At 42.0% G+C, this 270902-nt stretch overlaps 6 protein-coding genes and 1 long non-coding RNA gene across 14 annotated transcripts in view; 4 read left to right on the top strand and 3 right to left on the bottom strand.

The window, feature by feature from the left end:
• The window catches only part of RALB (RAS like proto-oncogene B), a 39411-nt gene extending 9362 nt beyond the window's left edge, over positions 1-30049 (bottom strand). The window contains exon 1 of one of the 5 annotated variants that reach the window (XM_081206642.1): positions 29900-30049. The gene's annotated coding sequence lies outside the window, so the exon portion shown is untranslated. Of the gene's footprint in view, positions 1-2000; positions 2103-4876; positions 5072-7516; positions 7634-29899 lie in introns of those variants that run through there. The other 4 variants (XM_081206644.1, XM_081206641.1, XM_081206645.1 and 1 more) reach the window with 4 other exon arrangements.
• Positions 30050-45440: 15391 nt separating this feature from the next.
• Positions 45441-71320, top strand: LOC308593812 (leucine-zipper-like transcriptional regulator 1). Of its 2 annotated transcripts, none has more exons than XM_081206546.1 (8): positions 45441-45777; positions 52024-52250; positions 53724-53803; positions 55724-55802; positions 57038-57084; positions 57847-57967; positions 64634-64814; positions 66037-71320. In XM_081206546.1, exons 2-8 carry the CDS (start codon positions 52088-52090, stop codon positions 66731-66733), a joined length of 1368 nt encoding a protein of 455 aa, XP_081062672.1. In that variant the 5' UTR covers positions 45441-45777; positions 52024-52087; the 3' UTR covers positions 66734-71320. The 2 variants fall into 2 exon arrangements, with proteins under 2 accessions (XP_081062672.1, XP_081062671.1); XM_081206545.1 differs by having other exon boundaries at positions 45442-45768.
• Positions 71321-72388: 1068 nt separating this feature from the next.
• On the bottom strand, positions 72389-132255 carry EPB41L5 (erythrocyte membrane protein band 4.1 like 5). Its single transcript, XM_081206534.1, has 26 exons — positions 132143-132255; positions 127189-127373; positions 122453-122557; positions 117826-117868; positions 116810-116888; positions 115948-115992; positions 115142-115194; positions 112375-112495; positions 111763-111850; positions 110773-110861; positions 110093-110162; positions 108462-108631; positions 107175-107281; positions 106281-106308; positions 104720-104762; positions 104339-104454; positions 93497-93669; positions 93045-93133; positions 88756-88884; positions 80686-80747; positions 78622-78735; positions 76932-77025; positions 75691-75768; positions 74210-74251; positions 73305-73438; positions 72389-72681 (listed from the first exon to the last, which is right to left on the bottom strand). Exons 2-26 carry the CDS (start codon positions 127366-127368, stop codon positions 72624-72626), a joined length of 2310 nt encoding a protein of 769 aa, XP_081062660.1. The 5' UTR covers positions 127369-127373; positions 132143-132255; the 3' UTR covers positions 72389-72623.
• LOC308593894 (uncharacterized protein) lies at positions 127399-148862 on the top strand. The gene is made up of 4 exons (XM_081206685.1): positions 127399-131441; positions 132095-132255; positions 132791-132934; positions 148757-148862. Exons 1-4 carry the CDS (start codon positions 131427-131429, stop codon positions 148803-148805), a joined length of 369 nt encoding a protein of 122 aa, XP_081062811.1. The 5' UTR covers positions 127399-131426; the 3' UTR covers positions 148806-148862.
• LOC308593914 lies at positions 136776-143327 on the top strand. Its single transcript, XR_014011080.1, has 2 exons — positions 136776-138186; positions 138240-143327. It is a non-coding gene; the product is annotated as an uncharacterized lncRNA (long non-coding RNA).
• PTPN4 (protein tyrosine phosphatase non-receptor type 4) lies at positions 144440-233087 on the bottom strand. 3 transcript variants are annotated; one of them, XM_081206486.1, is made up of 27 exons: positions 232344-233087; positions 205740-205894; positions 201825-201932; positions 196025-196067; positions 195834-195912; positions 191035-191079; positions 190347-190399; positions 183820-183940; positions 183201-183288; positions 181592-181680; positions 178364-178427; positions 176434-176606; positions 175056-175124; positions 169254-169388; positions 166784-166942; positions 164348-164513; positions 163340-163423; positions 163202-163258; positions 162398-162554; positions 158028-158194; positions 153929-154019; positions 153778-153839; positions 152957-153103; positions 152143-152271; positions 148871-149019; positions 146683-146835; positions 144440-144918 (listed from the first exon to the last, which is right to left on the bottom strand). In XM_081206486.1, the coding sequence occupies exons 2-26, from the start codon at positions 205875-205877 to the stop codon at positions 146724-146726; spliced, it is 2685 nt and encodes an 894-aa protein (XP_081062612.1). In that variant the 5' UTR covers positions 205878-205894; positions 232344-233087; the 3' UTR covers positions 144440-144918; positions 146683-146723. The 3 variants fall into 3 exon arrangements, with proteins under 3 accessions (XP_081062612.1, XP_081062611.1, XP_081062613.1); XM_081206485.1 differs by having other exon boundaries at positions 146683-146818; positions 232344-233085; XM_081206487.1 differs by lacking the exon at positions 169254-169388 and having other exon boundaries at positions 146683-146818; positions 232344-233086.
• A 24944-nt stretch (positions 233088-258031) lies between these two features.
• LOC308593845 (fibrinogen-like protein 1-like protein) lies at positions 258032-262739 on the top strand. Its single transcript, XM_081206598.1, has 3 exons — positions 258032-258136; positions 260582-260744; positions 261552-262739. The coding sequence occupies exons 2-3, from the start codon at positions 260591-260593 to the stop codon at positions 262211-262213; spliced, it is 816 nt and encodes a 271-aa protein (XP_081062724.1). The 5' UTR covers positions 258032-258136; positions 260582-260590; the 3' UTR covers positions 262214-262739.
• The last annotated feature ends 8163 nt before the right edge of the window (positions 262740-270902 follow it).

The raw sequence follows: 270902 nt of genomic DNA, 5'->3' as shown, positions 1-270902 counted from the left end.
GCATTCTACCCTTTTTGTCGACATAAACAGTCAAGCTTGCTCAGTGACCAAATATAAAAGTTTAGGGAAATACATGCTCTGGGCTCATTAGTGATGCAATCAAAACTGGCATATCAAAGAGGAAAAACTAGTTTATATCAAGTCACCATCAACTCCACAGAGCTCTGATCTTGAAGCAGTGAGTCAAGCATAAGGAAATGCAGTCCGGGCCAAAATAGGCATGCAACATTGCATGGCAGGCATTCATTCCCCCCTGTTTTCATTAACCTGAGTAACTGTTTTGGAAATTTCTCAATATTGCTCGGCCACTGACTGGGACAGCCTATTTCTGAGTCTCCAATACTTTGAGTACATATCCCATGAAGCCTCAAAAAGGTACAACTACTAATTAAAAAAATATATATAAATGAACTAAATAAACAAGCAAAATGTTTATTATACCTTGGTAGGTTATATGGAATCACCAGGAAGCTGTTAAGTACTTTTTGCTGTTGTTTAGACATTTGTTTTAGCAGTATGATAGCAAGTCTAAAATACTTTATTATTACGTAAATAGTTTAAATATTTATTTAAAACAGTAAACTGTGTTAATCTGTTTTAATCCAGGAATTTGCCATTTTTTCCTCAAAGCATCAGGGAAGAGAGAAACAGCAGCAAAAGAATTGGGAAATCCAAAGGCCTGCCTCTCTCATGTTTGTCAATATAGGCATGGCTGGAGGGAAAATAAGTTATGCCTGCTCCAGGACGGCATTCTCCTGCCCCTGCCCCCTACAATATTCTGGCATCATGTTAGGGGAACAGGAGGGTTTGGATATTCCCACCAGCAGAGGAGCAAGAACAGCAGAGGTTGCCATGCTTCAGACAGGGAAACCTGCAAGAGCAACTCTCCCTCTCCTGTCCTGGGATGCCACTCCAGAGACTATAGCAGGGGTTGCAAACATGGCACCCTCAGGTACACCTGCAGAGGCCTTTCCTGGAACAAACAGAATCCCATCTACTCACTGAAATAAGACCAGAAAGAAGAATTGCCTTGTAGCCAAAATAGTAGGATGCAGTGTGTAACTGGTTGGGGTGTTTGTGTGATGCACACCAACATTTTCTCTGGGTTGCAAACAGGCACAAGCCCCACAAAAGCTTGGTGATCTCTGGACCATAGAATTCTGTTCTTTTGTTAAATTTATCTGTACTGTTACACCCAGTTTAGCTTCCGAAGCAGTCATTTATGCAAAAGCCTCAGTAGCTATTTTCACATATATACATAATTGTACATTCTCTTCCACCAGTACCTTCAAATCTTGCCTTGGGCAGAAGCCTACATATTTTATCAAAATAAGAGATTAAAAGTTGTCATATTTGTGTGTGCTTAAGAAATAATTTATTCAGACTGACAAGGCTGACTGTTTACATCAAGTTGATATATACAACTGAGACAACTAAGCTTTTTTAAAAACAAAAAACAAATCAAAACCCCTGTTCCTAGTTGCAGCCACGCTAGCAAATATTCGTTAGGCTTCAAAAATAACACTAGAAACATAACACACACAGTGGTACCTCAGGTTAAGTACTTAATTCGTTCTGGAGGTCCGTTCTTAACCTGAAACTGTTCTTAACCTGAAGCACCATTTTGGCTAATGGGGCCTCCTGCTGCCGCCACATGATTTCTGTTCTCATCCTGAAGCAAAGTTCTTAACCCGAGGTACTATTTCTGGGTTAGCGGAGTCTGTAACCTGAAGCATCTGTAACCCGAGGTACCACTGTATTTAAAACATTTACTTACAGTCACCAAATGTGATTCTAGGCTTCTAATCCAAGCTTGTGCACTGCTTGTTTACTCCACTAACCTACTAACCTGAATCTCAATCATGTCATGAACCTGCAATATGCATCACACTGAAGGGAAGTGTAGTTCAGATCAAAACACTCATCTGCATCGGATTGCACATTTATCATAAGATACAAAGCAAGAACCTATCCAGCAGACAAAACAACCCACTGCAGACCTTATAACCGTAGGCCAGTTTGGTTCAATGTTCAGTTCAGATTCTTTCTCACTGGCTTAGATTGAGAGTTTACATCAGGAAGATCCATAGGAAAGGCCACAGCTGTGATGGATGAAGGAGGAAAGGATGTGTTCAGTTTTAAAATTAGTAGTATTTACTGTAATACTCAACCAACCAGTATGGGAATTTACTTTCCATGTAATTGGAAAACATGCCCAGTAACTGCCAATCCATCCTGCACAGTTCTGCCAATTTTAAGGTACATTACATTATCATCATACTTTGTAGGCAAAGCTACAGTCAAGGCTACAGTATGAAGGGAATGTAAGTAACACACATATCACACAGCACCACCTGATAGAACAGTAGACACAAGCTTGCCATTCGAAAAACGTTTACATTAGCAATTAATGGAATAATTCCTCTACAAGCTGAAACTGTAAATCATTTAAACTTTCGAATTTACTACCAGGAGAAAGGCTGGCACCAGTAGGAAAGAGATTGTTGGCAAGAGATTTGGATTTGTTCTTCTTTTCTTCTACCATGATGTATTCATCTGTTAAATTGAGCAGCAACCTTACAGAAAATAACTACAATATCCTTTGCAGCTTTTTACAGTAATTTAAAGAAGTGAATTTTCTTAAGCCTGCCAGCTTCAGATTTTTTTAAGAAAAGGAAACTCCACAAATTAGCAAGTATTTGATTAAAAATAATAAGCAGTAGTTAATAACCACTGTCTTTCTGTGCAGCTGCAGAAAGAGTAAGTATTAAGTTTCCAATTAACAATGACTCAATGCTTGGCTCCTATCACATGCTCGGTTAAAATCTGCATACACATCATGCCTTTCTGGAGAAGGGCCTTAAATCAGTACAGCAACCCTCAGATTTACAGACAATCTGTGTCAGCTCCTAATCCAGTGGGAAAGGAAAGTCTTCTCAAGCAGCAGTTTTCACTGGCATCACAAGCACCCTAACTCAAGCCTGTCTATCCCTTCCTTTACATAGAATCTCTTGTGCTGCTGTCTTCTCCACATAGCTCAAAATCAACATTGTGCATCTAAACAGCCCCAGCTAGGATGCCACAGCAAAAATGTGCCCAGTGAAAGGACTTGCACTGAAGACAGACAACTACCTTTCCATCACACATGCTTATGGATCTGGCAATGTGACCATAAAAGCAGACCAGTCTTCTCCACCCAACATTTCAACTTATATTCCATACAAGATTTGACAGCAAGTATTGTTGGGCCTCTGGAAAAGAATAACCAGGGCAAAAAGAGCTGCATCTATAAGCAGCAGCTTCTCAATGTCTTTCACCACATATTCTTATCATTTTTGTCCGAACAAGAGTTTCATGGGACTAAAAATATATATGTACCCAGTATTTCTTAAGAACCATTACCACAAGGTTCCGGAGCAGGTTACAGCAATATGAAAATACAGTATTAAAATCGGTTAGAACAAATTAAATGGAAAATAAGGTGGGTCCATATAACAGGTGTCAAAAGCCAGGATAGAGCAATAGCAATTCAAGTATTGCCATATCCATGTTACAGCACCCCAATCCATATCTGAAGAACCGGACAATCCCAAACAATTGAGTCAGCTGTACTTACAATTTTGCCACATCATATTCATGTTTCAATCGATGTATACAATTATAACCTGGCCAGAGAGGAGGAATTTCAAGTACTCCTGCCCAATTCTATAAATACCCTGCACTCACAAACTCATTAGAATAACCTTGGCAGATCCAAAGTCTGCTCCTGCCTACTGACCTCCCCCAGTAACTGAAAGGGGAAATCCTCCTTTCTCACAATTCGTAATCCAGACATACTGGTTAATGACCCCTCTTCCCCTACACTCTTTACTTTGTCTCAAAGCGTTCCCAGCTCTACCCCAACGACAACTATACAAAGATCCCTTCTAGCCAACCTTACAGGGTCCACACGCAGGAAGTGGGTAATATTTACAGTTTGTATAGCATTCTATGCAACGTGTGTGTCACAAAATGCAGATGGCGGAGACCTGAAAGTGAGCCTGGGATTTCCCAGTTCATGGCACCCCTAACCATGTCTGCACAGAAGTTAGTCTCAGTGAATCCAATGGGATCAACTGAGGACTGCAGCCTTAGCCTGTCAGACACTAAACCAGTGAACTTGTGGCCCTCCGCTGCCCTTGACCATTAACCAGGTTCTCTGGGCTTGATGGAAATTGCGTCCAAAAGCAACTGAAAAGTCAAAGGCCTCCCGTCTCTGCATTACACCAACTCTCCACAACGAAGCCATGGAGCTTCCACCTGTTGTCTGCCCCCAGCACATGCTATTTCGAAGGTATCCTGCCTCTGAACACACCCCAAGGCATCGTCTGGCTTGAGGTCGAGAAGCAGAACAATCCCGCCCCTCTGCTTCAGCCCAGGCGGACACCATTTCGGTGGCGCCACCAAGGAAAACACTCGGAACTCCACAGAAAAGGGAAGTGCTTAAAAACAGAGCAGCAGCAGCACCTCCATCTCTCCGCCAGAAGCAATCCCCAAACCCCACGGAGAGCTATGCAAAGAGATTGCAAAAGTCTCTCCAGCTGGGGGTAGCTCCCTCCCCCCCCCAACCCCGCGCCACACGCGCAACTTTCCCAGGTCAACAGCTGAGTTTCTCTTCCCCCTGCCACACACATCACACCCTGGAAACAAGGGCACTGAATGAAAAAGAAGCTCAATATCCCCCCCCCCTTTCCTTTCGCAGTTTACAGCAGCGGGAGCAGCCCAGCCACCCGCCCTTACTACAACCACCTCTCGCCTCATCCTCCCTGCCTGGGAAGAAAGAGGGGATCCCTTTGGAATATATGCATATAATAATTAAATGACCCCGCCCCCTCACCTCGCTGCTGCTTTTCTTTTTCTCCACCTCCGGAGCAAACGAGTCTCCCCTCACCTCCCCGGGCTGGCCACCTCCAGCGCCGCCGCCGCCGCCGCCTTGGTTTTCTTAGTGGGGCGGGTGTCGCTGCCGTGCTGCGCGCGTTCCACACCCGCACGCCCTCGCGCGCTCCCTCTCCCAGTAAGACCGCCCCAATCAATGAAAGCGCGGCCCCGCGCTAGCCACACACGCCCACACACCAGCCAGCGAGCGCGAGCGCCTGACCTTCCCGAGCGCGCGCGCGATTCCACCCCACCATAGGTGCCGACTCCATGGGGCTTGAGGGGGCCCGAGCCCCCTCAAAAATTTGTTTGGGGGGGCTCAGCCCCCCCAATAATCTCGGGCGGCGGTGGGCGCGTCCGCGGCTTTTATAGGGCGCCCGGCGCGCACCAGCTCGATAACGGGCACCGGCGCGGCGGGGGGCGCCGGGCCGGGGGAGGGGGGCGGCCGGCCTGTCTCCTTGGCAACCCCATTGAGCAGCGCCGGCTCCCCCGGGAGGGCCATCCCCCCGCGCCGCCGATCGCCAACACCGCCGACGCTGTGGCTGCCCGAGCCCGAGCCAAGCCAGAGCCAGAGCCCGAGCCCGAGCCCGCCAGTCAGTCAGGAAGGAAGGAGAAATGGGGAGGGAGACGAGGGAGGAAAATTGCGCGCAGGGTGAAGAAAGGAGAAGGGCGAACGAGACGAGCTTCCAACCCAAAAAAGGGCTGGAAGACTGGGAGGATGAAGGATCGGGAAAGAAAGCGACGCCTTCCCCGCCCGCGACGTGGCCCACTTGTCATTGGCAGCGCAGCGGGCGCCCAGAGGGGCTGGGCACCGGGGCAGGGCCGCTCCGCAGCCGCGGAGGACAGCTGCGCGGCTAGCAAGGTGTGCCGCGTAGAGCGCGGCCCTTGTGTGGCCCGGTGGCCAGGCAAGCTCGGGCGGGGACCCCCATGCGAATCTAAGACGGGAGAAGAGGGCAGAGCAAAGGGGGTCCCTTCCCCAACCTCCGGCTTTGAGACTTCCCTGCGCCCCAGAAAAGCGAAAGGATTTTCTCTCTTTTTTATATATATAAATATTTTATTAAGTTTTCAAATACAAAGTTAGAAACATACACTGAAGAAAAAAGTAAAAGAACAAGAAAAAGAAAAAAGAAAAAGAAGAAAAGAAAACCAACCATTCAACACATTTTTTATATAACTAACTGGACTTCCTCGCATCTCCCTTACCCTGCATTCTTTATAATAAAGATATCAGCAAATTATTACCTTGTTTCGTACCTTATTTTGTACTTTTCAAATACTATACCTCTAAATTTAACATACTTTTCATCAGTTACTTATATCTTAAATTAAACATAGTATTACCTTAGATTTTGACCTTTTCTTACTTAAAATATAATTTCCTGTTTCCCAAATCTAATTGCTGAAGCTATAGTTTCCGAATCGTGTAAATTTTTAACATTCATACAACTTATATTGTTTTTGTAAATAGTCCTTAAATTTTTTCCAGTCCTCTTCCGTTGTTTCTTCTCCCAAATCTCGGATTCTGCCAGTCATTTCAGCCAGTTCCATGTAGTCCATCAGTTGCGTCTGCCACTCTTCCAGTGTGGGCAAATCTTGTGTCTTCCAGTATTTTGCGATAAGTATTCTTGCTGCTGTAGTTGCATACATAAAGAAAGTTCTATCCTTCTTTAACACTTTCTGGCCAACAATGCCCAAGAGGAAGGCCTCTGGTTTCTTGGGAAAGGTATACTTAAATACCTTTTTTAACTCATTATAGATCATTTCCCAGAAGGTCTTCACTTTTGGACAAGTCCACCAGAGGTGAAAGAATGTCCCTTCAGCCTCCTTACATTTCCAACATTTATTATCAGACAGGTGATATATTTTTGCAAGCTTGACTGGGGTCATGTACCACCTATAAATCATTTTCATAATATTTTCCTTCAAGGCATTACATGCCGTGAATTTCATTCCGGTGGTCCATAACCTTTCCCAGTCCTCAAACATGATGTTATACCCAATATCCTGAGCCCATTTTATCATGGCTGATTTGACTGTCTCATCCTGAGTGATTTTCTCTTCAACCTGCCCTCCATCCTCTTGCAGAAAACTCTTTGCCTGCCCTGCCCGTATCTCGTTTTTGCTTTTTAATTCCACACACGCACCCTTCGGACTTCGTGGCAATCGGGCGCGCGGGTGCGTTTCCTAAGAGAGTGAGGACCCCCGCCTCCTCCCCACCTGCTCCCTCGCCAGCCAGCCAGCCGCGCGCCCTAGCCGGAGAGCCCCGGCCGTCCCCGTCGCGCAATCGGCTGGATCTCCCTTCAGCAGGCCGTGCTCACAACTCGGCCCAGGGACCCCCAGCAGCGGATCTCCGGCTCAGCTGAAGAATCCGGCAACAAGCCCCCTCCTCCCCAATCGCTCCGCCGAAATACGCTCCAAAACCCCCCAGATAGGCCGCCGGCCGCCAAGTCTAGTGGCGCCCTGAGCGAGGGTCTCTCCCCAACACCGCCACCTCGAACTGCGTTCTCCCGGCTACCCGAGCGAACCAGCGGCAGGACCCCGGTATGGGCCCCCCCAATATTTTTTATAAGTCGGCGCCCCTGCACCCCACCCCCGCCATTACCCCCACGGAGCACGCAAATCGACTTCAAGCGAACGCCGCATCTCCAGCATGTGGGTGTTCCTTTAAAAAAAAGGAGGAGGAATCCCGCCCCGCCCCTACCCTCGCGTTCACGCTCACGTCCTTCCCACGCGCATCCTCGTATCACCTCCAGGATCCGTCCGTACAAGGGACGGGGCGGGACGTTGGTGGCGGTCACGTGCCACGCACTGTCCAATCGGAGGCGGAAGAGGACGTTTTCACACACTCACATGATTCGTTTAAAACGAGGAGAACGGAGTGGGAGAGGAAGAAGTCAGGGGTGATGTCCCCCCCCCCGGTCATTAAGTTGGAGCATCCCCCCAACTCACCCTTCTGCCTTATTTATTGTAAGCCACGCGTAGAGCTGCGTGCACAATGCTGTGAAATAAAGGAATAAATGGGCATGGCAACTTCTATTAATAAGTGCCGATAGAGTTTGAATTAATGCAATGGGAGGTTTCTCAATATTTGCAACGGTTTTCACTCTTATCTCAAGCCTTTAAGGCGATATGTCGTAATACGCGTTTCCTGGGTGCCTTGAAAAGGGATGTAAGGCTGAAGTCTGGTCCATTGTTTCTCAGAATTTGATCCCCAGCTGTTGATGGACTACAACTCGTGTGATCCCTGACTATTGGTCCTGCTAGCTAGGGATGATGGGAGTTGTAGTCCAACAGCAGCAACAGTCCCTGTGTTTTTGTCAGCAGAAGTTAGCAGGTAAAGCTTTTTGTTGCATATAGATAAAAATTGTTACCATTTAATCGCCTCAGATCTTTATTAAAGGTGCAACCAGGTATTCAAAAATGGTAATCCAATTTAATAAGGAAAATAGGTTAAACCAAACAGAAACTGCAATGTGTAATATGTAAAAAGAGAAATAACTCATCTTCATAGCAAGGAAATTCCTTTTTCCAAGTGAAAATGTTACTGGGTAGCTGGTTATGTTAAGTACCAGTAGCAAGAAGGTACTGGTATTTTAGAAAAAAAGATTCCCCACCAAAAAATACATGCACATTTTTAGATCACCCTTTCTTAGTTTTCAAGTAGATATGCAAGTTTCTGTGAACACTTCTGCATGTACTGTATAGTTAGGAAATCTGAACGCTTGTTACATTATAACTATATAATATATTGCTATGGGCTGGAGTTGTCCCCTCCAAACTTGTGATTCTACAGGGTGTTTGAAAAGTAACTATGCACCTACTATGTATTACATTGTCCATAGGTGTATAGTTACTTTTTGAACACCCTGTATAATTGTAAGATTGGGGTCTGCAGAAGAGGTCTGCTAAAATGTCTCTTTTCTTCAGTAAATAGCCTTGGCCTGTGGCACAGAAACTGAATTGCTGGACACACTTCTGGAAGATGACAGGCAGTGTAGTAAAACGTCAGCATATCTTTCTTCCTCCCTGGCTGGAAGTGCTGTCATCAAATTGTCAGAGTATAATAAACTCATAGTTTTCAAGAGGCACACAGAGTCAGAGAAAGAAGCTTGAGTACTAGATGGTAGGAGCTAACAAAATTTTGTGGGTTGGCTGCATCCCCCTCAAAATCCAATGGGAAGCAGTGAACTTTGGGGCATCTTTTGGCATTCAAGCGGATTTCCACCTAAAGGCGTAAATATAACCCTAGATCACAAAGAGACACCAAACCTTTAGTGGCTTCATTCCATGGAAACAACCCAGGTTATGAACTGAAACTGCTTGGAGATCAGGGTACATAAGAGAAAACTGGGCTTGAGTCCACAAGACATTTGTTAGTCTTTAAGTTTCCAGGAGAGGCTTTGATTTTTGGGGGTGCAAGAGACTCACACAATTACCCCTCTGGAAATATGTTCCTTGCCATTCCAGATCATTCCCAGTAGCATAATGCATAGGTAGTGAGTGCCAACCAAACTGGAACTGAAACAAGAGAGAGGTGGTATCATGTTTCAGGGAATCCCAAGGTTAGTAGAACTACTATTTTTAACACACATACACTACATCACATCTTAATGAAGAATGAGCATGCTAAGTAGCCTGGAGGGCTAGAGAGTCAGTTAGGGGTGCTTGGTGGAATCGAGTGTCCCCAAAGTTTAGGTAGACTCTGAGATGGAGCACTCATGTTAGGACGTGAGGATACTATGGGGCTATCTGTTTAGCCCATTTTAGTGTTGGCTAAGCTCTAAAATCTTCCTGGAGCTTTTAATTGTGTATTAACAAATGTACTTTTTCTGACTGACGGTCGAATAAAAGGTTGATGATGATGACGTGAGGATACACAGCAATGTTTGCTCTCTACAGTTAATGTGTTAAATAAAATGAAAAGAAAAAGGCAGGTGGAGGAAGTAGGTACCTGGAAAACTCTTAGAACATATGAAAATAATATCCAACTTTTTACATTTCCAAACAGGCTTAAACCAAAATCTTCCCAGAGAGGTCCCGTTGCTCTTAATATGACAACTTCCGAACATATGAAATAACTCTTTACTGACTTGACCATTATGATTTTATCACCCTGAATAGCAGCATGAAGGAAGAATATAGCTGTGCTGTTTTTGTTATCATTACAGTTTTATTATATACATGTATGTTGTATATTTACCTCTTGTATACGTACAGGCATAACCATATTTTAAAAGTAAATAAATAAATAATGGGCATGTACGGAAATCTTCAGTTATTGCAACAAAGACATATTGAAGGTGATTCCACACCATCTGATATGCAGCTTTGGTTTCCTTCACATATTAAAATGCCAGAGCTACACTTTTTTCTGCTTTAGGGCAGAAAAAGGGAGAGCGTGCTTTAAAAGAAAACAGGTTCTGTGTTAGACAAATATTGTAGATCAGCTCTGCTATCTTCTTAATCGGTTTATAGCAGATAGTGTTTTTGTTTTTTTTAATTGTCAGCAGCAGTCGAAATTATATTTTCATTAGAAGCCAAACTACCACCAGCTAATTATGTCAGTGGTAAATCACTAGCACACACTGTCTATAATGGTCTCACTCAGGCATTCAATTAACTCTACTGCTTAATGAGCCATTTACGTGTCTCAAGGCTTATAACACTTATCTTGTGAGTAGGGTAGGCTGATACTGAAATTTACCACGTAACCTTGCTGAATGCCTTGTTTTGCACTGGCTTTCAGTTCCAAATCAATAAATGTAGGCCTTTAAGGCTCTAGTTCTGTTGTTAACACTTACTTGGAAGTTAACCTCTTTAAGCAAATAGACTTGGGGTTTGAGTCAAAGAAGTACTCACTGAACTCAGTGGGACTTCTGAGTAAACATGGAAAGTATTGTGTTGTGAAAAGTCAAGGTAAGGTGTGTGCGCAGCACAGCTTTTAAGGCAATCTTGTAGGATCTACCTGCCAGCATTAGCAAAAATAACTTCCCATCTATCTAATGTGATGCATTAATATAAAGCTTTTGAATTATGGTGCTGGAGGAGACTCTTGAGAGTCCCATGGACTGCAAGAAGATCAAACCTATCCATTCTTAAGGAAATAAGCCCTGAGTGCTCACTGGAAGGACAGATCCTGAAGCTGAGGCTTCAATACTTTGGCCACCTCATGAGAAGACAAGACTCCCTGGAAAAGACCCTGATGTTGGGAAAGATGGAGGGCACAAGGAGAAGGGGACGACAGAGGACGAGATGGTTGGATAGTGTTCTCGAAGCTACCAGCCTGAGTTTGACCAAACTGCGGGAGGCAGTGGAAGACGTGCTCTGGTCCATGGGGTCATGAAGAATCGGACACGACTAAACAACAACAATATAAAGCCAGAAGGAAGAAAAGTGGAGAAAGCAGGAAAAGTGTTTCCTGGGCACTGTCATATTACGAGGAGGCACCTCAAGAGTGATTTGTTAACAAGGTGCTTGGGATATTTCCTGCAGACACAGGACCAGGTCAGATGTAATGGTGTGCTCTAGACAATTCCCTGCCAGGCTGTCACTTCTTTCACTTAGGGCTGGCAGCAAATCCTCTCATCAGGCTTGTCCACTATTTATTTATTTCCTATCTTGCTTCCTCCCCCCCCCAAAAAAGGTCCAATTTGTGTGCTTCCCACAGGCATCTGGTCAGCGACTGTGAGAACAGGATGCTGGACTAAATGGGTCCATTGGTCCTTTCAGAATAGGTCATCCACTTAATTGCTGGACTCTAAGCATAGCATATGGAGATAGAGGAACAGAATGTAACCTACTGACCACAACTGAGGTGCGGAGTCTTTTCAGTTCCTGTGTAAACAGGTGCAAGCACAACTGAGAAGTAATTATTCTGTGTGTAACATTAAAGCCTCTCTTTGGGTCAGTAAGACATTTTTCATTTGGATTTGCTTTCCATCCTCTGTTCTCACGCTTTGTTCTAATGTGCTAACATCTTCTGACAAGTACATCGGCATTCATTTTCTGATCAAAAAGTGAATGAAAAGTTCAGTTATGCCCAACAGTGAAATAGCATACTGAAAAATTGATAGGTCAGGAATCCAGACTGACTTGTTTCTACAATTTTGACACTGGCCAATGTCAACTGAGAATTCTGAGTGAGTGCTTGGGGGACTGGCAGAATACAGCTTTTTTTGGGGGGGTCTCTTTTTTTGCCCTTTTGAAATTGGGAGGAATATTGCTCGTGATGATTTATGGGGAAGGGAAGAGAAAGCTGGATCAAGGTTGCCATTTTATTTTATTTTTAGTGTCCTGCCTTAACGGGAATTTGAAATGCAGAAAATTAAGCAGAATGAAACTGTGCTCCTGGAACGAAGCTAAGTGTGAGTGAACTTCACTTCCTAAATTCTCTGTCTGGTTCCTGGTGGGGAACTATCTGCCCTTTTCTGGACGTTTTCTGTGTTTCCAACTGAGACCACTTCCAGCCTGTCACTCTTTTGGGGTAGGATTCAATCACAAACTGGCAAATTCAGCTTGTGAAATCATTTGTTTAACATTTGCTTGACTCAATGTCATCTAAGCTCCCAGCAAACAAATCAGAACGAATGCTCAATAGATAACCAACATCATCTAAACTTCCCACCAATAAATTAGGATGACTGTTCAATAAACAGGTCTGGAAGTGACCTGAGATCAGATGCAGATATACTTCAAATGTATCAGTGGTTAACATGCCTAGGAAAATTTCCAGCAAGCTCAGTTGAAACAGGAAGTGGTGGTTTGGGGCTATGAGAAAGTGCCTATTCAAACTTCAGGTGAACATGCTCTCCTCTGCCCCCATTTTGTGCATCAAATGCAGAGATAGAAAGCATCCACTTTTGTTTTTGTAACTAACAGGTGATTCAAGATGGGAGTTTACTTTGGAATTAGTGCTGTTCATGCACATCTTTTCTACAGTATCCACACAATGTCACCATAGTTCAAACTGGGATTTGTGTTGGAAAACATTGGGGTTGGCCCTGCTCAAACCAGTATTTTCTTGGTTCCCCCACATAATTATATGTTTCATTCAGATTGTAGACATTTTAGTATTTAGTTACTTTTTGTGTTCAATGCCTTCCAGACATTAACTAAAAGCCTGCAGCCTAAGGAGAGAGTAAAACAGGCTGTCATTCTTCCTCTTTCCCCTCCCCCACCTGTGCCGGGGTTTTTTCATGGCCTTTCATAAATGAAGTATCTCTTGATTGCTTTTTTTGTGGGGTGAGGCACACAGGCAGGTGCTGATTGCAGTAATCACGACTTGTACGTGTCGGATTCAGCAATTGTGCTTTACCTTTCCCAAAGCCTCTGAACATGCTGTTGCATCTTTTATTAGCAAGTGAGAGGATGCTTTTCTGGCATCAGTCATAATCCACTGAGTCTCTCTGCACAGGTTTATAGCTGCTACTTTCCCACAAATTCCCCCAGAGATTTCCCATTCATCACAGGGCTGGGCAGTGGTGGGGGTTGTTGTTTGACTTTCAGTTAATAGGAAAGTGGATTTTATAAAAACCAGCTCTGCTGTTATTGCTCTTAGTTTATTAGGCTGTATTTCAGTCATCCAATTAGTCTACAGCAGCCAATAGGGGCCCAAATTACCCATTCTCAAATTAAATTCATGAAATTTAATCAGATCCACATATCCAGCCCACGTTCTAATCATAGGGAAAGGTATCACACCCACTTATAGATTATGGGTTGGAGTCTTTGCTGTTTTCATATGCATGCTAGAGAGATGCTTTCATTCCAACCTTACCTGCCAATGGATACTTAATTAATTGGATTGTGGATGTTAAAGGTAGTTGGGCCTATAGGATCTTAATGCGCAATGGAAAATGATAAGGGCATGTCTACATTGGATTTGTGTGGAGATCAGACATGTTCATGTAGCTCATACAGCCTTTACAAACTGCATGTAGCTCATACAGCCTTTACAAACTGCATGGTGCTGTATGCACAACCCAGTTCATGCCACAACATATCTAAGCCTTTCTCTCTCACACACATTCACTTTACTATTAAAGGAAACATTGTGCACTGTGTGATATGTCTTACATATCATTACATTTTATTTTTTCAGTGCAAAAGTAATTATTACTTGTAAATTCAGTCCACCAAATACAATCTGTATTCACTGTCATTTCCCCCATTTGATAAGAAATTGATTACATCACACACACCCGTTTTCATTGTGTGTGTAGTTTTGGGGTGGGATAACATACTGACTACATAATTTACATGATTTCTTACATAATTTTGTTGCAGTGGAAAGTGAGACAAGTAACTTAGTTTTTAGCAGAAAGTGAACTGTAGCAGACAGAGCACAAATAATGCTTTGTGCGATGAATACAGGGCGGAACGGGGAGGGGGGGATCCCTTTTTGTGTCCTTGCATGCAAGTCACAATTTCCTAACCTACTGAAAGATGGTGCTACAGGGGTAATTTCTGGCAGGAGAACCAATACGTGAGCTGCTTTCCTTTTCCTGAGTCTCAGATCTCCAAGGTGACCCAGATTTTTATCATCTGATACCCTGCTGCTTCCATTGTCCAGGCTTCCTACAGACAAGTCAGCGCTGCCCCAGCTGTTGATCATGCAAGTCAGCGGCATGCAACCTGTGCCCTCGACCCAGTTTCATAAGTTCTCTGCAAGTGATCTGTTCAAGCCTCTGGCAAGAGCAATTTGTCTCTCCCTTGTCAGCCTACTGGGAAAAGATAGGGAAAGGGAAAGGAATAATATAGAGGGAGTGGGGACAGACAGACAGACAGACAGACAGACAGACAGAAAGTGGTGGCAGAGAGAGAAACAAAAAGCAGCAAACCTATCCAGTTTGGGCCTTAGTCCTGCCCGTCATTTATCTATAGAAGTACCATTTCTGCACCACCATATCATAAAATATCAAAGCAGTGCACATTATAAAACATCATTAAAAAAATTAAAATGCAGGTAACCGTTAAAATGACTGGCTAATCAAAAATTAAACAGCTGTGAAGGCCTGTCAGCACCAAAAAATTTTGAAGAGATGCTTGAAAGTCAAAAGCAGGGATGCCTACCACCAGCATGTGACCCCCACCCCCACCCCACAGATAGCCCTGGAGGGTATGAGACCTTCAATTGGAAAAGGATTGCCCACTTCTGATTTAGGTGTTGATGCACATATCCGCATGATGTGGTAATTAAACAAAAGGAAGTGCAGCCTGTCAAGGAAACAGGAAACAGAAAGAGAGGAACCACTTTTTTCTTTGTTTACAACTTTCCTGAGGCCAAATTTCTTTTATTGACCCTGACATGCTTCTTCCAAAACTATTGTTATCAAACTGATACGGAAGTTGGCAGGAAGTCCAGCTATCTCTTATGCAGATATATTCAAGTCTGCTACACACCCATGTAAAGCATCTGCAGCAAAAATGGAAATGGAGGCTCATGGTCTGATCTGATAAATTTTAGAAAAAATATAACTGGGTAAAAAATATAATCTGTCCCTCCACCCCAGCTGCCCTTTCCCATCCCCCAAAATGGGCAGCAGGGCTTCTTTTGGAATGAAGCTCGAAAAGTGTATTACTGGACTTGATTTGAGGCTGCATTTACGGGATTCACTCCTGGAAACTATTCTGAATGCCAGGACTCTGGTTAGCAAGATGGGAAGTTCTAATAAAGAAGGGAGCTTCTGGAGGCCTGATTCCCTTGCTACAGAACATTCACAGTCTGGCGTAGTTCAGACATTGTTACAAATAATAGTTTATCGTGATGGGAAGGAACTGCAGTGAGCTTTGGGCGTGTATATTTCCTCTCTCCTCCTCTGGAACAACCTCAAGGAGGAATCACTTCTGCTTTTCATGAATTGCAGTTAAGTGTTTAATCTTAACTATGGTTTATTGAAAGAAACCAGATTCACAATCCATGGCTTGAGGATGCCTTGTTTCAAACAAACCACAATTAAGTTAAACTGATTAGTTGGGTTCAGATAAAATAATACACCACAATTAATAAAAAATTAAAGCAAAGGCCCATGTGGCTGTCCTGGAACAGGAAGCTTGTAAACACAAGGCCTGCTGCAGCTTGTGCGTATCACAACAAACCATTAGTTGCTCAGACATCCAAATAATCTCTCCACACATCCCCCCCCCAGCCACTCTCTCATTTCATGCATATTCTCTTTATTTAGAAATTAACCCATGACATACATTTCATAACCTCCACCCCCTATTGAAAATTGTGCTAGAAACTTGCTAGGATTGCTGTTTTAAGCTGCTCGTTTCTAGACACACCACCTTTTTCACGTTACAGAAGCTCTGCGTACATAGAAATGCAGACCTGTACCTGCTGGATTTCTGCCTGTTACTCAGCAGCTACAGGTCTGCATTTTACGTACACCAGATGGGAAGAGTGCATTAATGATTCCCAGTTGAACTTTTATCAGTTGGGTGGAATTCTCACATATACTATAGTGTATGTCCCAAACGGCATCTATTCAAAATGAGAAAAAAATGCATTATGATGATATCAGAACAGGGGGTCAGTTTATTAATGTGTGAGCAGAGAACGCTACATTGCAATGCTGCTCTTAGCATTCTGCTACCGTGACATGTGAGAAACCATAACTGCAAAACCGAGAATTCTGTGTTCATGCAGATAAGAAAATCAAAATCCCAAGAAAAACAAAGTTGTTTCAGAACGGACAATCTGGGTAACCATTCTGGAATTATTATGTGCAAAGAAGGCCTTGATACAGTTTGGGATTTATTTTTCTTTTTCTTTTAGACATACCTTAAAGGAAATTACAATCGTTTCCCTTCCATCAAGAGTTAACTCAGCTCTGTTGATGGATTAAGCAAGTTTCCTCAGCAATTGCCACTGAGCAACAGGAAATGTACTCTCCCTGGGTTTATTAACCATTCCCTGCTTAGCTCTACTGGAATGGTGTCTGCAGAATGAATGATTACGTTCTTTGTTCCTAAAAGAGTATTTGTACTTAGATAGATAGGTAGATACAGTTTTAGGCCTGCTCTTCCCTGGAAGACTCCACCGTGGCTGGCTGTGTAAATATTTTAAAGAGCATATATTATATAACAGAAAAGCTGGAATTTTCCTCCTCTATTTGTGGGCAAAACTGGGTGTCTACTGAGTAAAGAAATCCGTCTCAGATCAACATAAGGGCAGTGTTAAATCCATGAATCAGCATGCAGTACCCTAAGAAGGGCTGGCTTCCTTAGGGAACGACAGAGATACATCGGGTATCAAAGAATCAGCTTGTTATTTTACCATTTTTAAGGCATAAACGCTCCAAACTGTACAGATGACTTTAGACCTAGCAATGCAAATTAATTCTGTGTATGAAACATTACAGTGTCAAGGAAGCATGGAAAAATGGGAACATTCCAGCTGATGAAAGGGTGTCTTCCCTCCTGATTTTGTAGAGTGGAGAAAATAAACTCATGTGAGTGCTCTGCTCTGGAGAAATCCCATCTGCATGAACAGAAGGGTGCTCAAATTGTGTTAAAGAGTAACTAATCTGCATTAAGTGACATTTGCACCTACACCCTTGGATTTAAAGAGCAATCACACTCAAATACAGAGTTCTCTCCCTACCCCAGCCCAGGATCTTTTCTCTTATTTTTATTGACTTCCCACCCCTTTTTCCACCGAGTTGTTGTCTCTCCCATTCTGCTGCACCCCATCTTCTATCTATTAAATCATAATCACAGTATTATTCAAAGGCAGAGGTCTCATGGGTAGGAGGGATTGAAGGAAGTGTAGCATTTTCACCTACCAAAATCCACACACAACTATTTAAAGGACAGGAGACTGCTTTCCTTTGCAAGATCTGGGGGCTCAGCCAGTGGCGTTGCGTGGGTTGTCAGCACCGGGGGCAAGGCAAGTAATTTGCGCCCCCTAACCCGTGGATTTGCGCCCCCTAACCCTAACCCCTGAGGCATCAGGCATAAGCCTGCATTTTATTAATGTTTGATCAGGACTTGTATATTAAAGAGGGCTTAGATTTTCAAAAGTAGATTTTCAAAAGTTTCATGCCAGGCAAGAAGGCTAGCTGCTTAAGAAAACACTGGCAATGTTTTTCCTCCTAGACAAGGGGCCCCTTTTGATTGATAGCAGAAGACAATTCTCAAAGTCGTAAAAGCTGAAATTACAGACTGAGTAAGGACACTGACCCTACATGTTACAGAAGATAACAAAGGCAGAGATAAATATAATTAGGAATGAGTAAATAGTAAAATAATGCCAATGTGCCTCCCAGAAAAATGAGCCAGATCTTCTTTCTAAGGTTAAAGACCAAATGGAGAAGCATCTAGCTGGCAGAAAGAGAGGCTTTTTGGGAAGTCTTTTTAAAGCTGAACTGAGAGAGTTTGAGGGCAATAAATGTTGGGAAGAGCTAATGGAAACAAAGCAACTGGCTGGAGAAGGGGGGGGGAAGATGTAAACTAAAGAGGTTTCTTCTGAAACTGTTTTATACTGAGTTCCCTTTTCTACTTTACAAAGACCTTATTCCTTTTAAGAGGCTACCTGTGTTGTGTATTAAATATATTGTCTTAAATATAATTATGCAAAGGATTTAGAAATGCTAGATTCTTATTTCATATAGTTGTAAAGAGTTGTATTTATCCTGGAATTAAGTCAGACACCAGCTCAGCCCTCTTGCTAGACAAAGAGACGCCATCCAAGCTGTCCTGATATATGGCTGTCAGGCATTTGTTTAGAAACCTTCAAATGAAGGAGATCTTTCAATGTTGATGTGAAACTCAAGATCCTTGACATATGTTTAAGATAAAAATTTAAGATTAACCATTTGTTTTAGAAGGCAATAGGGCAAGGAGGGCAAGAGGTGAGCTGGTAATTAAGATTCCTTGTTGAGACACATGTAAGATATATTACTGCTTATTTGTCATTTATAGATGTAACAATATATAGCTCTTTGTGTTCCTTATAAGGACAGGAGGATATGGGTGTATCTTTTAGGATTGGATATAGCAATCAGCCAATAGGAAATCCAACCAGGCTGATTGGACAGAGGCAGCCACAGGAGGAGCAAAGGGGGCTGGATTAAGGGGATATAAGTGCTGGCCATAATGGCAGGAGGCCAGGCCAGAGCTTGGTAACCATATACCACTGTGCCTCTCATTTATTTGTCTGACAAATAAATAATTATTTTAATTTCTCTATTGCTGCGTTGAATATTTCATTCCAGCTAAGCGTTAACCACAAGCAGGGTGCTACATTTTATGGTGCTCCTGTGACTCGGATAAGTGGTCTGCTGGAACGCAGCCCCTTCGCCCTATTGGGCAGGGTACAAGAGAGAGGATCTCTAAACTGCTTACCCAAGCGCGCACTGGTAAATTTTTCCAGGGGGAACGCAGAAGTCTCGTCTGTCTGATACCCTGCTCACTGGCGGCGACGGACCGGGGGGAAACGGAACCAACCAAGGGTAAGTGCACAAAGGGATTTTTGGCCCTCCAATTAACTGGGAGGAAGAGAAGTCTTGATCAAACTTCTGCGTCTCAGTAAGTGGGAACTGAGTACGCTAGGTGGTTGGGTACATCAGATGGTGGTCTGGTGGGGGAAAAGGGAAGAATGGGAGGTAGTGTGTGGTGAAGTATCTAGCGCATTGTATGTGTGAGAAAGTACAGAGCAATCTGTAGCTGACCTGAGTGTGGAGTGGGCAGTACTTCGGTTCCTGGTAAGGCGACTTCACCAGGCAAGGAAACCCACGAAGCGTGTGTGTGAGTGACTGAGTGGATACTTCACAGGGCCATACAATGGGAGTTGGGGGTTCAAAAGGGGAAAATACACCTCTTGAATGTATGTTAAATAATTTTAAGAAAGCCTTCTCAGGGGCGTATGGAGTCAAAATGACGCCAGAGCGCCTGAGAACGTTATGTGAATTAGAGTGGCCGAAGCAAAATACTGAATGGCCATCTCAAGGAACCTTTGATATAAATTTAGTAAGCAAACTTTGGTCTAACATCGCCAAAGAAACTGGAGGGTGCCCAGAACAATTTTCATATATAGATTCCTGGCTGAGCACATTAAATAAAAATCCTCCATGGATAAGGGAATGCAAAGTCCAACGATGCAAATTATTGGCTGTAAAAGCCGAAGCTAGGAAAGGAATCTTGCCAAATAAACTCAAACCCATTTTTGAGGGACCAGAGGAAGAGCTGCTTCCACCTCCACCCTATGCTCCACATCGAAGGGAGCCTAATCCAAACACTCCACCAGTTGTAACCCCAAGGCAAGAAAGTGGAATGAATAATGGGGCTGGAGTCACAGAACTTGATTCCTTGATAGATTATGATAAATATCTTCAGGAGGCATTGGAGGCCTATAATAAAGCCCAAGCAGAAGCGGTTATTCCATCTGTGAGTCCCAGTAGAACTCCATCTACAGTCTCTTTTAGTGGAACAACTGATTGCCTACCCCAAACTCCTGTACATCCAAGTCCTAGAGAATTATTACAGAAGTTACAGGGAGACCTTAATCGGTCAGCAAGCAATACAGCCAGGCGTATAAAGCTGCTAAAAGAACGCCTTGGGACAAATACCATCCCCTATGATTTGAGGCCCCTAGAGCAAAGCGAAGAGAAAGATCACGTAGTAGCCCCTCTCAGAAGAGTATTTGATGCACTTGAGGAGCCTGTGCTGGTTAACGGGCAACTCGGACCACGGCCACCTCGAACTTCGACCCTGCAATATATTCCATTCACAACTACGGATCTGATGAATTGGAAAACACACACCCCATCTTTCGCAGAAAAACCTCAGGCTATGATGGACTTGGTGACTTCAATAATAAATACTCATAGTCCTACTTGGACAGATTGCCGCCAGCTCCTGAATACTCTGTTCACCACTGAGGAAAGGAGAGACATAATTGAAAAGGCACAGATATATTTGCGTGAGCAGGCCAGAGTGGGAAATATTTTTAATATTGACCGTCATCTCCAAGACAACTTTCCCTTGGAAGATCCTAATTGGGATCCAAACAATGTAATTCACCTGGCCAGACTTACCACCTACCGCCAGACGCTTGTGCAAGGTATCTGCAGGGCATGCCAGAAGCCCACTAATATGTCTAAAGTCTCAGGAGGGTAGATGTGTTACCCATAACACTGTTTCGTGTTCGGTGTGCACCCACAAAAAGACTTAAGTTGTCACCTTTTGAGCTCCTGTATGGGAGACCGCCCTCCTTTGTTCAGGATATTTCAGCTGATCTTAAACAAATAGGAGACCATGTGACACAGGGACAAGTGCAATCTCTCTCCCGTGTTTTTGTTTCTCTTAACAGGTGGGCCCTCGAGCGCACGCCGTGCAGCATTGCCGAGCCGATTCATCAGTTCCAGGCTGGCGATAGCGTATGGGTGAAAGAGTGGAAACGTGATCCACTTGCACCTAAGTGGCGTGGACCTTACACCGTCTTGCTCTCTACTCCAACAGCGGTGAAGGTAGCGGAGGTGACCCCCTGGATTCATCACTCCTGTTTGAAGAAGTCCGAAGGCAGTTGGACGTGCAAAGGTGACCCCTCTAATCCTCTTAAACTGACTCTCTCCAAAAACCCCTGTATCTAGCCCTACCGGGAACGGGCTAGGTCACGGGCAACATTAGACGACCGGCCTGCTGCAGCCACAACCTGGAAGCTGGCTGACCTGCGCACGCCTGAAGCTTGAGGAGCATCTGAACCAGCGATTGTGAAAGGACAGATTCTCTTATACAATTAATTGAATGCCCCCCCCTTGTGGAACAATTATCAGAGATATTACTCATTGGGGATCCTCGGGATATATGTTTTGGTCTTGGTGGTTCCCCATTTCTGTCACTGGGGGAATTATATTGGGACTACTATTTATTTGCTATCACAATAAGGTAATCTTTTGTGGAAGGAATGCATATGCTAGACATCAACATGATTCTATTATTAATCCTGATCCCTTGGGAAGGGGAAGGGTCCTTGAATCTGGCCAAATTGACTAAATATGGATTCCGCCATGACCACAATATGTGGGTAGGTTTAGCTGAAATGGTAGCCAATGTTGCAAATAGGACCAATTGCCTTGTTTGCTCTCTTGGGCCAGATGATTCAGAGGGAGGTATGCCCTTATTACCGATACCATTAGATGCCATTGGTATGGTAAGCGAAATACCACACCAAACAGAAATACAGAATTTCCCCGGATGGAACTCAACTAAACCATTACGAGTTATACCTGTACAAGGGGAATTCTGTGTACATAAATCATCAAATGCAGCTGATTCTACCATGATAGGCTCTTCTCATTGTCACTATACTTGGGATAATATTAAGAATACCTGGGCACACGATACTACCTATCGAACTCGGAATGCCTTGCCCTGTGCACCTCCTTTTATTCATGCGTGGAAAGTGGTATGGAACATAACTGTGACAGAAAAAGGCAATCTGACATACTGCACTGTGAACTCTCTACCTCTTTTGATATTTCGCCTTCTGTACTCCACGTACCAAAAACCTCAGACCCGATGGTTGTGGTGGATATGTGGAGAATGGGCATACAAGAAACTCCCCTCCAAATGGAGTGGGACTTGTTTCCTGGGATGGGTATTACCACCAATGTGGATTATGCCCACTAATTTGGCCAAGCGTACACGAAGAAACGCTGATATTTCTCATATAGCAGGAGGAAGTACCCAAAGTTGGAGCGGTACTGATGATTGGCCACCAGAGCGCATTATAGCCTATTATGATCCTGCCTCCTGGAATCCTGGTGAGCTCATACAAGGGGCACGGGATCCTATTTATAATCTAAACAGAATAATTCGATTGCAAGCAGTAGTGGAACTTGTAACCAATGCAACGGCCAAGAGTTTGAGACTTATTGCACAACAGTTGGATGAAAGTAGAGCCGCCATTTTGCAGCTGAAAATGGGAATGGATTATGTACTTGCCAGGCAGGGAGGCCTATGTGGAGTCTTGAACTTGACAGGGAATGCCTGTTGCTTTAACATTTCAGATAATGGTGAGGCAATCCGTGTGTTGGCCACAAAGATGGAGAATATAGCACATGTCCCAGTACAAACATGGGAAGGATGGGATATGGGATGGCTCACCAATTGGTTACCTAATGTCACAGGACTCAAAGGGATACTATTGTCTTGCTTGTTTTTCTTGACAGTAGTGGTAATGGTTTTATGTATGATGCCATGTATCATTTCATGTTTTAGAAGTACAATTAGCAAGATGGTTTCAAATGAAACTCTACCTCATATCATGGCCCTATACAGAGCTTTACCTCAGGAATATGATGAAGGTCAAGCTATCAAGGACACTTGGGACGAAGGTCCTTGAGCTTGAAAGGGGGGAATGAGGCATCAGGCATAAGCCTGCATTTTATTAATGTTTGATCAGGACTTGTATATTAAAGAGGGCTTAGATTTTCAAAAGTAGATTTTCAAAAGTTTCATGCCAGGCAAGAAGGCTAGCTGCTTAAGAAAACACTGGCAATGTTTTTCCTCCTAGACAAGGGGCCCCTTTTGATTGATAGCAGAAGACAATTCTCAAAGTCGTAAAAGCTGAAATTACAGACTGAGTAAGGACACTGACCCTACATGTTACAGAAGATAACAAAGGCAGAGATAAATATAATTAGGAATGAGTAAATAGTAAAATAATGCCAATGTGCCTCCCAGAAAAATGAGCCAGATCTTCTTTCTAAGGTTAAAGACCAAATGGAGAAGCATCTAGCTGGCAGAAAGAGAGGCTTTTTGGGAAGTCTTTTTAAAGCTGAACTGAGAGAGTTTGAGGGCAATAAATGTTGGGAAGAGCTAATGGAAACAAAGCAACTGGCTGGAGAAGGGGGGGGAAGATGTAAACTAAAGAGGTTTCTTCTGAAACTGTTTTATACTGAGTTCCCTTTTCTACTTTACAAAGACCTTATTCCTTTTAAGAGGCTACCTGTGTTGTGTATTAAATATATTGTCTTAAATATAATTATGCAAAGGATTTAGAAATGCTAGATTCTTATTTCATATAGTTGTAAAGAGTTGTATTTATCCTGGAATTAAGTCAGACACCAGCTCAGCCCTCTTGCTAGACAAAGAGACGCCATCCAAGCTGTCCTGATATATGGCTGTCAGGCATTTGTTTAGAAACCTTCAAATGAAGGAGATCTTTCAATGTTGATGTGAAACTCAAGATCCTTGACATATGTTTAAGATAAAAATTTAAGATTAACCATTTGTTTTAGAAGGCAATAGGGCAAGGAGGGCAAGAGGTGAGCTGGTAATTAAGATTCCTTGTTGAGACACATGTAAGATATATTACTGCTTATTTGTCATTTATAGATGTAACAATATATAGCTCTTTGTGTTCCTTATAAGGACAGGAGGATATGGGTGTATCTTTTAGGATTGGATATAGCAATCAGCCAATAGGAAATCCAACCAGGCTGATTGGACAGAGGCAGCCACAGGAGGAGCAAAGGGGGCTGGATTAAGGGGATATAAGTGCTGGCCATAATGGCAGGAGGCCAGGCCAGAGCTTGGTAACCATATACCACTGTGCCTCTCATTTATTTGTCTGACAAATAAATAATTATTTTAATTTCTCTATTGCTGCGTTGAATATTTCATTCCAGCTAAGCGTTAACCACAAGCAGGGTGCTACACCCCCAGATGTTGCGCCCGGTGTGGCCGGCCCCCCTGCACCCCCCACGCTACGCCACTGGGCTCAGCAACAAGGTAGGGTTCTCCTTAAGGAGTGCTTCCTATCCTACTTATAAGTCATGCAACATATTTAATATTTCATAAGTCGTGAGTGGAGAAAGTTATTTAAAAACAGAAAAGAGTGCTTGTTTCTGCAACATAAGTGTTTTTTGTTTTTTTTAAAAAGGAAGATACTGGATGAGTAAAACAGATTGATGAGTTCTTTCCAGGAAAGGCAAGTTCTTTCCAAGGGTGACAGGAAGAAAGCAAAATTGCTTACTGTATGGTGTGCTATCAGAAAAGCAAATTCTCTCCACCCTTCCCTTGTATTTGACTTTTTATGCACTGTGCCAGAAATGCCTTTATTTGCAGTAGGCTACCTAGTCCAAGCACAACAATCTATTTGCTACCCTAAAAATAGTTCCTTGTTCTCACTGGGGAGGTAAAACTGCAACATTATAAATGCAGGTGCAGCATGATGTGATCAAAGGGTTCACTATACCCCTCCAAAAACCCTTCCACAAAGAAAAACAACACACCAAACAAAAAGATCCAATCTATCATTCTCCCCAGTGTACTAGTTTGCCATTTTCTTTGTATTGCTTTTCCTATGGGGCAGCATTCAGTCACACTAGCCCAGGGGTCAGCAACCTTTTTCAGCCATGGGCCAGTCCACCGTCCCTCAGACCATGTGGTGGGCCGGACTATATTTGGGGGGGGGGAATGAACAAATTCCAATGTCCCACAAATAACCCAGAGATGCATTTTAAATAAAAGGACACATTCTACTTTTAATGTATTTTTAATCTTTGTTGGAAGCCGCCCAGAGTGGCTGGGGAAACCCAGCCAGATGGGCGGGGTACAAATAAATTATTATTATTACTACTACTACTCATGTAAAAACACGCCGATTCCCAGACCGCCCACGGGCCAAATTGAGAAGGCGAATGGGCCGCATCCAGCCCCCAGTCCTTAGGTTGCCTACCCCTGCACTAGCCTATCCCCACAGGGGTGCAGTTGGGTAATTTCACACTATGGACATACAGTGGTGGTGGTTTCTTTCTGCATTACTTTCTGCATTTTCCATTCCACCTTGGTCAAACCCCGCCTGGAATACTGAGTCCAGTTCTGGGCACCCCAATTTGAGAAGGATATTGACAAAGGATGTGCAAAGGCACGCCTGGAAGAAGCGGACCATTTGGATCCCTTCCAGTCGGGATTCAGGCCTCATCATGGGACTGAAACTGCCTTGGTCGCACTGGTTGATGATCTCCGGCGGGCTAGGGACAAAGGTGAGAGCTGTTTCCTAGTTCTGCTGGATCTCTCAGCGGCGTTTGATACCATCGACCATAGCATCCTTCTGGACCGTCTTGAGGGGCTGGGAGCTGGGGGCACTGTTATACAGTGGTTCCGCTCCTTCCTCCTGGGCCGTGTTCAGAAAGTGGTGGGGGGGGATGAGTGTTCAGACCCTTGGGCCCTCACTTGTGGGGTGCCTCAGGGTTCTGTCCTCTCCCCCATGCTTTTTAACATCTATATGAAGCCGCTGGGAGAGATCATCAGGAGGTTTGGGCTGGGTGTTCATCAGTATGCGGATGACACCCAGCTCTACCTCTCTTTTAAATCAGAACCAGTGAAGGCGGTGAAGGTCCTGTGTGAGTGTCTGGAGGCGGTTGGAGGATGGATGGCGGCTAACAGATTGAGGTTGAATCCTGACAAGACAGAAGTACTGTTTTTGGGGGACAGGAGGCGGGCAGGTGTGGAGGATTCCCTGGTCCTGAATGGGGTAACTGTGCCCCTGAAGGACCAGGTGCGCAGCCTGGGAGTCATTTTGGACTCACAGCTGTCCATGGAGGCACAGGTCAAATCTGTGTCCAGGGCAGCTGTTTACCAGCTCCATCTGGTACGTAGGCTGAGACCCTATCTGCCTGCGGACTGTCTCGCCAGAGTGGTGCATGCTCTGGTTATCTCCCGCTTGGACTACTGCAATGCGCTCTACGTGGGGCTACCTTTGAAGGTGACGCGGAAACTACAACTAATCCAGAATGCGGCAGCTAGACTGGTGACTGGGAGCGGCCGCCGAGACCATATAACACCGGTCTTGAAAGACCTGCATTGGCTCCCAGTACGTTTCCGAGCACAATTCAAAGTGTTGGTGCTGACCTTTAAAGCCCTAAACGGCCTCGGTCCAGTATACCTGAAGGAGCGTCTCCACCCCCATCAGTCTGCCCGGACGCTGAGGTCCAGCGCCGAGGGCCTTCTGGTGGTTCCCTCACTGCGAGAAGCAAAGCTACAGGGAACCAGGCAGAGGGCCTTCTCGGTAGTAGCGCCCGCCCTGTGGAACGCCCTTCCAGCAGATATCAAAGCGATAAACAACTACCTGACATTCAGGAGACATCTTAAGGCAGCCCTGTTCAGGGAAGTTTTTAACGTGTGACATTTTACTGTATTTTTGGTTTTTATGGAAGCCGCCCAGAGTGGCTGGGGAGGCCCAGCCAGATGGGCAGGGTATAAATAATAAATTATTATTATTATTATTATTATTATTATTATTATTATTATTATTATTATTATTATTATTATAAAGGATGACAAAGGGTCTGGAAACCAGGACTTGCAAAGAACGGTTGAGGGAATTGGGTATGTTGAGCCTGGATAAGGGATGACAGAAAGTTGATATGATAGCCATCTTCAGCTATCTGAATGGCTGTCACATGGAAGATGGAGGAAGCCTATTTTCTGCTGTTCCATATGGTAAGACCCAAACCAATGGATTCAAGTAACAAGAATGGAGATTCTGACTAAACATTGGGAAGAATGTCCTGGTGGTTAAGAGCTATTTTATAGTGGAATGAACCACCTTGGGAGGTGATGGACTCTCCTTCCTTGGAGGTTTTTAAACAGAGGTTGGATGGCCATCTTTTGGGTATTTTTTAGCTGTGATGATTCCTGCATTGCAGGAGGTTGGCCTAGATGACCCTTGAGGTACCTTCTAAATCTACACTTCTATGGCCAGCCAGTCCTGCAGCATTTGGGGACCATTCTGCTCATCCTAGCTGGGTGGGGTCATGGCCTTCTGCCCCAAAGTCCTGCCATGACAGCACTCACCCCCCCCACTTAAGTCTGTTGAATTCTGTCCTTAGAATGTGCCATACATACAACCTGGCAGCTACCTAGTTATTCTTAGATTAGAGTATAATATTATACCCACCCTCAGTCCACACAGCTCCCCAAACCAGAACTTTTTTTGTCCTTGTGCTAAGCCATGTCAACAATTCACAACTGATGCATTTGCTCAGCCTCTGCACTTTAAAGATGAGTTAAGACTGACAGAAAACCATTTTGAATAATGTGTTTTGTTTCGCTCTGGTAAGCTTAGTTGACTTATCAGTTCCACAAAAGATGTTCTGCAAGAAGAGGTGCCCATCAGAGCACTTTAATACAGAGTCATGTTCTCATTGGAATCCTCATCACTTAGCATGAAACGGTTTGTTCCTGAATCAGCAGGAAGAGCAGTGTGTTGACACAACTGCTGATAGGAAACTCCACTAATGATTCTGAGAACCAGACAGCACACTAAATCATCTGGCACTGTTCCTTTGGCTGGAGCTGTACAATGAAACTAGGAGATATTTAGCACCATCATTGGAATGTACACCCCATTCATTTCAGGAGGTGAAGTCCAATGTAGCATGAGAGGATTTCTGCTCATAGAATGGGGCTTTTCCTTCCCTTACACCTCTGTGTGTCCCTTCAAAATTTGCTCCAGAGGTTTGGGGGACCCTCCAGGTTTGGGTGGGCATGGGGAGGAGGGGGGGAGAAACCAGAAATTCTGTTGGGTAAGCAGATTCCTGTTGAGCAAGCAAGCAGTCTAAATTCAGCTCTCTGTACTTTGCAGCAATTTGCAATTTTAAAAAATTCTCATGAAAATTCAGCAGCATATTTCTGTAATTTTCTCCTAATAAACACATTTTATTTACATTTTATTGACCAATGTACACATTTTTGCAAGCAGTTTCCCCTATCATAATGCATTTTTTGTATGTTATTTTCACTAATGCCTTCATTTTTATACACAATTTCTCCTAACAAATGCAATTTTGCAAACACTGGCTAGAGAACTACATTGCAAAATTCAGATAAGTGCAATTTTTAGGAGGACAGCTGTGTTTTGGTTCACATTTTGTTTCAAAAAGTGCAGATTTGATACATTCAGCTTTAAATATGAACTGAATGAAATTTATCCTCCATCCTTACTCCTAAGTAGAACAATCCTGTCCATGGTTACTTGGAAGTAAATTCCACAATGTTCAATGGAATTTACTCCCATATAAGTGTGCACAGAACTGAAGCATTGAGCCAATACACACATAGAGATAGATCCAGAGTAATCATGCAATCCTGTACATATCTTTTCACACATAAGTCACATTGAGTTCCATGGGGCTTACCCTCAGATAAATGGGAATAGGATTGCAGCAATAGTTAGATGCACTAAGACCACAATGCTTACATGGGAGTAAGTCCTATATAACATAGTGGGATTTCCTTCTGATTTAATATGCCTAGGATTGCATTGTAAGTTCCTTTTGGAATTAATGGAATCTAAGCCATGATTAACATTTCAGGCTGATTTCTTTGAGATGCAATCAGTTAGATTTGATCAAACCCACTGTGTTTACTGCACTAATGAAAGAAAGTCTAGTACACAGATGGGAATGTTGGGTCCTGGGCATTAGTGGTTTCATTGATCCTACAAAATGAAAAATGTGCCATTTTACTGAACCAACTAATTTTTAAAATACTTGCAACCAAATGTGTAACAGGCTTTTTAGAATGCTGTCATTGTTAGTCTCAAAATCTAGGTGCTGAAGCTGAATTACATTGTGGATATTTGTGAGGATTTTTTTGAATTTGTGTCAAAGCCATATTGCACAATCTTAAAACTTGAGAAGGTTGTGTTCACCCCCCCATATGTGCTAAAGCTTTTCTGAGTGAAAATTTCTGACTTCTAGTCTACTTTGCTAGATATTTTCAACGAGGATCCCCCCTGCAAACAACAACAACCCAGAGAGACAGAGACAGAGAGAGCACTGAACACATCTTAAGGGATCCAAGATTTAGAACTATACATGTGGTTTTTTTAATTAAAGCTGATGTTTTCAGCATACCGAACAACCTTCTTGAGTTTGCAATAGAGACAATATTCCATGTTTGCAACACACATTTGATTTTCTAAACTCCCTCCCTATGACTCAAAGCATACTACGTTGGCTGTACTCACCGTGCTTGGGATTCTTCCTTCCTTTGAACTGTGGTGAATTCAGATTCCTTGAATCAAATTCTTCAGGACTGAATGAAACAGGCAAAAGTCACACATAAATTGTCTTATGTTCAGAACAGAGCAGTCCACTTGTTTAGTGTGTCTAGCTTTCTGTAAGAGTTTCAAAGACAGGCAGGGAATGGGGAGGGCTCAGGATATGACATCATGCACCCTGGGTGTGTGTGGGGGGGGTTGTTGTTTGTTTTTAAAGGAAACTAGCAGAGATAACGAAAGGTTAGTGTTTGAGAATCAGGGAGTGGATCTTATCATAAACATTCTCCACATTGTTCCATCTGCCATAAAAATAGGAGAGAGGTCATTCAACATTTGTTGGAGGCAATAATTTGGAAGTAATTTTAAAGATCAGGGAAGTCCGTAAGTGCACGTGACTGCCCCAAAGAGTCGTGCTTTTGTTGCTGAAACCTTTGGACCGTGTGTTGACTTCCTCTTTCCCAGAAAGCCGGATAATTATGATTATAGGAGAAAGACTCCAATAAAAAGCTGCTGAGTATGTGAACATGCTTAAGAATACAAAACTGAGAGATGCAATTTGTTCCACTGAACTGAAAGCAAAAGCTCCCCCTGCCCGCCCCATCCTCAACTGTTCAGAGTCAAATGATCTGGTGTGCCTTTTGGGGAGCCATTTACCAAGGCTTTTCTAGCCATTCAAAGTGGGGCTTTAATAGAAAGTGGCTTCAGCGTTAGCTGTGCATGGAGATTAACAACCTCAACACCCATGGGTGGGTGGGTGAGGAGACAGCATAAACAGCATCACGCTTGGTTACTGCTGTTGATGCAGCTTGATCAATGGGCATCCCAAATCCCAGCTATGTTTCTAGAGCAGCTTTCTCCAACTTAGTACCATCCAGATGTTGGACTACCATTCCCATAAAACCTGAGCACTGGCCATGCCTGAGTGCTGCTTGCTCTTCCTCTGATGGCCTCAGCAGGGGCAGCTGGTAGCCAGAGGGAGGGGAGCTCTGTATAGGCATGCTGAAGGGATGCCTGAGGCTGCCTTTGGTCCCTCTCCCTCTCTCTCTCTGCCTTTCCCATCCTTGGGTCCCCAGATGTTCTTGAACTACAGTTTCCATAATCCCTGACCATTGGCCACGATGGGAGTTGTAGTCCAACAACATCTAGGAACCCAAGGTTGAGAAAAGCTGCTCTGGAGCAGGCACGTCCAACAGGTAGATCATGATCTTCCGGTAGATCACTGGACGTCTGTGGTAGATCACTGGCTCCCCCCAAAGAAGCCCAAGGAATTTGGCTCCCCTAGACATTTTAGCCCTGCAGACCATAAAAAGAAGCTCAACAACTTTGAACTTAACCCTTAAAGAACGGGCCTTCCTATTCCCTAAGAAAAGCTCAACATCTTTGACCTGAACCCCAAAAAACAGGGGTAGATCACTGCCAGTTTTTAACTCTGTGAGTAGACCGCCGTCTCTTGGGAGGTGGCCACCCCTGCTCTAGAGGAACAAATTCACTCTAATAAAAAAACCCCGAAAACACACCTTTTTGCATTTTGGGAAGTGTCGGTGTCATGGACTGAAAAATGTGAGGTAAATATTACTGGGAAGACATGTGAACATCTCACAAGCGAATCAGAATGGATGCAGGCGAATGTCCATTGTCATATAACCGCATTGTAAACATCTCAAAACACATGCCCAATAAAGACAGACCATATTCTAGCCACCATGTAAGCTTTGTGCAAGAAAATCAGGATGAATGCTTCATAAACAGTTATCTGGTGGAGCTCTGAGTTCTGCTTCCTCTCCCTCCGGTTACCTCAGCAGTGACTGTTGTTTTCTTGCCATGGCCAAAGTACACTGCATCTCCTACAGCTGGGGACGTTGACTTAAATTGCATGAGTATGACTCACCTCACCACCCATTGGGCATGCTGAATCAGCCATTTATTGTGCAGAAAAGTTCCAAAGCACTGAATATAGACCAGAATAACCATGGAAAATGACAAATCCCACACACAGACAGCAAACATTAGTTAGCTCTGCAGCTCATGTCTGCTGGAGAGGCCACATCACTGAGAAGGGAAGCTATTTTGCACATTGCAGGTCTGCTCCTGTAGGAAGAGGACTCTTATCACGATAATGAATAGGTAATCATCATTTTAGTGGCCCCCAAACAGTGAAAAGTAAAATTTCATGTGTGGGACGAGACTGCTCAAGTTGTGGAGAGTAGGATTTTTAACCATATGGGGTTAAAAATGGAGAACCATATGTAGGAGTAGGATTTTTATAGCAGATATAAACTCTTTTTACTGGTTTTTAGAAGCCTGGGATTGATTGATTGATTGATTGATTGATTGATTGATTGATTGATTTTATATACCGCCCTATACCCACAGGTCTCAGGGCAGTTTACAGAATACTCATCACCTACCTGCATAGTATATTTAAGCAGGAACTGCACGTACACTAAGGAAAAGGTATTTATTCTTTAACTTTAAAAGAGAGTGTCTTGCGTGGTTTTTATAGGAGGGAAAAAGAGAACTAATTAAAGAGTCAAACAACTCAGGGCTGTCTTCTGCATACTGTGCAAATGGGAACTAAAGTCTAATTCCCACAATTTGACCTGTAATATTTTAAACATTAGGGCAGGAATCACCAGTGTGGTGCCCTCCCAGATGTTGATGGACTCTGACTCCCATCAGCTCCAGCCAGCATGGCCAATGGTCAGGGGTGCTGGGAGTTGGAGTTCAGTGAGATCTAAAAGGCCACAGATTTCCGATCTCTGTTCTCCAGCTGATTCAAGTCCCCATCTCCGGGATTCATTTAAACAGCTTGCTATGCTGAAATTCACCTCATGCAATTCTGCTACCCCAAATCCATCACTTCTTCCCAGCAACCACTCACTCCAGTTTCTGATGCTGATTCAGCAGACTCTAGCATTGTGGCCTCAAGCTTCCTGAAAGCCATTTAAAACACACTGTGAACTGTGGAGAATTAAGCACAATGAGAGGGGGATGATTTTAATTTTTTTTAGGTTTAGTTTATGCTTATCGGAGTTTGTTTGCATTCTGGCAAATTATTTTTACCTCCTACTGCACAGTAATACCCAGAATTTTATAACGTGACAGAAATCCCTGTTGCCTGGGAGCATTAACTGTGATCAAAATAACTTGCATCTGAGTAGCATGATAAGTTCCCCAAAGAACTTTGAAGCTGAATACTGCTAATATATGTACCTGACTACCTACATAAAAGGGTGGGCACTTTTGAACGCTCTTACTGCAGCACAGATCCGTTACCTTGGACACTGGATAACCCCGGTTCCAATTTTGCCCACTGTCATGTACATCTGAAGTAGCAGGTGTAGCATAATGCTTAATGTTTTATGTGGTATAGATAGATAAATAGATGATAGATAGATTTTTTACAATTGTGACATACAAGCAGATATAACACAGTGATGGGGAATGTCAAGGCAAGGAAAGCATCTCAGCATGTCTTGAATTGGCATTCAGAACCATCAAATAGCATTGACCTCCCACTCCATACAGATCAGCTTACCAGCATCTGCTGGGTAAGGGTGCTGTGATTAAAGATTCCTCCCACTGTGGTGATTTGTTTCTTCTGTCTTTCTTCTTCTGTCATTGGATTTTGGAACAGAAATAGCATAAAACTTTTAGTTAGGGGGGGGGAGCAAGAGTCAGGAAGTTCCTTTGCAGCACGCCCCATCCCATCAAGCTCTCTTCTGTTCCGCCAATCTATCTGCCTGCAGCAAACTTCCTCTCTGAGTCAAGGTCTGACCTCTTTAGGACTCCCTAGCACAGGGCTCAGTGGAGCAAAGAGCTGTTTCTGTGTTTTCTTCTCCAAAATAATTGCCCAGCACAGGCTCGTTTCCTTCATGGCACATAGACATGAGTGGATTAGGAAGGAAATAAACTGGACAAAAGCTCAATAATCAAAATATTATTGAGTTGATCTTGAAAGAAAATTACAATAAATCTTTCTGAGTTCAATGTTATTGCACTGGAGTGTGCACACGAGAAACATCCAGAAAAGAAGCTTTCTGTGAGCTTTCTGTGTCGCACGTTCCCACTGACTCCAGATCCTAGTAGAATATTCATAAGTGTCAGAGCTGCTTGAAGATCCTAGCTCACAGAGGATCACGCTAGCCAGCGATCATTAAGTAAAAGTCTTTATTGAATTACAGTTTCCATTCTCACGCTGCTGCGCGCAAACTCTACGTCTAGTAGCTAGATCGGCGAAGCTCCGTCTGAGTCTCCGCCCCGTGTGCACCAACTTAATATCCTAGCCTTGCTCCACCTTTTCCGCCTGACTGTCCTCCTCTGGGTCCCTCTACCCCCCGGGGCTTCTTCCTTCCGGGATTCTTCTGACGCTGACCCGGACCCTCCTGCCTCCTTGCGCCGGGCTTTAGGACCTGGTTCCCTTTCGGGGCTGCTTACTGCGCCGCCTTCCTCTGCATTTGAACTTGGCGCGCGCGCCCAACCTTCCACTTTCCTCTTAACCGTTTCTTCGCTCCCCGATGGAGGTGTGGCCACTCCTGACTCATGCCCTCCCTCCTGTGGTGAGCTGCCAGCGCTTCCCCCCTGGCTCCCTTCCTCTTCCCTGCTTCCTGGCGGTGACGCTGGTCCCGATTTCCAGCTGCTCCCCCCTGAGTCCCCTCTGGCTCTATCTTCCTGGGGTGCCTCCCTTGCCCTGGCCACTGGTGCTCCTTTCTGTGAATCCTCTGATTCACTAGAAAGACTAGGAGATCTCGGGTCGTCGTCATCACTCATCTTTTCTTCTGCCTCCTCCCCTTCGCTCTCTGTTTCCTCCCTTGCCCGTGCCTCTGCTCCTAAACCCCTGACAATAAGTAACTGAGTAAAAGCTTTGAGATAACTTGCAAGGGGGAGGCCAAGATTTTGACTGCCTAGGGGCCTCCACAGGGTTTAACCCAGCACTGTGGGGTATGCTTGTTCACTTGAGTGCACCCTGATGTACACGTGCAGGGCCCCTTTCCTGGTTACCAAACATTTAACCTGTGCATGAGTGTGGTGGGGGTGGTTGTGTTGGCAGGGTGGCTGGCTGATCCAAAGCAGGCCTGCGGCCACATCACTCATGCCTTTTCAGAGTACAGAGGCACATCTGATCCTATCTCACTACTGCTCAAAATGTATATATCATTGTTGTTTGTTGTTTAGTCATCTTATCAACTTTCCGTGGCTCCATGAACCAGAGCATGCCTTGGAAACTCTCACTTTCTTCTCAAAGCTTCTCCTTTTTTATGTCCATGGAGTTTTCTTGGCAAAATACTGGAGTGGTTTGCCAGTTCCTTCTCCAGTTATATATCATTAGCCACTGTGTATTTCAGATATACAAATATTTAGACCAGGGGTGTGAAATCAGAGGCCTGTGGGCCACATGTTGCCCTCGGGCCATCTCTTTGGCACTCAGGACTCTCTCTAGGTGGCACACCCTCCTGAACCTTACACCCTCCTGGAGTGTTTTTGCCAGGAATAGAATGATATTCTTCTTTTCTGAGTAACACAGGAATGTTCTGAACTTCAGTTAATACGTCTGTACACACTTCTGAGGTGTTATAAGCCTAAACAGAAATTAGGGATCTAATCCCAGAGTTTAATGGCTTGCCATCCATCTAGAATTACCTGGACATATATGGATTACTGTGGCCACAAGCAGTGTCCAGGCAGAAATCGGCTAGATGTCTGGGAAAATCCAGAAGTATGGCAGCCCATGTAGGCAGTGTTGTTTTTGCCAATTTTAGATCCTCCATCCCAGCCCCCCTATGGCTAATGACAGGATACTACTACCAGGTAGTGTGACAACTGAATATGCTGTGTGTTGTTGGACGAGCTGAAAGCAGGGAGCTTGCAGGCCCTCTGCTGGAAGTTGAAAAGACAGGTTTCAGATGTTTCATAAACTAGAGAACGCATCATCAAATCTGTAGTGCAAGTGCTATGATTTTTGTTCTTGATAGCATCAGCTGCTCGTTGTCACTTTCAAATTGTCCCTGGTTTGTTCTGATTATCATATGCACAGTGATTCTCAAGCTTTAAAAAATCAAGCCCTCTTGTAAACTTACTCCTGGGCCCCACAAACTGGCACCAAACATTTGTTCTCTGTGTGAGCCTATGAATTGGAGGTCCTTGCACATAATAGGGTGCATGAATCCTACCAAAGCCTGCAAGAATCCCGAGATTAAGGCACTGGTTTTAGAAGATGAAAGAACTGAACATCTGTATCTTCTAGCACAGAAAAACGTAATTTCAATAAAACAGCTGCTTTCCATGAACTCTCCCCCACTCCCCTAATCAGCTGGGATAATAGGACAGTGAGGAAAGAGCTCATTCCCTACCCTCAAATTCAGTGTTAATCAATGAGGTCATCTGAGTTACTATGAGGCTTCAAATACGAAGCCATTAAGAAAAGGTCTCCTTACATGATCAGTGAGCTTCTAGTAATGGTGCTATTGAAGGTGCTCCCTGTAGAAACCTTTGTCCACAGGACCAGGAGTGGGAGCTAATTCAGGGGTGAGGAGCCTGGAACCCTCCAGGTGTTGTTGGAATCCAACTTCCATCAACTCCATCCTGTATGGCCAATGGTCAGGGATGATGGGAATTGTAGTTCAGAACATTGGGGTGCCTTGGGTTCTCCACCCTGATCTAAATGATCTAAATGTGAGTGAGGCTGATTGTGTGCACCTTTTCTGCTAAGTGGTCCTCACTAGTCTAGAATAACGTTTGAAGGCAGCACAGAGATTCATAAACACTGGGTCAATATTGCCCGCAGTGTGGGCATAAAATGTTTGTTGTAGGTATACTGCCAGGAGCAATTGTCTGGAACAAAATTTATAGCAGGTTAAGGTGAGAATGTGATTCCTAACATCAAGAAGTAAGATAGATAAGTGCATTTCAATTGTAAAATTCTAGTGTTGTATATTTTGCTTCAGTATAATATTTGAGAGACCCTGTTCTAGTGAGAAAAAGGTTAAGGAGCCATTCACAGCCATCGGAACTAATAGATATGAATGATATATATCTGTGCCATAATAAAAACAAAAAAATAGGTGGCAGTAATTATTTATTCCTTTTTTAAAACAGCCTCCTATGTTGTTGTTGCTGACTGTAATTGCTTTAATTTCAGCCCCACATGGTGTCAGTAGTGTTTCCCTTTGTAGTTATCTGCATCTATAGAAGCATGTAAACACAAGAGTGATTAATGGATTAGTTTGTCTTGATTGCTCACAGATTAAATAATTTCATGCAGCGATCTCATTTTAGTCTTCCACGTTCATTTTACTTCAGAGCTGAAATTCAATTACTCAGAGCTCTAAGGCCACAGCTACAGGATAATCCTTGCAGAGCTGAGAGATGCCTCTCACAGCATTCCAGTAGAAGCAACAACAACACCTTTTTTAAAGGGTGAGTGGATGGGTCTAAGTAAATCCACTCAGAAATCCAAGTAAATCTGAAACCACTCAGCCTTGTTTGAGAGAATCAGATTTATAACATGCAAACAACTGAAGTTAGTTTACTTGCTAAATTTCAGAGCAATCCAAATAATGGAATTCAGCCATCATTATAAACTTCCCTTTGTTTTAAAATGGGAAAATTAAGTGGAATGCATTTTCAAGAGTAGGATAATGAAAAAAACAGAATAAAGAGAAAGAATGGGAAAGGGGGAAGGGGTGTGGGGCAGAGAGAACATGCATAGGCCTCTGTGCTTAAACATATTTCTGCTAAATTAAATTGTACCCCAGAGTCGGTCACGACTAGACCTAATGGTCAGGGGTCCCTTTACCTTTATCAGAAACCTCACATTTGTTGCAACTTCTTTTCCACTGAGTTACAACCTGTCCTCTTAAGAATTGATCAATATGAGAAAAGCAAAAGGACTGCCAATGCTGAAATACTATCCTCTTCAATATGATAGAACTGAAAGTTCATATTTAGAAAGCGTCTAAATTGCCCTTCAGGGAACCTGTGTCCCTCCAGTACTTGGACTCCAGCTACCATCAGCCATAGCCAGCATGGCCAATGGCCAGGGATGATGAGTGTTACATACCCTCCAACATTTCTCCAATGAAAATAGGAGCATGCTAAGGAAAAGCGGGACATTCTGAGATCAAATCAGAAACTGGGACAGCTTCTCTAAATCAGGGACATTCCTGGAAAACAGGGGCACTTGTAGGGTTTGGTGTTAGAGTCCAACAACATCTGCAGAGCCACAGGTTCCCAAACCTAGTGTAGCACCCTGCTTGTGGTTAACGCTTAGCTGGAATGAAATATTCAACGCAGCAACAGAGAAATTAAAATAATAATTTATTTGTCAGACAAATAAATGAGAGGCACAGTGGTATATGGTTACCAAGCTCTGGCCTGGCCTCCTGCCATTATGGCCAGCACTTATATTCCCTTAATCCAGCCCCCTTTGCTCCTCCTGTGGCTGCCTCTGTCCAATCAGCCTGGTTGGATTTCCTATTGGCTGATTGCTATAACCAATCCTAAAAGATACACCCATATCCTCCTGTCCTTATATGGAACACAAAGAGCTATATATTGTTACATCTATAAATGACAAATAAGTAGTAATATATCTTACATGTGTCTCAACAAGGAATCTTAATTACCAGCTCACCTCTTGCCCTCCTTGCCCTATTGCCTTCTAAAACAAATGGTTAATCTTAAATTTTTATCTTAAACATATGTCAAGGATCTTGAGTTTCACATCAACATTGAAAGATCTCCTTCATTTGAAGGTTTCTAAACAAATGCCTGACAGCTATATATCAGGACTGCTTGGATGGCGTCTTCCTGTCTGGCAGGGGGGCTAGACTGGTGGCTGACTTAATTTCAGGATAAATACAACTCTTACAATTATATGAAATAAGAATTTAGCATTTCTTAAATCCTTTGCATAATTACATTTAAGCAAATATATTTAATACATAACATAGGTAGCCTTTTAAAAGGAATAAGGCCTTTGTAAAGTAGAAAAGGAACTCAGTAAAAGGAACACAGTAAAAAACCGCTTTAAAAGAAGCCTCTTCAGTTTACACACACACCCCTTCAGCCAGCTGCTTTTCCCAACATTTATTGCCCTCTAAGTCTCTCAGTTTAAGAAAGAAACAGCTTTTAAAAAGGACTTCCCAAAAATGCTCTCTTTCTGCCAGCTAAATGCTTCTCCATTTGGTCTTTAACCTTAGAAAGAAGATCTGGCTCATTTTACTGGGAGGCACATTGGTATTATTTTACTATTTACAAACTATTAATTATATTTATCTCTTTCTTTTTTATCTTCTGTAACATGTAGGGTCAGTGTCCTCACTCAGTCTGTAATTCCAGCTTTTACGACTTTGAGAATTGTTTTCTGCTATAAATCAAGGGGCCCCTTGTCTAGGAGGAAAACATTGCCTGTGTTCTTTAAACAGCTGGCCTTCTGCCTGGCATGAAACATTTGAAAATCTAAGCCCATTTAATTTAGGAACCTGATCAAGATATAAGCCAATATAAGCCTTGATTAAAAATGCAGTCTATATTCAGATGCCACACTAGGACATCTATTGTTCATATGGACCAGGTTTTCCTGAATGTTTTCAGAACACACATGAAAAAATGAGTACGGGACTTCAGGACATGATTCAGAAACCAAGCAACACTGCAATTGTAAATATTGCCATAGCATATTAGGAGGCAAATTCAATTCTGCTTGAAGCAGCTCTTAACGTTATATGATCCAATCAGTGGAGATACCAATCGAGCCTATACAACTGACATGCTTCAAGTACAAATCTCTTGAGTTTTTCAAGAGTTGCCGGACTGGCATGCAACAACATTAAACCACACACTGTGGTTTAATGATCATGAGCACTTTACTCTTCCTAGAAGCCTGACTGTGCAACTGGGAAGCAAGCCAGAATTTGGCTTGTCCTAACATGTGAACCAGGGCTTGTGGTTTTCGTCTCTCCAAACAAAAAACAAGGGGAACCCAAGGTTTGTTCTTACCATATTACTCATGGTTTGTTTGTAGGAAACAGATCATAAGCCTAGATTCACATGTCATGACTAGCTTATTTCTGGCTTGTTTCCTCCCTCATGTGGTAGCAGAGTCAGGCCTGGGGGAGAAACAAAGCCTTTTGAGTGTTAAAACATTGTTTATTTTAAATAAGGATTTAATGTTGCATGTGATAGGCCAGTTTCAGATCCATGTGGGGAAAGGGGCTGCGTCTAAGGAAATATTAAATGATTTCCAGGCCAACCAAAGAAGCCATTAGGTTTGGGGTCTTAGGGAAATTCAGATTACCATATTTTTTGCTCCATAAGATGCACCTGACCATAAGACGCACCTATTTTTTAGAGGGGGGATGCAAGAAAAAAAATCTTTGAAGGGAGAGCTGAGCAGAGCCTGTATGCATCCTGGGCTCTGCTCAGCGCTCCTTTTCATGAGCCGCGCGGTGCTTGCAGGCTTTTCCCCAAGGAGGGAGAAGGGCAGCCCATCACAGACGGACACGCACCGCGCAGCTCTTTAAAGGGAGCGCGGCTCTTGGAGCCTTTTCTGGGAGGTGGGGAAAGGGACTAAGGGGCTAAGCCAGAAGCCAGAACAGCAAGAGGGAGTGCTGCGCAGTGATCCCTCTTGCTGTTCTGGCTTCTGGGATAGCTGTGCAGCCTGCATTCGCTCCATAAGATGCACACACATTTCCCCTTACTTTTTAGGAGGGAAAAAGTGCATCTAATAGAGTAATGCCAACTTTTCCAAAGGAGTTAATTGTGACATTTCTATCTTTGCCCATTCAGTCACCTCCATCAGACAGAAGAAAAGCATTAAAAAGCACTATGGTACTTGATAGTTATGAAGGCAAGAGCTTCCAGGTTCCACTGGGAATTGTATATTTTAAAATGAATGTGTAGTGTTCTTTCAGGTCCCCATAAGGATTTATGAAACAGAACATCAATTTTATTAAAATAAAATTGAGGGACATGGGCAGGGAGATCTCTAAGAATATACCGGTAAATGACCCATTCATTTTCAAGATACCAATTTCACTCTATAAACTCAGGGCAAGTGCAGATAGATATTTTCCAAAACTGTTCTCATATGGAAATGTACTATATGATTAACAACCTTGGGACCTTTCCTTTGTAAGTGTTTTATATAGTCATTTGAAATGTTAAACACTTTTTCACCCAAACGCAAAATAAAACTGAAATTGCTAATCAGAGAAGCAACAGATGTATCCCAATTTATTTTACAGCCAGTGAGATTCTCAGCATCTCATATTGCATTTAATCAGGGCTGGCAGAAATATTTAAAGATATGAAAGCAACAAAAATGCATCATTAGCATAAAACAGGAACTTGAACATATGGGTTGACATCCAGCCACTTGCCGTTGCTCAACTGTCATGGAGGGGCTTTATTGCTGTCACCCCTTTAAGCAATAGGGGACCACCTCTTCAAACACTCAAGATTGGGGGCCATTCCAGGATGGTCCTTTGTAAGGAATGAGGGAGTGCTATTGGAAGGAACTTTTTCAAGTTTCTTCTCAGTGTGAATGTGAGTGTTTTCCATTCATGTGCGCCAGGGTTTGAATCTCCCCAATCTTAACTCCTTTAGTATCTGCTGTCTGCCAGATTGCACATACTAGAAGATCTGGAATCAGAAGAAATGATTGGCAGCCCTGGCTAATGTCCCTAGCCAACTTAATAAGATCCAAAATAGATTCCATGGTGACAGTTTTGGAACTGGATGGAAATACCGTAACTAAATCCATTATGTTAAGTCCAGAGATAGCATGAATGCTGAGAGAGAGTGTGATACAGAAAATTCCCAAGCAGTCAAATGCTTTCTCTGCAGGGAAAGCGTCAGCACCTGATCACTACAGCAAAGACCTCAATAAACTGCCTTAAATTGTCAAGTTCCTGCCTTGAAGGACAAAATCCACTGGGCTGGGTATAGCTGACTTAGAATTGCTAGGGTTTGAAAAGTTCTCTTTTAGTTGAAATATACCTTCTAGGTCCAGTACGGTATTTGCTTCAGGATCAATTAATGTGAACTTTTATCCATGTGTTTATTTACAATAATTTATAAATGGCTTGATGGTTTAAAAAACCACACAACTCTACATGCTATAAAACGTAAAAATAATAAGCAATATAATTAAAACAAGAATACAACATTAACCTGGTAAAATCACAGTATAACAGCATGTAAAAACCAATAAAAACAGGATTTCAATTAATTCAAACAAATAAAAACAGTGTTCAGTATTATGGATCGGGGAAGGCCTGGAGGGAAAGAAGTCTTTACAAGAAAAACCTCTGGTACAATGTAGGCTCAATGATGAGTCACAAAGGTCTGAATCTGGATGTCATTTCTGCCTACCCAACTCAAGAGAATGACTTGGGGGAGGTTCTGTTCTCTGTTCCTCGCCTTCTTCCCTGCCCCACATATGTAGGGTACAGTTCCCACTCCTGTTCTGGTGTTTCCCCCCTCTTCCACTTCTAGGGCAGGTGCCCCCCCCCCAATATAATCCAGTTGGGAACTCTAGCAAGGGCATAAGAAATCACTTTGGACATGGAAATGAATAGAGTGCTGGAAGGGTGAGAAGTGGGTTTAAGAAAAAGGAAAAGCTTTCCCAGCTAAAATCTGGATTGAAGACAGAACTTGACGAATAAATTGTGTGTAAAATAAAAGTTTGGAAAGGTCTGTTTTTGATGTGAAGAAGATCCTATAGGGAGTCAAACAAGCAAGACTCATGTGTGGGACTCTTCTGCTCATATTGGTATTCAGAGACTTACTGCCTCTAACAGTGGAGTCAATATAATGACCACTGTGAAAACCTTAAATGGCTAAGGAAAAGATGCCTCCCTACAGCAATTAGGTAGAGAGACTGCAGTAAGGAGCCTAACACTTTCCTTACAGGAGTCATTTCTTAGCAAGCTGGCTACTGATTGCTCCACAGTCTCCAGAACCTTGTACTTTGCTGTCTTCCCGCTTTCGATGCCCTTTGTTCTTTAGATCTCAGCCTGGAAGCTGTTAACCATCAGCGCTTACTGTCAGGCTGCAGCACACCCTGATTATAAATCTGTAAGTTGTCCCTCTTTTTCCTTTTCTTGCTTGTTTTCTGATCCTCATCCTTTCCCAGCTAATTATAGGACTAATCTTCCACACATTGGAAACTGCTATTGGAAACTGACAATAGCTACCCCACCTTCAAAAACTGAATATTTTTTAAAAGAGGGGTGCTGATTGGGAGATCTGCATCATCTCACTTTCACCTGTAGGAAACATATTTTGTAAGGATATGTCTTTTAAAATTATGCATTTGCATACAACCTGGGAAGTAAAATCAGTCTCATATCACTTAGTTTTCTTATTTTGGCATGCATTTGACTATTCCCTTGCTGCTTGTGCTATGTTTTGTTTGTCTTTGCTTTTATGATTGATCTTTTAAGGCAGTGATTTTCAACCAGTGTGCTGTGGCACCCTGGGGTGCCTTGAATGATGGTCAGGGTGCCATGGGCAACACTGGCCTCTGTCCCTCTTTCCTTCCTTCCCTCCCTCCTCTGATGCCCTCTTGCGTCTCTGCCTCCCAAAGGCTTGCACAGCTGTTTATTGCAGCAACCCTGGCTATGAGCTCCAGAAGCGAATGGTGCCTCTGGGAGGCACCTCTCTCTGGGACTGGGCAGCTCAGAGACCAGGGGTGGCAGTAGCAGCTGCCCAGAGGACTCTCAAGGAGAGGGGAGAGGAGAGGAGGCTGTGGGAAGACTCCACGAGGGTGTTCCAAAAAGGGTGAGAGGCTGCCAGCTCTGCAGGCAAGGGGTGACATACAGTAAATGGGCTCCTGAGCCCCACAGGGGTGCCGCAGAAAGAATGTAGTTTGTTAAGGGAGCTGTGGACTCAAAAGGGTTGAAAACCTCTGTTTTAAGGGATTATACAGTGGTACCTCGGGTTAAGAACTTAATTCGTTCCAGAGGTCCGTTCTTAACCTGAAACTGTTCTTAATCTGAGGTACCGCTTTAGCTAATGGGGCCTCCCACTGCCGCTGCGCTGCCGCTGTGTGATTTCTGTTCTTATCCTGAAGCAAAGTTCTTAACCCAAGGTACTATTTCTGGGTTAGCGGAGTCTGTAACCTGAAGCGTCTGTAACTCGAGGTACCACTGTAATTGTATTGTTACATGCCACTCCAATCTCTGCTGAGCAGTAGCAAAACACTCACCCAGGGTCGTGTTTCCGTTGTGAATTCGGGGCATGGCAGAGGCTGTAGTGTTTTAAGATAGATGGTTTATTTTACACCTATATAAACCTCAATCTACACACAGAGAAAGAAAACCCACAGCATTACATCTCCAGAGAGTCTCTCTTTGCTTCTCCCACAGCTTCAGCCAGCTTGAGTCCAGATCAGCTAACCATGCTCCTCAGTCTCTGGGTTACAGCCTCTCCAGTCAGCACCCAAGATAGTTCTGACCTTTGTTCTCCTCCTCCTTCCCAGCACACCTCTTGCCAAAATCCCAAACCTCCTGTAAAGACACTTTTCTCTTTCAGCCCTCTGTCACTTTGGTAACCTGCCAATTCTCCTGCTCTGCCAACTCCTTTGAGCTGGGGTGGGGAGGACAGCTCTTTTGCATGGCCAATGGCCCTTAATGGCCCAGGACTCTTCTTTAAGGCTATGCGTTTAACTAGCCTGTCCAGGATGGTTTGCATGAGCCTCCTTATCTGGCACAGTTATACAGCTTGCATTTTCCCTTCCTATCCTAAATATTAGCTAGATTCCGACATTCATTAATTTCTTAGGTTTAGGTCCGTCCATCCCCACCTTATGACAGTATATGAATTGCTAGTTTGCTCCTAGCAATTTGCTCCTAGTTTGCTCCTTTCTCTGGCAGGAAGGCAAGATACAATACAATAAAAATGTCTTTTTTGAAAACAAACAAGGTAAAGGTAAAGGTAAAGGGACCCCTGACCATTAGGTCCAGTCGTGACCGACTCTGGGGTTGCAGCACTCATCTCGCTTTATTGGCTGAGGGAGCCGGTGTACAGCTTCCAGGTCATGTGGCCAGCATGACTAAGCCGCTTCTTGGAGAACCAGAGCAGCACACGGAAACGCCGTTTACCTTCCCGCTGGAGCGGTACCTATTTATCTACTTGCACTTTGATGTGCTTTCGAACTGCTAGGTTGGCAGGAGCAGGGACCGAGCAATGGGAGCTCACCCCGTCGTGGGGATTCGAACCGCTGACCTTCTGATTGACAAGTCCTAGGCTCTGTGGTTTAACCCACAGCGCCACCCGCGTCCCACACAGCCCCAATTAAGTCTCCAACTATGTCACCTACACTATGTACTCAGAAGTTCAACAGGACACACACTTGCCCCAATTGCACTTTCTTCCCAGAAAAGGAAACTTATTGCCCGCCCCCGTGTGTTTTAAAGGAGCCAACCCTCCTTTAAAGTTTAGACACCCTGAGCAGTCTGGGCTGATGGCGCAAGGTGGGTCTAGAAACGTGACCCTAAAGCAGGCTCTCTCGTCAGTCAGTCCTATTAATGGCACATGATATTCCCCACGAAGTGTGCTTTCCTTCCCTCCCTTTAAATTTCATGCTCCGAATTATCTCTCTGTGTGTAAAAGAGAGAGAGAGCGAATTGAACATCGCAACATAAATCCGCGCTAAGTCAACTTGAGCATGAGTATCTCTCCGCCCCGGTTCCTTCCCGCACAAGCTGCTGAGGGGCCCGAAGGAGGCGGCTGAGGCGACGCCTTTCCTCCTGACCTCGGGCCAACAGTTGCTCGCGGGAGCGCGCCCCCTGACGGGCACGCGCCTTCCTGAACGCCCAAGGCGAGCGCGGGCAAGTACCGTAAGCTATAACGGGAAAAGCGTGCGAAGGATGAGGGGGTGTCTTGTGGGGGGGGGGCTGCGGACCTTGCCAGCAAAAGGGGCAGGAGCGGAGCATGTTGGTCTCTTAGGGGCAGAGGAAAGGGCGTGGGGCGGGCGGGGTGGGGAGCAGAGCTTGGTCGGGCTTCCTCGCCGACGCTTACTTATACATGACTACAGCTAGTGATACTTTGGTTTGATACTGCAGCTCCTCGAAGTTAAAAAAAAAATGCATTGTGTGGTGGTGAACTGTTCCTTTTTAAGCAGCTGGGGAGGGAGCTCCCCTCCCCACCTTCACGCCGACCCCGGTGTGTGTGTCTAATAATATTGGTTTGTGGAGAGGAATGCTTGTCTCCTATGCCCTCCTTTGAGTCTGTGGGGCTTTCTGCCTCTCCCTCAGCTCGTTTTTGAGGAGGTAGTTAAAGGGAGAAAAGAAAGAATTGGAGGCGGGGAGAGAGCTGCGTGCAACTTTTATTTCTCTTATAAAAAGCTCTGTTCTTCCTGTTCCCTCCAGCTTGTTGTGTTTATTATATGGGGTGAGAGGAAGGGGGGGGGGGGGAGAGAGATGGGATGGAAACTGTGGCGTCCTCCAATCCCCCCCCCCCCGCGCGCTTCATTTCCAGCCCTCTCTCCGTTTGCATATCTTTGTAAGGATGGGTTTCAAGTTCACCCATCTGGGACTTGTCTTTTATGGCTGCAAGGAATAGGCAGTGCTCAGTTTCTAACTGAGGAGGCACAACTCTTGGCTGTCAATGTCTGCTCCTGCTCCCCAATCCTACTTGCGTGGCAGCTGCTTACAGTTGTTTATTGGTGAGGGAATGTACTCCCTTCTCTGTTGTTGCCATCTTTTGCTCCACAGCTGAGCCCTGGCATGGGGAGAGGGAGAGGGAGAGGAAAAAGCTTCAGGGTTGTACTACGGGGCTGTAGGGCATTCACTGGGTTTTAGTTTAGGTTACTGGGACATTAGGAGGGAACAGGCCAGGCCCTTTTAACAAACTGCCTACAGCCACCCCTCTTCCCCTTAATGGAAAGGAGGGGAGAGCGGAGGAGCAACACTGTTGGTTTTGAAACAGGCATTTTGTGTCCTTCTTGCCTCTCTGTTGGGAAACAGGCAGTGACATCCTATTAATCGGAAGGAAATCTGAAACCATCGCAGCCGGTAGTACAAAAATAAAGTGCCATAAGAGTAGACTTGCAAACTGTGACTGACACTTTTTGTTAACTAATGCAGAACAGTTGTCTGCTTTTAAATCTGCCAGGATCGTAGCCCATGCTTTGTAATAGATTCTGTAGAACTGTAAAGTGGTATAGCATACTTTCCAGTTATCTAAATAAGCCTGTAAAGCTGAGAAACAGTACTTGCCCAGGACCATTTGGTGATTATTAATAGCTAAATGGACATGCAACTCCTTCCAAACTTAAAAGCCTGCCTGCTATCTCACACTGGCGGTTGGTGCTCACTTGTGTAATAGTCAGTGGGCCAGGAAGAGTATACTTTCTTAAAATAACTAGGATTCTTTCACAACTTTCCTTTGCTCATGGGCTTCCAAGGTAACTGGGATTTCAGGAAAGTCTGATCAAACTCAGGTGACACTTGGGTATGCAGTGCAACATTAAAGGGCATATAATTTCTTAGCTGAACTGTATTTTTGAAATGCCACATACCTTTGACACACAAAAACAATGCAGGACGGAACAGTGAAGCAGGTAAGAGGTTAAATCTGATTGTATAGGCTTTCCAGCTACCTCACTGGTTGGTCTAATGCTTAGAGTGGATATCTTTTTCAGTATTCCCTCATGTATAGCCACCTGGGGGCTGCTTGTAGGGCATGTAGGGCACCCCCAGAGGCAAATGGGGGTATAGCACCAGATGTGACTCTTCCCTTTTCAGAGTAGGCTACATTCCAGCTATGTAGAAGTCGAAAGTTTCTACACACCCACCCACACAAATCTCTTCATCCATGCAAGCAGGAGACATTGTTATGGTTGAAGGATGCATTTCAGCCAGGCAACAGCACTTGAGGTGAGCTTAGAGCAGGACTGGTGAAGGGCATGGTCTGGGAGATTCCTGACAGTCAAATAGAGAGGTCTGGAGGGCCACATTGAGTCCCCACACCTGCTCCCCTTAGGGTTAGACATGGTTCTTTTTCTTTGAACTCTTGTTCATACTTCCTGGTCCAATCTTGGGGAGGGGGCCCTCTTCTGTAGCCACTCTGTTTCTGGGTGCCAACATTGTCACAGAGCAGGAAGGAGTGGAATTGTTAGGGCTACCTTGCTCTGCTCTGCTTGGAAAGTTAGCAGCTGCTTCGGCAGTCTTGTAGTACAGGTACATCAGGGGATGACAGTTTAAGCTCTGTTTCTCTTGACTCTGCTCTCACTTATTGATGCTTGGTCCAGACTTCCAGAGCTTGTCAAGCTTTCCTCTGTACTTAGAGGAATCCTAATTCCTAACCAGTGTTAGAAACTGAGATGTGAAAGCTAGGAGCTAAATAGCACCTTAAACCTAGATTATGGGTGCAACAACAGAATGTCTAGGTGAACTTTTTTATAACAAAAATACAAAGCTGAAAATGAATGAACTGCAGCTAAAATATGTTCATTTTTCACATGGTCTATTCCTTCCCCTGCTCACCCCCCTAATATTCTTAAGAGGGTCTCTTCTCCAGCCTTTAGAGCAGGGGTAGGCGACCTAAGGCCCATGGGCTGGATTCAATTCCCTTCTCAATCTGACACGCGGACAGTCCGAGAATCAGCATGTTTCATGAGTAGAATGTGTCCGTCTATTTAAAATGCATCTCTGGGTTATTTGTGGGGCCTGCCTGGTATTTTTACATGAGTAGAATGTGTGCTTTTATTTAAAATGCCTTTCTGGGTTATTTGTGGGGCATAGGAATTTGTTCATTCCCCCCCCCCAAAAAAAATAGTCTGGCCCACCACATGGTCTGAGGGACGGTAGACCAGCCCACAGCTGAAAAAGGTTGCTGGCCGCTGCTTTAGAGAGTAGCTGGAAGTGGGGAGACAGAAAAAGGTCCTCCTTTCCTTCCACTCTGCAGTTTTAATCTGAAATCTTAGGTGCAGTACTGTGCCCAGAGCTGAGAACCTGCTCACACTAATGAAATTCCCTTTCACAAAATGTGCCTAGAACAATGGGAGTTTTGAACACTACTGCTAACAATTTATATGTGTGTTTTCTCACATTCAGGCTTTCTCCTTTCTCTTTCTCTTTCTCTTCCCCTTGCTCTGTTCTTTTCTCCAATATCTGATTTATATGGTTAGGTCCTTGGTGGCAGGCACCTATCAATGTTTGTTTGTGATGTAAGGTGCCATGTACATTGATGGTGCTATATAAGCAATAGTAATGTAACCACTGTGGTGACTTTTGTCCTTAATGTTCAAGTATCTTATTGCAATCTCTCTATAAAGATCTCTGTTCTCTGATTACAAATGACTTCAGATTGAATCACTGCCTACCAATGAAAGGAGGGCCAACAAGCAGGGCCTCAGATGCTGTTGTTAAGGCATAGGCAGGTTCATACAGTTCATACAAGGATTCTTTCAAACTACCTGCTCACAAAAACCATTTAAGGCTTTATAGAGTAAAACCAGCAGTTTGGAGTGGGTCTAGAAATGCAGTGTTAACCAGTGGAATTGCTATGTAATAGTCTTAAATAAATAATATAGGGCTTGACTTTTGATTGGCAATCTTCTTGGTGTTAGGTGTAGCAACCTTAAAAGCAAACAGAGAGGAAACTGATATACTTATACTATACTCAGTTATTCACTGTCGCTTTGCGTAGTTCTACCTTAGCAATGATAAAGAGTTCTCCTTAAGAGAAGAAACAAGTTGGAAATTTGTTTGTGCAACTACAATCTTTCTACTTCCTATGTTGTCTTATCACTGGAACTATTGGGCATTACATGTATTGCAGCTCTGGAATGAGCTGACCCATGTTGAATGTTTTCTAAAAATTCCCTGAGCAAAACACTTTAGGTTGTGTCCCAGTCTGTGGATCCCCCCCCTCCCCCCAATCAGAGTGGTGCTCCTTTATTTCTTGACATCCTTTTACCACCTGTGAGTTTATCTGCACAAAGCAGCTTTGGCCTTGGTTATATGTGCTTGGTACATCCAGACTTGATTACTGTAATATACTCTACATGGGGCTGCCTGTAAGAACATAGATTGCTGCCTTGAACCATGCCGGGATATGGTCTACTTCGCCCAGTATTTTCTATTCTGATTTGCAGTGCTGTCTGGGATCTTGGCAAAGTGTTTTCACATAGCATGCATCATCATCATTTTTCTGGAGATGTCAGGGACTGAATCCTGAAACCTTCTATATGCAAAGTGTGTGCTGTACCACTGTGCTGTGGTCTATTCCTATAGAAGCCAAAAGTTTATTTGTTAGCAGGTATCTAATTAGCAAGGAAGGATGTGTTCTTTTCTTGAACATAGCAAGTGGATTATCTAACAAGGGGGCAGCCCCACCCTACATAACTGATCACAAGACATGCACACCATTTGAATGGCAATGCCTATCAACCTGGGCCCCCTTTCAAATATTGTATTGGTGGGGTGTGGGGGATGAAGGGATCTCAGCCCCAGCAAACTTCACAAAGTGGTTGAAAACCTTTCTAGGAGCCAACTCTCTCAGAAAGGAAAGTATAAAGGTAAAGGGACCCCTGACCATTAGGTCCAGTCGTGACCGACTCTGGGGTTGCGGCGCTCATCTCGCTTTATTGGCCGAGGGAGCCGGCGTACAGCTTCCGGGTCATGTGGCCAGCAAGACTAAGCTGCTTCTGGCGAACCAGAGCAGCGCACGGAAACACCGTTACCTTCCCTATTTATCTACTTGCACTTTGATGTGCTTTCGAACTGCTAGGTTGGCAGGAGCAGGGACCGAGCAACGGGAGCTCACCCCGTCGCCGGGATTCGAACCGCTAACCTTCTGATTGGCAAGCCCTAGGCTCTGTGGTTTAACCCACAGCGCCACCTGCGTCCCCAAAGGAAAGTATACTTACTGATTATTTGTGTATGCTAACATAAGAAATCCACTGTGGATGGATGCCACATTAAAAATGGTGACATGTTAAATGGCATGTCTAGAGAGTTTGACTACTAACTAGAAGTTTCAATTCCAATTTGAGCAGCAAACCTAACCACATGTTAACACATTTGACTAGGTATATAGCCAAACTTGCAGTGCCCAGGGGATGGTAAGAGATCCAGCATACAGTGACTAATTATTATAGCAAAGAACCTGAAATCATCCAAAGGTTTATGTGATTAGAACATTCTTGGCCACTGTTGCTTTGCCAAAATGGAAGCCAAAAACTGGTTTTACAGGATGATTTTGTGCAGTGTATTATCCTTTGAGCAAACAGTGTAAGGTTTTGTTTGTTTTTCAAATCAGAAAAGTAGTACCAGTAATTCTTGATGAATTCAAACTATTTATTTCTTGACTATATATTTCTTCATTTATCTGCTCTGTCTCTACTAAGTCAAAGTGCTTTCTCTCCTAATCTAGGATACAGTCCTGACCCAGCTTACCTGGAAGTAAGCCCCATTTGATTCAGTTGGACTTACTTCTGAGTTAGATATGGTTAGGACTGTCCTGTCCTTGCACCTTGTCTGTTCAATATTTCTTAATTCTGTTCCCTCTTTGAGTCCCCTTTCACACATTTCTTGATTACTACATTGAACTTTCACTGTCAAAATCTCCTCTATTTCTTTTTCTTTCTGAAAAATATAATTTTATTTTTTTGTTATGACAATAAACTATAATAAAATTTAACAAACTTTGGAGTGCTGCTGTTCTTGTCACATTACCCATTTTCCTCTTTGAGTTTGTACTTTTGTTGCAAATAATAGAATCATCATCAAAACATTAATGAATCTGTGGAGGCACGTCTCTCTGTAGTAACTTCTCTACTTCAGCAGGCTCAAATAAGAAGAATTGTTTCCATTGCTGTAGAACTGTCTTTAATGTTTGGCTCCTGGATAGAGTTGTTTTATTTTATTTAATCAATGAGAGAAGTTTCAGTAAAGCCAGTGTAAGTCTACAGATCTGAGACTCACAGTACATCATGGTGCATGAGTTAACTTATATCATAAAACCCTTAGATAACCAGTTTGAACCTAGCAACATTTTGGTCATTTCTGGAAGTTCTAGCATTCTAGTATGTTCCATGAACCATCTTTGTTTTCTTGACTTTCTCTTCCTGTATTCAGGTTAGGACTGTGACACTCTGGAGAAATCTTCTTGACATGGGTATGCCTTCCAGCTAACCCAGGGATGAAAAGAAAAACAGCAGAGTATTCATGGAAGCCAGTACCACAGAGCAAATCTTCTCCATGTGACCGATTCAAGCATGCCTGCTGCATCTGCAGGGGGTTCCTTTATGTTTATGGTGGACGGCAAAATACTACCTTGAATGATTTCTGGCGATACAAGATAGGTAAGTTTTCCTGTTCACTAAATCATCATCATCATCATCATCATCATCATCATCATCATCATCATCTTTTTATTTGTATCCTACCCAACTGACTGGGTTGCTCCAACAAATTATAAAAACACAGTAAAACATCAAACGTTAAAAACTTTGCTATAAAGAGCTGCCTTCAGATGTCATATATTGTAGTTACATGTATCATTATGCCACTGACTAAACCAAATCTACATGCTGTATTCACACAAACCTGTTTTTCTTGACAACCTGATGAAATTTCCACCAGATTCTTTCTAAAGCAGATTCCTGCCCCTCCCCAATCCAAGTAAGCAAAGTAAGATTAATGAATAAACTTTATCACCCTAATAACAATAAGAATAATGATTGTTATGTGGATTCTTCATTCAAGCCCACCTTTACGGAAAGCTAATGCAAACCTTTTCCACATATGAAAATAAAAATAATGTAGAAGTATTATGATGACTACCTGTGGCACTTGCAGGCAAATGTTTTTGTTTTTCTGGTAAACCATACCCTTGATTTCCTGTGTTGATAAGGAAAAGTGAACATACCTGTTCAGAAACCATTGCTGTTTCTCTTGTGTGATCCAGTGCAACGGCTTTTATGTCATTACCATTTCAGAAACTAGGAGAATGCTGAGTTTATATCTGAAAGTTTGTGAATTTGGAGGTGGGGTTTAATTCTCAGTGGCAACTATCCAAAATGGATTCTAAAGAACATTGTTGTGTTCTGTGTATCTGTGGATATTAATCATAGGACAGTCACAGGGTACTAGGCCATGGGATAAATACAGGGTTTAATTACACATTATAAAAAATCGGGCTGCTGCCAAAATGTCATATGTCCAGTCCACGCTCCCTCTATAACATATAGTAAAATACATGCATTTCCTTGCTGCTGTTCTACATCAGCTGACACTGGAGGGGCAGGAAGTCTCACTGCATTCTCATGCTAAGCAAGTTAAACTATGGTTATGGAGGGAAAGGATGAAACTCTTGGTAAGTGGTGACTGTTTTTGGTGGAAGCTCATATTTCTGATGTGCATTTTCTGCCTCAGCTATGTGTTTTGTCTGTGGCCAGCAACTGTTTGAGAGAGGCTCAATAAAATGCAAACCGAGACTGCATTTGTCCAATAACATGCATCCTTTTTAACAGACAAGTCTTGTTGGAGACTAGTGCAAGCAGATGGAGCCAGTATTTTCCAGCGCTGCAGACTGGCCATTGTGAAACTTGTCCATAGAGCTGAAGCTCTTGCCTTGTTTTCTAATACACAGGGACCCACAGGTATCCACTTCAATGCATCACAGAGGATGACAGTCCATGTTTTACTTGCTTAATCTGTGTGGAATTTTAACAGAGCTTGATATAAGTAACTACTCCATGTTGGGAGAAAGACAGGTTAGGTGATTTCATGGGTCCCTTTCACACCTTGACAATCTTAATCAAAACACTTTCTAGAGAATAATGAATGGGAGAGACTGGAAAACTCAGAAGATGGCCCTGAAGAACTGGAAGAGCACACAATGGTGGATTATCAGGCAAGTTTGAATTGATTTAGTCCTGTATAATACAATTAGTTCTTCCTTGCTACTGTGGACTCAGCTATAAAGCTGCAAATATAATGTTTTAATTGTATTTTAAGTGCATTATACAAATGTGACACTAGATGGTGAGCTTATGGCAAATTCAATATATTTTTCAAAACACTTCTTAAAAAAGCATTTCCACAGCGTTTTTTATATGCGTCTAGATTCTACCTGTCATTTCCCCATTATAGTCTGTGTGGCTGGTGCTGTTCTGTAGTTTAGTTTCCTGGTAGGCTCAGACTTCTGCTTCAGGGTAAGAATCTCTATTCTCTTCTTCCTGCAGCAGCAAAAATATCCAGCCCCCCCCCCCCGAGAAACTGCTGGGTATGTGTAACACTTGTATTCCTATAGGTCAGGTGACTGTTGTTAGCAGAAAGAACTCTAGAAGGGGAGGGAATAGCCCTTCTTTCCTAGAGAGGTTCAGCTACCGTGTTCTTTGTGGGCCTCCTTTCACTGATCACATTTTTGAGACATAAACCTATAAATACAAAGTGTGATTGAACAAACACACACTTGCAAACATATGTATGGTTGTTGTTTTTCTTTAACTAAATTAGTGAGTGGGTAGCATTATTATTGGAGTAAGATGATAGTTTGCTGTTCTCCTTTTAGGTGAAATAAGGTGAACAAGCATTTGGTTTGCTGTTTTCCTTTTAGGTGAAATAAGGAACAGAGTACCATGGTTTTTTTGCAGGTGGTTTTTTTGGCATATTGTTCTCTGTTAGTGACAAGGTTGTTTCGTTGAGAGGGAATGACAATGAAACAGTCAGTCAGCTGTAGAAGGACATTCCTTTCAGTAACGTTATTCAATTTATTTTTACCTACTAGGGCTGATTTAAATATTAGAAACCTTACAGCTGGCCTATGCGAAAGCTGTCGAAAAGCACATCTATGTGGTGCTCTGGCTGGCAAGCAGACACTCTAAAAACATCTTATCTTGTGTGTCAGCTTAGTACGTGCAGCATCTGCCATGTTCCTCAGTTATCTTTGTAACTGCTGACACTACCCATTTTAAATGTTACACCTGATGCGTTTCTGCAGCCTCTGTGGAGGTAACATAACATTTCAAATCAGCCCCAAGCATATGTCCCACAAATCAATTTGCACAGCCCCCTTAAAAGATGTGCCTCAAAGTTATTATTTGTTCAGTAGACATTCTAGATACCCCCACAATAGTGTATTTAAAATATTTTTGTCATTCCTACAGGCCAAGCATGAGGAAACTCACATTTGGGCAACTCTATTGGGCACTTAAGCTCTCTTAGGCCTCTCCCCTCACTGGCACTGCTATGTGCCCTGTCTTTCTTTTCCCTGTGATAATGCCTCTTGCTTGCCTGGCATTTTGCATTACAGGAATGTAGCCCTCCTGTCAAATCCATTGCCCCACTGGCTTTACCCTCTCATCACCACTGGCACATGGTCCCCAAAAGTTGCTCACAAGGGAATGTGGCCTCGGGCTGAAAAGGGTTCTCCACTCCGGCTGTAGGCTTTAACACCTTCCAGAAAGGTTCATTGTCAACAAATATTGTAATAAATGTTTGTGACCACAGTACTATCCACCTGAAGTGGCTATAGGGATCTGCCTTAGTAAGCAAGTCTTTTGGATTTAATTCTGTGTGTTCAATATTTAAGTGTGCTTGCAATCACAAAAGTTGGCACAGCCCATTCTGCGCCTCTCTCCATGAAACATGCCGGGGGGGGGGGCGTATGTATGTGTAGAGCATGGTGCATGGGACCATTACTCCTTCCATATGTCTGTTGCTAGAGTGCAGCTTAGATTGTGATTTGAAATTTACAATGAATTCACTTGATTGCATTTGACTTTGGAAGATACAAGTATGTTTTACAAGAAAATCATTATTTTACTTTCAGGGTATCCTCTATATCTTTGGTGGAATGGTGGATTCTGCTTTCACACTGAGAAAGAATCCTCTTTGGATGTATGACACTGGTATGGAACTAGACAAGCAACATCTTTAAACAGGATTGCATATAGATTTGATAAATACGTAGGTAGGGCAGCCTGTTTGGGTGGAGTAGACAGGTGAGAATCTTTTGGCATGCCTTGTTTGCCATTATATCTGCCTGAGCTTGCTTGAAGCATCAGATTTCCAGTCAAGTTCCAGTAAGATCAATAGTCAATCCATTTGAACTATAGAATGTTTTAACATTTCAGGTAAACGTATCTATAGAAAAAGAAACACCACGCTATTTAACAAGAAGCTTCCCCCGTGTCTCATTCACTATAGGATTATTCACAGCAAAACTACCCAGCAAAAGTACAGGAGTAGGAGGAGGTTGAGAAATCCACTTAACTACCTTTGTGTTGGAATCAATGTTTCACTAAACACAAATTTAGTAATTCAGCTATATATTTGTGACAGAACACTGAGTATTAGGGCCAGGACAGTCCTAGCATTCTTCCATTTGTTGATCATGTCTTTTCTGTATAGTTGGCAGGGATTCAGTTCCTGGGAACTATGAATTGCAGCCAGAAGCCTCAAGCCAATTTAGTGGCATGCTAATACCTTCCAAACATTACAGAAGAGTTATAGTTGGCTTGTGGCTGAGAACCAGGGGTCTGCTCTTTTGCTGTAGTGTATGCAAAACATTTCTTAGGTCCAGGCCTCATGAGAAAGCAAGATGAGATCTTCTGCATATTCCCAAGGATGGTGGGTGGGGACACAACGCCTTACCAGCCAATACTATAACATCATAACAACAGTACATCCATCATCTTTTTGGATTGGGGACAATAAATATGGTTGTATTTTTTGACCACAGGAAGCTGAGTCTGATCAGTGGTATGTCCCATCCAATATTGTCTATCCTGGTTCAAAGTGGCTCCCCTAGGTCTCTTTTTGCCATGATATCAGATTTTTTTTTTTAAAAAAAACAAACCCTGAATATACCTAGGATTGAACCTGTAGCATTAAATATGCAAAACACTGAGCCATGGGTACTTCTTATTTTTTGCCAGTGTCACTTCTGACAAACACTGTTGAGATGCTACTTTTGGGCAATATTTATGACAGGTGAAAGCTACCTTAGTTGCTGTTAAGGAGAACTGAACAACTTTCTTGGTTCCCATCTCCAAAGTTCAATGGGCCTTGCATGACATTACAAATAGAGCAGGAGTACCCTCTTGTGGTTAGTATTGTAACTGATATTTTATTGAAACTGCAGATTCAGCTAAATGGATGGAGCGCCAACTCACAGCAGGGGAGAGTGAAGTAAGAAATTTGGAAAACAGAAATGTGTGAATCATACATGAAACATGTTGCTTTGTTGATCCAACAGCTTGCTTAGGAATATGTTCTGAAAACTGTTCCAGAGTTCATCCAGGGAAATGCAGCAGCAGAGTAATTTTATGCTGTTGGTATCACTTTTTCACTGTAAGGGGAGGGATACTCATTTCTTCTATATTCTTAAATAATCTATATAGCATGTATATTTTTGGATCTTAACCCAAGGTTCTTAACCCAAGGTACCACTGTACTAGGGCAGGGGGGGGGGGACAGCTGAAAATGGCTTCCTTCCCCATTCTACTGACTTTACTGCCAGCTGAGCAACACAGTTGGACACAACCCATGAGTATTTCTTTGTTTATAATATGTAGCACATTTATAACTGCTCTCTATACCAAATTACTTATGGTTTATTAGTTATAGATTGTGAGCTGCCCAGATAATGTTAAAGGTTAGCTATATAATTTTTCATTAATAAATACCAGGGTTTCTTCATGTATATAGGTACTAAAAAATATTTTGGTGAAAACCAGGCATAGCGGAGGCTGTAACCTGAAGCGTCTGTAACCTGAAGCATCTGTAACCTGAGGTACCACTGTACTGATGTTCATAAAGGTGTCAGTTACTGGTGTTTTACAAGGCCAGTGTGAATGCATTTTTAAGTGGAAGTAGTAAGGCGGGGGTCTGCTTGGATAGATGTGATGGCAACTGTTAATGGTAGTTGTTTCATTACTATCCTCTCTGCAGGGAACGGCTCCAGTTAATCGGAAGGGCCACAGTGCAGTCGTCTACAAAGGCATCATGTACATGTATGGCGGATACGTTGACCTTAAGGGTGCTTCTCAAGAATTCTGGACTTTATGTCTAAGTAAGTAAGTTGAGCTTTCTCTGTAGGCATGTTACTGCAACCCAGCAGTGAGGAACCTCTGGCTTGTGTCCTTATTAGGCTTATTGGGCATCCTCCTTGGGCTGTGGTGTGATTTGGCCCAAATTGCAGCCATCACTTGGTGTCATACGGCATCAGCCATGGGACAGGTAAATCTGCACGGCCATCTTGAAAATGAAAAATTGGTAGTACACTCTATGTACACTTCCAATTGTTCCTTTCCAGCTGCTGGTAGAATTTTGCACTTTTTCTGTCACCCTACCCACCTGTCAAAGTGGTATTTTTTTGTGTGTGTGTGTGTTTTAAATTTAGCAACCACCCAATTAGTTAGAAAGGAAACAGAATTTCCTTTGATTCTGTCAGGGAACTGCCATCGGAGCATCAGGTGGTGGAGGGGCTCAGGGAGGAAGAAAGAGACTCAACAGCTGAAGCAGGAACCAGCAGGGGGAGGAGTGGATCTCTGAGGGAATGCGAGCAGGAGGGAGGGCTCAGAGACGCTTCCAGCGAGAACAGTGGGGAGGTATCTGAGTCTCCCATAGGGAGACCCACACCTCGCCGGAAACTGTCACGCCGTGAGTCCAGGAGACGCGTTTCCGTTAAGGAGCTTCTTTGCTGGAAGCGCTTCCGCAGACAGCCACTGTCAGACTCTACGAGTGACTGAGAGCAGACATGTTTGAGGAGCTCTGTCACACACAGAGGTTTGTGGAGCCGCACAAACTCTGAGGGAGCACGATTTTACGCACAAGCAGCTAATCATCCCATTACAGCAGTCTGACAGTCTCTGTACGCTGCCTGTGCAGGAGAAAGCATCATGAGCGACCCAGCCGGAACCGGAGGAGCAGGGGTTGGAGCTGGTCCAAGCTTGGAAGAAAGATACCGAGCGTTGGAAGTCCAACTTGCGCTGCAGACGGCGAGGCTTGAGGAGAGAAGGGCTCAGGATGCAGACCAGAAGGGGAGAGCCACTCAATTCCCCAGAAAGGTACCAGGATTGGTGCAGAAGTTTGGGGGGGACCCCAAGGATTACCATGCCTTTAGGACAGAGATGCAATATGCCATTAATGTGCAGTTTGATGAGTTCCCTGATGAGGAATCGCGAGTTGCTTTCGTAATTGGGCATCTTGAGAAAGGGGCGCGGGACTGGGTACGACCCCTAATGGCAACGCACAATGACGTCCTAAAGGACACGATGAAGTTCTTTCGTGCAATGGATATCATGTTTTCCAGCGATATTGAGGAAAGGGTGGTGCGCAGACAGCTAATGGCTTGCAAGCAGGGAAGCCGATCTGTCCGTGAGTACTGGACTGAGTTTACCATGCTGGTTCACAGATTGGGTTGGGATTTATCGGCGGCACCCATTCAGATGCTATTTGAAGAAGGTCTTTCTTCGGCTGTGAAAGACGAGCTGTCCCGGAGCCCCAGGGCGGTGTCTATGGATCAGCTGACCAAATCTGCGCTGACCATAGGAGCGCGTCAGGAGGCAAGAGCCTTGGAAAGGCGGGAAGGGAGAGGGGAACGTTGGAAGGAGTTCCGCATTCCAGACATTCCTGAGCCAGCTTTCCCGCCGGCAGAGCCGATGGAAATCGGAACAGCGCGCGCGCGCGCATTTTCAAAACCCAGTGAGGGGGCTAAGAAGGAGGGAAAGGGCGCCCGGAAATGCTATCTCTGCCAACAGCCAGGCCACTTTGCCAGAGTCTGCCCCCAGAGGAAGGAATGGCAAGGGATGGTGGGAGCTGTTGAGGGAGGAGAGCAGGGAGAAACAGAGCAGGTAAAAGCCAACGCCTGGTTGCCACAGTCGGGGCACTGCAGCCAGGCCAAAGAGCAGTGAAAGTGCCCGTGCCAGACGCTCCTCAACCTGCTCTAGTGATTGAAGTGTCGCTAGAGCTGCAAAATGGACACCCCCTAAAAATAAAGGCGCTGTTGGACTCAGGCAGCTCCTGCAATTTTATGAGCAAGGAGTTTGCTGCTGAACACCAGATACAGACGATCCCTTTAAGCAACCCCCTGCAGGTGACCACGATCGATGGCAGGGAGTTGTTGGGAGGAGGAGTCAGCTTGCAGACAGTCCCAATGATAATGAGGGTGGCAAGGCACACAGAACTGATAGCGTTTAATGTGGCCACCTTGGGAGGCGCTCCCATTATTTTGGGAATGAGCTGGCTAGCGCTACATGATCCGCTGGTGGGCTGGCATCAAAGAGTGGTTTCCTTTGGTTCAGCACATTGCTTAGAACACTGCAAAGGGGAAAAGGGTTCAGCAGGGGCCCAAGCCACCCTAGCAGGGACGGAAGTAATGGAGAAGGTGAAGGTACCACCACAGTATGCAGATCTCAGCGACGTGTTCAGCGAGAAGGAAGCTGACCAACTACCCCCGCATAGGCCCTTTGATTGCCAGATCAATTTACTCCCTGGAGCACAGCTTCCTGTAGGCAAGTTGTATGCCAGGTCAGACAGAGAAATGCAGGAGTTGCGAGAGTTCATTGACAAGAACCTGAAGAGAGGCTTCATCAGAGAATCCAAAGCAGCGGGGGGTAGCCCAGTGTTTTTTGTGGATAAAAAGCACACGGACAAGCCGAGACTTGTATGTGATTTCAGGCGGTTAAATGCAGTGACAGAACCAGTGGCTTTCCCTATGCCCAGGATTGATGATATTTTGACCAGGGTGCGGAAGGGAAAGATTTTTACAAAGCTGGATCTAAGGGGGGCGTACAACTTGATACGTATAAGGAAAGGGGATGAATGGAAAACCACCATGTTTACCCCTTTGGGGGCATTTGAATATCTCGTTATGCCTTTTGGATTACAAGCAGGCTCAGCGTGCTTTCAATCTTTTATGAACCACGTACTGGGTCCTTTGCTCTACAAGAATTGCGTGGCCTTCCTAGATGATGTATTGGTGTATTCGGAGAATGAGGAGCAACATGTGAGAGACGTCAGAGAAGTGTTGAGCAGGCTGCAAGCCAACAGGCTGTGGGTGAAACTGGAGAAGTGTCAGTTTCATACCAAGGAGGTGGAATTCCTGGGGTACCGCCTGTCAGACAAGGGATTGGCCATGGATCCCGGCAAGGTGCAGGCAGTGCTGGAATGGAAAACACCCAAAACCAAGAAGGATGTGCAGAGGTTCCTAGGGTTTGGAAACTTTTATCGTAAGTTCATCCGAAACTTCGCCCACCTGACGGCGCCCATTACGGACTGTCTCAGCAGTAAAAAGAAGTTTGTATGGACGGCGGAGGCGGAGCGAGCGTTTGAGGAACTGAAAAGGGCCTTCGCCTCAGAAGAACAACTTCTGCATGTGGATTTACAAAGGAAGCTGAGGGTCGAAACAGACGCATCTGACAGAGCCATAGGGGCGGTGCTTCTTCTGCAGCCGGGGAAGGAGGAGTCAGAGTGGCGACCGTGTGCCTTCTTTTCGCGAAAGCTGAACAAATCCGAGAGGAACTACACGGTGTACGACCGGGAACTTCTTGCTATTCATGAGGCTTTCCGGAAATGGAGGCACCTGCTAATTGGTGCACAACATAAGGTGCAAGTGTGCACGGACCATAAGAATCTAGAGTATTGGAGAACTGCGCGAGTGCTCAACCAACGGCAGTTGAGATGGGCCCAGGAGTTCTCCAAGTTTAACTTTGAGATTTGTTACGTGCCAGGCCCAGAGAACGTTAGGGCGGACGCTCTCTCACGCAAACCTGAATATTTGGAGGGGGAGGGAGCACCCGAAGAGACCCATGTCATTCCAGAGGACCGCTGGGTGTGTGGGGCGGCATTGGTGGGGCAAAGGGAATTGGTAGAGGGAACGGTGCATGATGAATACGCCCAGGACAAACTCAGGGGTCTCAGGAGGGAGGGAGACAAACCCGGGGGTTTTGAGGAGAGAAACGGGGCATTGTACTACAAGGGAGCGTTATATATACCCGAAGGGGAATTGAGGGAGAAGGTACTCAAGCAACTGCACGATAGCCCCACAGCAGGGCATTTTGGGCAACACAAAACCATGTGGCTGGTTACCAGGGAATTTTGGTGGCCCAAGGTCAGGGAAGATGTGCGGGAGTATGTGAGAGGGTGTGACCAATGCCAACGAGCCAAGGGGGAGAGGCGGGCACCGGCAGGTTTATTAGAACCACTACCCACACCTGAAAGACCATGGGAAGCAGTGGCAATAGATTTCATGACTGATCTGCCAAGGTCTAGAGGGAAAACAGCCATCATGGTTGTGGTAGACCTGTTAACTAAAATGGCCCACTTTATAGCCTGCTCACATGCGGTCACAGCAGAAGAAACAGCTAAATTGTTTGTAGAAAATGTGTTTAGGTTGCATGGCGCCCCCTTGAGGGTGGTTTCAGACCGAGGGAAACAATTTACTTCCAGGTTCTGGAGGAAGCTCATGAGCTTACTGCATGTAGAGGTTAATTTCTCAACGGCCCGTCATCCAGAAACCAACGGGCAGGCGGAAAGAGCTAATGGTGTTCTCCAGCAATATTTGAGGTGTTATGTGAATGACAGAGAGAATGATTGGGTGGAGAAGCTGGCGTTGGCAGAATTTGCCTACAACAATGCAGAGAACGTGTCCACGGGAATGAGCCCCTTTTTGGCTAATCACGGGTGCCATCCCAGAGCCTTCCCAGGGGGGGAAGGGGAGAACTGGAGCGTTCCAGCTGCAGAACAGTTCGTTGAAGAAATGGAAGCGATCCATCGCCAGCTCCAACTCAACTTAAACAGGGCTAAGGAGGAATATAAGAGGCAGGCAGACAGAAACAGAAGGGAAGGTGAAAGCATTAGGGTGGGGGACCAGGTGTGGCTGTCAACCCAAGGGTTGCCATTCAAAGGGGGTTGTAAGAAGTTAAGACCCAAAAGGCTGGGCCCATTTGAAGTCATGCAGCAGGTCAACCCAGTGGCTTTCAGACTCCGGTTACCGAACCACATGAAGCTGCACCCAGTTTTCCACAGGTCGTTGCTGTCACCGTATAAAGGGGACAGAGAAGGGAGGGTCACTAGGGGGCCAGCAATGGAGGAGAAGGAACACAGCTACCATGTAGCGGAGATCCTCGATTCCAGGTGGAAGGGAGATCAAGTAGAGTATTTGGTAATGTGGGAAGGGGAACCGGAGTCGGAAAACACCTGGGTTAGGGCAGAGGATGTCAATGACGAAGTTTTAATAGAAACTTTTCATCAGAGGTTCCCACGTAAACCTCAGCCTGTAGCGAGGTTCCGGAGGGAATACTTTGCCACCACCGACGAAGAAGAGGAGTTGGAGGGGTTCACAGATTCCGAAGAGGAGGAGGATTCAGCGAGCCAGGACGGCGATCGATGGAGGGAATTGTTTGAGACGTCTGAAGATGAAGAAGATTCTTTTCGGGGTTTTAACCCTTCACCTCCCAGAGGAGAGGAAATGGGAGGGGGTGAGGGGGGCCCTGGAGGGGAGGTGGATGTCAGGGAACTGCCATCGGAGCATCAGGTGGTGGAGGGGCTCAGGGAGGAAGAAAGAGACTCAACAGCTGAAGCAGGAACCAGCAGGGGGAGGAGTGGATCTCTGAGGGAATGCGAGCAGGAGGGAGGGCTCAGAGACGCTTCCAGCGAGAACAGTGGGGAGGTATCTGAGTCTCCCATAGGGAGACCCACACCTCGCCGGAAACTGTCACGCCGTGAGTCCAGGAGACGCGTTTCCGTTAAGGAGCTTCTTTGCTGGAAGCGCTTCCGCAGACAGCCACTGTCAGACTCTACGAGTGACTGAGAGCAGACATGTTTGAGGAGCTCTGTCACACACAGAGGTTTGTGGAGCCGCACAAACTCTGAGGGAGCACGATTTTACGCACAAGCAGCTAATCATCCCATTACAGATTCTTTGCAGCCACAGCTTGAATTTAAGAGTGTACTTTGGGTTCTTCCTTTGAAAATCAGTCCCCTGATGTCATGTGACTGGCAGGTGGACAGTTCTGTCAAAGTGGCCAGCAGTGGGTAGGGCAATTTTGGATCCTGCTCCCCATCCCTACTGAAGTGGCTGGTGGTTATGATACAAAACCCTTTTGAAACATCTAAAATGAGAATGAAAATGCAATTCTGTAGCTGGCTTCGGCTCCATGTTTATCTGGGTATTGAATTAAACTAGGGATGGGGGAACTTTAAGCTTATGGACCAAATATGACCTTTCAAGCCTCTTTACCTGGTCCTCTAGACTCTTCCCAGGCCACACCTCTAAGAGCCCTGCTCCATGCATGCCCTCCTCAAATGCTTATGCCTGTCTGGAATGTGTAACAGCAACAGGATGTCATTTGCATGCCTTGAAGGAGGATGGTGGATATGTAGAAACATCTAACTTTGTATTCCTGTGGTAAAGGCACTTGTGAAGGAGTACTCTGCAGGATTAAACCCTCCTGCTCCCCACTGAGAAAGAGGACAAGACACAACTTCTTCCCCTGCTCCCCTCCCAACCGTATGTTTAGTTAGGTTTTTGCAAACCCTTATTAACATCAGCTCACCACCTGAAATAATTTGGATCTGGGGAACTGTGCACAGCCTTTAGTCACATCTGTTGATTTTTGTCTCTGGTCCTACCCCACTGGCATGCAAGCCCCAGAAGGGAATGTAGATGTTGGGCTGGAAAAGGTTCCCTGCCCCTATGTTGAAACAGAAATGGACTGTAATCTTCTTCCTCCAGATAAAAAACAGTGGACACCAGCTGTATCTTACGGTGGTAGCCCAGGCCCTCGACATGGCCACTCAGCTGTGGTTCATGGCAACAACATGTACTTGTTTGGAGGGCTGATGGGTCTGAGTGAACAAAAAGACTTCTGGAAGTGGGATTTCATGGCTGCCAACTGGTCTAGTATCAGAATGAGGTAAAATCTTTTGAGAGCTATTAACCAGCATTTTCAGCAAGCTGTAGTTTGAGAATGGAGTAGATAAAACTACCCAAAATTAGAAAGGTTAAAAATATGTGTCTCGGGGAGCTAGGCAGCTATGATGGCTGCCTCTGAGGGATGTGGATTAAGCTGTATTTGTACTTTGTGGAACAGCAAGTTGGTTCCCTTTCTAACGTGGGGTAGGGAATGTGTGGTGCTCTGGATGTTGTGGGTCTCCCAACCCCCATCAGCCCCATCTAGTGTGTCCAGTTCATTGGGGATGGTGGGAGTTGTAGTCTAGCAACATCCAGAGGGTCAAAAGTTCCCCACCTCTGCTTATAAGCTGTTGAACTCATGCTTTAATAATGCACATGTTCGCATCATTCTAGTCACATTCTCTGTGATCCAAATAACGCTGTTGAAAAGCAGAAGGCATTTCTAATGCATTTCTTGGGCAAGGTCTCTTGTTCTGTAAGAGGCTGCCGTGGGAAGTCAAGCCCTGATATACAAAATTACAATGCTGTGATAAGGGAGGATTACATTTATATACAGTGGTACCTCGCAAGACAAAAAACTCGCTAGACGAAAGGCTTTTTTGTTTTTTGAGCTGCTTCGCAAGACGATTTTCCCTATGGGCTTGCTTCGCAAGACGGAAACGTCTTGCAAGTTTGTTTCCTTTTTCTTAACACCGTTAATACAGTTGCGACTTGACTTCGAGGAGCAACTCATAGAACGTGGTGTGGTAGCCTTTTTTGAGGTTTTTAAAGACTTTGGTGATTTTTGAAGCTTTTCCAAAACTTTCCCGACACCGTGCTTCACAAGACGAAAAAAATCGCAAGACGACAAAACTCGCGGAACGAATTAATTTCGTCTTGCGTGGCACCACTGTACTGAGCCACACATTTCTGTCAGAATCAGGCCGAGACTTTTTGAGGAGGTAACTTTTTAAAAAATAGGGCAGTTTCACAAATGTTTGTACTTTTTAAAAGAAAGTATATTCAACTTGGGCTGACCAAGAATTATTGCATAATCATCCGTAACAGCCAATTTAGGGAGCATTATACATTCAGATACCTTCATTCAGTGCAGTTCCCTCTATCTTATGTAATTAATGGTGCTGTATAGTGCTGACCAAACAGAAACTAAAATCCTACCTCATTTTCATCAGCATAAACATTACTGATCTGTGTTCCTTGTTCTCTGTTGTGCTTGTGTTTAGTCACGGGCCTCCTAAAGTGGTGGGACACTCAGCTTTAATATTTGAAGATTCCATGCTGCTCTTTGGCGGAGGAATTTCTAATACTAGGCCAAGCAGTATTCTGTGGAAATACCATTTTCCATCTCAGATGTGGAAACAACTGGCTAGGACAACAGAACCTTCATCCAAAGTTTTTCACTGCATGTTGGGGATTGGATATGGCTTCCAAGGGATTGCTGGTTCTTCAAGGAAGTCACTCAGCTATTTGCATCAAAAAGAAATGGGTTGTTCAAAGCTACTGGCCATCTCTAAGCAGCATGCCTGTTTCTGTGAGTATATTCACCAGGAGCCTTCATACCAAACATTCAGCAACGACGGTAGCACTGAAATTGAAATGAAAACCTTTTACCTGTCTCAGGAGGAGCCAGGATTTTGCTCACGCCAAACCACTTCGAGTTCAGAACTGAGTGCAAATGAGAAAGCATGCATATTGTCCGAGAGAGAGAGAACATCCTACCTAAACCTACCAAGAGAACAGGACTTTACAGAGGAAAATGCAAGTTTCATTGATCTGACACCTGCCTCTGTGGACATTTGTGAGTCTTCTGCCTCCATGGACATTAGTGAGTCTTCTGCTGTGCTGCTGCTTATTGGAGGTAAACCTTTGTCAAGTTCCTCTTCAATTTCATTTTGGCAAATGGAGCTAGACAAAATTTAAATGGCGCATATACACATACTAAGGAGTGAGAACAAAAATACACCCTGTTCTATTTTACCCATTTTGTCATGAAACCAAAATGTCATATGAATATAAAGTATCTAAGTATTTGAGAATGACAGCGTTACCCCTTCATGGAGCCACTCACTCAGGGAAATAAACCATGCTGCTATTTTCAATGAATTGGTTTGGGCCTGCATGCTTGGATTAAGCAGCTTCATTGTGAATGCAGAAAAAGCGTCCAGTAAACCTGCTGCTTGTCCCTACAGTTAATTATTTTATTTATATAGAGCAGAGCTGCTCAAATTGTGGCCCATGGTGGTCTGCAACATGGCTCTGGATTTATAGTTGAAGATGAAACATCAATAGTCGTGTTGATTTTTAATTGTTTTTTATTCCTCATATTGTATTCTTACTGAATTACAATTTGAAATCTATGGCATATGAATTGGAATACAATATACAGAAAACAAAAGGAACAATAAAAATACAATTAAAAATCATACTGCAGCCAGCCTAGCAAATTACAGTTGCTACAACAGCACAAAAATCCTTAATCAGTCTACCAAGACTCTCAGCAACCTTCAAGTGGTCCATGAGAAAATGTTTTGGAAGCATTGCTTTAGTGTTTAAAGCCCTTCTTAGGTTACCTTCTTAATCCTTACAGCAACCCTGTAAGGTAGGATCAGAGTTGTTATCCCAAAGTTGCAGATAGGAGTGCTGGTAAAAGATTCTGTCTTACCTAGGTGTACACAAGGGTATGTTGAAACCAGTGGACAACTTAGTTCTTAGCTGCTTTGCCATACCACTTGAATCTACATCACCCCATCATCTCTATATAAAGTGGCCCTGCTAATTATTTTTAGACCCCTAGAAAAAGAACCAAAATTAAGTTAATTCCCCTGTAGTTAAGATATGTTAAGGCAAGCAGGCTTCTCCCTAAGCCAGGGAAGGCAGAGTGCACAGATGTGCATACACTCACTCCATCCTTCCCCAGTAGCTAGGCTTTGGATGGGGGGAGGGTGCCCCCCCTTTTTGCCAGTCTATTGGAAGATGTGATCTACCTGGAGTTTAAGTGGGGAAGTGGGGAAACGAGATAATCTCCCCCTAGCTTTTTTCAAAACTAATTGCAGAAGGGGTATGTGCATGCCACAGCTGGGGCTGCATGCGACTCTTAATCTCAGGGTCATGGGTTTGAGCCCCACAATGGGGAATATATTCCTGCATTGCAAGGGGTTGGACTGCATGACCCTTGTGGTCCCTTCCAACTCTACAATTCTATGATTCTATAGTAACTTAATATTATGCTGAAAACCAATTCTGGTGCTTGTTTGGGACTATCACAGTACTTTGCTGGTCCCCAAGGAAGGATATTTTTTGTTTGGCCATTCCCACTGGTGAATCTTGAAATCTGCTGTGCTCAATCAGAGATGGAAAATGGTCCCTTGAAGTTAACCTTTCCTGACCTTTGCCAGAAAACAAGGTTACAAAGTACACAGCTATTGTAAAAGCTTGCTGTATGCCTTATCAGTTTCAGAAGTGCTGCTCTTCAAATTGTCTTTAAAAGTTTAGCTGCCACTAAACAGCACATGGTGAGCTTTATAAGTGATCTTATTTTTATATTTTTAGACTTTGACATTTATTTTTTGTGATAAAACTACATAAAATTATATTACTATGTTTTTGTGATTAAACTATATAAGCATCATTTTTTGTATGTATGCTGTTTGTATCTGAGAAGCAATGCATGATTGATGAAGGATTTAAAGTTGGACAATAATTACAAAAGCATATATTATTAAATTGTTGGCAATATGGCTGGTCATTAGTCACCATTTGATTTAGACTTAATGTGGCACTTTGCCTGTAGCAATTGTGTAAAAACACTTTTAAGAATCAGTGTACCCACTTAGAATGAAGTGGAGGTCAAATTTGTTGATCTAAGAAGCAATTTGGATTCTGGAATAAAATTTAAGGCCTAATTCTAGGTCAGCTAATCAATTAATTCACTTTCTAGACAAAATTGTGGGTAGAAATCTTAAGACTGAACTTCTCTCCTTGGGTGCAACTATTACTTGGTATCATTCATATGAGAGGTCAGCAGAAAATAGTGTGTTGTCAGTTCTGTATGAGAAACACAGAACTTCACCCAAGATAAGGGGGCTGCTAGGGACAGGCAAAAATGCAGGAATGAAGCAGATTGTTTGCACATTGCAAAATTATTGTAAAAGAAAAACAGATAGAGGCAGTCATTTTGCACAGTTGTGTTATATTTAGAAATAAACTACAACAGTTTGTGACTGATTCCAAGTGGACTACAAATCACAGTTCCCATATACAGATGTTCAGTTCAGTGCAGTTACTGTAGCACAGTTTATATATGTTACCATGAAACACAGTGTTCCTTATATATAATACTTAAAAAAACAAATAAGTTATACTCAGAGCTAGTGTCAAGCTCTACATCATTTAAAAAGAATTACAAATACAGCAGTTAGTGGGTGTGATTTTTTAAAAACAAACAAAATACTCTAACTCAAAATAATAAATCTTACATACTTTAAAGTAAGATTGTCCAGTTGAGGGAAGTAAGAGGATAAACAAATCAGTCACCAAACCTTTCTGCTGGGGGTGCTGCAGTAGAATGCTCCCTATTCTCTGATGCATGCGGAATGCCATACCTCCCCCAGGGCCATCAATTTCACAGTAAGAAAAAAGTTGAACATTTTGCTCCAGGAGGATGACTGTTGATATTCAGTGTTTGCACCAGAGAACAAAACAGCCGTAATCACTAGTGAAACACAATGTCTAGCTCACCAGATAGATAGATAGATAGATAGATAGGAGTGAGCCTCCTTACAAACTCTACTGTGCATGTACTGTAACATACAAGATGTGTGGTCTACAGACTCTACACAGAGGCATGATTCTCCATTGGCTTTACACATGTATAGGACTCCATCTAAAGCTGTTGCTTCACACATTACTAGTTTGGGGAGCTGGAGGCCAAGGCTGGTACTTATTCCTTTAGCATGTAGATAGAATTGCCATTTGGTAAATGTATGAACTCTAAGCATGGTCAGCCCATGAACTAATTTATGATCAGTTGCTGTAAACAAAAGTGCAATTCTGCATGCATTGGGCCAGGGCTGGGGAATTTGTGGCTCTTCAGATGTCTCCAACTCCATTTGTAGTCCAGCAACATCTAAAGGGCACCAGGTTCCACACCCCTGCAATAGGCAGAACAAAAGCTACTTTCCAAGCATTTCTCAATATGGTGGTTGCTCTCAACCAGCACAATCCTTCTAACATCAGGTAACAGTAATCTGCAAATATGCCATCAACCTTAATTAACCCCTAAAGCCAGTGTCTTATAGCCAAATGTTCAGGCGAGCAACTTTACTGCTCACCTCCACTAACACATATTGCATTTATGAAAGACTGAGTTCCCTCTGTGATAACTGCACCTTTCATATGACAGTGTTTGCATGACACAATAAGCATTATTTCTTTTGTACAACGCAACCATTGAATACTGATGACATCTCATCATGAACTGCATGGCAATAACAAGGGCTATATACCATACCCAGTTTCTGTGAACAGGAATAGGCATTTGTTTCTAGGAAAAAGACTGTCTACTTTGCAAGTCATGTAGGTTCACCATTAAATAAAATATAAATATAGATCATGAGATCTGTGTCTTGCACAGTATTCCTCCACCAGTCAAATGAATAATCAATTTTGGCTATATAGTTTTAAAAATACATTTGATAGCTATAGTGGTCAGCAATGTTGTAGTCTAAGACTTCCTAGTAATTCAGAATTTTACAGTAGTGGAAATGAGAACAATTTCTTACATCTGAGCATCTCTCCATTTTTCCTTTGTTTTTGGCTTGGCTTGCATAGGACTCTAAATCACACAGAGTAACACAAATTTTGTTGTTGTTCAGTAGTCATTCTCTAACAACCCTAACATGCAACATTTTAGAAACTAGCTATACCTGCAATCTAGGAAACTCAAGGAAGTTTCACTAACATTCTAGATAGCAAACCGTTTATTAACCTTTCTTCTACTTCCACTCTCTTGTAATCGGGGGTATATTAAAAATAATTACTGTAGCATCTAAAATACACTCTTCTGTTAAAATTACTGATAAAACCCATGAGGTGATTTGGATTTTACCTCCAGATTGTTTGAAATGGTTTAGGCAGTTTCTTCTCCAGTTTGCTGATAATCTACACTCAGAGCATACTTTAAAAATGAAATTCGATCCTCACAATGCTACAAATAAAAAGCATTGCAACTGCTCTTATTTCAGAAGCAGCATTTAACAAGTAAAGAGTGGGGAAAGGGAAGGGTGATCAAGCTGTTCATAGTGTATTGGTTCATTAGCCTGTGTCAACCCACCCCCAAAACAAGGAAGGTTTCTTGCAGCATAAAACGTCTTCTTGAAACAGATACAACACTAAATAAATCAAGTTTAAGTGAACTTGCTCCAATTCTTTTAACCTACCCTTCCAACTGGGCAGCGAGTTGAGAGCCATTTTGGGAAGATAAAGATGATCACATTTCTACATTTTTTGTCTTTTTTGAAAACCAAAAGAATAAAGTTATTTTTTGAACATTAACAATAGAATCGTGTCCTAACCAGTAACTGTCCTACCAAGTTTTATTGTTCGCTCTCAATGCCCATGGAGAAATTGGTCCACAAACAAAAAAATGCTAAGCATGAGTTAAACTTGGGATTCACGTAGTTCCACCAATGAACAGCAATTTCCCTGAGTTTGTAGTAGAAAAAGATTTCCCCACTGGTCCAAAACTATTAGCACTTCAATATACTGAGGGAGACTCTTTCACTAAATGTCCAGTCACTGGTCTAATTTGAAGAAGATAGGTGAACTACTGGAATGTGTCTGAACACATTCTAGACACATTCTAGACTAGACTAGAAAATCAAGATGTAAAACCTGCCAATTGCAACCTCATTTGAAGAAAAAAAATTGTAGTGGGACATAGGAAAAAGGCAGTAATTCTAATTAGTCTGTACTTATAGTACAGAAATCAGCTATTGACAAGTTCATAGAACATACCTTAAAACAATCTTCAGTTTCGTTGGAAGGAACTTTCCAAACAGAAGCCAGTGAAAAGCCGCAAGGGAACATGCCTTTCCATTATGAAGCTCTTCTGCAGCAGAAGTTTACACACTAGCAGTATTTTAGACACGTTATAGAGAATGGGACAAAATGTGGAACAGTTACACTCACACACTATGGTAGCCTGAAAGTGTTTGGTAGAAAATTGCTTTGCCTCTTTGACTAGAGAGAGCGGAACCTGCCAGTTGGGTAACCTATAGAGGTGCTGCATATTCAGTTTCTTTCATACATGGTGAGCAAAAGTGCAAAGTCTAGAAAGTGGATTAAGGCCAAGAACATTTGACAGATATCAGTACAAAAGAGGATTCAAAGGAGATGTTAAGAAAGAAGAGCTTGCTCTATAAAAACACCATTAGCACTACTTGCTTTTTATAGCAACAACCAGCAGGTGGCCTTAGAAGTTCCTATCCTCCCCATTACTAACTCGTTCATCAAAGTGATGACTTTATTTACACCCCTAAAGCAGCAAGAAGCTTTATAAACAGACAAAAGCACTGCTGTGGATGGAAACCTTGCAGATTTCATTACGCGTCAGAATGTGTGTTCCAGTGTACTTTACAAAAGGTGCTCAGGCTTCCCAGCAGCTCTTCATATTAGATTTCCAGTCGCATGAATCCACAGTAAAACTGCCAGGCATTTTGTTTTAACCATGGTCTGAGCATGGGTCAATTCCAGGTTAAATCCATTTCAGGAGTACGTTGCAGATGCTAGGAAGATGAGACTCTGTCAAAGCTCAGAGTTCAGTGGTAAGTAAACATTTCGGCCTTGTTGTAACATCTTCTGCAGCAGGGCTGAAATTAAAGCAACACACAATCTGTGTGGGAGATTTAAGGGGAGGGTCCTACTCAGAAGAGGGGTCCTGCAACTGAATGAACTCAGCCAATCAATTCAATAACCTGATGGGAGAGCAAACAATTCCAAACGAGGTAAGGTAATTCATATCTATCAGAGCCAATGCAGTGTTATTTTACATGGGAAACACCAAGGGTAAATATTGTAATGATCAAATTAAGAGCTGCCCACTATTAGTAGAATCATCTTTGCCACATACAGCCAACAATGATAAAACTTTACTAGTATCTGCAGTGAAGTGCATATGCTGATAAGCGGAATGCCTACAATGCTAACTTCCGACAAAATGCCCTAGTGGTACATGCATTTCTTTGAAATGCAGCAGCAGTTACATAGACTGACAAATTTGAGCCCCAAAGACTGACAGAAAGCCACTGGTAAAAGTCGCTTGGTAAAAGAATAGTGAATTGCAAAATATTATTGTGCTTCCCAGTGCTTAATAGGAGAACTGGACTAGTAAAAAAACACCCTCCCCAACATGGAATAAAATAAGATTCAAATTAGAATTCAAGTAGCATAGCATTCCCTTAACCCAATGTAGGAGCAAGGAGAAAAGACTTACCTGGGCATGATTTCGGGCGAGTAAAGTGGAGGTGGGGAGCCAGCAGAGATGGTCAGTGCCTCAGTGCTGCCTTTCACTGCCTTAAGAGATAAGGCAACATCATTCCCTAAAGGCCCATTGGAAACCAGTCCACTCTACAGAACGAAAACCAAAGGAAGGTCAGGAAGGTCACACAAAGCAACCTGGTCCATGTATTCCCTCAAGTACACGGTCCCAAAAATGTGTTTGTCAAGATACTGCAGTTACAGGGAGATGCTTACAGAGGTGGACCGATGGGCTGGAAGAAGGCTAAGTGCCCCAACCTTGTTTTTGTTTTCCCAGCTGGGCTTATTTCCAAACTCTGGATGACAAAAGTCATGGAGGCAATTTGCAAGGGTGGAGGGCAGAGGAAGGAAATACTGAACTTGCCAGGAAGGGTTATTTCTGGTCACTGAAGAAGACAGCATTGTGAAGATGAGTAAGAGGAGCTGCCCATATCATCAGATGTTGTCTTCTCATGATGATGAAATGTCACTGTCTCTTGCCTGCCACTGCCCTAGCATCTACTTTAGAAGGAAAACCCTGAATATAGAGACAGCACAGCTGCTTTGGAGTAGAGCTAGGCTCCCAAGGCACCATAACTGTCACAAACACTAAAAGGAAACACTGATGAAACGAGAATGGCAAAAGCAGTTTATCTTCAGTGCTATGAAATATAAGTGATGGGTTTTGAGAAATTTATTGCACAGAACCACAGTAAAGCCTTTTCTTTTTTAAAAAAGGACTTCCATGATTCAGGTTAAAATATACTGTTCAGTTACTGTTACTATTGGTTAGGCGTGAGTTATTTTTAAAACAATCACCTGAATGCATGCTTAAAAATAAAAGCATATATATCACTTTGAAGAATTAGTGAATATACTTACTGGCACCAACCACCTGGGCAAAACTGTTGGTGGTGAAGACACCTAAAACCCAGAAGCAAAAATGATCTTAGAAACACAGAAAGACATAGGAAGTGTTTGTCTATTGCTCTCCTAAGGCTCTCCACTGCTCTCCCCTCTCTTTTATCACCTCATTACGTCAAAGAGATCACATAGCTGAACAGCAGCACAGGCAGTATCACTGGTACCCCTCCTCAAAACGCCTAGGGCTAGAAGAAAGGCTATCCCAAGAGGTAGCCATGTTCTCTATACCAGTGTTTCCCAAACTTTTTTGGGCAACGGCACACCTGTTTACTGAAAAAAAATCTCGCGGCACACCACCATTAAAGCCCCGCCCCGTGACGTCAGCGCGCAGCGTCACGCCGGGAGGGACGCACGAAAGTGAAAGTTTTTTCCCTCCCCCCTCAGTCCCTCGCTCGGAATTCAGCTCCTTTGGGGCATCGCTCTGGCTGCTCCCTCTCCCGCCGCGCAGGAGCGATGCCTCTCTGGCTCTCCCTCCGCGCAGGCTGAGGGAGGGAGGGAGGTGCGCGTGTGACCCGTCTCTGCTGGGAGACCAAACCCAGCGAGGCAGAGTCGCGCGGAGGCGCCCAGGCAGCGCTGCCGGCTGCGAGGAGGAGCGCCAGGCAGCAGCAGGAGGCGCGGCCTCTCCTCGCCGCCGCCGCCCCGCCTCTCGCCGCCCGACTCGCCCGCCTCCCTCCAGGCATCTCGCGGCACACCAGCCGATGTCTCACGGCACACTCGTGTGCCGCGGAACACCGGTTGGGAAACACTGCTCTATACATCACTGAGGTTGAAGAGACTACCCATGGCCTTAAATCCCTGGCGGAAAAGGAAATGAATGAATGAATGAATGGTGGCACCCTATTCTCCAAAGGAGCCCAGGGAAGCCAAGAGAGCAGACAGATGGCTTGTTTCTTCACTCGCGGAGAATCAGGAGAGTGGGTTCTACTCTAATTAATAATCACAGAATAGTTGTATCAGATTTCTTAAAATGAAGCAAGCTCATATCAGAAAATTATTCCAAAACCACCCAGCTGCAGTGGGACTCATTCCTTCCATTGGTTTGCATGTAATGTAATTCTCAACGGCTCTCTTAACATTCACCACGTGTAGACATTTTGTTCTGTCAGATACTTGTTTGGCTCAAAGGAAGGTTTTAAAGATACCAGTAAGAAAGGAGGGTCATGGGCTGGCAGAAAAAAATTACTGCCTAGGCAGGACTTGCAGACAGTCCAGAATTTTGCTTGCATGCACATGTAGTACAGGATTCTAATGTAACTCAACTAGCCCAAAGGCTCACTTAGAAAAGAATTATTACATGAGAAACCAGCTTAGACAAGTATCAACTGGAACTACAGATGCCTTGTGTGCAAATGATGGAAGCATAAATCAATCATGTTTTCCTTCTAAAATTATCAACAGCACAATGAAATCATTGAGTTCCATTTAATTTCCACTCTTACCCGAGGCATGGCTTCTGTAAAGTCAATTAGATTCTCTGCCTGTGATGTTAACAAAATCTCTAAGTCCTCTGGAGAGTTCTGCAAAACACAAGTTAATTAAATTACAATCTGTCACCGGGTGGAACTGCTGGTTTCCCCCTCTACTATCTCATCCACTTTTGAAAAAGCTGCAAGTTGTGAGGATGAAGCTTGTGAATCTTTTCCTCTTATATGTTGGTTTGGTATACAAGAATACACTTTTCATTAAGCCATTGAAACAATAAAATACAGTAGCAAAGAATCCCACTGTTGCTACCCTAAACTGCATGCAATGGGAAGCTCAAACCACATGTAAAGAAGGTTTCCTATACACAAGCTCTTCAGTTTGAGAGAATAGTGACTTTTATGGAAGGCTTTCAAAATCCTAGCTTGTCCATAATTTTAAACATCACGCAGTGCACAGCTAAACTATGGAATCTGCTCCCACAAGAGGAAGAGATGGCCACCAACTTGGATGGCTTAAAACGATTTGGCAAATCAATGGAGGATAAAGGTACCAATGGTTAATAGCCACAATAGCTATTGTTTCCACCTCCACTGTCAGAATACAATATGCCTCTCTTTGCTGGGGATTGCAAGTGTGGAGAGTGCTGTTGTGCTCCGTTCCTGCTTGTGGGCTGCTGATACACATATGGGTGGCCACTGTAAAAACAGAATGCTGGACTAGATGGGACTTTGGTCTGATCCAGCAGGCTCTTCTTATGTTCTTATGAGTTTCTTGCATGAGCCTTGGGCTTGAACCCTCTTCCCTTGGCACAGCCAAGAGGAGGAGATGATTAGCGCTGTGGTTTACTGAAACAAATAAGTCAAAATTGCTACAATCTGAAGTTGACTTGTTTCAATAAACCACAGATAACACGAACCATGGTTTGTCCCGGAGTTCATACATAATAAACTGCAGTTAGCTAGAAACAGAAGTAGACGCACCCAATCTTCTTGGGCTTTCCCTGAATAAGAGAGAGACGAGATGGGGAGTGCATACAGTTCATACACACAGTAATGTTTAGCTATGGCTTAATGGTATGCCTGAACAAAGCCAAAGTGTCTGCGTGAATCAAGAAACGCTGCAGTTAGAAAAGGAATGTTGCTGCATGTTTCAATGCACAACTAAGTGTTTTGTATGCAGCCCCTACTCTTCTGTGCTGCAATTGTAACTGACTCATGCTGGAAAACCCACTAGTCCCCACAAAGATACAACATACCTTTACAATAGCAGCCTCCTCTGTAGGAGCCAGATTAGGAGGACTCAAAGAATCCTCAGGGCTAGAGGCAGCATTATCCTCATTTAATTCATTCCTGCAAGATGAAAACACGTCCACCATCATGCACAGCATGTGCAAAATAACCAGTATTGCTCTTCACAAATAATCTGAAGACATGACAAATGATCACTGTGCCTCATGGCAAAGAAAAGATTATTGCCTGGGAGCAAAGGGTGCCTTTGAAGTCTTTTGTCATGTGAACGACAGCATCTTAGCACCTGCTGCCTCAGGCAAGCCCCCTAAAATGCATTGTGCTGCGGACAGATGGCTGCAAAAAGACATTATTCCAGAGTATTCAGCACACACTCCTTTACAGGAATCCAAGTAATGGCCAGATAAGAGGATGCCAAAAGCTCTGTCCACTCTCAGGCACATGCAAAAAGGACAATCTATATGGCAACAATGCTTTCAGAGAGCTATTTAACATATGAAGTCATGAAAAGACGGATAATCGCCGTGGTTTCATACAACTGTCTTAATTGATATTGTATTTTTACATTTTCTCGCATGCAATCATTTCATTCCTTCTTATGCACAAATGATTCTTTGATCCTATTTCTCCCAGCAGTGAAACCTCAGATGTGACAGTTCTTTGGGTTTACAGGGTGTAAAAATTTGTATCAATCAGTAAAAAGGCAGGAGGAAGGGGAGGAGAGAGAGGAACACTTTGCCTTTTGCAAACTCAGCAAGGACCATGTTATTAAATAAAGGACTAATGGTTTAGAAACAAAACAAATGAGCAAATTAGGGGCACAGCAGAGTTGGTTATAATTCCAACCATAAGCCATGAGAAGAGTATTCAGTGAATGTATGAGAGAACTCAATTAGTAAAGATACGAAGACTCTTCATTAGCATATTGGTTTCCATGGAAGTAAGCAATGATGCAGCTAGAATGAAGCAATTCTAATATGCCCTGAAGCACACCACCACAATCTTTTATCTTTAGATATTGCCCTTTACTAAGTAGTGCAGGGCTACAGCTGAAACAACAACTGGTCCTCTTCAGAAAGCTAAGGGAGCTTAAGATTTTACTTTATTTTATTCTTAAGGCTTTTTATCCACTTTTCTACATAAAGGTGGCTAATAAACAAAAATCCAGGAGTAGCTACAATCAAATTTCAGAGCAGTAGATGTGGTGGAATCCATGAAAAAGAACAATTACCCAGAAAAAACAGAAATAAAACTATTTTCATTGCTTTTCTTAAAGCATACAGTGATGGAAGGTTGCTCCATATTCTGGGTGGCAAAACTGAAAAGGCTGTGAAGAAATGCAAAACCGAATTTATAATGCCTTTAAAAATTATTTCTCGTATTGATTTTGTGTTATAAATAGGATGGCAACACTGTCACGGGGCTGGATGGACAGCAACAGTGCCCAAGAGGAAGCACTCCACTAAGACGTTGAGTTCTGTTCCTCTGCTATTGATTGTTTAGACTGTGAATAAGCCATACTAATTGTTCCTGGGTTTCTGGCAGACAAGCAAAATGACTAACCTGGCTAGAAATTGCTAGGATTAACTGAGTGAGCCACTCAAATGCTGAGCTGTTTTATTCTTTTCTAGACTTAATCTCTAAGCAATCTTCCTGCTGTTTCCCTGCCTTAAGAATATTCCCTCCCAAAGGACTTACGGAATGAAGGCATTGGAGATAGGAATCACTTTCAGTCTCTCTCTCGACTCCTGGAACACGGGGCTGTGGGCTCTCAGAGGGCTGTTCTGAACTTTTCCAGACAGAAGAATGCTCCTGAACAAACCAGACCCAAAAGTTTGACTATGAGCATGTCATAGGAATTCTAAGATCTCATATATATATAAATCATACCACCTTTGCCACTATTCTCCAGTGAACAAACCTTTGCATTAGCAATAAAAAGCCAAGGTGTAGGCCAGTGCTTCTCAAACTTGGGTCTCCAGCTGTTGCTGGGACTACAACTCCCAACATCCCTAGCTAGGCAGGACCAGTGGTCGGGGATGATGGGAGTTGTAGTCTAAAAGCAGCTGGAGACCCAAGTTTGGGAAACACTGCTTTAGGCTATTTTCAACCATGCGCCCAAGGCTTTAGTGCAATGTAGATTTCAATAAGGACGCGGGTGGTGCTGTGGGTTAAACCACAGAGCCTAGGACTTGCTGATCAGAAGGTCGGCGGTTCGAATCCGCGTGATGGGATGAGCTCCCGTTGTTCGGTCCCTGCTCCTGCCAACCTAGCAGTTCGAAAGCACGAAGTGCAAGTAGATAAATAGGTACCGCTCTGGCGGGAAGGTAAATGGCGTTTCTGTGCACTGCTCTGGTTCGCCAGAAGCGGCTTAGTCATGCTGGCCACATGACCCGGAAGCTGTACGCTGGCTCCCTCGGCCAATAAAGCGAGATGAGCACTGCAACCCCAGAGTCGGCCACGACTGGACCTAATGGTCAGGGGTCCCTTTACCTTTACTAGATTTCAATAAAGCATAATTCTGCTAGACGTAGGAAGAAGTAAGTCTGGGCAAATGAAATAAAGTTGACTGTATATAGATAGATATACCAGGAACCAATTTATTCTGCATAATTTTTTATGCTTCTGCTCGACAACAGAGGGAAAGAGTACACATTCGAGAGAGCTATATGTATGGCAGAGTTGAGCAGCATTCAATTATGACCATGGAAAATCAAGCTCACATCTCCTCTTAGTGACGAAGCTTCCTGTGTGGCCCTGGGCCAGTCACACGTGCTTGGCCTAGCTTGCCTCAGAGGATTGTTCTGACAATAAACGTAGCACCGCCCTGAACATCTTAGAGAAACTACAGCTCAGTGGTGGCAGCACATACAGGTGATTTCTGGTTGAATTCCTGTCATCTCCAGCTAGAAGAATCCAATAGCAGGGGAGGTATCTCAGCCTGAGACCCCGGGCAGCTGCTGTTAAATCACAATGGGTAATACTAGGCTACACAGGAAAACACTGTGTTTTGGTGTAAGGCAGCTTTCTATGCTAGGTGGAATAAAAATGCCACACTCATATAATTGCCCACATGCATTCAAACAGATCCCCACAGCCTGAGTGGATAGAAACAGAGTATTTTAAAACTAAAGCGAACATTCTCAGGATACTGAATTCTACACTGGAGCTGTGCAAGATTAGAGAATTGCAGAATTCCACCTCTCTTTCCATCTTATGCACCCAATCTAGTACCAATTTAGCAGACAAAAATCTTTGCAAATCCTTAGCCTGCGGGAAGCCAAGAGGTGCTGGTGCCAGGACTTCCCATGGCATTTATATCACACACCAGTGCACTGAAACTAATTCCTTTTCTGCCTCTCTCAGAAGGGCAGCCAAGAAGTGACACTAAGCCATGGGAATTCCTCTACCCTCCATATACTTGCATTTGATCTGTAGGCCAGGTGGTGATATCCTCCCTCTCTCAGGTTCCCAATCTAGTAATGAGGAAAAGTAATCTCTCTCTCTCTCTCTTTAAAGGGCTAAGCACTTTCATTGGGTTCATGAATTCAAGGGACAAGCAGTCAAGCCTACTTGTAAATTAAGCATTCATGATAACAACAGAAATAGTAGTCTTTCTAAACTACCAGCTAACTCCAATTTTATGGGAACCTTTCCCATGTGGCTTCTTGATTCACAGAGTAACTGAAGCAAACTGCCCACACTGCCATGAGTGCAGTTATACCTGAATCCCTCAGCACAATTCACCCTCAGTGCCTATACCTGCCAGCAGCATCTTGAAGGTTGGTGTTCTTGTTGCCAGACATGCTGTCCTCCCTCATGACCTGAAAGAAAAGAGACATAACAGAACACTTTAGAAACTGAGAATTTTGCAGAGATTTATGATTTTATAAAAAGCAAGGCCATTCCTCTGCAACAGGTCAAGGACAGGCTACATGCTTACTGTGAAAAGGAAACAGAATAGAGTTCTAATGATCAGAACTGAAACAGTCCCATTTTACATGGGCAACTGTCAGGGGTTTAGGAGCAGAGGCAAGGCCAAGGGAGGAAACAGAGAGCGAAGGGGAGGAGGCAGAAGAAAAGATGAGTGATGACGACGACCCGAGATCTCCTAGTCTTTCCAGTGAATCAGAGGATTCACAGAAAGGAGCACCAGTGGCCAGGGCAAGGGGGGAGTCTAGGGGGGCACCCCAGGAAGATAGAGCCAGAGGGGACTCAGGGGAGAGCAGTTGGAAATCGGGACCAGCGTCACCGCCAGGGAGCAGGGAAGAAGGAGGGAGCCAGGGGGCAAGCGCTGGCAGCTCACCACAGGAGGGAGGGCATGAGTCAGGAGTGGCCACACCTCCATCGGGGAGCGAAGAAACGGTTAAGAGGAAAGTGGAAGGCTGGGCGCGCGCGCCAAGTTCAAATGCAGAGGAAGGCGGCGCAGTAAGCAGCCCGGAAAGGGAACCAGGTCCTAAAGCCCGGCGCAAGGAGGCAGGAGGGTCCGGGTCAGCGTCAGAAGAATCCAGGAAGGAAGAAACCCCGGGGGGTAGAGGGACCCAGAGGAGGACAGTCAGGCGGAAAAGGTGGAGCAGGGCTAGGATATTAAGTTGGTGCACAAGGGGCGGAGACTCAGACGGAGCTTCGCCGATCTAGCCATTAGACGTAGAGTTGCAAGTAGCAGCTTGAGAATGGAAACTGTAACTCAATAAAGACTTTTACTTAATGACCGCTGGCTAGCGTGATCCTCTGTGAGCTAGGATCTTGAAGCAGCTCTGACAGTAAGCTCCGTCTCCCAAAAATTGTGGGCATCTACAGCCTCGAGGAGAGGAGAGAAGCAGGTGCCTACTAGCTAGCTCACAAACGGCAGACAACATGACGGCTGAGCAGCAGATAGAGGAACTCAGAAAAGCAGTGTCACAACTGACTGCCGAGGCTCTCGCATCCAGGAAGAGAGAGGAGGAGGCAGCTGCCGCCTGCAGGGATCTCCAGGTCAGGTTAGACGTGCTGACAAAGCAGACACCCCGGCAGGAGGGAATTGGGTTGGCGAGACGAACAGGCGGGCTGGTCTCTCACTTCGATGGGAACCTGCAACAGTATCCCAACTTTAGAGCAGACGTACTGTGCGCACTGCAACTGCTGCATAAAGACTTTAGAGATGAGCAAGAGAGAGTGGGATTCATCATGTCTCATTTGCATGGGGATGCTAAAGCATGGCTACGCAATTTATGGAGAGATAAGGATCCGGCGCTCCAGAATGCAGATGCCTTTATTAAAGCGATGGATGGGTGTTTTTTATCAAGCATTGACGTGGATCTTGCCCGGAAGGAGGTGCATGGGCTAAGACAAGGGAGGGCCAGCGTCAGGCAGTACCATGCCCGCTTTTTCGCCTTGGTCAGTGCCCTGGAGTGGGACAGAGATTCGGCCCCTGTAAGAGACCTCTTTTGGGAGGGGTTGCACAGCTCGATTAAAGATGAGATCGCGAGGGGGGAGAGACCCCGAACCACCCAGGAGGTCGTTCAGAGGGCACTGGCAGTGGGGGTGAGGCTGGAAGAACGCCCGTGGAGCAGGGACGAAGGGCGTGGAGGGCGCGAACCAGCCAGGGGCCCCTCCTTCCTTCCCAGAGAAGCAGCGCGGGCGCAATCCACGCCTCCGCCAGGAGGAGGAGCCGAACCTATGGAGGTTGGAGGTGCAAGGGCTCAGTCAGCAACCAGAGCCCTAGCACCGGCAGCAGTGAAAGCGAAGCCTCCTAGAGGGAACAGGAAGTGTTACGTCTGTGGGGAGCCAGGGCATATGGCGAAAGAGTGTCCCCAGAGGCTCCACAAGCTCACTGCAGCCTCGGCAATGGTGACTGCAGCAACGCAGCAAGGAGGAACACAGCAGGGAAACGAAGCAGTCTGGCTGGAGGAAGAGGCCCTGGGGCCCAGCCAGACGTGTTAGTGCCGCAGTCCCCAGAGATTTTACAGCCCGTGAACCCCCTCCCGCCCAAACCAGTGGTGAGGCTCACCGCATCTCTCCAGCTGCCCAATGGAATCACCATGGACGTGCCCATCACAGTGGACTCGGGCAGCAACGCGGACTTTATAGGGCAGGACTTTGTCGACAAGCACGCTATACAGTTGCTGCCGGCCACACTGCCCCTGCAGGTTGTCACGGTGGATGGCAGGGAGTTGCTAGGGGGGCAAGTGGTGAAGCAGACGCCGCTAATGGCGATGCGACTTGGGAATCACAAAGAAATCATCAGCTTCAATGTCACTCAACTATCGGATAAGCCCATTGTATTGGGAATGAGTTGGCTGGACAAGCACAGCCCAACGCTGGCTTGGTACCAGAGGCAGCTGGTCTTCGGCTCTTCCTTTTGTGCTGAACACTGCATCGTGCACCGGCAGGAAGGAGAGGAAGAGGAGTCACAGCTGCTGCTAGGCACGCTGCAAGCGATTCCCCACAAGTACGCAGAATTTTTGGAAGTTTTCTGCGAGAAGGAGGCGGACAGGCTACCCCCTCACAGACCATATGACTGCAAAATTGACCTGCTGCCGGGGGCGGCGCTGCCTAAAGGGAAACTGTATTCCATGTCGGAGGACGAGCTGCAGGAACTCAAAGAGTTCATCGATCATAATTTGGAGCGCGGTTTCATCCGAGAGTCCAAGGCAGCGGGGGGCAGTCCTGTATTCTTTGTTAAAAAGCGAGACACGCCCCAAAAAAGACTGGTCGTGGACTATCGCATTTTAAACAGTGTGACCAAGCCGTCGGACTTCCCCATGCCCCGAATCGACGACCTCCTGGCGAAGGTGCGGAAGGGAAAAGTGTTCACCAAATTAGACCTGCGAGGGGCGTACAACCTCATTCGCATGCGGGAGGGAGATGAGTGGAAGACGGCCATGTTCACGCCACTGGGTACCTACGAATACAGAGTTATGCCTTTTGGACTGCAAAATGGCTCCCACGTTTTTCAAGCTTTCATGCATCACGTGTTGGCGGGACTTCTCTACAAGACGTGCGTCTGTTTCTTAGATGACATCCTGATCTTTTCGGAATCGCAGCAGGAGCATGACAGGCACGTCAAGGAAGTGCTGACCAGACTAAAGCAACATAGGCTCTACGCCAAGCTGGAGAAGTGCCAATTCGACGTGACGGAGGTGGATTTTCTGGGCTACAAGTTGTCTGACAAGGGGCTCGCCATGGACAGCGCCAAGGTTCGAGCGGTATTGGACTGGAAGAGCCCACGCAACCGGAAAGAGGTCCAAAGGTTTGTCGGCTTTGCGAACTTCTATCGCAAGTTTATCAAGGGCTTCGCTATGCAGACAGCGGCCATCACAGACACGCTTAGCTCCAAGAAAAAGAAGTTCGTTTGGACAGAGGAGGCGGAGCAGTCCTTTCAGGCACTCAAGCGTCTCTTCGCGTCGGAAGAGCAGCTGCTTCACGTCAACCCCAGCAGGCCGATGAGGGTGGAGACAGACGCCTCGGACAGAGCCGTGGGGGCGGTCCTGCTGCAAAAGGACCAGCAGGGGGTGTGGCGACCGGGAGCGTTTTACTCCAGGAAGCTCAGCAAGTCCGAGCAGAACTACACCATCTGGGACAGGGAGTTGCTGGCCATTCATGCAGCGTTCAAAGCGTGGAGGCACTTCCTGATCGGCGCCAAGCACACGGTGCAGGTTTGCACGGACCACAAGAATCTGGAGCACTGGCGCACGGCACAATTCCTAAACCAGAGGCAGATACGCTGGGCTGAGTTTTTTGCGAACTTCGACTTCCGCATAGAGTATGTCCCGGGGGACACTAACATCATGGCGGACGCCCTCTCCCGTAAGCCACAGTATCTGGAGGACGCAACGCCAGCGGCAGCCATGCACATCTTCGCACCAACAGTATGGGCGTGCGCCGCGGCCACCGTGGACCTGGAGGCGGTGCGACGAGCATTGCAGGATGACTCCTTCGCGCAAGCAAAGATGGCAGAGGTGCAAAGGGGCAAGGCTGTGGCCGACGGTTTCCAGCTACGAGATGGATTGCTCATCCGTAAAGGGGCCATCTACGTGCCGGGAGACGACCTTCGCGCCAAGGTGCTGCAGCAGCTGCACGACGCGCCCACGGCCGGGCACTTTGGCAAGGAGAAGACGGTGGAATTAGTAGCCAGGGATTTCTGGTGGCCTGGAATGAGAGGGGAGGTCGCAGACTACGTGGCGAGGTGTGACACCTGCCAGAGGGCCAAACCAGTGCACAGACCGCCGGCCGGACTGTTGGAACCGCTGCAAACTCCGGTCGAACCTTGGGAAAGGGTGGCTCTGGACTTTGTCACGGATCTGCCCAGCTCGAGGGGCAAGACGGCAGTGCTGGTGGTGGTGGACCTGTTTTCCAAGATGGCCCACTTCATTCCGTGTGCTAAGGTGGCCACGGCGGAGCAAACCGCCAAACTGTTCATAGACCACGTGTTCAAGGTTCACGGTCTGCCACGGTCTATTCTGTCCGACCGCGGGCGGCAGTTCATCTCGAATTTCTGGCAGAAGCTGATGGGCTTCCTAAACGTCAAGATCAACCTGGCGTCGGCGAGGCACCCGCAGACCAACGGGCAAGCGGAGCGGGTCAATGCCATCATGCAGCAGTACCTGAGATGCTATGCGAATCAACAGCCTGCGACGTGGGTGGATTACCTGCCGCTTGCCGAGTTCGCCTACAACAACACGAAGCACGTGTCCACGGGGGTCACGCCGTTCTTCGCCAACAACGGGAGGCACCCCAGAACCTTCCCGGGACTGGAAAGAATGGGGGAGGGGGAGCCGCAGACGGCAGATGCGTTCGCGTCGGAGCTGCAGGAAGTCCACGATCAGCTGAGGCGCCACCTGGAGCTGGCCAAACACGCATACAAGGTACAAGCGGACAGACACAGAAGGGTTGGCGAAGAGCTCCACGTGGGAGACTGGGTCTGGTTAGCAGCCCACGCAGTGCCGGCCAGGTCGTTGGCCAAGAAGAAACTAGGGCATAAACAACTGGGGCCCTACCAAGTCGAAGAGCAGGTCAACCCGGTAGCTTTCAGACTGGCACTTCCGGAGGGTTCCAGAATGCATCCGGTGTTCCACAGATCGGTGCTCACTCCCTACAAGGCACCGCACAGGTTCCAGGAACCAGGAACGGCGCCGAGTCCGGTCAGAGACAGAACAGGGCACGCGGGAGTGGCACAGAAGGAGCGCATCAACGAAGTCACAGAGATTTTGGACTCCAGATGGGGGGAAGAGGGGGTAGAATACTTTCTCGCCAAGGAGGGCACCCCGGCCAGTGCGAACAGCTGGGTGCCGGGCTACGCCTTGGACGAACCTCTACTCAAAGACGAGTTTCATGCCCTCTTCCCACATAGACCTATGCCAGCAGACCTTTTCGACGACTGGCTTTTCACGCCAACGCTTTCTGCCAGCACGTTCCGGGGGTTTGACTCGGACGAGGACCCGATACGAGACGCCCGTTCCCCGGAGGGGTCACCCTCGGGATCTGCCTCAGAACCCTCGTATTGGTGGGACGATAGACCAGAGGAGCAGTGGCGCAGGAAGTGGCAGGAAGGTCCAGGACGAGCAACGCCGCCAGGAGGAAGTGAGGGAGAAACGGACATGGACGTTTTCGGGGACGACCCTGGTTTCGAGCACGGCGGCACAGAGATGGAAGCGGAGGTGACCGTCGTCGACGAGAGCAGGGAGGAAGACCCGAGAGACTTCAGATGGAGGCCCGCCACGGGAAGCGAACGATATCCGACGTTCGTCCCTTTGCAACAGCAGCACCCAGCTCCAGCACCGGAAGGAGGGGAGGGGGGAATGGGGGGCTTCGAGGGGGGGATGGATGTCAGGGGTTTAGGAGCAGAGGCAAGGCCAAGGGAGGAAACAGAGAGCGAAGGGGAGGAGGCAGAAGAAAAGATGAGTGATGACGACGACCCGAGATCTCCTAGTCTTTCCAGTGAATCAGAGGATTCACAGAAAGGAGCACCAGTGGCCAGGGCAAGGGGGGAGTCTAGGGGGGCACCCCAGGAAGATAGAGCCAGAGGGGACTCAGGGGAGAGCAGTTGGAAATCGGGACCAGCGTCACCGCCAGGGAGCAGGGAAGAAGGAGGGAGCCAGGGGGCAAGCGCTGGCAGCTCACCACAGGAGGGAGGGCATGAGTCAGGAGTGGCCACACCTCCATCGGGGAGCGAAGAAATGGTTAAGAGGAAAGTGGAAGGCTGGGCGCGCGCGCCAAGTTCAAATGCAGAGGAAGGCGGCGCAGTAAGCAGCCCGGAAAGGGAACCAGGTCCTAAAGCCCGGCGCAAGGAGGCAGGAGGGTCCGGGTCAGCGTCAGAAGAATCCAGGAAGGAAGAAACCCCGGGGGGTAGAGGGACCCAGAGGAGGACAGTCAGGCGGAAAAGGTGGAGCAGGGCTAGGATATTAAGTTGGTGCACAAGGGGCGGAGACTCAGACGGAGCTTCGCCGATCTAGCCATTAGACGTAGAGTTGCAAGTAGCAGCTTGAGAATGGAAACTGTAACTCAATAAAGACTTTTACTTAATGACCGCTGGCTAGCGTGATCCTCTGTGAGCTAGGATCTTGAAGCAGCTCTGACAGCAACGTATACCAATACATATTTATTTTAAAATTTAAACACCACCTTTGCATCTTATTAGGCTTTCTAAAGTGGTTTACAATACAAAATAAGTATAATACTAAGCTCCACAATAAAAGGAAGAAAGACAAAAAACAAAACAAAAACAAAACACCAACCACACAGCAAGGTCAAAATAGTTGCATCAAAAACAGGCAGATACAAATCACTCACTCCCCATAGCTATCTCCAAATGCCGATTAACAAAAGTTATTACACTTTCAAAACCAGCAGGGAGCCAGGCTGCAGAGAACGGATACTGAGATAGAAAACCATACTGTATCTTGTAGCCTGCTTAGCATTCAGAGATATCTCACTTTGATGCTTCTGTATAGCATGAGCACTTCAAGTATGACCCCAAGTACTTATTCGTATTCAATCACTTGTGATCTGAAAGTCAAGTTGGGCTCTGAATCCTACAGTGTGCCTGTTAAATATAATTTCCTGAGTAATATTAAACTTTGGAATATTAAAGCTTTGGAAATGAGAATTAGAGAATGCAGCAACTTTTTATGTGGCAGCATCTGTGACTTATAAGGTCCAATTATGACAAGGGGACAGAGAGCTTGAACCATCAGATTTTCAGGAAACTATTTTAACATTTAACATTGTAACTACAGCAAATGCGCATCATCGACTCCAGTCAAAATGTTTATTTAATAAAGAAAGAAAGGTATTCCACAGCTCTTTTTGTTATCAGTAATTACATCTTTCTGCCCCAAAGCAAAGTACGGTCAGGTGAAGCCTATAGATCAGATAGACATTTTATTCTGCGAGGGTATTTTTTATCAAGAGGGAAAATAAGAAGAATGAGCAAGAACAAATCTTCCAACTTGCAGATTTTGCAAGACTTTTAGAATGGAGGGGAGCAGCAAAGAAGAAAAATTCTACACTACCATGTGGAAAGGTGTGAGGGGCCAAAGGACGGTTCTCTCATGCTAAATAAAAAAAAAAAAGCCACCACTTGCTGAGAAAAAGGTTTGCATGCCATCTGCAATGGAAAGCTCTGCTCATCAATATTCTATGAGAGCCACAGACAGAAAGTGGGAGGGCGCAAGACGACAGAGATTAGTTTCACCCTCAGGATTTTCTTAGCCTTCCAAAAACTGGAGCCACAAAAAATATCTGCATACCAGGCACAAGGAATATTAGCAAGATCTAAGTAACTCAAAGAAAATACTGCAGAAATGTGCATTTACTGATCACAATGGCAAATGCTTGGATTACAACACTTACCTTGTTCACTGCCTCGGCCTGGGCCTTCAGAATGTTGCTCTTGATGTCTGGAGGCAGCCGTACAGAGGCACTCACTGGGCTCTCAATGGCATTGTTGAGACATTTCTCTGTCAGCTTCACCACCTCCTGCTACAAAGTGACAGAGGTGCATTAATTAGCAGCATCTCTCTAGGGAGAATCTAGGTAGATTAATAGCCACCGGGAGCAGCATAGAGGACACACAAACGGGGGTCACAAAACCAGAACCTGTAAATAATTAAGCTTCAAACAGACAAGCAGGACTGAATACAGTATACTGGAGAAAATCCTGTGCAATCAGAGATGTGTGGTTTCAAAAGCAGTATATACAATTTGGAGCATTTTGCAAAAGCTCTGACTAGGAACAAGGTCTGCTTGCTAATGTTTTGGAACACACACTGTATTAAGAAACCAGAGCCAAACCGGAGGGGCACATGCTCATTAACACATGCTTATTAGTGTAGGTATACAACTGGGATAAAAAGGGAAACACAGAGAGTGAGTATGGTATAGTGGTTAGAGTGTTGAACCTGGGAGACCAGGGTTAAATCCTTTCTCAGCCATGAAACTCACTGGGTGATCTTGGGCCAGTCACAGTCTCTCAGGCTAACCTACCTAAGGGTTGTTGTGCGGATAAAATAGGGAGAAAGAACTGTATATGCTGCCTTGAGCTCCTTGGGAGCAAAGGTGGGATAAAGTATTGATAAATAAACAAAATAAAAGGTACTGGGGCCAGGGTCAGGGGGGAAATTTTTGATTCCCATAAACTTTGTAAATGCTTGTAGCAAAAAGTAATTTTCCAATTTTACCTCCACATTAAAAATCCATTTCCTGTTAAGATACTATTTTATCCAAATGAGCTCCCTCCTCTTCTCCTTCCTCTTCCTTGTTGATGTCCAAATGGGGAGAGGCAATATTATTTTTGCCTCTCTGGTTTCTTTCTGCCTTCCAAGCAGAATTATAGTGATTTGTAGAGACAATGGTTGCTGAGCAAAGTCCAGATTATTTAATCTGTCTGCTGTTGTATTTAATCTTCCAAGAGTTGAATTTCGATAGAACAATTACCCCCTCCCCTGTAGAATGCCCTTAAAAGTGAACTCATCCACAAAGGGTTCCAGAGAGAAAGCAGGACTCAGAAGAGCTGACTTGGTCCCAGCAGCAGCAGAGTCGTTCTGATGTGCTTCTCCAGCTGTGGGTGTGTTTATGGAGTTTAGTCATGTTTTCAAGCCACTTTTTTCCACCTACTGCTCAGTATCTATCTTACAAAATACCAATTTTTAAAAAATCACTAATGAAGTTTTATTTGCATTGTTCCCTGCATTCCAGAAACTCAAGAAACTGGAATGCCTGTGCATTTAGAAATTAATTGCTCCCTTCAGTGCCAGCACGATTGTCTAGATCTTGGCACTGCCAACCTTGCAAGCTTCCAGTCCAGCAAGTTGCCAAAAACAACAGCAACTCTCTTGTAAGAATAGGGCCATTCATACTACAGTTTCAAACATGAAACAGGGAGATTATTTTCCAACAAAATATTTCACTGCCGTCCTAACGCAAGAAAATAAATGCTGGCAAACTGAATTTTAAACTATTTGCATCATCAGTTTATGAAAGGAATCTGAAGGTATTTCAGAATGCCATTTGGGGGGAAGTTATGGGACCCACTGCAGTGAAATAAAACCTCTACAGCTAAATAGAGAGCCAATGGTTTGTGGTTCTCATCTTGTTGCTGAGCTTGTTGGAAGGTCTGTCCTCCCACAAGACTTCAGCATTATCCCTACATTATGCTATCATAAGTAATAGTAAAATATTAAACCATTTTGAGAAGTCCAGAAAATTAGCAAGTTTTAGCCCTCGGGTACAATTGCTTATTTGCTATATGAATATTTTGTACATAAGGAGGGTTAAGGTTAGTGTGGGAAGGAAATAAGTTGAGCAGTGAGGGACAGACGCTACAAATGGCTGTGGAGCCACCCCCAGCCTATGGAAAAAGGTACAAAATGAAATAAAACATACAAGCATTTCTGCAAAAAACTTTTCTAAAAAGTTTAAAAGCTACAATTAAGTTAGGCCACATCTGCATTATTGTATATGAGCATTAAATTCACAATTTTGTAAGCATTTGAAACGGCAGCGAGTAACACAGGGTTCCCTGTGTTACTTTGTGCTTCTGGGTGCAAAGGAAATGATGATTTATAAAGCTTAAATGAGTTGCACCTTCACTGAGGAAAAGAAAACATAACTTGGCACTCTTAAAAGAATCCATTTAATGGTAACAAAACAGGTTAACTACATGGTGATCTGTTCTGGATTTAAGGGTTCCCTGCATAGGATAGTCTGATATTGAAAAATCCACACATCAGTTATGCAAAGGCAGCTATAACCCTCCACACTTTTAAATCACAGTGTAAGACTCCCTTACACAGAACCTAGTTTATGCAAGTACCAACATGCACAAAATCATTAGTTCTATTCATATGGCATTTGTTTGTTAATATAAACTGAATACATAAGTTGAACAAATAACCTATACTCATGGGGGTCCGCATATTTTTAGTTTAATTATCGTTTGAGACGCCTTCATTTCCTTAATCACTTGAGGTCTTGTTTTCTTCATTTTTTAAAGCTGAAGCACAATAAAAAACAGACTTAGACACTGATCAGGATTGAGTGTGTTTACTTCTGTTTATGAGGAAGAGCCATCAGAAAAGAACCCCAAGGCTAATCTTCTTACAGACTGTGTAATCTTTATAATACACTAGCCATGAACTGTGCACAAGGCAGATGAAAGCCATTGAGGAAAACGTGAGCATTCAGAAGTAACTACTTTTTCCTTGTGAGGTGCTTCAACATAGGCCAGAAAACAGAAACAACCACGAGGACCTGCATGTTCCTCAATACTCTCAGTAAGCTACAATGCTCTGCTACTCCTGCCAACTAAAGAGCGAGCAAAAAAGACCCATTATTGGCTTTTCATCCTGCTTTTCAACCAAAAATTGGCTCCCACGGTGGTCTCACAGCAATTAAATGATTAGAAGGCCATGCAGGATTCTGTCTGCTGTTGTTGAGTTTTAGCTAGATCTAGGAATGATGGAGGAGTAACTAGTCACAGGCTTTCCTTCATTATCACTGCTAGCTAGAAGAAAGAAGATTCTGTGCTGGAGTTGATTCCAAGAACAGTGGAGGAGGAATATGATGTTAGTTTCCCTCTCCCCCATTGATATAATCTGTTTGTTGGTTGCAGAAGGTATGCATGCAGCTGGATGACAAGGGTCACACTAACATGCTTGTTTGTAGACTTAAAGCACCAAAATCCCCACCAAACCAGGCAAAAGAAAAAAGTGTGTTGTGCATTGCTGAAACCCCCAAAGTTTCTGATGGTGATTTGCATGAGCACAGGGAACGAAAAAATATCCCCTGTGTTCCCATGAATTGCTGGCATCTAGTGGACCTTGTCAGCGCATACAGTACAGTGGTGCCTCGCAAGACGAAAAGAATCCATTCTGTGATTCTCTTCGTCTAGCGGTTTTTTCGTCTTGCGAAGCAAGCCCATTGATGGATTAGCGGATTAGCGCTATTAGCGGCTTATCTGCTGATCGGATCAGCTGATAAGTGGCTTAGCAAAAGGGGGGGGGGAGGAAAAAAAAACCAGGAGGAACTCGCAAGACATTGTCGTCTTGCGAAGCAAGCCCATAGGAAATTCGTTTTGCGAAGCACCTCCAAAACGGAAAACTCTTTCGTCTAGCGAGTTTTCTGTCTTGTGAGGCATCCGTCTTGCGGGGCACCACTGTATTTCCTTGATGCTGCTAAGACGGATTGTAGCATGTGAATTATTTTAGAGAACATGACCTGGGCCTCAGAGTGGGAGCAGATGTTCAGCTCCACATCACTCATGGAAATGCACTTGGTTCTTCTGTTTGGTCAGGGAGCCAGTAACCTGGAGTTTCTCTCATGCACTAGCATGGAGACTCCTTGGGGCTGAAATTGTCCTGCAAGAAGCTGTCTGTCTTAGGAGGAAATCTGTTCTCAATTAAAGGAGCTGTATTCCCAACAAGATATGGTGCCAACTGCTACCTCTCAGACTGTAAACCAGTCTAGGTTATTCAGGAAGATCCCAGAGAATTTCTATCATATTCACACATGCATCTAGTCAGCTTTTACAAGGGTTTTCCAAAAACAGAATATAGGCAGGGCTAAAGAGCAGGAAAGTAACAAATTTCACTGAAACCTAAACTTTACACTCAGTAACTTTGGGAGGAATGAACACTCAGTACCTGTTTATTGATGTTTATGTTGGACTGGGAAACCAGCAAAGGGTTGAGTTCTGCTTCCAGCCGCTTGAATTTCAATGATGCATCCTCACCTGCTCAAATAGAGATAGGATATAAGTCAACCTAAGACTGGAATGGTGCTCTGAAAATCTTTTGTCATTTATGTCAATTATTAAAACCAGGATTACACTTTCCTGTAATTTATCTGTTTTTTTTAACATCGTCTGTGCAACCATACTTATTATTGCATATGCACCAGCTGGAAGCATCTGGAAATCCTGTTTTGTTAAGAACTGCGGTCTGTTGGGAGGTTAGGAAGGATCACAATTCTTGTTGAACGTTAAAGCGTTCCAGATACTTTCCAGATACACATCAGATACTTTGCAGTATCACAGACAAGTAAGCAGGTATTTTAAATGTCCCAGTAACTCCCATTCTACCAGGCATTTCCTTACCAAGAGGATCCGCCTTGTCGGAGGGTTGCTCCTTTGTGCCAAGAGGAGTGAAGCCAAGCCCTGTTTGTTCCAAAGCTTCAGCTGACCCTCCGGCAGGAGGAAAATCAGTAGTATTGTCAATACAAGTTTCCAACAATTCCTTGTTATCCAGTAAATCAACGATCAGGGGCACACTACATGGGATATGATAAGGAAACAAGGTTTTAGGCACAAACAATTCAAAGCAAGTTTCTGCAGCAAGGGTGGGGAACTTTAGGCCTAGGAGCCTCTTGATGCAGCCCTCAGGACAACCCACACCGTTTTTGATCTAGGCCCTCCCTAAGTCCTTTTGCTTTGCTGGAATGAAGTCCTTGAACTGAGACGATGCCTCTTACTTGCCTGGATAGAGAGATGAGTGCTCAGAAACCTCTGAATTATGCATGACTAGAAAAGAGAAGGGTCATATCCATTCACCTATGGCTCTGCCCCATCCACCATGCAGCCCCCCCCCCAAAGTTGCCAACAAGGAAATGTGGTGTTCAAGCTGAAAAAGGTTCCCTCCTTCTGCTGTGTGCTATGCAAGCACAACTGCAGGGCTCCTTAAGCTCCTACCCAGCACTAAAAAATAAAAAACCCACAAAGTGTATGGATTGGTCAAGCATTTGCATATGCTTTTAAAGATTTATGTAAGCTACCTTGAGGGCTTTTTGCTCAAGGCAGAGCATAATCCTTTAAATAAATATCATAACACCGTGCTATCTATGATTGAGACCCTCTCAGATATTATACAATTATTTTCTAGAATGTGAACCATCTTGTGGTACCCACCTTTTCCTGTTAGGCAAACCACGAACACCTAAGCAAGTGATTATTTGCATTTTTAAACAAAGCACACAAATTTGGCAACCACTGGTGTGTGCTTTTCCTGATCTGCAATGAAGCTGGCATGCTAATAATGCAGATGCTTTTTCACAGTTGCTTTTAAAAGATCTGGATACAGATGGCAATCTTATGTAATGTATGTTATCCCAAGACGTCCATACGCTTGCACCCTGGAGAGGTCACTTTGGTGCTGCTAACACAGCAAAAACAATGTGGGAGGCAGTAGTTACGAGTTACTGCAGCCACAGCCACAGCTGTGATTCTCTGGCGGTTTGGCTTTGCCCCCAGATGTGCGCTCCATTGTCTTTCAAGATAGACTGATGTCAACAACAACAATTCTAAGAAGCAATAGAATGGAAGTGTTCTGTTCACTCTGTTCATCCTACTTACAATCTTTAGTACACAGCACTTCTCTTTTACTCTTCATGTCACAATAATTATTACGGTAACATCTTTCACTTCCATTTTCCTGCAGCACCCTTCCCAAATACACACGATTAAGCACCACCCTTGCTATAATACCCTCCCCAACCTAGACTGGGAAAACTGCAACCTTTGATTACATTTCATGATGATCATCTCATGAAGTTACCATGTATCAAAGAAAAACCTTCTTCACTGACTCTATTTGGCTGTTCAGTTTCTTCATATGACAAACACCTAAGGAGAGCAAGGAAAAGCTCAAATCTCTACCCCCTGGTGTGGGGAACCTTTGGCTCTTCAGATGTTCCTGAACTACCAGCTGCCACCACCTGTGGTCATTGGTCATGCTTGCAGTTCAGCAATGTCTGGAGGGCCAAAGGTTCCCTACCATCTGTCTCTATGCCCTCTGGTGCATGAGGGCAAACGTTTAAAGCAGGGAGATCCTGTACTCATGGAGTTTCCCCCCATGACTTAGAACTTTCATTATCCAGGGTTTTAAATCTTATGGGAGGCCCAAAAGTACAGAAGGTTCCTATTTCAGAAGCTCATTCTCCAACCTGCAGAAGGTGGGAAAAGAAAATGGACGTGGTTATGCACTGGAAGGGGTGGGCATCTCTGCCATCTTAACTTTTATTTTTAATGGTTGCTTGACCCAGTTTGCCTGAGCATGTTGCAGTGCAGCAGCAAATGTCAGATCCACTCACCTGGTGTAGATCATTATGCATAAATCATCTGTATGTCCCACCCACCCAATTTCTCCACTTTTTTTATAGCACAGAGACTATACATGGCCTACAATCTGTGGGCAAAGGACTTGCAAAAATCAGTAATTGCTGGTATACAAACTAAAGCTGATAAAAAGCACTCCCACCACTTGGGACATCCAGAAGCAAATGCAACTTGTGATCCTGATCTCTAAGAGACTGGAACATTATCCAGAGCAGCTTACTCTGTATGATTCCAAACCCTCTAAGTAACAGGACTGCTATCATGTCTGGTTTAAGTTTGGTTGCCCCCATCCACTTTAGTTCTGACACTAATCACTATTTTCAGAAACACCACTGTTCTGGAATCAAAACATGTAAACAAAAGATGCAGCTAAGTGTCATCAGAATACTGATGACATCCCAACCCAAATCTCTAGTGCAATTCTCACCAAAGCTTTGTGCAATTCTGGGGTGGATAACTTGCAGATCTCAGCCACATTTTATGTAGGTGGGGAGTAGGGAGGGAGGAGACCCAGAGGGTGGAATGGGAAAGAAGTTATCTTCTGTGATGAAGAGAACTGCTGCTCTCCCATAGAAAACAATCTAAGAAGTTAGGCAGCTTTATTGATTTCACTGGTTCTCAACTTCATTTCATTTGTTGATTTTCACAAAATGGAGATTAATACATTACCTTGTAGTGCTGTGGTTCCCGAACTATAGTGCACTCTCCCCGCAAGAGAATGCACAGTATAGTTAACAGGGAGGAGAACATCCTGCAGCCGGCAAAGATACAAAAAGTACTATGCTAACCATAATGGTGTGTGTGAGAGAGGGAACTTCTGACCACATTATCTGCTTTTCATCATGTCCACCATGGCTGGCTGATATTAGGAAATAAAACGAGGTGTGATTTTTCTACTACATTTCTAATACCATGATTGAATTAGTGCCCGGATCCACACATACAAAGAGGTATGCGCCAAAGAGATGGCTGCCAGTGGGTTTTTAAGACTTGGGAGGTACAGTATGTTTAGAATGCACCCTACTTAACAAATGTTGAGAAAGTATTCTGTGCTGTGTGCGCAGGCTTCCATTCAGGATGGGGAAATGATGTGTTGTAGCCTCTAAGGTTCCTATGTTTCACAATGTCTCCCTCTTCCAATCATAATGATGAGCAGTTTGCAAGTGTGTACACAGCCACATCGCTTAAACTGGCCTGGGCAGAAGGCAGGCAAAAGCATCAAGTGATCGCAGCGGGCCGCCCATACTGAGATCCAGAAGATTTTGGGTCAGCTCAGCCCCCTTCCTGGAATGCTCCATTTAGGGATTGTCTGTGGGCTTCCATAAGTAGAGATCCCCCTAACAAAATGGAAGAGGGAGCTCCGCACAGGCAGTGTAACACTGAGGGCAGAGGGTAGCAGGATTTGGGAGAGGGACACCTTTGTCTAATCCAACCCTGCCCTGTGCTCAGGGCAGCATGAGCCTCTTTTTAAGTCTTTTGATACCTCTAGGGGCTGGCAAAAAGTGAGGCTAGTAACTGACTTGGCTTAGATGCCCTGGACTCCTTTTAACGTTTATTTATCTTTAAGTGACTTACAACACCCGTCATATATAGCAAATAACCACAAAGGAAGTGCAGCTTGATAAAGCTGGTTATTTTTCAACTTTTTGTTATTAAGCTTTGTTATTGTTTAACTCCAAGCTTCTCTAATCCATAGCAATCATTGCTATGCATCACCTGACATTTCAATGGAGTGACTACAAATAAACCCTCTACAACCCTTCTAGGTGGTTTAACATTGCATCTATGCAGTGTAAAGTAGAGCTGTGCCAACATCTGTGCCCTCCTAATTTTTCTTTCCTTGCAAAAGAGGCTTCTGTTTTCTTTAGAATTTTGTTGGGGCAGGATTGAACTTAGCTTATTGTTGCAAGTTGGCTTTAGTTTTCTGTGTTTTTCTTTACAGTAAACATTTTTCCAGTGCTCTGCAGCCTCCTAGATGCCTGTGCCTTCAAATTAGAAAAAGCTCTAAGGGATGAATTATCTAATGTCATGGACTTCAAACTGACATGTGGGAAGCTGGGAAGGCTGCAGAACAAATTTTCTCCCAAAGAAGATAAGGGAGGAATGAAGGAGATGTAAATGGCTCATGATTCTCAGCCCCTGAGATTGCAGGGAGGCACCTCTTAGTTTTTGCTGTTACTGCATTGTTGAACTAGCATTTTTGAAGCAGAAGAAAACTGGTCACATGCAGCTACATCATACAACCTGAACTGGTCACAACAATAAGGATACTGGCAAGCCGACATGCTTTTCCAGAAGACACAATTGAACAGGTTTTTGCATTCAAGCAAAACATCTCAGAAAGGCACTCTCAGACAACCTACTTAGAGGTCCTTCAGGTTTCCTTAAAAGCTTTTATTTTTAATATCAAAAGTATAATTCTATTTAATATCCAATTAGGCACATTATTAAAAGTGCAGAAGAACTAAAAAGGAGCAGCCTTCACCTGTCAGTTGCCATCTCCTCTATTTTTTAAAAATATAAAACAGTTAAAAGATCATGTCAAGCATAATTAAACCACTCATGGTAGCTTACTTGAAACGCTTTGAGAACAAAATATAGTTTCTATGGTTAGAATATGCAGCTTTGTTACAACCAAGGAAGCTATTTAAACCTTTCTTCCACTAAGAAAAAACTTAAGGTATTTTCTCTTAAGTGGAAAGAGAAATACCTAGAAAGCTATTCCTTCATATTCAGGTGTTTCATAGGTTAATTATTTTTAAAAGATGTCTTCTCCTGTCCTTCAAAGTTCCAGGGTGTCACGGGGAACAATCAAGGCTTCCTAAAGGTCAAAAGTCCTACAGGTCAGTCACAGAGGTTTGGACACCAGAACCCAAAGCCTGTCTGTATATTCCTGCATTCTTCACATTGCGGTCACGGACAAAGTCACGGTAGTGGTGTCTATCCACTGAGTGGGCCGAGGGTGGGGACCACGCGTTCCATGCACTTCCACCACGTTGACAGCAGTCACCAGCATCATGGGGCCTGGATTGGTTTGGGGAATGGGATGAGGCACAGTTAGTATCTAGACACAAATGAGGAGAGAGAATGGAAGGAGCAAGAGGTAGCTGAGGAAGTGGCAGACTAGCAAGAACAAACTTGTTTAGCAGCAAGCACAACGCGTGGTTTAATGAAATGAAACTGTGGACTGTCAAGTCAAACCCTCCACCGCTGCTACGACGTCATGCTGGTTTCAGGGTGACCAATGCAACAGTTAATTTGAATACTCCCCCACTTTTTCATATGGCATCTACTCCATACAGAAAATGAAATTAGAAATGAATGCAGATACCTATCCAGCCCACTGGCTTATCATGGCTTACTATAATATGAATGGCTATAGATTTGCCTAAATGTGCAGGCTTAACACTATATTCCTTCTTTAAGCAAAATACCTGATAGGCACAGCAGCGTTAAAGGATTTAAATGACACTGTTAAACATTTAGGACAAACATACTATTCTTAACAGAACTACTTTGACGTATCAGAAAATAGTTTTTGAGTCTGAAGCAAAGAAGAATGATGAAGAAGCTCACCATAAACACTGTGGCCCAGTTCGCATGACTAGTTTCTGAACAAGTCAACTTCAAACCATGGATTACGAAGTTTGCGTGTGTAACTAATTGCTGTATTGTTTGTTTTAAACCAGGACCTCTGGTTCATATGCAATGGTAAACAGCAAAGATAACACAGCAGAAGTCCTCATCCTTGTTGCACAAGTGAGGGGAGGGGGAAAATGCAGAAGCCTGACGCTCTGAGCTCAGGAAGGCTTATCCAAATAATGCTTAAACCATGGTTTAACATGGCATGCGAACATGGCCAGGGAAAAACAAGAGTATTTCATGCACATGTTATTCAGAATTAACTGATCTGGATCCTGCTTGCTTGGCATGGTTTCTGCCATTTTTTCTGTGCCCAAATTTCATTTTAGGAAATTGCAAAATCAATCTTCTTAGATATGCACAATTTTCAACATTAACGCAGACACAGTGTGTTAATGAATGAAGCTGTCCTGGACTTGCCCAGTTCTGATTAATGCATGGTCTTGGAAAACCATCTTGTTATGACAGAAAATCTTTAGCGCTTCAGAAAGAGGAAGGGCTAGTTTTTTCTCCTCCGCTCTACTGCTAATTAATGCCTATGAGCATAGCTGGAGTTGCTCCATATTGAAGATATCTTGGACACTTGGTTCCTTAATATTACACATCAAGGAAGTTTGCTTTTTAGCTGGATTCAGAATCACATTCTTTTATGTTCTGAATTCCAAATTTCCTAATAATAAGTATTTTAAAATTAACTGCATTAATGCATCTATAGATCTGAACTTATACACCTACCTATTGGCATAACCACTGATTTTAAAATGGAATGAAGCACTTCCCAAAAGCTTAGTGTGTTCAAAGAAAACTTAGGAAGGCCCATTTTGGATGACAGCAAAAGATAACTATAATGCCTGTGGGGGTTTTGACCAGGAAACTGCCTAAGAATGCAGGAGATTAGTAAAAACCTTTGCTTGGCTTCCTGTCTCCCACACTTACTCCTACTAAATTTGATCAGAACACTTGATTGAATTGAGTGTTGCTGCCAAAGCCAGCTAAGGAAGGCAACTCAACTGAACGAGACTTTTAGAATTCGTAAATCCTTCAATCTAATAATTAGTAACAGTCATAACTATTATTTTCAACAGTACCATGCCACTTTTGGTGCTACTGTATACACGAGGGGAGTTTTCTCAGGGTTTTTTTCTTAGCTAGTTTGAGTATCTGATAGTCTTTGGCTGGTTTCTGGAGTGTGTGGGTGTACGCATGTATATGTGTGCGCTGAATATTTAACCATATTCAAAGCTTGTGCCCTAAAGCCTGTAGTTCTACTGACAGTACAACAACTATCCAATGAAGACTGGGGGAAAGCCTATCAGTATGGTTGTGAGACTGCTACTGATCAACTTTTCCATTTTGGAAAATACAGTATGACAGTTCTGTCTGTTGTAATGTTCCACTAAAATCGCATCACTATGCAATCAAGCAGCATCGCAGGAAGAATATGCACATCAGAGTAAAGGAGATTTGAAAAGCATGCAAGATACCAAGCCTATTGCAAAGAAGCCTTCTTTAGAAGCAATTTCAAATCAAATCAACTCCTGTTTCTTATGTTGAGGATCTGGTTCATTGCCGTATGAATTCAAACACCACCTTTATTTTATGAACAGCTCATCATAATGGCTGCCAGCAATAAATTTCAGGGTTCCAGAGTTTGTGGAAGTCTTTGTATGTACAGCTACACAAGGCCCTACAGGTGTTCACACTGCTAGCCTAGACTAATGTCTATCAGCCTAATGGAGGGTAGGAGTGGAACTTGGAACATCTGGGCAGGTCTGCTCAAGATGGCCCTATTCTTTGTTCTCATGGGAGCTGGTAATCCCTGAAGATGGATCACCAGCACCTGACATCCTAGCCCCACATCTGCTCTGTTCCACTATCAAGGCAGCAACAAACATGTTTAAAATTGAATGTGAATTTGAGAAGACACAGGCTGCTCATTCGCCCCTTAAACACAGAGCAAGATTTCAATAGTGCCTTATGATCAGGAATTAACTTTGACAATCCTGTAAAACCTAAGTGCAAACCTAACTTTGGAGTTTACACTGAATATCCTTGTCTTCACAATCAATAGATTAGGAAGCTCCTCAATAAAAAAATGTGAACTCATAGTAAACTCTCTGAATGGTGTTGCATTGTTTATCCTTTTGAGTGGCACTGTCAGCACTGCAGCTCAAATTATGTCTAAAAATGACATAATGAAACACAGCCACGTTTCCATACATGTAAAGAACCATTCCTTTAAAAATGTTCAGATCCTTTACCAAATTAAGAAGTTCAATGCACCATAGTTCTAACAATTTTGAGCTTAAATAAAAATTCTCTAAAGAAGGCTGATGAAGTGAAAGGAGCAAGACCAAAGCCAAGCTGTGGGACCAGACCAATTAAAAGGGATAAGAGGTTGATGCAGGAAAGCCCCATAGGCAGCATCGAGACATTCAAGTCGCTCTCCTCCAAGCAGAGACACACATTCCATCAATGCATCCAGCTTAATCTCATTCCAAACTTCAGACTGAACGCAACACACTTGACTGACCATACAGCTCCAAACAATTCTTTACTGCTTCCCCTTCCCCTGACCCCTGAGAATAGCAGCACAACCTGTTAAAATGCATACATACATGCCGAGTTCATGTATAACATTAAATCATAGTTAGAAACAAACACCTGTTTAATGTGAACAAGCAGCATACTGGGACAGGATTTTCATGAGTGTCCATTTTACTCCTCTCCCACTGCTGCTGTGCTGTTCCACCATTAAACAAAACCAGATGTTGGCTTAGTGCTGTGCAAGAACCATCACTGGTGGCTTACTATGAGGAGTAAGCCAAAAATGAGCATTTAATGTTTGCATTAAACTAATGTTTTAACATCATCTGTGAACTGGGCCGTACCATGCAGAATAACAAAAATGTAGGCTGCTTGATGAATATTTAATTCTGAAATGGAAGAATGCAGATTTCCCCATAAAATCCCAAGGTGATGTAGGATCTACTCAATATACTGCCCGTATCACATACTGGGCTACTGCTGAAGCGAACTTACACCTGAAGTTCTGAACACATGGTCCATGTTTTCCTCCAAGCGCCCAGAGCCAGTATAGGCACACAGGGCGAGGATAAACAGACAGGTTGTGTGACAAGTTATATCGAACATGCACGTCTGCTACAGTTGAAAAGTTCTCCTTGTGCCACTAAGGTCTGGAATAGACCACTGCAACACATGGATGGAAAAGCTATAATATCCAGGGGTGGGTGGAACAGGAACTATGGTGAAAAACAACCCTTTCTTATCTATTAAGGTTTCTGTAGCTCGTAACAGCTACCGTACTTCCAAAATGGTCCTTTTTTACATAGCAGTGGTATAAGAGTGTGTAGCCCATATGTATATCTAGGGCAACCAACTGTACCTGCTATAATTAATTCCTTCTTTTACACAGCTATTAAAAGTGCAGGCACTCTGCTGTCTTTTGTATCTGACCGCCCTATTGACTCATATATGCCTATTTTACAGCAGGCTCTTGTGGTGGGAAGCCAAATTGGCAATTTCTCTCAGTGGAAGAGATGTTGTATATACTATATGTGATTATACACACTTTGAAATTTTAATTAATATTAATGAAGAGAACTACATGTAGCAATAGCCTTAATTGAAGTTACCACACACTTACTTTTCTTCGCAATTGTACTTGGTATAAAAAAGGGAAAACCTCTCGAGCAATATGATGCTGGACTGCAACTCCCACCATCCCTGATCACTGACTGTAACAGTTTGGGGAAATGGGATTTGGAGTTTAACATCATCTGGAGGTCCACAGCTCCCCACCCATTTTAGAAGGAGAACGGGAGCAAATTGAAGTTTTCCAAATTCTGCAATTCACAGCACAATCACTGCTGTGCACATTTCTAAATACACCATTTATATTCCTAGAAGCAGCAACTCCTTGATAAATCGCTAGAAGGCTGTTAAAGCATAGTCAGAGCTGTTTGGAGCTGGAGTCTAAAGACCACACACAAGAATGTTACCAAAAAGCATGTGCACAGCAGTTATACTGAGCTTATGCAAGACAGGCCATCATACCAATAAGGCAAAACAGAATTTAAAAAATAAAGTATCACCACCTTACAATCACCACCAGTGGGAAGGAAGAAACTGACAGAGCAACCAAGAGCTCAAGAGAAAAACCTCCAATTTCAGACACTGGATAAATCAAGGGCAAGAGAAAAGAGAAAGCACCTTTTGATTATGTTTTTGATCATAGCTCAGAACAGCTTCAAGATATAAAGCCAAAGTCAAGAGCATTTTTAAGTCAACAGATACAATTAGCTAAGTTTGCATAAAAGACAAATACATCTGAACAATTAGGACCACAAATTAGCGATACTTGCTGTATCACTGTTATAACCACTTCGAAGTATGTTTCTTTACAATTAAATAGCATACAAATTAAATGAGATCAAATAAATAAGTTGTACAAAAGCAAAACAAATCAGATTATGATCACATGTCAAAGGTTCACTGCATGGATGGAACAGCCTAAGATAAATTTTAAGTCTACTGCATTGTAATCCTGCAGTTTTTCAAAGTGTCTGAGAGAATTAAAAGTTTTTCTCCAAAATTAAATTGTCCCCTTTGAAGCAAAAAGTATTTTTGAGCCAGAATGGGGCTGAAAGCTAAGTAATATGGTCTTATCTTGATGGATAGCCAGAGCCTGGACCATCAGGAAAAGGAATTTAAATGAAATATAAGCTCTTATTTGCAACCTTTTCCATTTTCTTAAGTGAACCCCTCCTGGTCACTGCAAAAAACAAACCTGCAGCTGTGAAGCTTGGTGGTTTTATAATTTTTTTTGAAGAAAAGCCTGCAGTAATGAAAAGTATGGCTTTTCTCATCTGGCCAGAACTTAGAGCACAATCCTGGTTGAAGGACAAGTCATTCAACTCACTTCACTGCGGGAGCACATAATGAGGGTGCACAATAGCAAGGTGCTACCCAGCAACACTGGGACTGCAAATTATGAATTGACAAAGTATCCAAATTAGGCTGAAAAGAACAATCTATGACCCCCACAACAATATATTCTTCTTAGAAGACACAAATATGAACAATATCAGTTGCAGGAAAGGTATGTGAAATGACCAATAACTCATCATTTCCAAATCAGAGCAAAGTGAGACCAGAGTGACGCACCATTTCTTGTCTTGCTGGCTGGTCCCGGGACTCCGTGGGAGATTTTCTATTTCAACTAAGACTGGCCCAGAAGGAACTGCTGTAACTGAGGGTAGGGCGGGCATTGCACTCCAGTTCTTGAAAGACAAAATACAAAGCAAAAATGTAGTTTTGCCTTCATTGGGTTTTTTTAAGCCTTGAAAATGAGAACACAAGGTTTTCTACTTTGGTTTGTAAATTTTCATATTAGCTTAACATTTATGGCCAAGAGACCCAAATGATCCAACTTTCCATTTACTACAGGTTCTAAATTCTGAGGTCAAGGCAACTGCATTTGAGATTAGTTTACTTTTGACGCAAAGACTTAGAAAAATGTTAAGTAAACAGCTTAGACAAACTTACTTGCTGTGATCCATTATTTTGGCTGAAAACATTATTTGGAAGGCTGAAATGGGGAAAAAACCAATAGTTTAAAGTTAATTTATCAAAGATCAAACTGTTAGGATTTTAAGGCTTATCTGGGTCTGCCAGCTCCAAGTAGGATCAGCAACAGGGACATTAATAAATAAATAAAAATGAGGCCAAACCAGCATTTTCTGTATTTACATTTGTATGCATCACTTGACTCCAATGCAGCCCTTACTTTGACTGTTTTACACTAAGATCTCACACATATGCTGGACTTTTTCCTAAGCCATCATAATCCATATGAAGTTCTGGTAGGCAGAACTTATCAAGGCAAGTCTTATCAATCTGGATGAACAGGGGTAGGAGTGCAATAAATCAAAGCCAAATTTTCAACGATGGTAAGAGTGAAATACTGAGCCCTGGTGCCTGGAACCAAAACACATTAATTTATCTTATCTGTGTATGTTTCCAGTTCCATCAAGGCATGGTTGTTGTGGTTTCCACATGAAGCTAACTTGCACAGATCAGTTAAGTCAAACACCACACCATAAAAAGCAGGTATGAAAGAGCACTTCTTTCAACAACAGCAAAAAATTCACTGCTGATCTAATAACTTTCAGTGAAACGACATGCATCGTTTGGTGTAGTGGTTAAGAGCGGTAGTCTCGTTATCTGGGGAACCGGGTTCGCGTCTCCGCTCCTCCACATGCAGCTGCTGGGTGACCTTGGGCCAGTCACACTTCTTTGAAGTCTCTCAGCCCCACTCACCTCACAGAGTGTTTGTTGTGGGGGAGGAAGGGAAAGGAGAATGTTAGCCGCTTTGAGACTCCTTAAAAGGGAGTGAAAGGCGGGATATCAAATCCAAACTCTTCTTCTTCTTTTAAAATCAATTTTAATCAGCAATGTTAATTAGCATGCATAGTCAAACATAGAATTGATTAGCTCTAGGATGAACATACCATGATATCCTAATACCACCATTAAAAATAAGTAGAGGGAAGATGGCAGACTCCCATGAGGCTACCTACCTCTTTCACTAACTAAGAAAAGGAGTAAAAAAATAAGTATAGTAGGATCGCATCTTGTGGGGGGGGGGTACACTCTGGCATGTGAAGCCAAAACTGTGTATAGTCAGAACAAGCCCAGTGTGACCATGCCTACATTTCCAAAGCCAGCACACCAAATAGGCTTTGCGTACTGGGCACTGGGAGGTTGTGGACTCCTGGGAAATCTTGCAGGGTTATCCCAAGGTCTTGTGAGATCTCCAGAGTCTGTGCAAGACCTTCCCAGAGCCTGGTAAGCAAGGCAGAGCTTACAAAGCTCTTTCCATGGTAGGAAAATGTGGCATGGAAAGAGCTTTTAAGCTCTCTGCCTTGCATGAGTTTTACTGTTTAATTTGAATGGTGTCTAATTCATGAAAAAATACGTAAGCAACAGGAAAGGGGCTTCTAACATATTATCAGAGAATATTCCTGATAATCCTATAGAGATAACCAAGACATATTCATGGAATAAATCTTTACTGTGGAAGCCTAATGCCGACAGGTCCTCTTACCTAGTTTCTTCAGATTTATGAGTGTTTCCTGTAATAAAACAAAAAAATTGTCCAATATATCAATTACACAATATCAGAAAGCTTGCATTATTTTTTCCCAAAGATACTTGTGCACAGTGTTAGGGACACACTTTAAAACAGACTAAAACTTAGAATGTGCGGGGAAATAGGTATATACTATTTGCAGGGTTACCTAGCATGCAGCTTTACCACCTTTCACAGACACTTCCACTAAATACTAGGGCCTTGCATCCAGTCCAGACAAATCCAAGATTCCAAATGGATTCTGGCAGATCCATGATTTGTCCAGACTGGGTTGAAGCAGCCCCAAGCACCCTAGGTTCACCTGGAGTGGTCTGGGGTTGCCAAAAGGGGAGAGGGTGTTCAGGCAGCAACAGGTGCGGGAGAGAAGATGATGAAGGTAAGAGTCCCCTTGTCATCAAACACATGGTTCATTAGGGTTTCAAATGCTGAATAAACATTAGAACTATGAAAGGCCCCAAGTCCAGCTCATAGCCCAGATTGAGCATGATCAGGATCACCAATTGGGCCCTGAGCCGAACTGCGGGTGCCTGGCACAGCCCTAGTAAATACAATGGATAAGTCGGAAGACAGGGAAGGAAAGTCCAGGCAATTGCCCCATTAACAATATTGTATGCTGTTTGTAGAACGGGCAAGGATCCAAAGACACTGGCTCTAGGAACTCAAGGGGGTGGATTTGATATTCTGAAACATCAGGCTCTACACTCATGCCACAATAGTTATTAAGCACCTTTTAGTTTCAAAAACAGTTTAAGCTACAGCATGGGGATCAGGTATTCTGTTAGTTAGTGTAAGTCAAAGTAGTAATTTGGATCAAGTCGAGTGGCACCGCCTACCAATGAGTCAAGCTACCTCTCATTTGTAGCGTTCTCCTTGAGTATCGCTTGCTGGGCCTTCTTTCAAAAGATGCCGATCGTCTGGCTTTGTTGGTCTTTGTTGTCTGGTACTCTGTTTTCCCACTAGATTGAAGTGGAAAGAACAAGAGAAAACATTTATATTTGAAAAGTTGATGTAAGCGACAGCACCCAATTATCCTTGCTCTTCTAAACGCTTAGTTCTCATGTGCTTTTGTTTTATTTAAAGCCAGTCATATACATACTATTAGTTTCTATAATCATATTAAACAGACATGATCCTTACCAGATGATATAGTATAAAATCCAAGAACAAAACAGAGACAAGGAAAAATGGAATGAAACAAGAAACGTGAATAGGATGAAAACCATAGTCCATGTGCACTCAGCTGATAATTACTGCAACTGTATATATTTTGTGCCAAAAAAATCAGTTTCACCACAAAAATCTACATCTGTAGAAGCTAAACTTTACCCCCACTTTCATTAAATCATCTCTACACTTTGTGTGCGAGTCAGCCAAAAGACGCGGTGGAGAAAACACAAGGATTCACTAGTACCTACTAGAGCAGTTTTGTAGAATGGGAGTGCTCTTTGACATAGCCCTTTTCAATACAGTTTCAACTGGTGAGCCAGCTATAACTACTGGAGAAGAGAAATGGCCACAGTTCCACATCCAATGGTTACAACCATCTTATATCACTGTGTAATGTGTTCCACACTGTGCTTCCTTTGAAAAGCATTTGGGAACTTAATTGGTTCAAAATGAGGAGCTTTAACTGCTGACAGGAGCCCAATCATCAGATCTGAAGACACCAATATTACATTGACTCCCCTGACTACCAATCTGTTCATGGGCTCAGTTTAATGTTTTTTAATGCTTTATCCCCTAAATGGGGGAGGGAAAGTAGGGAAGGATGTATACTCGAGCTGAGTAACTACAGATCCATTTCCTCCAATAAATAAGCATATGCAAAAACAGTTCAGGCTTCTTTCTCTAATCACGAGATCTAGAAATTCAGTCTTTTCTGGATTTGGCCAAGGTAAAAGTTAGGCTTTGGTATTTCGCAGAACACAGCAGCAGAAAGGCTTAACACGCGGCAGATTTTCCATGCCTACAGACTATTTTGACTGAGCTAAGTGCCTCTTTCAATCCTTTCCCTTTATGCCAATAGGAATCTAGAGTAGTGACTACTACAAACAAAACCACGGACCAGCTTTCTTTCCTGTGCCTTATCTGAGAAAAAGTCAGGGAAGAAGGTATTGAACAAAAGAGACTGCTGACCTGTATCTGAACCTTGACCCCAGCCGAATGAAGCTTGACCGACTGGAACCTTTTTGGACGGGTCCACGGAGGCGGAAGAAGGCATGATGCTCGACTGCACATTTCCACAAATGTTTGCAGGCCTTTGGGTGATCCAGCCTAAAGACAAAAGTGTGCTCCTGCTCCTTGCCCTTAGGGGGGGAAAAGGACCACCACAGGAGCATTTAGAAAACTACTATGAATGCTACCTTCAGATTATCTCAGCTAGAGTCACGAATTGCAGGCATTCATAGAACCCATAACTCAAAGGTAAGTTCAACCAAGAATGTTATAAAATACTGAAGAGAACAATGTGCTCTCAGTATTTTATAGCATTACTGATATAACAAGTTCTTCCTGTTTCCTTGACACAGAATAAGCCAGAGAGATAAAATATAAATAGCAGAGGATCAGTTTATCTTTTTTGTTATTAAGACAGAAAAAAGCATTACAATTATAAAACATGTTATACAGCGCTAGTCACTTAAAGGGAAAACTGCACAATTTCTTTAAAAATGCCAAGCCACAACTGAAGACATGTGACCTTGCTGAGCGATATGTTGCCTTCTTGACATAGGAGCTGCTATACTTTGTGCTGACTGCGGATTGGGAGTGGGGAGGAGAATAATGGTTTTCAACAACTTGAGTAGCCTGACAAGAAGAAGACAAACAGAATGCAAAAGATTGCATTTCTATTTTCCAAGTGGTTTGTTCAAGATAGTTGACATTTATTTATTAAAACCATTTTTTACTTCTTTTTAAAGAAGGCTTGGAGTACCAGTGTTTACAATCTGCCTTCCCTTAGGCTGATTTTCTAGTTTCTTTACCAAATCAATCAACACACACTAATTAGGCACTTAAAATCCAACATATTTTTACTTGGAAGTAATACAAAGTCAGCCAAATTTCTCCATACTTAATATAAACAAAGAACGGTAGTGCTGCTTCTGTAGCAATATGCCTTATCAAATGCAAAGAGGAAGAAACCTCACATTACTATTGGTAGAAACTTAAAGATCACTCTTGAAATCCAGTGTATTATTAGTGATTAGAATACTGAACCCTAGCCTGGGAGAAGTAGCTAGGATAAAATCCTCATTCAGCCATGATGCTCTCACTGAGTGATTGATCTTAGGCTTGTAAATTTCAGACTATATCTCATTGGACTATTATGAGGATAAAGTTGGAGGGGGTGGCAGATGAACAAACGAGTGCTGGCTTGAGTAACTTGGTGGAAGAATGGAATACAAGAATACTAATACTGTATGTGGAGGAGATCAAGTAACACTGTGTTACTTCAAGAAGATGAACAATGCCTGTTGGTGTTAAAATGATATTATGTTTCAACAATTAGGTAAATGTTTCAACTACCTGTAATAGTTATTCATTATTCATTCTTGGGTAGAAAAATAAATTTTAAGGACAGTCTCTTCAGAATATGACAGGTCACTATTCACTTTCAAACAATAATTTTCACTAAGTGCCTATTACAATCAATAGGAAAAATGTTTACGTTATCACCCACAACCATCCTTAATTTATTTTGGCTACGATACTTATGCTTAAACTAACTCACAACAATAGAAGCAAGATGAACAAAGACTTCCTTCTACCTGTTCATCATCTTCAACCACCACTAGTGTTAATTTATTCTTTCTGAAGTCCAACCTAGTGATCTTTGGCCTGCAATGGGAAAAAGTTAAAATGTAAAAGATGTGTGTACTTTACTGCAATTGCACCACAATTCATACAGAACCTAGTAAAAACATATTTTACAAAAACCTATGTAACGGAAAGAACACCAGCTATTATCTTGTGCTATAAATTAATATTTAAAAATTACAAGTTTAACCATGGGGTGCATTAACACAAATGTCAATGTTAAATGAGTTTTTTAAAGGGAAATTCTAATTGAATTTTCTGATTTTGAATGTTTATGCTTGATTCATGTAGACCAGTTTCTTAGTTCCTTCCAGTGAATGAGAAGTATACACTCATCCTACTGAATAAATGTCCCATACCCAGACATATCTGCACTCTCAGGAAAAACCACTCTTTTTTACATATAAACACGCAGCCTAACAGACATTAATTTCTCAAAAGCCCAAACTAAATAGCTGTACAGCCATTTTCAAGAATCATTCCACCCATTCACAATACACCTAGAGCTCTGTTATGGCAAATCACAGAGAATGCCAACATAGAACCGTGCTTGCTTACAAGACTTACAAATTCTAGCCTAGGGCTAGGCTGCAGACGCTAAAATAATTTATTTTTTAATTATTCTGCTTACCAGAAGAACAATCCAATCTTAGTTTCTCCTTCAAACACAAGAACTCCTGTGGGTGTTAGTCCGAGGCTATAATCATTTCCATCTCTTGCCTAAGAGGGATACAAATTAGATTAGAATATTCCTACAGATGTGACTTTATGCTGGTACAAGTTACTTTAATTATACTTTCATTCACTGTTAAGATACTGCAGCAAAATTAAAGGCCTTAGTCACAGATGTTATTAACAAGCCCCTTACCAAGCATTTATTCTATTATTATTTTTTGTTTTATTAAATATTTTATCTTTGGATATTATTTTCACTGCTTATAAGGACATTGTCTGCTGCTCTGAGGATTTGATCAAGCCAAGCTGACAGATATGAATTCTAGAAACATACATAGTTACATAGAACATTTCACTTATATTAATCTACACTGAAAGCTACATTTATGCTTTATCATTTGTGGTTTCTTGAGAATTACTTAACATTAGGCTGCAAACCTGGTCCTAAGTCAAACAATATTAAATCTCAGTTTATTTTCAGCACTCGTCTCTCAAGACTTCCACGATTTATATTTATTCCGAATATGTTTAACATTATGATTAAGAATTCCAGAGCAATTCATTTCTTAGCTACAAAATACACTGGGATAATAAATTCACTGTGTCTGGTCTAGAGATCCATTGTTGGACTTTGACATGAGAGACCAGGGTTAAAGTCCCCACCCAGCCATGCAGCCCACCTTTGGTAAGCTCACAAATGTGGTTGCTGTTATAGCAGCTGGGTATATAAGCAGTAGCTTCAGATCATAGCCATTTCTGGCAGATGCACAGCAAGATATGTATTAACTAAATTGTCCTCCGTAACTTGTATAGGTAAGCAGACTAGGCTATTATAAGAAGCAGATCCCACTCATTGCTACAAAGACTGCAAGTTTAGGTATTTTTATGTTTATAGAAGTACTAAAAATAACGTTCCCAAAAGCACGGCCTACAGCCATAAACTTACCTTGACTATATGCATGTCTACTCCATACATTTCCAGCCATTTTGCTTTGTTCAAATAATTTGTTTCTGCCTGAGCTGGTGTTTGCCCCCTGAAATGATTTATATTACACAAAAATCACATGAAGTTAAAAATAACATGCCTTGATAAAAAAGTGAGGTTACAGAAAGAATACAAAAAAGGGGAACTTGATATATGTAGAGCAAGCCAAATAGTGCTCATCTCGACTCAGTTTTAATAATGGCCAACTTGAGTTTTGTTTTGAAATCAAGGGGCTAAGAAAATACTGAACTGCTAAATTAAGCTGTGGAAGCTTACAGAGCTGTATTGATAACATCAAGAAGTGCTAAGGCTGTAGACTGCATAAAATGCATACCCTATTGTCCAGATGATACTATCTGGTCTTAGATGTGTCTTGTAGCTTGCTGTGATTGCTTCAGAAAATGAAGGCAGCTTTTGGACTATGTTCTAGTTTGTCTCAACAGAAATACACCACCAACACTCAGGAAGGTATTCATAGGAATTTAAAGTCCCCTTTCACTCAGCAAAAGAAAGCAATGCATACAATGGTATGCGTTGGATGGATGTGGCAATTTACCATTTGAGATTTTTTACCTGTATTCCTTCCACTTCTCAAAAATGGCGAGTTCCATGTCTTCAGTTTGCTCGGGCACAAACCTGAACTCTGAAACTATATCAGGGATGTGTTCAGCAGGGTCGTAGTCACCAAGTTCAGCTGGAAAGAGAAGAATACTTCAAGAAAATTCTAGCAAAAGCAAATTTGGAAATGGCAAAATCCGAAGTGCCTACAATGACTCATTTCATTGACAACACTGAACATTTATTCAAAGATAATTAAAACTTCATTTAAATATTTACAGTTTAATAGGAAATCAGTATTTTGATCTTAGTACAGGTATGTTAAAACTGAATCTTAAATCAGCTTTGGAAGAACTACAGACACAAACAAAAACTTATATGGAAGAGTATTTTCATTTACTGCTGAAACTGTATGTTGGCGGGGGAACTAGCATTGTTATTTAACTTCTTTCATTCCTCTTTTTTTAAGATACTCAGACTTGCAGATGCTTAGTGAGATCACTTTCTTTTTTTACCATCACAAACATGAAATTTTTAATGCAGTCTTTTAAAATGTAAAAAGAAGCAGCTGGAAATATAAGAAGCAGCACTGAATAATATAACATGTTTGTTAAATTTTGTGCTATGTAAATATTTTAATAGATTTCTTCGGTCTTGAACACAACTGAGCTTATTGAATAAATATTTTAAGCTGCATTTTCATGAGTCTTTCAATTTGAAGTTAAGGAAGTTTCTAAATCCATAATTTACTTGATGCTTGCTTGCTTCCAAAGCTAGGTTAACCTCCAGCTAATTTAAATAGGATCTACTCAGCATTCTACTGAGTACTGGGCACTGTCATCAAAGCCTGGAATCGAACATTTACTGTCATGCAAATTTATAAACAGAATCTATGCCAAAATGGGATCAAGGCATGAATTCTTTAAGGCTTTGCTGCAGCCCTCTTCACAGAGTTGGATCTCTGCATCCCACCACTACAGAAACATGAATACCAACACTTCATTGTTGCATGTTGCAAAATTACTATCTTCTGGGGAATTGATTCAAAAGTGTCTTCTCTTATTACACGGATATATGAGTTGCCTACCCATACCATCAAACCCAGTATCTTCCAACACTATCTTACCAGTGTTACTTGAGTTCTTATCAGTCAACTGAACACTACTATCTATAGATTGTTAGTAGGGGAAAAAAATCAAGAGTTGGGTTTTACCATCCCAACAAACAGCAAATTTATGAATTCCTCTGAAAGATTGTCAGAATACATCGTAAAGTCTGTCCCCCTCTCCTATCTAAGCAATACAGAAAATCACATTTTTTGTGTGTTCCTCGTTGCCTCATACATTAAAAAAAGGATCAACATTAATTTATAAATATTTTCACATATATAACCTTTTGTACCAAGGCTGTGGGGTCATGTGGTCAGCATGACTAAAACACTTCTGGCACAACAGAACACCCTGACGAGTGCCAGAGTGCATGGAAATGCCGTTTACCTTCCTACCGCAACAGTACCTATTTATCTACTTGCACTGGTATGCTTTAGAACTGATGGGTTGGTAGAAGCTAGGACACAGCAACAGGAGCTCACCACCGTTGTCTGGATTTGAACTGCTGACCTTCTGATCAGCAAGCCCAAGAGGCTCAGTGGTTTAGACCACAGTGGCACCTGCTCCTTTTGTGTGGGGAAGTACCTTTTTGCGACATACTGTTTTACCTGGCAGGCATATATAATACTTTCTAAGATTCTAAGTCCCACAGGAAATATAGATAACTTTAAAAACTACATTTGATACAAGACTAACAGCCACTGATCACTGATTAGGAACTTATGAGTATCTACTTCCAACACAGTTATCTACAATCAGAACTATGAGAATCACAGAAAATTCCTTTTGCTCTGCAGTAACGATCTTGCAATAATGATTCTAGACACACTTACTTAGAGGTTTCATTGAATGAATGTAGTTGGACTTATTTCTATATAAAAGGGTTTTAAAGTCCTTAAATAGGCAAAGGCTGTGCGACTACAACCCATTGTAATGCAATTACTCTTAAAAATGAAATCAGGATTTTGTTGACATAAAGGTGTGTGCGCGCACACACATACACACACACACCCACACACCCACAGAGAGAGAGAGAGAGAGAGAGAGAGAGAGAGAGAGAGAGAGAGAGAGAATCATGCAAGGTAATCAAGAAAACACTTAATTTCTGTTGCAAACTATCCCTAATAAACACTTCCAAGCTGACATCTCTTTCAGTAAGTACAAATGTAGAGGTCAAAGTACAGAATTCTGAGCTTGCTTTGCCAAAATAACCAACAAATCTCAATATGAGGTTCACAGTGTTTTTCTGAATGGAACCAAAGCTTTGAGGCATCTATGGAAATATAATTATTTCACTTAAGCAAGTTAATTCTTCTCACGCCTGCCCTCCTTTTTCCTACACAAGGACTATAAGGTAGTCCACACCCCAGGATTCCACTCGTGCTAGATTGTACAGTAGCAAGAAAAAGCTAAGATCTTAGTGATAAGCCTCACATGACTGAGCCCTATCAGCTGTTATAATCCTCTGGCTACAAAATATATCCCTAAAGCGAAAAAGCAACAATGCCCAGAAATAGCACAAGTACAGTAATTTATCTGAATCCCTGGCAATTAATGTGACCAGCAGTTTACATAAGGTTTGCTATCTGTAAGGGAAACCTTGTCTTATTCGAATCAGTCCTGCACCTCAAGCAATACACCCACACAAAGGCAGTTCCCTTAAGGCAGCTCACCTTGTAACATGTAAGCTGACAACTGCACAGCTGTTTCAAATGGACACTCCAACCTGCAATGAAAAAAAAAAAAGAACGTCAAGCAAATTTCAACGGCAGTATGAGGAAATGATTATGGGTCAACGATTTGGAAGGGGAAGATGTAGTGAACCGTTTCAGCGAACTTGACGTATTACTCAGAAATATACTTAAAGCCCATGTTCCTATAACACTTGGATTTTCAGAAATGTACGCTTTACATTAAAGGAGCAAATAAGCTTGCCTAAGTCAGCCTAGATCCTACAAATATATGGATTGGGGAATCATTAATATATTCTTCAATTACGCCACACCAAATCTGTCCCCAAAAGTCTGCATTTGAATTAAAGGAACCATTAATAATTGACATCACATAGATTACGCACCACATACAGCAGCACATCCCCATTCTCAACCTACTACCTCCCTCCTCTTTTGTACATCCTTGCAGAAACCTGACCATAGTCTTTAGGCCAGTGGTTCTCAAACTTATTTATCCAGGCCACACCCTTTGAGAACCACTGCTTTAGGTGGTAAAAAATTATGAAGATTTCTAAGATGCAATTGTGGAATTTTAAATACTAAATCTGAGGAAAGAATCTAAACAAATGGCTAATTATAACTACCAGAGTCCATTAATGTTCACTGCTACAAAGCATGGTAAGTGGCTACTAATACTTTCAGCACCTTGGAGATGCACATGTTCTATATTTGTATCCTAAATTTCCTGCACATATTTGATAAGAGACAAGCCCCCTTCATTTAGCGTAATTATCAACAGTACTTACTTGCCACTCAAAATGTCCTGTTTTAGCTGAAGAACAAATAAATATCTATTTCAGGAAGAAAGAGCAAGAAACATCCATGAGTTTGTGAACAATTCCAGCACTGGAGAAGAGCAGCAAATATCAGCAGCTAGACTTAATTATGAGATAACGCACTGTGGTCTCTCACTTCAAGTATGGAAACATGGAGCAGTATATTTCATCGCAAGGGAATGAAATTCTAATTAAAGAATATCCAATTTGTAGTTTCTGTTTTCTCTGATTTCCTAGTGTGCAATACTGAAAGGGGGTGGATGGATTTCCCAAACATGTCTAAAAATATTTCTATCAAAGTTCAGTGTTTGCTCAAAACTACACTTCATTAATGATTTCGTAAAGATTATCAGGACCCAATTTACAGCAAAGGCCGGAGCAGAAGGACTGGGTATAAGGATTACTCACAGCAGAAAGGAAAACGCCCAGCACCAAAGAACTGCCAGTTCCCTGAAGTGCTGGGAACTCCTATTCACTGTACTGTGGGAATGGAACACCTTGAAACTGTGGCAATGTATGTGAGATTCTGCCCAAATGCCTTCCCTGCAATTTTATCATTCAGGGACATTACAGTAGTGAGATACAACCAGGTGGATTGGAATTTTGATTCATCTATGAACGGAAAAAAAGAGAGTGCTATGTTCCCGACCCTTGCACGCATTGGAGGGACCCATGTAAAATGTTCCACCCTTCCCCTCCCCACCCTTCTAGTGATTTTTAGGGTCACTTCCAGGTTTGGTGCTGTGCATGTGTGTGTGATAGACGCACATAAATTGGTCATTGCCTGTACTGGATTTGAGATCTCCAGTTTGTATCACTGCATACAACGTACCTGGTAAGCTCTTCACGTAGGTTGTTTGGCTCGGAAGAGTAAAACTTTACACGAAGATGTAGACAGTATGGTGGACCAACTACAAAAGTAAATATATTAGGTTTCTGACAGCAAGAATATTATTTTGTAAATATATTCACTAATCAGAATTCAAAGGGGGTGGGGATCCCTTCTGTAATACTGAGCACACTAGCAAAAAAAGAGAAAGCTAAACAAACAGTAGTAGTTTTATATACCAGAAGCCAACTCAGTCTCATTACATTAAGTTGATTTGTCTTGCCAAGAAGAACAGACAAATCTAGGTTAATCCCAATATTACAAGGCTCTATTCCATGAACTGAGAAATCCATCAATCTTAGCTTTGTACCCCAATCAAATCCTTATAAACTCTGCCCAGGAAGTCTTAAGTTTTGGGGAGTACCTCCTGTTGTTAGTTTGTGTCATAGGAAGATAGCTAGCTAAACATTTTATTGCAGCAGACTCCACACCTCATTTCCTTCCAATGAGAGAAATTCTAAACCAAGAATATGATGTTACTCATGCACCTCCTCAACACCCACTGATTCAGGTCACCTGTAATACCAGATCTTCAAAGTTTCTTCCCCCTTTTGATTTACATTACTAGAACAGTTCCTTTTAAAAAAGTCAATGTATATCAGTCACAGAAAAGATACAAATACACATCACAATAGGTCAGCAAAGCAAAGATTACTAAAATATAGTCCACCATAAATCCATTTTAGTAATACTCTTAAGGCAGAAAGTGCAAAAAGAAATGTGCTACAGAATCTTTAAACAATTGGAGCCTCTTTTTCTTTTTGCCCTGTACTGAATTAGCTTTCAATACATCATGTAGTAAATGTAATGTGAGTCAAAGAGCAGTTGTAATGCCAGGAACCTGGCATTACAACATTGTTCTTTGAACAGTTTCATACTGCCATGGTATATTTTGGGGAAACAAAGTCTTCGTCGATACTCAAGTAAATCAGATTTTTAAAAACACAAACTTCACTTACTTTTAACTTGTTTTTTAATACTCTTTGTGTTGTCCAACCAGTGCTGAAAGAAAAATTAATAATTATAGACTTTATGTTTTCAACATAAAAATATAGTATGCAAATTATAAATTCATAGAACAGAACAAGCCAAAATAGTTCTAAGCAGTATAAAGCATTTTAAGAGCAACACATTCAGTGTTCCTGACCTACAGTTAATTGACAGTAACAGCTTGCTAGAATACGTTTCAAGAGGCAAGTTAATAATTTCTCGAGCGCTGAAATCATGATCTGCAATTTGCAGCACAAATGTATCTTTGCAAGTCACAGAGCCAGAAAGCTGCTGGGATTGTCAGAATTCTAACATATGTTTCAATGCGTTTCAGGCTGCCATCTTACCAAAGAGATATGAAAAAGATTATATCTCCCATCTAAGAAAGGAAAAGGCATGCCAATGTAACTTTTCACCTAAAAGTGCGTCCTTTCTATTCAAGCACACAAACTTTCTCACAGTTACGCTTAAAAACTAGTATTGTGGAATGCATTGTCTCTTTCAAGTGCTGATACAAGCATTAGCATGAATTGTTTATACAAGTTCCTCTCAGAGAGCTCAGCAGCTGGCATGAAGCAAGCAGTACAAGATAAAAACTTGCAGATCACATTAAGTTCAGAACGTAAGGATGTAGCAGCTAAGTTCACAAAATATGTTAACTACGGGTTGGGTATTTCCTTAAATCTGCCAAGTATTTTTCCTAGGTGATAACATCCTTGTATGTAATGATACCATTCCAAGTATAATACTGTTGAATTACCACCTGTGGCCTCAGGCTTTAAATACCACTGCTACCATTCAGAATACATTACGTGGCTCCCCACCCTATGATGTAGTCAATAGTGTGCCGACAGGCATCTTATAATGGAGATGGTTGTCAGATCTGATGCTAGTACAACTTGACATCACCTAATCCTCACTCCCCCAGACTGAGACTGACCCAAAATGGCACATGCAGCCCTGTGATAAATATGGGCTCACCTCTAAACACAGGATGTTCACAATGACAGCAGCTATAGCAACTCTAATCCCACCTGCAGCAAATGTTGATGATACTAATACTAATAATATACCAAAGCCCCAGGATTGCAATTTAAAATACATTACAAACAGTATGAAACAACATACACCCATCTTACACCATCAAATTTCTAAGCATTTGGGAAACTTGACAAAATTCATCTAAACCAACAAAGACCACATGATTAAACTGTTCCTGAACTATACCAACGGAGTAGCAGTAGTGGAATCATAATTAAATGACAGCTGTTGTTGTTCCTGTTGTTAGGTAATTCCATAATTACCACCATTATATTTGTAAGCTTGTTTACATAATAATTTGTGTGTTAACTAATATTATTTGAACTCCAAATAACATTAAACTATTTGTGGTTGAACTGGACTGATCTTCCCTACAAAAACCAAAAACCAAGAAGCATGCCAAATAGTTAACATTTGCCTTTTTAGAACTGTGTTTTAAAGTATTTGACCAACACAAGAGTTTTGCAACTTCAAGAATATATCTGTAACTTAGATAACTGTATTCTCTTAAAGTGTGAATCAATTTTCCCCATCTGCAGCCACATACAAAAACAGCTAATGTTTCATGGGCAAGTGTCAAACTTCTCATACTGTTTATTTATCCCTGTGGGGAAAACGTTTTCTGTGACCAGCTTAATGTGACCAACATTGCTTGTGACAAGTCACTCACTCACACGCAACCTACAAAACAAGACCTCACTAATATTTATTCCTAACATACCATTTATTCTCAGGTATCAAAAGCAAAAGCGAAACTACCAATAAAATAACGGGTTGTTAAATGAATTGAAAAGTAGTTAGCTAAAAGTTAAGAGAAATTCTGAATCACTCTGCATGCCCTGTTTCTAGATGTTTCACTCATGTGTAGAACTGTTGCCAGATGATAAAACTTTGGAAAACTATCTTTAAAAAGATACATAACATGCTAGCTATATAGCAAGATAAAAAAGAGCCTGCTGGTTGATATTTTCATGATTATTTTCAAGATTATTTCATTCAATGCAATCAATCAATTATAGGAAGTTATACCATAAACATGCCTTCTTTGGATAGTTTTCCATCAGTTGTCTGCACCAATCCAACATACATTTCCTTTGGTAAGAAAACAAATCCACCAAAGTAGAGTATTACAAGTCCTATGGTGCCGTACACACAAACAACAGGGACAGGGAAGGAAGAAAAGAAAAGAAAAGAAAAGAAAAGAGAAAAAAGGAAAAAAGAAAGATGTTCCCAGACTGTAGGGCAAAGTATAAGTTTGCTTCATCTCCAATCTGTTTTCTTTCACCTCCTCCACATTCCACAGAAAGGCAGTTAACAGACCAGAGACAGGCACCGACACCACTTAGTTCAACTCAGTTCCTAACACCAGCGCCATCTCCAAGAGTTCAGCTTGACTGGCACACAGAAGAGGGGGAGGGTATTACTTTTACAGAACAAAGCCTGGGAGACACTGAGACCTGATCTCATGTTGCAGTTGCACTTGGTAACTATACTTTACTCCAAGTACACTGCAACACAATGCTTGGAATATATTCTTTTCCTACCGCAGCTGTCAAATTCAGCAGGGTCAGGCACGAACTCTAATCCTGCAGAAATACACACTTCACGAAACAAGGCAAGGCTATGGTAAGAGTAATGGGTCAAAAGATTAAGCCAGAGGATACTCCCTACTGAAAAATTTACAATCTGAGAAAGTGTCCTGCAACTTTTTTGGCCTGAGCCAAGCTACTCACAGATCTCCCTACTATTGGGCTGCTAGCCACCCCTGCAAGCCACGAACCTCCTGCTGTAATTACAAAATGAATACATGCAAAAGCCTTTTTCCTCCTGGGATGATTTTTATGATTTTTGATGATTTCCTGGGCAGTAGGTTTAAGGTTGAATATACAGCACTAAGGTGAATTATTTGCATTGGCGTTGTTTAGGGTCCCTTCTAACTCAATGTTAAGCAAAAATACAATGGGAGGGGGAAGCAACAGAGACACTGGAACAAAAAAGTCTCTTGAATTGTAAAGGCAACTCCCAAATTATACTCACGGAATTAGCCAGTACTACATCAACATCATTCAAGATTCAACTATTTGTATAAAAGGCAGAGCTCATTAAAATAAAAAAGACATGGTATTTAACACCATTTTTATATACCTGACAAACATTAGCACTGCATCACAATAAACAGAAAGCTGAAGCAATTGCATTAGACTGAGCAATGCACTCTTCCAAGTGCACAATGACCAGCTGAATGCAAACAAATATAAATTGCCTAAAGCAAGTAAATCATACAGTATCAAGTGAGGCTCATGGAACCCTAGGCTATAAGAACAAGTCACAAGAAAATATGATTAAGGTCAGAAGAGTTTTTCATTGCACTGGCATGTGAGGTGGTGGAAATGCAATGAAGAACTACCAAAATAATCTCAGTTGTGAAATTCTATGTAATATATACAGACACACTTAATTAACCAAGATCATGACTAAATTGTGTGTGCTTGGTGCATATGCCTTTTGACTGAATCATGAATTTAAGACTGGGTAGAAACAGTCCAGCAACACACACAAAAACCAGAAAGGTTTTGTGCCTGACCAGAACACCAAAAAAGAATTCTAACAATCCTGGAAGATGCGATTACTAGAGCCCTGCATTCTCAGAACACACAGAACTGCAACTGCACTGAAATCAGATCTGCCATTTGGAATGATAGTTTTTCTCAGATGACCCTAAAGCAGGGGTGGGGATCCTTTTCTGCCTCGTGGACCAGATCCTTATCTCCCCACCCCTGGAAGGCCAAATCATAGTGGTGGTAGGTGACACTGAGCTTTGAAGGCAACACCAAAATTAACCCCCTCGCCAATCAACTTATTTCTTCCCCATCAGAGTGATGTCAGTTGACCAACAGATAAGTGTGGTTTTAAAAGCATGGCCTGGAGGGGGCAGAGTTTCCCCACCCCTGCCTTAAAGTTTCTATGATGCTGCATTAAGATTTTATGGGTCAGGTCTGGGGCACTGAGAGGTCATACACACACCTCCACAGAAAGCCCAATGGGTTTTTACCCCCCTCTGACCCTCCTTTCTAATGGTTCTGTCCAAAGCGGCCTTTAAACTATGGTCTTTAAACCAGGACCTTTAAACTATGATCCAATAAACATGTGTGTAACATGAATTACATGCAACAAAGACTCCAAGGCACTAAAAAAATACTTTTCATACTATGAAAGAAACAGAAGTCATGAACTTCTATTATTTTATTGTCTTGATTTGTTTGATTTACTTCAATACAAATTAAAAGGGGGGGAATTAAACATATTCTCATTTTTGAAATTTGAATTAGAACCAACAACTCTCTGATCCATAATTTTATCTATCAAAACCAGGACAGAGGACATGAAAAAGGGAAACTGATTTTATACTGAAGTTCAGGACAATTTCTTAAACTCATCTATAAATTTTGTTGTACCAAGAACAACTTAACACTTGCACAAATCTTGTGTTTGGCCTGGTATGATTTAATTAACTTTACTACTGTAAGAAGAAGAAAAACAACCCATGCCACTCACTGCTACTTGTGCAGAATCCATGAATCGTAATCCAAAATAGTCATTTTCAATGAGGTCCAGATGGTACATGATCTGTTCAAACAGCTGCTGTCCTTTGGCTTTTTTCTGAAATTACAAGAGGAACTTGTGTTAGTAAGAGGCTGATTAGTTGATGATTAACCTTATTTTTGAGGGCAATTCTGCATGCACTCAGATATTCCAGTAAAAACAATAATGCATTGCTACTCTCTAGACACCAATTCTGTCAACTGCTTATATTACTTCTAATAGCAAACCTGATAGCCTTTGACTATCATTTTGGTAACAAAACCGAAGGCAATGGTTTCTGCATATTCACTTTATACTCTCTCACACATATACACAAAAATAGCCTGAAGAAGACTGAGCATGCTTCTTGCCCTCCAGGAAGCACAAGATTTATCTGATTACTTTCTATGCCATCCTTCATGTGTAGACCCCAGTTTACAGATATATTAAAACCACAAAAATTAATATAACTATATCAAAATCACAATTAAAATTATATCATATCAGTGGAGAAGGGGGGGTGCTTCTTCCAATTCTGATTAATAACTCCCTGCCCAGTTCAGCAGAAAAATTAACAGCTTAAAACTATCCAGAGATGGAATTAGGGTTCAGAGATGCGTACCATGAATATATGGATCCTGTAAACTCAACTTCCCCACCCCTACTCTCCCCAAAAGTATAGTAGAGGGGAAAGCATCTCCTTCCCAGCACTGTGACAGCCAGGTTCAGGACTACATGAGCATCTTGCTTCTCCCCTAAACTCAATCTCAGCAATCACTCTCTCTAGATCGCTGACCTTAACGAACCAGAAGTTACTGATCTAGTCCTGAAACTCAGCACCCTTATGAACTGCATGATAACTGTTATTTCCCAACTGTTTTACCTCATCTATAATCTCCCACTGCCCCAACTTCTTTTAATATTCATTACTGAATCCAAAGTTACTGAAAAAATAAACACATTAAACATTTAAGAACTCATTGGAACAATATGCAGCCTGTAATTCTGGAGGTCCAGAGGCCCTTTCTTCAACCTATGAACTTCACAGAATTGCAGATTTCATTTCTGGCCTCTACAGTCACAAATAATGTGAATATGCTTAGGCAAAAAAAACCGAACAAAATGATTTGCAGTGCCACACAAATTGTTCAACATAACCTCACAAACACTCAATAACTTCATTTAGAATCACTTCATTTGAAACGGAATTGAAGAGGAAATCTAAAAATGTCACCCAAAATATTTATGTTTCTCAGTGCTCTGACAATGTTCTTAGTGTCTCAATTCTTGAGACGCTAAGTTTGACAGCAAACTTTACATTGAACTCATGAAAGCCCACAATAGTCAAATAGCTTGTTTCAGGAAGGCTAAGAACCCTATTCCAAAAGTACATGGGTGCTGCAGCTCTGGCTGCCAATTAACTACTCGGCTAGTTACAAGGTGCTGGTACTGATGCACAAAGCCCTATACAGCTGAGGACCAGGACAAAAATATCATCTCCTTCCCTTATATATCCAATCATCCATTGTGCTCTGCAGGGCAGGGCCTCCTGCAGGTACCATCTTATCAGGCCATATCAGGCACTACTTCTACTGCCTGTTTGGTGTTTGTTAAGATCTTCCACTTTCAACAAGCCCTCTGAGAGAAGAGTTTTATCTTCGTCAGTATCTGTATTGGATTTGAAATTGTTTTTATAGATGCATTTAAAAAGTTGTTTTATTGCATTGTGAAATTGCTCCTAGATGCTTCAAAACGTCTAGCTGGGTGCAGAAAAAATGGTACTGATGTTAACAAGTTTTAGGAAAGAAAGAATGTCCCTAAGCATCCATCCACACTGCAGCTACTAGAATTTTCCACCCAGGGTCACCTTGATCTCTGGCCTGCTCTTTCCCATGCCCAGCCACCCAGAGAGGTTAAATAGCAAAGAAAGAAAGAAAGAAAGAAAGAAAGAAAGAAAGAAAGAAAGAAAGAAAGAAAGAGAAACCAATAAAAATACTGCAAAGTGAAATCTGTTTGTGGCCAGAAAGTTTAAAGTAATTGATATGGAGAACAGGGCTGCATTTACTGAAAAAAGAAAGGAATAATTCACAATCTCTGCATTCACCACAGTAAGATTTTATGCAAGTGATCTTTTGTGTGTATTGTGCCTCAACTTTTTAAATACAGCAATCCTATGAGTTTTGCAATATAACCCCACCACACAAGCCTTTGTCTGGCAAAATGGTAACTATACATTCCACAATGTGAGACAAAACAACACACATAATTGTTACCAGTGAAATAATAATAAACAGAATATTTTCAATGGAACAGCAAAGCAGTGGAAAAATTTCCACACCACATCACTGCTAACAACTCCTGCGGTTTCTGAAAAAAGTAGGTAGTCACAACTAATACAAAGCAGCCCTCTTTGGTTGATCTATAGCAGGCATGTCCAACAGGTCGATCACAATCAATAGCCTCACGTTAGTGGTAGATCGCGGGCTAGTAATGACTCCGCCTCCTGCCCCAGGTGCTAGCTATCTGCTTAGCCGCTGTACATGTAAAAGGACGCTAAAAGTGGAAGTAATGTTGTCTGTAGCGCTGCCCTCCAAAAAGCTCAACAACTTTGGCTTGTCCCCCTCCAAAAAAGCTATTACTAAACTATTAGCAATGACAATGGGTAGATCACTGCCAGCTTTTTTTGTACTGGGAGTAGATTGCATTCTCTTGGGAGTTGGACGTGCCTGCTCTATACAGTGGTACTTCGGGTTAAGAACTTAATTCGTTCTGGAGGTCTGTTCTTAACCTGAAACTGTTCTTAACCTGAAGCACCACTTTAGCTAACGGGGCCTCCCGCTGCCACCACGCTGCCAGAGCACAATTTCTGTTCTCATCCTGAAGCAAAGCTCTTAACCCGAGGTACTATTTCTGGGTTAGCGGAGTCTGTAACCTGAAGCGCCTGTAACCCGAGGTACCACTGTAGCTTACAACACAGGCAAATGGTAATGCACAATCTATACACTTTTCTTCAGAGAGAAAGAGAAAGAAAGAATTGTACTTATATACAGTGGTACCTCGGGTTACATATGCTTCAGGTTACATATGTTTCACACTCCGCTGACTCTTTAAAGGGAGCGCGGCTCTTGGGGGAACCTTAGCCGCGCGCAACAGGCTGTCCTGGCTTATGGGATAGTCGCGCGCAGCCTCTCCCGGGCAAGGGGAGCCTTCATCCCCTGCCCGGGAGAGGCTGCCCGCGGCTATCCCATAAGCCAGGACAGCAAGCGGGATTGCTGCGCAGCGATCCCACTTGCTGTCCTGGCTTTGGGGATTCAGAATTTTTTTCTTCTTGTTTTCCTCTTCCAAAAACTAGGTGCGCCTTATGGTCTGGTGCGTCTTATAGAGCAAAAAATACGGTATATAAAGCTGGTGTATGTAGCTTTATCAGTAATATTCACTAGTGAACAGTGATCAGAAAGCTGCCTCTTAAGTGGGCAGCCCACTCTCTTATGTGTTGGCTTAAGCAAATATTTCCTAGAGCAAATACTATGCTTCTCCAGTGCAATATTGCTAGGTCAGCTCAGCTTCCTGCCAGATGTTCCAGTTCCAAATCTTGCTGCCAAGAATGACAAATATAGGGTTATGTAACTATCGACTTATCCTCCCCTTTTCCATATACCAGTACAGTGTTGGTATGACTTCATGGTTCACATCACTGCAGTTTCTAAAATCAGACCAAGGAACCAATAAAAATAGACAAGGATATCTCTCTATCTCTCTATCTATCTATGTGGATATTACACATGGATATATCTTTGTGTGTGTATTAACCCTTCAACTCAAATGTTTCCAGAGTAGAACATGGAAAACATTAAAATAATAAGAACCAGAAATTTAAAGACTGGTCCCTGCGCTTCAATCTCTTACGTTTGTCAAAGTGCTTTTAAACTGGTATCCTTTGTACATAGTAAACAGTGAAATTATGAAATTAACTGTGTCCCTTGAATGGAGCTATGCCATATTTTCCTTGTTAATTTCAGTTAGGCTGGAAATCAAAGTTCATAGAGTGGAATGTCCAGGCTTTGGATTAAGAGAGAAATTGAGCACAAATTGAAAGGTGTAAATTTCAATCTGCTAGTGTGTTGCACATTAACTACATAAAATGTATATCCTGTTACAATTACGGTGGTACATCAAGTTAAGTACTTAATTCGTTCTGGAGGTCCGTTCTTAACCTGAAACTGTTCTTAACCTGAAGCACCACTTTAGCTAATGGGGCCTCCCACTGCTGCCGCGCCGCCGGAGCACGATTTCTGTTCTCATCTTGAAGCAAAGTTCTTAACCCGAGGTACTATTTCTGGGTTAACAGAGTCTGTAACCTGAAGCATCTGTAACCTGAAGTATATGTAACCCGAGGTATCACTGTATAAGCACTTCGAATTTAGCAAACTGGCAGTCCCAAACTACTATTAATATCTTTCCAGCAGGCTGCACCATACAGCAGCCTAGCTGTCACGTTTTGCACTAACTGCTGCTCAAGGGCATCCCCACGTTCAGCACATTACAGTAATCCAACCTTGAGGACAGTAATACACAGCTCACTGTGGCTACTATGGCTGAAAACCATGACATGAGCACAACGATCCAATTCAACTCTGAGATAAAGAAGAACACAATCATTCTCTCAAACATGAGTCAACCATGTTGAAAAAGTAATGCAATTATCATACCGGCAAGTCCACACTGACATCAGTTCCATCCAGCAAAGAGACACGGCATGTAATTATGGATTTCTCATCTCCAGCAGCAGGGATGTGAGTTGCAGCTCGCTGGGCCTCTCTTAGCCGTTCCTTCTCAGCATGTTTGCGCATAGACCTGCGCCCAAGCGTTCGTCGAAAGAAACTCAGCATCGTTACTAAACAGGCCAATAAAAAGTTGTGAATGTTTCAAAAGGAAAAAGTCTAGCGGCTTTCAAATGAACTATTTCAAAATCAAGGCAGGTAAATATTCACATCTCACTAAATTTCTAAGTAATTATGCACTATAGAAAAGAAGCACAAAAGCAGATATTTGTAATGCTCCTGAAAGGGTCAGTTCCCCTGCCAAGAGAACTTAGCAGCCCTACAGCAATTAGAAGTGCTGCTTTCAGACACCACCTGGAAATAAGACATCTCAAGAACTCAGCTGTCAACTTGCAGGTGCTTGATTCAAAAGCATGCTCAGATCCTTCTGAGGCTGCAGCACCCATGCAATTAATGACTGCAAAACATTAGTAATTGGACTAGGGACAAAGAAGAAGGAAGTTCATATTTACAACAGAATCCCATAAGGCAGAGAGGGAGAGAAAGAATGTAGGTAGATCACAGTGTCTCTCATACTTTTATGGCACTAGGAAATCATTTTAAGGGCTACTTAAGGAGGCTCCACTTTAAATACATGTTTTAGAATACAACTTTTTGACAAGTAAGATAGAGCTACACCCTACACAGTGAGAAGACAAATATACCTCTCGGTAGCAAGGTACATAGTTGTTTAAATAGTTCAACATTTGTTCTTGAATACTTTGGAATTCACAGCTTACTGGACACAACGGGCCTAGAGGCTTCAAAATCAGCCTCCACATTCACTTTTCTGTTTCAAGAACAAAGAGCATGCTCACACATGTTAGGTTCTGCTTGGTACAAAGCAGATTTTGTCTGCATAAAGATTACAGGAAGGTTTCGAGGAAGGACAAGGGAAGCTAGCCCACCCACATACAGTACACATTAAGGGCACTCAAAAGTTTGCACCTTGCATGACTCATAGCTGAATCCAAACAATCTGGACCCTTGACAGAAGTTTCAGTCTCCACTATGAGCCAAAAAGGATAAACTGGCACATACGCCTTCCACCTTCTGTCTGTCTGGGCTTGCCTGCCACATGCTATCACCGTGAAAGGCTGGAATTCTTAAAAGGTTAAATTAGCACAACTGGAAGATTAAAATTTTAAACTACTCCAGATTTATTGACTATGGCATAAGCCCCTAGTAATATCAATATAATCCAATAATATCTACTTCTATTCAGAATGTTAATTCTGCCCAAAGAGAAGAAGCATTTATCTCCTTTTATTCTGGGTTTGTTCCTTGGCTTTTAAATAACTCTAGCTTAGAAAATAGCATCTCTGAATTCTTATACATATACAGAGCGGTCTCATACTGAAACTGGTTCACCTGCTTCTATATTGTCTACTTTGACTTGCAAAGCTTTGAGAGGTCTCAGACAGAGATCTTTTCTAGCTAAGTTCTTTCATTCAAGCTTCTGAAGCTGAACTGAAGCTGGCATTTATGTATGCTTGCTACCTGCTGTATCACTGAACTACTGTCCCCTCCCGTATAGGATAGCTAGTGGAAGGTTTGGAGAACAAGAACATATATTTATTCTAAGGCGTTTCATTGTTCAAAGCCCTTTATTGTGCAACCTCCCACATCATACAACCTGAGGCTGACAAGTACTCACTACCAGATACTAGAATGCCTGACCCACTTTCATTGCCACACCTGTTTGCTGAGCCACCTTGTACCCCTTTCCATAAACACATAGACTGAAGATGATGTGGAACTCACACCTGCCGAGAGCATCTTTTCACCTCAAGGTAGATGCACATATCCTACAGTATGATCTCTTATGTGATATGTAAAGCTGATGAAAGAGCAGCTCAGAAAACCAGTAAAACACATGCAAGGAATTTTGTTCAACATGTGAACAAGCTAAAGCTGAAATAACATAATCATTGTAGTAACCAGTTGTGCAACTGGTGTGTTTATTAAATAAAAACACATGTCTGACTGATATGGAACTTCAGAGGGGCTCTTAAAGGCCAATAATGAGAACTGAACAAAATTTGGAATTAGGTCTGGGGTCTGCCAGTCAGAGCAACATCATACTGCAAAGCCACCTCATACAGTGGTACCTCGGGTTAAGTACTTAATTTGTTCCGGAGGTCCGTACTTAACCTGAACCACCACTTTAGCTAATGGAGCCTCCTGCTGCTGCCACGCTGCCGGAGCATGATTTCTGTTCTCATCCTGAAGCAAAGTTCTTAACCTGAAGCACTATTTCTGGGTTAGCGGAGTCTGTAACCTGAAGCGTATATAACCTGAAGCATATGTAACCCAAGGTACCACTGTATCTCCCTATTTTATTAATTTTTTTTTTAAAAAATGTACCCCCCTAACCTCAAGCACAATAACCTCAACACTCCCCAAGATTTAGAATTGTACATCACTTTCCACTGAGAAAGTTCCAAGGTGATTTATAATAAAAACTAAAACCTCTTCTGTGGTTGGTTTGTTTTTTAAAGAAACTGAACAACACTGCCAATTTATTTCAAGGTTAGGCAACCAACAAATCAGTTTTGTTTTGTGAAGCCTGCAAATATCAGAACTGGCAAGCATACAGTATGTTATTGTTTCTGAACAAGCCCTCAACAAATATTCAAAACAGAGAACAGCTTGCACTGCAACTATTTGAACTGTTCAAGCTTAAATTTCCTCTCCTGACAAGATGTTTCATGATGTCTAAAGTAAAAGAGGAAACCCACATAACAGCAATGAGTGGTATTCAACTAAGTTTCACACAGAGTTAGACCAACTGAAATTAATGAACATTACTAAATTAGGTCCATTAATTTCAACAGGTCTACTCTGAGCAAAACTTGGTTGAATAACACACAATATTTTTACTATTGTGGCATAACCATGGACAGCATATCTATGATATGTATAGGATGCTAAAGTAGTACTGGAAAAAGGACCACTTCCCCAATACCCAACAGATAATAGCAGGACAGGTCAAGAGGTAGAGGTAAGAATAACAAACAATACAGTTTAGGGAAGAGGCTCAATATATAGCTCGAGACTATGGTTAGTCTCTCCAAACATTAACTATAACCAGACAAGAAGGGTTCAGAGTGTATTTTTGTTTCAGGCACAGGGCTGCTCTCTAGAAAAGCGGAAAAGATCACTCTGAACCAGGTTTCAAGAAGAGGGATTTTTAAAAATTATTTGCAAAAACTGAGCATTTTAAAGGGGGTGGCAGTATTGCCTCTGCATCATTTGTCAATAAAACAAAGGGGGTTGCCTCAGAGCTGTTTATATTATGACTGGAAACTGGGAAGAAGTGTTCTATGCTTTACCTTCTTGCACATTCAAGTAATCAGTAAGAACTGAGTCATGATGAACTCCACACCCCACAAAAAAACCTGTTCAGCTCCACATAGGGGCTCATTTCATATTTTGAGGATCCTAGTTTTAAGTAAGTGGAAATTCCTTTGGCTATGACAAAGGAAATGAATATACATGAGAAGCAGGGTGGGGTAGGAGGTGGCAAGTGTTGCACACTACATGGTTAATGGCTTACTGTGAACAAGAACTCACTGCATGATCACAGCTGCTTCGCTACACTCTTTTCCTTGCACGAACAAGCAGCCATGAAGTTTGGCTTGTTGCTATGCCCAAACCAGGGATTGTGGTTTATTTCACCAGCAAGCCAAATTTTGTTTATGACTTGCTGACTATAATGGGGAGGACCACACATTCAGAATGTGGTCATAGCATCCTGACACCAGAAAGGAAATAGATATGGGACCATGTGAAGAAAATAATGCCCAAGAAGGTACAGAGTACCTTTCCATCATAACTAACTACATCCACGTCCATTCAGGGAAATAAATGCTTTCAGGTCTCACAGTGCTGGGATTGAACTAACGACACCTCTTTGTTTAGACACTAAGGTCTAAACAAACATCTTCCATTATTCCCCTCCACAGTTAAAAGATGGGGAATATGAAGCAAATGAGTATGGTTGCTATGCACTAATGGAAATTGGGTGGATGGGGGGAATGCACAGGCATTAACACCCCCCTTATATTAAGGATTTTAGCGTTGTCAGGCTAAAAAAGTAAACTAAAGTATCACCCCCAAACAACATGAAGGGAACAAAGGTAGGAAGCTTGAGGGCACCGTCAAAACACAGATGAGACACCTAAACACGCAGCCGATGAAAACACAGCGCTTGATTATAGGGGAATTAAGACACAGGGAAAGGTAAACAGGAAGCCAGTCCATGAAAAAGGTCACTTTTTAACCCTTCCTGGCAGATTTCTGCCCCCGCCTCCCATTTCAACCCATCCTTAATCCCACCTTTGTCGGGATTTGACGCCCGCCACCCCCCCCCCTTTGTCGTCGCTTCCTATGGCTGTGATAATTAGGTCGCAGAAACTTGCAACTGGTCGGGGGAGGCGGATGGACGGGAGGGAGGGAAAAGGTGAGGACGGAGGGGCTGGGAAAAGGCATGGCAGCGTCAGCACGTCGTCGCCCCACACTCGGAAAGGCATAGCTACTTATGGGGCGGGCGCTAAAGGCTGGAGAGCCACGGGAACGCCTGGGAAGTACGAGGCGTCGCTTTGGGGCAAGGAGACCCTGAGAGAAAGAGAGAGAGGGCTGGATGTTGCTTTTAAATAGATATTTCGAAAAGCGCCAGGCAAGCAACAGGCGAGACGCAACCGGGAGGAGAGAGAGAGAGAGAGACGCACCTTCTCAGCGCACATTTGCCCCCCTCCAACCCGGACATTATTTTCCCGCCTTTCCCCTCCAGAAAAAAGTCGACAGCCTCCGCGAGACCCAGACGCCCAAAGCCACGTACCAGACTCCCTCTTCTTCTCCTCGCCCAGCTGCGCTTTTTCCCGACCGGCGCGTCGCCTCCGAAGGGAAGGACTCCCGGCTAAGCGACGAGGGGCGGAGGCAAATGGCCGCTGAGTAAGGCCAAGGAGCCGCCTCTTTCCTCCTCCTCCTCGCCCTGTGTTTCTTTTTTCCCCTCCCCTCCCTTGCTCGGGCCTCCTCCTCTCCCAGCTCCCGCCGCGAGAGAGAGAGAGAGAGAGAGAGAGAGAGAGAGAGAGAGAGAGAGAGGAGGGAAAGGCAGCAACAAAACAAACAGGTCAACAGCCACCTCTCGTTTCCAGAAAGCACGAGGCAGCCTGGCTGCATCACACGAACCCGCCCCTCCCCCCCCGGTCACATTTTTAAAAATCCAAATGCATTTGTTTAAGACACTCTGCCGGCTCCGAACAGGTCCCGATATTTTACCCATAAGGAAACAGCGCCTCCCTTGCTTATATTATAATATTCCCAAGTATAGGGGTGCTAAACCCGTGTTCTGTGAACCGCCCTGAGACCTCTGTATATAGGGCGGTATATAAATTCAATCAATCAACTGGGGAGGCGAGTTGAGAAAGTCCGGGGTTAAATATTCCCTTGCAAGACCCGATCGCTGATATATTCTACTTTAAATCAGCAGGAAGAAGCAACACTGTCCGAGTCAGCTCTCGCAGCCAACGATTTATATTAAAATGCTAAGCAGTGCGCCCAGGATAACACGAACAAGTGGGAAACGCGGCCCAACTCCGTGCATCGCGAATACATCGTGCAAAAAACGCAGGTAAAGACGCAGACAGTATTGCATGTATAGAAGGCTGACTTCCCTGGCGGATAATCCGTGGCGGTGCATCCTGGTGGTAGGTAGGCAGGGCCATCCCTCCTCTTCCCGCCCCTCGTCCAGCAGCCGCTGCGGGTGAAGAACTGGGAGGAGGGGGGCAGATCCCTTTTGCCAGAAGCCTGACCTCATAGCTGGCAGAGGGCTCTTTCCGCTCCTTCCATTTCCTTAAGGCCCGTCCCGTGCCCTCCTTCTCCTCCCGAGGGTCCCTAAATCACTTAGAAATAGGTTGAGGAAGCAACATTCCCTTAGCCCAGAAGTTCCTTTCCCCAGCATATATGATCAAAAAATATTTACAGCACAATCCTATGCCTATTTAGAATCATAGAATCATAGAGTTGGAAGAGACCACAAGGGCCATCGAGTCCAACCCCCTGCCAAGCAGGAAACACCATCAGAGCACTCCCGACATATGGTTGTCAAGCCTCTGCTTAAAGACCTCCAAAGTAGGAGACTCCACCACACTCCTTGGCAGCAAATTCCACTGTCGAACAGCTCTTACTGTCAGGAAGTTCTTCTTAATGTTTAGGTGGAATCTTCTTTCTTGTAGTTTGGATCCATTGCTCCGTGTCCGCTTCTCTGGAGCAGCAGAAAACAACCTTTCTCCCTCTATGTGACATCCTTTTATATATTTGAACATGGCTATCATATCACCCCTTAACCTCCTCTTCTCCAGGCTAAACATGCCCAGCTCCCTTAGCCGTTCCTCATAAGGCATCGTTTCCAGGCCTTTGACCATCAGTAGTGATAGAAGAGTCTCCTGTGTAACACGCTACTGCTGTCCACTTTGCTGTTTGATCATGCACATTTATCCTAATGAGGAATAGTAACACTAGTTTGGCATATCACAGATAAAGACAGAATTAGGTTGAAAATAGTGAAAAGCCAAGGCTATGTTAACAATGAGTTTATTCTGTTTTGGAAACTCTTAATGTGTTTGTTTGCTTGCTTGCTTGCTTGCTTGCTTGCATTTATTTTCCATCCCCAAACTCAAGGTGGCGTATGTCCCTCCCTCTCATTTAATCCCCACAACAACTCTGTGAGGTAGGTTAGGCTGAGAGGCACTGACTGGCCAAGGTCACCCAGTGAGCTTCATGGCTGAGTGGGAATTCGAACACTAACCACTATACTATACTGGCATTAACTACAGAGAAATATCAGATGACCATAGCAGGGTTAAATTCCCTTCCCCCCATGCCATGTTTCTATTCGTGTGCGATGATGAGGGCATACTGGCTACTATAATTAAAAATCAGCTAGACAAGGCCAAACAATGTGACAAATCAGTTTCTCTACCTTGGTGTTCCATTTGCCTTCTACAAATCACAGGTTTCTGCTTCTTCAGGATAACTGGGGAAATATTTGAGCAGGGGATGGAAGACTCCACTGCCTTACTTGGTGAATCATGTGTAATTTGCCAATTATTTTTATCTTAATATTTCAAGAAAAAATCTCACATCTCTTACCCTATTTTATATACAGTGGTACCTCAGGTTAAGTACTTAATTCGTTCCGGAGGTCTGTTCTAAACCTGAAACTTTTCTTAACCTGAAGCACCACTTTAGCTAATGGGGCTTCCTGCTGCCGCTGCACCACTGCCGTGCGATTTCTGTTCTCATCCTGAAGCAAAGTTCTTAACCCCAGGTACTATTTCTGGGTTAGTGGAGTCTGTAACCTGAAGCGTATGTAACCTGAAGCGTATGTAACCCGAGGTACCACTGTATATATATTTTGCCACATCTTAATTCTGTATCCCTTCTCAATAGAAATAGGTTCCGTGCAATCTAGTCCTGAAATTGTTTCAAACAGTTCTTCCAGGTAAATTGGTATAATCAACCTTTTAATACCTTATCTTTACCCCTGTATTTCTCTTTTGTCATCCAGTTCTTCAATTATTTCTTGTTTTATCTCCTCCCCTTCATTTCTTCCTACAAGTCTTCAGACTGACACTTTCACCTTAGTTACATGTTGATCAAATACTTTAAAAATATTCTTTCATTGTGTTTACACTGTGTAGAACTAGTGCAGATTTGACCTTGATCTCACAATGCCCAGCCAGATGCCCACAGAAACTTGCGTAAACTATGCAACTGATTCAGCTCCATTCAGATGTCCACTAGTTCTAGTGTTAGGGAGACGAGAAAAACTTCTCTTTATCCAATTTCTCCATGCCGTGCATAATTTTATAAACTTCTATCATGTCACTTCTTTATTTCCACTGCAATCCTAACACTGCAGAGGAAGGCTGGTGCACAGCCAAGGTTTCTCTACCTTGGTGTTCCATTTGCCTTCTACAAATCACAGGTTTCTGCTTCTTCAGGATAACTGGGGAAATATTTGAGCAGGGGATGGAAGACTCCACTGCCTTACTTGGTGAATCATGTGTAATTTGCCAATTATTTTTATCTTAATATTTCAAGAAAAAATCTCACATCTCTTACCCTATTTTATATACAGTGGTACCTCAGGTTAAGTACTTAATTCGTTCCGGAGGTCTGTTCTAAACCTGAAACTTTTCTTAACCTGAAGCACCACTTTAGCTAATGGGGCTTCCTGCTGCCGCTGCACCACTGCCGTGCGATTTCTGTTCTCATCCTGAAGCAAAGTTCTTAACCCCAGGTACTATTTCTGGGTTAGTGGAGTCTGTAACCTGAAGCGTATGTAACCTGAAGCGTATGTAACCCGAGGTACCACTGTATATATATTTTGCCACATCTTAATTCTGTATCCCTTCTCAATAGAAATAGGTTCCGTGCAATCTAGTCCTGAAATTGTTTCAAACAGTTCTTCCAGGTAAATTGGTATAATCAACCTTTTAATACCTTATCTTTACCCCTGTATTTCTCTTTTGTCATCCAGTTCTTCAATTATTTCTTGTTTTATCTCCCCCCCTTCATTTCTTCCTACAAGTCTTCAGACTGACACTTTCACCTTAGTTACATGTTGATCAAATACTTTAAAAATATTCTTTCATTGTGTTTACACTGTGTAGAACTAGTGCAGATTTGACCTTGATCTCACAATGCCCAGCCAGATGCCCACAGAAACTTGCGTAAACTATGCAACTGATTCAGCTCCATTCAGATGTCCACTAGTTCTAGTGTTAGGGAGACGAGAAAAACTTCTCTTTATCCAATTTCTCCATGCCGTGCATAATTTTATAAACTTCTATCATGTCACTTCTTTATTTCCACTGCAATCCTAACACTGCAGAGGAAGGCTGGTGCACAGCCAAGGTAGGCAGGTGTCTGTAAAAGAGATGTAAAAGATTTTGCGATGCCTCTCGGGCAGCCCAAAAGACCTCCACATGTATTAATGAGAGAAATTTAATTATACCTGCCTTTTAAGTCTCAGGTAAAGGGCACAGGTGATTAGTTTGGACTTCAGGCTCTGTATCACTGAGAAAAAGGAAAGTGCCAGAAATGCTGACATGCATATGACTTTCCCTACAGCATAAGGCACACTGTGCTGCCTTGCTTACCTTCAAATGGTTTAATTGAATGTTAGGCTGAACACACCTTTTTGGCTCGTATCTGCTAGCATAAGAAGCAACATTACTATTTGCTGAAAATTGTCTTTGGATTTAGGTAGTAGGTGTATGGAACTGCTGCATGTATGTGGCATGTGTGAGGGTCTTCTACACCATACATGGCAGCAAACCCGCTTTTACCAATGAATGTACACTAAAAAAAGTGTACGTACACACACACACACACACACACACACACACACACACAAAATAACCCCAAGGTTAGATCACCTCTAGTATTAACTCTGGTAAGGGCAGCATGTTCACAATGGGATCAACAATGCTTAGGTATCACTGAATTTCCATATACTGTAAGTTTACAACCAAATGAAACATCAATTCCCTCGCTGTTTGCGTGCAAAAAAAATCTGTCCAAAGACCAAGATCAAAAAACCCATTGATAATTATCAGTACTGCAGCATAACTAGCAACTTTCAGTAATTAAAAAAATCTCCAAACTTTAAATTACTAAAGCACATCTTTATTTTGCAATTAAACAATTAAGATCCACAAGTAAACTATGTTTTTTTCTTCAAGTTTGTACCTAGACAACTATTTGTCAATCAAAATTAAATATATCCACAAAATATGTATAACAGCATATATTTCACATAATGAAGTTGCTCTTAAGACTAAAAACAAGATTTGTTAAATGTTATTTTTCTCTTATTTCTGGGGAGCTGCTGGTATAGTATGTAAAACATTAGTGTACTTTATTAATGGCAAGAACTCTCATTTTACCCCAATGCAGGCAAGATACATAAGGCCCTTTTAAAGCATACAGTAGCTGCAGTGATGAATGCTGAATTCTTTTCATTGTCCAGTGTTGACCAAATTCAAGTGCATGTCATTTTCAACGGAGCACATTTCCTGCTGCTTAGCATAGAGGTTCTTAGCTAAATAGTGTTTTTCCCCCTTAAAAATAAAATAAACACATAAATTCAAAAGACAAATCTATATCAGATAAACTTGTGTAGTAAACAGAAGATGCACAATTGTATTAGAGATGACCTACTGAGATGCTCAAAGCCAGCTCACTGGGCAGCGCAACACCCAACTGAATTGGACAATGCAACGTCACCGGGGGGGAGGGGAGAATGCAAATTCATTACCACTAGCAACAAAAATAAATAAATTTGGGCACCCAAAAGGATTGTGGATTATGATCGAGACACAGTATTAGGTTTACATTTACACATATACTATAGCACCTGTGACAGGAAAGGGGGGTGGGAAAACTAGACAAATCACTTTTTTCTTTTTTTTTAGTATTTGCTATGACGACCAGAGCCATATAAATTCATGTTAAATTTGAAGCCCAGCCCCTTCAAATTGCACCGGGAAGTTTGTGGACATACTCCTATAGAAGAATACAAAGGAACTTAGTGCCAATTGTTTTAACTGCTCCAACCATATTATAGCCTTTGTGTATAAGGAATTGCAACTTCTTCCCTTTAAAAACTATTTTTGTGCATTATCTATTCTTTATAATTTACAACTTAAATACCCACCCCCACCCCCGGTTTCCAGAGTTTTATGCAAATATTAGTAATGCTAAGCAGCTATAAATATATAAGCCAGGATTCAGAGAGCTCCCTGGATACACAGAAGTACTTCCAAGTATGCACTGATGTTCCCCCTAACCACAACTCCCTATTCTTCCTCAGAGGTTACTCCCAAAGGTCTTTAAAGTCTGGAAGCAACAAGGATGGAGCCAAAAAGCAGCACATGGAAAAACTCTCTGCCCAACCCAGGAGACCCTAGGCACAGTAAACTACTAAATTAAATGAAATCCACCGAGAAAAAACAATCAGAACTTGTAAGCAGCTACATTGTGGGGGTTACTTTTAGTATCATTATTATGATGCTTAAGGTTTTAAAACCTAAACCAGAAATATGTTTATCAACAATTGCACTGCTATAATACCACAAAACAGGATGCTGTATGAGAACTACAGAATGGTACTCAGGCCTTGATATTTAAGGTCCGTATGCTGTGTGGTAGTGTACACAGTGTTTAGCTTACTAGAATGCATTTTAAAACAGATGAAAACAGGTCAGAAGCATAGCGCACTGATAAAACAATTCACATGAGGAACAATCCCAATCAACTCTGCACAGGAAAGAATTAAGTATCTCTCTCTCCAACCTGGTAGCAAATTTTATTTTCTCCAAAACTTCTGTCAGTAGTAAAGCATTAGATAAAGTGCTACTATATGAAATTCAAGAAATTTAGGCAAAAAGTAAATATTTTAAAATGTGTTAAATATCAAGTAATTCCACCAAATAATGTCCGTCAAGGTCTCTTCATTTCCATAGTATTAACATTGTTTCCAAAGAGCCATTTCCAAAGCGTTAACATAGTGGTCTTCAAATCTCTCATAGGCCAGAACATTTGGTTTGAGGCAGGGGCGGCTAACCTGTTCCCCTCCACATGTTGCTGAATTACAACGCTCATCATTTCTGACAACTGACCACACTGGCCAAGGCTGTTGGGAGTTAAGAGTCCCAACATCATCTTGGAGGGCAACAGATTAGTCACCTCTGGTTTAAAGGCAATACAAATTCACCACTTGCCCTCCGATGATGGAAAGCAAATACTTTCTAAACTTTCTTTAAAACTCAGATTGCAACTGATGTGAAAGCCTATAGGTTAAAGTTAAGCATTCAAAGTTCCAGATAGGCAAAGACTTTCTCCTAATCTTTTTACTATACCATTCCGAAGACTGAGAAGCAACCATTTTAACTTTGGTTTGTATTTCTTCTAATTTGGCGGCATTGACTAAATCAAAGCGAACATATTGATTTTCCTGTATGTCACTTCCAGTATTGCCATACTTGGCTCAGCAATTTTAACAAATCAATATACTGCTTTGTTATACAATGAACTTGTTGGTTACAATTTAACATCTGTACCCAAAATTCCTTTCCTCCACTGCAAGTGGTAATAGCGCAAACTGAAAGTTAGTGTTGCATAATGATGGAAACAAAGGCTTGTGTTTGTTTCTACATGGCAGCTGGGTATTAAAATTAGGAAGAGCATGCATGCACACACATACACACAAGCTACTACAAGAGACCCAAGGGATATCTGCAGGAAATCTAGGACACATAATTTAAGATGATTCCCAGATTGTAAGTTACAAGACTTTTAATTATCAGCTTGCATCCAAAGATATGGGCTTTCCCACCATTCCTCTTCACTAAAGCCTCCAAATTATACTCCTGAGGGTCAAGGGACCTTCTAGCATGGCAAGTGATGTGGTACAGGGTCTGTAGGAGGAGGAGGAAAATCAGCAGAAATTGTGGTCAAGTGCTTTCCACTTGCACAAGAATGACTTTGGATCCAAGCCACTGCATTCATATAAGGCATCTGTCACTTCACTTGGTTGAAGCTTTCCCCCCACCCTAATCAGCTTCTCAGCCCAGCAAGGACTGCAGTGAAGAATATCAACTGCTTACGGTTACACTGCAAAAAGGGAAGGAGACACAATTCATTGAACCCTCTGGTCAACATACAACTTCATTTCAACACCCCAAGAGCCTTGTGGATAACATCCGGAGGCTTATTTTAATAACCAGGGCAATGAGCAATTCCCCTGCACATCCCAAGCTGCTTTCTCGGGCTGCTTCTCTCCCCCTCTCTCTGCGCATGAATATTTACAATGCCATGGATTCAGTCTGTATTTTGTTACGTGTTGGGACGTAAAAATAGGAGAGACTGCATAATATGCTGAACTTGCTCTTGCACAGCATATGCTGATCTAAGTGATCTGTGAATCTAACTATACAGGCAAGTTTAAGGCCAGAAATTTTAAAAGTGCAGGTAGTACCAGGTGTCTCCACTGCTTTCCAACAGCCAAGTCAAAGACTGAGGAACAGCACCTGCAAGATACAGTATATGGCAAGAACTCCTAAGACTTTCAGCAGCTTGGGTAACCATCCATTGCCAACCACGCACTGCCTATTCTTAGTTACACTCTAGTAATTCTGCCCCCTATCAAGCAGCCCCTTCCCCAAAAAATTATAGAGTTCTGCTCCACCAGATGGAAAAAACTGCTGAGATTCTACAATACGACATTTCCTTCTACTGGGCCTTCATGCACAGCTGCAACTGAAGCATTTCTGCTGCTTTTCAACCTTCCACAGATGCAACAAACCTAAATCTGCACATCGCTTGTGGCAAGGTGCAAGCCATACTACTTCCATCAAAAATCTCTCCCCAGCTCTCTGCACTTGCATTTTGTGCTTTCTGTGATAGGACAGCATTTCTAAATTGGGAGCTGTGGGATACTGCTACCCTATAAGATATTACTTCTCTAGTATGTTAATAGGCTGGATTACAATGTATTAATATGATAGGCTTTATTACATCAGTGAAGATGTCTTATATTTTAGACTTAATTTGTGGCCTTATGCTGATTTTGGTTTCAAATGATGCATGTTTGGGTATAGGAAAACCACTAAGGGACAACCAGGAATCCTGTTCTTATGTTAACACAGGGACATTACTGCAGCACTGGAAGTGGATGTCTACTCCAATGATTTGGAGGGACTACGCTCTAAGTGGCATGATTAGCTGGCACACTTAAAGTCATGCTGCTCAGAGAATGACTGACACTGAGGGTACTTAATATTTAACTTTCTCCAAGGTATACCTCTACCACCCCAAAAGCCACACACCTAAAAAGGCAAAAAAGCAATTTTAAGAAGTTTCTCAAGAGTCCTAGATTTCTGCATTAGAAACCTTCAAAAGTACTTTAAATAATCATAGTTTTCAGTCCTTAAGATAAAAAACAAAAACACAAAAAACATACATCGGAAACATACATTGGCACTAAACCATTTCCCTATGGCTCTTATTTACAATTAAAACAACCTGAATTAAAACAACAACAACGATAACAACAGGAAGTGTTACATATTATTCTTTTCTCTCCCATCTTTTTTTAGCAAATAGTAAGAAAATAATTATTCATAAAATCCAACATCCATAACACCCATCATTTTATATGTCATTATTCCTGAAACATACATTCATGTTTTGTACAGAATGAAAAAACATACAAAAAATATTTTTTCCCTTTTCTTTTTAGCTTGATACAGATCTTCATAACCCAATGCAAAGCAATGAACAGTATTAACTTTTAGGCCATATAAAAATACTTGTAAAAGGCTATTTATACCACTATGGGAAGATGCATGTTGTGAAGATCCACTTTTATGGCATGATGATGCTTTAATTTGTTATCCTTTCTTTACTATGTGTGCATCTGAGGGAAATTCCTGTGGCTTGTTGATCTGCTGCTTACCCTACCAAACTAATCTCTTTCCATATTTCTTCATTGCCACTAACCAGCAAGCCCTAAATCAGCTTATATCAGGGGAGATGGAGGCCTGAAGGCAGCTAATGTTTCTGCCTATATGTCAGATCAACATCCTAAGTACCAAAAATATATGCCAACAAAACTATACATTGTGGTATAAATGTTTCTCATGGATTCAAATTGCTTTGGCAACCTCACATAAGAAAATCAGCGTATTTAAAATATCAATGATATACAACTCTCTAGTAATTTCCCTTGTCTAAGTTTATAAAATGGGCAATGCTGTTTTCATTTATATGTTGGCAACAGTAACATACGTTGGCAATAGTAACACATGTTTCACTAGAATGGATGCAGTAATTTAGTATTTACTTTAATGTGTTACAAATGCTTAAATTAGTCCTGCAAATAACCAACACTATGGCACAGAACAATTTCCAAATTAAAAGCAGGAAAGCCTTCTCTAGGTATTAAACCATTTTTGAAGTAAGCGGTTCAAAATAGAATATGAATATGCAGTATATAGCATTATTTATATTCCTATTTGCCACCTGACTGGTTGGTAGAACTACTGGAGGCTTTCTATAAAAAGGATTTTACATTGCTTGCAATAACATCTAAGGATGGTTTAGAGTGCAATGCAATATCGTTAGCAGTTACTCACATTGTGCTGGGTAATCTGAAACTGTCTGAAACATATTTTAAAAATGCATTTCAGCCTTTCATTTTGTGTTGAACAGAAACAAACTATTAAAAGCCACTGGATCCTTCAATTATCAATTGATGTAGAACATTTGAACCCACTATCCCACTTCAATTTCAAAGCTGTCAAAAGTAGCAGTTTATCAAGCACTCATTTCAATTTGTGAAAGCAGACAAAAGTGTATTCCTACACCCTGGACAAATGCTCAGTTAGAGACTGAGGGGTGTGTGTGTGTGTGTGTGTTTTAAGAAGCCCATTACACCTCATCCTACTGAAACTACAGTTTGGGTGAACGGAATTGACACTAGCATTCATTTCTACACTGACTCAAGAAGTTATATTAAAAGGATAATAATGCAATAATTTCAAAACCAGAAATGGAGACTACTGGATTTACTTTGAAAATAAATAAACAGGCCAGCAGATGAGATTTTGTTTTTTTGAAAAAAAAATAAAGTTTCTCTTTCATTTGGTATCATGATGAAGAGCTGCTACAACTTTGCACCACCAATTTCAGGGCATTGGGTACAAACTTTATACAGCAGATTTGCAGCCCCTTCCAGTACATATAGAGGAGAATAAATGTGTGTGTTTTTTTAAAAAAAGAAAAGACAAACCTCATATTGTCATCCATAGTCTGCATATTCTGCTTTTTAAAAAATTCAGTAATGATTCAAACCTCTTTAATACAGGGCAGTGTAGGTTTTCATAAAGAAACTGAATCCTAAATGCATATTGTGCAAGAAGCTGTCTCAGATCTTCTTCTTCTTCTTCTTCTTCTTCTTCTTCTTCAATAAAAAGGAGACAAAAACCTTTACATGACCCTAGAATGAGTTCAGATTCTGTATCAATTAAGTGCCTCCAACTGCATACATGCTAATGACCTCAAAAAAAAGAGGCACACAAATAAAAAAGCACAAAAGTACACAGAGATCCCAAAGAACATATGGAAAGCATAAATGTTTTGGGAACAAGCTGATGGCATTTTATGCACCTTCCTCCCCTTTTGTCTTGTCATAACACAGTATAGCACAAACATGACTCAAGAAAGCACAAATGTGGACTCAGGAAATGTAACTGGCAAGCAGGTCATGGGGAAAGCTTACCTTGAAGTTTAAAACAGTTATCAGAACTATCAAAAAGGTATAGCATACTCAATTACAAAGCTTTTTTTCTCAGTGGAAGGCTAAAAGAAAGAAATTCTAAAACTATCTACTGGCTTTACATTTGATGTTGCAAATATTTTACCAGTTGAAAGGAATGTGTCAGATTTCCCACTTCAATTCATAGCAGTAAACAATTATTACTTATTTAATAGGCTGGGGTGCTCTTGCTACCCATAGTAGCATGCAGGTACTTGTAGAAAGAGAAGGAATGGTATTTCTGTGACCCCCTATTGTATTCTAAGTACCATATTCTAAGCACCAAGGGCCATGCTTTAAAGTGTGAACCTGCTAAAGTAAATGTTACAATGATGATACTTCCCCCTTTAGGGCCAATACAAGTGCCTTGTCATTAAAGACATACACTGTAAGTCTCAAGGCACTTAAGGGGTTAAGACAAAACACATGCATTCATTCCCATTAGGTAATGTCGTCAGATGTTACAAAACACACCAATGTTGTGACATGCTGAGAAACAGAGCTACCAGGTCAAAAATAAATGCCCCTCCTATCCCACCCTAAATAAGATGCTGGTTAAACGGGCCTTTATGCAGCTACTGCTGAGTTAGACGAAAATGTAGCTTTCCACTATTAATCAGGTTAGATCCTTAGAACGACATTGGGCAAAATGTGCTGCTTCAGTAGGCAGTGTCTAGTAGTAGTAATATTGCTAATGTTTCACCAAAATAAAAAACAAAACAAAACAGCAAGGATCTTAACACAGCAAAATTTAGCATTGGAAGAAATGGCTTTGTGTGTATTGTTGTTGCTTTAAAAAGACATAGGTGTCAACCAGAGAGTGAAAAGTGTTCCAAGCCTTTTTTTTTTTGTAGCAGTTCAAACAAAAAGGGACTGTATGGCACTACAATGATGTCTGGAAAGTCATGGAGTTCCTTAAGTCTGGTTTGTTCGAAGCAAAGCATGAAGAAAGAGTCTTCCAACACAGAAAAATCATAGTGTTTTAGAGACCAATTTTCAGTTTCAACATAAAGTGCAATAGTGCTGAAGTTTTTTCCATGTCCTTTTCATTTCTTCATTTTTTTCAGACACCATTTCCTGCAAGTAATGTTATGGCACACCAGTGTCTTGTATGGATTCTTCTGAAAGGTATCTTTTGTTTTCTATTAATGCAGCGAAGTCGTTAAAGGTCTAACAAGTTCTTCTTCATACACTTTCAAAATAGCCTCACAAACGAATCTGTATTGACTCTAGAAAGAACAGTGCAATAATTTATAAGTCACAGAAAAACAAGCTGGAGAAACTAACAATGAACTATCAGGATAAACTTAAAAGACTTGAAGAATTTTGTGCTGAAAATACTACAGGATGGATCCAGTGACCAGCATGCTGCAGGAGAGGCTTCAGGGGGTAGGATGGGGGGGGGGAATTAGCTTTCCTCTGTGCTTTTCTCCGACTTCAATCCTGTGGGACAACTTATGGTAAGGCATCCATCAGCAAACAATTGTTAAAAATCTCCCTTATTCTCCTCTCACCCCTCCTAAATCTGCTCTGGAAAACCTTAGGGGGGCTAAGGGGATTCATTAAAAACTGCTTCCCTCTCCATTTTGCTGATGGAAGTCTTCAGTACTTGAGTGACACTGTTTGATACAACAGTTTAAAAGTTTTCATATACAAATATATAAACTTACATTTCAAGGGCTGCAAATTAAAAAGAAAAAACAAAGAATGAATGTGAAATTTATATTTAAGTAACAGCCTTGAGATTTTCTCCCATTGACATATTCTTTAAATATTGTTCAAGTTGCTAACTCTGATCATTAGAATAAATACGAATTCTAGGTTCTATAACATCCTATAATCTATAATATCCACAGGCTACTTTTTCAGATTTTTATTAGCATATAATCAGTGTTTAGTGCATCTAGAGAAACAAAGGTCTAAAAAGAAATTTGTGTTCGCACAAGACAATAGCTACGTAATTTCTAATATATAGGGTGAATCTAAATTCACATTTAAAACATGAAACCTAGGACAATGCCATCTTGTGGATAACATGTGGAAGTATGAACATTTACAGGGGAAACGGAAAGATTCAGATATCAGTTTTAGGATGGCGATAACAAAACACTAAATCACTTTTCCTATGTGTGTTTTAATTTCCTTCTTGAACTTAAAAGCAAACCTTCACTTCATTTCAGGATCTCTAAATAAACTCGCGTATGGTTAACTGCTTGTTCTGCATCAAATATGTGCACCTTGATCCAGAAAAAGATATATGTAAGCAGAAACATTCTTGCAAGTACATTTTTCCTACTCCATGCATGGAAATGTGCTATTAAGAGGGGAGGAAACATCTGGAGTCCACAGATGGTGTTCCTGTACTGTGTGCACATAAGATGAATAGCATCAGCTCTGACCTTGCTAATCATTTCCTTTGTTGTTTGATAGAGGGAGGGGAAAGCAGGCGTTGGACACCAGACACAACGGCTGGGGTCAGGCTAGCATAAGCCAATACAAGTGAATGTTTTAGCTCCACGCATAGGCCCTTTGCTCCTCTTATAACGCAAATGAATGAGCAATCAACAAAGTCTTACATTAACTATAGTTTCTCATTTTGGACAAAATGAAAAAAAAACCCCTATGGTTTATAGGCTTCAGAAAATGCCAGGATATTAGGCCAAATTCAGACTATGGCTTTAACCATGGCTTCCCAGCATGCATGACATTAGAAACTATAATTAATGGAAGAGTTCCTGGTTTGTTTGCTCCCTCATGCAAGGGGACTATATGCATGGCTAAAAGTTTTGTATCTTTTTCTCTCATAACTGTCTACCACTACCAGCAACAAACATCTGTTTGGCAAAGCAGATGCTGCAAGTTACATACAAATCAAGACTTAAATTTTAAATTGGTTCTTTCTTTAAAATTCAGTTAAGTGTCACCTATTTAAAAGTCATTGTTAGGCATCTGTGATACTGGAAGCAGTTTGTTCTAATGTATCAATAACTTACAGGAGTTTGGATCATCATGGCCCTTTGATCTCTCATAGTTCTCACAATATCCAAGGGAAAAACAGGCTGATTGCACTCAATGAGACACATAGCTGTTTCCATAGTGATAAGAACTCCTGTTCGTCCAATCCCGGCACTGTAAAATAAAAAGGACTACTTCTTATCACATTCAATATTTTAAAGCACTTAGGAGATATATATAATTAAGTGGCCTAAGTCAAACTTTTCTGAGTTAGCTGACAATATACAGAAGCAGCATTTTCCACTGAATGAACACATTTTTTCCATAACAAAGATAGTAGATTTAATGAGAAATAATATATATGTACTTATAACTGTTGTTCTTTGGGAAGCAGCCACATCACACAAATAGGCAAACAGCTAGGTTTGAACTTGTTAGGAAACCCTTCAAAGGCAATGCTTTAGAGTGAAGGTATGCTAACTTCAGACTTATGTAGTTTATTTGGGTGTTAGGCTTACTAGAACCCATGTGATCCATCAACATGTTTAGAATGTACAGAGTAACAGTATATATTCAAGATCTCTTAATATTCAAGGAATAGCCAGGAGCTGCTCTTTCTGGCTCCGTTCAACATGGTTTGAGTAACAAGGTCTTCCTGAGCTCTGGGGCGCTCCTGCATCCATAATTATCCTTTGGTGCTTAGTTTGTCTCTTAGAATTCTATGCAACTTTTTTCTTTTGTGGTAGCAAACACTGAAGACTGGATAAAGAGAAAAATAGGGCATAATTCCCAGGATTATCAGCCCAGATACAGTCAAACCTTGATTGCTGAATGTAATCCGTTCTGGAAGACTGTTCGACTTCCAAAATGTTCGACAACCAAGGCGCGACTTCCGTTTGGTTGCAAGAGCTTCTTGCACTCAAGCAGAAGCCACATCGGACATTCGGCTTCTGAAAATCATTTGAAAACCGTAGCATTTACTTCCTTCCGGGTTTTTGGTGTTCGGGAGCCGAAACGTGTGATAACAGAGGTGTTCAGGAACAGTGGTTTGACTGTACCCATTTCCACTCCAGAGCTCAGCAAGAGAATAGATCTTTTGGAATACTAGATGGAATTCAGCATTGCACTGGAATGAATGTTCTGTCTGTGCAATCATTCAGCCTCCCCCTTGTGTGTGCTGTTCTGGGAGTTCACTGAATAACCCTAGAGCCAATTTCAGGGGGCACCGGGGGGGGGGGGGAGCCCCATTGCATTCCGCTGATCGCTCATTAGGTAGATCCCACCCATGATGTTTTATGTGCCAGGTCTCAACTAGATGGCAGTCAGTTATTACTGATTTATCAACAATAATCAAAGCCAATCCACATACACATAGGAAGGGGAGAAAAGGAATATGGACCAGACAATGTGGCATTGATACATTTCAATAAATGTCATTTTTGTAATGAGGCATGACTGATATTGATTTTGACCTCAGACCTTGTGATGACGCCGAAATCCAGAGCTGAATATGAAAACAGTTAGAACTTCAAACAAGAATTAAAGAATTCTAGTCTGGTATCTATGCTTTTGACCTACAGTGTAATGGGAGAACCCACTTATACAGTCTCCAGCAGCTGATGTTTAGTTAATGAAGCTCCTGAAACTGAGCCCTAGCCTATTTACCTGTTCTGAGTGAAAACCACTTGTAGGTGACCAGAAACAGCTTAGAAGCACAGCAACAGCATGGGACAGAACTGCTGTAGCTGCTGTACAAATAAAAAAGCTACAGAAACTGAAGAACTGGCTATTAGGCCAGAAGGAAGAATAAAGAAGCCATGCATGCCGCTGGCAACATGTATTAAACAATACAATGCACAATTACCAGTACGATGTACATTACTAGTAAGGTACCCCTTTTTAAGACAGTTCAGCCATTTCTATTTTAGCCTCATAGTTTACATGGTTAATACAGCTTCCTAAATTAGTTTCCTATCCAGTTCTGGCACATAAAGACATCATAGCTTTATGAAGCATGAAAACATGTTTCCAGACAATTAGGTAAAGCTATTCTCATTCAAAACCAGAAGGTCAAAAGAACACAGTAAGTAACTGTTTCTTTTAATTTAACAGAAACAAGAATTCAGCTCTATATTTGAAAATGAAGGTAGCTACAAAATGAAATAAGGTTTTTGGTTGAAATCTTGAGAGGGGAAACACAGTGAGTTTTCCCTACAAGTTAAATACCTGCAGTGAACAACAACTGGCTCTTCTCTGCCAGCTCTTTTTTTCCTGATGAGACACACAAAATCCAGGAAGTCACTGGAATCATCAGGAACCCCATGATCAGGCCATGCTATGTACTGGATTTGAGTAAGCTGACGGTCCTCATTTTTCTAGCAAAACAAAATTTGTTCAAATGCAATAGATCATTTCAGTGTTTTCCTATAACAAGTTTAATTGTCAAAGTCAACCTATCTCGGTTTCAAATTTCTACTTTCACGTGTCACAAAATAAATATCTAGATGCTTCATGCCATTTAAATGAAGTGCAAGATCGGACTTCCGGGTTGGCGCGAACAGCTAATGGCGGATTCCCTCCGAGCTCCGGAGGAAATCGGCTCCGCTGGGGACGGGTCTTACCGCGACGGCGACGCGGAGACCCTCAAAAACCGCAGGCGCGGATGCCTGCGGACCTGGTGACTCGGTGGGCACCTTAAGCGCCCTCCCCGACCCACGAAGAGCCTTTTTAAAGGCTTCGGAAAGGGTACGGAGAGCGGCGTGGTGCTGGGAGTAGACCGCTATCCCAGCGGAGCGAAGCCGTGTGCCATGGCTGATGAGCGCTGACTTTTTCCCTCAAATTCGGACTGGAAAAGAAGCAACCCGTGAGTAGATGGGAATTTGGACTCTAAAATATCTATTTTTGAATTTGATACGACCGGGGGATGTGTCAAAGGGAAGTCCGCACCCCCCCTCCTGCAGAAGATTTAAAGCAATAGCAGGAGAACTAAGTTGGAGAGCCTACCCTTTTGGGGTGAGTTAAAAAGACATTAACTTTCACGATTTGATAAAAGAAGTTTTGAGCTGGAGTGTAAGAGTGGAATTTCAGAAGCTTTTTTCTTGTTGTGTGCAACCCCCCCCCTCCCGGGCCCGGGAGCGTCCTGCCTCTGAGCCTGTTGAAGAGTAAAGGAGTTTGACAGCTGTCAAAGCTGTCAAACGGGCAACTTAAAGTGAAAAAGCTTGCTACTTAAGATCTCTCTGGATTAAATGTGATACAATTGAATTAAAGTTGTTGATAACAAAGAAACCAACGAGGTTGAGGACTGTTGGAAAAAGATTACTAAGTAACCAGATTCCCTCTAGGGGGAATTCTGAGACATTACAATGGCTGCGGATGGAAAGTTACTAGCTGAGATAGAAAGAACGTTCTATCTTGTGGGAATTTTACAAGAACAGAGTCTGGCTATGAATAAACAACTCACGACCTTGACTTCTGGAATAAGCAGCTCTGTTGAATGTACTGAGGACTTGAATGGGAAAGAACCTGCAGCTGAATTGGAAGAGATATCTCAAGAATTGAGGAAGACTAAACAAGGAAAGGAGAAAGTACACATGGAAAGTACCAACCAGAAGGTTATATCAGTGGAGTATAAGCAAGAAGACCTTTGGATCACATGGATTACAAATCTGCGAAAGATGCGAAAGATGAAGGAGGAGGCCCCTGGAATACTTGGATTACAGGAATTTAAAATAAAGAAGAAATATAACTGGGGCCCCCACTTTGAAGATGAAGAGTTTGTGGAACTTTTGCAGCAGTTGTTTTTAAGTGCTCCTGTGGGAAGAAAACCTGATTTGATTGGGACAGAACTCCTTCGAGATTCGATGACCAACATAAAGGACTTCCAACAAGACCGGCGGAGAGGGACTGAAAGAGATTTGAAGGCCTCGGACGTGAGGAACCCAGGCTAAGAACTGTTATTATGGACATGTATTTGGGAAGGGACGGAAACCAGGGATGGGAGGGAGAGGGAAAACAGAACTTTAAAAACACTCTTGATTTTTGGGTTTAGTTAATATGATTTTTATCTAATATAAATTGGGAAATCGATGGAAGGGAATTTGAGTCCAACTTAGGAAAGAACCTAATTTTCTTTAAAAGGTGTTATATTAAGATGGTAAAGAGCAGACATAATAACTTGCTGATATAATTATGGAAATTGGGATGCATGAAGGGGGGTGGGGGGAAGTCAAGAAACAAGGTTAAGAAAATAAGATTTTTGAAATTATGCATGTTTTTGTCTTTGTCTTTTCTTTTGTGTATGTTATGTCTTTATAAAATGTGAAAAACCAATAAAAAAATGTATAAAAAAAATTAAATGAAGTGCAAGATCATTAAAAAGTGTCCTGTGGATTTTCGAAAATAGACCCCATGGGCCATATGCTGTGCTGATTTGAGGTTAAAGGTAAGATAATCCTTAAAACAGGTATGGAGGAACCTGTGGTCCTTCAGATGTGGCCAGACAATTCCCATAATCTTGGACTGTTATTGATCATGGCTGGGACTGAGAAGTGGATTCCAACAGCACCTGGGCGATCACAGGTTCCCCACACCCTTTTAAAGATACAAAACAGGTAAATTTACATATTTTATTGAGCCACTTTATGTAGACGTAAGTGCATACAAGATTTTGTGTTTCACATGCATCAGGCAGAAGTCTGTTTCTCCTGAGGAAAAGCACTAGTCTACCATTTTACCTAATTTCTGCCTTGTATCTTTATTTCCATAGGGGTAGCCATATTAAGTCTGCTGCAGGAAAAACAACAAAGAGTCTCTTACGGCACCTTTAAAGTCTTAAATTTATTACGGAATAAGTTTTCATGGACTAGAGTCCACTTCAATTGATGTGTGAAGTGTTTTCCTGAGCTGCTAGTGTATAACTAGTCACAAGCTAATGGTATAATAAATTTGTTAGTCTTTGAAGTGCCACAAAAATATGTTGCTGTATTCGACACAAATAAGTATGCGGAGAATCAACAGATCCACAAGATAGCTGTGCTAGCTCCATGAGCAACATCAAAATTGGAATAAAACTTACATTTTTCTTATGTTACAGTTCACAGTGATAAATGTTTAAGCCAGCAGTAGCAAACATGTGTTATTGGACTTGGACTCCCATCCACCCCAGCCAGCATTTCAGGTTTTTTATGACAGCCTTGCAAATCATAAAAAGAGCATCAATTTCATTATCTTAAACAAAATGTATTTATGATAGCTAATTAGCATACAGTCTCATGGATTTCTGCCCACCCCCAAGCTTAATACGTTGGATCAAATGGAATGTAACAAAAGTTTGACCCGGCAACAAAAGGTAACAAGGAATAGTGACACAGTGGGCCATTTCTCTAGGGAGTCTAAAAAGAACAATCAAAAGATTAATGTTGCCGTGAACTTTTTGCAGTGAGATGGTTTTAAAGGGCTTCACAAAATTACATAAATAGCCAGTGAATGGTCTCTCTCACCTCCAGATGAGACATTGTCATCTCTCTGAAGACATAGGCAGGATTTCCTTCTTCTGAATGACAAGTGATCTGAAAATTCCCATACAAGGAGCTTCCGGTGGGCTCTGGCCAGTACTGATGGCATTTCACCTGTCAACAGGTTTTTGTTTAAAAAATAAAAGTTTCTGCTTAGATTCCAAAAGTTGCATTTGGATCAATTTTAGCTACTTCTCATTGTTATCTGAAACATGCAATAAGATGATTTCTTGTACACTGCTTTAAGGAAATAATAACAGCCCTTAAAAAAAATTGTCAAAGAAAGATTTTAGCTAGGATACTTCCTTTGTTTCTATTCATATTTAAACCCGATTCTGACCATGGAAATAGATACTCCATGATTACTATAAAAAGTAGAACCACATAACTTAGCCTGAGAAGACTCTGTTTTTTATTTCATAACATTTGTTTATTTTAGTACTTTGCAATGCAGTATGCAAATGCAAGAAATAAAATATATTTAAATTTATTCCCACCCCCCAAAAAAAAATCTTATCTAAACTAGAACTGCTAAAGTAGACTCCCTAACAACACAAGAACAAACAGGCACATACAACTTTTCTCTTTCCAGTTCACTAGGCTGTTCCTAGTACAGGTTAGTCTATGAATAGTGTTATCCTTTGAAACTGATTGACAATCCTCTTGAATAATATTTAGTTCACATATTGGTTTAGGAAGTGTGAGTTAGATTGGTTAAAACATGGGCCACATTAATGTCTTCCTGATGCATTGCATTGGAATTACAAGCTTTAAGAGTTAAAATTACAGACTGACTTACTCTTCCCCGTTCCACTTGAGTAGTTAGCATTACAACCATAGATGAGCCTTGTTCCCAAATCATCTGCCAAAAATCAGGGCAAGTGTTTGGTAAAGGACCTTGGCAAGCAATGTATTTATTTATTATACTGGAAGAAGGGATTTCCATCTAAAAATAAAATTGCAGAATGTGTTTAGTAACTTCACAACTTTGTGTACTCTTGCCTAAATCATATGTAATCTTCAGCAGGTGCCTTCTATTTTAATCTTTAAATGCTTGTTGAAAGCTTTTCTATGCCACAAGACTTATGATGACGATTAAGGAAACCTATTCTATAAATAGTCAACTGATGATCTGTGAATTAATTTTTTTTAATGTGGTTTGTATTGTATAGATATAATCAATATAAACAGCTTTAAAGTGCTTTATGAAATTGCAGCATATAAGAATATTTAGAAATAAACAGAAAGCTAGAAATTTGTTTTACTGCATAATTAACAGTCAACTGCTACTCTAAAACAGTTTGATCAAACATCAAGATATTCTCCTCTTTAACCACTATTTTAATTGGAAGTTCATTCAATGACTTTTTAACACCTGGGGAAGGAATACCCAGAAAAATTATTAACTTTTCTGTTTCCAACAGACATGAGGAACTACATGAGCAGGATTCCCTCCATCTATGTTACAACTGCATTAGCCAACTACAATATATCTAAGCAATATCAAATGAAATTTTAAAATAAATCTTTGTGCATCTTTAAAATCCAAAGGGCTAATTGTTTCACTGCTGAATCCAAACATGGAATTAACATGAAGAGAAATGGTAATCTCCAACTCACATTTATATAATTTGCATTGATGTAATCATCATTACTCTTTAAAATAACCCGTGTAGCATCATCTGAGAAAAAAACAAAACAAACACTTATGTAAAATTCTCCAAATGGTAACCAATGAAATGCATTAACTGATATCCATGTAAGCACTTACAAGGCGAAATGTCTCTGTATCTATTTTTGGAAATGTTTTGAGGTAATTTGGCACAAGACATTGTCATCCCAGGCTTCTTCCTGTAAAGTTGCTGAACAGAAACAAAAATGGCAGGTTGTAACAAGCAGAATCTGAGTAATCATGAGACATGGTACAAAAACAAAACAAAACAAAACACATTTATCACGAACATATTGTTCCCAGCTTGGAAAAGAGAAGCATCACATGCATTTTACACTTTTGCAGTTTTTTTCGGTAAGCTAACTTTACCCCTAAAATGTGCATCAAATAACATGTCTGAAGACTGGCATGTATAGCAACTGCATAATCCTTGCTTTAAGGGGAAAAGCCACGAGCAAAAGGCAATGTGGAATCACCTACCTGAAATGACAAGATATATATAGACCTGGTTCACATGGCACAGTAGGCCAAACTGTGGCTTGCTGAGACTGTATGAATGGGAGAGGAGTTTGCAGCCACTTTGCTCCTCTTCAGTCCTTTTTACTGCCACACCAATGTTTGGCTTGCTGTGTCTTTCAAACGAAAGGTTACGGTTACTCTATCTCTGCACCAGCTACAAGCTGCCGTTCTTGGTTTATATAGTTAACGATCCTGATGCCTAGATTCAGTGGTGTGCTGGATGAAGGACAATAAACTCACTCAATCCTGGCAAAACAGAGGCACTGTGGTTGGGAAGTTCCAAAGTCAGGATAATTTGTCAACTGGACGGGGACATGCTCTCCTAAAGCTTCACAGACTGAGGCTGCTCGTGGACACACCTCCTTTGCTAGAGTGACCTCGCTAGCTAGGAGTTCCTTTTACCAGTTTGGACTGGTAAAAGAGCTATGGCAGTTTCTGGACTGGGATAGGCTGACCATTGTCATCCATGTGCTGGTAACCTCCGCACTGAAGTACTGCAATCTGCTCTATGTGACCTATGATCGGGAAGCTACAGTTAATGTAAAATGTAGCGGCTTGACTGCTTACTGGGGTGTAATACTGCCATCCTTTATGCCATTCCTGAAAGAATTGCACTGGCTGCCGGTTAGCTAGTAAAGGTAAAGGTACCTCTGACCGTTAGGTCCAGTTGTGGACGACTCTGGGGTTGCGCGCTCATCTTGCTCTATAGGCCGATGGAGCTGGCGTTTGTACGCAGACAGCTTCCGGGTCATGTGACCAGCATGACTAAGCCGCTTCTGGCGAACCAGAGCAGCGTATGGAAATGCTGTTTAACTTCCCGCTGGAGCAGTACCTATTTATCTACTTGCACCTTGACATGCTTTCAAACCGATAGGTGGGCAGGAGCTGGGACCGAACAATGGGAGCTCACCCCGTTGTGGGGATTCGAACCGCCAACCTTTTGATCGGCAAGCCCTAGGCTCTGTGGTTTAGACCACAGCGCCACCAGCGTCCCTGCCGGTTAGCTACTGGTGTGCAAAGGGGCCAGGCTACTGAAAATACCACCTGCTCCCCTACATACCCAGTCACTGTGTTCTGCAAGAGACAGCATCCTGCATCCTATCAGGGGGTCCATTCTGCACAGTATTGAAATTGGACCTTTAGTGAGGCAGCACCTACCTTTTGGAACTCATTCTCATGGTGTATCACACAGATGGATAGATCAGTTGGTTAGAGCATGGTGCTAATAACGCCAAGGTTGCAAGTTCAATCCCTGTATGGACCAGCTGCATATTCCTGCATTGCAGGGGGTTGGACTAGATGATCATCGGGGTCCCTTCCAACTCTACAACTCTCTGATTTTATGATTCTATGCCCTTAGCTATATTTATTGTCTTTTAAGTTCCTGCTAAAGATGTTTCTCTTTTTACAAACCTTCTAAAACCTATATCCCAGTTGGTAGAGCTGCCTTGAGCTCTGAATTGATTTTATGTAAGTGCTGCTGTTGTTTTAAACTGTTTTTTTTTTAAATTATATTTTAAATTGTTTTTGTATAACTGCTTTATGTATGTTATTAGCTTGTAAAACACTTTGGGGAGCCAAATAAATGAATAAATATTAAGTCAAACCTAGATTAACTCTATGTGGCACAGTTGCAAAGTGGCAGTGAGCTCCTCTCCAGTAGGCCACACACTTGCAGTGTCTCCATAACCCATGGTATGCTTTACCATGCCATGCAAATGAGACCACAAAAGTGATGGTTCCCTAAGCTGAAAGAAGAATATAAGGAGAATATAAGAAATAGCATATTTCGTCCAAATAATAGCCCACCTAGTCATGAGAACTGTGACAGCACCCAGTACAAGATGCTTCAAAAAAGCATGAAAGATGTTTTCTTCCATTCCACACACAAATTGAAAGTAACACCCTATTTTGTGGGTTTATACAGTCATAGGAAGAAGCCTGAATGAGAGACAGTTGAGTCCCTATGCAGCATAAAGCAGAACATAAACCATATTGTTTATTCCTCTTAATGACTTAGGGCTAGAGGAGAAGAGAAATGCATTACTAAAGTAATCAAAATGAGCAATATGCTCTGAAGGTAAAGGAATTATATACTCAGTTATGTTTCTGAAACAAAAGAATGGCAGCAGCTGGAGAAAAGCAATATACACCCAATTCACTTCCTCTACTTAGCGACAAAAGAAAAACACTCACCAGCAAAATTAGGAATAACCCGAAAGTCAACAACTACTATTTTCATTTTTGTTTCTTTATAAAATTAGAGTGTAGTGCCTAATCGGTATATGCATATGTTGATGCAAAAAAGAAAGAATACTTGAAATGAAATTACAGTGGTACCTCTGGTTACGTACTTTATTCGTTCCGGAGGTCCGTTCTTAACCTGAAACTGTTCTTAACCTGAAGCACCACTTTAGCTAATGGAGCCTCCCGCTGCTGCTGCGCCACCGCCACACGATTTCTGTTCTCATCCTGAAGCAAAGTTCTTAACTCGAAGTACTATTTCTGGGTTAGCGGAGTCTGTAACCTGAAGGGTATGTAACCTGAGGTACCACTGTAATTTCCTTAAATCAATTATTTTAATAGATCTACAGAAAATGAAGCTCACTGATGTTGACAACATTTTAGTAATCTTTGCTGAAAGAACTATTGTCTTAAATCACACATTTTAGATTAGACAGAAAAATGAGCGGCAGACCAAAATTTGACCTACATTTGTACATATTTCAATCTATCGTGTAATGGTGTGTATTATGTAATGCTAAATATTTAATATTTCATTCACAACAGATTAGACTGAAAACCTGGCATAGTTTACAAAGAGAGTCAATTAACTAGTTATTTCCATATGGGAACCTTCACCAATCTGCTGCTCTCCAGATTTTCGGACAATATGGCAATGCTGGCTGGGATTAATAGGAGTTGTACTCCAAAACTTCTGGAGGGCATCATGTTGACAAAAAGCTGTCCCTGAGCAAAAGAAAAGCGTTAGTCTAAAGCAGATGTTTTTTGCCTACAACTCCCATGATCCCTAGCTAGCAGGACCAGTGGTCAGGGATGATGGGAATTGTAGTCTCAAAACATCTGGAGGGCCGAGGTTGAGGAAGCCTGGTCTAAAGCAAAGACTTGAACCAGATCTCTCCATATGCACCTTCCAAGCATATGGTCAGTGCCATCTCTGACCATGCCAACAGTCTATTCATGAGTACTGAGGGAGAGCATCACTGCCAAAAGCTATCTAGTGTGTTTGGGATTATAGCTCTGGCTATATGGTTGGCACTACACACATTTTAGAAATGGAAGCTATACGTAATAGTAATTGAGCGTTTTACCCCACGTACTCTTATTGGGCCATGGTACTGAAGGGAAACAGATGCAATAGCTGTTCAGGAAGCACTAAGAAGGAGTTTGCCTATAGCTATTAAGAAAGGCTCAACTTCACTCAGAAGAAACAGACATTAGATAATAACACTGATTTTTAAATGGAGCCCACAAATGTTTATAAGGGAAGGAAGAAAAGAGGCAAGGGAGGAATGCAAACTGTTTGCCATTATACTGCTTGACCTAATCAAAGTAATGTGGATCTAGCTATAGGTTATCTCCTAGCCCCAAGAGTAAAGGATTTTCAGCTGGAAAGCAAACCAAGAAGCACACACTCCCCAGGAAATACATTACTTACATCAAACTGAGCCAGGACAGTTCCCGTGATAAGCCCCTCTGCCAGTTGAAACATGGATTCCCTCAGAGCAATATCATCCTGGTGGGCACCATCTAGTGGGGACTTCTCAGGGATGTACTGAAAGTCTGGCTCACTCTCCAGCTTTTCTTCTACCACATCATAAACAGCTGCAATAAACAAGAAGTAGCATAATTACTGAGGAAGAGAACTCTGCAAAACTGCGGACAGCTGCTTCATCCATTAATTAACATTAATATTAATAAATTAATAATAATAATAATTTTATTATTCATACCCTACCCATCTGGCTGGGTTTCCCCAGTCATTCTGGGTGGCTTACAGCACATATAAAAAATTGTAAAACATCAGACATAAAAAAAATCCTGATGCAGGGCTGCCTTCAGATGTCTTCTAAAAGTCACATAGTTGTTTATTTCCTTGACACCTGATGGGAGGGCGTTCCACAGGGTGGCCCTCTGCCTAGTTCCCTGGAACCTCACATTCTTGCAGTGAGGGAACCAGCAGAAGACCCTCGGAGCTAGATCTCAGTGTCCAGGCTAAATGATGAGAGTGGAGATCCTCCTTCAGGTATACAGAGCCAAGACAGTTTGGGGCTTTAAAGATCAGCAGCAACACTTTGAATTGTGCTCAGAAACATACTGGGGGCCAATGCATGTCTTTCAGGACCAGTGTTATATAGTCTTGGCAGCCACTCCCAGTCACCAGTCTAGCTGCCACATTCTGGATTAGTTGTAGTTTCCAAGTCACCTTCAAAGGTAGCCCCAGGTAGTATGCATTGCAATAGTCCAAGCAGGAGATAACCAGAGCATGCACCAGTATGCCACTGCCAGACAGTATTTGCCAGATGGAGCTGGTAGACAGCTGCCCTGGACACAGAACTGACCTGTGCCTCCATAGAGTCCAAAATGACTCCAAGGCTGCACACCTGGTCATTCAGGGGCACAGTTGCCCCGATTCAGGACCAGGGAGAGCACATGAAGGAAACACGCATGCATGGATCTTTTCTGCATGATGGGGTGTGCTTGAGTGCAAAAATTCCAAGCAACTGATCTAGGTGGTTGCTTTCTTCTCCCACTACTGTGCGATCACATCATGGGAAAGGAACTCCTGTCAAAACACCCTGCACCAGAGAGATAAAACCCCAAGCTAGCTACAATTTCAACAAGAGGTTTATTGATACAAAATGTATTAGACTGAATTTGTTTATGTAATATCAATCCACACATTTAAATCAATTAAAACAACTCTGGTATCCTTCTCATTTGTACCTGGAAAACATTTGGCTTTACATTTTATTATCCAGTGGTGTGATTGTTAATTAAGGATAGAAGAGGCCATTATTATTATTTTTTACTAGAATGCATGCTGTTATCACTTAACAACCACCCTGCATTCATTTCTTGCCCGGAAACAACATGTGTTATATACATACATGCCAGACAGTATTTGCCGAATACAAACATATTTTATTAGTAATGCTTGTAACTAAAATAAATCTGCAAAAAAAATGGAGGAGGAAATCATGGCTGCCTGCTAAATTCTCAATTTCAAGGTCTTTTACTTAAACTAATACGACAATCAAAAAAAATGAATAAGGTTTTTATGCCAGTTTCAACTGTTCTGCTTAAGAGCTTTTATTTATCCTATTTCTTTGCTACATGGGTCTTATGTTGCACTTGCACAGTGACCTGTGCAAATACCTCCATAATAAACGTTTGCTCATTGCATGCAAAAACAGATAAGAGTTGGAGCTTGAGCACCATCCCACAGAAGTAGCTGAAAGATTACTTTCCCACCTCATCCTTTCCAAGCAGCCCTCCAAAACGTCTCTTCTAAGGTTCAGCGAAAATCCCTGAAAATCAGGCAGAGGCGTCTTCCATAAATGTAGAACACACCTCAGTGTCTGATTTTGGGCAGCTTTCATGAGCTTTTCCTCAGTTTCTTGCACCACATTCCATAAAACAAGGTTTCCCAACCCTCAGGAGAGGCTTGTAAGAAAGGTACAACTGTGACACCTACAGCCAGATCCAATTCATCATTTCCTTGTTAGTGTAAGTCCCACTAAGTTAAATGAGACCAATTCCCCCAAAGAAGTGTGCCTAGGACTGCTAGTTTTAGAACACGAGTTAATAAACAGAGACCAAGATACTATATAAAAAGGCATGCTTTAAAAAGTTTTGCCCACGATAGAAAAATTAAGGACTACAAACTTTGGTAAGAATAATTCCAAGTTGATAAGACAAGCAAAAATATGTTGAAGATTATATTGCTACAAAAACATTACAGCAAAAAATTCTATAAATACAACCGAAGCAGGAAATGAGCAAGAGAGGAAGTCAGACCATTAGATGACAATGTGTGAAATGATTTATCATGGAGAGAACAAAAAGACTGCAGAGACGCTAAATGAACTTTATGCTGTTCTTCACTGTGAATAAGTTAAGACAGACACACCCAAATGAATTTTTTTGGTAGGGGAGGGAATCTGAAGAACTAAGTCAAATACAAGGCGACACTAGGGGATAACTGAATACTTAAAAACCAACCTGTCTCTGAGTGTGGGTGACAAAAATTCAAGGGTTCTCTAGAACCTGAATGGGGGAAATATGCTACTCACTAAAATCAGTAACTATGCCAGAAATCTGAAACCCAGGAAATTACAGGTTCACTAGTTTAATCTGCCCCACGTAAATTGGTGAACAACATTGTTAAGAGTTCACATGATTAAGAAATACAGAACTAAGGTTGCTAATTGAGAATACCTCTGACAACTACAAAAGACTTCTCTTACTACACCAAGCTTTTCAGAATGTTCTGAGTGTATCAAACAAATATTAGACTATGGCAGACATTATATATTTGGACCTCCAAACAGTTGTTTTTTTAAGTTGCTCACAAAGGGCCCTGAGTAAACGACTATGTCGTAGGATATGAGGACAATTCCTCTTAGGAATCTAACTGGTTGAAGAGCTACAAGCAAAATTCAGGAATTTTCACAATACAGTGGTACCTCGGTTTAAGAACAGTCCTGTTTATGAACGATTCGGTTTACGAACTCTGCAAAACCGGAAGTAGTGTCCCAGTTTGAGAACTTTACCTTGGTCTAAGAATGGAATCTGAACGGTGGAAGGGCACTGGCGGCGGGAGGCTTCATTAAGGAAAGCGAGCCTCGGTTTAAGAATGGTTTCAGTTTAAGAACAGACTTCCGGAATGGATTAAGTTCGTAAACTGAGGTATCACTGTAGAGGGAAATGGGGATTCCTTGTGCTATTTAGCCTCTTGAAAAGTGATTTGAAGACAGGATGGCAAAGTACGAAGATGACACCAAGGTATTAGTGCTGCTGAAAACCCAGGTGGAGTTACTCCAATAGAATCTCTACAGAGTAGTTAAATAGGCAACAAAATAGCAAATCAGATTCAATATAAGTTAAGCGTAGAAAGATAAAGGGGGAGGTCAGGAGAAACATTAGTTTCATATACACAGGTGGAGTCTGAATTAGTAGTGACTAACCAGAAAATGATGACTGAAATAAATTGGCAAAGGAAAGAAATTAAGAATGAATGAAAATAAGTCTACTAGTATCCTAAATCCGTGGCGTGCTTGAATTTGAAATTTTGTGTTCTGGCCATCCAATTAAAATAAAAACTAATTATCTGAGTAAGAAGAGAAACAGAAAAGGGAACTCAACTGATCAATGATGTTGAAACAATTTCCCTATGAGGAAAAGCTAAAATGTTTGGCTTTCTTAGCTTAGGAAAAAGGTGAGTAACAAAATACATGACAAGACACGTATAACACCCTGAGCAGCACAGAGAAAGCAGACAGAAAAATATTACTTCCTCTTTCATAATACTGGAATTTAAGGTCAGCCAATGAAATTCCATATGGTATATGAGGCTATGTCACTTGTGTACCCCTGTTATACCTAACAAGAGTGATAAGGGCATTGGGGAAGGGAAGCAATGAAATGTATGGCACACCTGGAAGTGAGGAAATAATTACTGGATTCTTGTTGTTAGTACAGGGAAACTTTGTATTTTATACATTTGTACTACATTTTTAAAATCTCATTACCACTCAATGCCCACCTTACAATCTTCTTCTTAACGTACATGTTAACTAAGATTGCACTTCATGCATCTGAGCTTGTGTCATACAATGTTTGTTAAAAGATGCCAAAAGATGCTTTGACTGCTTTCATTTAACATGACCCTCTCTATGGTATTTTACACAGTTGTAGAAAATGCATAGCCAGTATAAGGATAGTAGGAGACACAACAAACACCCTGAAAGGAACGTGGTAAAACAGCAAAAAGCAGGCATGCTTTCCACTGATAAAATTACTCACCATTGGGTCGAACTAGGAGCACAAGCTCCCCTGAGTGCCGCTCACAGCTAGCTTTAATAAACATAACAACTTGATCATGGGTATGTTCTGATATATCTCTGCCATTGATCAGTACAACCTGATCTCCTTCATTCAAACGAGGAACACAAACATCTGCCTGCAACATGAAACAAGTGTTTAATGCAGTGGATATTACAAATAGGGCTTGCTGTCTTATTTTTAAGTAATGAAGAACTCAGTATCAAGATACTGTGGTGGTTCTGATCTGAAGATTTAATCACTAGGGTCTGAATATATAAAAAAAGAAAGAGTCAGACCTGATAAATAATTTATGAACCTTGGTTTAACCAGAATTCTGGCAGTGCAACCATTTTGTCGTTGGTAAGATAAACTTTAATTTTCCATTTTTTTTATCCTATAAACAATTATTATCTCTGCGAATTAAAAGATCTCATTTTTCAATTTAAACTAAGCTTTAAATATGCCAATATACACTTTTTGGGAAGCAGAGCACAACACACACAAACAGGATTTTTCAACCTCTACATTATATATTGTAGGAGAAAAGTGAAGGATAGGAAAATTATCTTTGATCAGATATATACTACAGCAAATCATGAATTCTTCTATATTAAAGCACTGGAGATTCTCTATTAGAGTCCTTTTCTAAGACTATTTATGACAGCGGCATGTTTTGAACATTAGATTGCTACATACAGCCAGGGGATAAGCAAAATGAATAAAAAGCACTCTGAAATAATATATCTAAGTAGACATCACTGCAAACTTTCTCTGACAACTTACAGGTGTTCCTGGAGCCACTCTGGACACTATGACAGGCATCTTCTGATCATATCCACCCTTTAAAGGAAAGTGCAATAATTAAAGAATGTACAGCTTGAGCTGTATTCAAAAATATATTAAAAGGGTAGGTCTTAATACCTTTACATTGAAACCAAATCTTCCATTTTCATCTGGTCTCATTCTGATCAGAACGAGATTGTCATGGGGAATCCCACCATTGGGCTGTAAATGAAAACATAACGTTATTCTCTATACCTGAATTTCTTTAGGCGCTACTGAAACCCCAAGCAATCCGAAATTCATCATCTATTGCATAGCTAGTTAATGTCTTTCATTAACAATGCGCACATAACTGTTTAAGACTGAAAGAAAAGAAAGGTGTTACAGAGAGTCGGGGAGGGGGGACAGACAGACTAGAAATTTATAGCTAATCCTAAAACACATTTACTTGAAAACCAGTATTCATATAAGAAGATATTTTCAAGTTTCAATTTCCTTGAGACATTGTTGGAATTTTCTTGAAAGTTAATGGTTTTACTATTGACTTGTTTGATGCAAAAATGACCAAAGTACCAGTGGTGCATTCATTACCAGGAAGTGTGCTCCAAGTACCTACCATCTTGGTTTGCATAAGTATAATGAAAGTTGCGTGGCTCACTGAAAGGGTATGTGGTATGTGAAAATAAGGGAATTATATTGTGTACTATAAAGCTACAGTTTGGGAATATGATTTATGCAAATATTTTGAAAAGACATCTCATAACTATTATACTGCCTAAAGGTTTTTCAGATGGAAAATAAATAGATCAAATAAATAAATACTATTCCAAATTAGTACATGCTATAAAACATCCCAGAGCTACAACTATGAAAATGTTACACAGGATTTGCTTTCCATTGTGTCTACACTTTTAGCTCTATTAGAAATAAGAGTTATATTAAAAGCGGTTTTTCGGACTCACGTTCCATTTCACCAAGAGCATGATGGACTGGGGTAGGGGACCTGAGGACCATTATTTATATGTTATTAATTCACTCTAGTTGAATCTACTTCAATCAGACCTACTGATACTGATTAATTTCCCCCCTCCCTCCAAGAAGAATATTGACTCAAACTAGACAAACAAATTTAAAGTAGCTTCTTACTGTAGATTTTTCAGGCGATGAAGAAGAATCATCATCATACGTTTCATTGATATGGTTATCCAATTCTTGCTGAGAAAATGAATAATGAATTTGGTTCCAGCTATTCTTTTTAGATTGTTTAGGTGGCAGTGCAGGTGGTTGCCCATCTACAGCGGTCTCTTGAGATCTACAAACAAAACGAAAAGAAATCTCATTAAAACTCCAAACTGCATGCTAAATAAAGAGAAACTATCACTAAAAAGACTTTGGAATTTTGGTGCGTTGGACATCATTGGCTTGCAACCTCAATTATGGTTCCCCGATTATTATTATTATTATTTTTTGTACTTCTGCAAAAGTTGGGGTTTTCCCAAGCCTGCTATTACTCTTTGACAGGAGAGTTGTATTTTGGCAAGGTTCACATTTGAGAGAATGAATTTCCTATTAATATATAGGATCATTTCAAAAAGAATGTTATGCACCTCTCCCTTAAGTATTTAATTCACAAGGCCTCCAAATTAAATCCTAGATGACAAATTAAGGATGACAAAGGAGATCTCAATAATTTGTTGCTTTGATCTTCTTAAAAACATAGAGCAATACTATGTAAGGGATTTCATTCTAAAATTTCAACTCTCCCACTTACTAGTTGGCACAAATTTTACAGATAAGAAAGGAGGAGATCCTCAATCAAGATGTGGAAGCAGGAAGCCCACTTTTATTGCATGTTTGAACACCTGATTTTTATTGCATGTTTGAACACCTGGTGTTGCTTAAACCCATGTGCACTGGTCATTGACTTATTCAAGTGGATAATCAATTTACAGTACATGAATTTAATTGGGTACTTATCCATACTAGAAATTTCTACAGAACTTTTGCAAATGTGACAGATTTGATATATTATTACTTTGTATTTTGAATAAAAATTAATAGTAACTGCAGCTGTCATTGAATCACTGTCAAGCATTTCAAATCAGCATTAGTTCACCATTGGGACAGTGAAATCCACAAACATACAAAACTAAATGACTAATGATAAATGACTAATGGTTCTCATTCACGCAAAACAAGTCAGTGTTACCTAAGAAAGTCCTAGCTTCATCTGTGGTCTGTCCAACTCCTGATCAGTACCCACTTTTGTTATAACACAATGTGCATGACTAAAGTCAAAATAAAGTTATTTCTTTTTTAAAAATGCAATAAAGGAACTATGCATTTGTTTATAAACAGACTATGTGAAGTAATAAGCTGCCATTGAAACTAGGTAAAGTAATACACTGGCTGTGAGTGTAACACACTGTAATGTGTTACCATAATGAATTGTGAGAACTAGGGATGAAGCTTTGGGCAAAACCTTGCCTGCTTTATATTTGCCCAGTCAGCTTTGAATTTCCTTATGAATGCTTAGACAATAGATGTGAAAGCAGACTATTTTGCAGTCAAAGCAGCCCTCTGTATTACTGCATCCAGCAATTTGCATAATCAAATAAAAAAGGAAAAACTCCTACTCTAATAAGCTCTGTTTGTGTTAAATATATCTAAACTGCTGTGTAAAATAACATAGTTTCATATCTGACAGAGAGAGAGAAAAAGGATTCTTAAAAACACATTTGGATTGCTTGCTATGCATGTTTTTTTTCCCTACTGCCACTTTCATGAATAAAAAATTACAGACACTACACATACCTTTCAATTGACAAAAATCATTTGGAATGGCCACACAACTATTTGTACACATAGGGCATATGATTTTTAATGTGAACTAGGGCCGAATTAAACTCTCTTCCACTGGAGATGCCAGGAACTGAATGCAGGAACCTCTAACAAACTGACACTGGTTATGGCCAACTATATTGTCAAGAGTCAGGATGGACAATAGTTATAAAAAATAATAAGTATTACTCACTGCATGTTTAACATGTATATAGTGTAAGGAACACAAGGTTTCATGTACATTACTGAGCTCCTTACAGCATGCCAGTTTAAGTCAGATTAGTATTATTCTTCCCATATTACCAATGGTGTAATATGTACTAATGGCAGCAGGTATGCGTGTGTTTGTTGCAGCTAAAAGAATTGCTTGCCTAAGGCCACCTGACAGCCTAGGTAAAATATGAGCAAGCAACTCCCGATTTGTAGCCAAGTCTTTGTCAACATGTTGTTTATTTATATTATGCTTCTCTTAAAAATGCTACAATTGTGCTACATCAGTTTTCATTTGCAAAGCAATCACTAAAGAACGGGGCTGTCAACCTATTAAAAAGTATTATTATTATTAATAAAAAAAATTATTTATACCCTGCCCTCCCCAGCCAGGACCGGGTTCAGGGCAGCTAACATCAAAACACACAATACATTAAAAACACAAAATGTAGATTATTTTTAGCTGTAGCCTTTAAAAACCATTTTTTGTTGTTCTGCTATAAAATAAAGCATTATAAAAACTATGCTTACGGTGATGATTCCAGAATGATACTGTTGGCTTGGGTGGAAGAAGGAGATCGGTGATTTGCAAAAACCTCACTTGGTGAAGGATGAACCACATGGTCTACTAGATGCCCAACTGAAGATGGCCGTAAACGGTTTCCCTCTTGAGTAAATGCAGAGTTGCGACTAATCAGGAAAAGAACACTTTGTTGAATCATTCCAGGTATGCTTGTCAAGACGTAGATGATTTATGTTTTTTTAAAAAAAAAAATGCTTCTAAAACTTATCTATTCCTCTCATTTCTTGTGTTTTGGACACAGTACCCCTGGCAGGAACATTCCCCAAATCAAACTTGTTTAGAAGACATTATCACTGGCAGAAGGGAGATGAGGAAAGAGGTGATTTTTACCCATTCCCCCAGCAGCCCTGTGTGTCCTCCAAAAATCTGATCCCAAGGGTTGGGTAATCCTTCTAAACAGTGGGTGGGAGGCTGCAGGGGATGAAAAAAATCGGCGGCAGTTGCTCCCCCCCCCCCATTTTGTCAGCATGACCCCCCACTAGAGGATCTAAAGCTTTCTGTAGACAGAAAAAACCCTTCCATTCCATAAAGGCCAGGTTTGGATCAAAGCCACTGCCTGTAATCCTAAATGCATGAATTAAACAGTTTCCTTTATTTAGAAGGAATATATTCCCCATTAGTGTTTACTAGCAAAGCACCATAGGAATATATTACACCGATTATAGATTTCCATGGAAGAAAGAAAAAATATGCATCAACAAATAAGCCACCATCACAAATCCTGACTATTACCACTGTTGCTCCAACAAGTCAACTTTAGTGTGTAGTAGGTATAACTGTACAGTTTTTTAAAACTTTGTATATTTGTCTATTAAGAAGCTCACAAATATCAACATAAAGGCTTCTAATAAAAATTCATTTGGTTAAATCCAGTGCTAGTCCTATATAGAATAGACCTATTGAAATTCATGTATCCAAGTTAGTTATCATCAGTTTATTTCTATACCACTTTTTGGTCAAGGCACCCAAAACACTGAACAGATTAGTACTAAAGAACACACAATAAAACTACAGCAAATACAAATACAAAAGTATAATAAAATAAACCAGGAAAAAATTGAAATATGAAGTAACACAGGCACACCATGAATCACACTTTCTACAGTCATGCGCTGCATTTGCGTCCTCCTCATAGACACAGCTGCCCTTCACAAACAACTTCTTACACAGTTGCTTCCTCCTTAGAAACAGCAAAAGCCAAAGCAAAGTTCTTACAGTTGCTCTCCAGGGCAGGGCTAGCTGGCTCAGATTCCTGACTCCTCAACAGGCAGCAGTTCTCCAGGTGCAGGAACAGGAGCAAGGATAAAGTTGGCATTCACCTTCAAGCCACCAATGGTCCTATTATTGCTATCTGCTGCCTCTACACCCACAGCAGCCTTCAAATAAATAGGCGTCTTCCTGGAAACAGCAACAGGGTGGGGCTACCTGGCTCAAACCTTCAGGTCAATTAACTTCAATGGGTCTACTCTGAGCAGGACTAGCATTGGATACAGCACCCTGCCTTCTCTTCCTGTAGGAATCCAGCAATCCAGATATAAATGGAGGCAAAAGGCCAGTATACGTCAGGGAAAAAATGTTATTTCCTCTTTTGACACAACCTGACTTTCCACCTATGTGGAAAGGTCCCCACTGTCGTTTAGTTTTTTATAAAAGAAGTCATATGTACACACACACAGCACTTAACTCAGAAACATGATTTCCCTCTAATTTGGGTCACATTAGATTTCCTACACACACATTCAAGTTGTAGAGAGCTAGAGGTTTCATTGCAACAGTAACAAAGACTGATGTAAACCATAGTGTTGTGCTATGTAAATGGCTGGTCACACATCCCTCTCCTTCAGAACCGCCACAAGAAGGAGATATAGCAAGCATCCACCTCCCGATTTCAACAAGTAACAATTTGTATTACATCCGAAATGCAAATTACAGTGCATTTTATATACGGTTTATGAAATTAGCAAGGATCAGAAACAAAGCTTAAACTAACCCTAGTCTGTGATGTGGAAATGAATGTTTCCGATCCCTTCCTCATGGCAAACAGGCAGGCTAGTTCAAGCCTCACTCAGGCCATTCAATAGCTTTAAACTATGGTTTAGAACCAGGCCTGTTTTTCTGATGCAATGAAAATAGTGTCTGGGTTCAATCTCGGAGCACATCCTGAAATTCATAACTGCTTTTTCTTCAATATAATTTAATTTAAGGTTTGTTTGTTTTTCTTTATATGTGATTATAACATACACTTTGGTCAATCTGCCTCTGTGTTGCCTCACAATTTCTTTTTAAATGCTTAGTATGGAAACAACTATGGTTCGACACACATCCCTCCAAAAAAAAGGATCTCAAGTACTTTCCCTTCCTTAATTAAATAAAAGTAAGAGGTAACTAGTGGCTCAGGGACTATTCAATTTTACTTACTGATTAGGGGTTCCAGGTGGAGAGCGGGATGGTAAACTTTGAGTTTCTAACCTGTCATCAGACATTGAATTCCTGCTGACAACCTCCCAGTCCATCCCGCTTATCAATCTGCGAGCCAGAGGTTTACTTGGGGATCTAAAACAATACAAAAATTACCAATATGTATCTGGAAGTTCTCTGAAGAAATTAATTGGGAATTGAAGTGAACAAGAAAATAGCATTAGCTTTCCCCTATACAGGGGCCGATACACTGACTTGTTATTTAAGTATTTCTTCCAAATAGTGCAAGGGGTTTCAGAGCACCTAAAGAAACGTGATGCAGAACACTAAATTCATGAATATAAACAACCAAATCATAGCTTGTGCTGTGGCAAAGTCTTTCTCACTACGATACTGATTCACTATGAATTCAGATATGCCACTTTATTTATCATTGCTATTCGATTTATATAGCTGCCCATCAATGAACATTTGGTAGGCAAAAAATTAAAAACACAGTGTACAATAACAATTAAGCCAACAACAATTAATAAAAGGCAGCAAAAAAACATCCATGCACTGAAGCAGTGTAAGATTGTTTTAAATTTTGGGCTGTAAATTCAGTTGAAAAGCCTAGATAATTAAAAGATCTTCACTTGACACTGGAAAAAGACCATAAAGGAAGTAGACAAACCTTTCCGGAAAGGCTATTCTATAACCAGTTCACTACCAATAAGGCCCTTTCTTTGGTAGCCACCTGCCCCACTTCACTTCACAGACACTTGGAGCAGGGCCCGCAAGGAGGGTATTAAGGTTCCAGTAGGAAAACATCTCTCTCTCTCTCTCTCTCTCTCTCTCTCTCTCTCTCTCTCTCTCTGTGTGTGTGTGTGTGTGTAGGAGGAGTGTTTGTGGAAGTGGTATTACAGTGAAACACAGGCAAGCAGAAAAGTATCGCCCTCTTTCCCGGCTGCTTTTTTTTGCTTTTCCTCAAAAACGGCGATCAGATTTTGTCACACACAACTACTATGTTTTATGCAATTATGTGTACTAGTCCATAGTTTCTGACGTTAAACTAAACAGCTGCATTAAAGTACTTTTCTTATCAAAAGAGAAATACAACCAGGCTAATGAAACAAACAACCATCTCTACAGCAAACCGTGTGAGAGACGAGAGAGAGAGAGAGGTACATCTATATGAAATTTAAATAGGCAAGACTTCTCTGTGACTTAGCCAGATGATTTCTACATTAAAATGAACAAAATAATTTGCAAATATAACATGATTCTAACTGCAAGATGCAATACACTTTTCACAGGCTTTTAAAGAAAAGATATTGGGAACAGAATTAAAAAGGTGTATGATAGACAACTTTAGCAAATACTTTGCCAACTATATCTATTGTAGTCTAGGAAAGAATTAATCCTGTAAGGATTAATAAGACTTTATAAGAATGCAAACATCCAAATGCTGATGGCTTTAGACGTGTTGCATTTAAAAGGGATTTCTGTAGGTTGAATGAGCTTGAATTCTCTTTCTAGGAACATTGCAACTCCTAGAAACACTCACCTTAATTACCAAGTGAAAAGTTGTATTTGTAGTAGTGTCCCTCAGCAGCCAACACAGCAGAAACATTTAACTGTCAAACTGTATTTTGAACATTTGATTATTAACTGTTTTAACCTTGGAGATCCACCCACTTACGCATGTTACCTAAGCTTCCTGTTCTTTGTGGCAATTCAAAGAAACGTTCACCACATTGCAGCAATACACTTCCCAGGGCTTCCTCTTCTAATAAGTGCCCAAGTAAAAAAAAATACTAACTGCTTCATTTCTATGGTTTACTTTTAGGTAACTCAAAACATTGCAGAGATTTTAATTTCAATTCCATCTCACATTAACTAGGTTATGGGAAATTATCTAACAAGTACAGGGGGCAAAATAAATTTCCAAACAACTCGGGACACCAGTCTTGGCTTTGAAATTCCAACTGTATTTTAGAGGATTAATAGATTTAAGATAGAGATGCACTATTAGTGAAGAGGTACACTCAACTAAGAGGTAGCTTTGCTCACCAAGGGTTAAGGTGTGCTAAAAACATACTTCTCATGTGTCAGGTGGTGGTGTGGTTGCTCGAGAGCAAACAGGCAAGACTCCAACCTGTCTTTTCCAGGCTTTATTATTAGTGCAAACTATTTACAGTGAAGAGCGTCGCAAGTTCATGTCCGGCTCAGTCGCTAGCAGAATCTGGGAGTGGGCGGTCCTTGTACCTCCTCCAGCATAACAGTCACGTGACCCCCAGCCTTCTACTCCCTTCCTTGCGCCGAAACCTACTGCGCAGACTGGGCGCTGGCAAAGGGGTGCTTTCCTCCTCTCCGGCTTGCTCAGCTTCGGCGTTGAGGCTCTCCCTAGCATCCCCTGGTCCCACCACCTCCTCTCCACTGGAGGTGGGGCTTTCCTCCTCGCCAGAGGAGGAGCTGCTTCGCAAGATCTTCGGAGGTTCCCTATAACACAACTGCCCTTCCCCCTCTCGCCTCTGACCTCATGGCAGTTCCCTGACATCCTGTATCAAAAGCCAGGGTGAAGAGGTGTGTCTTCAGAATGTACTCAAGGTTGTATATTGATGTTGCAAGACACATCTCTGTGGGCAGCTTCTACTACAAAGAATGCTCCCTCCTGGGACATCACCACCACCTGAGCTTCTGAGGGCTGTGGAACTACCAAGAGGCTCTCTTCTGCTGCTCTTAGCACCCAAGAGGGACTGTAGGGAAGGAGATGGTCTTTCAGGTATTTAGGAATTTAATCACTAATGTGAGCACCTTGGGCCCAGAAATTAATTGGCAACCAATGCAGTTATTCTAAAACAGGGACTATTTGAGATGTAAATGGAACCACAGCCCGTAATCTAGCCATTGCATTTTGTACCAATGGAAATTTCTGAGTTGTCTTCAAGGACACCCCAACATAAAGCACACTGCAATAATCCAATCTGGAAGGTACCCAAGCATTGAGTATGGTGGTGAAGTCATTTCTGCCTTTTAGCTGGGGGACCAGCTGAAGCTACAAAATGGCACTCCTGGCCACCTGAGCCTCCACTGACAGTGCTGAATCCAGGAGCACTCACAAACTGCAGGCCTGCTCCTTCCATGGGAGTACAACCTGTCCAGAATATGGCATCTCCCTAATTTCTAGATGTGAGAACTTGGGATACACAACACTTTTATCTCTTCAGGATTCAGTTTATTCTCCTTTATTCCTTTTTTTTTTTTTTTGCCCCATTCAGTCCAATACCTCCAAGCACCAGTCTAACATTTGCTTAAGCACCAAAAAGTTACAAAGGTACAAACAGCAGAATGCTTGAAAACTGAAGAAGCAAGTTCATGCTGTCATTCTGTTTACCATCCTAAACACTTTTAAGGAGTTAAATAATTATTCCCTTTGAACTGTTGATTAAGCATGCTTTAGATGCATCCAAAGTTTGTGTGAAGATGACATTTAATAGTGCCTGCAGTTCACAGACTGGTGTTTGAGTGAAATGGGCCTTTGTTGCCATATCAGTTCCATTTTGTCCCTCAGCTTCTTTTTTGTCTGTTTACAGTTGCTAAGCAGGCAAGGTCTGTCAAACAAAATGAAAACAATCTAACCAAACTAGCCTCCATCCTCCACAGAAATGGAAAAGTATAATAATATTACTAATAATAGTAATTTATATGCCGCCCATCTGACTGGGTTGCCCCAGCCACTCTGGGCAGCTCCCAACAAAAAATAACCATTAAATGCCCTAGGTTATGAGCTGCTTGGACATGCAAAAGCCAATTTCCCTTGCATCCTAATGAAACCTAATGCAATCAAGGCAACACCTTGCCACCCCCTGAGCCTTGAGTGCTTTTGTGATCTTCTACCTAGTACCAAAACACAGCATAAAGCACCTATTGCCCCCTTTTCAGGAAGTAGCCTTGACATCTCTAGTCCAGTGTTTCCCAACCTTTTTTGGGCAAAAGCCCACTTGTTTGATGAAAAAAATCTCGAGGCACACCACCATTACAGCCCCGTGACGTCAGCGCGCAGCGTCACGCCGGGAGGGACGTACGAAAGTGTAAGTTTCAATTTTTTCCCCTCCCCCTTGCCGGGGAACCTCCAAGCTTTGGGGGTGGGGGGGAGGAGGCAGCAAAGCGAGGCAGGAAGGAGAGCGCGGCTTGGCTGGGTGAGCTTTGGCAGGGGCAGGGAATGAGAGCCGCGAGGCGGGCGCTGCGGACGGAGGCGCTGCCCGCCGAGCTCGCAGGCAGCCAGGCAGGCAGACGTCGAGAGCCCCGCGCTGGGCGGCCTCTCCTCGCCGCCGCCGCCCCGCCTCTCGCCGCCCGACTCGCCCGCCTCCCTCCAGGCAACATCTCGCGGCACAGCAGGCAACATCTCGCGGCACACTAGTGTGCCGCGGAACAGAGGTTGGGAAACACTGCTCTAGTCCTTTTCTCCTTCTGGGAAACTTATTTCAGCAGACACCCAGGTTTTCTGTTTTCCAATCTTGTAGGCAGACACTATGCTCAACTTTAATTCAATTCAATTATTCATTTGCTGCCCATCTGACTCTGGGCAGCTCCCAACAAAATATTAAAAACACAATAAAACATAAAACGTCAAAATTTTCCCAATACAGGGCTGCCTTCAGATGTCTTCTAAAAATCAAATAGTTGTTTATTTCCTTGACATTGGATAGGAGAGAATTCCACAAGGCGGACACCACTACTAAGAAGGTCCTCTGCCTGGTTCCCTGTAATGTCAGTTTTCGAAGTAAGGGAACCAGCAGAAGACCCTCGGAGCTAGATCTCAGTGTCCAGACTAAATGGTGGAGGTGGAGATGCTCCTTCAGGTATACAGAGCCAAAGCAGTTGAGGGCTTTAAAGATCAACAGAAACACTTAATGTGCTCGGAAGCCTACAGGGAACCAATGTAGATCTTTTTGGAAGCTCCCAATCTGCTGACTGTTTCCATACCTCTGCATTCTGCCCAGTGACGTTGTTTGGGAAAATCCACTTTCCCCAACTCTTGGATTTATCCTGCTGAGGATCCATTTCACCCTTCCTTCCCCCTTGCATCTCTCTCAAACTGAAGGACAAACTCTCATTCTTTTATTTGCTCTCTACTACCCCTTCACTCTCTCAATGCTCTGCCTCGGCCTGTTGCTCCCTGTTGTAGCTGGACCAAAGACTCCAAAGTTATCCACTCTCGTTTCTATTGAACTGAAAATCATGTTAGTTCTGTGGAACTAACCATGGCCTGTCCTTCGGCTAGAACAATACTAGTGGCCACAGAGACATGAAATCCCCCTAGCACAAGACTAAATTTCCCATTCATCTGCTGTTCTCAAGGAGCTGACTCCACCAAACACAGAAAAATAGGTTCAGATGTGTGTAGAGACATGTGTCCACTGTGTGATCCAGAAACCTAGCTGATCAGATTTTCAGACCATTCACTGTAACAGATTCAGTATACCGATGAATGCAAAGACACCAAGGAAGGCCTATTACAACAAGCATAGCCTGTCTTCACACTTTACATATTCAAAGTATGCGTAAAAAGGGAATTTGCATTAAGGGAATATGTATTATGATGATACAATATGAAAACATATTAATGTATTTCACTTTGGTACAGAATTAATTTGCAGTATGTTGCACCATACATTAAAATCTGCACAGTAATTTCTGCACAAAGCTATTGTAATTTGCTGATTTTGAGGGAAGAAGAGAATTCAAAACAGGTAAAATAAGCTACTGTAACAATCCACAGACAATAGTACAGGATGCAAATAACTTGAAATTGCTTACCTGGCAAATACCCTGTCCTTATTTGCCTTTTCTTTACCATACTGTACAGACTGGACTTCTGTTCTCCCACTGAAATAAAATTTTGAGATTGTCAAGAAAATAGTGGTGGAAGTGTGGGGAAAAATATTTTGCCTAAATATGAGCACACCGGTGCATCCAAGTCCAACAGTAAAATTACTAGACTAACAGTGAATGCATGTTAGACCTGATGAAACCAGGGGCTTTCCGTATTCTAGGATACTTTTACTAATTGCTAAGCAATTCTTACCTGAACTGACACTATTATCAGATACTGAAGGATACTACATTGGTCACAAAATTTCTCCAAGTCTTTAAAATGTCAAATAGTAATACATTGTAATCAGGGATTAACAACAGAGATTTTCTTTATGTTGAATACATAAAGATGAGAAAAACTGTGCTTGATTAGGCCAAAGTTCCATCTAGTCCAGCATCCTGTTTTAACAGCAGCAATTAGTTGTACTAGTGCTTCCTGCTCTTGGGATTACCAGCAACTAATATTCAAAGGCAGAACATGGCCATCCTGGCTAGTTGTCATGAGCTTTGAGCGCATGCAGTCCCCCCCCCCCCCAATCACCTTGAGGCTTTTGCATCTGCTTCAGACTAATTACAACTTGTTACAACATCCAAACCCAGGAAAAAAATTGCATTTAGTCTTAATGCAAACAAGCCAAATTCAAAGCAGAATTTTGGAAGCTGACTTGCTTTCACTAATCCTAGTAAGATTAGCCACGGCTTAGGGCTGAGATGTATTCTTATACTGTGGTTAATTTAAAATGGAGGTGGAAGCTTCTGCTCTCCTCTTCAGTGCTGTGCCAAAGGAAAGCAGGGAACCCGGAAGAATAGCATTATAGAAGATGCTGCGGTTTTCTCTAGTCCTTTTCTTGTTTCTTCACAATCATGCCCTGTGTTCCTTTATTTTATTTTCCTCAGTTTCACTTTTCTCTCACTGTGCACCAGGAAATTTGTTTGACTGTCCTTTATAAAAGGAAAGGTGTGCCATCTGGGACACTTTCTACATGTTCGCCTCAATCTGTATGGAGTTGGTGCATTTCTATATCTGCCCCCAAATATTAGTAGAACTTAGCATTTCAAGCCTTTTAAAAAAATTATGGGAGGCAGGGATATACTTCAAACAACAGTTTTATAGTGAACACATTTTCAAAATAAAATTGGCACAGTGCAGTGTAAAGAAAGCTAACTTAACCAGACGCCTATGCAGGCTGTAGAGCAACATAAAAATCTGGAGTATTAAAATATTTAAAAATCAACAGGCGTTTCATCTGATCTATCAGTAAGTTATTCTTTAGCAATATGCTGATACCCCTCCCTCTTTTTACATATGGCCCAAACTTACCAGTACCGGTACTTTGAACCCAAAGTAAAGTAGTGTGCAAAAAAGTTCTTCTGAGGGGGCAGTGGTCTGTCTAGCCGGAAAAAAGTGTGGTGTTCTACACAAGCTTTCCATAAATTTTTACACGCTCGATAATTCACCATGTTGAATCCTAGTAACGTTTCTCTAGATTCATGCTGGGACAAAAAGATTTAAATTTAATAAAATTAGCCTTGCATTCTGAAATGTAGTTGAGGCTACAGTTCTTATGAAATGGTTCTCTTTCAAAAAACACACACAAATATTCCAGGAAAAAGGACCTTCCAGTTATCTAGGGAACACTGTAATTAGGGATCTATTCCTTCTCTCTCCTGGCTGATAAATCAACTCCCAGTCATTAAAAAACAAGAACTCATGACAATATTCTTAACCATGGTGGTTCTCAAACCCTCTGCCTTAAATAAAGCCTTTTCATATTGGTTTATTTGCTATAGAACACCTGCATGTCTGTCATAAAAATCCTGTGTTCAAGGACACATACTCAGTTCATATATGACACTGACCAAATCTGTTGAATTTACCTTCTTCCTTAAGTTACTCATTACAGGAGATCATCAGTAGTGTTAGGAAATCCACATTTGAGAGAAATATGTCCACTATTGCTGATATTCGGTTTCTAAGTGAACAAAAGGGTTTCCCACCAGTTTGACAAAACCCATAATATGCAACCAGGACATGCCAGGCTCCTTCATTGCCCTTTCTCTTTATAGAACCTTGTGGACAATCCCCATCTTTGCCTTTCTTCTCTTGCAATTTCTTATACTCCACACCTTGTCTCAACTTTCCCTCCAAAAACCTGGATTGCATTCCTCTGTGTCCCATGCTCCACATTCAAGAGTTCTCCCATCTATTCTGGCATTTTTCTATAGAAAAATTAGCTTGTTGTATTATCTGGGTAGTCACACAGTGTGTGCATCTTCCCCCTAACATTTCCATCCGTCTGTATCTTGTGATTAACTTAAGGCATGACAAAATGTGTAGAGTTGCAATGAGATTACGATGCTCTACACTAGTTTTTCAATCTTTATAGCAGTCCTGCCAAACTTCGCTCCAGCCCTTTCACACTGACTCTGTGGTAAGTGGATTGCAAGGCAGAAAGCAGCAGCACAGTCTATGTTTCTTAATGAATCAATACTCTCTGTGCTTCAATCTCACCCCCAGGGCTAAGGCAGGATTGGCTGATGCACACTAACCCAGAATATTCTACCTGCTCAGCTCCAGAAAAGTAAATAAAGCTGAATTTAGACATTGGCTAGTGCTCTTTGTGCTTGCTAACTCTCTTACATCATGCAGTTTATTCTTTCATGGTTGCACCTTATTTGCCAAGGGCAACTTGTTAAGCCACTCACTGAAGGGGTGGGAAGCTGTTTTACTTGACTGGCAGCTAAGAACCAGAGTTTTGCCTTTCTCATAGCAAAGAATGATGGTAGGAACCTGTTTGTTATTGGCATCTGAATCGCACTTGCAAATTGATGAAGGTGAGCAGACAAGCAACTCATAGCATTGCTGTCTTAATGCAGCCTTCAATCCCTGCTTCCTTTCCCCTTTACCCATCAGATGCAGACACAGACAAAGATACGTGAGGATCTGTACTCATGCAACCCTATATTAAGAACTTTTAAGAAAGAGAATTTGCACCTCCCATTTTCAGTCTGCAAAAGTGACTATCAGTCAGACTACAACTCTAACTTTAAAATATCTAATATACTACTTCATAAAATAGGGACCATTTAAACTGTAATATCTGCCACTAGATAATTCTATAATGAACAACACACTACTGAAGTAGTGTTATCATGTATGAAGCTCCAAAGACGTAACTTGCATGAAACCATCTCTGACAACAGTGAAGCACTTTGCAACTTCAGATAAAAATGTTAATATCAGTACTCACCAATTCTTTTCTAAGCTGAATAAAAAACTGCTTGCACTTAAAAGAAATTTTAACAATCTTCAACCTAAGTGAAATAAAAAATCAAAATGATGTAATATTTCTTTAAAATGCACAAAAGATAATTACCAAAAGGGATCTGGACAGGTTATGACAAACATATTTGTTGCCCAATGCCACTATGATCCATGGGAGAGGGTAAAGATCAGTTCTGCTCATGATGAAGTTCCCCAAAACAGCCACCAGAAAGGCAAAACAATCAGAAAGTGATATTCCTTGAACATCAATGATCCCAATATATGATTGCTACAATTTATGAAGTGAATGAAGTGGAGGGAGGTTCAAACTCACTAGAGCCTGGTTGGGGAGGAATGGGTAATTAATCTCAGCAAATGGCGAAAGGATATTTCCCTTATCCTTTGTAAAACATAGCAACCTTAGCTTTTGAGTATTTGTTTCATAAAAATCGAATAAAATGCTGCAAAACTAGCTCCTGTCTGGCTTTTATCAGAATGAGGGTGATTTCAGCCATGCAAGCAAGAGTAATATTCTTTCTCCTCCAGCACATGATTTGCATATGATAAGATCACATACAAGAATCCTCGAGTATCAGAATGCAACTTCTGGAAGAGGTTCAAGGAATTGATTAAGCACTGCCAGTACTGAAATTGTGATGCACCTGTAAGACAATTGGCACTTTCCACATACAGTTAGGAGAGTTGTCTGTAAGCAAGATGACAATATTGGTTGTTACTGCTGCGACATTACTTTTAACATATTTATTGTGCTGCTGCTGTCAAGGAAGGATAAGATACTGATGAGCATGGATGATGAAAGTGGTGTGGCTGCAATCAAGCAGGCATATTATAGAATCAAGTTGTTCAATTAAAGCAAGTCTCTGTGTAGTATGCATTCCTTATTTTAAGCACATTTGCTGTGCTATTAATGAATGACAACACATCAAAGTATCAAATTATTGTTGGGATCCAGAGTTGTTCTTACTACATGTGTGGCCAACAAGACAGCTTAGATAGCATCACACCTATCCAAATATTGACTCCCTTGTAAGATTGTATCACTTCCCAGGGACATCAAATTAAATAAGTAGGCCAAACCAATCCACCCTGAAGGCCTGTTCTAACCTCACAAGGAGAAGCTATATTCCCACACTGTTCTGTGAATAACCAAGTTATGAAAATATTTAGTATGATTTGTTTCAATCACAGAATCAGCTGGAAGTGTTGGAACCATGCGGGACATCTTGTCCAACCCCCTGCAATGCAGGAATCTTTTGTCCAACATGGAACTCAAACCCACAACTCTGGGATTAAGAGTCTCAGGTTCTACTAACTGAGCTATCCTCCACACTGCCTAGGGTTGCCATACATCCGGACATACCCAGAATACTGCTATCGAAAGCAGTGTTTTGGGTGAAAATAATCCAGACGCACAACAATGCATGTTGACAGTGCTGTTTTGGGCGATTTTACTTAAAAAGAAGAAGAAATAAAGCTCAACAACTTTTGCCCAACCCTAACACTGCCCTGAAATATTATCTAAAAGGTTAGGAGAAAACCTAAAGCACATGTGGGGGGGGGGCAGGAAGGAGGAGAGAGACACACATTCTCTTATGTTTGCTGGAGATATCCCACAAAAATTCTAAGCTGAGGTGAAAACTGAAGCATTTATTACTTTGAATCACATTTTTCTCTGGCTCCATCCTCTATTTGCTCTAGCTCCACTCACTGCCAGTAAGCAGCCCCCCATAATTACCCGTGTGAGAATGTGGTCCTCAATAGAAAAAGGTTGCCCACCCCCATCCTAAATGCTGCTGCTTCTCTTTCTTTTCAAATCTTCCCCCCAAATTCCGCTTTTCTGTGAACCTCTGGCTCAACAAACCACTTAGGCCTTGAAAACCAACTTAAGTATGCGCAGCTGCTCTGACTGCATGGGTCTTCTCCTTATCAAATTCTAGATTGTAATCTCCTTGGTACCTGGGCTCTGCTTTTTGTCACACTGTAAAAGTATCAGTCCTGCTAAATAAACACCGTTCATGATAAACATCACCCCATTCGAATTATTTCATCAGCAAAACATATGCAGTCTTAAATAGGATTCCATGCATGGGTGTAACTGTAACTTTGTATGCTAATGAGAACTTCAGACAAGTGCTTCCCAGCCTCTGTTGGTTGAGCAAGTAAGTTTCTGCAGGGAATACATGTTACTTTCCCCCTAACTAAAAAAAATATGAGCTTGTGGCATGTAAGTAAGAAAGCACCATAAAATTAGATACATCACTGTGGCTCACACACAAGACATTCTCAGTCTAATATTCAAATGACATAGTTAAAATCAATTAAAGAAGACAAAGTTTTGCAAGATTCAGGGCTTTTGAAATAAGACTGCATGGTAAACAGTGAAAGTTGGCCTCTGGAGTGGGATACATAAATGTAAAAACCAGACCCTGAGCATTTACTGGTTCCTAATTCTTTTCTGTTCAGTACTTAGGAGCCTGCTGTTTTATTATATTTTTATTGAACTTTAATGTACTTGATCTTACATTGTGACTGTCTTGATGCCGGTGTGAAAGACAGTATGTAGATTTTCAAATTAATATATATAGATCCACCTCAGCAGATGTTATATGGGTTTCCTCAACATCTGAGGTACATCAGGTGACTCTTGGACAGAAAGATGCTGATTTCCACCATTCAGGAGTGAATTTTTTGGGGGGGAGAGGCGGGAAGGAGTGGCCCTGCTACATGAACAGAACCCTGCTCACATCTCTTTGGACCCAAGTATTTAATACAGTCTTTTTACTGTCATCCCTACATCCTATACAGAAAACACTGAATAATAAATTGGATGAGCACCTGTCTATTCAGGACGGTGCATATATAGTAAGGTTTGCCCCTTTCACTCTTGCTATACTGCTATACTGAATCGTAACTCTGGAAGTGTGACAAAGAATAGTCCAAAATATACTAGCTGAATAAAAATTAAGTGCACTAAATTTTCCATTACAATCATTACATTACAATTAGGCGGCAAACTTTGTAGGGATATTTTCAAAAGCTAATTGCCACACAAGCGACACCACTGGACATATCAAAGGCTACATTTTAGAGTGACTAATTTAGAGTTGATGTACACTTAGCAATTTATGATGAAGTTATTCAGATTTAAGAAAGTGTGTGGCAAACAAAATGTTTCCCTTAAACACATCCTTACCATGGAAAGGTGTTAATTCGTACCCTGTTCTTATAAATTAGTATGCCTCCCGACATTACTCCAATCATAATTTCATTGTTACTTTGATCCTATAAAAAAGAACAGGAAAAAAATGAATGCTTATGTGTCTTCTGTTCTCTCATATCGCCGTCTTGCAGATCTTGTTGCCCGAAAACATGCAAGATGAAGTTCTAGAATGTTTACAGGAAGGAAACATTGTTGCCTCAACAATCACTTCCTGTCTCTTTACTTTGCTTCACCTTGCATCCTGATCCTTCCATCAACATCCCTGAGGCCCTCCCACAATCCCTCCTCAGTACAGAAACTCTACTATACAACAGAGCAACAAAGGGAGAGACTAGACAGACTAGAGCAACGGCTGGAATGGATGAGAAGTAATTGTTAATCAAAAGGGGACTCTTCAGTGTAGCAGACACCCATGTGAAGATTTCTCATGACCCTATTTCAGTACCCCAACCTTGATGAGCAATCTTATGCAACAAAGCAACTTGGATTAAGAACCTCAGCACTCTGTGGGTGGTTGAGGAACAAGAACTAATGGCAACAGAGGTGTGGAGTCTCAGGGACAGAGAAAGAAGGGCTGAGTAAAATGAGACATGGGCTCTGCTGTGACAGGCTAGCTCCATGAGGCCTCCTCTCCCCTCAGCTGTCCCCTGCAGGCAGCCATTCCATCAGACTGCCTCAGTAGGAGAGACAGGAAGCGGAAGGCTCATTCCATTCACTCTGCTGAGGTCCAGCAACATCAGGCACCTTCTGCACCTGAATTGTGCCAGCTGGTTAGTATAGGAAGAACTGTTTAGAAACTAGTGCCTAAATTTTGCTTTAGGTTTTCGTCTTCCCTCCCTGTCCCTTTCCCCTATACAGATTGTATGCCCAGGGACTGACTTGTTTTGACTGTATGTAAGCAGCTCTGAACAGCAGGATACAAATGCTTGGAATACATTTTTAAATTAAAAAAAACTTAGAAGGGAAGGGAAATGGGTCCAATTAATTAGGGCTAAGACGGCTGGATGGTGCCTTGTACGCCACTTTCTGGCAGGTCTTGCAGCCAAGCTGGTGCCTTTTGTATTGCTCTGCTTTTCCTTTGGACCACATCAGCGAAGCCAAGTAATTTCGTTGTCCCCGAGAGGGGGCAATGACAATAAAGATATTATTATTATTATTATTATTAAGAGTCTTGTCATCTGGGCAGCCTAGGACCTCCATAGACACTGCCCAGGCTTGCACCCCAGAGAGCTCACTTCAGTGCTGCTAACACAGCAAAAAGAACATGGAAGGCAGCATTTATGAGTTACTGGTCTCTGCAGCCATAGCAGGTGCTGTGATGCTCCAGTGGTTTGACTTCACCCCGGGAGCCACACCTCAAGACATACAGATACCACCACCACCATCAACAACAACATTAAATAGAGAACTATATATTATTTTCAAAGTAACGTTATGGAAATCAGATTTACTTTAATTTTGTTGAATATTATGATACATTAAAAAAATTAATTTCTAAGAAGAGAACTATTGACCATTCAGACAATGCTATGTTTTGTTTTGGGTTTATTTGCATGATTAATACTAATCAATTGACGCTTACCCTTGCATAGTGCAATTCAACTCCATAGAGTTCTAAGGTCCGGGCTGTGCTGAGATAACTAAATTCTGCTTCAGCAGGAGACAGACCTCTGTAATGACAAAATAAGAACATAAAATAGCTTAAAATATATTTAAGGTAACCTGAGGGTTCTTATTTAAAAACTATTTTTACTGGAGCCCAAAGAGCAAGAGGGAGTTACATCGGCTTTAGGGCAATTAGCATTTTAACTGCCCCTGCTTCCTTGCCTGGTTTTTCTCTCGCTAAAGAGGAGCAGTCACACCACACCTCCAAGCATATAGTTTTAATATTCAAAATACAATTATGATTGTAAAAGTGTATTTTCAGATGCATGTACTCTGAAAGCATGCATTCATTTTAAGTCTAAAACCTAAACAGTATTAGTGGTCTTTCACCACTAGTTCTCTCTGTAGCAGTTACCTGATCTTAAATGAGTTATTTCTCTGCAAAAGTATTGGATGAGACACACATGCAGTAACCTGGGGTTATAATGTAAGGAGCTACTTTTAATTAACACACACAGAAGCAGCTCAGGGTAGATTAAATTAGTTACACAGTTCTTCAGACTGCAACCTTATTTTTTTCTTTCTTTTATGCTTACATATGCTGCTGATGTAGTTTGGACACTTCTTTTTCAAACTCTTGAGGCTGGCCGGGGATAAAGGAATAGTCTGAGAGGTAGCCTGGGAAGTTCTCTGAAAGGTTGTAGTCTCCCAGTTCAGCTGAAAGTTAAGAGATACATTTAGCAACAGCCCCATTTCAGCACCTTGCAATCCATGCAGTGTAAGAAAGGTAAAAAAAATAAAAAATTAATCCACCAGCCTTTAACTACATATGAAACAAGTTCAGTCTAAAACTGTACAAAAGCACCTAATGTTGTTTGTATGAACTGAAAGCACTCTAGTTTCAAAATTAGAGAACTAAACAGTTACACAAGATTGACTACAAGAAACATAACAACCAGGGGCTGCTGCCCCTGCTTGCTTTACTCTTCAACCCCACCTACCATCTCCTCTCACCAAAGCCACCTTCTCCCCAAAACCACACACATCCTTACTCCATACCACTACCCCCCTTATAGCTTGCCAAACCTCTCTACCCCCATCTTCCCCTTAGACTGGGATGAAGAAGCTTTTCTGGCCCAAAGGCCAGATCTTTGGCCTGCCAGGGAAGATAAAAGTTGTCAGGTAGGCATATGATTCTATATGGTGTTTCCTGCTTGGCAGGGGGTTGGACTCGATGGCCCTTGTGGTCTCTTCCAACTCTATGATTCTATGATTCTAGGCTCCTATTGGCGGTCACACAAACTGCAGTGTGATTACACCTGTACCATTTTATTATATACGGATAATTTTGTTGATGTGATTTACTTCTGGAAAAGGAATTTTATTTTTGTACTGGTGATATATTTTTATGTGAAAAATGCATTTTCTACAAAAATAAAAATAAAAATCAGGTTCTGTGACATAGCAGTATGCCAGATTTCTCAGCTGTTTTTCCAAAAACCCTTGCAAACTCTTGCTAAACTGTGGAAACAGTTACCACTTTAATGGTTGTACAGAGGCACTCAGGGCTGACAAATAATAATAATAATAATAATAAATTTTATTTATATCCCGCCCTCCCCAGCCAAAGCCGGGCTCAGGGCGGCTAACAACAATAAAATAATCAATCAAATAATCACACAATCTAAAAATATTTCATTATAAAAATTAATTAAATCAAATTGATGGCAACCAATTAAGTAGAATTATGTGCAGGTTGCCAGAGGAGGGAGTCAGGCTGCGCCCTGACCAAAGGCCTGGTGGAACAACTCTGTCTTGCAGGCCCTGCGGAAAGATGTCAGGTCCCGCAGGGCCCTAGTCTCTTTTGACAGAGCATTCCACCAGTTTGGAGCTGCAGCCGAGAAGGCCCTGGCTCTAGTTGAGGCCAGCCTAACCTCTCTGAGGCCTGGGACCTTGAGGATGTTATTATTTGCAGACCGTAGGTTTCTCTGTGGGGCATACCAGGAGAGGCGGTCCCGTAGGTACGAGGGTCCTAGGCCGTATAGGGCTTTAAAGGTTAAAACCAGCACCTTAAACCTGATCCTGTACTCCACCGGGAGCCAGTGCAGCTGGTATAATACCGGATGAATGTGCTCTCGCAGCGAAGACCCCATAAGGAGTCTCGCCGCGGCATTCTGCACCCGCTGGAGTTTCTGGGTCAGTCTCAAGGGCAGCCCCACGTAGAGCGAGTTACAATAATCCAGTCTGGAGGTGACCGTCGCATGGATCACAGTGGCTAGGTCAGGACGAGAGAGATAAGGGGCTAACTGCTTAGCTTGGCGGAGATGAAAAAATGCCGCCTTTGTTATAGCTGTAATCTGCGACTCCATAGAGAGGGAGGTATCGAAGATTACACCCAAACTCTTAACGGACGGTGCTGGCACTAATTGCACCCCCGCAAGAGATGGGAGTTGCCCCCTCGATCCCATATCGTCCCGCCCCAGCCGGAGGACCTCTGTCTTCGAAGGATTTAACTTCAACCGGCTCCCACGTAACCATCCAGCCACAGCTTCCAGACATCTGGTCAGTGTGTCTGGGGCCGAGTCAGGATGGCCATCCATCAACAGATAGAGTTGGGTGTCATCAGCATACTGATGGCAACCCAGCCCAAAACTCCGGACAAGCTGGGCGAGGGGGCGCATAAAGATGTTAAAAAGCATCGGGGAGAGAATTGCACCCTGAGGCACTCCACACACCAAGGAGTGGCGTGATGACAATTCCCCCCCAAGCGCCACCCTCTGTCCCCGACCAGAGAGAAACGAGCGCAGCCATTGAAGGACTGTGCCCTGGATCCCCACGTCGGCAAGGCGGTGGTCCAGGAGTTCGTGATCGACCATGTCAAAGGCTGCTGACAGATCTAAAAGAATCAGCAGCCCCGACCCGCCTCGATACAGCTGTCTGCGGAGATCATCTGTTAGGGCGACCAGAGCCGTCTCGGTCCCATGACCAGTGCGGAAGCCGGACTGGAATGGGTCCAGAGCAGATGTTTCATCCAGAAACCTACCAAGCTGTTCAGCAACCGCTCTCTCAATCACCTTACCCAGGAATGGAAGATTCGAGACCGGGCGGTAATTGGATAGATCTGAGGGATCTAATGATGTTTTCTTTAAGAGCGGACGCACCACCGCCTCCTTCAGTTCCCCTGGGAATATCCCGGTGCCAAGGGACAAATTGATGATATCCCCCAGGGGGCCCCGCACCTCGTCTGGACACGCTCTAATCAGCCATGACGGGCACGGGTCCAGAGGACAGGTGGTGGGCTTTCCAGCTTGGAGGAATCTGTCCACATCGGCTGGAGATATCCGGTCAAAGTGGTCCAATACTGGACCCGAGGACAGTCGAGGGGCCTCCAGTTCCTTTATTGTATCCAAATTGGCAGGGAGGTCATGGCGGAGCAACAGGACCTTCTCCGCAAAAAAGCTCGCAAATGCCTCACAGCTGTGTGTCAGATTGTTATTTAAATTTGGCTGTCCTTCAAGGGACGTTAAAGACCGAATTATACTAAATAATTGCGCCGGGCGAGAGCTAGCGGATGCAATGGAGGCCGAGAAGTAAGACTTCTTAGCAGCCTTCACTGCCATCTCATAGGTTTTCATAAAAACCCTATAAGATGTTCTTGAGGCTCCGTCACGGGCACCCCGCCATACTCGCTCTAGCCGTCTGAGGTCCCGCTTCATTTTCCGAAGCTCCTCGGTAAACCAGGGAGCCCGGTTTCTGCGGGGTCGCAGAGGGCGCTTAGGTGCGATCTCATCGATGGCTGCCAGGAGCTGGGTATTCCAGCCCTCAACAAGCTCAGTCAATGAGTCGCCAGGGGGAGCATGGTCCCGCAAGGCTTGACGGAATCTATCCGGGTCCATCAGCCTCCGCGGGCGAGCCCAAATCGGCTCGCCACCTAAGCAGGGTGGGGGTGGAAAGTCAATCCTGGCTTTCAGAGCGTAGTGATCAGACCATGGCACCTTCATCGAAGGAGACATGATCACATCTATACCGGCGCCAAAGATCAAATCCAGCGTGTGGCCTGCTTGATGTGTGGGGCCCGATACAAACTGGGAGAGCCCTAGTGTCGCCATGGAAGACACCAGGTCCAGAGCCTGTGAGGAGGGAGTGGCATCAGCGTGGAAGTTGAAGTCTCCCAATACCAGTAGGTTAGGGAACTCCAAGGCCCAGCCGGCCACCGCCTCCAGCAGGCCTGACAGGGTGGCTGCTGGTGCGCTAGGTGGCCGGTACACCAGCCAGACAGCCAAGCTCTCCTCGGAGCCCCACACTAGGCCAACACATTCAATGCCGGGGATCGATGGCGATGGTAGAGCCCTGAAAGAACAATCTTCCCGGATTAATACTGCCACCCCTCCCCCCCGGCCCACAGTCCGTGACTGGTGGAGGACGGAGAAACCCGGGGGCGCCATCTCTCGTAAGGTAACAGTTACCCCTTCGCGCACCCAGGTCTCCGTCACACAAGCCAGGTCAACTCCCTGCGAGATAAAGAAATCTCGCAGGGTAGCAGTTTTGTTGCCTATAGACCTGGCATTGCACAACACCAGTGAAGGAGGTGAGTAATCCTTGCTCACCCTACCCTCGTCTCTCGGGATGGGGCGCAGATTGGAAGGGGTACGAGCATATCCATATCTCGATCCCCTTCGCCTATAACATCTGCCCCCACCGCCATACCTCCCTCGCCCCTCCACGGTCGCAATCCCAAGCCTCATACTAACCTCCATTTACAAATAGAAAACAAAACAACCAAAACAATTATACCCAAACAAAACCAATCCCCGCCCCACTCAGTGTCCAACCCCCCCAAAAAACAAAAAAAACAAAATGGAACAAACAAAAATACATAAATAAAAACCACCATTCACGGTGGTACAACAAAGTAAACAATAAAAGCACCTTTAAAACACCTTAAAATATATAAAAACATCTTTAACATTTGCAGCAGATAATGAAATAATATAATATTATAAAAAACAACAACCCCCATTTAAGGTGCTGCAAATTAAAGCAATTAAAACATTTAAAACTATTTTGTCCATTGCTGCCGGTAGCTGCTCTGTCCTCTAAACCGTGATGGTAGTGCAGGCCTCGCCCCCTAGGCCGGATGGAATTGGCAGGAGAGGGAGCGGTCTTCCCGGCACTCACAAAGCAGCAACAGCAGTCGTGTCCCGGAGGCCTCTCCCAGGCCTCTTATGCTGTGGCGATGAGTGCAGGCCCCGCCCCTTAGGCCAGATGGAGTTGGCAGAAAGGGAGCGGTCCTCCCAACACTCACGCAAGCAGCAACAGCAGTCGTGTCCCGGAGGCCTCTCTCAGGCCTCTTATGCGGTGGCGATGAGTGCAGGCCCCGCCCCTTAGGCCAGATGGAGTTGGCAGAAAGGGAGCGGTCCTCCCAACACTCACGCAAGCAGCAGCACCAGCAGTCTTGTCCCGGAGGCCTCTCCCAGACCTCTTATGCTGTGGCGATGAGTGCAGGCCCCGCCCCTTAGGCCAGATGGAGTTGGCAGAAAGGGAGCGGTCCTCCCAACACTCACGCAAGCAGCAGCACCAGCAGTCTTGTCCCGGAGGCCTCTCCCAGACCTCTTATGCTGTGGCGATGAGTGCAGGCCCCGCCCCTTAGGCCAGATGGAGTTGGCAGAAAGGGAGCGGTCCTCCCAACACTCACGCAAGCAGCAGCACCAGCAGTCGTGTCCCGGAGGCCTCTCCCAGACCTCTTATGCTGTGGCGATGAGTGCAGGCCCCGCCCCTTAGGCCAGATGGAGTTGGCAGAAAGGGAGCGGTCCTCCCAACACTCACGCAAGCAGCAGCACCAGCAGTCTTGTCCCGGAGGCCTCTCCCAGGCCTCTTATGCTGTGGCGATGAGTGCAGGCCCCGCCCCTTAGGCCAGATGGAGTTGGCAGAAAGGGAGCGGTCCTCCCAACACTCACGCAAGCAGCAGCACCAGCAGTCTTGTCCCGGAGGCCTCTCCCAGACCTCTTATGCTGTGGCGATGAGTGCAGGCCCCGCCCCTTAGGCCAGATGGAGTTGGCAGAAAGGGAGCGGTCCTCCCAACACTCACGCAAGCAGCAGCACCAGCAGTCTACAAAATCTTATCAAAAACTGTTCAGAAGCAACAATATGCATCACTTCTTTAAAAAGGGGGGGGCAAAGGCACCCTAACCTTACAATCCTATGGTCCCTGGGAGGGTGTAAGCTTGGATGCCTCCTCCCTGTCGCCACAGAAGCTTCCACAGTCCTTGCCCTGTTGACACTGGAGCTCCAACATGGGTAGGGTCAACAGGAAACACCTCAATCCCCCACCACACACCCCCAAATCAGGGAGGAAGCTATGTCATCTCTGGAGCTGGTATGGTTAATTTTGCTCCCACTGTTCATGAGAATAGAAAAAAAGTTAAAGCAAGAAAAATAAAAAGGACAGAGGAGCAGAAATGTGCTGCCGTGCCTTTACCTACACCCTGCCAGAGCAAGTCCAGCAGGTTGCTGGATGTGATGGAATAACCACTTTGAGTACTCTTTCCCTCTCCCCTTTAGTACTGCAGCTTTAGAGGTTGTTAAATTCCCATCTGAGCAATAATAGTTCACAAAGCATGTTAATTTGATAGTAATAAGCTAACATAACTAAGAGAAAAATGTTTTTCAAGGTATATACATTTATCGTAACTCTGTTTATTACTAATTTAGGTGGGAAATCCACTCAATCTTTACATTAACAGCCACACATATTTTGATGACAAATGCCATGATAAACTCTGCCAATGTATTTATCTTGTCATATGTTTTACATGTTAGGTATAAGAACAGTTTCATATTTTCATTGTACATTTCAGAGGTAATATTATGGCTGCAAACCTATACTACCTTAGCTGGGAATAAGCCTCAATGAACTCAGTAGGGCTTACTTCTAGGTAAATATGCATAGAATTGTACTGTACATGGGTAAGATACAAACTGTTTTTATAAATTTATTGGCTTTACACAACACAGTCTATTCAAACATTTTTCTTGAAGGTTTAGTGTATCTTAACACAAAATAAAAGTAACAACATCAGGAAAATTAGAAGCATAAGAACATATTTTTTTATATTTTACTTACACTGAACAGCATAGGAAGCCAAGAGTGCAGCAGTATTATAAGGGCAGGGCAATCTATGAGGGAAAATAACCAACACACTTCAATACAGTAATCTTTAGAGCCAATTAGGTTTACCAATTTATTTGAATTACATAACAAAAAAACACTTAAGCATCAAATGGACAAGATTTCCCTTTTAAGGCAGGCAAATATGTAATGACACAACTAAAAACACACCAGCTGTTATTTTTACATATTTGCTTTTAAAAGGAAACCATGCTTCTAGATTAGTATCCAAAGAGATTTAAACATCTGGATACCAACCTAGAGGTATGCGATCACAAAAGCTTACATAAATGGCTGGCACTGTCAGCTTTGACTCCACTAATCACCTGTTTAAGATGGATGGGAGGCAGATCCAAATCTCATTTGGCATTGCATGCATAGTTCCTAATTCACTGATAAAATATTGCACACACAACCCCTAGTACTGCAACCATATCTATAACACCTTTTTCTATAGGCTTTATTATAGGATTGCCAATTACCATGGGATGGATGTGTGAAGTCAGCGGCCACATACATATTTTCATAACTTGACTGAGGCATTAGATCACACTATTTATCTCCACCCTCTCCCTGAATTACTAAATAATTTTGCATAACTGTCTGCAAGGGTTCCCAAGTCTTCATGGCAAGCAAATCTTACCTTCCAGTAAGAATGTCTTGTTTAATTTGCAAAAAATATTGGTACCTTAAAGAAAAAGTAAACACAGTACAACAGGTTGACAAAGTTACTATTGTATTTTTAATTAACAAAATTAAGATCACCTTTTGACTTCAGCATCTGCATTTCACCATATACCATTATTTCAGGCTAGCAAGACACAGAAATTAAACTGAGTTCAAAGTCATATAAACATAAGAAATCCAAATATTTTGGTGCTGCTGTAACACATGCAGTTTACATTAGAATTTATATAATCAATAAAAGGTTAGGATCCATTAATTGCACTCAGGTACATCTACATCATATTTTCATGCCTCAATTGACAAATGTTGTTCTGTGTGGTATTTTGAAAGCCATACTAATGGGATAGGACATATTTAAAAATTAATAGAAAACAATTTCTGATTGTTATCTCTTCATCCCTCCCTATTGCAACATTTGTTGCAAGTTCCATTTTGCCATCTCTAACCCATGCCAAAAGAATGTGATTAGCCACACTGGCATGCCTCCAACAATAACCATGAATACCAACAATCTATTGAAATATACCTCCAAGCAAATAGGCCTTGTGAGATGAGTGTGTATTAATTCTGGCCCTTCCATCTCAGATGCCTTACCTGAAGTGACAGTTTGAAATTGGTTTAGAATTCTAATCTACCTTTAAAGTATTTCTAGTCACCAATAAAATCTGAAAGGCATGAATTTCCATGTAGCAAACATTCTGGTATGACACTGCAGTGTTTTTATCTTACGGGCCTTTACAGAGACTTCCTTCTACTTCCATAAGGGAAGCTAAATCAAGGGTTGTGGAATGACACACTTTATTGCAATTACCAACAAACACAGCCATGTTATTTTATTTCTTTTTCTCGGTGAATTACTCTTAAGCGATGCATTTATAATTTACTTTTATATAGTAGTTTGTGCCCACCCCCTGCATAAACTTGTATGGATTAAGCATATCCTCGTTTCACACTTGGGATTCATAGGCATGGATCCAAAATGTTTCCTTCAGGAGTGCTTCTCAATAGTGAACAGGAGATGGCAGCAGATACATTAAGGCTGGATTTCAGGTCAGAAGTCCAAGGCTCACAGTCCAGGGGATCCCCAAGTGACCTTTTAAACACATTTTTTTTTTTAAGTATAGGACAGCCAGGTGTGCTATGAAGTGAAACAAGCTCCAGCCATCTTTACATCCAGAGAGTGCCCCTCAGCCACAAGTGGGGTAAAAAGGCTTTATCAATAAAGAAGGATGAAGAGCCTGAAGCAAGCCTTGCTTTTCAATGTGCCTTACTTTTCTTTTTTTGAATAATTTTTATTGGAATTTTATTTACAATGTGCCCTACTTTTCTTTGCCATTCAAACTTGCAAAGGATGACGCAAGTGGACTGAGCCTGGTGAGGCAGAAATCCTATGAGTAAGTGGTTCCTAGGCCACAGGAATTCTGTTCACCTGTTCTGAACAGACACGGACAATCTCGAGAGGAGCAGGTACTTAATCTGAGGGTATTCTTGGGGTATTACAACTCCACTTGACCTTGGTGGAATGAAGCACCCACCAACTTCAATTGGTTCAGCAACTACACCCTGCCCACTGAGGTCAATGCACTGCAATGTGCTTTAGGTGAGGCAACCTTAGGAAGTTGTAGCACAGGAGCTAGCATGATGAGTGGGGTATCTAGCTATAGATCTATTATACCTGTGTTGAAAGAACTGGACTGGCTGCCCATTAGCTACCAAGGCACATTCTAGGTTCTGTTAACATATAAAGCCCTGAACAACTTAGGAGCAAGGTATGCGGCAGACTGTCTTCCCTGTATAGATTAACCACCACCAAAGGAAGCCCTGCACATTGCACCATGGCTACTATCAACATGGTCTTTTCTGCAGTAGATGGGGAACCTTTGGCCTTCCAGATGCTGTTGGACTGCAACTCCCATCAGTCTTGACCTTCAGTCATGCTGGTTAAGGCTGATGGGAGTTGTAGTTCAGCAACATCTGGAGGACCAAAGTGCGAGAACACCCTCCTCCATGGAAGCCAAGGGGAGTCAACTGTGACACATTGATTACGCCTATTAAATACATTTGCTTGTCTGGACATTTACTTATTTTTTACATTGCACTGCTCAGTGTTATGTTTCTGGACTTCTATTGACACTATTATTTTCATTTGTATTCTATTGATTTTTATGGTTTTTCTTTTAAACCACTTAGGTGTAAGCAGTCTAAAAAATATTAAACAAACCAATAACAAATGATCAAGTCATGTTGAAGACTTCAGGTTTTGCTATGAAGCATGGAAGTCTTCGGAACTTGATCCAAACCAGCCAAGGCTCTCTAGTGCTGCTAGTAACTCTCCCTGGGTCTCTTTTGGCCTCTGCCTCTAGTTGTGGCACCCATCAGCCCCTTGCTCCTTATCTTTCTCCCACTGCTTCGTATTGCATGCACAACTCTTTCTCCTCTGTCCTAGCCAGGCTGCTGTCTTCTTTTCTTCTTCCATCTGACATATGGATGAGGGTAGCTTGGTGGGCGTGCATGACAAATAGCTCAACTCATAGTTAAAGAGCAGATTCTCAGAGCCAAAGCTCAGTCCAGGAGTATTAAGTTAGGAAGCCCTACCCTGGCACCCCTACTGATTCATTTCAGGGTTTGGCAGATGGAACAATCCACCCCCTCTTTATTCTATCTCTGTATGTCTGCGTGCGCACACACACATGTGCTGAAAAGCAGAAAAGAGGGGAGCAGGAAATTTGCAAAGTAGTTTTTTCCAGCAGTTTTCTGGCAGAGGTGAATGGCAGTGCAGCATTAGGCTGGCCAGATCAAAGTTTCCAGCAACAGTTCTGAGTGATTTTCCAAGGGACAGAGATGACAATCCTGTCAAAGGCCTGATCTTGCCATGGAATTGTGAGATGCAGCAGGCTATCAATAAGATCGTATCTAAGGGCATTCTCTGTTGCTGCAGGGCCTGGTTTGTTCTTTGGCATTCTGAGGAGTTTTGGGTGACAAACAAGTTTGACAATTACTAGAGCACAGGTTGCTGTGAGGACAAGCAAACATATACTAGAGTACATAATAGTACCAGTTGCATGGCAATGAGGAAAGTGAAGAGAGCTTTCCCCCCTCTGCCTTCTTTCCAAGTAGCAATCCACCAGAGTTAAAGCATCGAAAAGCACTTGACAAAAGTGCCCTTTGAAGCAACTTCCACTCCATCCTTTAAAGAATGGAATGGATGCTGCTTCAAAGGGCACTTTGCAAATCTCCCCATGCTCCTCTTTTAAACCTCTGACATTGGGTTTGAAGGGGAAGCATGGGAACACTTGCAAAGCGGCAGGAGGGATTTTGACAGGTGGGTGCCCCTATGTGGTGTGATTTCTAGCTACATTAAAATAGCACTCGAGTAACACATAAATCAGTCCTCCCAATCATTCTGCATTACTCAAACTCCCCAGGATGTAAATGAAAATAAACTGACAATTTAAAAAAAGTTATACCCAAATCCCCAACTTCTTGTTTCATGATGATGGAAGTTGAACTCTGGAAATTATATACCAATTTCATCAACTATATCAACATTGATTTGCAGAGTGATTTTTGTACTGCTAAAACCCAAACTGTATTCTTCAATACCGCTTCTCTATTTGCAGTGCTGTTATTTATAACTTAAAAATATTAGGGGTGCTTTTTAAAGTGTAGCATTACACTTTTGCAGGGACTTAATTTAGAGCTGCTCTGTATGTAGACTGTTTGGTTGTAGTCATAGGCTGAAAGACGCTGCTGCCTGGGAGATATTTTTGTGGGGCAAGGGGAGGATAGGGTCAGATGAAGTGAATGCAGCTCTGTGTGTGTTCAAATACAAAAGGAGCTTAATTAGTTGTTGCCTGAACTTCACTTACAACGTAGATTGCAAACCACTTCTGCATTGGAAAACCAATTGATTTTAAAGCAGCGTTCGCAAAACTGCTGCAACAGCCCTCTGAACTCTTCAGTGAACAAAGAGTTCAAGAAAAATAACCTTTTGTCTACATATGTTAAAAACAGATTAATTAAAATGTAAAAATATGGTTTTCATTAGCAAGGCACTTGAGTATAGTATTGAAGTATGCCTTTGGACACATATTTATCTACACTAAAATAATTAACTTGCAATTTGAGGACAAAGTCAGATGTAAGCCCATTTTTAATAAAGTATAGGAATAGTGGGGGTTAACTTTTCATGCTAGGAGCATGGGAGGCAAAGAATAAAACCTGTAAAGCAAGAAAGCACCATAAGATAAAGTGGGGAAGTAGAAGATTTCACTACTTCCTTGCACTCTCCACCCTGCTTTATAAATGAATGGTTAAACCCATGTTTAACAAACATGCATACATCTGGTTAGTCCCTTAAACAACAGCTTTCCCTAATATATAGATATTAAAGAGCACGAAGAGTTGGGAGGGATGAGTGGGTAAGGATCAGACTATATTCAACACAATGCAACTTAAAACACTGTGCCTTTTTGTCAAATTGTGCATGACTTGGGTTCAAGAGCATGCATAAGTTCTAAATCCAGATATAGGAATGAACTACACAACTGAATTGTTTTCAAGTATGTTCAGAATATATGCTACACAGAATACATGCTAATCAAGAATAATTTTCAGTTTTGGATAGGCTGGTAATAAAAAATCCCTAAATTCCTCAGATGAAATCAAAATGTATACAAATTATTGTATCAACTGCAGACACTCCTATGCAATGAACATCAAAGTATCTTATTAAAATAAGAGAGAGACTGATACCGTGTGTATTCTTCTTGAAGCTTATTAGGATCGCTTACAAAAAATTTGACTCTGAAGTTCAAGCTGTGAGGAGATCCTCCTAAAATTAACCAAAATATCATATTAGATTTTTACAACTTTAATTTAGTAATTATTTATCATTGTTTAATGAACATTTGCATTCAAAATAGATAAAAAATATTTTTTCTCACTCTTTAACTGCTTCCTGATTGGCTTGTTTGGATCCAGCCACCTCTGGGGGAATGAAAAGATTACTTTATTATGTGTTTTTCTAAAGTAACACAAAGCATTATTGCAACACGTCTCTTAACAAAACAAATGTACATATGTATGTTTTTACCGTATGTCACAATTGCTAGATACACAACACACTTTTCCTTGAAGAGTAGTGCAGGGTGGGCTCTTTGGACCCTGTTCCAAGTCCTTAAATACATTTATAGACTTCTATTTAGAGTACTACACATTTTTAGTACACCCTATAGCAGTGACGATTGTTCTCTAATTCTTAAATAAATCATTTTAAGTGTCAATCTGTCACATTACTATAAAAATTAGCAATTGAACTCAACACTAGAGGGAGCATAATGAGAAGCCTATAAGGTAAGATAATTCCAGATGTTATAGCTAAGTTTAATACCTTGAATGAGATATCCCATTTATCCAATTATTATTCCAAGAACTGTTTTTCAATTCTGAAATGAAACTATCTCTCCCCCGCCCCACCCCCGTTTTTGGATTAATAAAGTTAAGTAGTTTTATTTGGAAGGGGCTTTGGTTAGAAGCATTCATATGTTAACAGAGCAAAACCGGGCAGTTTCCAGGGAAGCTTTCAATATATTACCGTATTTTTCGCTCCATAGGACGCTCCTGACCAAAAGACGCACCAAGTTTTTAGAGCAGGAAAACAAGAAAAAAAATCTGACTCAAATTTTGTACTAAACTATTTAAAACAGCAAAGTGTGTGGCTCCTGTCCACTTTGCTGCTTTAAAGCGAGCCATGGTATATAATGATGAGAATGGAAAAAGGACACATTCCATTATAATGTAGCTGTTTTCATTATCACTGGGAAGTTAGTATTGGCAGCAGTCACAAAAACTAAAATTTGAGCATTTTACTGTTATTAATCAAGAATATTAATAGTCAGGGAGAGAAACCAGGGCTGTGCAAATGAGAAGTGCTTGGAGTATGGAGGAACAGCAAAAAGATGATGATGATGATGATGATGATGATGATGATGATGATGATAATAATAATAATAATAATAATAATAATAATAATAATAATAATAATAATAATAATTTATTATTTATACCCCGCCCATCTGGCTGGGCCTCCCCAGCCACTCTGGGCGGCTTCCAAAAGAATATTAAAATACTGTGAAGCTAAAGATCAAATGATTGTGCTCCAGTTCCTAAATCTCTGAAGTTTTCTCAAAACAGGCATGGTTGTTTTGAAAGGAAGATTCAAAATGGAGTGACTGAGCAAAGAACAGAGGAGGAAAAGAGGGCAGATAAATAGCTTCCATTCAATACCAAGAGAACACAATGTTTTTGGTTTAGTATAGGTGGACTGTACTTGTAAGAATTTGTATAATGAATTATAGAGTTGGAGTGGAATATCAGAGCCTCTTTTCAGCAGTAAAGATTAGCTACTAGGAACATGGTCCACACACACAGGATGTCTGGTTATAGCTGTGCAGTTTAAACTGTTCCTGAGCCAGATACCTGCTCAGTTTTAGCTGAAATTACTATTACTGGTTTGTGGAGATGCTTTGCATGTATTTATGACTATTTCCCCAAAACTGCTACTTGAAGAAATCCCCAAACTTACTATTTTTAAACTTCAAATGGAGCTCAGAATCCAGTTAGGCAATCCTTTGCAGCTGAATTAGGAGGCACTGAGAGACAGCAATTTGCTGCTCCCCACCCCCACCCCAGGAGCACACAGCCTTCTCTCTGCTTGCAAACCTTGCAAACCTTGTCCGGACTTCAGGGGAAAGCAAAGTCTGTAGGCAGAGCAGTGTAGCTCCCCACCCCCAAAAAGCACCCCAGCAGCACACAATCTTCCCTCTGCTTGCAAACCTTGTCGGGACTTCAGGGGAAAGCAAAGGCTGTAGGCAGAGCAGTGTGGCTCCTCCCCCCACCCCCAAAAAGCACCCCAGCAGCACACAGCCTTCCTTCTGCTTGCAAACCTTGCAAACCTTGTCGGGACTTCAGGGGAAAGCAAAGGCTGTAGGCAGAGCAGTGTAGCTCCCCACCCCCACCCCCACAAAGCACCCCAGCAGCACACAATCTTCCCTCTGCTTGCAAACTTTGCAAACCTTGTCGGGACTTCAGGGGAAAGCAAAGGCTGTAGGCAGAGCAGTGTGGCTGCTCCCCCCACCCCCAAAGAGCAGCCCAGGAGCACACAGCCTTCCCTCTGCGTGCAAACCTTGCAAACCTTGTCGGGACTTCAGGGGAAAGCAGAGGCTGCCGGTAGAGCCGCGTGGCTCCTCCCCCCACCCCCAAAGAGCAGCCTGGGAGCGCACAGCCTTTCCGCTGCTTGCAAACCTTGTCGGGACTTCGGGGAAAGCAGAGGCTGCGAGCAGAGCACCGTGGCTCCTCCCCCCACCCCCAAAGAGCAGCCCAGGAGCACAGGACAACAGCGATTTGGCTCCAGGGAACACACATTCGCTCCATAAGACGCACAGACTTTTTCCCTTACTTTTTAGGAGGGAAAAAGTGCGTCCTATGGAGCGAAAAATACGGTATGTCTCCAAGTATTAACATATATTGGCATATACAATTAAAGAAGGTGTCTATATTTTCTCAAAGAAAATTCTATTTTTCTTCTCAAAGAAAATTCTTCTATTTTTCTCAAAGAAGTAGACTTCGCAAACACTCACTAATTCCTGAGGGGAGAGATAGCAGGGGTTTGGAAAATGAGCTAATATAAATGGTGTCACAAGCATGAAAATAAAAATCAGTTGCCAGACTTCACCTATTAAAGATGTGCAGGCTGATATTAGAAAGAACAAAAGGCCACATGCATCCTGTTTAAAATAACCATATTTTCTTTAGGAAACTAAGCTTGCCCAATTCTGTCTCTCTGAAACAGCCAGCATGAACACTGAGCCAAGGGGTGTGTTACCAACCATATGTGCAACATTCAAGAATTGCTTTCTAGGCCACTGATTTCTAGGCTCTGCAAGCTGGAAAAGATGCTTTATCATCACAAAGGATCTGTCATCTAAGCTAGTGCACAATCAGTATGACTCTATTCTTATAAGAACCAGTAAACAAAAGGACCACGTTGTTCTAACATGTCACCTGATGGTGCAATAGGAAAGAATGTATGATGTACTGTGAGTGTTCTTACAATCTGTGAGAATTTGAAGTAAATGCTACAACACAGTAAAAATATCACAACAGTAAAAAAGCTTTATGTTGTGGAAATGAACAGGAATAGAAACGTGGACGTGCCAACAATAATAAAGAAAACTGTTCCTGTCGAAAACCCTGCCTTATGTGGCATAATAATAACCAAGACTAAAACAAGATAAAAGAAAGCTGGTTCCTACCAAATGCAATGCCAGCTTGCTGACAAGAATCAAACTAAGGGCAAGAAGCAGGGATGTAGTCTTTGCCATGCAAAAAAAATTCCACTTAACACACAGAGATTGACGATATTCTCAGCTCACTCACTCTCTCTTTGAAAAAAAGCTTGCCTAACAATATGGATGGAATAGATAGGATCGAAAATATGCATGCTGCATCCACAAATAAGTGTTTAGTTGTTCAGCTTATGCCTTCTGAAGGATGTCCAGCAGCCTGGATGCAACAGAAATCAGGAATATGACTTTCCCACAATGCAGGCATTAGCATCTGGTGTTCTTGGGCAGCTGCCAGGGTCCCAGAATGTCTGGTACTGCTTAAAGCTGTCACATCCAAGTAAGCCAAGCAAGGACCATCAACTGTAGAACGGGCACACCAGAATACACCTTGTCTAGGGCCCCTCAAATCTAGGATCAGCCCTGTTTTTCTATTCCCCTCAACACTACCAATTTCCAACTAAACCCTTTCTGAATTCAGTTGGCATTAACCTGCCTGGAACACTATATAGCTGCCACCTGAATGCTGGCAATATCAGAGGATATGAATGACCTGTTTCTATGGACTGCTATTTATCAGGTGCTGATGAACGGATCTCAATTTCACTGCAATGCAACATTTTACTTAAGTTGTCTTGGTATACAATTTTTATTTTCTTCAATGCAGTGAATAAATGAAGCCTACTTCTTTCACCATTCTCCTTGTAAGAAAAAAGGGCTTCATATAAGCTTATTTTAACATCTATTTTTTTCCTCCTATCTAAAATGCTTTGTTTTAACTCTAGAAATTCCATGACACACATTGCCTTAACTTCAGCATGGTTCTCCAAACTTCAAATCAGTTAAAGAGAAAAAATATATTCAAAACCAGGAAAATAAAGCACACTTGCATATTTAGCAAAACACTATCACTAAGTTTTCTTGCAACAGTAAACAATCAACCTTACTAAGACAACTGAAGAAGGGTAAATCTGCTTAGAGATCTACCAGTTTTAATCAGCCTTGATTTTTAAATTATGATTTTTATTAAATTTTCTGTTTTTCAATTTCAGATAAACATTTTGCATATTTAAGATATAAATTACTTCCTTTCTTCTCTTTCCATGGTTCATTTTACTTATTTTATATCCCTGCATATTTTACAAAAACTATACCAATCAGTTTTCCATTATTACATCTATCAAAACATATTTACACTGTTGAATTTATCTTAATGCTGCAAGTCTGCAAGTTGTGCATATTCTGCAGGTTGATAGCCTTGGTTGTTGTTTTTTAAAGGGTCCCTCTGATGTGGTCATTGAACCCTGGAAATTCTGTATGATACTATGAGCATATATCATCTTATATCACTAATCACTTTGCAAGTGATTAAATGAGATCTTGCATAAGCTTTTTTAACGATTATAAATAGCTGGAACAAAACCAGACATTCAAAGTTCCCATTACAACCACTATATTATAGCAAAATATTAACTATCTGAAGTATTGTCAAAGAACATATAAAACCATTCTAGAGAACCAGGAGACTAAAACTTAATTTAATGCCCGCCTTCAGTTGATAAGTTAATAACATTCCCTAGCTACTAAACTACAATTAGTATTAGCATTACAATGGATTGTGATATCTGCAGAATATCTGGTACAGAACCAGGTAATGACTTGTATTTATACCCTAAGATCCAAACTTCTGCTGGTAAATATGACTGCTTTGCATGTTAGGCACTAGTCACAAATAAAAGTGACAGAATTAAAAGCAAGTGAGGCATACTGAATGATTGTACTGATCATTTTCTCTCCAGTATATCCTTTCTAGAGCATGTAAGCAAATCTGCAACATGTCATGTATTAATCAAAAGTTAGGGGTGGGAAGGAAAGACTATAGTTATAAGTGAATAAGTAGTAAGTGAAATGAATAGATTCTCTTCATCTTTTTCTGTAGCAGAGGTGTCAACATTTTGGGTGAGATCCAATGTCATGACAATGAATGTGATGGGGCTTCCTCTTCTGTACCATGCAGCCCCCATGACTCTTCCAATCCACAACAGAGGATTTTTCAACCCCATAAATTGGGGGGGTCATGGGGGGCTGTAAGGGAGAAGGAAAGGTAAGTTCCATTTGCAGAATCAAAACTCTGTTGCTCAAGTGGGATGCCACACCTATTTATCCCTTGTAAGGTCCAACAGACTTTATCAGGTTTTTCAGGCTCTCCAAAAAATTACTGAATCATTTTTAAGAAAGTAAGTGCTTAGTTCTGTAACAGAGGTCTCCTACAAATGACTCTGCAACATCAGCCTCTCCCTCACCAAACTAAACTTAGTGCAAGTGTAGAAGTGTAGAACTTGCAATCTCAAACTTTGAGAACAACAAAGAGAAATTTGTTTAGAAAACAGATACAGCTTACCGGGTTATCAGTAGAATCATCAGCCAATTGTAAACCAAAATAGTCTCTTTCAGTCAGATCAAGATGCTTGAAAACTATATTCAGCAGAACTTGTCCCTGATTATGTTTCTGTAGGAAGAAAATAGCAAATGAAAATGTTTTCAATATGATTCAACCACCACCAAAGCAGGTTACTTTGTCTCTAATCACTACCTGTCCTGGAAAAATTGAGACAGAAACTGGGTCTCTGAGAAAACCTTAAGACTTTTAAATCAGAAAGTTTTATTGTCTTTAACCTGAAAATCTGCATTTCAACTTTGACTTCTTCCTACTTTCAAGCCAGTATGCTCAAGTAGTTGAGAAAGTTAGACTAGGAACTGAAAGATCAGAGTTCAAATCCCTGCCAGCCATGATGCTCACTGGATAACCTTGTGTCAGTCATTCTCTCTGCCTAACAAGACTGTTGCAAGAACAAGATGTGTGTGTGTGTGTGTGTACCACAATGAGTTCATTGTGGGAAAGGTGGGATATGAATTATTATTACTATCATCATTAATAATTAAATTCAGTTTACAGTGGTGCCCCGCAAGACGAATGCCTCGCAAGACGGAAAACCCACTAGACGAAAGGGTTTTCCGTTTTTGAGCTGCTTCGCAAGACGATTTTCCCTATGGGCTTGCTTTGCAAGACGAAAACGTCTTGCGAGTGTTCCGATTTTTTTCTGCTCCCCCCCTTTTTCTAAGCCGCTAAGCCACTAATAGCCTTTTAGCCGCTAATCCTTTAATAGCCGCTAAGCCTTTAATAGCCGCTAAACCGCTAATAGCGCTAATCCGCTAATAGGGTTACTTTGCAAGACGAAGAAATCGCTAGATGAAGAGACTCGCGGAACGGATTAATTTCGTCTTGCGAGGCACCACTGTATATCCTGCCCTTCCTCCCAAATAACCCATACAGCAATTTCCTGTTGTTTAAGCTGAAACAAACCTTACCAGTCTTCTACTCTGGTCCTTTGGAAGGTTTTATGATGTAAACAAGAGACCAGTTCCACTTTTCAACTGCATTGTTTCTTGGTTTATATTTTTGGACTTCAATTTAGGAAAAGTGGCTTGGATATTCATTTTGAAAACTTACATTTATAGAAACCAAAGCAAGCATATGACTATATATATGCCAATTATGCATTTTTAAACCTAGTGTGAATCTTTCAGATCTTTGAATTCTGAAACACATTATGCTTCCATAGCACAGGCTTTGCCTTGTCTTTTGTGGCTATAAAGCCAGTGAAGCAAGGAGCTGAGACTTTCAAAGTGATGCCAATTCTGAAAACAGTTCCCTGAAATTTTATCAGTCACAGCATCTGAAAAGAACCTCTTAATTTACTTAAAGCTAAAGGACCAGATTGACATACAATTTCTCTTGTCAGCTACTCACGGCCCAAGAATACAAACTGTCTGATAAAAACAAAAGAGAATGCATACTTCAAAATATTTATTTTAAACATGTCTTCATTTGCAAAGTATAACTGAATGTGACAGCCAAGTTTGGCTTGCTCAAAAGATGACATGTTCCTATATGTCTCAAATTCAGATGACTTGTCTACTGCCACCATATTACAATGCAGCCTGTTGGCCATAAAAATGCTAAGCAAGTCTGCCCCTGCCTAAAATACTTTAGTCATGTTTCTACCTCCGAAACCACATAGGTTTGCTTCCTAACCACTCCTTTGTTTCTTTCATGCATTCCAGACTATGTGCTTCCTTTCACGCTACCTTGCATGCTTTGGCCTGTTGGCCAAGTTACTTATGCAGGACTTCCTTTCTGTGCACAATAAATGCCAAGGACCAAAAAAGTTGAGAAACATTTGACACGGAAAAGCTATTTCACAATACATTTTCCCTTTGTAAATTTTAGGGGTCTGAACAGTGTCCTAAGTAGCCTTTTGGCATTTTGTTTTTCCACAAATCTCTGCGTTAATGCATTTCTATAGCTTGCTCATTACAAAAAGATGCATTATTTGGACAAGTGTTTTGATAAAGCTCCTAAGTTTTAACTGTAAAACCCATCATTGGTCTAAATCAGTCATAAGCTGCCTCCATTCAGCAAAGATCAAGGTCATCTCTGTAGGTTTATTACTGACAGACCGGTTAAATTATTGGCTACTGCTGAAATATTCATAAAGCTCAAACTTATTTGCAAAGCAACCTTAAAATATATGTGTATCCAGCACTCAGTGGGCAGGGAGAATAGTGCCTCCATTTGACTTTTAACACAAGGAGCATTAATAAAAATGTTAAATATGGAGTTATTTGTAGTTATATGCTTTTGTTCTGAATACATGCAATAAGGTTACAATATTCAGAATAAAGCATTATGGCAGCAATCATATGTGCACTTCCCTGAGAGTAAGTCCTGTTGAACACTGTGGGACTTCTGAGAAAATCTGCATAGAACTGTACTGCAAATGTCTTTTGTAAAAGATGCTTTGGGACAATGTCCGAAGGAGTGCATTTTAACACACCTCTGGCTTTTAACACTTGAGATGAATTAAGACCCACCTTATTTCTGTAACTGTAAGTTGCTTTAAACTCTTTTTAATAATAAATAATAATTTCTAAATTGTACGAATGCACTAATATAAAATGTATAACATTCAAATTTATTCTTATTCTAGCTTAATATCAACCTTTATTTGGGTCTCATCATATTTATTTACCGTATTTTTCGCCCCATAGGACGCACCGCCCCATAGGACGCACCTAGATTTTTTGGGGGGGAAATAAAGAAAAAAAATTTATTTCCTCCCCAGGCGCGGGGGAAGCCCGAGCTTCCCCCGACCCCAGCCCCCAGAACAGGCTGCTGCCTCCAAGCCTTGCACGCCCGGCGGGACCTCCCGCCGGGCGCGCAAGGCTTGCGCACATCTGCCCGAAGCACGGGGCGTGCTCCACAGGGCGCCCCGTGCTTCGAGCTGCAGGCTGCCGCCCCAAGCCTTGCGGGACCTCTCGCCGGGTGCGCGAGGCTTGCGCACATCTGCCCGAAGCACGGGGCGTGCTCCGCAGTGTGCCCCGTGCTTCGAGCTGCAGGCTGCCGCCCACAAGCCTTGCGCACCCGGGGGAACTCCCCCCAGGCGCGTGAGGCTTGCGGACACCTGCGCGAAGCACGGGGCTCTGGAGGGCGCCCCGTGCTCTGCGCTACAGGCTGCCGCCCGCAAGCCTTGCACGCCCGGGGGGAGTTCCCCGGGCGCGCAAGGCTTGTGGACACCTGCTCGAAGCACGGGGCGTCCTTTGGAGGGCGCCCCATGCTCCGTGCTGCAGGCTGCCGCCCACAAGCCTTGCGCGCCCTGGGGGAACTCCTGTGGGGCGTGCAAGGCTTGCGGATAGCTTCCTGAAGCCTGGAGAGCGAGAGGGGTCGGTGCGTACCTACGCCTCTCGCTCTCCAGGCTTCAGCGAAAGCCTGCATTCGCCCCATAGGACGCACACACATTTCCCCTTCATTTTTGGAGGGGGAAAAAGTGCGTCCTATAGGGCGAAAAATACGGTAAGTAAGGAATCATTTTCAGGGTATAACAAGAGGAAAAACATTTTTAGCTATATTATTTGTTGCAAAGGTTCCTACTAAAATACTGTGTTCTGCAAAGTCTTTAAAACACTATATACATGTATGTACCTAGTGCCAGCACTCATGCAAGGCGAATTTCCCATATCCTCCTCAGGCCATTCCCTGCTGAGAAGCCTCTTCAAAAAAACAAAACAAAAAAAGGAGGCCCTTAGGAAAGGACTCTGAATTAATGACCATGTTAATGTAAGTAAATGGATGGCTAATGTATACTATTGATTATCTAAATATGCAAAATCAAGAGCATGTTTTCTAAAGCCTAGGACTCTACTATGAGGCAATTCTAAATGAGATACAACATGTTTCCTAAAATATTATACTTACGTTAACTCTAAAAGCTTGTACAGTATTGTCCAGAAGAAGAATATTGCAGACCACCTCTGTATGCTGTCTGTCTCGTGCCAGCTCAGATGCTCGTACATTGTAGGTTCTGCCAGCAGGCAATCGGAAACGTGCGGTCATTACTGTCCACACAACGTCTTAAGGGGGGAGGGAACAAAGATCATTAACACTTTAACCTTGATAATTCAAGGTTTTAATAATAAAAGCTAATCCAAATTATTGCATCAAATATATTCTATTTAATTTTACAGAATACATGTATTTTTCCTTTCAAGTTGAAACTAGCAAATTTCTGCTATCCTTGAGCGCCAACTTTAACTTGACCCTTTCTTATTTAGGAAAGAACATTACAATATTATCTCATAGCCACCCATAATTATATATTCTAAGATTTATTTTTTTAAGTCTAGAAAGTCTGCGTTGTAAAATAGAGCCAAACGTTCTGGAGGAAAATGCAGGCAAGAGCAAATAAAGCACAGATCATGGGGCAATCTCGGTAAAATCCTTAGCTGTCTTTGAGGGGCCAACGTCATGTATATAGTGTAAAATCCAAGTACTGCTTCCATATGGTGATGGATCCATACTGTTGTTTTAAGCAAATCTCACACCACCCATCTACTATGAAAAAAATCATGGCAGCAGCGCACCTTTGAAAAAGCTGCTAGCAATGCCATGGAGATTTTATGAAATGTGTTACGACAACCATACACAGCCATATGACAAGAGGTTCTGATGGCAATCATCTCACTGTAATCTGTATGTGCTCCTAAATTGTAAATTATCCTTTTAAATTTATTATATATTATGCAACATAATGGAAATGAGAATGAAGTTGTGTCCTAAAAAGAATGAAAGCCACACCACACTTCATGATTTCCCCCATTAGTTCACAGCAGAAAATTAATGTTTAAAGCAATCCTAAGTACCACCTCTCTCCTTTATTTAAGTTATTGCTTTGACATCTAATTCTGAAAGGTGGAATTTTAAGTAGTCACCTTTCTAGGGACCAGGTTTTCAAGTACTATGTCCAATATGTATTTTGCAAACTTACTGGGCTCATTTCTTCAAACAACTGCTTTATAAAGGTTTATGAATAGTGTAGAAGACAGAAAACAAACTTAACATAATGAACATGGAAAACTAACTCCTTTTAGTGCATGTAACATCAAACACAATCCAAGTACCCAAATGTAGAGTTTTACAGTGTTGCAACAGTAAACGTCACTGAGTTTAAAAAAAGCTTTCAGAAATGCAGGTTATAAAGTTATAACGCAAACAGTATAAATATAAATGTAAGCAAAGCTTGTCATGCCAAACTACAGATTAATCTTCAGTTAAACAAAATATAAAAGTCAATAGAGTAAGATCAAAGGTTCTGCACTGGCTAAGTACATTTTTTGCTTTGCTGTAAGAACTCTTACTAGAGAAGAACCAGAATTGCCCCAGGAAGTTAAACAGAGATGAAGCTAAACGAACGTCTGTAGAACCAAGAATGGGTTTTATTCCCTGCTAGTTATAAACTGAGAATAAGGACAAGAGTACCACAGCTCTAGTTCAATAAGCACAAGGAGTCTTCAAACTTTTGTTGCCCAAAGAGCAGCCCTCCATGCCATAAGGGAACCATTTTTGAAAACCAAGAAAATTTTTGATGTGGCATGTGGATCTGTTGTTCAAAGAACAACAGGTACCAAAAGTAGTTTTTTAGACCTATGCTTAAACTTAGATTAAGGTAAAGGTAAAGGTACCCCTGCCCGAACGGGCCAGTCTTGACAGACTCTGGGGTTTGTGCGCCCATCTCACATCTATAGGCCGGGGGCCAGCGCTGTCCGGAGACACTTCCGGGTCACGTGGCCAGCGTGACAAAGCTGCATCTGGCGAGCCAGCGCAGCACACGGAACGCCGTTTACCTTCCCGCTGGTAAGCGGTACCTATTTATCTACTTGCACCCGGGGGTGCTTTCGAACTGCTAGGTTGGCAGGCGCTGGGACCGAGCAGCGGGAGCGCACCCCGCCGCGGGGATTCGAACCGCCGACCTTTCGATCGGCAAGCCCTAGGCGCTGAGGCTTTTACCCACAGCGCCACCCGCGCTTAAACTTAGATTAGAAAAGAGTAAAACATTTTTTTTAAATTTCTATGTAGCCTTGACATATTAATTAATTCCAAAAGAATTTGTTTAAAGCTATCCCTCCATTATAATTTCAGAAATACAATAGCTTCCTCCCTAGTTACTAAAAGTTCAGTTCTAACATGCTGAATTCAGCTCAAAACTACATAAATTAACTCACACTTACATTTTAAAATTAAGCTTTTTTTAGCACACACACTCTCACACAAACACCCATCTGTGAAGAAGCACCACTACTTTGTTCTTAAATGAAAGTCAACACTCCGTAAGTTTACACTGATGCTTGTTGGCAGGGAACCACAAAGCTCAGGAAAGAGCCCCTTGGAAATTCAACAGAATTATTTTCCCTTCATGGACCTGCAAGAGAGCAGTTTAAAGGCAAAGAGCTGCTTCGTTTTCCAGATCACAACACCCGAGTGATCACAAAGCCAGCAGGGGCAAAGTTTACTAGCTGGAGCTAGAATGCTCCGCACAGCAATTTCTACCTGCCTGGAGTATGTATACAGTACAGAAAAGTAATGGGGGATTCTACTACATAATGCTGTATGCAGCAGACAGTTGTGCCTTCAGTCCCTCCTATATTTAATTTTGTACTTAAGAAAATGCTCATTCTACTCAGTTTGCAATTGATTGATTTAATACTTGTGTTTATTTGTTATTTTAATGTAATTTTTATGTTGTAGACTGCCCAGAGACAGTATACAATTGATGTGTGTGTGTGTGTGTGTGTGTGTGTGTGTGTGTGTGTATGAAAGCTAGCGTCCTAAGTGTATACAGTGGTAACTCGGGTTATATACGCTTCAGGTTACATATGCTTCAGATTACAGACTCGGCTACCCAGAAATATTACCTCAGGTTAAGAACTTTGCCTCAGGATGAGAACAGAAATTGCAAAGCAGCGGCGCGGCGGCAGCGGGAGGCCCCATTAGCTAAAGTGGTGCTTCAGGTTAAGAACAATTTCAGGTTAAGAACGGACCTCCGGAACAAATTAAGTACTTAACCCGAGGTACCACTGTAGATACATGCAATGACCATCATGAACCTTGACCTGTGGGACACTCATTTGAATGTGTAGTGTCCAACTGTACTATAACTTGTTCTTGTTTACAGGGTTCAAGGTTATGCAGCACACAGGCTGTAGATCTGGATATACTGTGTCAAGATTCCATGAAGAATAGTCAAAATAAATGCAACCAAGTAACAACTACTATCCAATATAGTGTAGTGAGTCTAGGCTTAAAAAAATAAGCCACATGAACAAATGTTTGAATGAAATTCTCTGTACTGATGGTGCAACAGACTTAAGCTGGGGCACATGTATCTTGCAACATGCTGCCAAAAGGCCCACTTGGAGCTGCCAAAAGGCCCATTTGATTTGGAAGTAAGCATAATCCTAGTTGCTGCATTTTAGCTGCTGAGATCAGATCTCAGGGCAGTGGAAGCCGAGAGGGAGACACACTAGGAAGGTTATGAGTCACTGGTGTGCTTTCTAGGGATGCTGAAAAAAAGAGAGTATGGTACACAAGAAATCTGTCTCTGTTGGGAATGAGCCAGCAAGCATTATTTTTAATTTGCTGCTGTGTTTGTTTTGGTGCTTCATTATCTATAACTTGGTTTATTCTACATTTTCCCTCATCCTATTTTCTTGGTATATTTTGGATCCATTATTGATGATGAAGTCAGATATCTATGGAAGTTATTGTCAGCTCACTTTGCTTGCAGGAGTCTCCATGTGTATCATAACTGGCCGGTGTACTTTTTTTTTTTTTTTGGTAATTTTTAGAAACCACACAACAGGTAGCCAAACAGATTGTGCTAAAGGCAGCACCAAGCTCCTGCTATTCATACTTTCCAAAGTGGTAGTGTAGAACTCAGTCTATGTACACTTGATCCATCTGGTCCATACACCCAGACCTTGTTGCTATGTAAACTGTTTACTGCATTATTTCTTATGAAGAGGTTCACACTTTCCCCTTGTGTATGCTACAGCATATTTATCCTTCAGAAATATAAAATACAAGCAGACAGGTTTGCATGTACAAGCAGACGTATTATGAATAAATTAAAATGTAGATGACGGATGGCCATGTTCAAGTCCTTTGGTACCGCCGCACTATCTTTCTGCTTCTGCATACAAGGTTAGTCTTCTAGAATTACTCATTAAGAAAGTTTGTTTTGACTTTCTTTGGCTGCCAAGTTTACACGCCCTAAAGTACCCAAGGACTTCACATTGGGATTTCAAGGTTATTTCACAGCAAACTTAGTTTAACAGCTATTTCAATACTTCTTTTATATAAGTCACTGCTCTCATGGCACCGTTTGGAATAAGTAAGACAGAAAATGATGAGGCAGAGGTATCATCATTTTATTAATTTTCAATTATGAATAGATTGTGAACAACAACAGGTATCTGTGATACCTATCACAGCAGAAACCCCCAAAAGCTAAGTTCTGTGGCATTAGCACATCAGACAATGCTACAGAAAACAGGATGTCATTCATCCCCAAATAAGTATAAGCTGCTGGCACCCTGTACAACAACTATGAGCTATTTGCAGAATATTGTATACAGTGGTACCTCAGGTTAAGTACTTAATTCGTTCCGGAGATCCGTTCTTAACCTGAAACTGTTCTTAACCTGAAGCACCACTTTATCTAATGGGGCCTCCTGCTGCCGCCGCACCGCTGAAGCACGATTTCTGTTTTCATCCTGAAGCAAAGTTCTTAACCTGAAGCACTATTTCTGGGTTAGTGGAGTCTGTAACCTGAAGCATATGTAACCTGAAGTGTATGTAACCCGAGGTACCACTGTAGTTACATACTTGCTAACAAAGAAGCATTTATAGTTGGAGAAGTCTCACCTTTGTATGTGCTCACCCTTTGTATGTTCACTAGTGGTTTACACTGACGTCAGGCAAATGTGAAATTTCATGGGGAAAGGATACCACCTCAAGGGGTTTTGGCTTGTCTGAGGTGAAGTGGGAGCTATACAAAATGGTACAAACTGAAGCAAGGACCATGGTGCTTTGGTGACCCAAACATAAGAACAAAGCACTACAGACAAGCTTTTGCTGAAAGAAAATAAATGTCTCTAAGCTTAACACAATGATAGGGATGAATGTTGGAGGAAGGGAGAATAAAAACTAGAGCTCTGTTGTGACCAACAGGTCAAACTTCTAATAAGAGGGAATGATTTCACCCAGAAAGCGATTCTCTTTGAGCTCCCCAATAAAACTTAGAACAACATGCCTTGAACCTATTTGCTTACAATTTGGCAGGTTTCTTACACAGGAAAACCCCTCCAGTCTGCAATTTTCAGACCAATGTCCACAGAACAGTAAGTAAGATAATATTGGGGGGAGGGAAGGGTACCTAAAACTGTAATGGCTGCCCCTCCAGAAAACCACTGCCATTATCCTTCTAAAAGCAGTCCAGAGGATTCATGCCCACAGAAGGCTGGTCTTGCCTGCAAATGTCATTCAATTCTACCCCAAAATAAAGTTAGAAATTTCCTTTTTTTAAAGTTAAAACTTTAAACTTTGTCCAGCACAAAAGTCCCTGAACATATTTGTTTATAATTTGCCAAGACTTATTCACTCCAGAGGGGCTGGTGTGCCTGCAAATTTTATCTATTCCTGTCTGAAGAAAAAGCTACGGTCATAAAAAAAAATCAATAGTGAATAATCAAGGTCATGGGGAAAAGAAAGCAGCCCACAGAAGAAACAGAAATAGAGAGGGAGGCAAATATTGCACATTTCTTCAGTATATATTATGGCATTCAAACTAAATATTCATAAGGATTCTGAAAAGTACAACCATAAGCAATCTGTGTGAAATCCTAAAATTATATCAGAGTTTAAGAGTTATAAGAGCTTAATTTGCTCCTCTGTCAAAAGAAAGTGAACATAATCATAAGCTACTTCATAAGGGCTTAACATGCCCCAAAAAGAAAAGGAAGGAAGGAAGAAAGGAAGGACTACATGAGGGAAACACAACATGAGGGACACTCAATTTCATATCCCATAAAAGTGCTACTTGGAAGATGAAAATTTCTTAGCTTCTTTTAAAAGTGTTTAATGCATGGATCTTAGCTCCCTGGAACCCATGTTAAATGACCCATTTAAAAGCCAAGGACCGAAAAACATCATTATGAGAAAAAAATATTTAAGCAAAGATAATATGCAAATAGGGACGTCAAAGTGCAAGTAGATAAATAGGGGAAGGCAAACGGCGTTGCTCTGGTTTGCCAGAAGCGGCTTCGTCATGCTGGCCACATGACCCGGAAGCTGTACGCCGGCTCCCTTGGCCAATAAAGCGAGATGAGCGCCGCAACCCCAGAGTCGGTTACAACTGGACCTAATGGTCAGGGGTCCCTTTACCTTTTAATATGCAAATGTATGTAATATGAAAACTAAAATAATAAGCAGAATAAGGTCACCATTTGCCTTGAGGCTATGGAACATGATGTTTAACAGAAATAAATATATTTGAATGCCTGCCTTTCAAAAAGTATAGATATATTGCATGAGAGGATGACATTTAACAATGAAGAAATTTCTATTCATGCAACTCTAAAACAAGATCATTTACTGTATTTTTGCTTAACACTTTCAAAATTCACCTTAAAAAGACAAGCAGGCCTGTTGTGTTTAAAAATCTATTAATTTAATATTAATCACAGAGTTATTACATACTTAATAAAATCCAGATTTTCAAGATTCTGAGGACTGCCAACATGTGGCAAGGCACAGAAGTAATGCAACATGGCTCAAGGTTTCTCCTGAGGAGTAAAACTCAAGGCTAAAATGTGTGTGATGCTGATCTAAGCTGCCATGCATGCAGCCAAGGGTCAGACTATTATTAAACTACTCTGTAAACATGGCTCTATAGCTATTTATATTTGCCAGCTTTGTATATGCTTTAGGATAACATTAATTTTGTCAACTATAACCTGTAAATCAAATCAAACAAAAAACAAAAGTTAAGGACAGACATGTACATGTACAGAGATAGGATTAAATTCTCTTTTTAAAACAACACAAATTACCGTATTTTTTGCACCATAACACTCACTTTTTTCCTCCTAGAAAGTAAGGGGAAATGTCTGTGCGTGTTATGGAGCGAATGCCTGCGGGTGGCGGGGGGGATCTGCTGCAGTCGTGAGCAGAGGATCCATGGTTCCTCTTCCTTCCCTCCTCTGTGGTTACAAAGCATGGATCCACATGGATCCTCAGGATTTTTGCATTGGGCTACTCCAAACTCACTGTCAGATCACATGTCTGTGGCCACAGCGTGAACCACAAAAATCATATATCCACTATTTCGTTTAGAATATTTTTTTTCTTGTTTTCCTCCTCTAAAAACTACGTGCGTGTTATGGTCTGTTGCGTGTTATAGAGCGAAAAATACGGTACTCCTCTGTTTTCTCATTTCTGCATTTCAGGTTTGAATAAATTTTGTCTTAGATTTCCCTGAACCAGAAACACAGATATTTCTGTAACAAGTTGCTGTTCCTTTCAGCTGCTTGCTACAAGGACCTGCTACAACTAAAAGAACTAATTATCTCCTGTTATTTAATATGATTAGCCAATATTCAGATTGCAACTTAGAATTTCAGTTGATCAAAAATGTGATCTAAGCTCTTTCCATGAACATCCCTTGAACATAATCATGATTTTAATTTTCTAGCAGTTTCCTATTTCTGCACTTCTAGAGAACAAGCATAACTCAGTACCTGGAAAGTAATGGGGAAAGTGCTAGGAGTACAAAAAAGCAAAAAGAGGGAGGCAATAAACAAGAAAATAAACCTACATCTTAGGTTCTGCTGCATGATGCTCTCAGTTAAGACATTTGGTTGGGCATGTTCAAGTTTAGTGCAGTCTGCTTAAATAACAAGACACTGACTAGAATGCCAGTTCCAAGTTCTATTCTTCCAAAGTCTTCAAATTCAGTGATTTGAAGCCTCAGACATAAACCATGTTTTTATTTGCATACTTTAAGCTACAGATGTTTTGTTGTCATGAGTTCTTGAAACAGTGCTTCTGCTACCATTGTGCTTTATGCAGTTCATATTTCTATTTACCATGAACAAACAAAGCCTATTATTTCTGTAGATGTCAGGTTTTGCTGATCTTGTGATTTTTAAATTTTTGAACATTACATCTGTATACAGATTAGTCTCCCATTTTCCATTCATGTAACTAAATGGATATACAAAGGGATCTTGCCTGAACCTTGCAATGTACATTTCCCCCTATACTTCTATGATTTAGTGGTTAATATAATTTTGATGAAGGCACATATTTTTGCTTCAGTTAAGAACCACTTCACACACGTGACATTATTTCTGACTATATTGCAATCATTACAAAATTCAAACTTCCTGTGTTAACTGAAGATTCATTCATTCATTCAGTTTATTCATTCCATTTATACACCACCTTTCTGCCGAAGGCACTCAAGGTAGTTTACAATTTTAAAGATCAGTGTACAGCTCCATTTCATTTGCTTTAATGGCATTAAATGGGGACGGGTACCTCCCACACGTAGCTGGGATGCCAACTGCCATCAGCCCCAGCCAGCATGGACAATGGTCAGGGATGATGTGAGTTGTAGTCAAGCAGTATCTGTGGAACACCACACTGGCTCCTGCTGTGTCAAGAGGATTAGACAAATTCATGGAGGATAAAACTATCAGAAGTTACTAGCCATGATTGATATATTCTACCTACACTGTCAGAGGCAATATGTTTCTAAATATTGGTTGCAAGGGGCCACAGGAGGGGAGAGTGCTGTTGAGAGCTTTCCACAGGCATCTGGTTAGACACCATAAGAAGTGGGTGCTGAGTTAGATGGGCCACTTGGCTGCTCCAGCCAATTTTAGACTATTTTACCAATTCTGCACACAAAGGTAATATCTTGAGACTGGTTTGCAAATGAAGTTTCCCATGCAATAGTCACTACCATATGGGAAACGGTTTCTTAGTAGTTTTAGTAAGGTAAAGGTAAAGGGACCCCTGACCATTAGGTCCAGTCGTGACTGACTCTGGGGTTGCGGCGCTCATCTCGCTCTATAGGCCGAGGGAGCTGGCGTTTGTCTGCAGACAGGCTTCTGGGTCATGTGGCCAGCATGACTAAGCCGCTTCTGGCAAACCAGAGCAGCGCACGGAAAAGCCGTTTACCTATTTATCTACTTGTACTTTGACGTGCTTTCAAACTGCTAGGTGGGCAGGAGCCGGGACCGAACAACGGGAGCTCACCCCGTCGTGGGGATTCGAACCACCGACCTTCTGATCGGCAAGCCCTAGGCTCTGTGGTTTAACCCACAGCGCCACCCACGTCCCCAGTAGTTTTAGTAGTTACCATTAAACATGCAGTACAAGGTAAGGCCGTGAGAGCACGTTTATAATACTTAAGCATATGATTCTCTCTACATAAGATTCCTGTTCTATGAAACTGTCAAAGAGTGATTTTTCTGTTTTAATCTACTCCTCAATTATTCCTGTCGAGCAATATAACATTGGGACACTGTGGGATGTTGTGGTTAATGTTAAACTTGTGGGAATCCATATTCAAATCCCTGAACAGTATGAAACTCTGTAGGTGGCCTTGGGCAAGTCATTACCTCTCAGTCTAACCTATTTCACAGAGTTATGAGATGGAAAATCACCACCTGAGATCCTGGAGGAAGGCTGGGAATCTGAAAACAATATGCATGGTACATGACATATGCAAATCCTCCTTTCGGGCTTTCAAAATATTTGTGCACTTTCGGTTCTCACCTGTTATGCCAGTTATCATGCATGAAATTATGACCATGTTCAAAAACTTGAGAATTTTTTCATAGGTGGAGAAGAATCCAATTATTCTGGTATTCTAGAATTTCAACTATAAAGACTTGAGTTCTCCCAATTTTTTAAATTACTGTTCATTTTCTTATTCCCATTAACATTAACAGAGATTATTGAAAGAACTCAACTGGGGAGAGAAAATTGAAGGTGTAGAGATCAAGCAAAAAAAGAGATGTAGCTGTTCCTAATCTAATCTGTTGTTATTATTACAAGGTTTCCCAATTAAGTTAGTAAATATTTCTCAGGATGAATGGAGTTGTTTAAATTTGAATAATTAAATATCTACATGTTACTAGATATTCTAAATCCCATGAATTATTGGGGGGGGGGGACACACAAGCCAATAGGCAATTGCTAAGAACCAAACAAAAGATAGTAAGATCACTTTTGTTTCAGCAGGGATAAGTGACAGATTTAGTGTGAACTGTGAACTCTATATGATCTTGGAAACATACATCACAGCTTGTGCTTGATGTGCTTTCTAATAAAAAGAGAAATCCAAACAAAAAAAATATCATTTAAACTAGGACTTCAATAAACTTGAAAAGTTTATTTCATATGGTAGAAGTGAGTCCAAATTTGTATCTCAGGATTGCTAAACATGTTACTTGTGAAGGTATACAATGTCAGAATCCCTGTCAGGGGGAGAAGTGGGGAATGACTAAATAAATAAAGACTAAATAAATAAATAGGTTGAAAAGAAAGAAAAATTTAAGAAAATACCTAGGAACCTTTTATTGTGAAAAAACACATTTGTATAGTGATTTTGTGACCTGTGCAAACATTCAGACTGAAACGTTCCATTGAGAAAACCGTCCAACATGTACATACACAATTCTCTGTACAATTCCTTTGTACAAAGAAAAGAAAAAAGTTCTCTGTATATATCGCTCAACCTAAACAGAGACAAATGCCACCTAAATATCTCTTTTTTAAAAAAAATAAAAAAAATATCCTTAAGATTCATACATACAAGCAGGATGTCTTTCCACATACACATCCATGTTCCTTTTGGGATATTTTTAATAATATCATTATTCTGATGGATAAACTTGATGTTTCATGGTGTCTAGACTGTATGCAATCTGTATGCTGATGGACTGTGCATGTCTGTACAGGTGGAGAAAGTCTAATAAAAAGGTTAAACTGAAAGCTATCAGATACTGGTATTTGGTTAAAAAACAAAAACCAGCTATGACAGGCTGGTTTACACATAGTACCTGAAAGCTGATCTAAACATTCATGGAGAAGAAATATGCATGTAATACTACTCTCCAGCAACAGCTCCATTTTGGAATAGTAGTGTCCCAAAGTTTTCATTTTAGGTCGCAACTCAGAAGTCAATGCTTGACTATGTTTCAAAAAGGGAGCCAAAACTGGAAATTTAATAGCTTTCTTGGCAATGGTTCCAAAGTGTCATTGGAGAGTCATTTGCTTCATTTCTACACTCACGCCAACAACCAGGAGCCCGAATAAATGTTGTTTTCAAGATGTCTGAATCCTTAACATGGACATCAGGTGCACTGTAAAACATTATTTCCTGGGATCCAAAAATACTTTGTATTTGTCCCTTCTTTCGTGGCCCCTTGACTGCTGTAGTGGCAACAATCAAAGACCATTTTGCCAAACCCAATTACCAATCAAGCCAAACAATTCCCTCATCATTGCTTTAAAATCAGGGGAAAGAAGCACGTGTTTGAAAGCTCCCCCCCATTAAATTCGCCTACAAGCAACAAACTATCATACCAAGGGCAGGAATTCGCACTTAGACATCTCCCCGTCACATAGAAGGGGGGGGGGGTTGTTTGCTTTGTTTCATTTTAATCTGGGGTAGAATCCAACTATCGGATTTCCACACATATCCTGAAGTCCTGGGATACTTTTTCTGATGCAAAAATTTGTTATTGTGCCCTAGATACTTGATCAAACACTATCACTTGAAAGCAGCAACAGTGATATAACTGGATATATCAGGTGAATTAGATATTTAGATGAAGTCACAGGCCTCTATACACATGTGTTAATTGATTCAATTGTTGTGATCAGAATAAAGCTCTTAATCCACTGGTGTCCAATTTTTTTTCAAAGAGGGCCAGATTTGACGAAGTGAATGGCCGTGAGGGCCAGCCAAAGGGCCAACCAAAGTTGTTGAGCTTTTTTTAAGATTGAAGTTGGAAGTTGTGGGGGTTTTTTAAAAGGATTTTACCCCCCCCCCAATAAACTTCCACAGGGGCTGGATTAGACTGACCAGCGGGCCAGATTAGACCCCGAAACGGACTTTGGACATGACTGTCTTAATCTCAGTCTAACTTGAAATTTCTCTAGTTCAGATGAAAGTGTTTGGATTACAGGCACTATATTCTAATCTATCCCCTCTCTTTGCTTTCTTCTTCATCACAATCTATTAAGCTACAAGGAAGAAAACCTAAGCAGAAACGAATGCGTTGGAAACATTTGCCTTCTTGAAAATATACAGGCCATACAGAAAGACCTGTACATTTTCATCTGTATACCTGTGTTTTATTTTGAGTACTTGATTCTATGACAGAAACAGTATAAGCATATCCAATCACTCATTTTAAAAATGACCTCACAAAACCCTTGATTATAAAGATGAACTTTGCAGTTTATATACCACATACTAAAAAACAATAAATATTTTGAACTTGTTATAATGGAAATTTCTTTTTGCAAATTTCTCTTACACTTCCCACCATATTTTAATCAAGCTATAGAAAATTCACCATACAAGCTGCTTTTGCCATTAACCTCTTCATGGCCATGGTCTACCTACTCTATTATGTAACACATTTCATATTTTTACTCTCTCCCCCTTCACAATAAAGTTAAAAACCATTATCTGTCATTGTAGTAATAATCACACTACAAAGGCACCTTGCATCCATTTCCTTTTACAGAAGCAAATAAATTCAAACCCAAGAGAAAAGGGTCCTCTTAACAATGTGCCAAATTGTAATTATAATTCTTTCTGTAGTGAAGCATGGAAAAACATTACTTCTGGTTTTTTGAAAACTTACTTTAAGTTGAGAAAGTGGGGTAAGCCTCTAATTTATCCCTTAATATCCTGCCAGCATTGATTGGATCTGATGTACATAAAATATCATCTGCATAAAGTCCAAATAGGTATTCCTATCTGTTAATGGTTACCCCCTTTCCAGCTAAAGTTTGGTACAGCCTTATTGCTATAGGTTCTAAAATTAAAGCAAATAAGAGAAGTGATAGTGGGCAACCTTGTTTTGCCCACAGCCAAGAAGACATTTTGGTGAATCTATATTATTTATTCCAATAGTGGCAGATGCTATATCGTAAATTTTCCCTAATGATTTAGTAAATTTAGGGCCAAATCCATTTAAAAAATTTACTTTGATTCCACACAATCAAATGCTTTAAATATATCTAATGATTGGTATGCTAGTGAAGTGGTCTGTTTACTATAATAAGTTATGTTTAATAGCTTCCTAATTGGGTCTGTAATATCACATCTTGGAACAAAACCAGCCTGATCCAGGTGAATATATTTTCCTTTTTTTATTCTGTTGACCACGATTGCTGTAAGAATTTTATAATCCAAATAAAATAAGGAAATTGGACAGTAAGATTCTACATTTGAGGGGTTCCTTGTATTATCTGGGGATTGCTACTATTCTCAATTGTTTCCAGATTGGTGGTAATGGCCCCCAGGTTAGAATATCTTTGTATAGTTTAGTCATATGTGGGGCCATCAGATCCTCAAATGTTTTATAGAATGCCTCTACTAGTTTTATTGATGCAAAAAGACTTATAGCAACTAGGTGAGTGAGCCAGTATTAATCTAAGAAAAATCAAGTGCATACTAGGATAAGCAATTGGTTGCTTTATGTTGGAACAGTTTTATTTGAACAGCAGACTTCCAATGAACTGATACTGATATTGCATTCATGAAGGATCCAAAAATCTGTTGCTTAACACATTTTGAGGCATATGCACGATTTCCTCTAGTCCCAAAATGTATTTTTTTATATAATTGTTCTGTCTGTGCTGACTTTTTCATAAACTGCCATGTTAACTATAAATCAAAGACACTTCTTTTTAAATTAACAAGCTACAGGGAGAGTTTTAAGCTGTGAATTAATGCCTTGCTGGCCAATACATTACTTTTATGTGGGTTTTAACCACCTAAGCCATAGTCAGAATAGACCCACAGAAATAAATGTCCTTAAAGTAGCCTTCCTCAGCCATCCAGATGTGCTTGACTGCAACTCCCATCAGCCCTAGCCAGCATGACAAATGATCAGGGGTGGCAGAAGCACATTATTTTGGGTATGGCTGATGTATGGTCTCAACCTGTTGGTCTCAACTTTATACTTGTAAGTCTCTAGGTGTGGAATAATTTGTATCTCAGTATTTCTTGGTCAGAATGGGCGTGGAAGGAGGAAAAAAAGATGAACCCTGGGTGCAGCGGGTTGGGGCTAAATCTTGTACTTACTGTTCAAAGTGTGACACTTAGTGTAACAACTTCACAGTGAGTACCAGCACCATTTTTTTCTAGGAAAAAAAGCACCAAGAATAACAAATAGCCATATATTTGGCATTTTTCTGGATAGGGTAGCATTTCTGAAAGTGATTAGCTTATGAAATCCCAATAATATTTTTAAACTAATCTGAATTCAATAAAATGCACCAAGTTAAGATTTCTACACAAATCTATAAATACTTTTAAGACACACAAAAATACCAAAGCCAGAATTTAAGGCAAAATGGGTTGAATGCAAAAGATGGCTTGCATCACTGGAATTCTTACAGCTCCCTTTCTGTTGCCGGTCTCATGTCATTCCAGAGATTTTTAGGGTGCAGTGGAGCGGAAGGGGCAGGAAAGCCCTGTTGCACTAGCCCAACTATACCTGCACTTCTCTATAATCAACCCATTAGGAAGTACCCAACAAAATAGTTCTGCAAAATGGTACTACACCCTTTCATCTCCCTGTGAGCCCTTCAAATCTGCTACAGAGGGCTTGGAGAAAACCTAGAGCAAATTTAGTGGGCATGCAGGAACAATAAGTTCTGCTGCACAGCCAGAAGTCTTTGCACTAACTTACTTTGTCAGATATCACCTATCAGGACTTGAAATATCAGTCTTATATATTAACACTGTGCTTTGGATGGGAACCTTTGGGTTAATGGGTGGTTCCAAAATGAATAAATAAATTATACCTGCTGCAGTTTTACTTGAATATTTATTTTGCATGATATTTTAGTGGAATCAGCACTAGCAATGAATAAATGCATTGTGATGATTTCTATTTAGAATGCCATTCTTTCAAAGTGAAATCAGTGTGACTCATTTAAGAGAAGTGTACTTAGATGCTGATGTACACATATGGGTTAATAGTAGAAGTAAGAGCAAATTTCTAAAACAATTTTCAACTATCAAATACAGACGTGGAAATTTTATACTGTTTATATCAGCACTGCTCTTCCTAACAAGTACATATCCTGAATGTGCCAAAAGACACCTTTAGCATTCTATTCTTCTCTATCCAAAATTTATTATCCCCAGAAATCTTGCAGTAAGAGAAATGACAGATAGGGAGATATCCAATTGGTGTCCCTTTGCTTATAGAAGGCATCTAGGAACAGGAAAGGAGGCAATGTCTGGCAATTCCTTCTCTTCCTGCAGTTCCCTGCCCCAACCTCCATCTGCTGAGCAGTTATCCAGAGCAGATGGGGGAGGGAAACTGCTGAAGACTGTCACCCTCCCCATGCAACTTGTAGATGCTTTCTGCCAGCAGAGGGACACCAACTGGATATCTTCCATGTAAGTGAAGAATCACTAAGACTGTACATACTTCAAAACAGTACATGTAAACAATGGAACAAATCTGAAATGGACCAGTCTAGAAATAATAAAACACACTGTAAAATTTGGAAGAGAAGGTATTCCACAAGAATATTTAATTTTAACTGATTAGCTTGAAATTAGAAGACTTTAAGCTATAAAAAGAGCCAAGCAATTAAAAATTACTAGCACAACCACTGTGCTTTCCCTCCACATCATAAATATTTATAAGTCTGACAGTGTTCCAGAGATGTGCATCCTCTTAAAAATCCATTGATTATTCACTGAAGAATGAATTGAAACAACACTTCACTTGTGACTTGGGAGTACAACTAAACTTCTCGCTAGCAAGAAAGTTCACAGAAAATATTCCTAGAAATCACAACGTAACTGTAGACCTTGCTTCTTAAGCAAAGTATTAAAAAAATCAGCTACCAAATCCTACCTACTTATCACAGGGGAAAGTAGTAATTTTAACAAGTCACTGGTGTGCTAACACAATAAAGGTAAGTTACATCACAACATGTTTTCTATTGCTTTAGTGAGAGAGAGAAGGCAGGTCAAATGGGGGGGAAAGGAAAAAAATAATGGACAAGAAGATGCTGTAGAGAACTTGGAAAGCTAAATGTAAAGAAGCAAAAAAAGGCTTTCAAGAACAAGGAGATTGTGCCAAGAACTCCCAAGACTAGCAATCAACCCAAATGGTGAATAAAGCCACCTTTTCTATTTAATTTGGTGAGGGGAGGGGGAGATACAAAGATGTCGTGAACTCCTCTTCCCAGTACATATACACCTCATACACTGATAAAGCATCAACAGACCTGCCAACAACACCTGCACAAGTTACTGGCATACGGTCAAAAAGATTCAATTTGCTTTATTATTGCAGAGTCTGATCACCCTAAAAAACAACTTTTTACTGAGCTGTGTTTAAGAAAACATCCCACAGTGAATTCTGACACAGGACTCATGAGAATTCTTTTTCCAGATTCCTCTGTACAGCTACAGATCATTCTTCATCTAAGTCATAATTACAATTCCTTCTACTGCAAAAATTGTTAAACCTGAAGTTCAGGGGAGTTGTCTTCAGTAATTATTTAAACCTATACTTTCTCTATAGACAAAAAGAATAATTTAAAATTTTAAGATAAGTACCAATACAGTCATACTTCATGTTACGTTTGTGTCAGGTTGAGCGTTTTCAGGCTGTGTCCCGCAGCGACCCAGAAGTACCAGAAAGGGTTACTTCCGGGGTTTCGCAGCTCGCGCATGCGCACAAAATGACGCCACGTGCATGCACAGAAGTGGAAAACCGCAACCTGCGCACACACAGATTGCGTTCTGCTCATGTTGCGAACGAGCCTCCAGAACGGTTCCCGTTCGCAACCAGAGGTACCACTGTACCAGTAAACTGCTATGGGTAGTCAAGTTTTCTGAAGCCTCCATTATCAGAAAAAGGGAAAACAATGAATGTTTTTTACCTTAAGGTACTGAGGATGACTCCCTCCACCCTGCTCAGCTGATACAACGTTGCAGCTGGCTTCCCTCACCCCAGTGGGAAAGATGAGGATGGTGTAAGAAAATCTATCAGGAAGTCTCCTCTTCTTCCTTGTTTGCAAGTACTGTACAGCATAACTGACCAGTATTTGACTGAATTACTGACTACTGTATTCATTTTGCAAGTCAAATGGCCAACACTATATTGTACTCTTTAAAATCTGCGAAGAGCTAACAAGGTATCCCTGGCATATGCAAACTATTTACTCTGATGCACTTTCACTGAAATCAATAAGACTACATTATTATAAGTGGCCTATGAATCACTGTGTCATACGTACTGTAGCTATAGCAATGCCATCAAATAGTGTTAGGGGACAGGCAGCAGCTGTGCTTACTTGTGCTGCCTAGTTCCACACCTTTCTGTGACCCAGTCCCTCCTCATGACACCACAGTACACTCTTCAGTTTCCCGCTGCACACTTGCAGCACAACTATTTCTGTACATAACAATTTCACAGCAGCTTGAGTAAAGGCAGGGTGAAACTAACTGATGACTTTCCATCACTTTGTAAGCAGTGATGGCACCAGAATGCACATGGTACAAAAAGAAAGAACAGTTGTTTGTCTCAAAAGAAAGATTTGCTTGTTCAACCATGTTGTAGCATGGGCGAGGGAGCCTGGACAGTAAGTACTACAGAAAATCCAAAGGCTCATGATCAGTAAATGAGAAAATCAGAAAAGGACTGGTGTGAAAAGCAGGGTGGCATAAATCAATTCCTGGTAACCTCAACAACAGATTGTGTGTTTTCATATATGTTTAAAGCCAATGATTTCAAACTACTACTCTCAATGGATTATTTCTGGAGAATCCAAGCCATCTTTTAACTTTGGAAGTGTGAAACTCTTCTTAGCCAAGCAGCCAGCCTAGACAAAAGCAACATTACAGCATATGAACATTTGTTAGTGCAACACACACATTAAGCCAATTTAATAATACAAGAATGTGTTGGATTCAGAGAAAAATCAATGTCAGACTGATTTCCCCCCTCCCCTATCAGTTCCCTGTAAACTATAAAGCCTCTCCCAGCGGTCAGCAGAACCTGCTGAAAATGATGGGGTGTGGCATGGGGACTGAGGGGGAAGGGAGAAGCCCTGAAAATCAGGCTAAGGAAGCTTCCAGAAGTAGAAGCTGGATCCAACCCAATAATGCCAAGTACAAAAAGTGTTCAGCAATACCTTTTGCTGGATCAATTTATGAGTATCTCAGTTACAAAGAATTTTAACCAGCCAGAAAAGAAGGATGGCCAGTTATCAACCATTGGCATACCTAGCTTTTAGTATCACCTAATCCCTTATCAAAATGTAAGCACTCAGGATGAGAAATCCAAGTAGCTAAGGCAGCAGATCACCAAAAACAGGGCCTCACAGTTGTACTGCAACTTGAGGAACTAGACTAATGGCGTTAGTCACATATGACTAAAATATATCTTATTTCCAAGGCCAATACAGCAACTGCCATGAGTGCTGGAAGGAAGACTGCTCCCTGCTGCAAGGCCCATTTTTACCTGGCCTAGGAGGCAGGGCCCAGACTCACACTGAACAGCCAAAAGAGACTCCTGGGAAGCCACTGAGACATTGCACGAACAGCTCTTGGGTTGGGGCAGCTGGCCAAAATGTTTTACAATGTTTTAGATGGTTCTAATTTTGGTTCCTCTTTTTTTGTTTTTGTTGGGCTGGGGATCTTTAAATGTTTAGTTGGGGTTGGTGGTTATTTTAATTTGGGTATAACTGTAAACTGTTTATTATTGCTGTTATTATTGTTTTCCATTGATTTATTGGTTTGTTGTCTGCATAGAATATTCTGTTTTTTAATGTTTGATGTTTGGTTGTGTTTTTATATATGCTGTAAGCCGTCCAGAGTGGGCAGGATATAATAATAATAATAGTAATAATAATAATAATAATAATAATAATAATAATAATAATAATAATAATAATATTGCAAAGTTTTCTGAGATATAATGAATTGCTCCTCCCCCTTAAAACACAATAGTCACAATCTATTAGCTACACCAGAATTGTTATATTTCAGCTATAAACAAGGTCCCGTGTATTCAGAACTGCTCCCTGCAAATTTACTTTAACTTATAGCTCATGCTGTTTCGTGTATTGTTTACAACCTACTATCATAGTCAATGACTCTAAATTACTAGGATCTGTTAAAAATGCTATAATATTGAATAAAAATGCACATCTGTGTAAGTCACCATTTTCACGGAATGGCTTTAACTGCTTTAGGTGTGGACCATTCCACATACTAGTTCGCCAGCATGTGTATACAACATGGAGTTGCAGCCCATTCTGGATTCATGATGACTATATGCATAAGACACACATTTGCTGCAGTAACATGTTATATGCCTATTTGTGCACCAAAATACATAATATTTGAATCCGTCTTAATATTTTGCAGCTTCATGTATATGTATGTGTAGAAATCAATGAAATTTCACACAGAGACAAAAGTATGTATTTACAGTGCTAGCTTACACCCAATCCTACCAAATCCTAGGTGTTAATGCTATAACATCCCCATCCAACTAGTGTGGGTAAGTGCCACAAGTCAGGCTCCAACAATGAGATAATGCTATCCTAGATGAACATACTGAAGCACATATGCAACCTGATTTGCCTTTGACATTCTGCCTCTGTTTCTTTGAGCCAGATGAACAAGCAGACAAGCACTTAGTCATGACATGCCAGTATCAGGCAAGCAGGCCATGCTATACTGGTTTACTAGCTTTTGTTGCAGGTTGGCCACTTATGGCGTAGCCTGATCTCCTACAAGGAGAAGCCAGAGAGATTCCCCATAAGTCAGTACTTATGGGGAATCTCTGTAGCCTGTTTATGTAGGAGTGCCTACAGCAGACACCCACCTGGAGATGCTGTAATGAAATCCACATACACCCTGTACAAGTTTTGCAATACAGAGGCTAAAACCAAAAAGACATCCTTAGTCAATATGCAACCTTAAGTGACATTTTCATGTTTAGAAAGTGATGTCAGTTAAAAAAAATCCAGACATTGCTCATGGTGTACTTGAGATATCTATACCAAGTGATAGTTCTACCCTTCTAATGTCAAAGCTTGAAGAACTACAAAAACTGGGAATTAGAAAGGTAAACATAAGCTAGAGCAACAAAACTATGCACAATATTTTTGTAGCACTACAATTGTTTTTAAATACAAGTTTATCCAAGCCCAATATATCAGAAAAATAGATAGCGAAAGAAATGTGCATGTACAAAAACATCACTCATTCTGCTTTTCAGGAAACTACAGATGTTTCTACAATACCACTAAGATAAATTAACCCCTCCCCCCCAAAAAAGATCTATGTGAAGCCAGAAAGACACATAAATGTTGCCAGCAATAACCATGTATACACAGCTTCTTCAAATGAGCTTTTGGCTTTAAGCCACTGGCATTCCCCAGGCACACTGTTGTCTTTACTCATCCTTCCACTATATTGTAGTTGCACGAAAAACACAAAGTAAAATCAATGGGATTAGTTTTTCAGTCATCCATAGATTCACAATTCTATGACTAGAGCAGCACTTGCAGTCCTCTCCCCTCCCCACCCCAAAAAGACGAATAGCAGGAAGGAGGTGTTTGCACCATGTCCCCCTCCTTCCAACAGAAGGAATGGAGTTCCCCAAGAACAGCAGCAGAACAATCTCCTGCTACACGTTCTTCTGGATCACGTCCAGAATAGACTGTACAGGACAAGGCAATGGAATTAGGGAGATCCTGGGCCACCACAACCAGCATCCAAACTCCCCGGGTGCTAAGGACATTTTGCATCATGGTCATGTTGTATGGCGCCTGAGACTCAAGAGTAAAAGGCCCCCGACCCGCCTGCTGCAGTGCAAGTCACCTGGGTGGTGCTGTGAGCGGTGTGAGTCTCAAAGTGCCGACCTGCCCAACTCACAAGTAAAATTGCTGCTGAGAGATACTACCCCCGCTTGCACCATATCGTAAGTCACCTGGATGGCACTGCGGACAGCACAGAACTCAAAATGCCGCCTTCTGCGACTCACAAGTAAAATTGTTACTGCTGAGGGAAACTTCCTCAGTGTACGCTGCAGCATGAGCCAAAGTGCATGGCACCTCACAGCAGCCACACTGAAGTGGCCAGGCCACCTGGATAGTTGCTTCTCTCCCCCTGCCCTATTGCAGGGCCAGGCTGGGCTCTGACGGTGGAGCCAGGCAGCTTGCTCTGAGACACCAGCCAGTCATCACTGCTTCTCTTTTTCTGTGGGGTGCTCTCGAAGCACCTGACTTCCGTTGCCTCCACCTACTTCCTCACCCAGCTCAGCTCCCTATGGCTGGCTGCAGTGGGTTTCCTCTCCCCACTCTGGTTGCCTTGGTGGCATTGTCCGCTCCTCCTCCCCCGGCTCCGGGACTTTTGCGGGGACCCAGCCTGGATGCAGCCACACCATACTGGCCCATGGGGCACACACCTCTGTGGGCTGGGGTGGTAAGGCTCTTAAAGCTGGCAACTATTAAAAGTGCCAAGAAGACTTGACAAAACATGGAAGGAGCATGAGGAAGGGCAATGAAGAGTATCAGCATGTGGGGACAATGTGGTTTGGAGAAACATGAAGGGATCATAGAATTGTAGAATTGGGAGGGACACTAAGTATCATCAAGTCCAACCCCCTGAAATGCAGGAATACGCAGCCGTCCCATACCTGAAACCTTGGCACCACTACTTGCCAGCACCAATACCAGCACCATGCTCTAACCAACTGAGCTATCACCTGTCATGTTAAGCCTTTTCATGTGTGAGAAAGAAAGAGCGGGGGGGGGGGGTTACATGTGGAATAACTCCTTAGAAGGGATATGTTGGCATTCCAGGAGTCAGCTTGGAGAGGAGAAAGGGAACGTGGGCAGGCATGATGGATGTTGGGAGTGATACTGCACTGGGAAGCAGTTAAGAGTTTATCTAAAGGCTTTCTGGCAAAAGCAAAAGTTAGTAGTGGATGTAGGGGTTAGGTGCCATGTAAGAGCTATGTGTGTACCTATTGGGGGTGGGGAGAGACAGTCTTTGCCAGTAACATCCCAGTATTAGGATGGTTGGTGAGTCCAGGAAGTTGGAGCAATATCAGATAACATCTGCTGAGAAGGAAAGGTATTTGGGGATTAAACTTCATTCCTTGAGTTTGTGCTTTCCAGAACTTTTTGTTTGTGTTTTAAACCCAACATGTTTTGGTTAACTAAAGAACTAACTAAAGAACTAACTTAGTTGGTCTTTAAGGTGCTACAGGAAGGAATTTTTTTATGTTTTGGTTAAGTTTTACTTGCCTTGTTTAATGTACGTGGGGCATAATGTATGATATGCTTTTAATTTGAACTATACTATCTGGTTAGTTTATGACGGTTTAAGTTGTGCATTTTAAAGTGTTATTTACCTCAGACTATCTCAGTAGTGCTTAAAATCTAAATAAAATTTGGAGTGGGGTCATTGAGGGACACTGAAGTCTTAGGTTGTGCAAACTGGTCACTCAAGGTGGATGTCTCTGCCATCAGTTGTGTAGACCTGCTGTTGTTGTTTAGTCGTTTAGTTGTGTCCGACTCTTCGTGACCCCATGGACTAGAGCACGCCAGGCACTCCTGTCTTCCACTGCCTCCCGCAGTTTGGTCAGACTCATGTTTGTAGCTTCGAGAACACCGTCCAACCATCTTGTCCTCTGTCGTCCCCTTCTCCTTGTGCCCTCAATCTTTCCCAACATCAGGGTCTTTTCCAGGGAGTCTTCTCTTCTCATGAGGTGGCCAAAGTATTGGAGCCTCAGCTTCACGATCTGTCCTTCCAGTGAGCACTCAGGGCTGATTTCCTGAAGAATACGTTTGATCTTCTTGCAGTCCATGGGACTCTCAAGAGTCTCCTCCAGCACCATAATTCAAAAGCATCAATTCTTCAGCGATCAGCCTTCTTGATGGTCCAGCTCTCACTTCCATACATCACTACTGGGAAAACCATGGCTTTAACTATACGGACCTTTGTTGGCAAGGTGATGTCTCTGCTTTTTAAGATACTGTCTAAGTGTGCCATCACCTTTCTCCCAAGGAGCAGGCGTCTTTTAATTTCGTGACTGCGTGTAGGCCTGCAATAAGTGTTAACTGTTGTGCCAGAAAGATTACATAATATGAAGGAAAGAGGGTTTAGGGACAATCAAGAGCTTGTTTGCAGAGTGGAAGGAATGGAGTACCTTTTTCTGCCTTCCACTTACAACCACTCTCTGAAGACTAGAGAAGGGACTCACATAAGAATATTAGGGGAGCTTTCTACGGTCTTCAGATGAGGACTAGATCATATGAAAATTTAACATAAGATTTTAGCTGGAGTTCATTCATTTTCAGCTTTTTAATCTTGTTATACAATAAATAATAAATAAGAAAAATAATAATATCACCTAGACATTCTGTTAGTGCACCCGTAACCTAGTTTTCAGGTGTTATGTGGCGCCAAACTTGTCTACCTGAGTTTCTAACACTGACCACAGCAACCATTTGGGTATGCAATGGAGGCATCCTGTACATGGAAACTTGCTTGAACATATGAATTACCCCTTATTGGATCGAAGTGGCACGTGACTGAACTTAAACACATGCAATCAACATATCTGCTTTCAATGTCTTTATGTTCTTTTGAAATGGCCTGTACTACTGCACATTTCCAAAAATTAATTTAGCCCATACTAAACATTTATTGCTTGGCATGCAAGACCCAGGATAGGTCCTAAATGAAGTAGTCAGGACAGAATTTCAATCAAAAAGTGAGACATTCTAAATATGCATACCATCATAAGGGATGGTATAATATACCATATTCTGGATTTAGGGCGCAGTCCTTTGCACACTTACTTCAGTGGGACTTACTTCTGAATAGGCCTACCATCTGTTATTCCATTAAAATGTATGAAGGGGGGAAAAACTAAAGTAAATTAAGCATAAGGATGCCAAAAGTACATTGGACAGAAGAATTATAGTAAGTGCTATGTTATCTTTATGCAGCGTGCTAGCTAGTGAAGCTATGCTGCTGCAGAAATGTACATTTGACAAAGTCATATTATTGTAATACACTGGTGATTTACTGGCTTACAAAACATCTAACAGTATCAGAAAATATTGACTCCCGCATTACAAAGCATTACTTAACCATTGACAAAACAAAGATAAAGAAAAAAAGATCTAGTATAGTATTCTAGACTGGGTAATTCATGAGATGAGGAAATGCCTAAAGAATTATTCTGAAGTCTAATTTTCACAATCTGGAATGATGCTGAAGCCTAAGCTTTCAGAAGCATAAAAAGCAAGAGAAATGTTAAGTATACTAATTTTGCAAATTTTATTAATTTATTACATGCATATAACTCTATTGTTTTTATTTCTACATGAATATTGCTACTTTATTCAATAATGTCAAACTATATTTCATTTAAAAACTAGCCAGTAGAAAAACCTTCATGAACATTCTTTCCTCTGCAGGTGACATACAAGAGCATATTCAGAAGATATAGAAAAGGTAACAATTGCTTATTATAACATAAACCCCTTCAATAAGATAATTGTATACACTAATTTAGAAACAAAGTAACTTGAAATTGAGCTCTCCCCCACCTTATTGATATGAAACCCTGGTCCAATTCATCAGTGTGAATCTATGCTATGAACTTTTAAAAGTAATTTCAGAAAGCAAAATCAAGTTGCAAAATCAATTAGGGCCATAAATAGAAAACACTACCACTATCCTTATTGTTCTTCTGAATGGCATTTTAAACCTTGGCATCTGATTTGGCATGATATCTTTTTCAAAGGGAAGATGACAAATGAGAGTTTTACATGAGATATGTCAGGTGTCATATCCCCCCAAAGAAGTGTAACCCTAGGGTTCTTATGATCATCTGGAACTACATCAAAATGAAAAGAAAGCTGCAATAGCCTTTAATTATAATTTCTTTATTTTCAAAGTTATTATCTTGCATATTTAGTATATGCATAGTTATAGGAATGGCTAATTTGAGATTGACACACAGTAATGCACCCTTAACTGTGCTGCTAGAAGCAGGATAGATACAAGATCATTCATACTACAGTGGAACCTCGGTTTTTGTACATACATATACAGATGAGCGCCGCAACCCCAGAGTCGTCCACGACTGGACTTAACGGTCAGGGGTCCCTTTACCTTTTATACAGGCAACTACCCCTTGAAAATACAATGCAACACATTCTAGCTTGACTTTTGATCTTACAGAATGTCTTTTGGAAATACACCTCAAAGTAATTGATGCCTGGCCTTTTCAGTTTTTTTAAATATACAAATGTAACGTAACACTTCACACATCATAATTCTGCAAAAAAATTAATGGAATACAATAGAGCAACATTTTGATCTCAGGACCTATTTGAATGCCTTGGTGATAGAAAAGCATTTCTTCAAATACCGATGCAATCAAGAACCCAGACAGGACCCTTACACACCTTCACGCAACCTAATTTTGTCATGGCTCCACTCCCCCTAAGAATAACGTAATCCTGCTGCTTCTTCAGCTAACATAATAGAACGCAAACACAACACTGTCAACCATACACAACCTTTGGGTTTAGAAACCATTTATACAAATGTTACCAGTCTGCATCTACGGTAAATACATCAGCTTGACTAACAAAGGTAGGGGGGAAAGACCCTCTTTACTTCAGGACCTTCCCAATCTTCAGTGAACCAATATTGAACTGAAAAATTGCTTGACCTAAAATAACATTAACATTACCATCTCTTTAACTCCCTTTCTAGTGCAAACAGCACACTCAAAGAAGGCATATTGCATTTTTAAGGAGCACCATATACACTATATAATTCAACAAATCCACAACTGTAAATAAATGCTACACTCCCCAGATCAATACTTTGGATAATGATGATTTGGCAACTCTTAACAGTCATTCACCCACCCACCTCCTTTCCTGTTGCCACACATTCCTCTGCATCTATTGGGTCGTCCAACATTTAGCACTCAGACACACAGCGATCTAGGGGGTGGGCTGGTAATTTTTAACTCTACATCCTTAACGTAAGGGATATCACACATCCAACATTTGAAACGAGAGCATGTAACAATGTTATTATTTTTTTAAAAAAAATGGAAGAGAGGGAGTCCCCCATTTTAACTTGAAAACTTAAAACCGAAACCCCCAGTAATATCCTCTTACCTTCATATAACAGCCACGTCCTTCCAGAGGATGATAATGGAGCAAGGGAGCAACCCAGAAAAGGGAAGCCAAAAGGTAAAGTGGAGGTGGGAAGGGGGTCTTGCCCCCCAACACACACACACCTCACACACAAAAGGCTCAATTTAACCCGCAGAAAAGGCTCAGTTCAGTCGAGTTCTTGCACCCCGCGAGGAGCAGCAGCAGCAGCAAGCGAATAGGATGGGGGTCTCCAGCAACCGTTGCAGTGAGCGCCCCCCTCTCAACTCAAAGCCCCCCCACATTCCTGCCGCAGACAGAAAGGCAAGGGTGGGTGGGTGAGCAGGTGGAGGGAGGGGGGAAGGCAACACAGCCTCCCCCCCTCCCCACCCACTGGGCACCCCCTCCAATAGAGGGAGGGGGAGAGGGGGGAAGGGGTCTCAGCAGTCACCCCTCTCTGCCTGAGGGGAAGGCACCCCCGGACCTTTTCCTCCCTCCCACCCCGAAAGGAGGCTTCCCCCACTCTTCCTTCTCCTACAGCCGTGGGACCGAGGCTGGGGCGGGAGAGGCGGTAGCTAAACACCGGGGCTCTGCCTGCCTGCACTGAGCGGGGGGCCGAGAACGAGCAGCAGCTGCCGCCGCCGCCGCCACCACCTCCTCCGTCTTCCTCCCCCTCCTTCACCCCAGAGCCTGCCTCCCTCCTTCCTCTCCTCCAGCCTGCCTTCAGACAGGCAGCAGCATAGCAACCAACATGGCAGCTGCGCAGTCACCCAGCGGAAAGTGGGAAGGGGGCAAGCTCTCGCGAGAAGCGCCCGAACTCTGCCCGCTCTCGCGCCCCCGCCCCTTCGCCTCTCCTCTGTCGCTGCCTAGCTTCTGGCTCGAATCACGCGACGGGGTTGGCTGCGCCGGCCGAAGCCCCGCCCGTCTCCCTTTCCGAGGCAGGCGGTTGGCTGGCCGGGACGTCCGTCGCTGCAAGGGCAGAGACTGCGCCTGTCACGGCCGTAAGCCTCTCCGAAGTTGAGGCTTCATTCAGATCAACCAAGGGTGGATTTTTGCAGTATTTCGCGAGGCTCTTACAAAAGGCAGGGGAAGGAGAGCGGCTGCTTGAATGAGAGCTGTAGTGACACCTGCTGGCAATTTCATCTTGGGCTTTTTTATTTTGCAGGTCGCGGGTTTTTTTCCTTTTTCTTTTTGGCAGTTTGTGCATTTCACCAGCTTTTTATTTTGGATCTAGCGCAGTTCTCTCCACCGCCCTTCTTTTCTTGTCCATCATTGTCCTTTGTTACGGCTGTGCTTTTGGATCGTCGTAGCTTTCCTTCTTTTTTTCGGTGTTTTGTCCACATTTTGTGTGTGTGTGTGTGTGTGTGTGTGTGTGTGTGTGTGTGTGTGTGATGTGCAATCGCTGCAGAACTCGCATAGCTTCATTATTTCTTCTTCTTTTTAGTCAGAATCGCGTGTAAAAAAGCGGCACGCTGCATTGCAAAGGCGGGCGAGCTGAGTGTGTGCCTGTTTTGCGGGACGTGTTTACAACATCGCCATAATATATTCTTGCGTAAAGCTGTTGAGGCTGCCACCCTGCAGACACACTTCCCTGGGAGTGAGTTCTGAGTAGACATGCATAGGGTTAAGCGGTGAAGCTGCAACTCTTCCTTCCAAATATAACGCTGTAAAAACCACCATGGGATTCACTTTTGAGTAAACATCTGTAGGACTGCGCTCCTACGCTGTAATGATGCTCATGCTGATATGGAAATAAGCCCTATTCAGCTCACTAAGACTTTTGAGGAAGCAGGTATAGGAAGGGAAACTCTTTGATGTAAAACACAGTGAAAGTGGATCCATAGGTTCCCCCCCCCCATAGCATATAATAATAATAATAATCCTGATACCTTATTCTACCACACATTATGTCCTCCCCAATAATAATAGTAACAATAATAAATTTATTATTTACACCACACCCATCTGGTTAGGTTTCCCCAGCCACTCTGGGCGGCTTCCAACAAAATATTAAAATACAATAGTTTGTTAAACATTAAAAGCTTCCCTAAACAGGGCTACCTTCAGATGTCTTCTAAAAGTCTGGTAGTTGTTTATTTCTTTGACATCTGATGGGAGGGCGTTCCACAGGGCGGGCACCACTACTGAGAAGGCCCTATGCCTGGTTCCCTGTAACTTGGCTTCTTGCAGCGAGGGAACCGCCAGAAGGCCCTCGGCACTGGACCTCAGTGTCCAGGCAGAACGATGGGGGTGAAGATGCTCCTTCAGGTATACTGGACCCAGGCTGTTTAGGGCTTTAAAGGTCAGCACCAACACTTTGAATTGTGCTCGGAAACATAATGGGAGCCAATGTAGGTCTTTCGAGACTGGTGTATGTGGTCTCAGCGGCCACTCCCAGTCACCAGTCTAGCTGCTGCATTCTGGATTAGTTGTAGTTCAAAGGTAGCCTACATGTTTAACATCCTAAAGATAGGCTCTACTGTGCAGAAGTATTGATTTAAGAATTCCCAAGTTGCACCTATGTCCAATATTCAAATCTTAGGATTGTGTCTCTGGTTCATAAAATTAAATTATAAAATTATGAGGACTTCATGATTTAACTTGAACCCAGGAACAGTGGTGTGCTATGTAATGAATAGTGATTTAAATTAAGCAGAAAAAGGTGCTTTAGTTCCATATTTATGTGTGATGGGTTTGAAATACTCAGCTGCCTTAAAATGAAGGTTCAGAGAGCTCAGCAGGATTGTCTGTATTTTGCTGCAATGGACAGGAATATATTATGATACCTTTAGGGTCTTATGGCAACAGCACTATTTGTGCGATGCTCAGCTTGCAGTTCCCCACAAATGCTGGGTGGACAGATGTGGGGAATTGGAGCAGACTGTGTTGTTACTATTGTTAAGGATGGTGGGGCAGATTCAATTCAGTTTGCCTCTGAGGGTGAACCTGCCAAAACAATACATGAATTGAAATGCAGAAATCCTTTGAAATGCACACTTCTCTGAATTTTGCAATGCAGTGCTCTGGTCAAGTCATGAGTACCAAAATGCATAATTTGAGGGGAAGTGTGCATGAAAATGCATGTATAGCTGAAAATAATGTACAAAAATGCAACCAGGTCAGCATACATAACAAGACATGTTTTGCCCCCAAATCACTTAGGGCCACTCAGCACCTTAAATTGGGCTGGGAAGTGCAGATCACATAGAACAGGTAAAATACTGCCTTGCCTCTCTGTACTTTATAGAGACTTGTCTGGTTGGGATGGCAATACTTTTGCATGATGAGAACAAGCCACAGTGAGCCGTAGGTTCATGTGCTTTGCCTCCTACTCTGGTGCAGCTGCAAGAAGGACAGAAGTTTTGACTTGCTTAGTTTGTCATCTAAACTTGACACACTGTAGTTAATATTAGCTATGGCTTTTCTGAATCAAACAGTCTTCAGAAACAAAACATAGTTAACATTAGCTACAGTTACTTTAGGATTTGAATGACATGTCACTGTTACAGTTTATTTCTAAAGCTAATATTTGGTCACCTTAGGATCAAAAAACAGTTCCCAAGGCAGGTGTTGTGTAAGAGTGCTGGGGAGCCAACAGGTCTCACACCAGGCACATGTGAGATTCCGCCCCTCCCGCAAATGCCCATATATAGGATACAATATTGTATCATGTTTCCATAAAATATTGTTACACATCTGAGGTAGCAGAGTTTGGGGGTGCAAAGGCACCCATAACTGCTAGAGTCTGTGAATGTTAGAAATTAATAAATTGCAGAATTTAGTAAAATGAGTATTGAAGGGAAGATGCCAGGGCCTCACCTGAGAAAGAAGTCATTAAGAATAACAAAATGTGTTGGAAGCAAGTCATCAATGACAGGAGGCTCTTCCGGTGGGAGGAGGAGGTTGCCAAGGAGGCAGGGGTCATGATGTCACACAGGAAAAAATGTGTCCTTTTGAAATTTAGAAGTTGGGGAAGAAGGAGGAGAGCTCTCGTGAGTTGCTGTGAAGGCCAGAACCATCAGTGGTGGACCTTGGAGTCTCAGATTTCAGCAGTACCCTGTGTGATGCCAAAATTCAGGGACCCCTCTCCTCTCGCCTTCCATTCTATACTATAGTTGCAGCACCCCTGAGGCTCTGCTGAGGCTCCAATGCGACCGAACTGGTCCTGCTCCTCTAAATCTGCCTCTGTAACCATTTGGGCAGGCTGGGAGAGAGGCACAGAGGTGTATGGGAAACCACTGCTGAGCTGTTGTGAAGGACAGGTTCCTGCTGAGATGTGAATTCTACGAAATCTCTTTTCCATTGAAAGCTTCTTGTACAAATATGTGTCAATAAATCATATTTCAAAGACACTGCAGACTCCTCCACACCACATTCCCCCAAAGGAACCCAGGCCCCTTGGAATCTTGTGCACCAACTCAGCAGAGATTGGGGTGGCCAGTACCAATCTTACAGTTGCAGTGCCTAAAACTAACTTGGATGAAACTCCCAATAAAATCAGTGGGACTTACTTCTGAGTAAGCTTAGTTACAATCAGTTATATATTTAGCTTGCAGTTATGCATGCTGAAATTCGTAATTTGTTTTGCTAAAATAGCTTGCAGCCTCAAAATGTATGTGAAGAATATAAGCCAGGATGGGGTACTTGTGGTTCTCCAGATATTTTGGACTCAGAAGACCCATTAGCTCTGCACAGCTTGGCCATCAGGGATGGTAAGTACCACCAGCAACTGGACAGCCACAGGTTCTTCATGGCTGGCCTAAACAATGTGACCATGAAATGTGGTTATTGTGCTTAGGGCCCCTTTCAACCTTCGAAGTTTGACAGCTGCAAGGGAAATGGGGGATGAATCACTCTTGCATGTTTCTTCCTACTACTAGGGTTTGCTGTTGTTGGAAACAGGTGGCTAGGCTGTGCTCTGAGCACAACTATCAATTCTTATGTTTTTCTCTTTCTTACCACTGCAGCTCAGTCTCTGCTAATGGTTCTCTGTTCACCTTGCGTGAACTGGTTTTGCAGACTGTGTGCAGCCAGACGCTAAAGGGAATTCGCTTGGTGGTTCCCAGGCTGGTTTACAAAATTAAGATATCAATCAAGCAATCTCAGCTATGAAACTCACTGGGTGTCCTTGGGCCAGTCACTAAGTCAGTCTAACCAACCTCACAGGGTTGTTGTGAGGAGAAAATGGGGATGACAAGTATGTACATCACCTTGAAGGAAAGGTGGGATATAATTGTAGTAAGTAAATAAATAATGAAGCCACAGCACTCTAGTTCTGAGTTAAATCAACATGCAAAGATGAGTGTGCTAGCTCTGTCTCCTTTTTAAAAAACCAAAAACCAAAACCCTAATTTTGGTTCCCTGTGCAGCATGGAACTCTGATTTTCCAGGATTGTAAATTGTACAGGGAACTCGCACAAGAAGAACAGACTCCTTGCTGAAGATGGTATTCCTCCAACTCATGTAGGATGATGGGGATGGTTTGTTTTTATTGTGTGAAGTAGGAAGGACTATTACAGGCATCAGTGAAAGCCACAGTTCAAGCAACTAAGTGAAGCATAATTTCCTGGTAAGAAATTAGCCCATAGTATGATCTGTTATAATGGCAATACTTACCTTTAGCATGAGTCATCCTTTATAGCTTGCACCTGGTGTTTCATAAGCAAAGAGATAGTATCGGTTTTGTCCCAAAATGATTGCAAAATGTGGACTTTTTTGAGGTGATGATATCTTAAACAGCATCTCTGCGTGCAAGCTGCCTTATAGATACCTGCCTCATTGAACTTACACCCAATACCAACATGGTATAGTGGTTAGAGTCTGGGTTTAAATTCCAGCTATGAAGCTCACCTTGGTCCAGTCATTGTCTTCTGACATAAGTCACCTCACAGGGTTGTTGTGAAGATAAAGTGAGGAGGGGGAGAATAATGTATACCACCTTGAGATCCTTGGAGCAAGTGAGGGATATACAGAATTGCAGTGCATGTGAAGGAGGTGCTGCCGCATCCAACAAGTTGCACTGGAGCCCTGTTGTCTCACATGAAACACTCCAAATTTAATAAATAATAATAATAACCAGGGCTCTAAAATGGCTTTTGTGGAACTTTGTTTTCAAATAACACCATTTGCTTATATTGTCAGGAGGCATATGAAAATACTACTAGATCAGTGGTGATAGTATACATATGTTGGCAGCAAGCTGCAGAAGACGTTTGTTTAATGAACAGTGCAGCCATAATATTAATAAAATGAAGCAAATCAGTTCACACCTATGCACATAAAACAAAACAATACCAGATAAGCTGGAGCAGGACCAAACTTTGCATGCTTCCATGCCAGAATCTCCTGGGATTCTTTTCATCAGGCAGATGATGGTGAATGATCTTGTGATATGGAGGGGCCCCATCCACCTGGTGCTTCAGCTGCCCCCTCCCCCATTTCACATAATGGTTTTTGGATCCTGAGTGTCTCTTGAACACATGCACTTGCAGCTGTAAAGCAGAGGAGGGTTTCACTGATAGCTCCTTCCCGCTGCAGCCTCTTTCTTGCACCCTTGAAAATCTGCTCTTGGGCATTGAGAGGACTCTCTGGAACAGTGTGAGAATAGTGCAGGGACAGGTGGGAATTGAAGATTTAATGAAACTCACATTCATTCTCCCCCTTCTGCCATTGGGAGCCCTATTCTGGACCGAAAGCTGGTCTACACACAGAAGGGCCATAGGATCCCAGCATATGCATTCAATTCTCCACTTCATGAAACCTCAAAAGAGTCAGTTTCTAGCTAGATGCCTGGGAAACTTATAGGCAAAGGTGATTTGGGTGCAACCTGCTATATACTGTCAAACCCCAATAAGTATGCAAAGAACACCAAGTTAATTTGGTACAGTTTTGTATTCGATACTGTTTTATAAAGGTTTTGCAAACAAAAAACAAAAAAAAACCCTGTATGTTTCTTTCTTTTCTGATGATCATTGATTTGGAAGAAATGAAACTGAATGGATTTTTTTTTTAAGTTAAAATAATCTTCACAATAATAAAAGCAAGAGAGCTTTGATTATGTGGCAGAAGACAATTTTTAAAAGCAATAATTACCTGCATTGTAACAATAAATGTTTGTCTTTATGATTTTACAGCCATGCAACTCTTAATTCCCATCTGAAATGTGTTTTATTCGTTCTAAACAAAATTGAATGGCTTTGCATACCTTCAGGAAGACAGCCTTGTAGATAAAACATGTGCTGCCAATTCTCAGTTAATTGCTTCAGTCTCCAGCATACTATTTGTGCACTTACACTCCTTTTCAAAAGGCTACTATGGGAAATAGGTGAATGGCCATGTCTTTGTTACGAGACTGCAGAGATACTGTGGTAGCTCAAAAATGCAAAGGCCAGGAAAATATGAAGATAAGGAAGAGAGATCAAACTCTTTATCATAGAATCACAGAATTGTAGGGTTGGAAGGGACCTCGAGGATCGTTTAGCCTAACCCCTTGTAGTGCAAGATTTTCAACTTTGGAGTACATTGATTTGCGGGTACCATTTAGTAAAGGGAATGCCCTGGTCATGTGATTTTGATAATCAGAACCAGTTACAATTTTTAAGGGGGACAGGTGATTGGACAGCATACCCTAATATTATTCATTTCAGTCATACCTGTGGACCACACTCAGGGCCGGATTTAGGTTTGATGAGGCCCTAAGCTACTGAAGGTTATGGGGCCCTTTATATGTCTAGCTGTCCTTTGTCAACAACAAATTGTTGTTGCCAATTACTTACATCATAGGAGCCTACACAACACAATAATAATATTAATATTATTGTTGTTGTTGTTATTATTATTAATAATAATAATAATTTATTTATACCCCGCCCATCTGGCTAGGCTTCCCCAGCCACTCTGGACGGCTTTCCAATCAAGTGTTAAAAACAATACAGCATTAAATATTAAAAACTTCCCTAAAGAGGGCTGCCTTCAGATGTCTTTTAAAGAGAAGATAGCTGCTTATTTCCTTCACATCTGAAGGGAGGGCGTTCCACAGGTTGGGCGCCACTACCGAGAAGACCCTCTGCCTGGTTCTCTGTAACCTCACTTCTCACAATGAGGGAACCGCCAGAAGGCCCTTGGCGCTGGATCTCAGTGTCCGGGCTGAACGATGGGGGTGGAGACGCTCCTTCAGGTATACAGGTATACAGGACCGAGGCCAAAACACTGTTGCTGTATGTAGGTTTTATTTTATTTGTTTTTTTATCTTATATTTTGGAAATGTACATCTAGGTTTTTTCCCCTTTAAATTTTTTGTGGGCCCCCAAGAGAGTGGAGCCCTAAGCTATAGCTTGTTTAGCTTATACAGTCATACCTCGGGTTGAATGTGCTTCAGGATGAGCATGTTCGAGTTGTGCTCCGCAGCAACCCGGAAGTAATGGAGCGCGTTACTTCCGGCTTCCGCCACTTGTGCATGTGCAGATGCTCAAAATGAAGTCACACACATGCGCAGAAGCGCCAAAACATGGCACGTGCAGATGCGCAGACACGGGTTACGTTTGCTTCTAGATGTGAACGGGGCTCCGGAACAGATCCCATTTGCATCTACAGGTACCACTGTACGTAAATCCCGCACTGACCACACTGCAGGGAATCACCCTCAGGGCTGAGCTATCTTTTAAAAGCTCAACTTTTTTTCTCCTTTAAAGTTAAGACGTACACTAAAAAATCTGTTGCTCATTCTCGTGCACCAACCTTTTAAAATTCCTTTCGGCAGGTTTGGTGGAAGTGAACGCAGCACAGTGCTGGTCTTCTGCCAGAAGGAATCCAAGCCAAATCCTGTGATCTGTCTTCCACTGTATTTCTCATGCAGGGTTTAGTGAGGCATCATTGACATCAGTAGGAAACGGCAGAGAGCATGAAAGAAAATGTGTTCCTTTCCCCCCCAAAGTTAGTTGCTCTGCTGTTGCAGTTTAGTCAGGAAATCGAGGGAAGCTGGTTGCAAGCCAAGATGGCAACACATGTCAATCCACTGGAGAGGAAAGAGAATAATGAAGAGGTTTGAGTAATGTCTTTACTTTCAAACTAGTGATGGTTCTTCTTGAGCTAGATTAGCCATCATTTCAGCCTATAATCCTTTTGCAGCATTTGAAAGTGACCTTCAGCTGTTAGGGATTTATTTATTTTTTTGCCAAAATAATTCAGATTTTGAATCTTCAGTTTAAGATAGCATATCACATATTACCTTCATATGCTCCTTATGACAGTAGGGACTAACATCGAAATTCAGTTGAATAACGTAAGCACCAACATTTGCTTTTGAATTATTCTTTGGGACTGGACACTAAGGGAAGAAATAACAGTGGTTCATATATTACGTTTGTGCTTGGTATGTTAAAGCCTGCACGCATACAGTAAAAAATATATGAGGCAAATTGTAATGACTTTCCAGATACCACAATAGTAGCTTCACAAACTCTATGAGCTTTTATGTGGTTCCAGTGCAGAAGTATAGCAAGGCGATAAGTAATATGTGCAGATTTAAATCACTCAAATGGTTCTGAAGCAATTTAAGTATGTGGTTGTTTAAACCTGAGTATTTATGTATTTTAAAATTCCACATGATGATGATGATGATAATGATAATAATAATATCTCTATCAATAAATATATTAGACACCCTACTCCTATCTCTGCACACATTTACTGGCCTGGTCATAATGCTAGCTACTCTGTACACCTAACATCTTCTGGATCATTGTTACGTAAAAGAGCATACCATGGAAGATGAATGGATAAGAGAAGCACTTACGAACACAGGCTTAAGGAGACAGTAAAAGACAGTCTCACAAAAGGTTGGAATTCCAGGTAAGGAGCATAATATGATGTAACATACATACAGGTGCACTGGAAAGGCCAAAATCTCTACCTGAACTCTCACAAAAAAAAAAACACCAAAACAGGTTACTATTAATGTCTGTGTAATCTGAAGGATGGTTCTTATTAGCAAATTGCAGCCGCCATTGTTAATTATTATCTGGTTCTAAGAGCCACAGAAGCATTCAGTGTTCCAGTAGATCTGGTTCCCATATGTCTGTCAGTCAGATCAATTGCTGCAACATCGGAGTGATTAAGTCAGTCCTGCATATTTTTGTGGCAGTGCACAAAACTGGGTGTGTCGATTAGTCAAGAGCTACAGAGAGCTGTTTCCATTTTTGCATTTATTGCCTCTGATGAGAAATACCAAACTTATGCTAGTTTACTCAGAGGTGAGCTTTGCTGGGCTTCACTGGATTATTCATTTCTGACTTCAGCGTCGCACACTTCACTTTGTACTAAAGACAGCTGAAGAGAAATAAAAGCTTTCCTCCAAGCCATACATACAACCAGATGAAAAAAGGGTGTAGAATACTTCCATTAGTTTTTATCACATAATATACTGTCCCTTCCTGTTGTTCTAATATTACATAGAATGGGGAGGATACTTTTTATAACCATGGAAAAGATGCAGGAAACAGGAGAGAAGGACAGAAGACTGGAAAGGATTCAGGAGTTGATGCTGACTGGATAAAATGTGAGTGGGGAAGCCGGAGTTTGATCCCCCTTTGCTTGAGTCTGTAGAGCACATGAATAAAATCCAAGCTTCAGTTCCTGACCTCTCCCATGAAGATTCTTGGGTAGCAGGGCTGGGGAAAATCTCTTCCTGAAACAGAGGAGAAAGGATTAAACTACATATACCAACTGTCTGATTACTACAAGGTCACTTATTCTGCTGTGTACAACAACGGCCAGATGCTTGGAACAAATTAGCTGTTATAAATTTCATGATACTACTGAGAGGAGGTCTTATGGAAGTCTATTGTATGCCAGTCTCAAACGTGTGGAATAATCCACCAAGAAGACCCATTTCTCCATATCTGTAACTACAATGGAATGTGACATTCCTCAGTTCAAAGGATTTACTCATTCAGCCACTCCTGTACCCATATCAGAAAGCAACCTACATATGACTAAGTGTAGGCTGCATTCAATGAAATCTCCTGTGTCATTAGCATTATACAAATGATCAAGGAAAACTATGTTCTCTAGTGTTGCATAATTTTGCCTACACTGCCACTTAGGGAAATGTTTCAGGGTGTGGCCTTGCTGGAGATTTTCAGGAGATATGGTAAGTGCTTTGTGCTTTAGAAAAACATATTTGGATTCCAGTGTTCTTCGGCGGAGACTTTTTGCCCCCCTGTGTAGCATTTCTGCATGTATAATGACACAATATTTAGTGCACGGTCTAAAGGTGATCACAGTTGAATGGCCATTTCTTTGGTTATAGTACAGGAAGGGTCACCAGTCCTTTTTGTAGAGATGCTGTCGTGGCCCAGAGTCTGGTCCAGATTCCAAATGCAAAGCTCAGTAGTGGTTGGAGGGGGAGATGCAGGGGAGATCAAACTATTATTGGGGATACGGTTTTATGCACAGGTGCTTTTTGGTAAAGGGGAACCAGTTGCAACATTGCAAAGAACAAGTAAAGAGGAGGGAATCCTCCCCTCCCTTCTAATTCCTTGTACTCATAACTGAGGATCAAACATCCAGTGATGTTCCTTGGAGCTGATGTTACTTCAAGTAGCCTATTTGAATAAATACAGTGGTACCTTGGGTTACAGATGATTCAGGTTACAGACTCCGCTAACCCAGAAATAGTACCTCGGGTTAAGAACTTTGCTTCAGGATGAGAACAGAAATCGTGCTCTGGCAGTGTGGCGGCAGCAGGAGGCCCCATTAGCTAAAGTGGTGCTTCAGGTTAAGAACAGTTTCAGGTTAAGATCGGACCTCCGGAACGAATTAAGTTCTTAACCTGAGGTACCACTGTACTGTATTTGAGTAAATATTTTATTTGCTATACTCTCATTTCTCTACATAAGAAAGTTATTGTGGGTGAAAGCTGTGGTACCTTAGAGATAATTGCCACGATTGTTAAGTTGTACAGCAGAAGCCATAAGGCGATTGTGGGCCATCTTTTGAGACGTTTGTTTCACGGAGCTGAAAGCGCTGCTCTATTAAATGGAGCAGAGAACAAATGCTTTATTGGCTACTGGGCAGATGCTGCTTTGGCAGGCCTTCAATATTTGGCTAAATTTGCTCAGGGTGCCATCAGATGTAGCCTTCCCCATGCAATCACACTGGGAGATTCAGTTCTTTTAGAGCAGCATTCACAAGACTTATGGTGACTTATAGTTACGTGAATGAATTATTTTGGCCGCTATAGCCTGAACTCTGTGGGGATGCAGAATGAACTAAGGACTAGTTGATTTCTACTGGGTGGCCAAGTATGGGGGGGGGGGGTGAAGGGCATTCTGCATATGTTCTAATTCTTCAGTGTTTCTGTGTTTCATCTTTCCCCTTATATCCAGGACCTTATATCCAGGTCCTGCTGGGGGCAGGACTCTCTTCCTGCTCTTATTATGAGGAGGTCATCTGCACACCAGGGTGGTAGACTGCAAACTTAAATGTGGCAACCAGCCCCCTCTGCCTTTAATAATTACATAGGCTGCAGAGGCACTTGCCCAATATGTACTTTTCCGTGCATGCATTAAAGGCACAGGAAACCTGTCCCCCACAAAAAGCCTTCCAGGCTTCACCTGTCTGCCAGCAAGTATCTGATGTGTGCTATCCCATCTTCACACCCAAATTACACATCATTTGGTTTCTGGAGGTCATGACTCAAAGGGCAGTTTGTTTCACTCTGATGGCTGGGAATCAGTGAACCTGCCCTGTGTTGTGTAAAAGGGGATGCAAGTGCCTCAGGGGGCTTGGAATGGAATATATAGGATTTTCTCCTGAACTAATTTTTAAGAACTAACCTCGCTTAGTATTGACTGCAAAACCTCTGATGTGCTCTGTGAGCTTTAGAGTGCCATGGGCAGGGTGGGAGTGGAGTCAGAGAAATCATTACGAATGAACGTGTACCTGCTAACCAATTGAACACAGTTCTAATTGGCAGGGAGCTGACAGGAACCCAATGCTCACCCCTTTATGGGAGACACATAGGTACAGTTTTGTCCTGTATAAGGAAATTAAGCATTCTTAACAGATGTGGTATTAGTCTCTGTCATCTATGGCAAATGCTTACGATTCCCCCCACCTTACAGTATATGCTGTCTGTAATAAGCAATGAATGGAAAGAGCAGCAAGGACTCAATTTTTAAAATGAAAAACAAAATACTATTATATATCTTGCCTAAAGACACTATTATCACAATAGTCTTGATTTTGTTGGCTGGATTTTGCAACAGCAAAAATGGAGGAAGAAATCTGCATGAACCCATTTGTTTGGTGAAGTCTCACCTCTAAGGGCTGGTTCTCATGACACGTTTTGTTCTGTATTCTAATTTGAATACTTGAGTACAAAAATAATTGCCTTGTGGATCAAATAGGAAAGCTGCATGAGTGCACTTTTAGCCCTGCTGTACACAATACTTGAATGATGGTTGCTCATGAGTATGGGGGGGGGGCATGGGTGATGCTGTGGTCTAAACCACTGAGCCTCTTGGGCTTGCTGATTGGAAGGTCAGCGGTTCGAATCCCCGTGATGGAATGAACTCCCATTGCTCTGGCCCAGCTCCTGCCTACCTAGCAGTCTGAAAGCACGCCAGTGCAAGTAGATAAATGGGTACCACAGTAGTGGGAAGGTAAACGGCATTTCCGTGCACTCTGGTTTCCATCACGGTGTCCCGTTGCACCAGAAGCGGTTTAGTCATGCTGGTCACATCACCCGGAAAGCTGTATGTGGACAAACACCGACTCACTTGGCCTGAAAGTGAGATGAACCCCATAGTCGCCTTTGACTGGACTCAACTGTCCAGGGGTCCTTTACCTTTACCTATGAGTACAGTACTCATATTCATACTTAAGGACAAAAACAACGTACCCCAAAACAAGGTTGATGCGGGCAAACATTTACTGTACCAGAATTTACTACAGTGTGAAGGACTATGTCAAAACTTTTAAAAAGTCCAAGTATGCCATGTCTAACAGATTACCCCTGTCCATATGTTTACTGACACTCTCAGAAATCTTTAACAAGATTTATTATTCTATATTAGTAGTGAGCAACATGTAGCCTTCCAGATGATAGTGGACAGCCATTATCCTCACCATTGGCCATAGTGGCTGGGGCTGATTGATTCAGAGGCCAACAGCTGGAGGTTCACAGGCTGTCAACCCCTGTTCTGTATGCTTGATAATTTCATCTTTAATAATATATTCCATCAATTTAAGCAGAGTATATTAAGCTAATCAGCCTTGTAATTTCCTGGACCCCCTTTTAAAAACTGATATTCAATTGGCTGCTTTCCAGTCCTCTAGTACAGAGACCAACCTTAGGGACAAGTTACCTGCTTTTCTTAGAAGATCAGTAATTTCACACTTGGATTCCTTGGGTGGATTCCATCTGGACCTGATGTTAATTTTAAGTCTGTCAATAAGGTCTAGCTCACCATCTCTTTTCACCACCATTTACCTTAGTTCTTTAGGGTCCCTTACGGAGAAAGTCAGTTCAGGCATAGATATCCGCCCTAGATATTCTGTAGTAAAGACAGATGCAAATAATTCATTCAACTCCCCCCCCCCCCTCCCCGACCCATTTTCTTATCCTCCTTATTTCGTGATTACAATTACACAATGGTCAGTTACTACTTGAAAAATGTTTGCCTGTGCCCACTCTCAGTTGCACAAAATTCTGAGGTTGCATCTTTACAAACACAAAGTTTCACTCTGAGGATAATTGCTGGCTTCCATTTGTCTGAAATGATACTGGTGTGCACCTTCAGGGGTGAAGTCAAACCACTGTAGAATCACAAAGAACAAAACATCAGCTGGGGTGGTGGGTGCAAGCCCTATGTAGTATACTGCATAGTATACCTATGTAGTAATATTACATTTTGGATTGGGTGATTGCAGAATTCCAGATTCATTGGGCAGAATTACCCAAGTCTATATATAACATGTCATTTCCTAGCTTTGATCTTACTCTTAGTGGAGTGTGTTGGGAAGTCATTAAAACTGCATGTAGTGGCATGGTTACACACACACACTGTTTCAACTGATGAGACATCACCACCACTCAAAAAAATCTCTAAAATGAAGTGATTGAATAGAAGGCACTAGTGCAAAAGACATTCACTTAGAATTTAAGAATTCTGAGCACAGGGATTTGAGTATGACAGCTGAACGGAGCTCACAGTCCTTCCATACAAAAAACCACCTGTGGTTACCCGCCCACCCAGATTTCTTCATTTCACAGTATATCAAGGTGGGGTGGGTGAGTCATTTTGTTGCAGCCATTGTTAAAACAAGTGGGAGTCCTAAAGCATTGCTGATCTACTTCAGGTCACAGTGAGATCTACCAGCAGATGCCAATCTCCCTTCCACTCTTCTAGATCTGGACAGGCCAAAAAAGGTTTTGTAGCAGCAGTTACATGACTACTTGGACAGGACTCCCCTTGAATTAAATGGTCTGGATATTTTAGCACGGTGCTCCAAATTCTAAGCCCTGTTACTTGTGACAACTAAATCCAGTGGATTTCAAATAAACATATTTTAAAATGTGCCTTTGGAATGCAGCCTAAATATTTTTGCACCATAAATAATTCCAGTACTCTTAAAAAAAAAAAAGTTTGTATGGGGTGTGCATCCCGTGAATTTATGATGGGTGGCAGCAAATGCCAACCACCACCTGACTTTGTGTCAGGCCATGATGAGTTGCCTCTTACTCAGAGAGTAGAGTGGCTACTACAGCAGCCTGACCAAATGGTTGCTGATGTGGATTTTGCTGCAGCTGTTGTCCTTTGTCTGCTTTCTTCTATCATGTCATCACTGAGGGTGCCAACTGGCAGCAGTACCCTGGGAAAGCACACCAGTGCCTATGAAAATACAATGGCCTAGTCGTTCCGAATCGGTGGTTTATGCCAACAAGATTTCACCTCTCTGCTGCAACAGAGACCGCCAGGACAAATGCAATGGCCTGGGATGTGCAACACGGACCAAATGAGCAAACAGGAGCCTGCCATTCTGTGCAAGGGGAGGGGTATGGATGTAGAGGTCACCAATCCTTTTCTTATGACCCAGGAGCCACTTCACAGCCACTTTGAGGTAGAGGCATCAAATAGGGTCCTAAAAAAAGATTAGGTTTGGCTGTATTCTTGTTTGTTTCTTTTATTTATTTGTGACTTAGCCCCACTGTGCTCATAGAAATTGCAAATGAAAATAAAATGAAGGGGCGGCAAGCACTTTGGAGGCTAAGTTTTGGATTCCAGATATAATTGTTAATTTGGAGAACTATATTTTATCCTGTAAAGAATGAAAAGGAAGTTAACATACTAGGTTTCTTTTAATTGTTATTGTTACTGCTTTTAAATCAGCTTGTCCTCTTCCTGTCCCTGTCCCTCAATTGTTTTTTTTAAAAAATATTGCAAGCCTTTGGCAAGAAATATGCTTTGTATGTGCATTTGACAATAAAGTGTTACATTCAAAAATGGGATATTTTGTTAGATAACATCATTGCCGAAAGGAATTGACTGTTATAATGGATGATAAACTGTTTGTGATTCAGCAGTGTAGTATAACTATATCATGGACATGCATAGCATATGTAGATATATACTATCAAAACCCATTTTCTATTCCCATGTTCTAGGACAAGTGCAGACAAACTGAAGAAAATTCTAAAGCGACTGGCAAAGATGGCAGAAGGTTTTGCAAGCGCATCAATGGAAGACAAGTCCAAGACATCACCTTTGTTTAGTTTGAAAAGAAGCTCAGGACTTCCGGGTTGACGCGATCTGGAAATGGCGGATTCCCTCCGAGCTGCGGAGGGAATCGGCTCTACCGAGGACGGGTCTTTGCCGCGCCGGCGACGCGGGGACCCTTAAAAACCGCAGGCGCGGATGCCTGCGGACTGAAGACTCGGCGGGTGCCTTAAGCGCCCCCCTGATCCACGAAGAGCCTTTTTAAAAGCTGCGGAGAGGATACGGGGGTGGCGTGGCACTGAGAGTCGATCGCTACCTCGGTGGAGCGAAGCCGCGAGCCATGACCAGAGAGCGCTGACTTCCTTCCTTGAAAATTTGGACTGAAAGAATCACCCGTGAGTAAGACGGATTGGGACTTTAAAAAAATTTACCCTGAATTGGAGACGACCGGGGGGTGTGCTAAAAGGAAGTCCGCACCCCCCCCCTTGCAGACGATCTAAGCAACGACATAAGAGCTAAGCTGGAGAGCCTACCCTTGGTGGGGTGAGTTAAAAAGGACACTAACTTTCAAGATTTGGCTAAAGGAAATTTTGGGCTGGAGAGTGGAGTTTTGGAAACCTTCTTTTTGTTTTAAACAACCCCCCCTCCCGGGCTCGGGAAAGTCCTGCCTTTGTGCCTGTGTAAGAGCTGCGGAGTTTGACAGCTGTCAAAGCTGTCAAACGGGCGGTTTAAAGTGGAAAAATCGCTATTTAGGATCCCTCTGGACTAAGACGAGTTATAATTGAGCCAAAATTGTTGGAAACAAAGTAATAATAATTTGTTAAAGGACTGTTGGAGAAAAGACTAATAAGTAACCAGATTCCTCTAGGGGGAATTCTGTGAAACTACAATGGATACAATGGCTGTGGAAGGAAAGTTACTAGTGGAAATCGAAAGGATGTTTCAATTGGTGGGAACCTTACAAGAGCAGAGCTTGGCCATGAATAAACAACTTGTGACTATGACCTTGGGAACAGGCAACTCTGCTCTCTGTATTGAGGACCTGAATGAGAAAGAATCCACAGCTGAATGGGAAACAATATCTACAGAGGTGGAAGAGACTAAACAACAAGAAAAAGAAGAAGTAACCTTGGGAAGTAACAACCAAAAGCTGACATCTGTGGAACACAAGCAAGGAGACGCTGGGAACTTATCTACCACAAGTCTGCGAAAGACACAGAAGAAGAAGGAGGAGGTCCCGGGACAATATGGAATACAGGAACTTAAAACAAAGAAATATGACGGGGGCCTCCGTTTGGACTTTGATTCTGAAGATACAGGCTTTGTGGAAACTTTTCAGCAGTTACTTTCAAATCTCCTTGTGGGAAGAGAATACACTTTGATGGTGAAAGAACTTTTTCCAGACTCGACGACTGACATAAAGGACTACCAACAAGACAGGCGGAGAGGGACTGAAATAGACTTGAAAGCCTCGGACGTGAGGAACCCAGGCTGAGAATCTCGAATTTGGATTTCTATTGGGAAGGGACAAAAACCGGGGATGGGAGGGAGGGAAGAGGAGATTCTTAAAAACTCTTAAGACTTTTAGGTTTGGTTAATATGACTCTTAATTAAGACAAAATGAAAATCGATGGAAGAGAACTTAAGTCCAACTTAGGAAAATCAATTTTTATTATAAAAGAGGTAATAAGATGAATAAGATGGTTAAGAGGAGAAACACCAACTTGCTGATATAATCTTGGGAACTAGGATGCACGAGGGGGGGTGGGGGGAAGTCAGGGAACAAGGTTATGAAATGGGGATTTGCTGATTTTATACATGTTTTTGTTTCGTGTCTTTTCTTTGTGTGTGTTTTGTTTTTATAAAAGCAGAAAACCAAATAAAAATTTTTATAAAAAAAAATGAAAAGAAGCTCAAGAAAGGACACAGTAGATATTAAAATGTCACAAACAATATGGATGCAGAAATTGTCCGCTATTTTATTGGAGACAGTAGTACAAGCAAGCAGAGAGTTACTGTAATTCAGGCTTCCTTAAACTCAGCCCTCCAGATGTTTTTGGCCTACAAGTCCCATGATCCCTAGCTAGCAGGACCAGTGGTCAGGGATGATGGGAATTGTAATCTCAAAACATCTGGAGGGCCGAGTTTGAGGAAAGCTGCTGTAACTGATGCTTGCTTCGTTTTTTTTCCATTCTGGCACCTCTCACAACCAGTTCCTTCATATATTCCTACACTGCCTTCTGGTCTGCTCCCAGCTCCAGAACCAACAATCTGTGCTTTCCTTCAAAACCTTCCCTGGCATCTTCTTTCCCCTCATCTCTCATATCCCAATATGAATGTGCTTGTGACCTTCTGTCCTGGCCCACCCCAGCTAAGAAAGCCAAAAATCTGATATTTAAATCTTTATTGAAAAAAGAAGCACTTACAGCAACTCCCACAGTGCTCTGGACACACATGCCTCTAGCATTAGGCAGCTGTCCCCCAGATATGTGCCCTGCTGTCGTAGCCCCATTGCTGAGCAAGCATGGGTTAGGAGTCTCTGAGGAACCCTTGTCTGAGAGCAGAATTCATATAGTCAGGGGATCCAGAGGTCAGGTTATCCAGATGATCACAGAGACAAGGGACCAGATGGAAAGCAGGAAGGTTGGACCAGGAACCATAGACACTATTTCCAGCATCTGAGTGCTGCTGAGAGCTCTGTTTAAGAAGGCTGGAGCCAGCTGATTCCCATCAGTGCCTTCTTCTCCTGTCCTTGAAAGCTGATCAGCTGCAGTGGAGACATTCCACCTTCTACCCCTTCAGGCTGCTGCTCAGCAGGTGAAATGGACTCCTGGCCCATGACACCTGCAGAGCAGTTGCAGCCACAGTGAGACCCTGCCCTTCTGCCAGCTTATATACTGTCCCCTGTTGGGTTGTATTTCTGCAACCTGAAACTTATTATGCATGGAAGTCGCTGCTGCTCTTCCTGCTTCAAGCCCCTTCTGGTTCTGAGACAACAAGGTGGGGAATCTACTGACCCATCTGTTGCCTGAATAGCCTCTTCTTCTTCTGCCACAGACTGCGTCAGACCTGTCAGTCAGACATGTAGTGCCAGACTAGGAGCTGGGAGACCAGGGTTCAAATCCCCACTCAGTCATGAAGCTCATTAGGTGATGTTGGGCCACCTACCCTACCTCACTGGGTGGTTATGTGAATTAAACGTTGAGCTCCTTGCAGACAATTTGGGATAGAAATGCAATAAATAAATAATAATAATAATTAATGCATTTTCTCCTATTGACTGTTAAGCCTTGCCTCCACTTCTTCTGTTTCATTCCCATGTAGAATTTTAGCTTGTAGACTCACTGCCTTCTCGTACTCTCTATAGAGCATCATTCCCTTGACATCGCCATATATTTAATATACAGGGGAAAACACCAGACCATAAAAGTGATTGGTCAAGGGAATAAATTGGCCACAAGAGTAGGACAGACTCCCCACCCCCACCTCCACTGGAGGCTTTCCATGAGAAGCCAAATAAATCTTTAGGCAACATGGATTTTCTTTAGAAAGCCCTGCTTGGATACAAGAGGCTAAATGAGATTATCTCCCAATATGATTAAGGAGAAATATGGTTCTCTCTCTCTCTCTCTCTCTCTCTCTCTCTCTCTCTCTCTCTCACACACACACACACACACACACACCATACATATATATGAAGCAAACTGGTACCAACTTCTCCCAGGATCAGACTGAACAACACAGGATGTCTAAACAAAGAAATCTAACCATGACCACCACAGATTGAAAAATACATAGTGCGCAGATTCATTAATTGTTCACACACTTGATACCCTAGCCTAATAGAAAAATCAATGGAGGAATCAAGTATTAGGAATACACTGCTCATTCCCCTGTAAGATTAATTACTTGTGTCCCCTTTTAATCTTATCCCCTTCTATTATTCTTTCTGCATTTGCAACAGGTTTTGAAAAACCTACAGAATCCATCAGATGCTGCCATAAGACGATTATTTTTGCTCCCACACAGAAACAAAGGGCTGTGCTTGCTTTCCTTCAACCAGGGAAAATGTTCTGTCAGATGCAATTAGTGGGTCGGGATCTTACAGCATTTTCTTTTTTAACGAAATAGCACAGCCTCGCTAATGGTGCTGGGTGAGATTTGGCACTCAGCATTCATGCAGATGGTCTGGCTGTTAGACCATGATGATGCATTTGTCTGCTGCATTTATAAGCCTTGGAAAAACAAAGCTTCTGCCATCCGTGGCAAAGCCCGCATTGTATTCCTTATGCCATAGTTGGAAAACTTGATGCCGTTTGATCCTAGCACTACGCTGTGGTGCACTATTTTAAGAGTACCTCTAGGAGGCAGTGTGGTCCAGAGAATTCCTTCTGAAAAACAGAAGCTCATCAGGTCGAAGAGCCAGGACTCAGCAAAGTGCTTAGTTTGTAAGGCCAAAACTGGGGAGACACACTGAAAATCTGTGATTGGATTCTAGATGGAGGGAAATGGCTTGGTGGGGAGGAAGGTTAAACCCATTCTCCAAATGCCATGGTTCCAATCTCATTCATTTTCCCACCTGATGACTTGAAGAGAAGAGAAGAAGAAGAGTTTGGATTTGATATCCCACTTTATCACTACCCTAAAGGTAAAGGTAAAGGGACCCCTGACCATTAGGTCCAGTTGTGACCGACTCTGGGGTTGCGGCGCTCATCTTGCTTTATTGGCTGAGGGAGCCGGCGTACAGCTTCCAGGTCATGTGGCCAGCATGACTAAGCAGCTTTTGGCGAACCAGAGCAGCGCACGGAAACGCCGTTTACCTTCCCACCGGAGCAGTACCTATTTATCTACTTGCATTTGATGTGCTTTCGAACTGCTAGGTTGGCAGGAGCAGGGACCGAGCAACAGGAGCTCACCCCTTCACGGGGATTCGAACCGCTGACCTTCTGACCCGCAAGTCCTATACTCTGTGGTTTAACCCACAGTGCCACCCGCGTCCCAAAGGACTACCTACCCTAAGGAGTCTCAAAGCGGCTCACAATCTCCTTTCCCTTCCTCCCCCACAACAAACACTCTGTGAGGTGAGTGAGTATGAGAGACTTCAAAGAAGTGTGACTAGCCCAAGGTCACCCAGCAGCTGCATGTGGAGGAGCAGGGAAGCGAACCCGGTTCACCAGATTACGAGTCCACCGCTCTTAACCATTACACCACACTGGCTTGGAGAGTGTTAACCCCTCACCCAATTCTGTGGCTCCTATCTAATTTACCCCCCTTTTTCCAAAAAGAAAGAGAAAGAAATTAAAGGGATGGAGGTGCAGAACATGGCTCTGTAGGATGTCCTTGGATTTGGCCTATGGTGCTGTAGCATAGCTGGAATTCCTCCAAGGAATGAGTGGGATGCCTGTTTATGATTCAGAGATGAAGGGAAAGCACTGGCAAGACGCAGCATTTGATGAACTGAGTCTGCCCATGTATCTTGAATCAAAGGATCAGTAGGATTACCTACTCTGTCACTTTCAATAAGCTCTTGGGAAGGAAACTAAAACCAGACCCCCTTTTACTTGAATAAAATGACAAATAAAATTTCGAATAAAAATTTAAACTGAGTTTTTAAAATGTAAACCAAGTGGTACTATTATTATTATTATTTATTAAAAATGTACACATGGCTTGTTTTAAATCAACTGGATAAAACCCCTGTTAAACCTATGATTATAATTACTTAAAATGAGCAGCTCTCCATCATGCATTGAATTAAAGGCAACTTTATGTGTGTCAGTGAAGGACTACATGGAATTTTTTCTGGACAAGAACTATAACTCTGGCACAATTGGTTTTGTACTATATTGTTAGTGAAGATTTAAAAGTGGGGCCAAGAATTAGGAAGTCACCACAGATTTTGGAATCCAGCTCTTGGTCTTCACAAGAAAGATAATTCACTTTACCCATTTTAGCAAACTGGTACATTTCCATTTTTATAAAACTAAGGGTGAGGAGGGGGGAGAAGCAATTCTAACTCCCCAATTCACTAGTTTGAAGGGGTTAGGAGTGATTAGATGTGTGTCCAGCAGAGAAGAGTTTTGCAAGCACATAGGCATGTCTGCTGCAGAGGCCCCCGGTATACCTGCGGATAGTTCCAAGGGCATAAAGATACAACTGGTGGTGGTTTTTGCAGTAGTAGTTGGTGTTAGGCTGCAAAACAAATCCATTGAATCCAAAGTCCCTTTATTCTTTTTTGGGGGGGGCAAGCTATGTACTCCCTTATCTAGGCTTGGAGCTGTTAGTAAAACTAATTTTCACTGCATTAGAACCAAGGAGTGGAATTTTAAAAATGTGGAGATCAGAGCAGACAATTCACCACTTCACACCCTCCCAATTTCCCTGTGAGCTTTGTAATTTGATACAAATTTGTTTGAATTAGGGACACTTCCTTTTCGTCCTAGAAAAGCCCAGGGTCGCCTTTAGCAGATGTGGCGCCATGGTGCAAATATCCGCCCAGCGCCCACAAATTACCATGGAAGGGGTGTGTGTGCGCGAAGCTGCGCACTGCCAGCCATGGGGGGGTGTGCAACTCTCCCCCATGCCGCTGTGGGAGACCAATCCCCATGGAGGCTTGGGAAGGAAGCTGCACACCTGCCAGCCATATGGTTGGCGGGGCGCAGCTGGCAGGTGTGCAGGTAAAGGGGAGGCCGCTGGCAAAGCCACACAGTTCCCCCACTCTCTGGGATGCCCCTGAGAGGCCAGCACCCTGGCGCAATGCACTGCTAAGCCCTATGGGAAAGACAGCTCTGCATCTGCCCAGTATCTCCCAACCAGCCCATGCGGCTGGAACATTCTGAGTCATTGTTGTCTCTAAAAGAAACAGACACGTGCCATGATCAAAAATGTTGAAATCTGGTTATGTCTCATCAGTCCTATTGTGTTCAGTGGGACTTACTCCCATGAAAGTGTGTCTGGGATTGCATCCTTCGTTTAATGCAATTTTGTACTGTTTTTCTTGGGTGTATCCTGCTTTTAATTAGCATTCTTAATTCACTGCAGCTTGACACAGAGTGAACATACACATTTAAATAAACTATGTATACTGTAAAATCAGTCAAAATACCAATGAACTTATAAAACATGTATACCCTCCTATTATTTGTTTGTTTGTTGCATAAACCATATATATCCCACTTTTTGAGGAACTTCCTCCACAAAGGAGCTTATAATCTCCAGTAAAAAACAAGACCATGTGATAATAAAATATACAAAACATAAAATACAGTTAAGCTAAAAGTTAAAGCAGCACAAAAGTACAAAAATGGTAAATAAAGCATGATTCAGAAAGAAAAACAATATCGTAGGCAGAGTAAATAGTCCATTTAATTGTAAATGAAGTTTTGGTGGTTGAATTAATCATTTAGTATGTATCATTGTTTAAGAAATATGTAGGTAAGTAAAGGACCACTGTGTGGTTAAGTCCTTCCAATCAGCAAGCCCAAGAGGCTCAGCGGTTTAGACCACAGCATCACCCGCATCTCTATTAAGAAATATTTGAAGTACTTATGAGAAAGATTATTTAATTCTTTTTTGTAAAAAAAAGCAAAGGAAGCTGTACAGGTCCATAAGAAAAATACTACAATCCACAGTTGGGCAACATCTTAATAGGATCATCTACAGGTTCCCAAAATAGTAAACACACTTCTGAGCTCTTCAGAATTATCAGGATGGATGGATGGATGTTGCTCAAACCAGGGGGTAGATCGAAGGATGATGTGTGCCAAAAATGGCTTTGTGTTGCATCACCTTAGAACCAAGATGGAGTGAGGGGAAGATTGCAGTGCTGATTTAAATTGGTTTCTGTTCTGCTATAACTACTTTTGTGTTATATCACTTCCTTCAAAGAACACTTTAACTGTACTTGGTAAGCTGCCAAGAATTCTTCTCAGCCCTTTTGTGCCTCCTCCCGCCCCAGTCCAAACTGCAGTTCCCTCAAAGATGGGACAGAAGCAAAAAGGCATTAAAGCAATTTAAGGCTGTGGTGTAGACATACCTGGAGTAGATCATTGTCATACAAGAGTATATGAAGTTGTCTTATATCAAGTTAGATCTGCTCCATTTTATCCACTCACACTGACTGGCAGCAGCTCTCCACCATTTTAGAGAGGGGTAGGGGGTATTTTTTATCCCTACCTAGAGATATCACAATATAGGATTAGGGACCTTTTCCATGCAAAACATCTGCACTACCACTCCCTGAGAGACGTACCCTCCCAGGTGAAGATGCCATCGCATTGCTGCATGTGGTTTGTTTTCAGGCAACTTGAACTAGAATGTCCACCCTCACTCTTGCTCTTCATAAATGTTTTCCCAAAACTGTAGCAAAAATGTTCAGAGGTGAGAAAAGCTATTGCATGTGTGTAAGGGTTTTGATTTTCACAGAAACAATCCCTATATGATCTGAGGTTTACCCTGTGCGCACACACATGGGCACACACATGCCCTTCCACCCATTTATTGTAGGGGACTGATTTCAAAATAAATTATCACTGAAGAGCATGAGGGAAGCCCCTTAATTATATTCCGGTTGGTGAATGGTGCAGCAGATGGAAACCGTCTGAAGATTTGCTTAAAATAGCTGCTTGTTGCCAAACTGTGCCAACTACGGTGCTATGGTGCTTAATTTCCCTCCACCCAGAGAGCAAACTTTTAGGTGGATCATTTGAGCTAAAACCATAGGTGGGCATTCAATCTTTCAGGAAGTTTCCCCGTTGCCATTGGCTGTGTTGACAGAAAGTTGAAATTACTTGGCAAACACAATTCATCCATTGCACATCATTTATGGTACTTAAGAGTTTGTAGGGCACACCCCAAAGCAGCAGGAACTGTTTAAGATTATATCCCCTACTTTTCTGTAACCCATTTACAAGCTGTTCCTGCGTGACTGGGCATCCAATGACACTTTATGCAAACATCTATAATTAGCTATTTACTTTGCTTGCCCATCCCAGTATAAAGTATGAGCATATAACCAAAATAAAAATCATTTGTGTTGTCTGAAGGAGCCTTCTTCAGATCATGCAATCTTGCCTCTAAGAAGCATCCGTAAGAAAGGTAAGTTCTAACCTCCATTTTCTCTCCTTACTAGATTTAGCTCTTCTTATTCAAGACAGGCTGTTAAACTTCGGCACAACGTACAACCTCACTCCCTCTATTGTTCTTTGAAAAGAACATAATTGCCATGTTTAAGATCAATAACATGTTGACTGTCAAAATTATGTCCCAAGTTCTAAAATATAATTGTGGGGTTTATGTGCCACTTTTCAAATTCTTGGAGAAGTTCAAAAACCCCAGCATGCCAGCTAGTCAGAAGAGACCCATATTGGGCATCAAATACAATATATTATGTATATCAATATTATTACAAATAATAGGGACCTTGGGTAGATAGTCCCTAGCCTTAGGATCCTACAACCCAAAGTTAGACAACAGGTAAAGACAATGGAAACAAAGAAACAAGAAGCAAAGATTTAAAGATTTAAGATTTAAAATGAACTGTGTCCATATAAATAGTGCTGCATTCAGAGTATGCAACCATTTTCATTAGATAGTCAGCAGTGATTGGGGAACTAACATCTAGATACTAAGCTCCAGCCTGTGTCTGGCTTACTTAATCGGTTACAATGACAAGGCAAGAGTTTTGGTATCTTTGGCTAAAATTTGGAGCAAGAGCACAGTTAAGTCTTATTGGGAGAAAGGTGGCATGGTATGGTTGTTGATTGCAGTGGATAGCCTCATGTTTTTCTGTTCCACCATGATATCCCATTGAATTGGTGTGAAGGCATCAGTAGCACTTCAGGTTTTACCCTGAGAAAACTAAAACTGGTCTCCAGAAATGTGTTCAGATCTGGAACAATAAATGAATTTATTCATTTCATTCAATACTGCCCTTTATCCAAGGATTACAGGATGGTTTACAATATAAAAGCACTAAAAGACACAACATAGTAACAAACAAAACGATAACACCCACCCCCAATACATTGGCTGCAGAGTTAGACCTATAGCCACTTACCTGGAACTAAGCCCCATAGAACTAAATGGGACATACTTCTGAGCAGAAATGTATAGGAATGCACCTGAAGTTAATTGAACCTAGGTCCTGCTGAAATGAAATGGGTTCGGGACTTTGCTCAACTCCCATTGATTTCAGTGGGAATTAAACACAACAAACTTAATTCAACTACATTTTGGAGTGGTGGTTGCAATGATCATTTTAAAGTTTTCCAAAAGGAATTCTTTTTTTTAGTGCACAGTATACATGTGGCTCCCCCCCCCCCGGCCAAAAAAGCAGTGTCTCCTTCTATTAGCTAAGCCAGTTTTATTATTCTGTTGCCATGTACAGAATTTAGGAAAGAAATTAAATTTTGAATTAGGAAACAGAAATAAACAGGCTTTCAGTCCTAAAGCCAGGCTTTAATCTCAACCAATACATTTGTATAGTTATCAAAGTACAAAGGCTTCATTGGATCTCTGATGCTAAGCAGAAACAATCATTTGCACACAGTAACAGACCACTCTATTTCTAGGCATTCAGGAAAAGTTCCCAGCATTAACAGTTTATTTTATTAATTTTCGGGTTCAAAAAAAAAAAATTCCATCAAATCTCCAAGGGGACCTAAGGATACATGTGATCCTGTACATCTGGGGCTGTGTACACATTACTGCCTTACAATGCAGCAAGGTTGTCCTGTTTCACTGTGTTTGAAACAGCATTTGCACATTGCTGTATGTATCAGAATGGTTCGATGTTTACCCAAGTCTCCCACCTAAGCCCACACTAGTGGGATGTCTTCATCTGATGAGCGGTTCTGAATTTGGTTGAAGTTGGGGTTTTATTGTGGGGGAGGGAGTGCATCAAAACACAGTGCCTCACACACACAAAAAGCTACAGGATAGCTGTAGACTGTGTGCACAAGGCTTCCCAAAACGAGTGGTGGGAGCACATTGGATACAGAGTACATGGAAGTGTGTACATTGATTCTTAACTTTTTCTAATGTCTGTTATTTTCTAGTCCTTTCTACTGATTTCTTTTTAATATTAATTCTACATATTTTAGGCTCTGAGTTATGTTGCAGAAATTGTTATAAGAAGGTATATCTGGAAGTGGTTCACAGAGTACAAAATGCCACTAGATCGCAGAAGATAATGATTTTAATTCCTGCACTGGAAGAGGCCTTTTGTCAGAAGGCAGTCATTTACAGTACAGTGGTACCTCGGGTTAAGTACTTAATTTGTTCCGGAGGTCTGTACTTAATCTGAAACTGTTCTTAACCTGAAGCACCACTTTAGCTAATGGGGCCTCCTGCTGCTGCCGTGCTGCCGGAGCATGATTTCTGTTCTCATCCTGAAGCAAAGTTCTTAACCCGAGGTACTATTTCTGGGTTAGCGGAGTCCGTAACCTGAAGCGTATGTAACACGAGGTACCACTGTAGTTCCCTTAGGAAGATGGCAGTGTTGAACCTATTTGTTCATGGGCTGGTCTTTTTCCTCTCCAGGTTCCCAAGATGCTACTTTACTCTTCTCTTTGTTTCTGCGTTCTCATTTCCATTTCATCATCTTTAACCAAGGATGAGCTGTTATCAAAAATTGCCAATAAACATATGCTGACAACCAAGGACACTGCTTCCCTGATTAATGCTGGAAAAAACGTTTATGAAGGTAACAAAAAGCCCTGAAATGCTACTCAAATGAAATGAAAATGTAAGAAGAGAGGAAATTTGGTAAGGTGCAATTGCTACCTGATGCAGGGATGGAGAACCTGTAGACTCTCCAAAAGTTGTTGGAAAACAACTCCCGTCAGCCCAGTTCATTGGCCATGTTGGCTTGGAAGCTGATGGGAGTTGTAGGCCTAGGCATCTAGAGAAGTCCCCCTTCTACTGCTAATGATCACTGGTGAAACTCATTGCAAATCTCTTCTGGTCTCCTTAGGGCTTAAGGTGTGTCTGCTAAGGGAGGGGTTAAGTAGCAAAGCCCTAATAGAACTGAATTGAGGTCAGCTGGCAATGTTGCTCTCAGATCATTTTAGACTCTGGTCTTAATGGTGGATTTATTACTTCATGTATGTTGTAAGTCAGCCCTCTTGCTCATTCCGCAGAGTGGGGCCCTGGACCTCTTCCTCAAAGTGATGGCGCCACTGCCAGTGAGGGGTATTTACAAGATTTATAAACTGCTCATGTAATAAAAAAATCAGGGCGGGGTACACAGAAAACCAACAACGTATGAAATGTACACCAGAAATAATACAGTTAAAATAACACCAGAAGACTTTCAGCAAGTCATCAATTTAAAAATGCATTCGGAAAAGGCCTTAAGCGTGCTTCTGAAAGAGCAGAGTGTTGGAGCGTGTCTTATCTCAAGTGGTGATATTAAAGGGTCCACAGCACCAGTCCAAAAACTGCTTGTGGGTTTTGTTTCTATGTCTCTGCCTGCAAGGTACTTACAAGGAGTCTGGTTCTTCTGTTTCAGAATACATTGCAAGGGACTGCAGAGCAGCTCACCTCCGTGGCAGGAAGCAAAGCGGCCTGTATGTCATCCGTCCCAAATACTCTCCCTTGCTGGCGGTCTACTGTGACATGGAATATGATGGGGGCGGCTGGACAGTCCTGCACAGAAACAATGTCAACCAAAAGACAGCCTGGTCATACCCATGGCAGTCTTATAAGCATGGCTTTGGGGACCTGGAGGGAAACCACTGGCTCGGCAATGAATACATGCACCTCTTAACCAACCAGAACGCCTTCTCTGTACGATTTGTCATAACTGACAGTCAAGGGCAAACCAAGTATGCTGAATACCAGAGTTTTAAAGTGGATGATGAAGACAGTGGTTATGCTTTGAGGCTAGGGAACTATACAGGGGATGCTGGGGATTCACTGACCACTATAGGCGAATGGGGAACCCATGACAACATGAGGTTTTCTACCGAAGACAAGGATAATGACAGGAGGGCCAGTACAAACTGTGCACTAGATAATGGTGGCGGCTGGTGGTACGATAACTGTTACTCGGCCCTCCTAACAAGCGGCATTCACTGGAGGGGGTTGTGCTCAGAGGCCATGCCCTGTACATCAGCATACATCATGATTCGACCCAATGGGAAAAATTGCAACATACCTCCAAGATATTAATGAATCATTTCCTACCACTATAAGAGGCTTCCTTTTGTTTTAGATCAGCTCCAAAAACCAACCACCAATATGTAGTTTTTATAAGGCCCCAAGATTTAGGACACAGTAGTTCTCCAGGAATTTGTTGTAAACCCTCATTGAAAGGAATGAGAGCTACATAGGAGCACAGGAGCTGTGTTCTTAAGCAACTCCCATTCCTTTCAGTGGGGCTTATCAGGAGAACTTCCCATTGGTATCTGCTTTCTTTTCCACCTACCTGAAACAACTGTTAAACATTTTGGCCAAAATCTAGTCTATGTATCGCAGTGCTGATGTCAAGAGAATTACAATACTCTATTGCACATTTCTGAGTGTGAAAAAGTAGTAGCTTATTTAAAAGAGAAGGCCCATATAGAGCTGAAATGTTTTTATCTCTGTGCTTTTAATGAAAAATACAAAAATTCATTTGTGATTTACAAATACCTGCAATAAAAGAGAGAGAAATGGCTATTGTTTCATTGTTAAATAAACTCTATGCAAGCATAAATGGAGAATGATTTTGAAGTTGTTTCTCAAATGTGATATTAAGAATAGAATCCTTTATACGCACATTTACATGAGTGTAGGTCCTATTGGATTTGCATAAACTTGTATGAGATATTTCTCTTAAAATTAGAGGTGTAAAAATATTCTTGAGGGTTATGGTTTGCCACCTCCTGAACCTGAAAATTATAGATAGTCCAGCCCCTTACTACCTCAGTAGTGCACGATAGCTAGCACCAGAAGGCTTATAGTCTCACATTTTTTATTCATCCTAGTTCTGCCCATCCCACTCGCTTCCTCAATGGCGCTAAAAGTGGTGTGCAATGGCTGTTTCTCCTCTCTCTCCCTTTTTGTCCTCTCAGCAACATCACGAAGTAGGTTAGACTGAGAGATAGTGACTAGCCTAAGATCATCCAGTAAAATTTATAGCTGAGTGGGGATTTCCACCTGGGTCTATACAAACTCCAGTGTGGTCTAAGTGGTTAGATGGTGGGACTAAACTAAACCCCCATTCAACTATGAACCTCACTGTGGGATCCTAGGCCAGTCACTATGTGCATGTGATGTGTGCAGTTGTGGTGGCTGTGCCCATGTTTTGGGCATGCTGGCATATGGGCCCTAAAGGGGTTGTAAAGTGGTAACGCAGCCTTCAGGTCTAAAAATGTTAGCCACTCCTGCATTAAGTTAATGCACTATATGTTAATGCAATATATAATGGCACTTGAGGAAAAACAGACACATTTTCATGCAATGGGGGGGGGGGCTTTCCCAGGAAAATTTCCTCCTGCACCTTCCATAAACCCATGTCAAACTTCCCTGTGCCAAAGAGAACTTTCTGTTCTAGTGATATTGCACAAATGTAAAGAATAGGAGCAATGTGAACTGTCCTACATTGACAGAAGTCATATTGGTATAGTCATTATACAAAATGTGCTCTATCAGCCATGTGTGGTTCATCAATCATGCAAAATTAACTGCTGTCCACGGACCTTTGTTCCTCTTAAGAAACCTTTATCGGACTCTTTCAGTAGCACATTTTTTAACTTAATAGGGGCAGAATTACTGGTATATAGCCAGTCCATAAAAAGAGAGGAAAGTAACTACGTTATATGGGCTCTCTGGCTGAACTTTCACTCTCTTTCCTTCCCCTCATAAACTATGAGCAGGAATCCTGGGTCTGCAGAAGAAAAGTGTAACTTGCTCAGAGTTACAGGGAAATGTTAGCCAGGGCAGGTTTAGCTTCCAGAGTATGAAGAACATTGCCTCTCTACAATGCAAGAATGGGAAAGAGCTGTAGTTCAGTGGGTAGTGTCTCTGCTTTGCATGCAGAATGTCCCAGCGTCAACCCATGGTATCTCTAAGTCATGCTGGGAAAGATTCCTCTCTGAAATCCTGGAGAGCTACTGCCAGTCAGCGTAGAAAATACTGAGCTATATGGACCAGTATTCTGACTCAGTTCCTCCCCTCTGTTGTTATTGTTTAGTCGTTTAGTCATGTCCGACTCTTGTGACCCCACGGACCAGAGCACGCCAGGCACTGCCTCCCGCAGCCTGGCCAAACTCATGCTGGTAGTTTCGAGAACACTGTCCAACCATCTCGTCCTCTCTCATCCCCTTCTCCTTGTGCCCTCTATCTTTCCCAACATCAGGGTTTTTTCCAGGGAGTCTTCTCTTCTCATGAGGTGGCCAAAGTATTGGAGCCTCAGCTTCACGATCTGTCCTTCCAGTGAGCACTCAGGGCTGATTTCCTTCAGAATGGATAGGTTTGATCTTCTTGCAGTCCATGGGACTCTCAAGAGTCTCCTCCAGCACCATAATTCAAAAGCATCAATTCTTCGGCAATCAGCCTTCTTTATGGTCCTCCCCTCTAGGCAACCTATTTATTGAGCATTCATCCTAGTTTGCTTGCTCCAGATGCTCCACAATCTTTGTCACTGTCCTCTGGACACATTCCCCCCCTCTCTTTTGTAAATTTATTTATTTGGGTTTTTCAAATTAAAATTTTACAATAACATATCAACATAGAATATAGAAACAAGATTCTACATAATCTCCTGGACTTCCCTCTGCCGCTTTGTGGGTCTTATCGTTGGTCCTTTCCTCCTGCATCTTTTACAATAATCCAAATATTTTTTCATCTCCATTATGTCCAAAATTCACCATTAAACTACAAGTGTTATTCCAGTACCACTAATGATTTTAGCTGTTTACCGTGGTTTGAAAGATAGATTGTAAATTTCCCCCATTCCTTATTGAGATTTTGCTCTTTCTGATTTCTGATTCTTCCGGCCATTTTTGCCATTTCGGTATAGTCCATCAACTTTCCTCTGGACACATTCCAGTTTATCAAATTACTTCTTAAACTGGGATGCCCAGAATTGGATGCAGCATTCTGGATGTCATCTGGACACTATACTTCTGTCAATACGTTCTAGAATATCATTAGCCCCCCCCCTTTTGCCAACGCATCACACTGTTGCATCATGTTTAACTTGAGGTTTACTTAAACCCTTAGAGCCTTTCCCACGTCATCATGTCAAGATCCTGTATCCTGTTTCTATCTCTTAAGATATCTCTTAACCACCACACCCAGTTTAGTGTCATCTGCAAGTTTAAAGAGCATCCCCTCCACTCCTTCATCCAAGTTATTTATAAAGATGTTAAACCCCAGCCATTAATTAGCACTCTTTCAGTTTCTATTAATCAACTACAAACAGTAACACCATCTTGTCCACATTTTACAAATTGGCCAACAAAAATGTAATGGGGGATCTTATCAAAAGTCTTGCTAAAATTAAGATATATTATGTTAAGAGGATTCCCCTGATCTACCAGGGTAATAACAGGGCTGGTGCTAGGATGAGGCAAACTGGGGCAACTGTCTCGAGGAGAAGGTTTGGCAAAATGGCACCCCTTGGACCCCCACACTTACTTCACTACCCACCCTGCTGCTGCCATCAGCCCAGAGCCTCCGAGTTTTCAGCAGGGCTTTCTCACACAAACAAATATTTGTGTGTATTTATTGTAATATGAAATCACTTTGTGGTACTTCATAGGAAGTGATTCATAAATGAAATAAGCAAAGAATATTATAATGGATGTACATTTCAACACACTTCTTATGTGTCTCCCTTACCTCATTGACACAAGAAAATGTAGATATGAACATTTAAAGCAAAAAAAAGTTTTGAACTCTGTGTATTATTGTCAAAGTTCTTGCTTATTTCTGAATCAATCAAAACATATGCTCTAATTCAACCACAAATTAGTAAACCAAATAGTGTTCTTTTCTATAAGAAGAAAAGAATAGTGAAGTGAGACCCTGTAACTCTGTTTTTCTGTGTTATTATAACCAACATATTACAGACCTTAAAGCCTGTTAGTGACAGTACAGGATGTTGAACAGAACTACAATATGTAAGAATGGATGCATGTCCAAACCCTGAATCAGATGTGGCTAAGCACTGATAGTAATAGCATAATAAACTATGGAACTCACACAGAAGGCCACCAACTTGGATGGCTTCAAAAGGGAATTAAAGAAAGTGAAGTAACAATAAGGCCATGGTCACTAGCCATGATGGCTGTGCTCTGCCTCCATGGTTAGAAGCAGTCTTGCTTTTGAATGCCACTTGCTGGAAACCACAGGAGTGATGAGTTTTCTTATGCTTGAGTCCTGCTCATAGGCGCCGACTCCATGGGGCTTGAGGGGGCCCGAGCCCCCTCAAAAATTCGTTTGGGGGGGCTCTGCCCCCCCAATAATCTCCGGCGCCCCTCCAGCAGAGCGCCATCGCCGCCCCTCCCCCAGCCCAAAATGCACAGGGTCGGGCTGCATGCCTCCTGCCCTCCCTCCCGAGCAAAAGCTCCACCCAATTTCCGCTCCGGAGCTGATTAATAGGCGCAGCACGCTCTCCCCTATTCGCTCACGAGGAGGCGGCGCCACTTTATTTGCATATTCATGAGCTTATTTATTATTCATGAGCTTTCCTGGGCCCCCCCAATATTTTTTATAAGTCCGCGTCCCTGGTCCTGCTTGTGAGTTTCCTACAGGCATCTGGTTGGCCACTGTGAGAACAGGACGCTGGACTAGATGGGCCCTTGGCTTGATCCAGCAGAGCTCTTCTTATGTTCTAATGTACTTAGATTATTATTATTTTATTCTGGACCCAGAAACCCAGTTGCACTTGTCACACTCATTGTCCTTTATTTTCTATAACTATCTTAATCTAGCCAGCACTTTCCCCACACCAATATGTGATTTAGCCTAGGGCTTGCCGATCAGAAGGTCAGCGGTTCGAATTCCCACGATGGGGTGAGCTCCCGTTGCTTGGTCCCTGCTCCTGCCAACCTAGCAGTTCGAAAGCACGTCAAAGTGCAAGTAGATAAACAGGTACCGCTCTGACGGGAAGGTAAACGCCGTTTCCGTGTGCTGCTCTGGTTCGCCAGAAACAGCTTAGTCATGCTGGCCACATGACCTGGAAGCTGTACGTTGGCTCCCTCAGCCAATAAAGCGAGATGAGCACCACAACCCCAGAGTCGGCCACGACTGGACCTAATGGTCAGGGGTCCCTTTACCTTTACCTTTAATCTGATTCAGACTGAAATTCTCAGGTGTCAGAAAAGGTTATTTATGTATACTGCAACTGCAGCCCATGTTTTGTTAGCCTCAAAATGGAAAACTAGCAAGGTCCCAACCAAAGAAGAGTGGCAGCTTAAGTTGACAGAATATGCACAACCTGCAGACTTAACATATAGAATAAGAGAACAAACATTTAAAGAAGATTGGAAAACGTTTATTGAATATATGGAAAATAATTGTGTACAGCTGAAAACGCTGGCAGTATTAAGATAAATTCAACAGTGTAAATAAGTTTTAATGGATGCAATAATGGAATATTGATTGGTATAGTTCTTGTAAAATATGCAAGGATTTTTGATACATAAAATAAACCATAGAAAGAGAAGAAGGGCATTGATATCTTAAGGAGGTAAAATGAGTATTTTAAATTGTAAAACAGAAAACTTGAGAACAATTATAGATATAAAATTACACAGACACAATTCCCATCACCCCTGACCGTTGGCCTGCTGGCTGAGACTGATAGGAGTCCAACAACACCTGGAGGTTAGCCATCCTTGATTAAAAGACTTAAAGAGCAGAAACCCTACACACAATCTCATCTGCCTCCCTCACATTCCCTCAACAATATGAAAAGCAGAAAGATGTTCTTCCTCATGACACCGCTTTTACAGGAAGAATATGTGTGTGTGTGTGTGTGTGTGTTAGCAGCCTAGTCACTTGCTGGTTCCAGTGTATAAAACAGAAAGTACAGAATGACTTTCTGTACTTTCCAAATCTGCTGTTCAGCTTCCTTCTTCCTCCAGTCTTGAGTAAATCTTCATTTACAGTGTTTGCCATCAGGAGGTGGCCCGTCAGACAGTCTATATGTCCACGCAAGTCTGCTATCTTTCTAGAACTTGAGGTCTCTAGTAAAGATAACGTCTTAAGAGCAAACAGATGGCATGCACGCACATGCTCCTGGTAGTGCCCTGCTCATTAAATATACAGCTCAAAGTTTCCACTGCGCATGGCAGAAGTTGAAATCAAATGCCTTAGGAAGGCATGAAGCTACCTAGAACTGACTCGGAGCATTGGTCCATCTAGCGTGGTCCATACTGACTGAGAGTGACTCTCTAGGGCAGGCATGGCCAAACTTGGCCCTCCAGATGTCTTGAGACTACAACTCCCATCATCCCTAGCTAACAGGACCAGTGGTCAGGGATGATGGGAACTGTAGTCCCAAAACATCTGGAGGGCCAAGTTTGGCCATGCCTGCTCTAGGGTTTCAAGCAGCGGTCCCTCCCAGGACTACCTGGAAATGCCTGGGATTGAACCTGGGACCTTCTGCATGTAGAGCAGATGCTCTACCACTGGACCAAGACCCTAATCCATAGAGAAAATCAAGCCTTGTTATTCTCCTGGAGTAAGGAATATGCCATGAAATTAAACCAATAAATTGTGGGAGATGGTAGTATGGAGTCTAATGCAAAAGAGTTATGAGTTTATGTGCAAAGCCTGATTCTTGCATTTAAGCTGGCTTTTATTTTTAATCATAGTTAACAGTACTGCAATGGCATAAATACAAGTCCTCACCTTTAATCAGTTCATTAAAAAAACACAATTTGCATTATTTTTCAAACTTTTAAAAAAATTATACAAATTTCTACAAAGTACAGTGTTATCAAAAAAGAGTTGATGACATTATTCATAATCCATAGATGATTATAGATCACTGTTGAGCAAAAACAAACATAAAGTCAAAAGAAATAAACCACAGGTATGTGAATGTATGAAAGGTAGCAAATGGAACTATTTATAGCACAGATATAATGGTGCACGATCAAGTCTTTATTGTGCAAATTTTGATTGCCCTCATCAAATATAGACAAAAGGACTAATAGAGCTGTTGGGATAAAGTGGCAGTTTGAGATATTATCAATTTCTCTGAATACTGTTGCCCAAAATTCTTGCACTCTAGTACAACCCCACCATAGGTGGAGGTATGGTCCAATTTCTAAACATCCCCTCCAGCATCTTGATGCAGATGGATTTATGCATATTTTAAATATTCTATGGCCTTTTAAATGTGTTTGTGGGAGGGGGTTATTGGTTTTGTTTGTTTGCTTGTTTTAACCATTTATTTTGCATTAATCCTGTATTTTTATCTTATGAACCACCCTAAGATGTTCAGATGAAGCGTAGTATATAAATTTTATTATTATTAATAATAGTAACAATAATTTACTAGAAGTCATGTACCACTTATGAATCAACTTTAATGGCAGTTATTTGTGTTTAGCTGATAAAAAGGAGCCCCCCCCCGCAACATGGCCAACCAAGTAGTTATGTCATATTCTGTGTTCTATGACATTCTTAAACCCATTTGGTGTCCATGCTCATATTTGAGCAAAATTTTATAAATATTTGAAATTATACCTTTTGAATAGTTTGAAGAAATTTTACTTTTAATGCCTCTGAGTATGGAGAAGTGAACATGGAAAGCTAGCAAGTCAGAAGGATGTTAGTCTCATTTTTAAGATATGCCTATTTTCTACATAGTCATTTTTTATGTGTGAAGCAATCAACATTTCTATTTTCCACCGACAATGTGAAGTGGTACATTCCAGCAAGAGCTATGCTATATGGTTTCACTGATAACAAGGCATGGCAATTAATATACTGAATGCAAAACTTTCTATAGGCGATTTCCCTTGCTCCTGGTGTCCAGGTGCAGCTGGAATGTTAATTGCTGAGTTATTTGCTTGCTCTGGATTTATGATGGGAGTGTAGCAAAAGCTAAGCAGAACAAACTAATCATAGATGTAGGTGCTGATTTTTCATGAGAATTATGATGGAGGGAATTTTACTGCTTTTTTTGTTTGTTAATTTAGTCCTGTATCCTGGCATGGGTGTGACCTAATATATTTGCAGAGTTAACAAATGAAACATGTTCACAGTTGCTAAAAGAAACTAGGCCACATTTGAGATTTTTAAATTTAATTTTTTTGGGGGGCGCAGGTACAGTCTATAGACATAAAAATGCTTTTTTTATCAACCTGACCGTCAAGTTTAACCAAATCAGAGTCACTGATGAATGGAAAAGAGGATCTAATAATGGCAAATTTGCATTATGATAGTGATTGCAGCATCAATGCTACAATCATATGATCTGTTATGCTTAGGTGAAGAGTTGTGTTTTCCATGTCATTTGACTTTGTGTGATTCTGGGTCTTTTGGGGAAAAAATACAAGTAGTAGGTACAGAAGGACCCAAGCAAGATCTGGGCTGTGGTATTCAAAAGACTTTAGCCTTTTGTCCCTGCTGTGGTCCTGATATAGCTCTATACATCATATAGATGTAGAGGAAGTGGCAGGATCAGCCCAAAAAGTGCATTTCTGAATCCAAGCTATTGTCTGCATTCCCTGAAAACAACTGGCTGGCCATTGTTGAAATTAGGGGGTGGAATTCAACATCTGCTTGCCAGATGGAATGATCTCCCCCTCCCCACTCCGTGTGTTGTTCTGGAGGTTCTCCAACCCTCCCAAGAAGATTTGGGGAGGATGCAGCAGGGGGACAAGAAGGGGGAGAGTCACATAGCATTGGCAGG

This window comes from Podarcis bocagei (genome assembly GCF_964188305.1).
Source record: "Podarcis bocagei genome assembly, chromosome: 1".
Classification (NCBI taxonomy): domain Eukaryota; kingdom Metazoa; phylum Chordata; class Lepidosauria; order Squamata; family Lacertidae; genus Podarcis; species Podarcis bocagei.
The sequence above is the reverse complement of the archived record's forward strand: the minus strand, read 5'-3'. Positions and strand labels throughout refer to the sequence as shown.

What these genes read in the sequence shown, in the direction of transcription:
- LOC308593812 (XM_081206546.1), top strand. Translation starts at nt 52,088, where the DNA reads ATGAAAAGAAAAACAGCAGAGTATTCATGGAAGCCAGTACCACAGAGC. An exon ending in ATTCTGGACTTTATGTCTAA is followed by an intron (nt 57,968 to 64,633) that starts GTAAGTAAGTTG and finishes TTCTTCCTCCAG; the next exon opens with ATAAAAAACAGTGGACACCA. An exon ending in TGGTCTAGTATCAGAATGAG is followed by an intron (nt 64,815 to 66,036) that starts GTAAAATCTTTT and finishes GCTTGTGTTTAG; the next exon opens with TCACGGGCCTCCTAAAGTGG.
- EPB41L5 (XM_081206534.1), bottom strand. Translation starts at nt 127,368, where the DNA reads ATGCTGAGTTTCTTTCGACGAACGCTTGGGCGCAGGTCTATGCGCAAA. An exon ending in GAGAACGCTACAAATGAGAG is followed by an intron (nt 106,309 to 107,174) that starts GTAGCTTGACTC and finishes GTTTTATTACAG; the next exon opens with GAAACACTCATAAATCTGAA. An exon ending in ACATAAACATCAATAAACAG is followed by an intron (nt 88,885 to 93,044) that starts GTACTGAGTGTT and finishes GTCACTTTGTAG; the next exon opens with CAGGAGGTGGTGAAGCTGAC.
- LOC308593894 (XM_081206685.1), top strand. An exon ending in CGGAGGCAAATGGCCGCTGA is followed by an intron (nt 132,256 to 132,790) that starts GTAAGGCCAAGG and finishes ACTTTAAATCAG; the next exon opens with CAGGAAGAAGCAACACTGTC. An exon ending in ACATCGTGCAAAAAACGCAG is followed by an intron (nt 132,935 to 148,756) that starts GTAAAGACGCAG and finishes TTAATTTAACAG; the next exon opens with AAACAAGAATTCAGCTCTAT.
- PTPN4 (XM_081206485.1), bottom strand. Translation starts at nt 205,877, where the DNA reads ATGACCGCACGTTTCCGATTGCCTGCTGGCAGAACCTACAATGTACGA. An exon ending in CGAATTAACACCTTTCCATG is followed by an intron (nt 178,428 to 181,591) that starts GTAAGGATGTGT and finishes TATTTCACTTAG; the next exon opens with GTTGAAGATTGTTAAAATTT. An exon ending in TGACAATGTCTCATCTGGAG is followed by an intron (nt 149,020 to 152,142) that starts GTGAGAGAGACC and finishes TTGTTTTGCTAG; the next exon opens with AAAAATGAGGACCGTCAGCT.
- LOC308593845 (XM_081206598.1), top strand. Translation starts at nt 260,591, where the DNA reads ATGCTACTTTACTCTTCTCTTTGTTTCTGCGTTCTCATTTCCATTTCA. An exon ending in TGGAAAAAACGTTTATGAAG is followed by an intron (nt 260,745 to 261,551) that starts GTAACAAAAAGC and finishes CTTCTGTTTCAG; the next exon opens with AATACATTGCAAGGGACTGC.